This window comes from Schistocerca serialis, chromosome 3 (genome assembly GCF_023864345.2).
Source record: "Schistocerca serialis cubense isolate TAMUIC-IGC-003099 chromosome 3, iqSchSeri2.2, whole genome shotgun sequence".
NCBI lineage: Eukaryota > Metazoa > Arthropoda > Insecta > Orthoptera > Acrididae > Schistocerca > Schistocerca serialis.
The window spans coordinates 990,208,824-990,497,181 of NC_064640.1; the positions used below are offsets into that span (position 1 = coordinate 990,208,824).

Consider the following 288,358-nt stretch of genomic DNA (forward strand, 5'->3'; position numbering starts at 1 on the left):
CCGCGTTCAAAGTCTGTTAATTCTCGTCGTGCGGTCGTAATCACGTCGGAAACCTTTTCACACGAGTCTCCTGAGTACAAAAGACAGCTCCGCCAATGCACTGCTCTATTATACTACCGCCACTTGTGTATGTGCATATCGCTGCCCCATGGCTTTTATCACCTAAGTGTATACATAAAAATTTCACAGAATCGCGCTGAAACATGCCAGAAAAACAGGATTTTATACCGAAACTTAAAATTAGTGGAAGGAACCTAGTACAGAATTACACAAACAGCAAAATCGACTCACCTTAACTCAGAGGAATGGCTGTTAGACTCTGGGAGTATACCATTTATGAGACTTTCGCTTAGCAGCCTTCGTCGTTTAGTACGAGAGTATATCAACAAATGATTTTTAGGCGAGCTTTGGTAACAACGTAAGTCAAACTTTACTGAGGCGCAAGTTCGTAATAATACACAGCAGACCAAAGTGGAACAGAACATGTAACGTGGGTAAAATTGTGCCACTTTGTAATACATCGAATATGGTTTAATAAAGTAAAATCACCACGAATGTATTCTTCAAACGTTCGAAATAACTCGCTGTAGTATAACACGGACCTATTTTTTAAATAATTTAAAAATATTGCACAATTATGCGGACGTAATCTGAAATTCTATTGAGGTTACTTATTTAAATGAAAAAACTATGACTATAGACGGATAAACTATGGAGACCCACATCTCATTCATAGATGCTGAAAAGGCTTTCGATATAGTGAACAGAAACAAGCTTTGGTACTTCGTGGAAAAGAGAGAACAACCGAGAAACTTAATGCAAGTAATAAAGAGTTTGCATTACTACACACAGAGATTATGATAAATACGGCAAAAGAGAAGACAGGCCCAATAAAGATCAACATTGGAGTGCGATAAAACTTTCACATACTACTCGTATATTCAATACGTGCTTAGATGATGTTGCTAGATAGTGGGAACGGGAAGGTGTCAGATTACTACCGTGATACACACACACACAAACACACACACACACACACACACACACACACACACACAAACACACTGCTCATTGCCGATGGCCAAATAATAATTCAGAAGAGAAGAAATGACGTCCAGTCTGCAGTACATGCCCTGAATCAGATTTATAGGAACAATAATTTCAAAACTTTTGGTAAAAAGAACGAAAGTAATGGTCTTCAAAGGGTAATTAAAATGACGTCATTAATAAAATAATTCAATTTCAAATGATATATGGCTCAATACAAGGAACGCTGGATACGAAAACAAGAAAGGTTTAAAACAGAGATTTTATAAAGTAACGGTTATCTCCGACCAATGAAGGCGTATCTTTGACATGAACTAAAAACGGCCAAGAGAAGAACACAGTTTGCTTAAAATGAAATTGTTAAGGAAAATTAAAGATCAGGGATCAAATACAATACTATAATGAGAGAAGAACTTAAAACATACTTTATTTATTAAAAACTATAGCAAGGATGCGTACACAGGGAACAAAATAATTAAGCAAATAATAAATTAAAACCAATAGGAAAGAGAGATGTAGGACGACCGAGGAAGAAATGTTTCAGTGAAGACAGAACGCGGTGTAAGCCTACTCCTTGGAATGGAGGAGAAGAAGAAGAAGATGAAGAAGAAGAAAGAGAAGATCGCCCCCTACTGGTCAGTGCAGGTGTGGGGACCCCGAGAGTGTGGGGCCTCTAGGATATGAGTAAATCGCCTCTGCCTGCCAGTGGTCTCCATCTTTCCACTTTTGTTCTCCATAACTCTTCCTAAGAATATTCTTTAACTCGTTTGTATGAGAGGGAGAGAGAGAGAGACAGAGGGAGAAAGAGCGAGAGAAAGGGAGAGCGAGAAAAAAAAACAGGCAGAGAGAGAGGGAGATAACTAAAATAGCACGTCCAGTGCTAATCGTCTATGTTATTTTCTGCTTCGCTCCCTTAAATATAAATGTCCAACAGGTATCCACACCTGTGTGTCGAATTTATGCTGATTCTATCTGTTTATTGTGAGGCATTTCAATCCCTTTGGAGAACAACCTAGACACTGACGTGATAGTGGGTCTCTGTGGTAATCTGACCACTCCCCAAACTGAACCAATATATGACATCACGTAAATATAGCGCTCACAGATTATAATTCACACTTTTGCTTGCGACTATTTCTAGCGGCTCTTTAGTCACTGACGACATACCTAACCCAGCAGGTATAACTGTGCTCCCTCATAAACAAAGTTATGTATTTTGAGTCTTCACAGTAACTGATGAGTTTTTTTATGACAAACTTGATAACTGGGGATACAACTAATATCAGCAGTTATAGATGTCATCTTGGGAGTTCCGTTCACTAAGCGGCTTACAGTCAGTGTTCACTAATAAATGACTACTGGTAAGTAGACATAACGATTACTAATCTACACGACGGTATACAAGTGCGAAGTCCACAAATACAAGTATGTGCATTCCAAAACAATGTCTGATTCTGGCTGAATAATTCAGACACTAATTCGGGAAAGGGCGTCTACACTCTTGAGGAAATTGAAACGAACAAACAGCTTATTCATGAGAAATAGTGCTGCAATGCGTATTAGGAACAATGTTTGTTTCCTTTTCTCTTCTCCATCAAAAACGACGGTTACACTACCTGAAAAAATGTCGCCTCCAATTAAGAATGGAATTATTGTCTGTCAAAGTTTGACGAACGATTGTAAATAATTTTTGCCAGTTACAATAATTAAGCTCAATAAACATGTAACCAGAGAAAATGATTCAGTAGTTATCAGAGTTAATATTTTTCGTGCACTTCTCAGGTGCTATTTCGAAGATTTTTCTATCCAGAGCCATCACAATAACAAACATAAGGTCTTATATATTCACATCATTGTCAGTTTCGATGTACAGACATTGAAATTAAATGCGATAGTCAATACTTTGGGAGACAGTCTGCTGATTTGAAAGTCATTAAAGATAGAGTAATTGTTATTTTCTATGAATGGAGAGGAAATAGATCTTAGTCTATCAGAAGGAACTATCTTGGCATTCAGCTGAAGATATGTACACAATTTACAGAAAACAAAAAGAAATCAACTGAATCTCGCTACTACTACCCAAATGAAGCTGTTCATTATGAAACGTGACAGTGGTATGTCATCTCACTGATCATACTCAAACTGGAGTTCAAAGTGTGCGCATTAAGATAATGATTAAGAAAGGAATGCAGGTGCAAACCTATGTACGTGGATGAGGATTTCTATTAAAGTGAGATTGTTGAAAACCGCATAGTGATCCGAGCTTGGAATAACGAGATATTTGAATTTTGATGGAGTATAATAATCAGAATTGACAGCAGCTGGTAGCGGCCGTGAGAAGCCATTGTCGTGCAGTAGGGTTAAGGCATGCACAAAAAACCCGAGTCAGAATGATGGGAGTACCGATCCGGTGCCGAGAAATTTGGAGGACTGGTATAGGAAAAAAAATAAAAATTCGGCGTCGTTTGCGGTGGGACAATCCAAGGCAGTGCAATACAAAGGAAAAATAGTCCATCATACACTTACATATTGTCAGAGGTAGAATGTAGGAAAAATTATTTCACGTAGCACTCTGAAAGTGTCTCCACTGGAGCAATCGAGTTAGGCCATTATACACACATCAATAAAGTTTTGCACCACCCCGGTTCCCAGAACTCCTGAAGATAGACGTTGACTGTGGATATTGTATCACAGACACAGTCCCTTTGACTGCTCAGAGATGTCACTAAACCCGCCCAAAGAAGTAAACAACCATGCAGGAGTAGCGCCTATTAGACGGAGGGGGTCCGACAGCCGATCAGTTCCAGTCATTCCACCAGGAAGGAGGTACACGGCTCGTGTTGTCTGTAGTTCAACCATGCCTAGACGGTCTATACACCGGTTCGATCGCGTCCGCATTGTTACTTTGTGCCAGGAAGGGCTCTCAAAAAGGGAAGTGTCCAGGCGTCTCGGGGTGAACCAAACCGATGTTGTTCACACATGGAGGAGATACAGAGAGACAGGAACTGTCGATGACATGCCTCGCTCAGGCCGCCCAAGGGCTACTACTGCAGTGGATGACCGCTGCCTACGGATTATGGCTCGGAGGAACCCTGACAACAACGCCACCATGTTGAATAACGCTTTTCGTGTAGCCACAGGACGTTGTGTTGCGTTTCAAACTGTGGGCAATAGGCTGCATGATGCGCAACTTCACTCCTGGCGTCCATGGCGAGGTCAATCTTTGCAACCACGACTCCAAGCAGCGCGGTACAGATGGGCCCAGCAACATGCCGAATGGGCCGCTCAGGATCGGCATCACGTTCTGTTCACCGATAAGTGTCGCATATGCCTTCAACCAGACGATCGTCGGAGACGTGTTTGGAGGCACCCGGTCAGGCTGAACGCCTTAGACACACTGTCCAGCGAGTGCAGCAAGGTGGAGGTTCCGTGCTGTTTTGGGGTGGCATATGTGGGGCCGATATTCGTCGCTGGTGGTCATGGAAGGCGCCGTAATGGCTGTACGATGCGTCAGTGCCATCCTCCTGTAATGTTACCACAGCAAATACCCTCTACCATGCACCAATTAATCATTTTCAATCAACCATCCACATTCATTCACTTTGGAAAAGTTATCTGATCTGATTTTCTCATAATATATGCGGCGACAGCTCGTCGACGACATAGCATTTTCTAGTGCGTTTATTCTTTGAAATAACAGAGATTCATATATGCATTCTCCATGGTTGTTAGAGTGGTAACTAGGACAGCTTCTGGAGTATCTGTTGGGGGATTGACGTGTTTCTGAGAGATACATATTCTGCTTTTCTACTCGCTAAAGCGAGCCACTTAAAATTTGTGCCGCTAGCGGTTTGTTTTGAAGAGAAAGAGATTGTAAAAGGAAAATAATTAAGGCGTGGAATCACCGGAGATCTGGACATGTGATGGAGATGGATTTAATACACGATTTCCTCCATAAATAAGGTTTGTGACTTTTTTGTTCTGGAGTGAATGAACGAATGAGTTTTTTTTAATCATTTGTTAATCACGTTGGCCCTGTAATTAGTGGGGAAGTTTCAGCTGTGTCGAAGAGAGCCTGCAATCACTGAGTCTGTGTTAAATCGTCCAAAAAGGCTTCGTACACATCTGAAATTTGCAATCTTTCGTAAAAGGAACAAATTGTCCAAACGATTGATTCTCCCGACTGACTGCATTGTTTAACAATAATAATAAATGTAAAGATCTCTTACAGCAATTCAGCCGCTGATTACCAAGACGAAGGACTCCACCAAAGATTCTATTTGGCTGATTTTTTTACCTCTATACATGTAATGAAATCTTATATTAGAAACTATACATAGATAGAGGAGAGAAAGAGAGAGAGCGAATGAAAATAGAGATAATACTAATAATCCTCCATTAGTCTAATTTTTCGCCTGTCTTATCACGGATCAGCCAAGAACTGGGAGGGCCTTACTTTACTGTATAGACTTATGTGTGAAGGTGAAGGGATCTTAAAGACAACAGATACACGTCTATACAGACAAGACATTACACAGAGACAGCGGCTAGCTGCATTCATCATCTATTCTTAGATAAAGAGACGGCAACTTATTATCCGAACATTTAAAAATGTTAAACTCCGACCGATTGTGCTACCATAGGGGCAGCATATTTGCGAGGCATTCGTCTTCATGGACGACAATTTGCACCCCCATCGTGCACATCTTGCGAATGACTTCCTTCAGGATAACGGCATCGCTCGAATAGAGTGGCCAGCATGTTCTCCGGCCATGAACCCTATCGGACATGCCTGGGATAGATTGAAAAGGGCTGTTTATGGACGGCGTGACCCACCAGCCACGCTGAGGGATCTACGCCGAATCAACGTTGAGGAGTGGGACAATCTGGACCAAAAGTGCCTTGATGAACTTGTGGATAGTATACCACGACGAATACAGGCATGCATCAATGCAAGAGGACATGCTACTGGGTATTAGAGGTACCGGTGTTTACAGCAATCTGAACCACCACTTCTGATGGTCTCGCTGTATGATGGTCCAACATGCAATGTGTGGTTTTCATGGCAATAAAAAGGGCAGAAATGATGTTTGTGTTGATCTCTTTTCCAATTTTCTGTACAGGTTCCGGGGCCGGCCGAAGTGGCCGTGCGGTTAAAGGCGCTGCAGTCTGGAACCGCAAGACCGCTACGGTCTGCCTCGGGCATGGATGTGTGATGTCCTTCGGTTAGTTAGGTTTAATTAGTTCTAAGTTCTAGGGGACTGATGACCACAGCAGTTGAGTCCCATAGTGCTCAGAGCCATTTGAACCATTTTGAACAGGTTCCGGAACTGTCACAACCGAGGTGATGCAAAATTTTTTTTGGTGTGTGTATTATGAGAAGGAGTAATATTCGTAAAGTGGATTGTCTGACCTCAGTGCAGTCCAGAAAAGTTAGCAGGAGGTGGGGGGGATGAAAAGGCTCTTTTAAGTGCGCGAACGTGTGAGCCGTTGGAAAAGGTTGGACCTGCATTCAACAGCAACTCTGTCTCTATGGCATAATAAGCTTAGTTTCAACTCATGTCGAGTTAACAACATCCAATCAAGTATAGTCGCACAGGCAGTGATTTTGATTGGTGCTGATAAAGTCTATTTTGATTATGATAATCTACACAACTTAAAACTATGATAAATAATGAGCAATGTTTATGCCGTGCAACACGCCATCATGCTGACACATGTCGGTAAGTGATACGATGTGGACTGTTTACACCGAGAGGGAAAAAAAATTCAACACCAAGGAGTTGTGTGACTTAAGCAAAAGTTGGCAGGCGTGTTTCTACATCTGAAAGATGATGTCTGTCCAAATTTCGCTCCAGTGGCATAAGACCGATGCTAGTAGTGCGACTATGAGGATGCAAATCGGATTTGCTTTAAACACACGCTGTAACGATCGTCAGGGTTGGTTACCTTTGAATTTGGACGTGATGAGTTGATGACAGCCTTGCCTTTAAGGCAACCAAGACGACGCTATGAACACCCATTGAATTTCAACGATGTTGTGTGATAGGTCTACAAGAAACTGGATGTTCCCTCTGCGACACTGGAGGTATACTTGGCAGGAATGTAGACACTGTACGCGATTGCTGGTAGCGGTGGTCACGAGAATGTACGGTGGCAAGAAGAGAAGAGAGTATCGTATACGTCTCTGGCGTATCGTACGGCATCTGCAGCCGAAATCTGAGCAGCAGTAAGCACCACAGTGACACAATGAACTGTTACAAAGCAGTTACTTCAAGGACAGCTCCGTGACAGACTCCTATAGCGTACATTCCGTTGACTGCAAACCAGCATTTGCGACTTCAGTAGCGTCAAGCGAGAGCTCATTGGAGGTATGTTGTGTTTTCCGATGAAACCCGATTTGCCTCGGTGCCATTGACGGTCGTGTGATGGTTAGAAGGAAGCCAGCTGACGGCCTGCAACCAATTTTCCTGCGTGCTCGACACATCGGACCTACACCTGGGGTGCAACAGGAGGACTGTCGTGTTTAGTCCACGCAGCCTAACTGCAAATTTGCACATCAATCTGATGATTCGACTGCCATTCATGAAAACTTACCAGACAGTGTTTTCCAACAGGATAACGCTCATCCATATACCCCTGTTGTAACGCAACATGCTCTACAGAGTGTGGACATGTTGCCTTGGCCTGCTGGACTACCAGATCTCTCTCCAATCGAGCATGTATGGGACATCATCTGACGACAACACCAACTTCATCCACAACTAACTTTAACCGCCCCTGTATTGACCGACCAAGTACATAAGTATCGAACTCTGTTCAACAAACTGCCATCCTGCACCTATATAACACAATGCTTGCACGTTTGCATGGCTGCTTACAACAACCTGGCGGTTACATCGGTTATTATTGTACTAGCATTTCACATTTGCAGTGGCTTGTCACGTGCTTACATTAACGTATGATCTTGCAATGTTAATCACTAAATTATGTTACCTAAACAAATACATTCCCAAAATTTCACTGCTCTTCATTAATTATTCTTTAGTGGTGCGATTTTTTTCCGTCAGTGTAGTTGTTTGCTGCCTCACTGTTGTGACTAGTGTTGCTAATGACGTCTTGGTCATGACACCGGGTGCGGCTGATCCCGGCGGAGGTTCGAGTCCTCCCTCGGGCATGGGTGTGTGTGTTTGTCCTTAGGATAACTTAGGTTAAGTAGTGTGTAAGCTTAGGGACTGATGACCTTAGCAGTTAAGTCCCATAAGATTTCACACACATTTCAACATTTTTCTCGTGACACCGGGTTTACATTACTTTTTTGTCTTGGGGGATATCATGGTACTTATTGTCAGTAGTTGCAAGAGTTTCCTGGCTTAGTGATCTTAAGTCTCATGTGGCACATAGACGTTACACATTACAACAGTGTTGTGGCAGCTTACAATCGTAAGTTCATAAACTAGTAACTGTTTCATTCATGGTGGTAGTGCCGTGTTGATCGGAAGTGGCTGCGGTCACGTGACTTCCGTGATTTCTGACAAACGCATTTGTAACTTCGTATAATTGCTGTATCGAATGTACACATAGCAAATTGGATGACACTGAGCCTCAACAATATGTTAAGATGTTATCGCATTTGTTTGCTCTTCATTTGCAGGTATACTAACCTCAACCAGAGTGTTGTTGTGCTAGAGTTATTCGTTATTGTAGTTCAAATGCCGAAGCACAACGTGCAAAGATTTGCAGTATAAGGGCCGGTGAGATTAACTGGTCAAGTAACTTCCGCTTCCCGGTACGGACAGTTGGTTCCATAGTTCTTTATTTTCTCTCGATGTGAACCGACGTATTTAGTTTTGATTATCACCTAAAAGTGCTAAATCTAATTAATTTCGAACATGAGAGGATTTAACGTGTACCATGTGACTAAGGCACTGGATTACTATGTTGGAGAATCAGGGTTCAAACTCCAATCCGGCAGTACAGACTGAGAATTTTCATGGTTCCCCTAAATCGATTAAGAGGAATGGCGAGACAGTACCTTTAAAAAGAATATGGCTTATTTCTTTTCCCGTCCTTGTCCCATCCAAGCATATGTTATTTCGTTAATGATCTTGTCACCGATGAAACTTTTCTTTCGACGCACTGGACTATGAGTCTAGTTTCTTAATTACTTTGCCCCTCGCCTGTTTTCATTCTGAAGACGAGTCTCAGATTTTTCCGGTAAACGACAAGTGAAAATTTATGCCAGACCGGGACTCGAACGAAGAAACCCGCTTGACGCGAGCGCTCACCTTAAGCGCTTTAGGTATCAGAGCACAATTTCTGTCAACCCAAATTATCCACTTGTCGCAGACTACATATGTAATGTACATTGTCGATTATTCTCGTTGCTTGCAGCTTCACACGATTCTTGTAAGAATGCCGACGTAGTGTGCATCCTCATTGAAGGTACCATTATCCGCTGTCAGGTCAGAAAGAACAGACACCACACTTACAAAAGCGAAACTGTAGGTTTTTTATATCGTATTGATTTACAGTATTGCTGTAGCATGATTTCTCAAATGTATCTTTTCTTTGTCCTTCCTAACATTCCTCTTTCCAGTCACGCTTTCCTCTCTCTCTCGATATGTATATATATATCTGCGCTTGTAGGTGATAGAAAGCAGTGATTCCCATTCCACATACCGAAACCAGAGGAAGTCCATTACCTTCAAGTTTCCCATCTCTCTGTCCATCTCTTTCTACCTCCTCTCTGTCCAGTTCCTTCTCCCCTCTGTCCATCTCCTCCTGCCCCTCTCTTTGTCCATCTGCTCCTCCCCCCTTTGTCCATCTCTTCCTCCTTCTCTAAATCCATCTGCTGCTGCCCCCTATATCTACTTCTCACCTCCTCTATCTTGCCTTCTCTCTCTCTCTCTCTGTTTGTCTCCTCCTACCCACTCTCTCCATCTCTTCTCCCCACTCTCTGTGCACCTCCTTCTGCCCCCTTCCATGTTCATCTGCTTCTCCCACCTCTGTCCATCTGCCGCTCCTCCTCCTTTTGTTTCTGTCCATTCCCTCCTCCCACCTCTCTCTTTCTCGATTTGTGTACTTGTACCAGCTACTATTTACAATAAAAAATGAAACATTTAAATGTACATGCCACATTAAGGTTCACACTCGGATACTCTAACATAGGATATCATCACAGTGTGCTGTAAGATCAGTTGGTAACCCTGTAACGTGTAACTGTGACGTGTTATACAACGGCGCGCGGCGCCAGAGTTTCGAATTGTATTTTGCTCTTCAGTTTTGTAAATTATTCAAGGGTAGGCGTAATTGCAAGACACATTACATATATCGTTTTTTACTTACAGGCTGCGTCAAGTATATCAATGTGTTTAAAGGCATACAGGTGCTTAAATGGCTACTTCGATTAAAGAATTACATGTTTTCTGTGCTCTTGATGCGCAAGACCCGAATTAGTCCCATGGCGATGGATTCTGGCAGATTGTTCTGAGTGGGCATGCACTGTCAATTTTAATGTCTAACATTTTATTAGTGTTTCTTATTTTAGTAGACGGTGAAGTAGCTACTAGAGTATAAATTATTACCCCCAAAAATATTTTGTAAAATAAAAAATCTTAAAGCATGAAATTTTAACAGTACTAATGTTACTAATTAATTTTTATGACGTATGGCCGTATAGCTGCAGACTAGGATAAATGTGAGCACAACTCGAATATGTACTTCATTTTTCTATGATGTAATTCTGTTTTCCTTTCTGTATATCGTTTACGACGTAGCACAAGCTACACATCTTGTTCACCAACGCAAGGTCATCTGAATACTTTTTTTTTTTTGTTAATTTAATGTCCAAGAACTAGGACATAGGTCGCCATATGAACAGGATGCTGTTATTTGTTAGGCAGTGAACGTTAATGTACAGCCGATAATTATTGTGTTTGACCAGTACTACTATTTTACGAGTGACATGTATACCAAACTTGTTTCATACGTATTACTCTGTTATATGGAAGTGCCGTCTACGTTTCTCAATAAAGTTTCGCTATTTTGACAAACTGTTAGTTATAAATAAATGTCCCTCTCTGTAAATTATGTAACTGGAATTGCGTTACCATAGATTTGGTTAATGAAGTTTCATAATTTTCACAAACTAGTTGTTATTGATGAATAAGTGTCATTGCAAACAATCTAATTGTGATTATGTTACCGTAGATTTGGTTAATACAAATGTTGCTTTATTGATATATACAGACTTTTGTTAATTTTGTGAATGGAGCAGAATATTGGCATTTGTTATTTGTCATTTAAGATTTGTGACGCGCTATATAGAGACGGGCATGAATAGTTCGGATTCCAGATGAGACACGCCGTCTGCTGCAGGCGCGCGCACGAACAATAGACAAGACACTTGCGACATCTCGTGTTTTCCTATGGAACTCAAATGGTTCAAATGGCTCTGAGCACTATGGGACTCAACTGCTGAGGTCATTAGTCCCCTAGAACTTAGAACTAGTTAAACCTAACTAACCTAAAGACATCACAAACATCCATGCCCGAGGCAGGATTCGAACCTGCGACCGTAGCGGTCTTGCGGTTCCAGACTGCAGCGCCTTTAACCGCACGGCCACTTCGACCAGCCCTATGGAACTGCCTCTCGCACTAATCTTTATTCTAGTTCAGCTGTACTTTCTGAAGACATCTACATTGCGAAATTGGTCTGACGTTCCATGACCAAGTATTATGTGTGTCTTACCTATGTGTAAATTGACTGTCGCGTAACCAAGCACTGTTGGTGCAGGTATGTTGTAATTTAGTGAACAATAAAAGAAATTTTAGGAACTGTTTTTTTGTGTTTCCTAATTTTCATGTTTCTTATAACATTTAATAGACCTGGCTTGAAAATGAACTTTCTAGTTCGAAACTAGTCGCCAGCATAATACAACTCAACAATTACAATAAAGAATTCATGTTATCCACGTTGCTGGTCCTGTCCTGGCTTCGTGTTGGAAATATGTAGAAGATAATAATAATAATAATAGTAATAGCAACAATAATAATATAAATAACAGAGACAGGCCAAATGTGGACCGAGCGAGGTGGCGCAGTGGTTAGACACTGGACTTGCATTCGGGAGGACGACGGTTCAATCCCGCGTCCGGCCATCCTGATTTAGGTTTTCCGTGATTTCCCTAAATCACTCCAGGCAAATGCCGGGGTGGTTCCTCTGAAAGGGCACGGCCGACTTCCTTCCCCATCCTTCTCTAATCCGATGAGACCGATGACCTCGCTGTCTGGTCTCCTTCCCCAAACAACCCAACCCCAACCCAACCAAATGTGGACAGAGGAAAACATAGGAAAAGAATGAAAAAGTGCTGTAAAGAAATAAAACAGGAAAGAAAAAAGATATAATTATTTCATGGGTTTTCTTAGTAGGTCAAGCCAATAAGACAAATTGTTCACATCAGCGCGTAGAATATCGTTTTAGCAAAATGTCCAAGAAGTTGCAGTTCAGAGAAATGTAGCATTTGAAAAACATTTCTCCAAAAAATTTAGAACTACACATGTAAGCAAATAATTTTAGAATTATAATAGCACAAACTCTCATAACTCTGACAATGTTAGTATATGACTGAATTATGCAATCATCATTATCAGTATTTCATTAACCGCTATGGCCGAACACAGATCTGCAGACTGTGGCGATGCGAGCGTCTAAATTGCAGGAACGCTGCAGCTTTTAGTCGTTTCCGCCTACCACCAGGAGAGGCAGTGTTACAGGATTTTGCTTTCGTAGAGGAGGCTCTTTCCGTTTTTGTATTCCCTTACTAAGCTTCCTGAGGTTCGTCAGTTTCAATTGTGGACTCACGAACCGTGACGACTTTGTTTTTGTGATCCACGTGGGCAGGTCCTCACGCGAGCAACTGTAAAGTATACTCTGTTAACCATAGCTTGTAATTTCTAGAATGTCTTTCTATTTTTAAATCTCTTAGTATACATGCTACTTTGTTCTTCAAAACATAGCTGTAAATTTTGGAAACTGGTTTATATAAGAACATAAATGGTTCTTTAGAAATATTTTTAGAGGTACAGGTCGTGAGGTCAATCGCCCCTCCCTTCTTGGATCCTTGCCTAGCATGAAACATAGTGTCCCATTCGAATAAAAGAGTTCAGGCCTTTGCTGATGACCCTTATCACTGAATGTCGACTAGTAGTCTGACACAATAACGAAAGTATTGACTGATGAGGCAAAACACTGACAGCCGCACACCACGACGTTGGATGCCGCTGGCACGTGACGCGGTTTCATAAGTATGTAAGCGGATGGGCTACAAATGGGGAAATCCATTGAGATAAGCGACTTTGACAAAGGACAGATCATCATCGCGCGGAGCCTGTGAGAGATTATCTCGATAACGGAGAAGCTGGTCGAATGTTCGCGTGCTACTGTCGTGATCATCTAGGGTAAGAGGTAGAAGGACAGTGGAACTACCACTAGGCGCTAAATGGTTGGACGACCCCGACTCTTCATACAACGTGATGTTCGGAGGCTTGTCTGCTCTGTAAAGTAGGATAGATGGCGTCGTGTGTCTTCTCTGCTGAAAGAGCACAATGCTGGTGCACACAATTGCTTATAACACTAGCGTATGTTAAACGTCACTCTTCCCTAACAACTGAACCTTTAGTCCTGTTACGGGAAAAGCCACATATAAGACTAACTTGCCCTCTGAGAGGATTTCGAAGGTCGACCGCGCGTGTGCCTAAGGGACAAAGGTATGGGACTTTAATTTTGAATTTGGTGAAATTAACAGAAAAACCAAACGGACTTTAACCTTGGGAGTTAATGAAAGTGGCGAAATCGTAAGTGAATAAAAAAATGAACGGTCGCCATCCCAATTAGGCACATTAATTTGGAAATATATGTTTAAGAAAATTGAATATTGGATATTGAAGTTACTTTCATCGAGATTTCCCTTTTAAAAGCAAACAGGATACAAACTGACACAGTGCACTCTGAACTGTGTGTAGCAGCAGTTACCAATAACGCACTTACTAGTAAATTATAGTAAGTAGTTTTGCATCAAGCTCATACTAATTACAGCTACACTCAAGACCATTACTTAGTCAAATATTGAAATGTTACTGCGTGAAGTGCAGAACTAAATTTTGACATGAGGGACTTTTATCTTGACTGACATGAAAAAACCCACAAATATTGATGAATAATATCATAAATACACCGTTTAAGCTCCTCCACCTATATCAGTTTTCCTTAGCAACAGTAGTAGTTCAGATTTTTCCTTGATAGGTGAAGAATATGATGGGGACCCATAAACAAGTATAGTTTCACTAATCAACGCTATTTGATTATTACTGTAGTAAAGATTAATTCAAAAAGCTAATCATTCACAACACTTGGAGTAGTTCATGATTTACATTGCAAGGCAATAAAATACAACGCTGGGCTTAATTAACTTCAAAAAAAGGAACCATTCATGATAGAAATCAAAACCACACTATTTTTGAAAATGAGCATAACTTATTTGCCTTGTTATCACCTGTGAAGCAGGTATTCTAGACAATAATATTAACACAATCTTGCACTGTAATCCTACAAAACTATATTTTGTAGTAAACTAAGGATACGTTAGCAAAAGCCTTTCCAACTTCACTTTTGTGGTTTTAGATTTAACTTATACTATTCCTTTTACATTAGACAAAAAATCACTTTTATACACTCGAATGCAAAAATTTTTCATTAAAATCAGGATACTCGGTTTTATTAGCACTTAGATGAGGACCCTGCATAGGTTCGTGATCAGGATAGAAAATATGGCTGGTTCAAATGGTTCTGAGCACTATGGGACTAAACTGCTGAGGTCATCAGTCCCCGAGAACTTAGAACTACTTAAACCTAAATAACCTAAGGACACTACACACATCCATGCCCGAGGCAGGATTCGAACCTGCGACCGTAGTGGTCGCGCGGTTCCAGACTGTAGCGCCTAGAACCGCTCGGCCACACCGGCCGGCGATAGAAAATATGGTTACGGACACGAATTTATGATATTTGTGAATATTACTGAAACAACACACAAATTAACTGTTCCATGCCCATATACATTACCGAATTTTTGATGTTTGTGAAGCAATGGCGATGATTGGTGCCAAGCGCCACGGTGGCTGACTGTACTCACGGCTCTTGACGTTCGAATGCTTCATAAAATCTCTTCTTGGCGTCGGATTTTCAACATATTAGAGCCATTCCTTTATGCCGAGAATACCAAATAATAGCCAGATCCACATCCGAGGCAAATCCTGGATAAAGTAGCTTCCAATTGCCTCTCTTAGCACCGTCCATGAGTACCGTGCTACTGCTAGCCACATACTCCGTGTCGTTCACACAAAGGAGCCGCTCAATTTCATCGCCAAAACCACCTTTTACATCGCGTCATGCCACTTCCGTTGCGGAGGGACTTCCCTACAGCTTTTACATGTTGTAAATTCGAGTGCCCTGACCATGAACCAGCTTTCAATAAACATTTTCTTTTTATGAACATACACACATTATAATAACTTATCACTTTAACTTATCCTTTTGCTTTTCCATTAATATTTATTACAAAACTCTAATTTTCTTGCCACAGATCGAGGAGTTTAAATAACACGGAATACACACTTCATAACTGCAGATACACAGTTACATAATGTAAACCTACTTCTAATCGACATAAGTGTTACACGTTCATCGCACGTTGTTGAACATGGAGCTCCGTAGCAGACCTCCCCTGCGTATTCACATGTTGACCCAGCGACATCGTCAATTACGATTGGAGTGCGCACAGGACCATTGGGATTCAACCATCGATCAGTGGAAACGTGTCTGACTCTTCGAGTGAATCACTTTTTTGCCACAGTATGTTGCTGGTCGTCGCCACAAACGCCATCATCAAGTTGAAAAGCGACTCGAAACATGCAGCGTGCGACGAACGCAGGCTGGTGGGAGCAGTATTATGCTACGGGAGACATTCTTCTGCGCTTGCATGGGACCTGTAGCAGCAATCCAAGACACGCTGACAGCTGCGAACCACCTTCATTCCTTCATGCTCGAGGTCTTCCCCAACAGCGATTTCATCTTTCAGCAGTATAATTGTCACTGTCTCGCAGTGGTTTGAGGAGCATTATAGTAAACTCACGTTGATGTCTCGGCGACCAAATTCGCCTGATGTAAACTATATGGAACCCTTTTGGGTCGCTATCAGGCGCCATAGCCGCGAACGCAAATCAGAGGCCCGATATTTACGTGAATTCACGTTTATGAATTCCTAAGGGACCAAACGGCATACGTCATTGGTCCCTAGATTTACACACTACTTAAACTAAGTTAAACTAACTTATGCTAACAAGGGAACCTCCACATCGCACCCCCCTCAGATTTAGTTATAAGTTGGCACAGTGGATAGGCCTTGAAAAACTGAACACAGATCAATCGAGAAAACAGGAAGAAGTTGTGTGGAACTGTGAAAAAATAAGCAAAATATACAAACTGATTAGTTCATGGCTAGATAGGCAACATCAAGGACACAAGGACCGCATGAGCGCCGTGGTCTCGTGGTAACGTGAGCAGCTGCGGAACGAAAGGTCTTTGGTTCAAATCTTCCATCGAGTGAGAACTTTAATTTTTTATTTTCAGTTTATGTGACAAACTCTTATGTTTTCATCACTTTTTTGGGAGTGATTATCTCATCCACAAGAAAACCTAAATCGGGCGAGGTAGAAGAATCTTTTTACCCATTCGCCAAGTGTACAAGTTAGGTGGGTCGACAACATATTCCTGTCATGTGACGCACATGCCGCCACCAGTGTCGTATAGAACATATCAGATGTGTTTTCCGTGGAGGAATCGGTTGACCTATGACCTTGCGATAAAATGTTTTCGGTTCCGATTGAAGAGGCACGTCCTTTCGTCTACTAATCGCACGGTTTTGCGATGCGGTCGCAAAACACAGACACTAAACTTATTACATTGAACAGAGACGTCAATGAACGAGCGGACAGATAATAACTATGCAAAAATAAAGAAAGTAAAATTTTCACTCGTAGGAAGACTTGAACCAAGGACCTCTCCTTCTGCAGCTGCTAACGCTACCACGGGACCACGGAACTTCTGATCTCACAACTTCCTTGATGTTGCCTATGTAGCCCATGGACTACTCAGTTTGTATATTTTGCTTATTTTTTCACAGTTCCACACAACTTCTTCCTGTTTTCTCAATTGATCTGTGTTCAGTTTATCAAGGCCTATCCACTGTGCCAAGTTATAACTAAATCTAGGGGGGTGCGATGGGGAGGTTCCCTTGTAAGAACAACAAACACACCATGCCCGAGGGAGGACTCGAACCTGCGCCACAAGTGGCCGCGCAGCCCGTGACAGGACGCCTCAAACCGCGCGGCCATGACCTGTGCGTGGACATCTAATGTCACATACCTCCACAACGCTACCAGCAAACTCTCGTGTCACTGACACACAGAATCGGTGATTTATTTCGTTCCAAAGACGGACAAACAAGTTATTAAGCACGTAATCATAATGTTTTAGCTCTTCAGTGTATAAGCGAATAAGAGACGAATGGAGAAATCACTCTGTCGACAATACGGCTTGCAAATGAGGAAATCCTCTGACATTTGTTACTTTGAAAATGGCGAGATTGTTACGTCACTGCACCTAGAAACTAGCGTCCCTGAAACTGCGAAACTGATCGGCTGTTCACGTGCAGTTAATCTATGGAAAGTGTTTGAAGAACAGTGAAGCCACGAGGGGAGTTTAAGTGTTGGACTAATGCGTCACATCACAGAACGAGGCTTTCCCGCTCTGTGAGCTGGGTAGGCGACGAACTGTTGCAGAGGCGACCACAGAGTGCAGAGTGCTGGTGCAAGCACAACTGTTTCCAAGGACGGCGTTTAGCGCTCATTGTTGAGGATGGGGCTCCGCAGCAGCTGACCCCCATTTAACCTAGCAATGGTGTCGATTACGATTGCAGTGGACTTGGGATCGTAGAGATTGAACTGTAAATCAATAGAAGTGTGTCGCCTGATCGGATGAATCACAGTTCACTTTGTCGATGGTCATATCCAGGTACAACGTCATCCACGTTTTTCGAAACATGCAACGTGCAACGGACATAGGCCGTGATGGCAGTATAAGGCAATGCGGTCATTCACCTGGGCTTCAGTGGGGCATGTGATAGTAATCGAAGGCACCGTGATTGCTGTCGACTGCCTGAATATTATTGCTGAGCAGCTACAATAGCTTGATGTGTTATCCGATCGCGATAGCATCTTCCAGCAGGACAACTTAAAACAGTTATGTTATATAACATGTTATCTAATACTTCGTAAGACCGTGCAATAATGAGAAATTCCTGCTGTCTGCATAAAGGGACAATATGACGCCAGAATGACATGGAAGATACAGTGTGGAATCTTTATGTCATGGCCTGGCGTCATGGCGTCACCTACGTCAGCAAAGCTCCAGCGTATATACACTACTGGCCATTAAAATTACAACACCAAGAAGAAACGCATATGACAAACGGGTATTCATTGGACAAATATATTATACTAGAACTGACATGTGATTACATTTTCAAGCAGTTTGGGTGCATAGATCCTGAGAAATCAGTAGCCAGAACAACCACCTCTGGGCGTAAAAACGGCCTTGATACGCCTGGGCATTGAGTCAAACAGAGCTTGGATGGTGTGTACTGGTACAGCTGCCCATGCACCTTCAACACGATACCACAGTTCAACAAGAGTAGTGACTGGCGTATTGTGACGACCCAGTTGCCCGGCCATCATTGACCAGACGTTTTCAATTGGTGAAAGATCTGGAGAATGTGATGGCCAGGGCAGCAGTCGAACATTTTCTGTATCCAGAAAGGCCCGTACAGGACCTTCAACATGCGGTCGTGCATTATCCTGCTGAAATGTAGGGTTTCGCAGGGATCGAATGAAGGGTAGAGCCACGGGTCGTAACACATCTGAAATGTTATGTCCACTGTTCAAAGTGCCGTCAATGTGAACAAGAGGTGACCGAGACGTATAACCAATGGCACGCCATACCATTACGCCGGATGATACGCCAGCATGGCGATGACGAATACACGCTTCCAATGTGCATTCACGGCGATGTCGCCAAACACGGATGCGACCAGCATGATGCTGTAAACAGAACCTGAATCCATCCGAAAAAATGACGTTTTGCCATTCGTGCACCCAGGTTCGTCGTTGAGTACACCATCGCAGGCGCTCCTGTCTGTGATGTAGCGTCACAAGTAACCGCAACCATGGTCTCCGAGCTGATAGGCCATGCTGCTGCAAACATCTTCGAACAGTTCGTGCAGATGCTTGTTGTCCTGCAACCGTCCCCATCTGTTGACTCAGGGATCGGGACGTGGCTACACGATCCGTTACAGCCATCCGGATAAGATGCCTGTCATCTCGACTGCTAGTGATACGAGGCCGTTGGGATACAGCACGGCGTTCCGTATTACCCTCCTGAACCCACCGATTCCATATTCTGCCAACAATCATTGGAACTCAACCAACGCGAGCAGCAATGCCGCGATACAATAAGCCGCAGTCGCGATAGGCTACAATCCGACCTTTATCAAAGTCGGAAACGTGATGGTACGCATTTCTCCTCCTTACACGAGGCATCACAAGAACGATTCACGAGGCAACGCCGGTCAACTGCTGTTTGTGTGTGAGAAATCGGCTGGAAAGGTCCATCGTGTCAGTACGTTGTAGGTGTCGCCACCGGTGCAACATTGTGTGAATGCTCTGAAAAGCTAATCATTTGCATATCACAGAATCTTCTTCCTGTCGGTTAAATTTCGCGTTTGTAGCACGTCATCTTCGTGGTGTAGCGATTTTAATGGCCAGTAGTGTAGTAGTACAATATTTCCGTCGCTGGGATTAGTTGAAAGGAACGACGCAGAAGCTCCGTTGTATTAATTGTTGCATTGTGAAAGCAGTCTGGGAGAGGGGGCCACAGGGTACAGTCATATCGGTAGTGGCTCTCGTCAGCTGTTGAGAATTATCATTAAAAATATAGTTTATGACTGCATAGTCACAGCCCGCTTCTTTGGAAGCAACTGCAGGTTTGTATAAGAGATATATTGTGCAACTCATTATTTGTACAGTGAACCGTCATGCGATTAAAAAGGAAAAATTGAACGGCATCCCTTGAAAACGTTAAACTGCGTGCTCTTTGCCGCAAGCCAAGTGGTTAAGGGCTTCTTCCAAATATGACCATTACAGCGCTACATCCGACGCTTAAATAGGAGCCCACGACCAAGCGCTGGCACTGCAGCGAAGGTTCATCACTGAAGACGCAGGGTTAGTGGATTCCAGAAGAACCGTCACGGCCACCAAATTTGCCTGGTTTGACCGCACTGGTACACGTCTGGGGCGCTATCAGGCTCCAGCTCCGCACCCACAAAGCATCGACCTGTAATTTTCTGGAATGACTGTGGGCGTTTGGTGGCACATACCTCCGTAAACCTATCAAGGGCTTGTCCAGTCTGTCACGCAGAATCTCTAATCTCTGCTGTATTATGCTTCAAATATGGACCGTGTAGGTCCATCGGTCTCATCGGGATACACCGTAGTTAAACTGACCATAACGATTGATTTAGTATTAGTTCTATGGTAAAAGTTAATAATAACATTGTGTAATCCATACATATTATAAAGATTGACGTATGTATGCGTACACGTATGATCCATATCTCCTCCTAATCACTGTAAGGGGCTCAACCAAACTTGTTACACAGATCATTTACTGTCTAAAAAGAATCGCTGTGGTGTAAGAACCAAGTATCCATCAAAGGTACGGGGATATGGTTGAAAAAGGAGTGTAGCTGACGACGCGCCGATACCCACAATTTATTCATCCAGTGTTTGAGATTGAGAGCACTTAGTGCCTCGTAACAAACTTTACACATAATTTCAAACCTTCAGGAAACTTTTTCTCCCTGACAACATCCACAAAATGATGAGAAGAGAAAAGTTTATACTTACTACATTTTCACTGTTCATGCAGTAAAATTACCGAATTAGGCATGTCGTTTTAATTTATTACTTCTTTACTACTAACTATATCCGTGATACATTTTGCAGACAGTGTTCCAATATACCATAGGATGTACTTGCAAAAATATATCATTGTACGACGCAGAGTTAAGGCGATATGATATCATAAATACTGAGATGTCTGACAAACGGCCGCATCATCCATGACGTTTAAATTTGTTACTTGGTTCAAATGGCTCTGAGCACTATGGGACTTAACATCTGAGGTCATCAGTCCCCTAGAACCTAGAGCTACTCAAACCTAACTAACCTAAGGACATCACCCACATCCATTCCCTAGGCAGGATTCGAATCTGCGACCGTAGCGGTCGCGTGGTTCCAGACTGAAGCTCCTAGAACCGCTCGGCCACCATCGCCCGGCAAATTTGTTACTTCAGTGTACTGTGCTACTAACTCTATTTGCAATACATTTCGCATACGACATCCACATATGCCGCTGGACGTACCTTAAAAAAATGTATCATTTTACAACGCATAATTCTAGATATATGACGTCATAAACATTGAGATCCGTGAAAACGAAATTTCAGGTCGAAATTCGCTAGAGATACAAGTGAACTAAGTGTACAAATATTTATCGTGTAACCGAAGTTTAACGCGTTCCTTTTAGCTCTCATGTGGCTAACCACACACTTTTCGTTATTTAAGGCCAACTACCACTTTTCGCACCATTCCCATATTTCTTCTAAATCGTTTTGCAGTTTGTTTTGATCTTCTGATGACTTTATTAGTCGATAAACGACAGCGTCGTCTGCAAACAACCGAAGACGGCTGCTCAGTTTGTATCTCAAATCGATTATATAGATAAGGAACAGCAAAGGGCCTATAACACTATCTTGGGGAACGTCAGAAATCACTTCTGTTTTACTCGATGACTTTCCGTCAATTACAACGCACTGTGACCTCTCTGACAGGGAATCACAGATCCAGTCACATAACTGAGACGATATTCCATAAGCACGCAATTTCATTACGAGCCGCTTGTGTTGTACAGTGTCAAAAGCCTTCTGGAAATCCAGAAATACGGAATCTATCTGAAATCCCTTGTCAATAGCACTCAGGACTTCATGTGAATAAAGAGCTAGTTGTGTTTCACAGGAACGATGTTTTCTAAACCCATGTTGACTGTGTGTCAGTAGACCATTTTCTTCGAGGTAATTCATTATGTTCGAACAGAATATATCCTGCTGCATATCGACGTTAACGATATGGGCCTGTAATTTAGTGGGTTACTAAATGGTTCAAATGGCTTTGAGCACTATGGGACTTAACATCTATGGTCATCAGTCCCCTAGAACTTAGAACTACTTAAACCTAACTAACCTAAGGACATCACACAACACCCAGTCATCACGAGGCAGAGAAAATCCCTGACCCAGCGGGAATCGAACCCGGGAACCCAGGCGCGGAAAGCGAGAACGCTACCGCACAACCACGAGCTGCGTACTTAGTGGGTTACTCCTACTATCTTTCTTGAATATTGGTGTGACCTGTGCAACTTTCCAGTCTTTGGGTACAGATCTTTCGTCGAGCGAACGGTTGTATATGATTGTTAAGTATGGAGCTAATGCATCAGTATACTCCGAAAGGAACTTTATTGGTATAGAGTCTGGACCAGAAGACCTGCTTTTATTAAGTGATTTAAGTTTCTTCACTACTCCGAGGAGCCGGCCGCGGTGGTCTAGCGGTTCAGGCGCTCAGTCCGGAACCGCGGGACTGCTACGGTCGCAGGTTCGAATCCTGCCTCGGGCATGGATGTGTGTGATGTCCTTAGGTTAGTTAGGTTTAAGTAATTCTAAGTTCCAGGGGACTGATGACCACAGATGTTAAGTGCCATAGTGCTCAGAGCCATTTGCACTACTCCGAGGATATTTACTTCTACGTTACTCATGTTGGAAGCTGTTCTTGATTAGAATTCTGGAATATTTACTTCGTCTTCTTTTGTGAAGGCATTTCGGAAGGCTGTGTTTAGTAAATCTGCTTTGGCAGCACTGTCTTCGATGGTATCACCATTGCTATCGTCCAGAGAAGGCATTGATTGCTTCTTGCCGCTAACATACTTCACATACGACCAGAATCGCTTTGGATTTTCTGCCAGGTTTCGAGTCAAAGTTTCGTTGTGGAAACTGTTATAGGCATCTTGCATTGAACTCCGAGCTAAGTTTCGAGCTTCTGTAAAGGATCGCCAATCTTGGGGATTTTGCATCTGTTTAAATTTGGCATGTTTGTTTCATTGTTTCTGCAACAGTGTTCTAACCCCTTTTGTGTACCAAGGAGGATCAGCTCCGTCATTTGTTAGTTTATTTGGTATAAACCTCTCAATTGCTACCAATACTATTTCTTTGAATTTAAGCTACATCTGGTCTACACTTATATTATTAATTTGGAATGAGTGGAGATTGAGATTGTCTCTCAGGAAGGTGTCAAGTGAATTTTTATCTGTTTTTTTTATAGGTATATTTTTCGCTTACTTTTCGAGGATTTGTGGATTACAATATTCAATCTTGCTACGACAGCCCTGTGTTCACTAACCCCTGAATCGGTTTTGATGCTCGTTATTAACTCAGGATTATTTGTTTCTAAGAGGTCAAGTGTGTTTTCAAAACCGTTTACTATTCGCGTGGGCTGATGAACTAATTGCTCGAGACAATTATCAAAGAATGCGTTTAGCACAATTTCGGATAATATTTTATGCGTACCTCCGGAATTAAACATGTATTTTTGCCAACATATCGAGGTTAAATTAAAGTCACCTCCAACTATTATCATATGCTTCGGGTACGTGTTTGAAATCAAACTCAAGTTTTCTCTGAACCTGTGAGCAACTGTATCATCTGAACTGGGAGGTCGGTAAAAGGATCCAATTATTATTTTATTCCGGTTGCCAACAATGACCTCTGCCCATACTAACTCACAGGAAGTATCTACTTCAATTTCGCGACAAGTTAAACTACTTCTGACAGCAACAACCGTGTTTAGCCTATCCTTTCGGAACACCGTTAGGGGCAGACAGAGAGGCGGAAGGAGGAGACAGACGTAGATAGGGGAGCTGCAGGAGGACATGAACAGAGAGAGGGCGAGGGGGAAATGGACTAAAAGGGGATTAGGGAGAGGGGGAATAGGAAGAGGTGGAGGAGGAGGAGATGGGCAGCGACACGAGACGGGGGGACGAGGAGACGGACAGAGAGAGGATGAGAACGAGACGGACAATGAGGGAGGGAGGGGAAAATGGACTAACAGGAGATTGGAGTAAATACATTCACGGGAAATGGGAAGTACTCAGTTAGTAAGCCACGAAATAACGCAAATATGTCCATTTTACACCTAACTGGAAATTGGAAATTTGTGGTAAGTTCTTGTGGGACTAAAGTGCTGAGGTCATCGGTCCCTAGGCTTACACACTACTTAATCTAACTTAAACTAACTTGCACTAAGGCAACACACACACACATGTCCGAGGGAGGACTCGAACCTCCGACGGGGGGAGCTGAGCGAACAGTGGCAAGGCCCCTCAGACCGCGTGGCTACCCACGCGGCAGAGCATAGTGCGCTAGCAGAAACGAGGAAAGGGGGTGAATTTCACGGCACTTTTTCTGTACGTCACCACTTCCTCTATTTGCAGCATATCTGACCTGCCATCAGGAAGCAGGTAAATAGGTCACGCAAGGCAATGAAAGTCATTTATACGGAAGTAAAGAAAAAGAAAAGAAGAATAAGAAGTCATTCTTTCTTCCGTTCTCTTGATTTCCAGTGCTAACGTGTAACGTGAACCTACTAGGCACCTCATTTAGAAAGTCAATAGTTAAGTTAAGCTAAGTTATGGGAGGGTATAGTAGCCGACTGCAACAGGAAAACAACATGGCTGATCTCATCCGCACTGGGGAGCAATAGGGCAATTTTTATACTGGAGGTGGAGGCGGCATTACATTACAATTCCATATCACGAACTGTGTATCACGATACACACAAATCGTCTCAGTCGTCGTAAACGAGCTGGCGGGAGTGAGAGCCACGCGGCACGACTGTGGCCTGGCGCAACAGCGCAGGAGCTTCCGCACCAGCCGCGCCTAATCACTCGCCTTCACAATGGCTTCACCTAAATGCCGGCGACTGGTTTCACAAAAGTGTGCCACGCATGTCTGTACCACTATCACAGGCTTTACACTTTCTCTAATAGGGAACACTTAAGATTGGTAGCTCGACTGAAAGGTTCCTCCTTTCAGAATACACTGAGGTGACAAAATTCGTGGGATACCTCCTAACATCGCGTCGGGCCTTATTTTGTCCGGCGTAGTGCAGCAGCTCGACGTGGCATGCACTCGAGTCGTTGTTCCTTGCAAAAAAAAAAAAAAAAAAAAAAAAAATTAATTATCGTGTGGCATTGTTGGCCGGGGAAGTTCGGCCGCCAGGTGCAAGTCTTATTTCAGGTGACGCCACATTGGACGACTTAAGCGTCGATGATGATGAGGACAACACAACACTCAGTCCCCAGGCGAAAAAAAATCTCCAACCGGGCCGGGGCCGGGAATCGAACCCGGACCCGCTGCATGGTAGGCAAGCACGTTACCACTTTTTTTTCTCATTTTGTTCGTTTTTGTTCGTTGCATTTGTTGAGCTACGCAGGAAGGCGTCCCCTGCAGAAAAACAGAGCCATGCTGCCTCTTTAATTGTCCATAATTGCGTACGTGTTGCCGGTGCAGAATTTTTGCCCCAACTTACCTCTCAATTATGTCCCATAAATGTTCCGTGGGACCCGTGTCGGACGATTTGGGTGGCCAAATCATTAGTTCGAACTGCCAGACCTCTTCGTACCAATTGCGAACTGACATGCGTTGTCATCCATAGAAATTTGATCGTTGTTTGGGAACGTGACGAACACGAATGGCTGAAAAAGGTCTCCAAGTAGCCGAAAATAAAGATTTCCAGTCAATGATCGTTCCAGATGGACCAGCAGAGCCAGTCAGTTCCACGTGAACACAGCCTTCACCATTACGAAGCCACCACCAGCTTGCACAGTGCCTGTTTGACAGCTTGGGTACACGGCTTCGTGAGGTCTCGAACTCTACCATCAGCTCGTAGCAACTGAAATCGGGACTCATATAACAGGGCCGTGGTTTTCCCGTCGTCTACAGTCCACCGGTACGGTCAGCAGCCCAGGAGAGACACTGCCACGTCATGCTGTTAGCAAATGCACTCGCGTCGGTCGTCTGCTGCCAATGCTCATTAACGCCAAATTTCGCCGCACTATCCTAACGGATGCGTCAGTCGTACGTCCCCATTGATTTCTGCAGTCACTTCACGCAGTGTTGTTTGCTGTTGACACCTCAGTGTAGAACAGAATATGTATTCAATTTTAAACCTGAATAGATCCAACGTATCACGTTAATAACTTTGAAAAATATTTCAATTTATAATGTGATATAGGTACTTCAGAATCAAAATTCCAATTCATCGTTTGTATATTCCTCAAATTCCTTCACTCTGTAAAATGCTTTACCTTTTCACCCATTTTGTTATTATGTTTCTGAATTTATTCAAAGGCACTCAGTTTATCATTTTTGGGTAGTTTGTTAAAATATGTGAGATCAAAATATTTATAACTTCTGTGGACCATTGCTAGAGTGCCATATGCGTTGTAAGTTGCGTGGCAATTTCTTATGTTTGGTGATGTAGTGACACTCTAAGGTCAAAGTTGTCCAGGTTTTTCTAGCCTACGCTACGCAGCATACACTGAGGCGGCAAAATCCATGGCATAGCGATATGAACATATGCAGTTGGCGGTAGTATCGCTTATACAACGTATAATAGGGCAGTACGTTGGTGGAGCTTGTTGTGGCGTAGGTTAACAGCCACGCCACTCGGAAGTAGCCGAAAGGCACGCGTTAACTCACGTAGGCTAGAGATAGGTCTGAAACAGGATACGTAATGAATGCTATAAAGAAAAGTACGTAGCTGCTGGAATACTTAACTTTAATCCATCCTTGTACATCGCTATTGACGATACAAGTGAGACTCTGTAGATTCAGGCAATAAACTACTAATGGCGCCTTGCTAGGTCGTAGCCATTGACTTAGCTGAAGGCTATTCTAACTATCTGCTCTGCAAATGAGGGAGGCTTCGTCAGTGTGCATCGCTAGCTACGTCGTCCGTACAACTGGGGCGAGTGCTAGTCCGTATCTCGAGACCTGCCTTGTGGTGGCGCTCGGTCTGCGATCACTGACAGTGGCGACACGCGGGTCCGACATGTACTAATGAACCGCGGCCGATTTAAAGCTACCACCTAGCAAGTGTGGTGTCTGGCGGTGACACCACAGAGCTGTCATTTGTACTCAGGTGAAACAGTTTCCTATCTGATTATGTCCGCACGACGGGAAGTAACAGACTTTGAACGCGGAATGCTAGTTGGAGCTAGACGCATGGAACGTTCCATTTTGGAAAGCGTTAGGGAATTCACTATTTCGAGATACACAGTATCAAGAGTGTGCCAAGAATACCAAATCTGAGGCGTTGGCTCTCACCACGGACAAAGCAGTGACATACGGCCTTCATTTAACGACCTAAAGCAGCAGCGTTTGCATAGGGTTATCGGTGCTAACAGACAAGAACACTGCGCAAATAACCGTAGAAATCTCTGTGGGATGTACAACGAAAGTATCCGTTACGACAGAGCGGCGAAATTTGAGCGTTAGTGTCAGTTGGTAAGAGTTGACGGCGGGGCAGATCCCACGAAGCCATGGATCCAGGTTGTCACAAGGCACTGTGCGACATGGTGTTGGCTCCATAATGTTGTGGGCTGTGTTTACATGCAATGGACTGAGTTCTCTCATCTAGCTGAACCGATAATTAACTGAAATGGTTATGTTCGGCTACCTGGAGACCATTTGCAGCCATTCGTGGACTTAATTATCCCAAACAACGAAGGAATTTTCACTGGCCACAAGCGCTCACTATTTGGTTTGAAGAATATTCTGGACAGTTCGAGCGAATGTTTTAGCCACCGAGACCGCCCGCCATGAATCCCATCGAACATTTATGGAACACAATCCAGAAGTCAGTTCGTGCACAAAATCAGAGAAACTCTAAGAACGAACACACATCTTTAGCGCCGGCCGAAGTGGCCGTGCGGTTAAAGGCGCTGCAGTCTGGAACCGCAAGACCGCTACGGTCGCAGGTTCGAATCCTGCCTCGGGCATGGATGTTTGTGATGTCCTTAGGTTAGTTAGGTTTAACTAGTTCTAAGTTCTAGGGGACTAATGACCTCAGCAGTTGAGTCCCATAGTGCTCAGAGCCATTTGAACCATTTTTTTGAACACATCTTTAGCAACTGATAAAAAAAATGTGATTTACACACACTAACTGTTTCTTCACTTAAACGTCGAAATAGCAGATATTGAAATAAGTGATAGCAAAATAAAAGACAAATAAAAGTATCTCAATAATAGGAAAGCTGTGAAATTCTACAGAGATTCTGCGAATGAACTTGCTCCCATTCTAGCAGTAGTTTATCGTAGATTGCTGGCGCAGCGAAGGATACTAAGCGACTGCTAAATTGTGGATGTTATTCTCGTTTTGAAGAAAGGTCGTCGTACAGATGCAAATAATTACAGGTCTATATCAATTACGTCACTCTGCTATAGAATTAGGAGCATGTTTCATACCCTCCCATTATCCAGTTTTTAGACAGTGGAAATCTTCTCTATAAAACTCAAAAAGGATTCCGTAAACAACTAACTTGCGAAACAGAGTTCACACTGTTCGTCTACAAAACGCAGAAAGACGCCGTGGCCGATGTCAACTTCCTTGATACTGAATGCCATTTAATACATTTCCACGCTTCTGTTCAGCGAACAAAATACGAGTTGACCGGGTATCAGAATGTATTTTTTACTGGATTCTCGACTTCCTAGAACTCACCACGTTATTCATAACGGAACTAAATCGACAGATGTAAAGGCAATTTGAGGTGCGTCATAGGGCCGTTATCAGAATGAGATTTTCACTCTGCAGCGAAGTGTGCGCTGATGTGAAACTTCCTGGCAGATTAAAACTATGTGCCGGACCGAGACTCGAATTCGGGACCTGTGCTTTTCGCGGGCAAGTGCTTTACCAACTGAGCTACCCAAGCACGACTCACGCCCCGTCCTCACAGCTTTACTTCTGCCACTACCTCGTCTCCTACCTTCCAAACTTTACAGAAGCTCTCCTGCGAAGCTTGCAGAACTAGCACTCCTGAAAGAAAGGATATTGCGGAGACATGGCTTAGCCACAGCCTGGGGGATGTTTCCAGAATGAGGCCGTTATTATTTACAGTATACAGGGTGAATCAGAACCCCACTGACAAAATTTAGGAGGTTGATCACGGATATTTTCTGAGTATTTTAGTATAAGAGACCTGTGGTTTCCGGTGGCTTGTTAGAGAGTAATAACGTAATTATGATTTATGCTTCATTACCAGAATTATCTTTGTTCTGTGAAAATACTTTCATAACAGTGAAAACGTCTGTACTAAGCGATCACCGAAAGACCGGAGAGAGGTCGTGCTGTCCCGCCGATGACATCTTGTCTGTTCAAACGCTCTGATTAGTGATAACCAAGCAGTTAAGGAGAGCTCGTTTAACTTCAGCAGGCCAATTCTGAGGCCCTCATATCGTAATTGAAATAAAATCATGTCATGCACTAAGGAGTCCACGTATAATTTTTTACAGCTGGCATTAAGGGACTGGAACCTTGCTATCCATTCACGATAACTTTATCCGTTTTACTTCGCGCAACAAAAAGCCATACTTCTCGCACCAGATACAAGGATTTCTGATTCAAAGCCCTCCTCCTCATCCTCAGTATCCTGTCATATTAAGATAACAGCCTATTCCGACATCATACAAGAACAGAAACGTTTCTCATTCAACAGTTAGCATAAACGCCCTGAGGAAGTCCATTTGCAACAATGGCCAAAACCACAGAGAATTTTACACGAGTTTTATAGACAGTAACAACGGCCGCGGAAGCCTAAGCTTTCAATGATCATTCTATTTGGCGATGAAGAGTAACCAATGTTTTTAAAGGAGTCAAGAATTTTCAAAGGTAAAAAGCCGTTTCGGCGAGTGAACATACGAAAAATTTTTAGTGGCAACGTCTTAGCATTAGAGCGGGAGTTTTGTACTGCTTTACTGTGAACTGCTAACCCAATTTCCTTTCCAAGAAGATTTCAGAGACTTTCGTATACTGTTGTGAGTTTTATTTTTCAGACATGACTCAACCTCATATGCATTAACAGGATGTAATGTAACAGATCGAATATATGTTGCCACACACGAGATGTTGGTGGCTCGCCAGGCCGCTAACAAGTCCTCACCCTTTCTGGCTTTCGACCAGAAATTGGAAGCCTGGCCCTACTACTTATCAAGTCTGGAGCAACGTTTCGTCTCACACGAATTATCAGGTGATGTCCACCACAAAGCTTTTATAACTGGTAATGCAGGACTGGAATTGTTTGAATCAGTCCAAAAGCAACGTTCAGAAACCGCCGCAGTGACTCCTATTCTGAAATCAAGGATGAATTAGAATCATGTTTTGAGTCACAAGTACTATTTTGCTGCAGCCAGGCACACATCGCTTCAATGTTTTAAGAAACTAAAACAAGGTTCTAAAGAGTGGACTGCACAGTTACGGGGACTACCAAAAGAGTGTAAATTTCAGTGCGGAAATGATAAGTGTACAATGTCGTATGCAGAATCTCTAATTCAATATATGCTTATTATGCACTAGCCAGACAATAAATTGCAGAAAGACCTGCTTAGTTAAACTAATCCGTCTTTGCAAGGCTACGTGCCATTAATTTGGGCACATGAACTGTCACAACTATTGGCTCACTCGATAGTGTTTGACGATGTTGACGTTTCTACGGAGCATCAGCAGCTGCCGCGGTCCAGCAAGAGGTGTAGCCGTACACGGAAATCACAGGGAATTCAAGACCACCACAGAATCAAAATCCGATTAACAATTTCACTCATTCTAGCTTAAAATCTTGTGCATGCTGTGGAGTTAACCACCAGCAAGGAAATCGTTTCTTTCGAAACGCAAAGCCAAATTATTGTAGGGAGACAGTACACGAAGCAGAAGTTTCCTAGAATTTACAGAGCATTTATCTTAAAAACGGTCAAAATGGAATCTTTGCATAAGAGTCATGCAGTATCGCTCTACCTAACACCGTTTTTAAAGAGTTACATGTGGTTAGAGCTTTCAAATGAATAACGGAATTGAAGGTAGTGTACCTATTATTTTATAAACAGTTATCCTACTTATGTTATTAATATGTCACGGAAAAATGTTATAGCAACATCAAAAACAACTGTTAATGATAAAATTCTTAGTAAAACATTTCCGCACATAATTTTGTACAGTAAAAAGAATGTTACATATGACTTACAGCATGGAATTTTAAGTGAAACTTGTCAGGTAAATAAATGAATAAAAAATTAGAAGAAATAACTTATCCATGAACTTTATGTTTATGATTCATTCTGAAGTACTTTACGACAGATAAAAATAATAAAAATGAAAAATTTTGTTCATTCAGTTTAAAACGATAACATTTGACTTTGATATCTAAATTATAGATCAATATAAAATGTAATACTATGAATTATTTGGCACCAAGTAGGGTGAAATAAATTCATTTTAGCTGACAGATATAAAATTAAGATATTTGATAGATATGTTAAAAACAGATAAAAACGATTCGAAAATAAAGAATAGTCAAACTATTTATATAACGTGTAAAGCTTAACAGAAATGAAAACCAGAAATATAATGTAGGATATTGCATTCTTTGATTACATCATTCACATTACTTTTAATTATTACTGTTTTCAGACTAATATGTATCCTGCTTAGACCATAATGAACATCGTGCGTATTATCTTAAAAAATGTCGCAGTTTGACTTCAGTTACTGATATTTCCTTCTGATTTTACTGATGTAATTATTCATAAATATTTCAACAGGCATTTTTGCAATTAATCAAATGCTCGTTGAAATTCAAATAAAACGAAAAATGTCCATTTTTGGTTCTTTATCGATTGATTTAAATATTTATTTCTGCGATAACGTGTTGATTATTGAAATTGTGGGCACATTCTCAATACATAACGTCTTTCTACTTGAAGAACAATCCACCACACACCGTCACACATCAGACAGTTGCATTAGACCCAAACGTTTATGGACTCCCTGTATGCGAGGATAGCTCTGGCATTTCAGCACACCTGAAATTCGGGTCTTGAGCAATTTTTTGTGCGTCCATTTAGGTCGATTCATTACCGATTCTAAGTTTTAACCTCATGTTGCTAATAAGGGAACATGTAAGTACATTTATATCTATCTTTGCCAGTATACCGTAAATCACTGTTCAGTGCATGTTGGTGGGTGCTTTTTAGTGACAATAGCCTCCCCTATTCTGTTCTATTAGCGTATGGATCAGGGAAAAAATTGGTACTTGTATGGGAACGAGATATTCGATGAAAGCAGTATAACTGTTTCACAGTCTATGTGAAGTATAAGTTCTCTAGATTATCTGAACACGGTTTCCTGTGAACAGCTTCCCTTCTCGGAACGATTCCTGTTTAAGTTGCCTGAACATCTCTATTGTACTTACCTATGAGCTATACCAACCTATTACTGTCCTTGCAATACATTTCTAAATTTCTTAGATATCAGTTCTCACCCCAGTTTAGTAAGGACCCCAAATACTAAGAGATCCATAAATTATCGCAGTAATGTGTTGTATGCATTCTCCATAACACATGTACAGTCATGCTCAAAAGTATCCGAACGACCTGAATTGCATTTCGCTTGATACGAATGCAACAAGCATAACGCAGCTGTCTAGCAGGTCCTCTACTCGCTCCTCAGTACAGTCGTTTGACTATTGAAAATGGTTCCAACAAGTCACCACTAGAAAACACTGCTCTGTATCGCAATAACTCAAGATGTAAAGTAAAACCACGATACTATAAATATCAGGAAACACCTTATCACAGATAAGACGGTCCTTAAGGCTTGTAAGCTCACATTTATTACAATAAATGACATACCTGAAATGTTACCACTCTCATTTCTACGTGAGATAGGTAATGCACGTCGTAAGTTCGTCGTATTTAAGGTTTCCTCTTCAAAGTAACATACCGTACTTATTATTTAACACAAAATGACATTAAAAATTTAAGTTATTCAGTAGCAGCTAGTTGAGAATATGTATGAACATCAAATGACACGACAAACCGTCTCGTTCTGCATATGGATTCAAATCCAGGTCATGCAGACTAAGCGAAGATTTCCTGACTGACGGAAACTAACAGTCATTCCTGACTAGGCATACATAGAGTGATATACCTCGATTTTACACAGATCAAATTTCAACTTTAAATTACATAACGTAAACATTTTTAACGGACGCGAATTCCTACCCAGCACCTATTGTCCCTGTTAACGAACTACGAGAGATATTAAATATTGCTTCTTCACAAGTAACTTAATTGAAATGCCGTGAGGTAAAACTTTGTGCTGGACAGGGATTCGAACCCAGAACATAATCGGATTGATATCAAAACACAATCAACTGTGACATATAGGACTTTCTCAGCAGTAGATAGATATTTTAACTGAAATGACGAGACGAAACATTAATTTTTTTCCTTCCCAGGACTCCAACCCGGCACCTATCGCTGCTTTATTCTAGAGAAAACGAACGTTAAAAATAGGTTTGTTATACCAGCAGCGACATGTGAGCATTTTTGAAGTAGAAAAAATATGGCGAAGAGTTCAGTGCTGACTGGGAATCGAACCCCATACATATCGTTCTTGACTACACACGAAGAGACGTCAGCTACCGACTTTTTCTCCACCAGGAGCTCGGAATAACATCCTTAAACTTACAGTGATCTCTCAAATAGTCCTGTGTCTCATTGGGAGTTGAAAACGTCAGATATCGTTAGCGTTGACAACCAATGAAAATACACTAAAAATCAAAATTATTATCCACCAGTAGATTGGTGTTCTCATGCTAGAGCTCAATAATATATAATGAAAACTTTAGTGCCGGGCCAGGATTCGAACACAAACACGCACAATATGTGGAGATGTTGAGTAACCTGCAGTTTTGAACAAACAACAAATTGTAGTCCAGCTGTATTGCCACGAAGGGATCAAATTCCGCGTTAATGGCGGTCTGAGTTGTATTTCCAGTTCAAAACCAATCTTATCGAGATACAGAAGCTCAAATAAAAGATGGAGTAAGTGTCCTGTGACCCTACATAGCGTTTGTTTCGTCACTAGAAATAAATAACTAGTATAAGAAAGGTTACTGGTGATAGAGTGTCTACTTGTCGCCACTCCTGACTTTATTGTGGTTCAACCCATCGTCTAGAGAAAGAATATGTTTAATGTGAATTTCAGACCACAATGCCATTATACGATCTTCACTTGGCGTAGCCAGAAGAGAATGGAATCTTTCACAGAAGGGATAAAAACGTTGCAATTAGTGATACTGGAGCCGCTAACCGTAACAGCCGCTTTTCACAGGTCAGCACGTAACCACAGAGCTAGCGAAAAGGTATGCGTCTTGGCTTGCTCTTACAAGGCCAATAGTGCTTCGAACTCGTAAACCGCTATTTAAAGGTCGAGATTAGTTGCAATTTCCACGTCCAACGACTTTCCTAGGCTGAAATCCGTAAATTTACAATCTTTTGTTACACCTCAAGGGATAATAACTCAGATTATTCAATAGAAATGACAGGAAATATCAACTGAAGTCGATCACAGAGTTGCCAAACATACCTTGCCTTGTTGCCAAATCTCAGTTACAGTACCAGCAGGGAGAAGACGAACCAATGTGATCCTACAGCGGGCTAGGAAATGACCATAGCTGGTATCTGAAAGACCCGGCTGCTACGGCCTGGAATACACAATGCTTCTGATTCGCATTTCTGTATCTAGCTTTAGGGACTGGAGCGTAGTTACTAATAATACTCAGAACTGCCTGCAAACTAAGCATAATAAATCAGTAACTCTCATAAGTGTACTCAAAAGAAAGAAACTCATTCCCGGAAGTTTTCGTGCCTCGCCGTTAGTCGATCACAACAAACAAATGAAAAAAGAAGAAGAATGTGTTTGTGTGTGTGTGTGTGTGTGTGTGTGTGTGTGTGTGTGTGTGTGTGTGTGCGTGAGTGAGAAGAGAGAGAGAGATAGGGAAAGAGAGAGAGAGATAAAAAAAAGAACGAGAGAGAGAGAGTAAAAAATTGTTGTAAAGAAATTGAATCATGGTATGTATGGAAATCTTTCATTAAAATGACACGTTCCACGTCATTACGAAATGTCGTATTCATGATCTGTGGAACAAGTATTAATCAAATGAAATCAAATCATATCTAATCGTATCATATTGCTGACTAGCCATGAAGTGCCATGAATTACCGAAATTTTCGCCAATATCAGTAACCAAATCTAAACTCTAAAACAAAAGACGACAGTTTTTACATTAAACTGGGACTCCTATCAACACCCTGTCGTCCCTGTTAACTAACCACGAAAGTTATCTGATATACCTCCATTCAGAAGTAACAAAGTGAGCATGCATTTAAAGATGAAGCGCATGATGTGAAGTTCTGTGACAGAGATACCAACCCCACACGTAATCGGATTGTTAACTAAATAAAATCGAATGTTACCTATCGATTTTGATTACCAGCTGCTAGATGTTTGAATCTAAAATATGGATACAAATTTTTGGGCCTGAGCGACAGTCGAACCGCACACTTACCGTCCTTCTTTATCATCCACGAATAAAGGTTAAGTGTCTATTGCTTACTTACCAACAGTAACATGTGTGCGTGTTTGACCAGAAATAACGACACCTATTGCGGTTGTTGGCAATGCATGAACAGACATTAAAAATCACGTTAATTTTCACTAGGGGCCGGTGTGCACGTGATGGGGCTTGAAATGAAATTATGAATATTTTTGTACTGGATCAGGATTCGGACCCACATACTTACCTTTGGAGGAGACCTAGAGAAGATCGCAGTCTTGGGAAATTGAGATACTCGAAAGAGGAGATACGTATTCAAATCATAGTCCAACACCAAATTTTTCAAATTTTGGTCAAAAAATGCATGGACGTTCTAGCTTTCTGTTAGACAAACCCTAGCTTTTGAAAAAATCGAGACCAAAGTTGAGGACGCACAATCGTATTTTCAATGCTGTACGCTGAAGAACATCTACAAATAAAACATTTTATTAATACGTTACGGATTCCAGCCGTTACGTGGTGGCAGAGTGGTAAAGAGCAACACTACGATTACGAAGGTCTCGGGTTCGGTCTCACGAATTTTATGTGCCTTTTTACACTTATTTCCCCTCGGGCAATCTTTGTTGACGTGAAAAATGCCGAGTTGCGCTGTGATCCGATAGCCTCGTTAAACTGTAGGTTCCCCTATTAACTGGCTAGGTAAGTCAACTGAAAGGTCGGAGGAAAGCAACAGCATACCACCTCCGAAAGGATCGTGCCTATTAAAGTACTATGGTGCTTAAACCAGTCTTCCAAGTGATGACTGCTTTACTTTACTGTGGGTTCTAAAGTTAATGATCTTCGGGTTATTAACATTTTTGTGTTTTCATGCCGTAGCTTTGATACCAGTAATCGTAAGTAACTGGCTGAGCATTGTCACCGTTCGAGTTGTCAAGGTGGTAGACAATGATGCTGTCGACCCCAGTTACAATCTTGGTCATGGCTATGTTTCAGTCGAATACCTCTATGTGCCTTTCTGTGTGTTTCAAGATATACTTTTATACACCTGGTATGCATCCAAATTGATATCTTATAGAGCTGTATTTAGCAACATGAATCAGATATGTTTTCCGAGCAATATATCGGACAACACGTCAGTGCAGCAAGATTTAGTTTGTGTGTTGCGCATGTTGCAATAAATATTTGTGTTTTGCCTGCTCCTGTGACAGGTTTCACCCCACTGAATGCGCGCAAGCTCACGAATAGAGTGTTAATAATAGGAATTACGCAATGATACACTTAAAATGTGTATTTTTGCATTTTGTATCCCGATGAAAATAACTGTAAACAGATTATACGCCTATTGGCTTATTACTCGCGCTTCTCGATGCTTTCCTCAAAAAATAAAAATAAAAATAAAAAGAGAGGGAGAGAGACAGAGAGAGAAAACAGAAATATATTTCAAATATCAGCTCGGTGACGCCATGTTCGTCTCGTGATGTAAACATGCTTGATTACTGACTTGTTATTACTACCATTGTCATTGTTATTCGTCACCTCACAACAGCTTTCCTATCACTCACTGCTGCCGATGCACGTAACGAATGGATCAGGATGAATGGAATGTGGGGTGTTTCGTCACGTAGAATATACACTTTTATCTCGGCGTCTTGTGTTCAGGGTAATACGAAAATCTCTATAGAAGAAGACGACAATGGGATGCAGGTGATGCAGGTAATAATACCCAACTGTTTCTGGCAGCACCATGACGACATACAAACTAGCGTCTCAGTGTATTTTGATTATAATTCGTTAGCCTTCTTGTGACACCGTTCCAATACCTCGTGGGAGTAGGCATAATATTTTGATTTTTGAAACACCGAGCAATAACACACAAAGATAGTAAATGGAAGGATACGAAGAAACAATCAGACGTATTGATGTGGATCCAGTTCATCATTAGAAGACTACACAAGAGGGAAACATTACGAAAGCAATGAATACGCTGGCTAGTATTCATTATTTGTACAGGTCTTAAGATGAAGAAGTGCAGATGGACAGAGTGTCCGCATCTACACTTTAGTTTCTGTCTTAATGGGCATAATTTCTTCTCTTCTGAATTTTCAAATGAATTGATTACTACATGGGGCAGAATAATTAATTAACTGTGTTTCTTATAGCTTCCATTTGCACCAACATTTTTCTACATTCTCGTGCAATTCATGAAAGTCTACTTGTATGATCACAAGACTGCACATAGATGCAGTCGATTTCGAGGTGCAAAGTGTTTGTTACCTTACTTTTCGTGACAGGTGGACAAAGTTGATTTCCAAGGACTTTTTATCGTACTGAAATAATCTTTTGTCACAAAGTAACGAGGTAAGTGTTTTATTCGTATATATTTGGTAGGAAACTGTAATCGTGATGGAAGATTTTACACCTGAATGTTTAACACAACTGGTAGGAGAAAACGCTGCATATTAAACAAACCCCGCACCTCCTCTCCGTATCCTCCTATGACACGAGCACGGGATTCTCCTTGCATACCGCTACAGAGCTGTTCATAGCGCAACTGAGAATTGGCAACATCGTCACAAACATTAGGCAACACTGTGACAGTGCAATCACTTCCGCGTATGGTACTGAATTGACTGGCTAAATTCACTTGATATTCCCTTCCCATTTTAATGACTTGTGCTATGTAATCCTCATGTAAACTAAGACACTGAGACAGAAAATTCAAAATTTTGGCTATAGAAGTGCTATTCTTCACATAAGTGACACCTTTTTTTAACGTTCATGAGTCTGAGCGACCAATACCATGATGAGAGTGGCGTGCTGCCACCAGTGTGTCCATAGCCACGTGGAACCACCTGTGTCTCGTGTCGCAACGACTCAATGAGTCGTCAGTACTAACCGTGGTAGGGGCCAGCGTGTGCGAGCTTTTTTTCTGATTTATTTTATGAAGCTGCGAAATTCCAGAAAAAAATCTGTAATTAAATTGGAAGAAAACATTTACACATCAATTACTCTTGGTAGCTCGACTCAGTAAGTTGTGTTAATGGTCATATATTCTGACTTCCAAGCTCCTTCACAATACAAGCGTCTCTGAAGAAATTCGAATCGACCGTCAACGACACGAATTTCAATATTGTTCTTCACTTAAGACTTCACATGCCAGGGTGATAAGTATGAAGGAAATGAACCTCTTGATTACTGTAGGGCCTCTACGCTAAATTTCCACAGTAGCAATTAGGAACTCAGTAGACATTCGCTAACAGCGGCTCTAGTAACTGACTTTTTCTCTGGGTAGCTTCAAATATGGGCTACTTTGTCGCCTTAAATCCAATTGAATATTTTAAATATCACTTTTGATCAGCGTTCACTTCTCCATTAATTGATGTATGGACCTCAAAACAAGCAGTTTGCCTGATTAGCTATAGAGCAGGTTCAGGAAGGTATTGACACAATATTTCGCATCCACTTACAGTAGGGAATCAAAGAAAGAAAACAAATACATTATATTTGCTCTCTGTGCCTTGACTAACACATATGAATCCATGACAAAAATAAATTGTTTGAAGAATCTCCTGTGAAAGGAAAAGGAACAGGATGTGATGCTTTAATTATAGCGCACTGGATCAGAAACAATGAAATTAATTCTGTGCCACATTGATGTATTGCATACTAGTGTTAGCAAATACTCATCAAATAAAAACGGTTTTGTGCCTCCTTTGCTATCGAGTGTGAAAGACAAATAGTAGACAGATTTTATGGGTCACGACTGAACAACATGAAAGCATTTTACACTGTCGAGAGTGAGGAGTGGATCAGACGTTGTTGGTAGCAGGCGAGACGGCTCAGTGGCTCAGCCGCCGCCGGTAGGCAGCAAACGGATCCTAGAGAACTCAGACGCATGCGGTGTTAGAGGCAGATGGTCGGCCAAGAAATCTCTCGCTATAATATTTTTGAACCAAACTGTTATTACCAATGTGACAGAAAGCGAAATATATTGTACATTCGCTTGAATTACACTCATAGCTTCAGCACCGTGAGGAAAGGGGCGGTAAAAATTTTGTCGACTTGTGCTTTCGGTTGCCAGACGTCGTATTCGCTAGACTCGAGTTTTACCTCGAGACTACAGTCGTATTCAAGAGTGATGTACTCCGACTGCAGTCAAGACGTCCTCCGGGAAGTGCCTCAGTCTTCAATGTTGCCAGATCGAGCATATTGACGGACATAGAATTCTGAGGGGAGCACAACTGTATTGTCCACCTTAAGTGAACGACTCGGCGGTCAATGTTTTTGTCTAAGACTGTATCTACAACACATATTGCACGCTGAAGACATATAAGAATTTAAAAAAATTAGTTTATGAGAGCAACGTTAATTATAGCGTTCGAAGTATTCATAGTAATGTATACGTGTGTGTAAACGCCTTCCAATGCCCACTCAGAGAAGACGAGGATACACAGTCTAGCTTCAATATTCAATATTATAAATATGCCTCAGTTTGTCGATGAACTCAGACTTAGGTTGGTAATAATCTTGAATATTTAGCAGTACTATACCTATTGGTGTTAAACTTGTTTTCAAACAACAATTCCCACAGCTACAGGAACACTACTTGTGATACCTCTTAGACAAAATACTTACGCAGTGCTATCAGACGAAAAGATCAACCTGACACAAACTGTGGGAAGTTTGTTTTACAACATTCGTTCGTGGATAAAGAGCTTTTCCTGTTTGAGATATCTGTGAACGTTGCTGCATAAGACTGTTTACGAAGAAACTAAATTCCTTCAGCCACGACAATGTTTAAAGAAATCGTCTTAACGGCACTAAATCGTGGTTTGTGAATCGCTTACCGGCCGTACTCTGCCGCATTTCGCTGGTTGGAAGGCAAAAAGCTTACTGACACATTTCACAGAAAGAAAAGGGGGACGAAATGTCTCCCACTGGACGGTCATGTTGTGTTATTTAAATGATTACAAAATCAGGTAAAACGAACTGTGAGGTTGTCGATATAAGCACATTACTGTTGTCAGTATGATGTTGCACTGCCCAGGGCCTGTAACGATAAAGGGCCCGTTTAGATCAGGCATATTGTATACATAAGTGGAGGAGAGAGTGCCACTAAATTCTACAATCCGTATGCATTGCATACACACAGAAATTACTGTGCCGGCCGAAGTGGCCGAGTGGTTCTAGGCGCTACAGATTGGAACCGGGCGACCGCTGTGGTCGCAGGTTCGAATCCTGCCTCGGGCATGGATGTGTGCGATGTCCTTATTTTAGTTAGGTTTAAGTAGTTCTAAGTTCTGGGAGACTGATTACCTCAGACGTTAAGTCCCATAGTGCTCAGAGCCATTTTGAAATTACTGTTAAAGTGTACTTATGGAACCCAGTGAGTGAATTTAATACTTTCCTACATTATAGAAGCGAATATTAAATTTGAACTAATATTGCGAAAATTTTGAACTTGGATAGCTTAGAATGAAAATCTTTCTGTTTATTACAAAGGAAAACTATTGGTTTTCTAAAACATTCTCTGTCATACACAACTACAAACAGGTCACGTCGACCAAATCATATGGAAACCTTACTGCGACGTATATCGGAAGGCAGTAAGATCCCTTGGCTTTTGGTTTGGCAGTATTAGACAGCCATTTCTAGGCGCAAGTAAATGAAGAAAGGCAGCGCGTTTTTGTTATCAAGTAACGTCTTCATCAATTACTTCAGTTTTAATGTAATCTACGAGTAATTGCTGATGTTTGATATTAACATGAAAAGGATTCCGTAGACAGGTAAAGAACCTGTTCTGGAGCAACTACTTCTATAATGACCAATAGGCATTAAATGATTTTCAAGCACATGTGTTCCAGCAGTGGTATGAAGAAAATAATAGTAATAATGACGGTAATCATCGAATTATCCGCCAACTTCACACTTCACAGTGGATTTTCTAGAACTAAGAAATTTGCTGAATTATTGAAAACTTCAAAATGGCTTCACATCGAGGCTATGATGCCTATAAGAGTCTTTTCACCCAGCTGAGATAAGAATAGGATAATCTCCGCGTCAGAAGCTTTCTTCTACTTAACCATTTAATAGACTCTCATGTTTTCCATCGTGACTAATTTTGTAAGCTAAGCACATTATCCGTTACAGCACACTCCTGGGGCTGGGAAATGTGGCCACAGTGGTCTGGTGGAACGAACTATCACAGGTGCAATGCGTGAGTTCAGGCATTTACTTTTAAGAGGCACAAACAGATTTATTTTACCTCTGGTAACCTCAAGAGAAAGACGTTATAATTCAGAATCGGCATTAAACATCACGTTCCTTCATTACCAACTAGGCAGAGCTGGTTTACGTTGCGAAATGACATAGGTGGAAGTCATGGTTAACAGAAATACTGTCGCCAGTAAACTTACTTACATTAGAAAATTTTATTTTACTTGATGAACCAATAGCCATTTAAAGGAACAGGGCTCTTATTTTACTTGTACTTGATTGAACTAGAGACGTTGAAAAATTTGGTCTTGGACTGTGATTCGAATTCCTACCTCCTCTTTCGAGGATCTGAATCTCTCGTAACAGTATAGTTCAATCATTTTTTCCCTTTTCCCAAGACTGCAATCTTCTCTAGGTCTCCTCCAAAGGTAAGTATGTGGGTCCGAATCCTGATCCAGTACAAAAATATTCATAATTTCATTTCAAGCCCTATCACGTGCACACCGGCCCACTAGTGAAAATTAACGTGCATTTTTAATGTCTGTTCATGCATTGCCAACAACCGCAATAGGTGTCGTTATTTCTGGTCAAACACGCACACATGTTACTGTTGGTGAGTAAGCAATTGACACTTAACCTTTATTTGTGGATGATAAAGAAGGACGGTAAGTGTGCGGTTCGATCGTCGCTCAGACCCAAAAATTTGTATCCATATTTTAGATTCAAACACCTAGAAGCTGGTAAGCAAAATCGATAGGTAACATTAGATTTTATTTAGTTAACAATCCTATTACGTGTGGGGTTGGTATCTCCGTCACAGAACTTCACATCATGCGCCTCATCTTTAAATGCATACACACTTTGTTACTTCTGAATGGAGGTATATCAGATAACTTTCGTGGTTAGTTAACAGGGACGAAAGGGTGTTGATAGGAGTCCCAGTTTAATGCAAAAACTGTCTTCTTTTGTTTTCAAGTTTAGATTTGGTTACTGATATTGGCGAAAATTTCGGTAATTCATGACCCTTCATGGCTAGTCAGCAATATGATACGATTAGACTATATGATACGATTAGATTTGATTTGATTTGATTAGATTGATACTTGTTCCACAGATCATGAATACGACATTTCGTAATGACGTGGAACGTGTCATTTTAATGAAAGATTTCCATACATACCATGATTCAATTTCTTTACAACAATTTTTTACTCTCTCTTTTTCTCTCTCTCTCTCTCTCTCTCTCTCTCTCTCTCTCTCTCTCTCTCTCTCTCTCTCTCTTTCTCTATCACTCTCTCTCTCTCTTCTCACATACACACTTACGAAAGAAACATAAAAACAACAATGAGAGTTACTGATTTATGATGCTTAGTTTGCAGGCAGTGCTGAGTATTATTAGTAACTCTACTCCAGTCCCTAAACCTAGATACAGAAATGAGAATCAGACGCATTGCGTATTCCAGGCATCACATTGGTTCGTCTTCTTCCTGCTGGTACTGTAACTGAGATTTGGCAACAAGGCAAGGTGTGTTTGAAACTCTGTGATCGACTGGTTACTTCCTGGTGTGCACATAATTAAGCCTCAAAGTTCACTTGATTTTTTCTGTCATTTCCATTGAATAATTATCGCTTGAGGTGTAACAAAAGATTGTAATTTTACGGTTTTCAGCCCAGGAAAGTCGTTGCACGTGGAAATCGCAACTAATCTCGACCTTTAAATAGCGGTTTACGAGTTCGAAGCACTATTGGCCTTGTAAGAGCAAGCCAAGACGCATACCTTTTCGCTAGCTATGTGGTTATGTGCTGACCTGTGAAAAAGCGGCTATTACGGTTAGCGGCTCCAGTATCGCTAGCTGCAACGTTTTTATCCCTTCTGTGAAAGAGCTACGGGCAGTCAGATCAAACATCGGTAAGAAAATCGCAAGAAAATACTTTCGGCTCATAGTGTAATGGTGAAAATCTTACAATGTTGCACAACTTTCTGCTGCTGAAAGCAAATTTTGGGTTTGTTCCACATTTGCATACCTCTTGAGCATGACACAGCATACCAATTAAACACAGATCCAATCGAAATCTAAGTGAGTAGTATTTTACTATTTTGTGCCAATAGAGGTACGCTTGTATACAGATATTCAGTTATATTAAAACAGACTTTTGTTGTAGGGTTATCGTGGGTAGTTTTATTTCATTTCTTATAATACAGTGCACAATTTTCGAAAGGTTTCTTTTAGTGTTGTTAAAACAATAGTAAACATGAGAGAGAAAGTAATCATCATCAATATATGTGAATTCTCTGACTTTATCAATAACAGTCTGACAATACACATGCAGTTTATTGATTACATTCATGTAGAAAACTTGTTTTGAGTTAAAGCTGTCAAACAAGGTTTGAAGAAGAATAAAATGCCACTACCACACGACAGCTAATGTGAAAAATACTTTTCTGACGTATTTTGGCACGATGCGCTCACCCCATACAAAATATAAAAGTTTCGAGATGCATGTGCTGCCTGGCCGTCTATTAAACCTGAAAAGAACAAAACATCGCAGAAGTTAGCCCTTTTTCCACATGCGACTATTTTGGGTTGAGAAGATGTTCAAAGTTCCATTAGATTCATAACTTCAGCAGACAGCAGAATTGCGTTTTAAAAAATGTAGCGGTGCATGTATTCCAAGTCGCAACTTCTTATCTAGCGTGCGCGGCACTTACCACTATGCTACCAGCTGACATGGAGATGCCACAGCTCCAGAAGTCAACAACAGTTCCTCCAGAACTTCCGCATTCCACAGTGCTGTGAGAGAATGTATATGTCCGGATGTAGACTTCTGAGAAACAGACCGTTACAGCTTTTCTTTTGCACTGCACGACATTTTCAACAAACAGATAGCGCAATAGAGTAGCTCAAGTGGAAAGGAACACTTCCTATTCAAATTTCTGCATCCTACACTGTTGGCAGTTCTGTGTAGGAGACAGTTACGTGGTTTTATTTCAGTGATTACAAAATAGAGTTGAATGTATGCATTGGGTAGCCGAGGCAGCTAGTTCATGGTGATTCGGTCAACCAATTAAATGAATGCACTGAACATGCTGCAAACCACTACAGGGAGCCTGTGTGTCAGAATTCTCATCCAGTGTGGCGCAATGGCGTTACGAAAGAAAAATCAGTTGCACGAAGAGTAGTTGGTGGTCTGTTGGATTGATGATAGGTTCGTATACTAACGCTATGGGTGGATTCCAACGTCTGCCGATTACTTTTCATAGAGAGAGATAGATTCTATTCTCTTATGGCTATGCCAAGTGAAGAAGTATAATGACATTCTGGTCTGAAATTCACATTAAACATGATATTCTTTCTCTAGACGTTGGGTTGAACCACAATAAAGTCACGAGTTGCGACAAGTAGAAACTCTAACACCAGTAACCTTTCTTATACTAGTTATTTAGTGACGAAACAAACGCTATGTAGGGTCACAGGTCACTTACTCCATCTTTTATTTGAGCTTCTGTATGTCGATGAAATTGGTTATGAACTGGGAATGCAACTCTGGCCGCGCTTAACGCGGAATTTGATCTCTTCGTGACAATACAGCTCGACTACAATTTGTTGTTTGTTCAACACTGCAGATTCCTCAACATCTCCACATATTGTGCGTGATTGGATTCGCATCCTGGCCCTGCACTAAAGTTTTCATTATGTATTATCAAGCTCTAGCATGAGAACACCTATATGCTGCTGATTAATAATTATGAGTTTTAATGTATTTTCATTCGTTGTCAACACTAACAACATCTGGCGTTTCTGACTGCCACTGAGACACAGAACTATTTGCGTGATCACTGTAACTTCAAGGATGTTATTCCGAGCTGCTGGTGGAGAAAAATTCGGTAGCTGACGTCTCTTTGTGTGTAGTCAACAACGATATGTGTGGGGTTCGATTCCGATTCTTCGTCATATTATTTCTAGTTCAAACGTGCTCACATGTCGCTGCTGGTGTGACAAACATATATTTAAGGTTCGTTTTCTCTAGAATATAACAGCGATAGGTGCCGGGTTGGAGTCCTGGGAAGAAAAGTTTGTGTTTCGTCATTTCAGTTAAAATATCTAGCTGCTGCCGAGAAAATCTGATATGTCACAGTTGATTGTGCTACGATAACAATCCGATTAGGTTCTGGGTTCGAATCCCTATCCAGCACAAAGTTTTACCTCAAGGCATTTCAAGTAAATTATTTGTGAAGAAGCAATATTTAACATTTCTCGTAGTTCGTTAACAGGGACAATAGGTGCTGGGTAGGAATTCGGGTCCGTTAAAAATGTTTACGTTATGTAATTTAAAGTTGAAATTTGATAATTGATCCGTGTAAAATCGAGGTATATCTCTCTATGTATGCCTAGTCAGGTATGACTGTTAGTTTCCGTCAGTCAGGAAATCTTTGCTTAGTCTGCATGACCTGGATTTGAACCCATATGCAGAACGAGACGGTTCTTCGAGTCATTTGATGTTCATACATATTCTCAACTAGCTGCTCCTGAATAACTTAAATTTTTAATGTCATTTTGTGTTAAGGAATAAGTACGGTATGTTACTTTTAGAGGAAATCATGAATACGACGAACTAACTACGTGCATTACCTATCTCACGTAGAATGGCTCTGAGCACTATGGGACTTAACAACTATGGTCATCAGTCCCCTAGGACTTAGAACTACTTAAACCTAAGTAACCTAAGGACATCGCACAACACCCAGTCATCACGAGGCAGAGAAAATCCCTGACCCCGCCGGGAATCGAACCCGGGAACCCAGGCGCGGGAAGCGAGAACGCTATCGCACGACCACGAGTTGCGGACTATCTCACGTAGAAATGAGAGTGGTAACATTTCAGGGATGTCATTTATTGTAATATATGTGAGCTTACAACCCTTAAGGACAGTCTTATCTTTGATAAAGTGTTGCCCAATATTTGCAGTATCGTGGCATTACTTTACATCTTTAGTTATTGCGATAGAGAGCAGTGTTTTCTAGTGGTGACTTGTTGGAACTATTTTCAATAGTCAAACGACTGTACCGAGGAGCGATTAGAGGACCTACTAGACGGCTGCGTTATGCGGGTTGCATGGGAATCAGGTGAAATGCAATTCAGGTCGTTCGGATACTTTTGAGCATGACTGTACATGTGTATAAAATATGAGTCTACTACGTCAATGACTATAATGAATAATTATTCGCCAAATATGTGTGTTATTAATTCAGAGTTTACTTTTTCTTCGTACTGTCAAGGGCAGTGTCACGGTGGATACACCGGTTCCCGTCACATCTCCGATGCGAAGCACCGTCATGCGTCGGATGGGTGACGCTCCGGGCCACCGAGCACTATGGGACTGCACTTAGCCCCGAGTAGTAGCAGCTCCACGTCACGAAAACTAACAGTGGCCGAGAGTGTTGCGTTGACCCCACGCCCCTCCATATCCGCATCCGATGACGCCAACGCGTGAGGAGGGCAGGGCGGTCGGTCGATGCCGTTGGGACTGCCGAGGAGTGTTCGGACGGAGTCTTAATTTTAGCATTTTTGTACTGATTGTATAATAATCTTACTACATACACCACTGTTGCATTACATAGTACATAATTTTCCTCAGTCATCACTGGTGCTCACTCACGGTCTTTTCCTGTTTCAGAACAACTGACAGCCGCCTTAATCCTAGTCAACTATTATCCTATTAGATTTTTCTTATCACTAGTTGTAACCTACTACTATTGCATCTTCTATTATTGCTTATAAAACTGGGTAAAGTGGTCAGTGGTTAATATACTGACCCGTACGAAGGAGTATTAAGGTTTATCAGTATTTCAGTTTCTCCTAGTTCTTCTAGAGGACTTAAGCCGCATATGTGACGGTTACTTCGATAAAGTGTTGATCGGCCTACTCCCCCATTCTTTTACAATGGGAGCTTGTGCTCCGCTCCTAATAATCCCGTGTTCGAAGATTTGTGTATCAGTATGCCATTTGTCGGAGGGCGAATGACTTGTTTCCTAATATGTTTGTTTGTGTGAGAGAACCAACAGTAAATGAGCTATTTCCTATTTATAGAAAACCTTGTAAGCGAGAATTTACAGGCAGAAGCGTATGCAGCTTCATCCCATTCTCTGAGTCCTCAGTTTCTTCTCACAGATTAGTTTAAGGGAATTTTCGCGAAATGAGGAGAATGACCCACAAAAACAAAAGGGGTGAACCATGGCACGGGATGACACTGTTAGTCTTACTGCAGTCTTTAAATGTGGAACTTACGTTCTATATCATCGATACATAGGTGTTATACCTGCTTCTTAAGTTCGTGTTCATCTCGCTCTCGTCACGAAAATCCAGCTCTCGTCTGTTATCAAACCAAATTAAGATACGTGTTCATGCAGGTCGTTTTTGTCAGAAATGCTGTTAGCTACTTAAGTTTTTCAAATATAAATTACACGCTGATGGAAAAAAATCCCAACACCAAACGTAATTAATGTACAGTAATGAAATTTCGGGGACGCATTTGTCTAGGAAACGTATTTATCTTTGCAAGATCACAGGTTAATGTAAGCATAAGACAAGCTATGGCAAATGTGAACTACTTCGGCATTAATAGCCCGCTAGAATGTCAAATGTGCATCCATGGTGTTGTTCGGGGCGGGATTTCAGTTTGTGAGATGGAGTTCCACGTCTGCTGCGCTTGGTCGATTAATACAGGGATGGCTAATGCTGTTTGTGGAACACGCTGGAGTAGTCGGCCTATGATGTCCCCTATGTACTCGATTGAAGACAGGTCTAGTGATCGAGCAAGCGGAGGCAACATGTCGACACTCTGTGAGCATGTTGGGTTACAACAGCGGTATGTGGGCGAGCGTGATTCTGTTGTAAAACACCCTCTGGAATGCAGTTCATGAATGGCAGCACAACAAATCGAATCACCAGACTGACGTCCAAGTTTGCATGGGATAACCACGAAAGTGCTCCTGCTGTCTTTTCCGAAGTCCGAAAGATGGCGATAAACTGTACGTGCATCTGCATGGTGTGTTGCGATCCCCACCTGAAGATTTCCAGTTACATTAGACACAACCAACAACCATCATTTACTCGCACCATTCTTCACATATAAGTTTTGTTTTTTCCTGGAGACTAACAACGTCGCATAGGCATACAAATATCGGAGTATTATTTTGATAGCGACCTGTCAAGTTGTTCGTGGTGTATCTTTTTCCCTTTCCGTCAATGTATTACGTAATTTATCTGTAAGCAGAGGACCGGCCGGTGTGGCTGAGCGGTTCTAGGCACTTCAGTCTGGAACCGTGCGACGCTACGGTCGCAGGTTCGAATCCTGCCTCGGGCATGGATGTGTGTGATGTCCTTAGGTTAGCTAGGTTCAAGTAGTTGTAAGTTCTAGGGGACTGATGACCTCAGCTGTTAAGTCCCATAGTGCTCAGAGCCATTTGAACCATATAAGCAGAGGTTTTCAAATCATTATAGAAACGGAAAATGAATGCAAATATTACAAAGGAATCTGTATAGAACGTATAATATATAGAATAAAGTGATTCATTGATCAGTACGCTGTATTCATACTCAGAAAAACCTGTCCGTACGATTACTCTAGTGGAGCCATCCTGGAAAAGCAAGACGAAGAGGGAAAGAGGGGGAGAGAGAAGAGAGAAGTGGCCCGCAGTTAAACACTGAATTTTTTTGCACTCTTACACAGAATATTGGTTATCGACATAAATCGGTAATACAAGACCTTCCATCCATGATCGACCGCGAAAATGATGACGACACGGATATGTGGGCGGTGTACAGTTACTTGTACCAAGTTTCGCGAGTCAGCAGCTCGTCTGCCTGACAGGGCTGCTATTCTGATCACGGTGATAGGAGCCAAGGCTCCCTCTCCGTGTTTGGTGGCCTTCCACGGGCGACATGCCTTTGCGGCGTCACCTACTTTTACTGCTGCACTTCCTCCTCCAGCACCGCGAGTGGATGCTGCTACGAATGCGGCTGTGCTCTACATGCTGGATTTCTCGTCGAGGATCCATGTCATAGATATTACTGACGAGGCCTGTTCCTACTTGATTTTACACTGCCAAAATGTAACTCACGACTTAATGATCTTATTTTCCTGAAATGGATTTTTGTGCGTCTGTGTTCAGATGCTATGCTATAAGGGGTAAAGTAACTGATATCATAACATCATTTGCAAAACTGAGAACAATATTTGGGAATAAAACATAAAATGAGTAGCACTGATATAATTCGGTGCTACAATTTTCATCTGGTGAACTACGGGGTCTTCAGTAGTATGACACAGCGTAATAATGTATGCAGATTACACTTCATAGTAGCTGCAGACTCAACAAAAGAACTAAAATTGAGTTTCTCGAAGAATGCAAAGGTTTATCGATATTTCAGTAATAACAGTTTATCTGTATGTAAGTCGTCATAAACACGTATGTCTTCATGCATCGTATTCTGTCCACAGTCTCCCACGTTTGGCTGCGTGCGTAGTATAGTTTCTTCTGTTGTGAGTAATCGAGAGTGGTTGGTATATATTTGGATATCACGGAAGCTATGAGAACCGAGAAGTGTTTTAAGTTATCTGTTTTACTCCTACAGGATTTAAATGGCGGGAACGTATTTTCCACTTCAGAATATCTTGAAATGCTCTGTATATTTTCTAAAATGTGCTGTAAATTTCAGGAACGCTTTCAAATGTTCTCAGATGCTCAGGAAAATGTCAAGAACGTTCTAAAAATTCTGGAAATGTTTTGGAATTTTTCCAGTGTTGTAGAAACCTCTGCAGTGTTACTGGAAACCTCCGTAAACGGCATACTTTCTTACTATAGCTACATATATATATGAGACATTGGTAATAACTTCGCTTCGTCAAGGAAATTTACAGCAAATTCTATTGCTGGTATTGTAAATTAAATGATTTAAATCACGTTTCACTCACCGAAATCCAGTTTCGGAGAAATTGCACTATTTAGAACTAACGATTTGTTTATATTTTTGATATATTTTTGTGAATAAAGATCGGTCAACTGTATACCCAGTTTCACCTGAGGCTTTTCGCCATTACACAGTACAACAATTCTGCCTTAGGAATATTATGTTGTTATGTAGCTTAAACAGAAAAGACCGTTAATGAACGTTAATGAACTATCAGCTACAGCGCTATAAACTACCTGGATAAGATGAGAATCTGTAGTCCATGGTAAAGTTACTCCACGTTGTTTTATTTTCATTATACATACGGTGTCAACAAACCCATGTATAAAAAAGCTGAAACTAAGCATTCCCTGTAGCTGAAAATATTCACTTAAAGCAGTTCTGTCCTACAGATATACTGCATTGTAGCAACAAGAATGTCGTCAGAGAGAGTAATTTCTTTACACCTGCGAATAATTAAGTGCATCGTGATCAACCGAAGAACTGAGTTATGTAAGTGCACTTACAAAAGTATTTACGATGAGAAGTTTTCAGAAAGAGCAGACTCAACAGAGGAACTGAACTAGAGTCTCGTAGCATACAAGAGGTTACTAGATATTTGAGTAAGAACAGTGTATCTGTACGTAAGTCACCATAAGCCCTTCTGTCCCCATTCATCAGTTTCTCTCCACAATCTCTCACATGTGGCTGCGTGTGCAGTCCAGTTTCTTCCACTGTGTGTAAGGAAGTGTGGTTAGTATAGATTTTACGGAAATTAGGATAAGATTATATAAATGCTAACAGTTGGTGGAATTCTCCCAACTACATTTTCTTGAAGGTATTGCGGAATCCCGTGTATTTTCTGTCTGTCTTTTTGTTAAGCATGTGGGTCCGACAAAGTGTAAATCATATAGGATCCATAATTTTTCTTGTGTGTATTAATGACATTTCTACATTAACATACCAGATCCTAAGTTTGTTTTGACTTCGAATCATAAAAACATTGTGTAAATGGCGAACCAAATATAGTTTCAGAAAGAGTTGTTTATGAAATTTTGATAATGGTTTACAGCTAATTCACTGTGATTAAGCTTTCAAAAAACCCACAATTGGCACTTCAGAACCTGTAAGAGGTCCCCACGCAAAGTATACATAAAGCAAACACTGCAGAGGAAACACCGAATTTTTGTTTCCTGCTATCTGTAGATAGATAGTTAAGAAGCTGTTTATATACCAACTTTTCTCAGTATCTGAGAATTCTGGCAACAACGAAACTGGCTGGAAGTTTTACGGTATTTCCTTATTTCCTTTCTTCTACAATAGCTTAACTTTAGCATACTTCAGCCAACCAGGAAGTTAGAAGGAAGGTAAGCGTTGGCCGTAATTTTGATGGTTTACTGACAGCAAAACCGATTTTCAATCACATAATGATCATCTTCAGTGCTGTAGCTGTTTTGAAAACTCATAGGCACTGGTGTCAAATTGTTATCAGAAACCAAAGCTATGAAACGATCACAATAATATTGTGATCGTTTCATAGCTTTGGTTACTGATAACTTGACACCAGTGCCTATGAGTTTTCAAAAATCAAATGTGTGTGAAATCTTATGGGACTTAACTGCTAAGGTCATTAGTCCCTAAGCTTACACACTACCTAACCTAAATTATCCTAAGGACAAACACACATACCCATGCCCGAAGGAGGTCTCGAACCCCGCCGGGACCAGTCGCACAGCCTATGAGTTTTAATTTGTACACTATAGCACTGACGATGATCATTATGTGATTGAAAATCGGTTTTGCTGTCAATAAACCATCAAAATTACGGCCAACGCTGACCTTATTTCTAATTTCACGTACATGGTCGTTGTGCACCCAGCACTCTATGGAGTCGCCAATCAACCAGAAAGTGTTTCACTGATAAATGATTGGTTACAGAACTAACTTAAGATGTTACTGAATTCAGAAGAACACTTTTTAATTATCTTTGTTGACATTTTATCGTAATCGCCAGTGTGGCCGAGCAGTTCTAGGCGCTTCAGTCTGGAACCGAGCGACCGCTTCGGTCGCAGGTTCGAATCCTGCCTCGGGCATGGATGTGTGTGATGTCGTTAGGTTAGTTAGGTTTAAGTAGTTCTAATTTCTAGGCGACTGATGACCTCAGATGTTGAGTCCCATAGTGCTCAGAGCCGTTTGAATCATTTTTTGAACCACCAGAATATTTTGTTCCTAAAGATCTTGTAGAAGTCATTATTTAGTCTAGTGTAGCGAGGGTGATATCCATGTAAATGAAGTTCTTAAAAAAGGCTGGTCCGAGGTGTGGCAGTATTGAATTTACTGAACCTGAGAACCCATTACATCAGCTACCTGTGTAAAGTGCTTGTTAAAGAGGTTCGTGACGCTACATACACCAGTTAAATCTACTCTTGAAAGCTAACTGCTCATCTTCATCTCTAGTTCTAACACTCTTCTCCTTCATTAAATTCCATATCGTCTTCACTTTTGCTCCCTAATGTGGCTATCCTGCTCTCTTTGACGCCTGGATTACTTTCGCCAATATTATAAAACACTTTCTGTAATGGAGGCTGACTGTGCCTAAGAATAATATAGTAAGCTTTGAAAATGTGACTTGTAAAATGAGATTATGTGTCACAGATTACCATGTTGGTGTACCACATACCTTCGAGGGAGCAACATACAGAAAGTGGTCATGTACGAGACACAATTGCGATAAAAATGGTTATTCATTTGATGCTAAAGAGGAGAAGAGATTTGTCTAACACCAATCATTAAGACTATTGTCCGATTGTCTGGTCCGACGAATGACTCACAATACCATTTCCAACAGGTCGAGGAGACTATCGATACAAGGTGGTACGTAGCGGAGACGTTGTAATTGATTAGGCAACAGTACAGTGATTGTCTGCGGTCGTATATCACGGCACAATCTGTTCCGTTCGCAAGGTGCGTTTCAAAAATGTATTTTGCCGCGAATGATATAGCTAAAATAGTCGAATACCGTTTTGCTGAAAAGGTGCTCGGGATTCCTCGTTTTCTGTGGGTGCACAGTAACTGGGTCCGATTACAAAAAAATCTATACCGTCTGTTTCGGAGAATAGGATTTAATCTGGTTAACATCTATTGATTAGATTTACAAACTCTTGATCGTTTTCGAAGAAGACTTGTATAAAATCCGATTATTCCCCTCTGCTGTTCTTACTTATCTATTTGTGGACTGTCCTGACTGTCGGGAGTGATTCTTCAACGTACTGGATGACAAAGCCTATTCTCTGGCCAGTATTTTGGAGTTTTTGTTCAACCGCCGTAAATTATGTTACCAAAATTGAGAAGATCGTAGAGGGTAGCATGACGACAATTTTTCGCCAAAGGAAAAAGTAGTTACAGTAATGTGAAAGACTTCCGGTAATTGACTAGCAAACTTTGTAGCGATTCGAAAATCTAAAAGGTAACAATAGTATTTGTTGGGATCTAACTTTAAAAGATCCACATATTTGAAATTTTGTTTATACTGCTCTCGGGTGTCCACCTGCCTAACAGCTGGGAGCAGCACAGATAGCTGTTGATTCGACGGGAAAGATTGACATCAAATATTTGTCAGTTTGTTTATACCTCGAATGTGAAGAAACTGGGCGATGACCGCTGGATCATCTCTTTTTTGTGTTGAAGCTGGCCATTCGTGGACCACGTTTGCTTTTGATTTTGTATTTCTATGATTTTTTTCATTTTTCCCACTCTCATTTCATTAGAAACCTCAAAGTTCTTAAGTTTTCTGGTTTTTTGTGTATCTTCTTCAGAAACAATCTTTTCTCATGTACCTTTCTGAATTTTATTGATCCAGTTTTTTGTGTTCTCTTTGTTGCTGAAGTAATGGACTATTTGTTATAAATAGTTAGACCTCTGCAGACTGCGTCAATCCCATTAAAATCCTTCTGAGTTTACTGCCACATTGTCTTAGAAAATACTCAAAATGCTAAAATTCTGATATAACCAATGTATCACGCTATTGCAGTGGCCTTCCACAGGAGTAGGCTAATTAGTTTCGGAGTGGGTATTTTAGGGTCAAAAAAATTTTCCTATGACGCCACTGGAAATGCAACATATTGGTTCACCCACTCGCCACCTAACTAGTCACTGCCCTGAGGATGGCAGCTGTAACACGCCCGAAACGTCGGTTATTTCAGTATTTTAGCGTTTCAAGTATTTTATAAGATGACAAGTAACAATTAGAGTGATTTTAATGATATAAGAATATTTATTTAGTTAGTCTGTTTTCACCCTTTCTTTCTATATGTCCACTGGAAGTGGTAAAATTTTTGTCTAAATTGTGCCTTTGTAGTTCAGTATAGACTTCTTTGTTACTTGTAAGTCTATATCCCCTCTTTCATCTGCTTTCGCAACCAGAATTTTTCGAAGGATTTTTGTCGCATTTTATGTATTCTCTCCATTTCTCTTAATATGAGTAAAGCAATCCATTTTGCTATGTAGAATGCTTGATGCCTAGTTACAGTGGCATAATGCATGATTTTTGGGTTTATGGAGTATTTTGAATATAGCTGTCCTTCGATTGTCAATATCTTCAGCGCTCTTATGTCATTTGCTTCTTTATTTCATCCGTTGAGTAGAATAGCTTAGCCAAATATTTGCATTTGTGAATTTTGTTGATTCTTTCAAAACATGTTTCTAGCGATTTCAGAGCATTCAAGGCGTCAGTCACGTACGTCACTTCGGATGTAGAATATTAGGCCTATTTTCTCAGTAATTTGTCCAAGAAAGTTAACCTAAATCATTAATTTGTGTCTTTGCCAAAGATCGCTTGGTCATCCACTAAAGTAAGGCAGTTGACTCTAAATCCTTAATTTCTTGGTTCCACTTTTACTTGGTGCTTTATTGCAGCTCTTTGTAGTGCCTTTTTCCATTCCAGGAGGTTTTTCGTAAGTCGCATGTAAATATTACGAATGACTGTCCCTGCCGAACTCCTCACTTATTTCAAATGATGTCGAAATTTCACCGAGAAATTTCGCTCGACGCCGAACGTTTCTGGGGGACTGGTTAATTTTGCTGATTTGCCACCCCAACATTGAATTTTTGGAGTGTGGAGACAAGGGTTGACCTTTCGATAGAATCACATGCTTTTGCAAAGTCGACAGACGTTATGATATCCAATCTGTGGTTGAAGCTCACTTTTTATCCATGTCTTCTTTCATATATATAGTTCTGGCAATAGGGTTCTCCCTTGAGGGCACACAATTCTCTTCTTTAAGGCCCATAAATATTTAGGCGAAATTTCACCATCTTCAGTGGATTCATTTTACTTTCTTTCGAATAACAGGTAAACAATCTGCATGATAGTATGTAACGTTTTGAGATTATGGTATTCATATTCATAACATTATTAACAGAATATATAAACTCAATCACATACTAATATTATTGTAGTTATCTCTCGTTTTGCCCCAGTTTGGTATCTAGAAGTAATCAGGATTTCTCAACAGTATATTACATACACTGAACTGACAAAATTCATGGGATACCTCCCAATATCGTGTCGGACCTCCTTTTCCCTGCATAGTGCAGCAACTCGACGTAGCATGGACTCAACAAGTCGCTGGAAGTTCCCTGCAGAAATATTGAGCCCTGCTGTTTCTATAGCCGTCACTGATTGCGGAAGTGTTGTCGATGCAGAATTTTGTGCACAAACTGACCTCTCGACTATGTCCATAAATGGGCGATCTTGATAGACAAATCATTCCCTCGAGCTGCGCAGAATGTTCTTCAAACCAGTGACGAACGAATGTGGCCCGTGACATAGTGCATTGTCATCCTTAAAAATGAAGTGCATGTGTGGCTGATAACGGTCTCCAAGTAGCCCACCAGTTTCAGCCAATGATCGGTTCAGTTGGACCAGACGACCCAGTCCAGTCCATGTAAACACAGGCCAAACCATTATGGAGTCACCACCAGCTTGCACAGTGCCTTGTTGACAACTTGGATCAATGGCTTCGTGGGGTCTGCGCCACACTCGAACCCAGGAGAGACACTGCAGGCGACGTGCACTTACCAAAGGCACTCGCGTCGATCGTCTGCTGTCATAGCCTATTAACGCCAAATTTGGCCGCACTGACCTAACGAATACTTCGTCGTACGTCCCACATTGATTTTTACTGTTATTTCACGAAGATCTGCTTATCTCTTTGCACTGACAACTTTACCCAAACGCCGCTGCCCTCGGTCGTTAAGTGAGGACCGTCGGTCACTGCGTTGTCCATAGCGAGACATAATGCCTGAAATTTGGTATTCTCGCCACGCAGTTGACACTGTGGATTTCGGAATACTGAATTCCCTAACGATTTCCGAAATGGAAATCTGGCTCCAACTACTACTCCGCGTTCAAAGTCTGTTAATTCCCGTCGCGCGGCCATAATCACGTCGGAAACGGTTTGTCATGACTCAGCTGAGTACATATGACAGCTCCGCCACATGAATTTTGTCACCTCAGTCGATATTTACTGAAATGCTAGGCCGAAAATGAATATACTGTTCAGAAATCCTGGTTAACGGTAGGGGTGTTAAAGAAGAAAATTGTGTGTGCTCAGGTTTCCATAATTAAATACAAAGTTACGAATTTCTTTCTATTTTGTCAGTGTGTGGTGCCGGATTACGTAATTCAGGTTGAAATTTTGTTCTACACACGACCTTCCTCGATTTTCCAATTTGGTCTAAACAGTGATATTAGAATACAAGTGAAGTTGTTGGGATCAGCCAAAGTGATCGGAACGCAGCATTCGTTGCTACACGTTATGTAAGTCGGAGCGCTGCGCGTGATATGCTCTCCGTGTGTCGAGAAGAAAGCAGAGTGCTGCTGCAGACGCAGAGGTGACTCACCTGATGAGTAACTGCGCGAGCGTGCTCTTACTTCGCCGTATCCCCTCCTCTCTCCCGGCAGCGCGTCTCCTCCGTGTTCCGTAATAACAGTCGAAACCGGTTTGCTGGGAAGTGGGCATCACGTCCTTCTCAATGAAGCTGGCCTACACACCTGTAGTAACGCAGCCACAGGAATAAGAAATGTGTCTGCATGCAAGTACGTCCACCCGCCTGATGACACCTGCTTGGAATGTTTCCAAGCTGCTTGTGAGCTAACTTTTCTTCTTTTGTTTTCTAACTTCGATTGAATGCAGCCTCGGCAGTAGGGCCTCATATACGTGCAGGTTGTACACGGTGCTTTACAGTTCCCATTATCGCTTATAGGAGTGGTAGAAGGAACGTAGTAGATAGATTTTTGAAAAGGACCCCACATATCGTTTGAATGTAAAATGAGCTTGAAGATCGGATCATTTTCTATCTCGCTATTCACTTGTTCTAATAAAATGGTTCAGATTGTCTTACATAAGAAAGGTGACCTATATGATGTCATGGACAGTATGAAGTTTGCTTAGAGAAATAGCAGCTCATTGTTCAGAGGAGATCATGATGGGGTTCGACTGAGAGATCTTGTCGCCAGTGTCGATCGAATCTAAATGGCGTAGTTAACTGTGATAAAAGCTTAACTCTCTTTGACAAATGAAATATATCAATCTGTATATAAAGTGGCAGCAAGGGAGTGTCGAGTGGTTGCCTATCTGAAGTCTCCTAGGGCTAAGCCCTGGTTTTCTCTGAAAAAGTACATTTTCAAAATTCTCAGTAACTGTGGGCAGGTGCCTCCGAGAGTTTTGCCGAAATGCGGCGTCTTAGAGGGAACCTTTGCCATTTTATTCACGCGTGTGTCAATGTTGCACCCTTCCGTGATCACGCCACAGGAGGGAGTGAAACCGAAGCACCTAAAAAGCCTAACCACCCTTTGCTGCTGCGGATCACGTTCAAATTTCGGAGAATGGTTTTGAACGATCTCTAGTGGTTCCACCAGAGCAAAAATTGCGGTCCAACTGGGCTCCAGAGGGGTGAGATCACGTTCAATGGGGGTTGCTGGCCCATGATTTCCTTAGAAAAGGATTGAGATGTCAGCAGTGTCAAGAACGTCTTCCTGTTGATCATCGCACTGCAAGATGTCGCTTCCGAGAGCGAAATGTATGGGAATAAGTCTTCCAAGGAAACGGGGTGGTCATCCCCTGAGGCCTTTTCGTTGCGATTCTGAGTGCCTGTGTGCCTGATATGTATTCCTCGGACACTCATAAGAAATCCGCGTGATTTCAACGCAGGTCTCGATCGCAGAGGTGTCAAACGAAGGGGTGCAATGTGGATAAGAGCGTTGGGCAGAATTGTGCTGAAATTTTTGTCAATATGACACCATGACACCATTAATTCCTTTACACGTCGCACGAAATTTTTAGCTGTGGACCTTTTTTTGCATATGTCAGCACTTTCCTGTCTGAAACGTCGTCGAGCCAAACCAAAGAATGATGTCACAGGGCACCACGCTTTTGCACCATTACAGATGAACGTGGAACGCACCTCTGAGCGGAATTCGCAATAGGAGAATATTGTGGGGTTTCGAAAAAGTGATCCTCAATTTTCTGCACGGCGTATATTTTTTTATGTACCTCGTATGACGTAGGTGTATGATACACGTAAACATACGTAAGGTATTTGCTACCTAATAATCGCTCCTTTGCAAGTTTAAATAATTTTGGGCCAAAAACTCATATAATCTACTGCAGAGGTTATCATGTAGCACTAATTTTTCGGAAAGGAAATAAATAAAAATCCCAATCAAGATAGCATATAAAGAGCTGGAGCATGTTTTGGTAATAACAAAACTATAAAACGGTGTCTTGCACAAGGTGAGATTCCTTTCCAGTTTATCTACTCTGTAGAAAAGTCCTGAGTTTTCCATTCCAGCCGTTATCTGACTGAAGAAGGATTTCCAAGATCAAGTCGTCATTTAAAGATTCAAATTTTTAACCCGTTTCTAGTGCCTTTACACCCTTTTACAGATGTATCACGCAAGCAAATGAAATGAAATGAGCGTATGGCATCGTTGGCCGGGGGCTCCTTCCGGGAAAGTTCGGCCGCCAAGTGCAGGTCTTATTGCAGTCGACGTAACATTGGGCGACTTGCGCGCCGGTGATGAGGATGAAATGATGACGAGGACAACACGACACCCTGTCCCCGAGTGGAGGAAACCTCCAACCCAGCCGGGAATCGAACCCGGGCCCGCTTGCATGCGAGGAGAGCACGTTATCACTCAGCTAAGCAGGCGGACATCGCGTAAGCACTTCCTCATGAGCTGTGGAGCTAGATGTGGTGGAATGGTTTGCGTGCCACAAAGATACAGAAGATAGCCGTACGTTAACTGCAACCACATAAGATCAATGTTTCACAACAGTAAGCATGTTCAAGTCTATGTAGGTTGTAGTATTTATGCAGACCTGAGTAGCTTTGCACAGGATAGTTTGCTGCAAAGAGCTGCATCAGTCTTCGGACCGAGGACGACAACAACAACAACAAGAACAACAACGACCAAGACGACGACAGCAACAATATAAGCAAATAAGGACCAGATCTCTAGTTCCTAGCATGGATTCCTTTCTCCTTATCCGCTTGGCTACGGAGATTCTAGTAGACATAATCGATATAAATACTTTGGATATATTAAGCAAGTCATTAACTTCCGCTCTAACAAACACAAATACTTACCCAACATCCACTAGGCCTCCATACATTTGCCTGAGCGGGAGTGTACCAGGAATAAATTAAAATTAGCTCTAGTCCAGCGGTTTCGATAAAGGTTTTCGAGAGCGTTCCTCTGGTTGAAGGCAAATGTCAGAACTGGAAATACCTCAGAAACTACTGACGTCTCTGATAGGCCATCCTGTGCGGGCTTTCGTAGGAAAGGCCTCCATTCGCGCCGTATTACACGTGTTCTCAACAAAAGAACTTAAGGCTTCGTATTTATTTTCGCTTCTCTCAGAGCGGTGGGAAGGTTGGCTGTAGCATGGCGTCAAGTTGTATTTAATGACAAAATCAGTTTTTTGACGCATTGATCTCCCAGTCTGAATTCAGATATGTTCAACACAGCTTGAATCCCAGAATTTCTTTGGGAAGTGAGAGTCTGCCAGATCTCAAGATATGGGGTGCTATTGTACACACTGTCCGATGGTTTATGGCTGTGATCCAAGAAACACGTCTAATGTAATCAAGCCAATAATATAATAAGAAACGTACGCTACCATTGGGTATCGATCTTTCCAGTTTGAGAACAATAATTTCGTTATATACGCATTCATAAAAATGAGCTATTCCATACTTAAATATTTATATCCTGCACACTGTAATTAATATTGAAGCATTTCACTTGTATTCACGTAAATCTGTTTCATTAATTGCTTCGCAGTTGTTCTAACGATTATTATCGATAGTGTTATATACTCTTTACATCTATTGAGCTCGATGTTCTTGTTCGTTGACAAAGAGACGTAGAACCTTGCGGGGATGTGTTGCGGAATGGACGCTCTTGGCAGAAGAGATGTTGCTCAGGAACTAGATATGAACTTGTAGTACTGCTGAAGGCAGAAGTATTATATGTTGTGAGTGTTGAGTATGGAAGTATTGAAGAATATATATTTTTCAGAGTTCAGAAACTGCATTTATCGGAATAACAATCGGAAGTTACCTGGATAACAATCCTTTTACCATTTAATATTTCTCGATGCAAAGACAATGACTTGGGACCAGGAACATACTACATGGAAGACGAAGAGAGCAACAGTGAGCACACAAGGTAAGAACTCGCATTAATTTAGAACTACAGATGTACCATGAGACTCAGAGCAAACTAACTAAAAAATTGAACGGTCAGTATTGGAGAACCCCTTACACACTGAAGGCACAGAAGTATATGCAAGGAGAAAAAGAAAACGTCCCGTCGACGAGTATAGTCAAAAATTACTGTGAGTAAAAATTCTCGGAGTTGAACAGCTCCTGAACATAGTATCTCACAACGCTATAGTCCATGTTTCCACGTCACAGGTGCCCACTACGAGATGGAGATGTTAACATTCTGCAGCATATTAGCTTACTACCCCCACAGAATAGCCGCTGGACAAGTATGGGAGGAGATGTGAAGGAAATTGCCATCAGGGTATAATACTCTGGATCCGGAACGTTATTTATATCAAACGAACTTCTCGTGATCGCATCACATGCCTATACGAATGTATATATGCCCATATCAACAATGTCGTTTCACCACAGACGCAGTGGAAATTTTTCTGCAGCAAATGATTTTGTGACCTGACGCTGCCTTGGATTATTTGTGCCACTACTTCCTATGTTATGCACTGTCTAAAGTTTCGTCATGGATCAAAAGAGATATCTTTTTATTTCTGTATGAATGTAGCCGGGGAGTATGTTGTACGGCGGGGAGAGTATAGCTAGGAACACACGCTTTTTGATCGGTACTTCGATCTAGTGACTGACTAGAATCACATGAAGAAATGAGCAGTAGAGACCGCCTATAAGCAGTTGCCACCATTTTGAACAGTTTTTGTTGTTGATAGATATGCGGTTGTGTTCTGTGCAGCACTTGTAAATATTTCGACTTCTACATGTTGAAGTGCTATACAACATATTAAACTTATTTGTAGTATGACGATAATTCTTCAGTTACAGATTGTCATGGCAAGTAAAATTCCACATATTTTTAAAACTAGTTATATAAGGTATGGGCGGATAAGCCATATTTCTTCGATCGTGCACAGTCTTGTACCTTGAAACAGAACATGGAACATGTGATATTTGCAAATCTAATGAGTTTTCTTGATTTCAAAACAATTTTACGTCTCTTGAAAATGGAAAATTGTATTAGTTTCCAATAGCTTCCATTTTAAAATGAATTTAACTTGTAATTGGTTTATAATAAAACTCCTACTTAAATTGGTTTTGTTGTGACTTGGCAAGACAGCCAAGCCACTAGGAGGTAGCCGAAAGGGCACGCGTTTAAGCTCACGCAGGATGGCGTGAGGTCTGGAACAGGTCAAGGTCTTATAGTAGCAAAAATAGTACGTAGCTTCTGGAATACTTAACTTTAATCCATAATTGGTAAACATCGGTCTGACGGTTCATGCATCACAAAATAATAGCAACTGATAATGGCGCCTTGCTAGGTCGTAGCAAATGACGTAGCTGAAGGCTATGTTAACTATCGTCTCGGCAAATGAGAGCGTAATTTGTCAGTGAACCATCGCTAGCAAAGTCGGCTGTACAACTGGGACGAGTGCTAGGAGGTCTCTCTAGACCTGCCGTGTGGCGGCGCTCGGTCTGCAATCACTGACAGTGGCGACACGCGGGTCCGACGTATACTAGCGGACCGCGGCCGATTTAAAGGCTACCACCTAGCAAGTGTGGTGTCTGGCGGTGACACCACAGGTTTCACTTACTGATTGGAGGTGTTTAGTAGAGAAATAATGTAACGGCTATACGACGAAATTCAATACTCACAAGGTTTTATCGACTGAAATCCTTTTAAATTCAAACAGAATATTTTTTCGTAGGTACAAGACCATGTTTTACCTTGAACCATTTTTTTACATTTGAAAAGACTTTAATTTTCCGGAATAATTTTATGAAATTTCCGAAAAAGTCTGCAGCACGTAGTAAGTGAACGCCTCTATTTCAAAATGAAATCAAAAACAATATTAAATTTATATTACAGTGCTGGATATGGGTGGGAGTGAGAATAGTATTCCAATGTACGACACTCTTCCCTACAATCATCAAACTAATTTTTACTCATTTCGTTCATTTCACGTACACGTAAGTAAATGTAATCATTTATATACTTTGAAATCATTTAGTATTATATCCAATAGAACGATAAACACTCTGACCTTTGAAACTTCCTGGCAAATTAAAACTTCCTGGCAGATTGAAGCTTCCTTGCCCGCGAAAGGCAAAGGTCCCGAGTTCGAGTCTCGGTCCGGCACACAGTTTTAATCTGCCAGGAAGTTTCATATCAGTGCACACTCCGCTGTAGAGTGAAAATTTCATTCTACTCTGACCTTTGTTCTGCAATCATAACAACCGGTTGGAATTCACTTAAGGCAGGTTTCCTCTGACGCCGCTAAATCATTTCTGCCAAATTGCGGGACGATTCCTTATCAAATGCCATGGCCGAATCGTCCTCCGCCCCTTCGCTGCTCCAGCACAAACTTTCTCGCCTAACGAAACCAGTCGTTCATAACATTTCTGCTTCGAGTTCAGACTCTCTGCACTGGGTGTTACGGAACTACACATTTCGTTAAGAGCGTAATCACACGTACGGCCCCACACTGAATACCTGTGTCATTTGTTTTTCCTTTATCACAAGTCTGGGAGACAATTTCAGATTTACCGTTGGTCTGTAGACAGATGCTCTTCAATTCCGACAGCTAGCTCGCACAGAAGTCTTTTTACATGCTGCAAGAAGAAAATATGTGGGATCACATCTGGTGAACACCCAGCCCACGAACCGAGACATACATCTCTCAGGAAATATCCGAAGCAGGTGTTCGCAAGCAAGAAGTGCTAAGTGAGCTGGGGCTCCACGTTATTGGGACCACATACGTGCCAAAAGATCGAGTCGGTATCTTTGAACATCGTACCGCGGGTGGTGTCACACTGGGATTTGCACTCTGGAGGACGACGATTCAAACCTGTTCGACTATCGAAATGTAGGATTCCTGTGTTTCCCTAAATCACTTAAGGCAAAGGCCTGTGCTGTTCCTTTCAAAAGCACACGGCCGATATCCTTCCCCAGTCTTCCACAATCCGAACTTCTGGTGCGTCTCATTCACCTTCTTCCAACTTTATGCATAGTATATCTCTCACCTAAACCCGTCAAGTTTGCCGTGTTTGCATACTCTCTGGTATTTGTAACTGCATACATAGAAAGTAAATGACTGCCTAATACAGACAACGATTCACAAATTCCTGCATGCCGACGACATAGTTACTCCACAGAAAATCCGGCCTCGTAGAGTTCTACTATATCTTTTCCGGACAAGGGATATTTATCTTAAATTGCTACACATGTCCATTTCTACCATCCGTAGAAATTTGTACCACCATTATGGAAAAACTCTGTATACAATTACTGTTTGTATTTTGATGTGGAGATTCACTAAGATATAATGATACGCAATTTAAATTCCAGAAAATACGCCCTGGGCTGGAATACAACCTGCGATCTCCGCTTTATAAAGCAGCAACAATACCCAGAGTTCAAGGAGGCCAGTAAATCGTTAGGAAACACACCCACTACCACGACACGATGTTACAGACATGCAGCGCTCACTTTTCTTTTCTTGCACTTTTTGGGAGCACATAAGTACGTAACACGTATACGAGACCAGATAAATTTTTATTTCCATGAAAGACGCCGCGCTAAGTTATTTTCTTTGTACATCTGCAGCAATACGCCGCTAGCCACCTGCAGTGTACTCGTGGAGCCACTAACTGGTCCTTCTTTCCCTGTTCCATTCGCGGAAGAATGACTGTCGGTAAGCCGCTGTATTAGCTCTAACTTCTCCAATTGTTTCATCGTGGTTATTTCGCCAGATGCATGTAGGAGGAAGCAACACGTTGTCCGACTCTCGCGAAATTTCAACCGTAAAGCTCTCCGTGATGCACAACACCTATGTCGTAGCGTCTGCCACTGGGGTTTCAAGAGATGGAGAAGTTTCAACGATGAGCGGCGCATTTATTCGCGGGATCGTTTTATCGGTGAGTGCGCGTTACAGAGATGCTCGCCAATCATTCCTACTTGGTAAGGGTCCCAGACTGATGATCAATACTCAAGATTCGGTCAAACAAGTCACTTATTTCGTGGATAAGCTACACGTCCTTACGATTCTTCCTACGAATCTCAGTCTGGCGCCTGCTTTTCCTGTTATTTGTTTTATGTCGTCAATCCACTTAAGATCGCTCTGTATAGTTACTTCTAGATACTTTACTGTATGTGCCGTTTCCAGTAGTTTGTCGTCAATAGTGTAACTGTACAGAGGGGGATTTGCTTTCCTGTATATGAGGAATATGTTACATTTATTTAAATTCAGGGCCAACTACCAGAGCCTGCATCGTTAGTCAATCTTCTGTAGGTCATTTTGCAAATATGTACTGTCTTCTGGAATTGCTACTTTCGTATAGACAACCGCATCATCTGCTAGCAATCTTAAAGGGCTGCCCACGCTTTCCAGTACATTTATATATATGTTTTAAACGATAACGGCTCTATCACACCTCCTCTGGATACTCCGGAAATTACCTTTACACCTGTAGATTTTATTCCGTATAGAGCGACATGTTGAGTTCCATCTGCAAGGAAGTCCTGAATCCAGCAGCAAATCTCGTAAAAAAAGGCTTCCTGAAGTCAAGGAACACAGCATCAATCCGAGCGCCGTTGTCTGCAGCACTATGGATCTCGATGGAGTAGAAGTACACTAAGGTGACAAAAGTCATGAGGTACTTCCTAATATCGTGCGGACCTCCTTTTCCTCAGAGTAGTGCAGCAGCTCGGAGTACATGAACTCAGCAAGTCGTTGGAAGTCCCCTGAGCCGTGCTGCCTGCGCAGCAAGCCATAATTGCGGAAGTATTGCCTGTGCAGGATTTTGTGCTCGAATAGTTGTTCGATGGGATTCATGTCGGGCGATCTGGGCGGCCAAACCGTTCGCTCCAATTATCGTGGATGTTCTTCAAACCCATCACAAAAAACTATGGCGCATTGTCATTTCCATGGTTGTTTGGGAACATGGTGTCTATGAATGGCTGAAAATTAGCTCCAAGTAGCCGAACATCCGGAAGCCCTAGTCCATTCCATGCAAACACTACCCACACCATTATAGAGCCACAGCAGCTTGCACATTGCCATGTTGAAAACTAGGGTCTATGGCTTCGGGCGTCTGCGCCACACTCTAACCCTACCTTCAGCGCTTACTAACTGAAGTCAGGACTCATCTGAACAGCTCACGGTTTTCCAGTTGTCCAGGGTCCAACCGATATGGTTACGAGTCAAGAACAGCCGCTGGAGGCGATGTCGTGCTGTCGGCAAAGGTACTAGTGTCGGTCGTTTGCAGCCAGAGCTCATTAACGCCAGATTTCGCCACACTGTCTTAGCAGATACGTTCGTTGTACGTTCTGCATTTTATTTCACTGACGACACCACGGAAAAACCGCTGTACTCGGTCTTAAATTGAAGGCCGTCGGCCACTGCATTGTCCACGGTGAGAGGTAATGCCTGAAATGTGGTATTCTCGGCACACTCTTGACACGGTAGACCTCGGAATACTGAATTACCTAACGATTTCTGAAATGGAATGTCCCAAGCGTCGAGCTCTAGGTACGATTCCGCTTTTAAAGTTTGTTAGTTCCCGTTGTGCGGCAATAACCATCTCAGAAACCTTTTCGCATGAATCACCTGATTACGAATGACACCTCCGCCAGTGCACTAGCCTTTTATACGTTGTGTACGCGATAGTACCGCCATCTCTATATGTGCATATCGCTATCCCATGACCTTTGTCACCTCAATGTAGACACACCGCCAAAAAATTTTTCATCCTCAGGTGACATGACGCTAAAAACCGTGCAAAGCCGCCTCTGGCCTCTATAATGGTTTCAGTGCGGTGAGCAAGAGAGTCCCCAAGTTTCTTCAGATATGCTGCACCCAACTGTAGTGACACTTGCACATCACTTCATGCCACAATATACGTAAGCTGTGGAGAGTCGTATGGCCATGTGCTACCATTCCTACACGATCTGAAGTCTTTTGAATGTGCTTCCACAATACCAGATATTAGAGGATCCAGTGATAGCGCCGTGTACAGCTGAAAAACACTTTTAATGATCAGATCCAGTTACTAAACAGTGGAGAACTTGACTGTTATGTTACACACACTGTTCCAAACAGTTTCAGGCATTTTCTGTGGGGGGGGGGGGGGGGGGGGGGGTAAGATCGGGTAATATAGTGGGCGACTGGAGGTGCCACAGGATACCTGAGTGTTCGTATAACCAGAACGTATAGTTGCAGCCCTGTGAACACGTCTGTCTGTTGCCATACTGGGAGATGGGTGTGTCCACAGCATACTAATCAGGAAGATGTCAAGGAAAGGGCAAACTTGATCATCTCGAATGTGGATACAAACGTCTTGGTTCATCATTACGTAACTTGAATGAATGGGGACTTGTCGTGATCAGAATTACACCTCCCTCCCCCCCTCCTTGTCCCACTCCACCAAATGCAATTATACAACCACCACCGGCCTGACCTACACCTCAGATCATTGCGGATCATTTGAATAGAGGCAAAATCTCCACTTATCGGATCACGTTACACGCCTTGAGTTAGCTTCTGTTCAGTTTGTGTGTGGCTAGGCCTCACGAAGACACGCAGGTTTATGTGCCGCTGCGCGCAGTCCCCTACTCCAGATATACACGGCATCTAGTTCCCTTCGCACTAGCCAGTCGGAAACTAGTTGAATTGGACCTGCATTCACCGACAGCAGTAATTCCTGCCGTATGTTAAAGCTGTTCTCACTGACAAGACGTGGCGCTCCTCACGGGCTAGGATGTTTTTACGACCATTGATAACACTACGTGTTACCTGGCTGCGAATGGCGCACCATTCCTGGTAGACACGTTGGAAGTCCGCGTTGATTCATCAACTTCATTAAAGGTGTGACTATGGCACGTCTAAACACAACGTCTCCTTTTTGTCATTCTGTCAGGTCCCTACGTCGACCCATCTCAATGCAGTGAGTCCATACAGCCGACTGACACTTGTACACCACTTCATGCCACAATTTACGTAAGCTGTGGAGAGTCGTATGGCCATGTGGTACCATTCCTACACGATCTAAAGTCTTTTGAATGCGCTGCCACAGTACAAGATATTAGAGGATCCAGTGATAGCGCCGTGTACAACTGAAAACACTTTAAAATCCTACATAAACACGATGGCAAGATTGCTCGTGGAGGGCATAGCAATCATTTAACCATCATTTTGGATGATATATGATTTTTCTCTAATTTTATGTGACTCAGCTCTAAAAACGCCAGCTTTGTTACAGAAGTAATGCGTAAAAACTGTTTTAGCACTGTAATAGTTACCACTGTTTAGACACGAAGAATGTTTCTGCACTTTTCATTTCATAATATTTATACCATGTTTGTACGACAGACATATGAACTTCATAATCAGACATCTGTCGGCAATTAACGTATATCGTATCATGCCCCCTTCTCCCTTCCCTTCATTTCCAAGCCATCTTCAAAAAGGTGGGGGATGAAGATACTCGCGTCCGCAGCACGTATCCCCTGGGTGGTGTTGAACGAGTATCAGAGCTTGCAGTCAGACTTACCTACTACATATCTCCTGGCTTAAACGTGATCGCGAAACCACTTCACAATGGTTGTTCTCACAGTCAACCAACCAGACACCTAAGCCATAACATTCGGATTTTACAGCTCAATATCGAAGGGCTCACCCGATCTAAAGCACAACATCTCTCTCGTATGCTACTCGAAAATAATGTAGATGTGGCAATCATTCAAGAAACTCATGTAGATAACGAACAAAGACTGTATTGAAGAGGACGTGTAGCTGGATATGAAGTCCTGGAAGCTACATACCACCAGAGCTACGGCTGTGTTACCTATATACGCAGTAACATTGAAAATGCGCGTCTGATATCTGCAAACTCCGTGCAAAATATTGAGACTGCAGTTTAAGATGTTACTGTAACAAATGTCTACAAGACTTCAGCAGATAACTGGACAGCTCATGTTCTTCCCGTTTCCTTGCATCCAAGTGTATATAATGATAACTTCAACAGCCATCACAGCTATTGGAAATACAGCGATACTGACAAAAATGGCGAGTACCTGGCAAATTTGGCTGAAGATAACAACCTTGGCCTAGTTTTTGACTTAGATCCCCCCTCTAAGCGAAAATTATGAAAGATTCGTCGGAGCAGTTCAAACAGCAGCAAAAAAATGCATGCCTAGAGGATACCGGAGAGAATATATCCCAGGGTGGAGTAATGACTGCGGAGAATTGTATGAGTCCTATTTAATCGCCAATGGCAGCTGAACTACTGCAGAACTCCTAAAACACCTTGATAAAGCTCGTAAAGAGTGCTCGGAGCGAAAAACAGAAAGTCTGGATTTTAAGAGGTCAAGCAGAGAGGCGTGGAACGTCTTGAGAAAACTGGGAGGAAGTCGACCACACACCCGAACAGATCCTGGAGTAACGCCAGACCAGATTGCGAACAGAATAAGTTCTCTCTCCAAAGCACCCTCACGTAAGCCACACACAAGAATGGTTAAGAAAAAGCTTATAAACCTGAAGCAGAAGGCACCCAACAGATCAGAGTACTCCAGAGACTTCACTGTAGATCAAATCACCACAGCAATCAAAGAAATGAAAGAAGGCAAAGCTCCAGGATTTGATGGGAGTTCCTCATAAACTGTAGAAACAGGACCCTTAAACGGCTTGCAAGTTTCTTCACTAATATTATGCTATCAGGGAACACACCAAAAACCTTAAAAAAATCATAGCAATACTGAAGCCGGGTAAACCAGCGAATAAAACTGCTACCTATCGCCCAATCGCCCTCCTGAGTTGCTCCTACAAGGTTTTGGAAAGAATCATCCTCAACCGAATCGGTCCAAAGATCCATGAAGTTATTTCCATAGAACAGGCAGGATTCAGACCAAACAGAAGCTGCGCAGATCAAGTGCTCAGCTTAACTACACACATAGAAGCTGGATTCCAACGCCGCCTTAAAACGTCAGTGGTTTTTATTGATGTTACAGCTGCCTATGATGCAGTATGGAGACAGGGACTCTTGTACAAACTCGCCAGTGTAATACACTGCCAAACCACAATCAGACTCATAAACAACATGCTATCTGAGAGATACTATAAAGTAGTACTTGGCAACCAACTAAGCAGACAGAAGAAACTTAATAATGGTCTTCCTCAGGGCTCAGTTTTGGCGCCAATCCTGTCCAATTTGTATACATCTGACCTCCCTGAAACAGAGTCAAGGAAGTTCAATTATGCAGACGATCTGGCCTTGGCCACCCAGCAGAGAACTCTTGAAGCTGGTGAGGAGATCCTATCCGCATATCAAAGCACAGTAGATTAATACTTCAAAAAATGAAGACTGATACCAAATCCAACGAAGACTGAAGTCAGCTGCTTTCACCTTAACAACAGAATGGTCAGTGCGAAGTTGAATGTCACCTTTAATGGTCAGGTCCTTCACCACCCAGACTCTCCAAAGTCTCTTGATAAAACCCTCTCTCACAGGAAGCACATAGAACACACCGCTGCAAAGCTGAGATCACGCAATAACATCATACAGAAGCTCAGTGGTACCTCATGGAGCGCAACAGCTACGACACTGCGATGCGCTGCCTTAGGGCTGGTCTATTCTGTTGCTGAATACTCTTCCCCAGTGTGGCTCAATAGCACACATGTGAGAAAAATTGACGTGGAGCTAAATGCAGCAATGAGGAAAATAACAGGCTGCATCAGATCTACTCCTCTATAACGGTTACCACCTCTAACCAAGACTGCGCCACCAGACCTCCGAAGACAGAACGCCCTCCTCAAGGATTACCAAAAATTACTTAAAATCCCCGAGCTTCCAATGCACTCTGATGTGTCTGCACTCCGAATGAACCGATTAAAATCTAGGCAGCCATCTGTCCTACTGGCAGAATATGAACAAAAAGTGGACAGAAATGTGGAACACTGTTGCCCATGAGGAACATAAGACCCTCCAAAGACCTGACACAAGTCTAGCAGGTATGGAACTAACACGACGTGCCTGGAAAACAATTAATCGGATCTCCACAGGCCACGGCATCTATGCTGAAAACCTCTACCGATGGGGAAGGGCTTCATATTCTCAGTGTGACTGTGGAAATGAACACCAGACGATCCATCACATTGTAACAAGCTGTAGCAGGAGAGCCTGCCCTGGGAACTTGGAAGATTTCTTTGAAGTGACGAAGGCAGCCCTTGAATGGATCGACAAATTAGATATTAATTTATAGACCTATTTTTTAAATTATAAATTATGAAATTAATATATTTCTGTAAAATTTTGTAAAACTGTGTAATCTACAATTGCTAGTCGCTGTTCATATGTAATGCCATACGCTAAATAAATAAATAATTCAAAACGGTATAATATAAAGTGAGAAAATGTCGAAATATCTTTGAGCTTAAAAACAGAAAAACTAAGAAAGTCGTGAGAGATAGTCGCATTGTGACAAAGCATCCCCAGGATTTCGTCAGCGCTTTGTAGAAACAAAAGAATGTGACGTTTCACCCTGGTAAAATGTAGCTACCAATTGTTTTACTCACTTACTTAAGATTTCAAATACTAGGAACATCCGATTTATAATGACGATATTAGTGTACTACCTTAGTTAGTTACTGTAGAGTAAAACGCTCTTACGTACTTTGAGGGAATACTGAATAGTGAAGGCCAAGAAAAACTTGAAAGTGAAAATGGGAGAAAAAGTGACTCTGTCGTTGAAAACCAAACAGCTCCCTTCAGGAAAGTGAGACTGCCGAACAATGCCAAAATTACCTGCAGTTCACAGGAAGACATCCAATATAATACGTTTGACTTCAGCATTCCAAGGTAGAACCTCAGCTTGGTCATTGGCTAAGCGAATTTTGCTATTTTCTGGAGTGACAGAACTGAACTATATGCTGAACGATTTTTGATTTCTATAATCGCATTTACTACTGTTCTTGTAAGGCCACTGAACGTCGAATTTTTTTTCTAGCTTCATTATACTTCAATGTGATTACTTAACAAGGGCGTTAAAACCGCAGTTGCGTCCTTTGCATCACAAACTCTCATAAAGTTTCAAGTACTCTCAACAACACTGAAGTATAATGACGGATTAATTAAACTTATGTGCTAACTTGATCCAAACTGCACTAACTATATTCGTGTGCAATGTGAGATGTTGCATTGAGGAGAATGAGTTCTATGTTGATTATACCATGCCTTTTTCTCGCTGCATGCTATGTACTGCTATTGTTGGAAGTATCTGAAATGTCACGGCAGGGCGATGTAAGTAAGAACAGTGATTGGCCCCGGCCCAAAGGTACTAGGATGCAAAAAATAAAAATTAAAGCTTTTATAATGCGTGTGTAGCTGGCTGCGAATTTTATCAAAAGTATTTGATGTAAGGACTGTGAACCGGAGAAGGTGATCTATGCTTTTCCATAGATTAATATCTTTCAAATTTTTCTCAGGCTAAATTAGTAGCTCTTGTCTTGGTGTGTAGATGTCATTCATGTCGCATCAGTGCCACATTAAATTAAGGTGTGAGGGCGTGTACGTGGTTTTTCAGACATTCGTGTGTGTGTGTGTGTGTGTGTGTGTGTGTGTGTGCTGTGCTGTGCTAAAGCAACGGAGAAAGAGTTAAAGCGGCTATACGTGAAATTAAAACAAATAAAACGACAGCTAAAAGAAAGTTACAGGCAAATGTCACAGATTGATCACTTACAAATAATCTAGGTGAGCCATTCTCTCTTTTATCAATAAAATCACCCCCTAAGATCTTGGGGAAAATGTTGGACAATTCACAAAACTTTAAAACTCGAACCACATTCGTTTGAACATTACCTAAAATAGAGGGCATATCCGTCGGCAAATCCACCACGGCCCGCATGTCGGAAAATAAAACATAATCCAATAAAATGTGCTACACAGTGATCTCTACGCCACAAGCACCACACATTTGAGGGTCCTCTCGACGGAGCAAGAAGCCACGCGTCATAGGACTGTGGTCTTTGTGAGGCCGAGTAAGGAGGGCCTCGTCCCGTCGGCGTGGCTGAAGGACGTACGTCGTGGCTTTACTAGACGAAGCTTATTGCCTGTCACTTCCAGCCACTCGTCCTCCCACCGGCACAAGACCCCGAATCTCAACAGCATGGTGATGGTGATACAATGCAGGGGGGGGGGGGGGGGGTGAAATACCTGAGGATCACGACACGCTTCCTTGGTTGCTAGATCAACCCTTTCGTTTCCCGCAATACCCACGTGGCCTCACACCCAACAGAAACACACCTCCTTCCGTAGTCGTTGTAGTTGGAGGAGGGCGTCCTGGCTATTCTGGACTACTTTATATGCTGTTACAAACGTTTCAGGGAGTGAAGGGCATTCAGAGAATAGGAACAATCAAGAAGTTTAGCACTGGACGAACGTCTCATCTGCTGCAGTGCCTGCAAGAAAACACACAATTCTGAGTGGAAGACAGTAAAGTTTTCTGGTAGTCGGGCCATGAGAACACGACCCGGGAAAACAACAGAGTAACCAGCTGAGGCCCCCTGTTTAGAACCATCCGTAAAGACAGCCACATAGTTCTGGTGCCCATATAAAATGTCAGAAAATATCGCATTAAAAAGAGAAGCAGGAGTGCAATCACTCCTGTACTGCACCAAATCTAATAATATTACTCTAAGCCTTTGCAGCAACCAGTGCGGCAGACGGTTAAAACCGTGGATTAGAGGGTATACGTGCTCCACACCAAGTGACACCAGCACACGCTGCACACAGACCCCAAATGGCATTGTGGCTCACCGATGGTAGGAGAAAAGGCGTTCCTGAGGCGGACGAGCAACAGTATGGTATGCATGTGAAGTCCGACCTGTGAGGAACTTACTTGCGTGACGCGCCATGAGGGGCTGCCACAGGATGATGAGTGCAGTCCGCCAGCCTCAGCACAGAGACTGTGTAGGGGACTGGTCCGTGGCCAGCCGAGTCCCCTCAATGGTCTTCAGAGAAGAAGCCCTCGCCGACCCATACACCGTGCACCCACAGTCTAGCCACGAAAGCACCAAAGCCCTATAAAACTGGAGCAAAAGCACCCTGTCCGCTCCCCAAGACATCATGGTGTTCAGCACCTTGAGGGTTCTGGCGTTCAGGTATTTCAGATGTGGCAACCACGCCAATTATCAGTGGAAAATGAGACCCAGATACCTCACTGAGTCTCTAAAATGCAAATCAAGTAAATTAAAACTACGACGAGAAAAATTAAAATAAACAAACACACACTTACCTGCGGAAAACTGAAAATCTGTCTTTACAGCCCACTCCTCTAACTTCCGCAATGTATGTTAGAACTGACGACTCGCTGTTGCAACACTGGAGGAGGGACAGAAAAAAGCAAAATCGTCCACAAATAAGGAGCATTGTACAGGACTCCTTACTGTAGATGTAATATTGTTTATGGCTATGGCAAAGAGGGTAACACTTAGAAGACTGCCCTGAGAGTCACCATTCTCCTGCTCAAAATGATCAGACAGCGTGTCACCAACTCGAGTCCTACAAAACCGCTGAGACAGGAAAGACGGTAGGAAGATGGGGATGTGGCCATGAAACCCAAATTGATGTAGCTGTTCAAGAATTGTATGTGTGCCTTACCGATATCGAACAACATGCTGATAAAGTGATTTTTATGTAGGGAAGCCTGCTGAATAGCTGCCTATAGCAAAGTCAGGTTGTCGCAAGTGGATCGAAATCTCCTTATTCCACATTGAGAGCAGCTAAGGAGTTGCCTGGTCTCTAATTATCAGGTCAGATGACGGTTAAGCATTCGCTCCAAGGTTATTCCTACACATTTCATTAAGGCGACATGTGTGGTCCTTTCCTGGTTTGAGGAGAGTTACTAGAATTGCCTCCTTACGCGAGTAGGGGAAGTTGCCTGTCTGCCGTATCAGATTAAAACATTCGAGGAGGATTTCCTTTGACGCTGCTGCGAATGTCTAAGCATGCAATACCGGATTTGGTCGTGACTGGGCGTAGTGTCCCAAGTCTCAGACAGTGCTGTTTCCAGCTCCCACATGGAGAAAGTGGAGTTGTGGGACTCGGAACAACTTGCCCCTCTCGGCAGTCACACGGTAGCAACGAAACGCAGGATCCTGGCTTGCACTGGTCATAGTTTTTACAAAATGCTTGGCCAGCATCTGAGCGATGTCTCCAGGTGTGTTTGGGGACATACCCGTTTCAGCACTGCTGCTATTGGTAAAGGACTGTATTTACTTCCCACGCTTAGTAGAACAGGTCGAACGGTTGACAGACTTACCATGACCGTTTCTTACTCATTTTAATGACACGTCTAGCCTTGGCCCTCTTGAATCGAAAGGCTCTGAGGTTGTCTGTTTTTGGCTGGCATTAAAACTGTCTAAGAGCTGCATGCCTGCCCTAGATTGCTGAATGGCCCTCATTTGTCCACCAAAGTACAGGTCCCCTCCTGAGATGACCTGACGACTTTGGATTGGGTGGATCAGCGGCATAATGGATTACTCGTGTGATGTGGTCCACCCATTCCTGGACACTGTCATGTTGTTCAAATAGCGCCGAGTTAGCCTCACTGATCATCCATTTCGGTGACGTCTGTTCAACCAGTCTTCATGCAGTAGGAGTATTCACAGTGGGAAGCTGAGCGGTTCTAGGCGCTTCAATCTGGAACCCCGCGACCGCTACGGTCGCAGGTTCGAATCCTGCCTTGGGCATGGATGTGTTTGATGTCCTTAGGTTAGTTAGGTTTAAGTAGTTCTAAGTTCTAGGGGACTGATGACCTCAGATGTTAAGTGCCATAGTGCTCAGGGGCATTTGAACCATTTTTGAACAGTGGGAAGTGGTCACTGAAATGAAAGTCATCAGTTGCTTCCCACTGTGCTGAGTCTGCAAGAGCTGGAGAGCAGAAAGAGAGGTTAATGGCTGAGGATGACCCAGTAGCAGCTAAGAAATAAGTGGGGTTGCCCGTGTTGAGGATGTGTAGCTCCTGAGACGTCATGAAGTTCTCCAAGACTCAACCCCTGGGGCAAGTATGGTTTTAGACCCATAATACATATGGGCCTCGAAGTCATCCAGTAGGAGAAATGGACCTGAGAGTTGTTCAATAACATCTATGTCAGCCTCAGAGTCTATTGCAACCTGTGGAGGTAAATACAGGGAGAAGATAGTCAGCTTCTGAACCACATGAACTACAATGGCTACTGGTCGTAGGTCAGTAACCAAGAAGAGAGCAGAAGAGTGATGTTGACAAACACAGTAACACCTCCCTCGGCTCTGTCACCAGTCAGGCAATCCTTTCGCTAGAGGGGATAGCCTGGTGGCACAGGGACATCAGTGGCTTTGAAATGTGTTTCCTGTTAATACAAGCACAGGGGCTGTAGCTGTGCCATATATCATGACTGTTCTGCTTTCACTCTGTCTTTCCATCTGGGTGTGGAGCCCACAGTGGCTGGAATTTAAGGCATGGGGCATTGGCTCTGAAGCAGGAGCAGTGGAGCCATCAAGTCGAATGACACCAACATTATCTGACGATTTATCGCCTGTTTTCTCCTGTCGTGGAAGCTTCCCATTTTCTCTCTGGAATGGAAGGGCTGTGGTGGAGCTACTGCAGCAACAGTGGAGGCAATGCTGGACTTTTTACCGGGCTCTGCCTTTGGAGGTACTGGAAGGTCTACAGTGATGCCAGCTGTCGCTTTGTCTGACGGTCTCTGGAGGGCTGTGAGCTCTGAAACAACTGCAGCTTGACATGTACACTGATAAACGCAAGTACTAATGCTGACACTAGCAACCTCAGTTTTTGTGGAAGCGTTGGCTGTCGAAATAGGCTCTGTAGGGGGCAAATAAAAATATGTAGTGAATGTGGGAGGTTGCATGGTCTTATAGATCTTCTTGGACTTTCCATATGGGATGCATTTCGATGTCTTCATCTCCTGTATCCTTCATTCTTCAAGAAAGACACTGCTGTCCCTAATCCAGAAAGGGTGATCCCCATGGCAATTTACACACTTTGGAGGGGAGGAGCAGCCAACGCCGTCGTGCACAGCCTTGCCACATTTGCCACAAGTGGCTTCACCCTTGCATCCTAAAGTAGTGTGCCCAAAGCATTGGCACTGAAAACAGTGCACAGGGTTGGGGACATACGGCCATATGCTTAGACGAAGGAAAGCCGCCTTGATATGCTCTGGGAGTTTCGCGCTATTGATGTAAGGATGAAGGAGTCAGATTTTATGAGATCCCCATCCACCCTCTACAATATATTTTGCGCGTTAACGATCCCTTTCTGAACTCACTCATCCTTCAGGTCCTCCTTGGGAAACTTTAGAGGTCACAACACCTTTTCTATAGTTCAAGACGTTGTGGAGCTCCTTTTCTATGGCATCTTCCCCAAGGTTCAAAAATGGTTCAAATGGCTCTGAGCACTATGGGACTTAACTGCTGAGGTCATCAATCTCCTAGAACTACTTAAACCTAACTAACCTAAGGACTTAACACACATCCATGCCCGGGGCAGGATTCGAACCTGCGACGTGGCGGTCGCGCTGTTCCAGACTGAAGTGCCTAGAACCGCTTGGCCACTCTGGCTTTCTGGACGTTGGTGACTTGTTACGAACTAGCAGTTTCAACCAACAACGTTCCGTTACACAATCGCTTGAGTGATTTCAGAGTACCTGTGATGCCCTCTAAACCTTTCTGAATATAAAAACGCGAAACCTTCTCAAAGCTGCCCTCTTTTCGCTTCATAATCAAAAACATATTCTGACCAGCAGCAAGCGTTCTGTTACTGTATACAGAAGAACTGTATATAATCCCTGCGTCTAGAGGACTGGCTACATGAGCCCCCTTGTTATTAGTGTCTGCCAGTGGCCTACCCTTTCCACTGGAAGGAGAAGGAGGAAATGTCGAGGGTCCCACCTCGGTCACTCAGCTATGGAAGTAAAAGTCCACCTAGACAGAGCCTTGTGTGCCTAGGTAAGCCTTATATGAATGAGATTTGGCAGTTTCCCCGGAGGTTGCCTGCTAACGACTGTTCCACTTCAACAGCCATGCTTCTCTTCGGCACGCAGCACACCTCGAGATTCAGTTTTTTTTATAGAGGTTTTTACCATCCTCGCGATCTGAGCGCACAATCCAAGATCAACATACCCTGTGGCACACTGCCGCCTGCCCACACATTACGGTGACAGGGGACTGGCGGCGCTTACAAGTTCCCAGCTCAGGAACCCTGAGGTTCCCACGCCCGTATCAGCAAGTGAATGCTGAGCCCCCGAAGGCCCAACATTCGTGTAATTTATATTCTAGGTATTTTCGGATTTCGACCAGTTGGCTGTAATGAATTGGTGGTGAAAGTAGAGAAAATAAACCTGGTATTTGCTTCAAATGATATTAAAATAACAACCAAGAACTCACACGCACATTCGTGGTAGCCCTTCTTTACTGGCAAGCTGATGCTCTACGTGTATTTGTTTCTTCTAAATCTACTTTTTGAAATGATGTTTGGCTGTGGCATTTGTCCTGTATAATTTTTGTCATCTAATATACCAGATATTTAATGAATTATACTCACTTGCTTAGCTAAGGAGATCAGCCGTGGTCTGTTCAAGGAACTATAGCACTATGATTTAGAGAAACCGTGGAAAACTCAATTGTGGGTGGACGGACGAGAGTCTGAAACTAATCTACCAGCTGTAAATACTCTCTAAGACAGTCGGTAGGTGTGATGTACCTGTACAGAAAAACAAAAGACTAGTTCGAGGAAAACTGTAAGATTTATTCAAGAGACAGAGCGTCGCAAATTGGGTAAGTGAACAACGCATTAGTCCACCTCTGGCCCTTTTGCAAGCGGTTATTCGCCTCGGCCTCCTGGGATATCGTGCCAAATTCTGTCCAACTGGCACGTTAGATCGTCAAAATACCAGGGTGGTCGGAGGGCCCACAATGCTCCAAACGGGCTCTATTGGGGAGAGATCCGGCTACCGTGCTGACCGAGGCAAACATAAAGACAAGCAGCAGAAATTCTCGCCATGTATGGGAGGGCATTACCTTGCCAGGATGGTTTGCAACGAAGGGCAACAAGGCGCGACGTAGAATATCGTAGACGCACCACTGAGCTGTAAGGTTGCCGCGGATGACAACGAAAGGGGTGCTGCTATGAAAATCAGACCATCACGCCTGGTTGTCTGGCAATATGGCGGCCGAACGTCAGGTTGGTATCCCACTGCTATCTGGAGCGTCTACAGATACGCCTTTGGTGGTCATCTGACCTCGTTTCGAAGCAGGACTTATCACTGAAGACAATTCTACGCCAGTCAATGAGATCCCATGCCAAAGACGTGTTTGGATATACTGTACTGCAATACGGACGACAGCAGCTGAAACTCTGTCTGGCCTACCGGATTTGTTTCCCGTAGTTTGTTGAATCGCTTAAGCTAAATCCATTGATGTCGCCGATTTCCCTCAATAATCCTACCTTATGCTCCGCTTCTAATGACCTCTTTGTAGACAGAACGTTGAACTCTGTAAGTAGGCTGTTTAGGTTTTTTTATTGGTAACGCCACCTCTGTATGAAAATCACTGGCTGTGCTGTGTGCAGTCTGTGGCTGCTTTGCATTGTTGTAATACTCGCCATTGTAGTGTTAGGCAGCTGGCTGTGAACAGCGCGTAGCGTTGCGCAGTTGGAGGTGAGCCGCCAGCAGTGGTGGATGTGGGGAGAGAGATGGCGGAGATTTGTAATTTGTCATGAACTGCTATATTTATACATGATGATATCAAGGTAAATACATTGTTTGTTCTCTATTAATATCTTTCATTTGCTAACTATCCCTATCAGTAGTTAGTGCCTTCAGTAGTTTGAATCTTTTATTTAGCTGGCAGTAGTGGCGCTAGCTTTATTGCAGTAGTGGGAGTAACCAAGATTTTTGTGAGGTATGCGATTTGTGAAACGCATAGGTTAATGTTAGTCAGGGCCATTCTTTTGTAGGGAATTTTGAAAGTCAGATTGCGTTGCGCTAACAAAATATTGTGTGTCAGTTTAAGCACAGTCATGTATAAATTGTTCAAAGGGGAAGTTTCATATGTCGACCCTTAGCCGAGGATACCTCACTGGAATCTTCTGATTTTTTTCTTGTAGTTTGTATAATTAGTGTAGCTATTGTTTATTGCTAGCGCGTAATTATAGAGAGAATTTCCTTTGTAGTTGTAGTTTTTCATTGTTGTACAGTAAAACAGTTGTGGCATGCATGTAGGTTTGCACCAAGTATTTCGCAGCTGCGCTGGCAATTAAGTAGACAATATTTCCATTGCTATGTTATTTTATTTTGCTCTTCAAATTGCGCTTTTCTGTGTTATCGTGTGAAATACTGTGACAATAATGGCGTGTGAAATACGTAATACTAGGCTCCAAAGTAAACTGAGAAATGACAGTGGAGACGAAAGCAGTGTGTTAGCGCCGCAGAGTAATGAATTAACTAATGTTCAAAGTAGTAATTTGGTAACTGTGCATAGGGAAATGGAGCGGGCTGCAAACAATGGTGTAGACAGTGAAACAGGTAGTGAACAGGGAAGCATTATCGATCGATCGGTCGGCAACAGCTCGCCTCAGGAATCGGGAATGACAGAACACAATATTGCAAATACTGCAGACTCAGGTTTTGGGTTCTCACCGTTTTCTCAAATGAGTCAAGACACATTTTCCGCTTGTCAAAATGTGAATGTTGCCGGTGCAACTTCACTGCCGAAAAGCACTGAGGAACATGTTCAGACACCAGTGCATTGTTATTACAATTAATGCAACAAATGGGACAAAAGCTTGAAATGTTAGACACAATGGAACAACATCAGAGACAAACACAGCAAAAGCTTCAAAAGTTAGACACAGTGGAACAAAATCTTAAAAAGTTAGACTCATTGGAACAAACACTTGAACAAACACGTGAAGATTTAACTACTGAGTTACATAACATTGAATCGAAATGTCAAAAAGTCTGTAATGACGTAAAAACACAAATTTGTGAGCATTTTCAACCTATTTTTTCGCGGCATGAAAATGCATTACAGAATCACGAAGCAGCCATAAAAGAACTGCAAATTATTGTTCATGAAAATCATGAGACCTTGCAAGCTAAATTTGACTCAGTTGCATCTACCGATTCGGTTACGCAACTTGCAAAAACTCAGGAAAACTTTAAGGACACAGTAGATACTCTGAAACTTGGTTCAGAAAAACACACTGAAGAAATAAGTACACTATCGGAGAAAGTAGCAGAACTTTCGGATCAGGTCACTAACTTATCTACAAAGGTAGATGATGATCTGAATGACACAAGACCCGTAGCCTTCACTGACACAGAAGAGTATGAACAAATAAGAAAATTCAAACAAAATCAGAATCAAATTAATACACAACACCAAAGAGAAATCCGGGAAGTACAAGATCAGCTGACACAGGTAATACAAGAATTACGTATTTCAGAGGACACTCGCGCTCCAACACGGGAAGAGGGACTTAGAAACACGGAAAAGCCGCAAAATAATAACACAGGGCATTTCGGAAGTTATGAAAGAAATTGGCAATGTGCACCGAATTTTGAGATGGAACGGCTGACACGACCTAACAATGACCGATATGCGACTCGCCGACATGATGATTTTGACTATAAGCTGTTCATTACTACATGTAAATTCAAAACATTTAAGAATTCTGGCAACGACATTCATCCACAAGCATGTCTCCATCAATTCTCTCATTGTTTTCCTCCCAACTGGTCGTTGGAACACAGATTAGAATTTATGTGTGGCTACTTAGAGAATGAACCAGCAGTAAGAATGCGATCGGTCATTCACGATTGCCACAGTGAAGGAGAATTTTACCATGCCTTCCTCTCAGCATATTGGTCTCAAGCCACACAAGACCGAGTAAAACATGGTATCATAATGATGAAACATTTCGAACAATCTGAATTCTCCAGTCTTGTGAAATATTTTGAAGACATGTTGCACAAGAATCAGTACCTGTCAAACCCATACAGCCCCTCAGAACTCATCCGCATTTGCTTAATCAAATTACCTGAACATTTACGACATATTATTTTGGCAGGACGTTGCAAAGACGACATTGAAGCTTTTCAGGGACTGTTACAAGAACTGGAAAGTGACACTGACAATCGTGGAACGCAGGAGCACAACAATTACAGATCACATCAGTCGCAATTCCGCGATGAAAGAAATAATAACTGGACGCGACAAGGCTATTCTCACAACACAAATCGTGACCGAAACAGACACCACCCGTATTACAACCGTTGGCAGAGTAGTAATAATTACAGGGAAAGATCACCTCTCCGCGGTAGTGACTATCACAGAGACAATCAGAGAAACAGACAATATGGGAACCAAAATAATTATTATCAAGGGAGACAGAATAACTTCAGACGCAACAGTTCAGCGCACAGTTACGATTCAGGGAGAAATTCTCCACCACTTAACCGACAAGAAAGAAACTACAGGAACTACCGACATGACGACAGACGATGTGATCGTAACGACAGACCTGAATTGCATCAGAACTGGCGGGATTCAAACAGAGCAGGGCCCTCTCGAGGAGGTGAATTTGTAGAAGTTAGGTCTCCAAATCCCAATAACAACGCGCGCCAACAAAGAGACAGACAATGACTCGCGCCGCAGGCAGCCACGTGCGCCGGCTGGCTCAGAGAAAAACAACATAGACGCTAACCTTGAGAAAAATTCCGGTATTCTTTACCGACGTATACTGCATGACAATTGCATTCAAGTTCAAACTCTGAGTACTATGAAGAGTAAAGGTTTACACCAGATTTCACATGTAAAACCGTTTATTGAAAGATAATCTGCTTTTTAACTTTGTCTTTGCCATAAAACTTTTCACTTCACATTTCTAGTATGCTTTGTCAGACTTAGAATCTGCTAATATGCAACAATGTTTGAAGTTAAATATCCAGTCTAGAACCTAGGGAACATTTTTAAACAGAAATTACGACTGCATTGTTATAGTGAACAGACGACACAGTGTTGTATTTGTACATTCTTGCTTGTTAGTTGCACGATTATGGAACGACTATAAGGCTTACATACTTAGAACATTTACCAGTACTGCTAATGAGATTTTAATGCAACATTTTGGTTTACTTGAAAATATATTCTGGGTTTAAAGTACTTTCTGTGAGATACCAGATGACACAGTGTTAGTTTATGTGACAGCTACACGATTTTGTCATGACGCTACTAATGAGTGACAATTTACAATGTTGCTTTTGCAGTGTTTCTGTTTTATATCGGTACAGTTTTCTGTTTTCTTCTGGAAACAAAAACATGTTTTAGTAGTAACTTTTGTGGTATAGCTACAATGAGACTGCCTTTTCCGTAGCACAACAATACGTTACAGCACAGTACTTTCCTCATCACGGCAATAAGCGTAATAACTAAGACATTTATACGCAAAGCATTTCACTTTTGTGTATTATGAGGTAAGTACATTGACTTCTGCAGAACTTAGCTTTCGGAGGACGATAACTACAACACTTCCACACAGATTATGTTGCAACAAGACGCACATTTAGCGCTACAGTACACGTATTTGAGTGATTAATTTTGTACTTAAAACATTTATTTTTAAAGATATTTGAAGTACAATGATACAAAGGTTTTCAGTGATAAATTTCATTTCATTGCTGTAATCTGTAACACCTGAGGGTATAATTACATTAATCCTCAGGGGGGTACACGCTTACTTTGTGTACCATGTGTGTGGCAACCACAAGGAACCCTAGCTAATATGGTATTTGCTTATACAACTTTACACATCGGTACCATATTTCTCTAACACACAAATTACACAGCTATCTGATCATTTAACTGAGAGATAAACATTTTTTTACTACATCAGTGTCACATGTTTACGCAATACACAGTTGGGTAACTTCACACTTATGAAACTGTATTTTGTCTGTACTTTGTAAACTGATCATATTTTTTCGGAACCATTGTGATACTATGAGAGCTTTGAATGATGTATTTGGTAAAGGAGCATGATTTTAAAGTACGTTTGAGGTAGATGACACTATTGAAATGAGCAGAGAATTTTTTTAGGTTTTGAAATTATTGCAGAAAGCTATGACGTTTTTGAGATTTGACTGAGGTGTTATGATGTTATTATTACGACGACGATGTGTACTATGCTGTTGAGATATGTTTATGATCAATAAGATGATGCTACCGTATATGAGGAATAAGAAGTCTGTTGGAAACCAAGAATCGTACTTTAAGAGTTATGAAATGTGCGTAAATTCGTGACTGTATCACAATGCTGACGAATATTTTATTTGGACACTTATATTTATAAGATTTTCTTTCTACAGATTTGCAACGCTAATTCTTGACCTGTGAAATATTTTTATGTGAGACTGTCACTGTAGCGGAAACTGCTGTCGTAAATATTTCCGTAAGAAAGTTAAGTGACCACCTGCACGTAATGCGTCGAGGGCACCCACCTGGGCGACAGCCGCCCGAAAAAAAAAGCCATTAGCCTTTCAGAGGCGCAGGTGGAGAAAAAAAAAAGGAGAGACCATGAACCTCGCTATTGACATTCCTTTGTGGAAAGCATCGCAAATAAGGCACGCTCATTACTTGGAAACATATGATTATATTGTGGAGCGCCTACTTTCTGCTACTTACTGAAATGCTTATAAACTGATGGGAAATATTCTTACATCTGCAAACCTGATAATGACAAGTGTCTTTCTACGAGAGTTGAGAGCTACTGACTTATGAAATGTCACATGACTATTGAATAATATTTGTATGCTTTGGTTTGCGTAACTGCTTATTTCATTTGATACCTGTTTTCCAGCTGTGTTACAGCATTAGTTTTATAAAATAAACTTAGATGCATTTGCTAATGTGAACACTTTCTGTCAACAGATCTATTAAATGATAATTTTGTAATCCACATTCTTTAAAAAAAGGAGCACTTGGAAAGGAAAGAACAATAAGAAGGGACTAGTAACAGTAACTGGACACATAATTTTCTTTTCAAGTACATGGTAATATTTTTTTTACAATAAGTTGTTGTGGTGCACCACTTTAATTACTTAGACATTAAGATGTGATTATACATTTCCCTTATCTGCATTGTTATCTTTAGTGTACTATTTTTTCTGCTTGAGCTATGTCATGTTTAGATATAAGCTGCTGTTTGCCAGGCATAGTGCTACTGAACTTTAATTTGTGTTACTCTGCTAAGCCAGATTTATTTTTTTTTTTTTTTTTTTTGCTGCGCATTGCCTCATATTAGTTGTAATGTTGAATTGCTTGGTAATTTAGATTTACTGTAGCTTGCTTTGCGATTTTCCATTTTTTTATTGCTGTTTGTATTAATTGTTTTATGTGCTGCTGCATTGCCTCGTCCCTTAGTTTAGCATCTGAGCTCAGTAGATTTAAGTTAGCTTAAGAGGGGGTAGACTATATACGAAACTGACTATGGAGAATAGGTAAAGAATGCATTGCGAAGTTATATGAAAAAGATTTGGGCCCAAATGAGTATTGTACAATCAGAAATAATTATTTTGAAAGAAATATGAACAGAATACAGAAAGCAGGCTTAGATAGGACTTTTTGGGACTAATGATGAACAAAGGGAGATCTCCATGCAAAATACTGCAGTAAAACAAACCCTGTCCTTTCCCTTTTGTGTTATCCCACTATATGTTTGTGTACCCTTGTGTATTTGTTTTCTTCCTGTCTCTGTGTAGTTTCACAGAATTTTTTCTTCTTTTAATATTAAGCTACATTCACTATGATGAGGAATACTGTTATCCTCAAATATAATTTGCAGTAATAAAATGTTATTTACCTTGTAAATATGCTTAGACATTATTTATTCTGGTTTGTTGCTCACATGTGAAGGTGATGTTCCAAAAGTTCTTGTGATCTTTATGTATTTACTTATGTCATAATTCCTGTAACACTGATGTATATGTCTATTTCTATTCTTTTGTAAAGCCTGTACTACAAATGTTATCTGTATTATTATGTTCTTTAATGATGTATTTTGTACCTTTGTAATTGTATTTTCATGTTGTAAATTTATAGAATTGTAATTGACACCAGTTCATCTTATTATTAACTTGTAAGTTACATTTCACTGCACACGTTTCTGTTGGTCATAGTATATGGACAATATGTGAGAAGTAGGGGCTGTTAGTGTTTGCACGTGTGTTAATAATTCAGCAAGGGACTGGATAACAGCATTGCTGGTTCTAAGGACAATTCCAAAAACTTTGTGAGTGCACAAGTGGTGGTTTATGGACTTGCTATATTCTCCGCAAGACTCTTCGATGGTGAATGTGCACCTGCACAATCGCAACAGATGGCTGCTGGCCATCTCTACAAGGACTACAGTGGGTCTGCACCTCTGGTGGCCCACCAATACCATTATCTCTACAAGGACTACAGTGGGTCTACATCTTTGATGATCCATCAATACCATTATCTCTACAAGGACTACAGTGGGTCTACATCTTTGATGATCCATCAATACCATTATTTCTACAAGGACTACAGTGGGTCTACATCTTTGATGATCCATCAATACCATTATTTCTACAAGGACTGCAATGGGTCTGCGCCTCTGGTGGCCCACCAATATCGTAATCTCTACCAGGACTACGGTGGGTCTGCTCTGTGATGACCTACCTACCAATATTCATCAAAACTTCGACTGACTCTGCAGTGGGTCTGCTCTGTTGTGGCCCATTACCTGTCAGCATGTCGAGAGTCAGCACTGTCTTTCCGTTGGAAGGACAACACTACTTCTTCAAGACAGCATGGAAATCCACTACTTCTGTGTGAATTTTCTTTTACTGCTCAGACTTTGAGAAAAACACTGCTATTTTACTGTGATGAATCAGGACTATCTTTATAGACTGTGAGAAAATTTTAGCTTTTGATCAACATTGTATCAATAAGTGTGTGCATTTGATATCTTTGTTACTGTAATTGTGAAAAAAATTTTAAAAAATATGTATTGGCCAATGCCCAAAAAAATTTGTAAAATTTTTTTGTGGGGAGCATGGCGGCTATGTAAGTATGCTGTTTAGGTTTTTTTATTGGTAACGCCACCTCTGTATGAAAATCACTGGCTGTGCTGTGTGCAGTCTGTGGCTGCTTTGCATTGTTGTAATACTCGCCATTGTAGTGTTAGGCAGCTGGCTGTGAACAGCGCGTAGCGTTGCGCAGTTGGAGGTGAGCCGCCAGCAGTGGTGGATGTGGGGAGAGAGATGGCGGAGATTTGTAATTTGTCATGAACTGCTATATTTATACATGATGATATCAAGGTAAATACATTGTTTGTTCTCTATTAATATCTTTCATTTGCTAACTATCCCTATCAGTAGTTAGTGCCTTCAGTAGTTTGAATCTTTTATTTAGCTGGCAGTAGTGGCGCTAGCTTTATTGCAGTAGTGGGAGTAACCAAGATTTTTGTGAGGTATGCGATTTGTGAAACGCATAGGTTAATGTTAGTCAGGGCCATTCTTTTGTAGGGAATTTTGAAAGTCAGATTGCGTTGCGCTAACAAAATATTGTGTGTCAGTTTAAGCACAGTCATGTATAAATTGTTCAAAGGGGAAGTTTCAACTCTAATTTTTCACTCTTCTTTCCATGCTCTCATCTGTGACTGCACTTTTGGAACGCTCCTCTGATGGATCATTTTCACGACAATCACGATCGCATTGAAGTGAGGTACCTGTTCGCAACCGTTATAAATGAAGTGTCAGAGTCCCTACAACATGACACCAACTTTGGAAGCACTGGCGTTATCAATAGAACATCCAAAACACGTGAATTTTATGACGGGAAATTATTCCAGTTTATGCACTTGACCAAAACACAAGGCACTCTACTTTTTTAAGAAGTACGACAAAGATATCATAGAGCAGATGTTGTTAACACTTGACTCACATTGTTGTGAAACACGCATTCATAGAAATACATTCATTTATATTGATGCTATCTATGTGCTAGGTTGAGAAATTGCCTGTTGACATTTTAATGTACCAGCGAGGCATTCGGATGAAAGGAATGAAGGAAAATAAAGTAAACAGAAAGTAGTGTAAATGACTGACTGTGACCATAGTTGTTAAGAGTTGGCACTGTGATTGATACGAATAATAAATTGTTTGTTTTGTTCTGCTACTGCTTACGTTATGTATTAATATTTTATTTAATTCATAGCTACGTGATTCGAGCACGTTTTGCACATAATCTGTCTATTTTTACTGCGTGCATATGCAAATAAAATTATTGACATAAGATAAAAGTAACTATTTCACGATTCACTGCACGTCATCTGCATGTTAACCAGATTCGAATAATATTGTGAATGTTTATGTGCTGTTACAAAACAAGCTCCGCAGGTAATTTCAGAAAATACCGCAACAAACGACTCAGTGCACAGTGTTCAATGCTTGACAATGGTGTGACGCTTTTCTGCAACATCATACAGTTGTTCTACTGGGAAATACGTGAAAATGAAGTTTGGAATGCATAGATCACTATTCCACACTAATGAAGCTGCTGCTCAACATCACATACGATCAGTAATGGACATCATTGTCTCACCCCCTCTCACCCCCTTCTCTGCCATCATACATTTAACCCATGTTCTCAGAAGAAGCACCAGCGCCGGTATTATTTTACATATAATTTGAAAAACATACAGTTAATTTTAGATATAATGGAATTATATTTTCCTGGAGGCATACGAGTGTCAAATTTATCTTCGATAAGGTCAGAAGCTGAAGCCACAGGCAGGACTTGAATCCCGGTCTTTTGCTTATTAGGCAGATATGCTAACCATTACAACACCGCAGCATTGTGGGTACCAGAGCTGCACGGAATACCCTCGTCCAGTGCTCTCCCTAACACAAACTACAGTTCACACCTTCAGCCCGTTTTCCCTTTCTTAAATTGTCAGTAACGCCGAGGATCTCCGACAACGAAATAACACCCCAGCTTTGTACATAAAAAATCTAATGAGATTACATTTCCCTGAGACGCATTATCTTCGATAAGGATACAAGTTGAAGTCCCAGTCGTGGCAAAAATTGTAATTCATTGCCTGAGCTTGAATCCTTATCAAAGTTAATTTTAGTTTATTTCAATAATTTTCATCTTCATGTAAATGCTACAAAACTTCTGATCATGAGCAAAACATGACAGAAACGCGTAGCAGTGTGTTAATTTAAAAAAAAAATGAAAAAAATAATGTGATTCGCGTAAGACCAATACAAGCAATTTAGTGCGAATGAACTACGAATTTCCCGACAGTTCTTCTAATTTCGAGTGTAAACCGTACGCAGCGCTAAGTCGCTAGTCGGTTCGGAAACGGTATCCATAAAGTTCATAGCACTGCCAGAAAATCGAACCAGGAAGTGCGCTATTTGCATAAAAATTCCGGCGAACAATTGTGGCGACAGGCGATAGTAGCAATGAACGGCCGGGCCAGGATGTCGGCGGATCGCAGCGTGAATCTTGGCGTCGCCGCGGTAAGTGCTTTCGGAGAAGCCGTGTGCGCCGCGCCGGCAATAGGCCAAGGATGGGACGAAATGCCAGCCGCTTCGTGAGATCGCGCACGCGATCCCAGCCGCTGCCCGCCGATCTGCCTTTTAGGAGCTGCCGTCTGTATGCACAGGTTATCTACCTCGTGCCGCCGGTAATCTAGCTCAGTCCGACCATGTGTTGTTTGTTCTACACTGCCACCTCGGCTTTCAAAGCCACGCGCAGTCGAGCCAGATACGTGACCTGTCACTCTTACTGGTACGTGCAGGAGGAAAAAGCAAAATTATCCCAAAAAGTGTTTTCGAGTAGAGGTGCATTATCCTTACGGAACATCTACCACTTGCTACAGGTCCCGCACTTTCGTGGACCTCACAACCGCGATGCTTCTATGTCTAGATTTACACGCTGATGACCATCTTATGGTGTGTGGTGTATCTATAAGACTTTCGCTTTTCCTGATCCAGTCACGAAAGGGTCCCAGTAAGTGTTAGTGTCGATAAGCTTCCACGTGAGCTCCAAACTCTCTAATTTTAACTGCTTGGTATTTACACTACAGAAAGTAATATAGTGGTTAATACTTCTAGGATCGTACACCCTCGGAAATTTAAGAGTAACCCATACAGTTATACCTGAAGCTTCTCTTATCCTCGCCAGTTCTTAGGTAGCTCATATGCGACGTCCAACTTCTGCCTTTTCTAGCTTAGCGAACAAACTAAACCCTCCATTCCAAATTGCAGCATACCTTTTTGCATCATGTGCCATCTGTGCTTCATACACTACTGGCCATTAAAATTGCTACACCACGAAGATGACGTGCTACAGACACAAAATTTAACAGACAGGAAGAAGATGCTGTGATATGCAAATTATTAGCTTTTCAGAGCATTCACACAAGGTTGGCACCGGTGGCGACACCTACAACGTGCTGACATGAGGAAAGTTTCCAACTGATTTATTATACACAAACACCAGTTGACAGGCGTTGCCTGCTGAAACGTTGTTGTGTTGCCTCGTGTAAGGAGAAGAAATGCGTACCATCACGTTTCCGACTATGATGAAGGTCGGATTGTAGCCTATCGCGATTGTGGTTTATTGTATCGCGACATTGCTACTCGCGTTGATCGAGATCCAATGACTGTTAGCAGAATATGGAATCGGTGGGTTCAGGAGGGTAATACGGAACGACGTGCTGGATCCCAACGGCCTCGTATCACTAGCAGGCGAGATGACAGGCATCTTATCCTCATGGCTGTAACGGATCGTGCAGCCACGTCTCGATCCCTGAGTCAACAGATGGGGACGTTTGCAAGACAAAAACCATCTGCACGAACAGTTCGACGACGTTTGCAGCTGCATGGACTATCAGCTCGGAGACCATGGCTGTGTTTACCATTGACGCTGCATAACAGACAGGAGCGCCTGCGATGAAGCACTCAACGACGGAACTGGGTGCACGACTAGCAAAAGGTCATTTTTTCGGGTAAAGCCAGTTTCCGTTTACAGCATCATGATGGTTGCATCCGTGTTTGGCGACATCGCGGTGAACGCACATTGGAAGCCTGTATTCGTCATTGCCATAATGGTGTATCACCCGGCGTGATGGTGTGGGGTGCCATTGGTTGCAGGTCTCGGTCACCTCTTGTTCTCATTGACGCCACTTTGAACAGTGGACGTTACACTTCAGATGTTTTACGACCCGGGTTCCCGGGTTCGATTCCCGGCGGGGTCAGGGATTTTCTCTGCTTCGTGATGACTGGGTGTTGTGTGATGTCCCTAGGTTAGTTAGGTTTAAGTAGTTCTAAGTTCTAGGGGACTGATGACCATAGATGCTATGTCCCATAGTGCTCAGAGCCACTTGAACCATTTTTTTACGACCCGTGGCTCTACCCTTCGTTCGATCCCTGCGAAACCCTACATTTCAGCAGGATAATGCACGATCGCATGTTGCAGGTCTTGTACAGGCTTTTTTGGATACAGAAAATGGTCGACTGCTGCCCTGGCTAGCACATTCTCCAGATCTCTCACCAACTGAAAACGTGTGGTCAATGGTGGCCGAGCAACTGGCTCGTCACAATACGCCAGTCACTACTCTTGATGAACTGTGGTATCGTGTTGAAGGTGCATGGGCAGCTGTACCTGTACACGCCATCCAAGCTCTGTTTGACTCAATGCCCAGGCGTATCAAGGCCGTTATTACGGCCAGAGATGGTTGTTCTGCGTACTGATTTCTCAGAATCTATGCACCCAAACTGCGTGAAAATGTAATCACATATCAGTTCTAGTATAATATATTTGTCCAATGAATACTCGTTTATCATCTGCATTTCTTCTTGGTGTAGCAATTTTAATGGCCAGTAACGTAGGTTTTCGTTCCTACATGTTCCCAGCAGTTGGCAGTATCTTCATGAAGAAAGATGTTTATCACAGATAGAGCATGTCTTCTAGAAATATCGGTAATGGTTTTAGTAAGTCTGAACTAGAATGTGTTTGGACTATGCTATAACTTCCTAATATTCACTACAGGCCTACACCATCGAATAAATCATTATTTATTTCATGACAACAAAGCGATATTTTTTTTCCCTGTATCACTGGATGTGTGTATGCCAACGACCTACCGTTTCACATTCCAATGGCATTGTTTTCATAATTTTTAAATTTTTAGCGTGGAATTTCCTGATTGTTGAATGTGTTTTAGTTATTTTCTAACATAAGTAGTATTCAATTTGATCCTGTCCTAAAATTTTAGTTACACAAATTTTTAAATTTAGTATTTTAGTCTTATTTTGTCCCAAGACAATGTATTGACCACTAATATTAACCTCCCATTCATAAAATTTAAGCTTAGGACAGAGGGGGTTAAAGCGTCTGCCACAGGAACTAGCTAAGTATCTCTGCGATGCTGCTGCTCTTGTTAAGTGAACTTATAACTAAATGCGCTACTCTCCTTTGCCCTTGTCTGCTTCCTCTGTCATCTCTATCTGGTACGGGCTCACGAAAGAGGAGCAACAATCGAACTCTGGTCGAACCAGTGTTTTGCAAGTTCCTCCTATCTGGAAGGACTACACTTACTGAGGATTCCTTCAGTAAGTGTCAGTCTGGAATCTGCCTTAGCTGCAATTAATTTTATGTGGTCGTTCCAGTTTGAGTAGCTCCGTGCGCATATTGAGAGGTAATTAATGGGTGCGAGTGTTTCCAGTGACAGTTCTGGAACAGGGAAAATATTAACCGTCAGCACTTGATGAAATTAAAATAATAACGCTGCTTATGACTATGTGCTAGTGATCGTGCAGTATTTTTAAAGTACTGCAAATAATACATCACTGACATAAAATGGTGTTATTTTCGAATGCTTGATGAATACATTTGACATTACTCTATTTCATTAAACCCAATTTTACGTATTATAACTTGGCAGAAAGTTTTACTAACATATACTGTTCAACTGCTGTGGATTACAATGAACTTGTGCCACAGTATTGTGGGAAACATATTGACTCTTCATTTTTATCAAAAGTAGTCTAAAACTTTTTGTTAATGTGACCTTGCACCAAACGACCTGGGCGCTCAACAAAACAACCAGACAATCAGAATACTTCCAAAGTCTGGTAGTTAGTCATCTGAATTAAGATTAGTGACAATTTATCTCATTTTCCCAGGTGTGAATATATGAACCTGATGAAACTAGGCTGGTGAACGTTGTTCTTGTTCCTGTTGTTGTTGTTGTTGTGGTCTTCAGTCCTGAGACTGGTTTGATGCAGCTCTCCATGCTACTCTATCCTGTGCAAGCTTCTTCACCTCCCAGTACCTACTGCAACCTACATCCTTCTGAATCTGCTTAGTGTATTCATCTCTTCGTCTCCCTCTACGATTTTTACCCTCCACGCTACCCTCCAATACTAAATTGTTGATCCCTTGATGCCTCAACACATGTCCTACCAGCCGATCCCTTCTTCTAGTCAAGTTGTGCCACAAACTTCTCTTCTCCCCAGTCCCATTCAGTACTTCCTCATCAGTTATGTGATCTACCCACCTAATACGTAGTTCTCAATTTTTGCACAGTTTCACTTTTAAGGGGTAAAACACACTCCAAAAGGTAATTTGGCAAATTAGGTTTAGAGGGAATACCTTAGAAAACAGGAAATCTAAACAATGTGTTTCAAATAAAAGTTGAAGCGTAATTAACCTTCTTGGAAACTGTAATAAACTTCTGTAATAATTCGAAATTTTGCAAAACACTACACCACTGTTAATTACTTCTGGAAAATTGAAGCTTTCGTTACAATATTAATTAAATAAACTTTCACACTGCATCCATCCAAATGTAATGAAGCTGGGTTCTCAAATACCATTTTCTGAAAAAATGCTTTACACAACGTGTTGTCGTAGAACTTTCAACGTACTTAATTAAAATATCCAAATGTTCATTATTATTATACTTATTGTTAGTTTTCATTCTTAATTTACGTTTTTTGTTTTTTTACTTTACCTTTTCAAATACACATAATTTGTTAATTAAAAATAATAAGTGAGTTATTATTATAATACACAATTATTACAGTAATGATAATCTCTAAAGAACTACTTAAACGCTAATGTTTTTTACACCATGCACGTACAATGAACGAAATTTTTTCGCGTAATACACATGCAAGAGAACACAATATTAAACAAAATTCAGCTGGATTTCAGATTGTGGCAGGTCACATTCTAAAAATCCTGATTTGAAACAGGCATCCTTCACTATATTGGAAACCCTTAGAGAAGATATCTGATTACATCTGGCGATGTGATGTGGTTGCATACTGCTGACTGTAGCTTTATTATATTGTTTCTCAAGTGGAGACTGAGATCCTAATCATTCAGCGGAAATATATCCGAAAATCTCCACAAAGAGTTCTTTTTTCCTACCTAGAAATATTTCGAGATCTTTGATCTGTTGACTGTCTCACTGAGAGGCGCATTGGCGCAGTATTTCTACTTCATGCTTATGCACCAAATTAATGTCACTCGCACGCATAAAAAATAAGTAGGACACGACCAACAACTAGAAAAAGAAGATAGGAAGCTGTAAACAATTTCTATCTGCTGCGTACATCAACTTTTCGACCCAAGTAGTCGTAGCAGTTACTTGCATCTCTAAAGAGGAGTATTCCAAGCGTAACGTGCGATAGACTCATTCCGTCAGCCAACAATGCGTTGAGAAAGGAAGCTCGGGTATTGGAATTGCAACACAATCTAATCACTGCGTTCGGTTGCAAAAGGTCGTGCAGCTTATTTAAGATTTATGAATCACGAGGCGTATTGCCACTGCTTATGATTCGAGTTGTGAAACGTAAATTACGTGTGGCGTTTTATTTTGTTCAAGTGTGTAGTCTGAACCCCAGCTTTAGTTCGAAAAGCCCTAGATGAGAGGTAAATATACATTTTGCGATTACCATAATCACACAGAGAAATATTCCCACACAAAGCTATCAATCCAACACACATTTTCTTCAGGCTTTACGGTTTAACAGATTATTGACATTAGATAAGGAACACTAGCTTAGCTTTGGCAAGAGTCGTTGTGGCACTAGGAAGTAAAGGGGTTGAAAGATCAACATATAGTAGACAGCAAAGTCAGTAGGCGCGAAAAACTACACTAGTGGCCATTAAAATTGCTACACCACGAAGATGACATGCTACAGACGCGAGATTTAACCGACAGGAAGAAGATGCTGTGATATGCAAATGAGTAGCTTTTCAGAGCATTCACACATGGTTGGCGCCAGTGGCGACAGTGCTGGCACGAGGAAAGTTTCCAACCGATTTCTCATACACAAACAGCAGTTTACCGGCATTGCTTGGTGAAACGTTGTTGTGATGCCTCGTTTAAGGAGGAGAAATGCGTACCATCACGTTTCCGACTTTGATAAAGGTCGGGTTGTAGCCTGTCGCGATTGCGGTTTATCGTATCGCGACAATGCTGCTCGCGTTGGTCGAGATCGAATGACTGTTAGCAGAATATGGAATCGATGGGTTCAGGAGGGTAATACGGAACGCCGTGCTGGATCCCAATGGCCTCGTATCACTACCAGTCGAGATGACAGGCATCTTATCCTCATGGCTGTACCGGATTGTGCAGCCACGTCTCGATCCCTGAGTCAACAGATGGGGACGTTTGCAAGACAACAACCATATGCACGAACAGTTGGACGACGTTTGCAGCAGCATGGACTATCAGTTCGGAGACCATGGCTGCGGTTACCCTTGACGCTGCATCACAGACAGGAGCGCCTGCGATGAAGTACTCAACGACGGAACTGGGTGCACGACTAGCAAAAGGTCATTTTTTCGGGTCAAGCCAGTTTCTGTTTACAGCATCATGATGGTTGCATCCGTGTTTGGCGACATCGCAGTGAACGCACATTGGAAGCCTGTATTCGTCATTGCCATACTCGTGTATCACCCGGCATGATGGTGTGGGGTGCCATTGGTTGCAGGTCTCGGTCACCTCTTGTTCTCATTGACGGCACTTTGAACAGTGGACGTTACACTTCAGATGTTTTACGACCCGTGGCTCTACCCTTCATTCGATCCCTGCGAAACCCTACATTTCAGCAGGATAATGCACGACCGCATCTTGCAGGTCCTGTACAGGCTTTTCTGGATACAGAAAATGTTCGACTGCTTCCCTGGCCATCACATTCTCCAGATCTCTCACCAACTGAAAACGTGTGGTCAATGGTGGCCGAGCAACTGGGTCGTCACAATACGCCCGTAACTACTCTTGATGAACTTTGGTATTGTCATGAAGCTGCATGGGCAGCTGTACCTGTACACGCCATCCAAGCTCTGTTTGACTCAATGCCCAGGCGTATCAAGGCCGTTATTACGACCAGAGGTGGTTGTTCTGGGTACTGATTTCTCAGGATCTATGCACCCAAATTGCGTGAAAATGTAGTCACATGTCAGTTGTAGTATAATATATTTGTCCAATAAATACCCGTTTATCATCTGCATTTCTTCTTGGTGTAGCAATTTTAATGGCCACTAGTGTAGTTCTGACTGGGCAGGTATTAGGCAAGCAATCAGCGGCGGCCTTGTTGAAGGAATCTTTTCAACATCTACATCTGCAACTGGATCTTCATTGATACTCCGCAAATAAGTTCGAGTTGCATGGCAGAATGTACTTCCCATTGGGCCAGTTATTAGGGGTACTTCGAGTTCCATTCACAAATGGAGGGCGGGAAGAATGATTGCTTAAACGGTTCTGCGAGGATTGTTCCCATTGTACCAGTTATTAGGACTGCTTCCAGTTCCATTAACAACTGGAGTGTAGGAAAAATGATTGCTTAAACGCTTCTGTGAAGGTTTTTCTCATTGGACCAGTTATTAGGGTTTCTTCCAGTTCCATTCACAACTGGAGCGCAGAAAGAACGATTGCTTAAACGCCTCCGTTCGCGCTGTAATTAGTCTAATTTTGTGCTGACGATCCCTGCTGGAGCGATACGTAAGGGTTTTAGTATATCTTTAGATTCATCACTTAAAGTTGGTTCTTGGAACTTAGTAAGTGGACTTAATCGTGATAATTTGCATCTGTTTTCAAGTGTCTGCCAGTTCAGTTTTTTTAGCATCTCGGTGACACACTACTGTGGGTCAAACACGTGACAATTTGTGCTGCCCTTCTTTGTATCCATTCATCGTTTCCGGTTATATACTGTTTGGTATGGTCCCACACACTTGAGTAATATTCAAGGACGGGTTGCACGATTGTTTCGTAAGCAATTCCTTTTGCAGATTGATTGATTTTCCTTGGTATTCTACCAATGAAATTAAGTATGTCACCTGCTTTACTTACGACTGTATGTATACGTATAATCGTTCCATTTCCTTACTGATTGTTGGATCCAGATTTTTGTATGACTCGTCCTATTCAATTTGTGATTCATTGATATTGTAGTCATAGAATACTACAGGTTTTCATTTTGTGAGTTGCAAAATTTTACATTTCTGAACATCTAAAACAAGATGCCACTCTTTGAACTACTACGAAATCTTATCAAGACTTGACTAAATGTTTTTGCAGTGATTTCCAGATAGTGCTTCACTGTAGATAACCACAGCATCTTCGAAAAATATGAGATTGCTATTAACGTTGTCTGAAAGATCATTAATATACAACATGAACACCAAGGGACCCAACACCCTTCCCTGGGGGATACTTGAAGTTACTTCTATGTCTGTCGTTGACTCTCCATCCAAGATAACGTTCTTCGTCCTGCCTACCAAGAAATCCTGAGTTCTGTCACAAATTGAACTTGATGATCCATACGATTGCATTTCCGATAATAGGCATATGTGTGGTACTGGGTGAAAGGCTTTTAGGAATTCAAGAAATACTGCATCCACTTGACTGTGTTTGTAAGACATAATCTTCGACATTTATGGAAAACAAAAAACGCTATATCTGCACGGGTAATTCAACTCGCTCTTTCTGATTGCGAATCCACTGCCGAAAATATCGTGCCTCCTCACTCAACGAGAGTTGGTTGGATGTGGTCTCCGTGGAGGACCTCAGTCCACATTTTTTATTATGTCCTTGGCTACTACTTTTTGCCCACAGAGACGAGTGCTAACAGTGAGATCCTCAGCATTCTTGATAGTGATAGTGACTATGATATAATTACTGTCGCTAAATACACTGAGATGGCAAAAGTCATGGGATACCTCCTATTATTGTGTCGGACCTTCTTTTGCCTAGCGTAGTGCAGAAACTCGTCGAGACATGGAAGGCCCCTGCAGAAATATTGAGCGATCTGCTCCTATAGCCGTCCATAACTGCGATTGGATTCATGTCGGGCGATGTGGATGGCCATAATTCGCTCGAATTGCCCGGAATGTTCTTCAAACCGGTGACATGGTGCTTTGTCGTCATAAAAATTCCATCATTTTTTGGGAAAATGAAATCCATGAATTGCTGCAAAATGGTCTCCATGTGGCCGATCATAAGCATTTCCAGTCAATGATCGGTTCAGTTGGACCAGTGGACCCACTCCATTCCATTTCAACAGAACCCACACCAGCTTGCACTGCGTTGCCTGTGGTGAGAGGTGACGCCTGAAATGTGGTATTCTCGGTACACTCTTGACACTGTGGATCTCGGAATACTGAATACCCTAACGATTTCCGAAACGGAATGTCCCATGCCTCTTACTCCAACTGCTATTCCGCATTCAAAATCTGTTAATTCTCGCAGTGCAGCATATTCACGTCGGAAGCCTTTCCAACATCAATCACTTACAAATGTTAGCTCCGCCAATGCACTGCCCTTTTTTACCTTGTGTACGCGATACTACCGTCATCTGTACATGTGCATATCGCTATCCCATGATTTTTGTCACCTCAGTGCATATGAATAAGGAATACAATTCCTACGCTCAGTAGCAAAAGTACAAGAAACGTCCCTCTTTTATGCCTCATCGGCGATTTGATTTTTTGAGAATGCTCAGATTCGTCTTAGCTAGAAACGCTTTCTCTTGACGACACCTCTCATCGGTAAAAAGGAAACTCAGGGTTTAACGTCCTGGCGACGACGACGTCATTAGAGATGGAACATAAGCTAAGATTTGGGAAGGAAAGGAATTAAACTTGGCTGCCCTTTCAGTGTAATTATCCTGGAATTAGGCTTAAGTGATTTAGTTAAATCTCGGAAAACCACAACATAGATGGCCGGACGGAATTTGGACCATCGCTCTCCCTAATATGAGTTCAAAGGTGTGTTACCACTGCGCCACCTTGATCGGTAATCCCCGCGAGAATGAAGTTGGCACGCAATTTATTCCACACAAATAGTTTACTCTCTAAGAAATTCACATTGCAAGGAGAAGGCATTTAGCTACAAAAACATTTTACGACTTTCATGCGGCAGGTGTCGTTATCACCTACACACATCCTCACAGTAGTTAAATGAAGTAATTGAGTTAATAGGTGATCTAGAATTTTTATGTCTAGAGGTGATGGGCAAGATATTACAAATATGGGGTCACCACAAACGTATGTCTCTCACCTGACTTTTTTTTTACTAAGACGCTTGTGATACAAATATAAATTTTTGTTACTCGATTACAACTCAAAACAGTTCTTATCATTCCTCTGATTTCACATAATTCCTGGCAAGTATGTAATTGTTATTTATAAAGTCCAGAAAAACTTCACAAAACATGTAACTATGACATGGAGCATTCGGTAGGAAGACGGTTCAAATCCACGGCCGACTATTCTGATTTAGGTTTTCCGGGATTTCCCTAAATCGCTCCAGCAAATGCCGGAATAATTCTTTTGAAAGGGCTGGGCCGATTTCCTTCCCCAGCCTTCAAACAACCAGAGATTGTACTTCACCTCTAATGAACTCGTCGTCGACGGGACTTTAAACCATAATCTCCGTTCCAGTCTCCATGTCTCTGAAGTCTCTTGGTCTTTCTTCTCGGATTGTCTTCTTGCTATTAATGGAACTGATGAGTATTTATTAAATGAAGCACACAATAGTACTGCAATTGGTTTTCGATCTGTTCATATTTATTGACATACAATGTTGCCTTTTTATTATGAGGTCTGTAAGATGCAGGAACCTCAATATTTGATGCACATCAGTAACCTACAACAAGTAACAAACTATCGCAAAGTTTATTGCTGGCAGATTAACATATTAATTTACAAGACTGTGATATGCATAGTAACTTCACTTTTAACAGTTCGACGCTAACGGACTTACACGGATTCATGCATTCGGCCTACCGGATGTTGACTGACACATAGGAACTGCACACTTTTACTATTGAACCTCGACTCTCTTTCCCAAGTGGTTACAATTTGAATACCGGATACCAGCTAATTGGCATTCTTTACTCTTAGATTACCAAATGATGAATGACTGAGGCCCTATGTGCGACGCCTTATTTAACATTCTGGATGAATACCAATCCGTCTATTGTTGCAAAAATTGCAGCTCAATGACTGCTCTTATAAAAGTGACTGACGAATTGAAACAAGCTATGGACAAACAAGAGACGACTATTATGTGCTTTTTGGATTCCAGCAACGCTTTCAATACTATTGACTTCGATATTCTACTTGCTAAACTCAAAATTCAAAATTTTTCTTCAGCTGCTGTACAGCGGTTCCATTCCTACCTTAGGTACAGTCAACAGTGTCTAATGATTAGTAGAGAGAGATTACAAGGCAGCGCCAAGGATCAGTACTGGACCCGCTACTTTTCTCGTTATATGTTAATGATGTGTCGACTATTATCTCACACTGCAATCATCCTTTATACCATGATGACCCTCAGTTATACCTAAGTGCAAGCCTAACAAATGTGCACACAGCCATCCAGAACATAAATGCTGACTTAAATGCTTTATTAGAATGGGCGCAGAATATAGGTTTGAAACTTAACACTTCTAAAACGCAAGCAATCTTAGTCGCTCACAAAAGACTTATTACTCCTCAGTTCAGGAAACCTCTTCCACTCCTAATTCTAAACAGCACAGAAATCACCTTTTCTTCTTATGCAAAGAATTTGGGTATAATTCTGGACCATCACCTGAAATTGACTGAACACTTAACTGCAGTCTGTAAGTTCATTCATTACGAAAACATAAAAAAGTATTTCCTCTCGAGCTTAAAAAGAAACACGTACAGTCACTAATACTTCCCATCCTTGATTATGCTGCTTCTGTTCTCCGAGGATTTTCGTATGAGAGCTCGCGTCTGCTGGAACTGGCGATGAATGCTTCTATGCTATACATTTGTGATGTACGCTATTTCGACCAAATCACTCCTGCCTGTGAACCATTGTCACGGCTACGTGCCGATAAGCGTAAAGATGATCATGCCCTGTGTTGTGGCTTGGCAAGACAGTCAAGCCACTATGAGGAAGCCGAAAGGCACGCGTTTAAGCTCACGCACGCTGGCGTGAGGTCTGGAACAGGACAAGGACTTTATAGTAGCAAAGAACGTACATAGCTGCTGGAATACTTAACTTTAATCCACAATTGGTGAACATCGCTCTGACGGTACATGCATCACAAGATAAATAGCAATTGATAATGGCGTCTTGCTAGGTCGTAGCAAATGACGTAGCTGAAAGCTATGCTAACTATCATCTCAGCAAATGAGAGCGTAATTTGTCAGTGAACCATCGCTAGCAAAGTCGGCTGTACAACTGGGGCGAGTGCTAGGAAGTGTCTCTAGACCTGCCGTGTGGCGGCGCTCGGTCTGCAATCACTGATAGTGGCGACACGCGGGTCCGACGTATACTAACGGACCGCGGCCGATTTAAAGGCTACCACCTAGCAAGTGTGGTGTCTGCCGGTGACACCAAACCCTGTGTTTGCTGTATCGCCTTCTCATTCATTGCACTCCTTTCTATTTGTCTTCAACTCTTACACTACTATCTGAACAACACGGCAGAAATACACGTTGCCAACAAAGTAAAATCCTCTCTGTACCACTGCACGACACTGACATGTTCTCTAACTCATTTCTGTATCAAGAACCCGACTTTGGAACAATCTGCCTCAAAATATTGAAATTAAAATTCTTTCAAACTTCAAAAGACAGCTAATGGCCCACCTTCTATCACAATAGCTATCCTTTCTCTGCAGTTCTCTCTCACAACCCTCCCTTCCTCACCGCTGTTTCCTCCCCTTGTCTACAGAGTTCACTATTGAAATTCTCTTCTTTCCTAGAAACCATTGTCGCTTTCATATAAATTCTCTCCTCTTTTATTATCCTTTCAACTTCTTCTAATAACAAACAAGGTTTCAAAATCTCTGAACTAATCAATATATTATTACTAATATTTTTACTATTATTTTTATTGAAAATTATTACTTTTGTTAATAATGAAAATTATTATTATTGATTTTTATGTAATAATTAACATCATTCGTAATTCCTCCACTATTTTATAATCATTATTAGTGCATATTATTACTAATATTGTTACTATTATTTTTATTGCAAATTATTACTTTTGTTAATATTGAAAATTATTATTATTGAGTTTTATGTAATAATTAACATCATTCGTAATTCCTACACTATTTTATAATCATTATTAGTGCTATGTTTTTACTATTATTATTATTGTTATCATCAGCAATTATTATTATTATTATTAATGCAAATTATTACTATCATTGTGATTTTTATGCAATATTTTTTCTACGTGTTCTTCGTCGTCTGATCTAGAGGTGGCCTCACAGCCCTAATCTGGTCAGGCTAAATAAGCAGTAAATAAATGAATAAATAAATAAATGTAGTAGTCCGTTATACACGAATCACAAAATTTTAAAATACAAGCGTAATACATGGTAGGTATTAATACCATAAACAGAAAAATTAAAAGAGACAGATACAATAGACAGTTAAGTGAGTTCATTCAACTAATATCTGTACGATTCCCACTAATAGTTGTATGATTGGAAAATAACAAAAGTATTGGTACTTTTTTATACAGTTCACTGCGAAAGAGGATTCCCGAAGTTGGCTAGAAAATTTCGAGAAAGATAAATTTTCTAATCGGAATACTTATTAGGCTACCAAACTATTTTATTGAGAGTGTGCACTTTCGAAAATAGAAAAATCACGGCTAAAAATTAACGTACAGAATTTTGGAAATAACTATATTTTAAGAGTGGAACAAACAATACCATGAGAATTTTAAATACGTTTATTGAGAAGAGGAGAATGTGGGCTTTCAAATGAGCTGTAACACACTAGAAACAGACAACTTTCAGCTCATCGAAAATTTCACATAGCTTGCGTGTATAGTAAATCATGAATAGTTCTTTAGAGAAACTATTTCCAGGTGTGCTAACTCTACTGTTGGCATCAGTAATGGGAAAGTTACACAGTGAGCAATAAGGTTCTATGAATTCCTGTTTGAATAAGAAATTGGAGATTTCGAGTAACTATTCTAAGTGTATTATTAACAAAAAGAGATCAGGAAAAGGAAAAAAAAATATTGTTGTAGCAGTGGTATTAAAAGTAACTAGGATAGTCCGACATTGCTCTCTTACATGCATTAAAAAAAAAAAAAAAAAAAAAAAAAACCAAAGAATTACGAAGGTGTCTAAATCAGTAAGAGTATTTAACCGGCGCTGGTATAATGTTTTCATTACTGGATTCTTGTAAGGATTGCTGTACATAATGACTGTGTGGAACTTCCTTTATTGCCATCTTCCAAAGGTTCTGGTGGATGCAACTTCCCATTGCTTTCATCCGGTCGGGAGTTATGTGTGAGATGTGTAGCTGTAAGTGAGATGAATGTGACGAAGTGCAACGTAACATTTTCTTTTCTTGTCGTGGATGGTTATGAAACTGAAATGAGACGTTAAACACGGTGCTGAACCTGCAGCATCCCTCTCGAATAGACTAAGAGTCCATCGCAATTCGTTCACGGGACGGATCACCACCAACAGAGTCACATGCTCTCGCTCTGACAAACTGAAGGTATATTTAACCCACGAAATTTCCGCACAGTACGATGTGTTTACCAATTACGCAATGAACGTTGACGCAATGTTTGCTAATTGTCGACTACGGCACATGAAGAAAATTACCGCAAACATGTAAGAACAGTTACGATGACTGCATGCGTCATTTCAGTTTTAGTTCCTGCGTCGATGAGATTCCAACGGCGCTAAGGTAGCGCATCCGTGTGCACTCACTGCACTGCTGATGGCTGCCGCTGCGGGTCAACGTTCCGGTTACCTCAGGGTCGGCAGCTGCAGCGAACGCTCTGCCTCCAGCTGTGTGAGGTAGGCAGGATATCCTGCTGTGTCACAGATTATTACCGTCATGCTTGTTGCTGTCTACGCTCAAACGAAACAATCTTCAGCGGCAGTGACTATTTTTAAGTCCATTACGCCTTTCGATCGTCTTACTACGACCCAAACTTCTTGGGATTTTTTTATCACGTCGGTCGCCAAAATGATGCTTCAGAATTCACTGCACGCTTCTCACATTGCTGTCCCTACTCTCGGTTTGGATTCTTTAAGATTTTGTTTGTTAACAAGATTCTGACTTCATTTAAATCTACGAAATAGTTCGTTTAGGAAATTTACCTGCGATATTCCTCAAATGTCTTTGAAGCATTCTGCAACTATATCATCCGGGGCAGATACTGCATAAACGAATCCCGTTACCATGTTTGATTTATATCCGATGCTTACATTCATTACGATTGTCTCGCAGTCGGGCTATGTAATGATGTTACTAAATATTAATGAATTCTTTACGGCAATAAATACGCATCCACCACTTGCGTCCTGCCAGTATTGCGGTAAACAGGGTGTTCAATTTATCTGAAGACACTGACGTATATCGAAAACTACACATCGGCACCAAAAAATCTGTAGTTAAAATTTGCTCGCCTCGGAGGGAGACAACCACTAATACAAACTCAACCTCTACCCCTCCCTGTGTGTGGGAGCGAGGGAGCGACCTTGAAATCTTAAATGGGAATCTCCATTTTTTATTTCAGAATCCACGGGAAAAAATACATAAATTTCGTCTGAAACATATTTTTCGGTTTCGCGACAGATAGTGCCGTAATCGGAAAAATTAATATTGGTAGAAAATCGTATGTTTCAAAATGCTGTACAATGACACTTGAACTAACTCCCCATCTCCAAGGTGCGATGGTAGGACAGGCAAGTATTTGATAACTTATAATCGAAAACCTCATTCTGAATGTTACAATCCTCCGACAAAACGAAAAGGGGATGCTCGACGCGGCACTGTTGCCGTGTAACGAACTACGACTTATCAGTGCAGTCCCACTAACCTGTCAACATTATTTCTATGTATTCCAACTGAAGAGTGTTTAAAATTATCTATGTAAAGTGACACTTTAATATTCAGAGACATTTGTAAACAATCAGAAAATTCCTATGGAAATGAATCATACGAAGTGAAGTAAATCTTCATATATATATATATATATATATATATATATATATATATATATATATATATATATATACTTTGTAATAAAGTGGACTACTATACAATAAGTTCTAGTTTCCACAGTTCTCGTCTCGGAACTGGTGAGGAACCCACCGTTGTACTGACTATCTATATTCGTCAAATACAACACGTTCCTAGTACTATACTATGCGAGGCTTAGTAGCATTAATAAGTGAGACTAATTCTAAGTTCTTACCATGGACGCTCGTGTGTTTAACTAACAGCACATTAACACTTTCCCTTTCTGTTCTTCAAGCACTGATATTCTCTTCCGTGACTAACGTGGCTGTTTACTATTTCTTCGATTGCGGCAGCTTGATAGTAAAGGATATTGTGTGCAACATTGGTTCTGTTTCAAATAGTGCCGTTCATGACATAATTTCATGGCTTGTAGAAAATAAACTAAGGCTAAATTACAGTAAGACACAGTTTTTAGAGTTTCTAACACGCAATTCAACAAAAACCGACGTTTTAATCTCACAGAATGGGCATATGATTGATGAAACTGAACAGTTCAAATTTCTAGGTGTTCGGATAGTAAACTGTCGTGGAAAGTCCACGTTCAGGATTTGTTCAAAGACTTAATGCTGCCTTTTTTACTCTTAAAACGGTATCTGAAGTAAGTGATAGTTCGACATGAAAAATAGTCTACGATGCTTATTTCCTTTCGCTTATGTCGTATGGTGTTATATTTTGCGGTAACTCCCCCCATTGTCAAAGGGTATTTTTGGCTCAGAAACGGACAGTTCGGGCAATAAGTGGCGTAAGTTCTCGAACCTCTTCTCGACCCCTGTTTACTAGTCTGGGTATTCTGACATTGACCTCTCAATATATATGTATATTTTTTACGGTCGTTTCTTCTTAATAATATCAACTTATTCCCGAGACAGCTTTCACTCAGTTAATACTGGGCAGAAATCCAATCTGCATTTGGATCGCAATTGCTTGACTCTTGTGTAGAAAGGTGTGCAGTATACTGCTGCATCCATTTTCTATGAGCCGCCGCAAGAATTCAAAAATTTTAGCGCTTTCAAATCCCAACTGAAGAGTTTCCTCATGGGTCACGCCTTCTATTCTGTCGAGCAGTTCCTTGAAAAATTAAGTTGATTACAATGTTATATTGTTGATTGCGTTTACATAAACTGATGGCTTGTCTTTTCTTGGGTTCATAAACATTTTATTTTATCTGTTATTACTTTTATGTTGTAATTTTATGTACTGATACGATCCATGACCATGGAGATTTGCTCCTCAATTTGGTCCTACGGAACTAGATGTGTAACATATAAAATAAAATAATTCGTCATTGACTGTCATGTGCACGCCACACTTACTCTGCTACCCGATTCACCGCTTCTTCTTTATAGTGTACGTCACACTACAATTCTCCACCCGATACCTGAGACCAAGGAATTTGCATACAAGATTATCGTGAATTGTCAGAGTTTCTGGTTTAAGGCGTCAATTCGTCACAAAGCCAGAGGACCATAATCAGTTACGTGTATGATGCTGCAGATCACCTGAGTGCAAAGGCTAACCAATTTTGTAAGCCACCTAAAGGAACCGAGGATGGACCAGACTGTATAGCAATTAGGTTCCTGTCAGAATACGCTGACAAAGTGTCTCCATTCTCAACAATTATATAAAACCGCTCGCTCGACGAAAGACCCGTGCCTAAAGACTGAGAAGTTGCATTGGTCGATCAGTGAACAAAAATTGAAATAGAAACAGTTCGAAACATTAACACAGATTTGTAGTGCGACTGTGAAGCGTTTATTATGTTCACACATCATTAGACACTTCGGAGAAAACAGCCTATTCATACATACCCAGCTCGGATTCAGAAAACATCGTTTTAGCGAAACAAAACTAGGTCTCTACTCGTACGGACTAACAATAATTTATCCACAGGGGATCTCAAGATGATTCCATGTCTTAGACTTACACAAACCATTTGGCAACGTCCCTCACAATCGGTTTCTAATCAAATTTATGCTTATGGAATATACTCTCAGCTAGGGCAGTGGATTAATTACTTCCTGTCAGAAAGAAACCTTAGAGATTTCATAGAATGAAATAGAAGTTATACAGGCATTTTCTCAGGAAGTACGATACGTCAGTTTCTGTTCTTGATTTATGTAAATTGTTTGCAGCCAAACTGTTCTGGTGGTATCGTCATTTACCAGCTACTAAAGTCAACATAATAGCAAAACGAGTTTAAAAATTATTTATGCAAAATACTTGCATGGTGCGAAATGTGTTAATTGACACCGATCATGAAAACGCGTGAGGTGTTCAACACAGTACTAAGATAATTACACTGATTTTCTATTGTGATAAATAACACAAATTTTGAAGTTCTCTATTGAACTACATATCAGGGAATTAGAGTTAGGTACAAGTTACACTGAAAAAATGTTATAGGGAAGGCGAACCAATGATTCATTTTGTCAGAAGAACACTTAGGAAGCGCAACACATCCACTAAAGGAACTGTTCCGACTACACTTGTTTGCTCTTTTTTAGAGGATCGTTGCATAGTATGGGATCCTTACTAGATTAGACTGATAGAAAACACGAAAAAGTTCACAGAAGGGCGGCTCATTTAGTTTATCTCGAAATGTGGGAGTGAGTGTTTAGCTACGATAAGCGAGATGGAAAATGAATAATCAAAACAAAGATATTTTCTATTGCAACTAAATCTTATCACGAAATTTCAGCCAACCGCTTTTCTCCTCTGGATGCCACAAAACTTTGTTCGCAGCTACATAAATACGGAGGAATGGCCATCGCAACAAAATTAGGGACATCAGAGCTGACACGTACATATTCACACGCTATTCGAATGTGAAACCGCAGACAATTGTTTGTAACTGGTATCTTGCACCCTCTGCTAAGCACTTAAGTGCGAAATGCAGAGTACTTCCGTGGAAATAGGTGATGTAGATGATGAGAGTCAGGATGACGTTTGCAGGGATGTCTTGATGCAAAACACCGCTTATGTCTTGCTCACTCAATTTACACTGAGGTGAAAAAAAAAATCATGGGATAGCGATATGCTTATATGTATCGCGCATACACGGTGTAAAAAGGACAGTGCATCGTCGGAGTTGTCATTTGTACTGATGTGGTTCATGCGAAAGGGTGATTGTGGCCGCACGACGAGAATTAACAGACTTTGAAGGAGGGAAGGTTGTTGGAGCTAGGCGCAAGGAACATTCCGTTTCTGGAATCGTTAGGGAATTCGGTAGTCCGAGATCCAGAGTGTCAAGAGTGTGCCGAGAATAACAAATTTCAGGCATTAAATCTCACCACAGCCAACGCAGTGGCCGATGGCCTTCACTTAACGACAGAGAGTAGCGGCGTTTGCGTTTGTCAGTGCTAACACGCAAGCAGTGCTACGTGAAATCATCACAGAAATCAATGTGGGACGCACTACGAACGTATCCGTAAGGACAATGCGCCGAAAATTGACGTTAATGGGCTATGTCACCAGACGACCGACGCGAGTGCTTTTTCTAACAGCATGGTATCGCCTGCAGCATCTCTCCTGGGTTCGTGACCATGTTGGTCACGAATGGAAAACCGTGGCTGGTCAGATGAGACCCGATTTCAGTTGGTAAGACCTGATGGTAGGTTTCGAGTGTGGCGTAGACCTCACGAAGCCATGGACCCCCAAGTTGTCAACAAAGCAAGCTAATGGTGGCTCCATAATTGTGTGGGCTGTGTTTACACGGAATGGACTGGCCCTTTGGTCCAACTGAACCTATCACTGACGGCAAACAGTTATGTTCGATTACTTGGAGACAATTTTCAGCCATTCATGGACTTCATGTTTCCAAACATCGACGAAATTGCGCCATGTCACCGGGCCACAGTTCTGGTTTGAAGAACATTCTGGATACTTCGAGCGAATGATTTGGCCACCGAGATCACCCGACGTGAATCCCATCGAACATGTATGGAACATACTCGAGAGGAGATTTCGTGACAAAATCCTGCAACGGAAACACTTTCGCATTTATGGACGGCTGTAGAGGCACCATGGCTCAATATTTCTGCTATGGACTTCCAAAGACTTTTTGTGTCCATGCCATGTCGAGTTGCAGCACTACATCTGACAAAAGGAGGTCCAATTTGATATTTGGAGGTGCGCCATGACTTTTGTCAAAAAAATGGTTCAAATGGCTCTGGGCACTATGGGACTCAACATCTATGGTCATCAGTCCCATAGAACTTAGAACTACTTAAACCTAACTAACCTAAGGACATCACACACATCCATGCCCGAGGCAGGATTCGAACCTGCGACCGTAGCAGTCGCGCGGCTCCGGACTGAGCGCCTAGAACCGCTAGACCACCGCGGCCGGCACTTTTGTCACCTCAGTGCATTTAATATCGTTCTGCGGAGAAGGACCAATCAAGATAAAGACCAAACTAGTATAATTAACGCAACAAAGTACATGGAAAATAATATTCTGCATCAGGCACCCCTTTATTGCACCCATTAGGTGGTTATATGGTCATTATACTATCATTTGGTGGATTTCTCCTGTTACTTTTTATACTTAGAACACTACCACCGAATCCACGGATAAGGTTATCAGCAGCCGGTAAATTGACCACGTGACCATGAGACCACTACATTTACATCTTCAAATATGTTCCGAAAGACAGATTAAGGTGTGTGGAGCAGGGTACTTTTTGTAGCACAGTCACTTCCCACCTCTGTCTTTCCAACAGCGAGTGGCCCACCTACGTGTCAGCTCAAATATCTCTAATTTTACGCCCATGGTCTTTCCTCTAAATATACGTAAGTGGAAATAATAATTTTGTTGTCTCCTCAAGGGATGAAGATCTCGGAATTTCAACACTAAACCAAATCGTGTTGCAGAACTCCTCTGTTGCAGCGTCTGCCACTGTAGTTGGCTGATCATCTCCGTAACGCTCTCGTGCTTACTAAATAAACCTATAACGAAATGCGCTGCTCCTCTTTGGATGTTCTCCGTGTCTTGTAAAAATCCCATCTGGTTCGTATCACAGACTGACGACCAATATTATAACAGGCATATTGATCGAAAGAGGATTTTGTAAGATACCTCCTTTGTTGGCAGACTACACTGCCTGAGGATTCTTTCCATGGATCTCAGTCTTGCATCCTTGCACGGATAATAGAAGACCAATAGTTGTTGCAAGGCCAATAGCTTGCCAAATAAGTTTTTAACTTCCCAAGTGCCTGTTACTAATGTGATTCATTAGATGAAGGACAACCGAAAAGAACTTAAAACTGTCATAGAGAAGTCCAAAATACGGGATTCAGCTTTCCAAAACTGATGGACTGTGAAATATCGTAAAACTTGAGAATGGCCTGAAGACTGAAACCGGCCATGTTATACTCTCTTTTTTGCATTCAGAGGGAACTACCAACCAATAAAACTAGTAGTGACAGCTGTAGATGCCCTGTGTTCAAGAAAAAAAGTCTTTGACAAAATAAGAGTTTTCTTAGCCAAGCAAAAAGGGTAATTTTTACTTACGACAAAAACGCATGAGAATGATCTAAAGTGAAATAAAATTGTTGTTGTGACTGGAGGAGTCATTCAATGAAAAGGTTCCAACTTTCAGTCCTCGCACGAACGCCGAAATAATAAATATGGAGATAAGTGATTGTGGAATATAAAGACAAGAAACCTAAATCACTCGAACGAGGAAAGGCAACCGAGTACGGTGAGATACGTGTGCGATTCTATACAGACTCTGCCAAAAAGTATGTAGTACACAGGGATGTCAGACTTTTTTGATACGTACGCGACGGTTTCTTCTTGCGGATGGGAGACACTTCGATACCGAACCGATGTGTCGCTTAACATTTCTCACACATAAAAATGTTGACGAGAGTAAAAGACACATTAGTAACTATACAAGCTTCATAGAAACTGTTGTAACTGATAATTTGAAAGCTTATACAAGACAACTTTTATTTACGAGAGTCTACATAGAAATGATATGAAATGATCGTATGGCATTGTTGGCCGGGAGGCACCATGCGGGGAAGTTCAGCCGCCGTATTGCAAGTCCTCTTTAGTAGACGCCACTTCGGCGACTTGCGAGTCAATGATGATGAAAGACACACAACACCCAGTCATCACGAGGCAGAGACAATCCCTGACCCAGCTGGGAATCGCACCCGGGACCCCGTGCGCGGGAAGCGAGAACGCTTCCACAAGACCTCGAGCTGCGGACGGTCTACATGGAAATGACTGAATAACAACGAAAAGTCACAATCAAAAAGTCAGTAAGAATTTCCTACTAGAGGCAACAAAAGATAACTTCTAAGTTTCCCACAAGAGTCCGTGGTAACACACATTCACTTAATTCCAAGTTCTAGTCCGATGGCAAAGACGTAATCTTCCGTGGAGACGTCCTTGATGTCGGTATTCGGCGTGAAATGACGTCCGGTGCTGGTTCTAGCCTTTAAATAGTATTGGCCAGCCAGTCAGATGTTGGTGTAGTAACACACTACTGGCCATTAAAATTGCTACACCACGAAGATGACATGCTACAGACGCGAAATTTAAACGACAGGAAGAAGATGCTGTGATATGCAAATTATTAGCTTTTCAGAGCATTCACACAAGAGCCCTACAACGTGCTGACATGAGGAAAGTTTCCAACCGATTTCTCATACACAAACAGCAGTTGACCGGCGTTGCCTGGTGAAACGTCGTTGTAATGCCTCGTGTAAGGAGGAGAAATGCGTACCATCACGTTTCCGACTTTGATAAAGGTTGGATTGTAGCCTATCGCGATTGCGGTTTATCGTATCGCGACATTGCTGCTCGCGTTGGTCGAGATCGAATGACTGTTAGCAGAATATGGAATCGTTGGGTTCAGGAGGGTAATACGGAACGCCGTGCTGGATCCCAACGGCCTCGTATCACTAGCAGTCGAGATGGCAGGCGTCGTATCCGCATGGCTGTAACGGATCGTGCAGCCACGTCTCGATCCCTGAGTCAACAAATGAGGACGTTTGCAGACAACAACCATCTACGCGAACAGTTCGACGACGTTTGCAGCTGCATTGCCTATCAGCTCAGAGAGCATGGCTGTGTTTACCCTTGACGCTGCATAACAGACAGGAGCGCCTGCGATGGTGTACTCAACGACGAACCTGGGTGCAGAGTGGGAAAGGCCTGGGCACACTGCTGACAACCCTGGACTACGCGCTCCATCTCCGCCATCATACCTGCCCAGAAGACATGGCGACATGCAGGGTTGTCATCCTGGCGATACCCCAGTGACCTTGATGTAAGACACTGAGAATCTGGGACCGCAGGGAAGTTGGTACAATGACTCGTGGATTGGCGTCACGTTCCACACGGAGGAGCACCCTGTCGGTGGCCACCAGCCTGGGCGTGAGGCGGTGGAAGTGCTGCCCAGTCACAGAGGACATAGCGGTGCACCACTTGCAGGAGCGGATCTGCGGCCATCGCGGCGGCCACCCGCGCAGCTGTGACGGGGAATGCCGCTAACGCCACTTGTATGTCTTCATCGACCTGAAAAATTAGGATGTCCGACGAATCGAATGCCGAATCCTGGCTGGAGGGGAGCCGAGACAAGGCATTGGCGTTGGCATGCTGGGCAGTGGGCCGGAAATGGATGGTGTACCTGAAACGTGAAAGGAATAGGGCCCATCGCTGCAGGCAGTGGGAAGTCTTCTTGGGTAACTCGGCTGCTGGTGAAAATAAGGCCACGAGGGGATTATGGCAGTGATTAAACAAAAAGGCGTACCATAAAGGTATGGGAGGAATTTGGTACACGATGGTGAGGGACTCCTCCTAAATTTGGGAATATTTGCATTGGGCGCTCCGATCCATCAGGTAGATGGTGCAAAAGGACAGCCCAAACACCATAGTCTGAGGCGTCCGTAGCCGATAGAAGAGGAAGAGAGGGGATATACGGCACGAGACACTCTGCCGAGTGCAACCCCCACTTTAAGGTTCGGAAAGCCGATTCACACGCCGGGGACCAATGAAAAGGCACGGTCTTTCGGCATAGGCGATGGAGGGGCGCCGCATTGTGAGCAGCAGAGGGAATGAACTTTCGATAGTACGCAATTTTACGCAGGAAAGACTGCAATTGGTGGATGTCGCTCAGACGAGGAAGGGCCTCTATAGTGGCGACGTGAGAGGAGGCAGGAGATATGTCATTTCTGGAACTGACGTGACCCAGGTAGGAGATAGCAGGTTGAAAAAAGGAGCATTTAGCAAGGTTGCATTTTAGGCCCGCAGTCCACAGCCGCTGGAACAATTGTCGCAGATGACTCAGATGTTCATCCGCGGTACGACCGGTGACGACGGTGTCGTCGAGGTAGTTGATACATCCGGCCACATCCCACAAGATCTGTTCCAAATAATGCTGAAAGATGGCCAGTGCACTAGTGATGCCATACACGAGGTGGTTGAACCGGAACAGCCCAAACGGTGTGTTGGCGACGGCCAAGTGAGTAGAAGGCTCATCAAAAGGTATTTGGAGATGGGCCTCGGCAAGATCGATCTTCGAAAAAAATTGTCCCCCAGCGAGCTCGGAGAACAGGTCCTCGAGACGGGGGAGGGGGAAGTCCTCAACCTGTAACTGAGGGTTTAGCGTAGTCATGAAGTCGACACAAAGCCAAATATGCCCATCTGGCCTCTCGAGGACGACCGAGGGCGTCGCCCACGAACTGTAACGGACCGGAGTGACGACTCCCTCCGTGGCGAGAAGGTCCAGTTCCTGTTTAAGAGGATGCTAGTGGGTGAGGGGAACCTGCCGAGCTCGGAAGTACTTCGGGCAGGCAGACGGTTTCAGCTGGAGCGACACCTGAAAATCTCGAGCACAGCCGACGCCCGGCGAGAAGCGGTCCTGGGATTCCGTGCACGAGGTATCGACTGCTGGAAACGAAACCTGGGAAGACACGAGACGAACATTGTCATCGATGGCGCACCCAAAGGCACGAAAGGCATCGAACCCAAAGACGTCCACGGTGGCTGCATTATTGACCACAAGGAAGGTAACTTCCCTGCGAATCGATTTATAGAGGACAGAAGCCGTGAACTGACCCGAGAGAGCGATCGCTTGCTTATTATAAGCGAGGAGGCGCCGAGGTGGGGGGCGCCCCCATTTTCACATAAGAGGAATAGTTGATCAGTGAAAATGTTGCTCCGGTATCCTCCTGCATCTGCAGCAGCCGACCGTTGACCTGAACGTTGATCGTCAGCTCGGAAGTCCCGAAGACTACACCCTGTTGACGTCCACGGGTAGCGGAGGAGGAGGAGGCTGCAGAGAGCGGCAGACCGAACTGACGTGTCCGTTACGGGTACACACTGTACAATACGCCCACCTGTCTTCCCGTGCACGGTCCCGAAAGCATCCCGGCTGGGGGCGCTGGCGAGGGCGCGGGGGCCTGTGTGCACCGACGGTCCGCGCAGGACCCGCGGAGCCGGCCGACAACCTCGGTCCTGTGTGCTGGCGGCCCTCAGGGCGTAACAGAAACAATCTGAGATCGACCCTCAAATCTTAAACTCAATGGGGACTGTACATAAAATGTAGGGGATATAAAATTATTCAAAGTAGTAGCCACATTGCCCATCGTACCACACAAGGCACGTCATCCAGCACGAGTACTTTTCGTCCTATCACATCCCACACACGGACGTTTGGAGACAAGTCCGGAGAGATTGTGCTGACCAGGAAAGTTGCTGCATGTCTTACAGAGCACGTTGAGTTTCACTGGCAGTGTTTGGGCGTGCATTATCCTTTTCGATCAGCAGATCACCTTCCAGCTTCAAGAAAGGAAAAAGAAGAGGTTTAAGAACATTCTGCACTTACCGAGCGCCAGTCGGCGTCCCCTCCAGAAACACCAAAGGTGAACGAGAGTTGTACCATAAGGCCAGGTGTGGGTTCAGTGTGTCAAGGTCGATGCACTTTACGGAACAGCGCTCACGGGGTCTATGTTGTAGCGTCACTTGCATGCGAGCAGAATCTGCTTTCATAGCTGAAGACCGTGGACCCCCACATCATCTTCCAAGTGATACTGTGACGGCACCACTCGAGAACTGCATTTCAATGCTGTGGCGTGAGGGGAAGACGGGCTAGAAGTCCACCTGCCCGTAGTTCCATTGTAAATAACCAGTTCGCAACAGTTCTTGTTGACACGTGTGGGCTCACAAGCTTTCTTATCTGTGCAGTGGTAGCTGTACGATCTGCCACTGGTGCCCTTACAATACGACGATCCTGGCATCTGCGCTGCACGGACATCCAGAACCTCGTCTGTGGGAGTGAGAATGTTCACGTGGCCACTGAGACCAGCATTTCTGCGCAACTGACGTAGCAAGTCCAACTTGTGTGACAATTGTTCGAAAGGACCATCCCGCCGATGGGAAGTTCTCAGGTTGACCCCTTCAAAACTACCTTAGTTTGTTGTAGGAAGCACGAGTGCATCTCCATGGCATGGTTGTCTTCTTAGAAATTTTTGGAAATTTGTGGTAAGTTCCTATGGGACCAAACTGCTGAGGTCATCGGTCCCTAGGCTTACACACCACTTAATCTAACTTAAACTAACTTACTCTCAGGACAACACACACACACACACACACACCCATGTCCGAGCGAGGACTTCAACCTCCGATGGGGTAGGCTGCGCGAACCGTTGCAAGGCGCAGCTACCCCGCTCGGCGCTGTCTTCTCGCTTCACACGTTGGCACCACACTAACACTTCTGGCTTCCCTATTAAACGGTAGACACAGATGGTGCTCTGGTAGCTATGCCACTACGCTCTCTGTTGGCGGACGACGCTGAAACCATTATCAGTACGTCCACTATCACCCTGATGGCATATGCCGTCATCGGATCAAAATCGATTTCGTCTTTCCAGATATACTAATTTTTTCCCCAGCAATGTATTAAATCTGACCCATATGCAAGTAAACGCAAGCTGACTGTGATAACTAAAGTTTCGCGATGGCAAAGACTATCGCAAAGCGCAACGGAAGAAATGGGGGTTGATCAGAGTTAACCAACAGAAAAATGAAGTCTGTGCCCTACTCTAATCATGAGCTTGTGTGGTAATAGAAATTACCCCGACGACTCCATTTTCACTGGCACGTGTCTCGAAGTTCCACAGTGACGTAGACTTTCCTATATAGCTGAACATTCTTACATTATACAATTGTGGACATAGCTTAATTCTGGCTGTTTCACCCAAGCTTTAAACACAATTAAAATATATGGGCTATGTTTCGAAAACGTAGTTCTTGGTCGAAAACGAGCGAGGGTATGGAACACGTGGAAAGTTTCATTGAACTAAGACCGCGGAGAAGGATAATAAATTCGTAAAATACCAACTGTACTCAAATCCAATATAAAGATCAAAGTTCACACACATGATAACAAGCTTCACGAATAAACCTAATTCAACATACCATGAACATTACATCTTCACCAGGTGCGGGAGACCAAAGAAAGTTATGAAATATTATTTTTAATTTGTGAAAGCTTGTCTTACGAGGGGAATAGCTTCGAGATAAGCACCATGAAACCCTGTATGACTAAATTAGAAATTGATATTGTCCCTTACGAGTTCTAAAGCAGCTGGAAACGTGAACAAAGACCTAACGATTCCACCCCAAATACTACTGCAAAACGTACTGCGAAAAGAAACCTAATTCTCCATGTTTTACAATCAAGTAAATGTAGCACAAATGTACGAATCTAGCAACAATCTCACCATAAGCCAGAACGAAGAAGGTTGACTGCACCACCTTTAGAAAAGAAAACAAAGCGTCTATAGTACGACGAATGTTGGCAAGGGCAGTAATCGCAGCATCAGGATCAGAAGTGTACCTGTGTGCTGTGGCCACGAGGTTTTCCAGACCGAAATATGACGACCAGCATTCTCATTGGACGGAGCCTGTCAAATCTCCCTCGTCCCGTAAAGATATACCTCGTAGTTTCTACCTAGAGGTGCAACACGCTAGCAGACAGGTAGGTGACTGCAGACCTTTGAGGATAACAAGTGACTGTCCATTCCTGCACAAAAACTTTGTACGAAAGGCGTTGGAGCCAAAGTAGGTGACTTTCAAAACCTACTGCTTAATAAAAGAAATGGAACACCCAGCAGATAGCGTCGGACGTTAATGTAATTTCGTACGCGTGCACCACATCGACGGGTATGTAAAATGATTAGAGTTAAAATTCTCTGTGACAGACAGAACAGCCACCTGAGTGCATTAGTTTTGCCCGTGTTTACTGTTGTCAGGAAGCTTGGTAGGATACACAAGAGTCGCGAACAATGTTTTGGAGGGGCGTCATGGTGCGGTGAGCCATCGTGCATGACTTCAGCTGACGGCTTGTAGCGACAGACGGCACAACGATACGTCATAGACATCCTGCACCTTTATGTATTCCTCTCATGTGACAGTATTCTGGTGCCACACTCAACAGAAAATGCTCGTCCGCAGATGGGACGTATCTGTATGAACCGTCTGCGTGATGCTGAGGTACTCCCGTGACCACAAAGACCCCAGTTGTGTGGTATGTAAACTAATGCATACATCCACTCTTTTTGCCAACTAGCTATAAACAGAACTTTGACATAACGTTATAAACAAAACATAGTGCGTCAGGTCGTTAATAAATGTCTCAACTTTGAACTATGAACAAATGATGTATAATATTTTACAACAATTATTCATTCACAATTATAAATATTATGTACCAAAATTTTCGCTAAATGTTGAAATGTAACAACAGTTTTACAGTTAAAAAATAAAAATTAACCCACTGAAGATAGCACAAAATGCGCTTAAACATGTCTGGGCGAAACAAAACAGAAAAAGGTTGTCTTGCATAAGGCGGAATTCCTCCTCCCACGAAAAATTAAGTTAACTACAGGCAAGGCAGAAAAATTCCACACAAACTGGCAAGGCTGGACTCGGGACAATAAGGACCACCCTTTTCAGTAATCTGAACATACAACTGGGCACTCTTCACATCGGCACTCGGTTTTGCGGAACGTTCACGGGCGCTTCGGGTAACCTTCGCCACCAACAAAACGGCGATTAGGCAGAGGCAGAGAAGTGTCCTTCTTAGACTATCGGGAGCTTTCGTTACCATATCGGTCAAGGCACTATGCATAGTGCTCTGAATCTACCCGACTGATATCACCGTCAGATATCGAGCTTCACAGTATTGGTTAAAGAGGGGCAGACTAGATCGGATTAGTAAAATATACGTTATACCCTTAAACAACAAGCGCCAGCTTAGCTTTGGCGAATGGAAACCTGGCAGAACGAGTGGGGCACAAGTGATAAGGGACCGGGAGTCCACACATTCCCTCCGGAATGAAACATGCCGACACTAGCCACGGCATGGTTTACTTCTTAACAGGACACGGACCTTATCCCACTCACCTGAATCGCGCGAGTACATGCGGGGAGATCGGATTTCCCGAACACACAATCCTGTTCCGCGGGAATTACAGACACATCAGAGAAACAAAACAAATCAGAATGGATACATTTAAATACACTAACAGGCAAGACTTCAAATGCAACACACGAAGAATGCCGAAGGTCACGACCGCACAGAAAACAAGGCAATATGCAGCAGTATAACAGGCTCCATATGGTGGATAACGACACGGAAGACGACACAGAGAGTAATACGGCAGACAGTGAAGACGACACCACATTTATTAACTAGACCGTTACTCAACTCAGATATTAATGTACCCGTAGGTATATTTAGTAACACTTGGACACGTACACTGAAGCGCCAAGAAACTGGTATAGGGATACGTATTAAAATACAGAGATATGTAAACATGCAGAATACGGCGCTGCGGTCGGCAACGTCTATATAAGACAACAAGTGTCAGGCGCAGTTATTACATCGGTTACTGCTGCTGTAATGGCAGGTTATCGAGATTTAAGTGAGTTTGAACGTCGTGCCATAATCGGTGCACGAGCGGTGGGACACAGCATATCCGAGGTAGCGATGACGTGTGGATTCTCCCGTACGACCATTTCACGAGCGTACCGTGAATATCAGAAATCCGCTAAAACATCAAATCTCCGACATCGCTGCGGCCGGAGAAACAGCCTGCAAGAAAGGGACCAACGACGACTGAAGAGGGTCGTCCAGCGTCACAGAAGTGCAACCCTACGTCAAATTGCTGCAGATTTCAATGCTGGGCCATCAACAAGTGTCAGAGTGCGAACTATTTGACGAAACATCATCCATATGGGCTTTCGGAGCCGAAGGCTCACTCGTGTACCCTTGATGACTGCATAACACAGAGCTTTACGCCTCGCCGGGGCCCGTCAGCACTAACACTGAACTGTTGATGACTGGAAATATATTGCCTGGTCGGATGAGTCTTGTTTCAAATTACATCGAGCGGATGGACGTGTACGGGTATGGAGACAACCTCATGAATCCATGGACTGTTCAAGCTGATATATGCTTTGTAATGGTGCGGGGCGTGTACAGTCGGAGTAATATGGGACCCATAATACCTGTACATACGACTCTGACAAGTGACACGTACGTAAGCATCCTGTTTGATCACTTTTGTCCATTTATGTCCATTGTGTATTCCAACGGACTTGGGCAATTCCAGCAGGACAATACGACACCCCACACGTCCAGAATTGCTACAGTGTGTCTCCAGGAATACTCTTCTGAGTGGATGGCCACCGAACTCCCCAGACATGAACATTATTGAGCGTATCTGGGATGCCTTGCAACGTGCTGTTCAGAAGAGATCTCCACACCCTTGTACTCTTATGGATATATGGACAGTCCTGCAGGATTGAATATCAAACACTCATGCTCTATGAGGTCGAATATTATCGTCCAACTATACCAAGCCTGGGCCCACAGCACTTCGCAACAACAGCGCATTAGATCCCAAGACCTCCTAACAGCATCTGACAGCAGTTAAATCTTGCTGGTTACCCGTACAATTTCATGAAGAGGTAGTCTAGTGGTCAACACAATCCCTGTCCACACCATTAGGGATCCTCCTCGATACTCATCTCCTTCCACAATATTTTGGTCCAGAAATCATGTTCCACATGCCCTCCAGATGCGAATCTCCAGACCAAATCAGTACTCATCTGTGAAATGAACATTGGCTCACCGTTCGACAGTTCAGGTAGCATGTTCACAGCTTCACTCCAGACGTTCCCTTCTGTGAAGACATGCCAGTGGTAAAATGGCAGTAGGTCTTCAACGATAGAGGCCACTCTGCTGAAGCCTTCTGTACACCGTTTGCCTAGATACAACACGTCCAACGAACACTGTGAGGTCAGATGCCAGTTGCAGTGCACAATACCAAGGCAATAACGTCATCAGTATTGGGACAACCTGCATTCTGGCACACTCTGCATTGTTGTCAGATGTATCCAAGATGGCGGCGATGACGTCATCTAAGATGGCGGCGCGTAGACTAGCCAACAGCGCATGATGTCATCCCAGATGGCGGCTATGATATCACCCAAGACGGCGGATTTTGGTGGGAAGTTTGAATTCTGGTGGGAAGAAGAGCAATTGGGCATCATCACTAACCTAACCCTCCTCCCCTCCCCTCCCCCATGAAAGTGACGGGAAGTTCAAATTCTAACAGGATAATGCATCACACCACAGTTATGTCTACTAACCTAACAAAATGGTGGTACAGAAAGATCTGTTGGACTACCTCCACTAACCTAAGTAATCTGTCTGCCTCCTCATCCTTGGAACTGGCGCCAAGTTTGAATTTTGGGGCTAAAGAGAAAGGGCAGTTGGATAACCTCCACTAACCTATTTCACCTGACTGCCACCTCTTCCTAGGGATTGTTTGTAGAAAGGACTCAACCTGTGCTTGCCATAAGTCTTTATTATTTTGCATGCACTACTTTATTTAAACAACAATTACAGGCATTATTGCCCTCCAGTGTGGTCGCCATGGGGTACAGACTCCAACTGACCTAGTACACAGTACCACCACCAGAGGGCACTCTCATCCGTGACGTAATCCAAGATGGCTGCCTTGACATCAGCTGATGACTCAAGTATTGTTATCCAAGATGGCGGCGAATAGTGTGTTCACCACGAGGTCTGGGTCTAGTACATTATCAGAGAGCCCTTTCGTCCATTTCGTGATGTAATCCAAGATGACAGTCTGGGATGGGGGAAATGGCAGGAAAAGGACTCTGCCTGTGCTGGACAAAAGTCTTTATTTTGCAGGCAGTTTCTCCACAACGAGATCTAGAGTCCTACTGACCTAGTGCACAGTACCACCAGCAGAGGGTGCTGTCATCTCTCCTGTGATGTATTCCAAGATGGTGGTCTGGAGGGGAGATGGCTCGAATATGACTCAGCCTGCGCTGGGCTGCTGGAGAGAGTAAGGAAGGAGTGTACTTTATTTACTTTGGAACAATTTATTTAGGGATGGAGTATATTTATCAATCGGATACAGAACACACACTCTGACATGTTTGGGGTCACGCAACCCCAGCCCACAGACCCGTAAACTACTTCTAAATAACACTCTGCAGACACATAAACAACTCCTAAATTATCGATATAATTTCAGTACAGACATGCAGACCTCTACTAAATAATGCAGTACACAGATGTGCAGAAACAAAAGCAACTCGTAAACTGTCCAAATAGCGCATAGCACAGCCTACTGACCTGCTCATAAAATATTGCAACAGATGCGCAATCAATGTGCACAAGCACCGTCCGCCACCCCCTGTCCACTAGCCTCCTGGCTAGGGGAAGTCCCCACAAAGTGACGCAGTCGTCAGCTGTCAGGTGCCCTCAAGTATGAGGTGCTGACATCCCTTTCATATGTGACACCTGAGAAATTCCTCTCGAAAATACGTGATCACCTAGGCACCGTTGCTGACGCGACCGGACGGGAAAAAAGACCTATTTACAGAATGTAGACACTCCTCGGGCGCACGCGCCTCCACACTGCCATGAGCCATCACCAGATGCAAGCCAGTGCGACCCATTGCTCTCACACTGCTGCAGATGAAAGTTGGGTCTATTTTCGGGTACACAGTCAGTTTTATACTGACATCACAAAACTCCCAGTCACGCTCACACCAGTCTCATACACGAGACACCTCTGGGCAGCACGTGTATTTGCTGTTGATGACAGAGTAGCACAGCATGCATTGCTCCTAGCTACACATGCGAGCTGCGCCTAACTGTGCTTAACTGCCCAGTGTGACTGACGCAACGCCGCGAAGTGCGCGCACATAGCTACAAACCAAAAACAAGGTTCTCAATATTATACTTATTTTATTATATAGTGTACAAGAAACTGTTAACGTTCACTTTCTTGATGTCTCAAAATGTATGCACAGAAATTCTTGCCCTAACAGAACCTGTTTACGAAAATAGCGCAGAGTAATATCGAATGCAGTCCTCCTCACAGTCCTAATGTTGTACCCCTATCCATCACATGTTACATTTTCTGCTTTCAACACACATAAACGTTACCTCCGCTATGTAGAGACTCCTATATCCCAGCACAAAAGTATGTGTTGTGAATGAATCAAGCACTATGATCGGCTTTTATCGAATTTACCCTACCACCCCAGCAATATATCACCATGTACCATGTCGATGTAGAAGCATACAAAATCGCCCCTTTTACATCATTCAGGCATATACTGCGATGACAAATAGCACCGTATGTACTCTTTCCAGCACTAGATATCCCCCTGTAAGGTTGGCGGTCATCCACCCCCAACAGGTGACCAGAGCACCCTCAGTGGATCGAAGTCACTCTCAGAACTGTTCTACAAATTCGGGCTCGTTCTCCTCGGCACAAACACGTTACTGTTTTCAATCCAGACCTGCATGCTTGCTTGCATTTTCAACACACATCTCCAGACTCTGGGATTACAAGAACACATGTATTTTCACATGATTTGCACAAAGCAGTAACCTACCAATCCATCGTGCAACATAATTCCGAAGATATAGATTGGAAATTATATCTCTACAAACCTGAAACTTGAGTGCTGGTCCCGTCTATGAATACCTTTACGCCGGCCGAAGTGGCCGTGCGGTTCTAGGCGCTGCAGTCTGGAACTGCGAGACCGCTATAGTCGCAGGTTCAAATCCTGCCTCGGGCATGGATGTGTGTGATGTCCTTAGGTTAGTTAAGTTTAACTAGTTCTAAGTTCTAGGGGACTAATGACCTCAGAGGTTCAGAGCCATAGTGCTCAGAGCCATTTTTTGAATACCTTTACGTGTGAACTCGAAAGAAATAGAGAAAATTGATATTTCCACTCGCAAATACCAATGTCGGTGATGTAACAGATTCCAAATCAGCCCTATAATTTACAGTCAACTAGGGTGTTTCTTATATATAGAGAACCAGCAAACCTGTCCTCCACCTGCTGGACATACACACCACAATCGATATTCTCACTACTAAATAAAGATGGGAAATGTGAAGAAACAGTAAACCAACCAATTTGCATGGGAGGGAATAATGGCCCAGCACAAACACAAGTCCATATTGAATCTTGTCAAAATTCCATGAGATCACGAAAGCTATCCAACACATATTAAGTATTAGTTCGCTATTTGGTCATCTAGAGAATGGCAAAGTTAACTTAGCTACAGTCCTGCATTCCAACAGGTCTCTCCATTTGGAGGGCTTCTACCATTAACGGGAAACGTGAATCTTCCCCACACACGTAACCAGCACTGTACACCAAGCACGCACAGGTAGAACCATCGGTCACATATATATATTTTATCCATATACTTACAAATTAGGTTCATGGTGTGGGTTCCTGTAGTCATGTCCTAGTTCATGAACCACGGGCAATGTATGAGTGGCCAAGTAAGTGGTCCCGACAGTCGGGATACCAGTTACTTTGGAATCAGGCTGGGCATCTCGGACATATTCTGCTTCGTGGTCACCTTTGTGTTCATACGGCAAAGACTACCAAATCCACCGGTTAGTCACTCAACCGTTAGGGGTAAAACCCAATGGGACTCGGGGCAAGTAAGGGTAGCAACCTGCTTCCCTGGCACTTTAAATATGATGCTGGCAACAATCAGAGCAAAATGCCTCGGACCTTTGGAGGTGAGGGAGTCCCACCTCTAACTGACAAACCAGGGACTCCTAAGATACGACTTGGCAAACAAATGGTAATGAGATGGGGAGCTATTAATATCAATGGGGGCTACTCTGGGAAGAAGGTAGAGCTGGCAGAGGCTGCATGTAAGATGGGGCTGGACGTTTTAGCTGTTAGTGACATTCGGGTAAGGGGTGAGAAAGAAGAGTAAGTGGGAGAATACAAGGTCTACCTGTCAGGAATCAAAGCAGGAATAGCACAATGGGGTGTAGGGCTTTACATCAGGAAAGAAATGGAACCCAGCGTAGTTGCAATAAGGTATGTAAATGAACGACTGATGTGGATAGATTTGACAGTGTCTAGCAAGAAAATTAGGATTGTGTCAGTATATTCGCATTGTGAAGGGACAGATCAAGATAAGATGGATAGTTTTTATGAGGCACTCAGTGATGTAGTTGTTAGAGTAAAGGACAAGGACAGTGTTCTGGTCATGGGTGATTTTAACGCCAGGATTGGTAATTGAACAGAAGGGTATGAAAAGGTTATGGGTAAATTTGGAGAGGATATGGAGGCTAACGGGAACGGGAAACAACTCTTGGATTTCTGTGCCAGTATGGGCTTAGTAATCACAAACTCCTTTTTTAAACATAAGAACATTCACTGGTATACTTGGGAAGGCAGAGGAACCAGATCTGTCATTGACTATATAATAACAGATCAGGGATTCAGGAAGGCTGTGAGGGACACACGTGTATTCAGGGGATTCTTTGATGACACTGGTCATTATTTAATCTGCAGTGAAATTGGGATTGTGAGGCCGAAAGTGCAGGAGGTCAGGTCCATATGTAGGAGGATAAGAGTGGAGAAACTTCAGGATAAGGAAATCAGGCACAAGTACATAACAGCGATCTCAGAAAGGTACCAGTTAGTCGAATGTAGTCAATTACAGTCATTGGAAAAGGAATGGACAAGGTACAGGGATACAGTACTAGAAGTGGCTAAAGAATGTCTTGGAACAGTAGTGAGTAAAAGTAGGATGAAGCAAACAGCTTGGTGGAATGACACACTCAAGGCAGCCTGTAAAAGGAAAAAGAAGGCGATCAAAAATGGCTACATACTAGAACTCAGGTAGACAGAGAAAGTTATGTTGAAGAAAGAAACAAAGCCAAACAGATAATTGCAGCATCTAAGAAGAAATCTTGGGAAGACTTTGGAAACAGGTTGGAGACTATGGGTCAAGCTGCTGGAAAACCATTCTGGAGTGTAATTAGCAGTCTTCGAAAGGGAGGTAAGAAGGAAATGACAAGTATTTTGGACAGGTCAGGAAAACTGCTGGTGAATCCTGTGGATGCCTTGGGCAGATGGAGGGAAGAGCTGCTCAATGTAGGTGAAAATACGATCACTAATGTTTCATATTTCGAGGTAGGATGGTATAGGAATGATGATGGAAAGAGGATCACATTTTAGGCAGTGGAGAAAATGGTCAATATATTGCAGTGGAATAAAGCAGCTGGGGTGGATGAAATTAAGTCGGAACTCATCAAATACAGTGGAATGTCAGGTCTTAAATGGCTACAGAGGATAACTGAAATGGCCTGGGAGTCGGGACAGGTTCCATCAGACTGGACAAAAGCAGTAATCACGCCAATCTATAAACACGGAAACAGAAAAGATTGTAACAACTACAGAGGTATCTCTTTAATCAGCGTTGTGGGTAAAATCTTCTCACGTATTGTTGAAAGGAAAGTGCGAGTATTAGTTGAGGACCAATTGGATGAAAATCAGTGTGGGTTTAGGCCTCTTAGAGGTTGTCAGGACCAGATCTTTAGCTTACGGCAAATAATGGAGAAGTGTTATGAGTGGAACAGGGAATTGTATCTATGCTTTATAGATCTAGAAAAGGCATATGACCGGGTTCCTAGGAGGAAGTTATTGTCTGTTCTACGAGATTATGAAATAGGAGGCAAACTTTTGCAAGCAATTAAAGGTCTTTACATGGATAGTCAGGCAGCAGTTAGAGTTGACAGTAAATTGAGTTCATGGTTCAGAGTAGTTTCAGGGCTAAGACAAGGCTGCAACCTGTCTCCACTGTTGTTCATATTATTTATGGATCATATGTTGAAAACAATAGACTGGATGGGTGAGATTAAGATACGTGAACACAAAATAAGCAGTCTTGCATATGCGGATGACTTAGTTGTGATGGCAGATTCGATTGAAAGTTTGCAAAGTAATACTTCAGAGCTAGATCAGAAATGTAAGGACTATGGTATGAAGATTAGCATCTCCAAAACGAAAGTAATGTCAGTGGGAAAGAAATATAAACGGATTGAGTGCCAAATAGGAGGAACAAAGTTAGAACATGTGGACAGTTTCAAGTACTTAGGATGCATGTTCTCACAGGATGGCAACATAGTGCAAGAACTGGAAGCGAGGTGTAGCAAAGCTAATGCAGTGAGCGCTCAGCTACAATCTACTCTCTTCTGCAAGAAGGAAGTCAGTACCATTACTAAGTTATCTGTGCACCGTTCAATCTTTCGACCAACTTTGTTGTATGGGAGCGAAAGCTGGGTGGATTCAGGTTAGCTTATCAACAAGGTTGAGGTTACGGATATGAAAGTAGCTAGGATGATTGCAGGTACTGGTAGATGAGAACAATGGCAGGAGGGTGTCCACAATGAGGAAATCAAAGAAAAACTGGGAATGAACTCTATAGATGTAGCAGTCAGGGCGAACAGGCTTAGATGGTGGGGTATGTTACACGCATGAGAGAAGCAAGGTTACCCAAGAGAATCATGGCTCAAAATGGTTCAAATGGCTCTGAGCACTATGGGACTTAACATCTATGGTCATCAGTCCCCTAAGAGAATCATGGGTTCAGCAGTAGAGGGTAGGAGGAGTCGGGGCAGACCAAGGAGAAGGTACCTGGATTCGGTTAAGAATGATTTTGAAGTAATAGGTTTAACATCAGAAGAGGCACCAATGTTAGCACTGAATATGGGATCATGGAGGAATTTTATAAGGGGGCTATGCTTCAGACTGAACGCTGAAAGGCATAATCAGTCTTAAATGATGATGATGATGATGATGACTTACAAATTAATGGTACGATCACAGTCTCAGTTGCACGACATACGACAATGAGCGAAGTATCGGAAATACCCGCTGTTGACGGCTGTGGCTCTGGAAATAGAAATATCAGTACCATTCTTATGACTTGACATAATTTTCCCTTTGCTATCACAGTGCTCGAAGTCAAATGCATACCTTCCTTACGACTGGACGTAGACATTTCCTTCGCACATCTCAGAACACAAACATATACTTTATAAACCTGATGCTCAAGGTGAACCTTTCATACATCCCCTACTACTACTAAGTACAATACTTGACCAGTAAATAATTTGACATGATACAAAATAATACTGAGAGAAATGCAACGATTGGTGAGCATGTGTAATTTGGGCTAGGTGTCGGCATCTGTGCTACATTTACAAGCAATTTTAGAACACAGAACGATAGGTTATGTTATGATCGCGTGGATAGAATGACATAGAAAGCCGGCTGGGGTGGCCGAGCAGTTCTAGGCGCTACAGTCTGAAACCGCGTGACCGCTACGGTCGCAGGTTCGAATCCTGCCTCGGGCATGGATGTGTGTGATTTCCTTAGGTTAGTTAGGTTTAAGTAGTTCTAAGTTCTAGGCGACTTATGACCTCAGAAGTTAAGTCCCATAGTGCTCAGGACCATTTGAACCATTTTTGACATAGAAAAATCGATAGAATTGTGAAAAATGACAGGGAAAAAGGTATAAATTGATCGAATGTACACAAAAACGTGGGCAACTTAAGAAAGTGCTTGCATATCTTCTGGTTCACGCAGAACTATTTGTACATGGGGACGAGTATGCGGCAGCAAGAGGAATCCGAGAAAACGTCGACATGGAAGCGAAGGGAATTGGGGAAGCAGTCGTTTTTTTCTCCATCGAGCCAGCATTATACTGTTTCTCTATTGAGATAGCAGTGATGCATGCGAGATGGCTACTGTATTTGACGCTTTTTAGGAAGACTGAGAACCATCCGCCTCTAAACTTACATGCATCTGTGTTAAAGGATAATGGAGAGTAGATGAGTGGATGGGGTGATCAGTTGAGATGGAGCTGTAACGAAGTACAGTTTAATGGTAGACTGATGATGAATTCTAGAGAGGTGTGAAGTTGTCGCAGGTCAATTTTTCCACTGTTCTGTCAGGATGTATCAGTCGCACGACATACCATGTGTTCGACTCGTATACAGCCACGTCTTATGTACACGGTTTAAAGCACTGTTTACTTGCGATCGTTGACAGTAAACGTGTCGGTCATCAGAGGACTTCCAGCCCATGTGTGATGAAACGTGGCACATTCCTCTAAACGAAATATGATGTACTCCATCCCCCTGTCACATCTTGGCTGTAAAATCAAGAGTTCAGCTTCATAACTAAGTTAGCAATAGGTGCCTGAGAGATGTGCTGTTTACATAGTTAGTGACGGAATGACTTGTAATTTTCACATGTCGCACACTGCTGCCATGCATTCATCTGTTTCCATGTAAGAAAAAAATGTTCAAATGTGTGTGAAATCTTATGGGACTTAACTGCTAAGGCCATCAGGCCCTAAGCTTACACAATACTTAACCTAAATTATCCTAAGGACAAACACAGACACCCATGCCCGAGGGAGGACTCGAACTTCTGCCGGGACCAGCCACACAGTCCACCTTGTAAGAGGTGCTATACGTCTCCAGAAACCTATATTGTACTCGCATAACACAGAGTCAATGTTTTAAGGAAGTAGTTTTTTCGTTTTACGGTTCGATAACATAGTTTATCGTAGAGAAACTGGAAAGAAGGATGTATGTCATCCGCTTGAAATGTATTTCTTACATCGGAATATTAACAGCACTACAGTCCATACGACTGATAGGTAAGAAACGCAAGCGTTCTAGCATTTTAGTGCGTTTTAAGTGCGGAACGTTGTAGCCTTATGAGTGCGTGTGTACATGTTCTCTCTTACCGGTAAGTAGGCTGTTTATGTTTTCTCTATGTAAGTAGGCTGTTTATGTTTTCTTATTGGCAACGTTACGTAGCAGTCTGTGGCTGCTTTGCATTGTTGTAATACTCGCCATTGTAGTGTTGGGCAGCGGCAGCTGGATGTGAACAGCGCGTAGCGTTGCGCAGTTGGAGGTGAGCCGCCAGCAGTGGTGGATGTGGGGAGAGAGATGGCGGAGTTTTGTAATTTGTCATGAACTGCTATATATATTATGACTATTAAGGTAAATACATTGTTTGTTCTCTATTAAAATCTTTCATTTGCTAACTATGCCTATCAGTAGTTAGTGCCTTCCGTAGTTTGAATCTTTTATTTAGCTGGCAGCAGTGGCGCTCGCTGTATTGCAGTAGCTTGAGTAGCGAAGATTTTTGTGAGGTAAGTGATTTGTGAAAGGTATAGTTTAATGTTAGTCAGGGCCATTCTTTTGTAGGGATTTTTGAAAGTCAGATTGCGTTGCGCTAAAAATATTGTATGTCAGTTTAAGCACAGTCTTGTATAATTGTTCAAAGGGGACGTTTCATATGTCGACCCTTAGCCGAGGATACCTCACTGGAATCTTCTGATTTTTTTCTTCAAGTTAGTGTAATTAGTGTAGCTTTTGTTTATTGCTAGCGCGTAATTATAGAGAGATTTTCCATTGTAGTTGTAGTTTTTCATTGTTGTACAGTAAAAGAGTTGTGGCATGCATGTAGATTTGCACCAAGTATTTCGCAGCTGCGCTTGCAATTAAGTAGACATTATTTCCATTGCTATGTTATTTTATTTTGCTCTTCAAATTGTGCTTTTCTGTGTTATCGTGTGAAATATTGTGACAATTATGGCGTGTGAAAAACGTAATACTAGGCTCCAAAGTAAACTGAGAAATGACAGTGAAGACGAAAGCAGTGTGTTAGCGACGCAGAATAATGAATTAACTAATGTTCAAAGTAGTAATTTGGTAATTGCGCGTAGGGAAATGGAGCGGGCTGCAAATAGTGGTGTACACAGTGAAACAATTAGTGAACAGGGAAGCATTATCGATCGATCGGTCGGCAACAGCTCGCCTCAGGAATCCGAAATGACAGGAAACAATCTCGCAAATACTGTAGATTCAGGTTTTGGGTCCTCACCGTTTTCTCAAATAAGTCAAGACACATTTTCTGTTTGTCAAAATGTGAATGTTGCCGGTGCAAATGCACTGCCGAAAAGCATAGAGAAACAGATTCCAGACACTAATACATTATTATTGCAATTAATGCAACAAATGAAACAAAATCAGAGACAAACACAGCTACAGTTAGACACAATGGAACAAAATCTTCAAAAGTTAGACATAATGGAACAAAATCTTCAAAAGTTAGACACAATGGAACAAAATCAGAGACAAACACAGAAAAAGCTTCAAAAGTTAGACACAGTGGAACAAAATCTTAAAAAGTTAGACACAATGGAACAAAATCTTCAAAAGTTAGACACCACGCTTGAACACACACGTGAAGATTTAACTACTGATTTACGTAACATCGAATCGAAATGTCAAAAAGTCTGTAATGACGTAAAAACACAAATTTGTGAGCATTTCCAACCTATTTTTTCGCGTCATGAAAATGCATTACAGAATCACGAAGCAGCCATAAAAGAACTGCAAACTATTGTTCATGAAAATCACGACACCTTGCAAGCTAAAATTGACTCAGTTGCATCTACCGATTCGGTTACGCAACTTGCAAAAACTCAAGAAAACTTAAAGGACACAGTAGATTCGATTTCAACACAAATGGACACTCTGAAACTTGGTTCAGAAAAACACACTGAGGAAATGTGTTCACTATCGGAGAAAGTAGCCGAACTTTCGGATCAGGTCACTAATTTATCTACGAAGGTAGATGATAATCTGATTGACACAGAAGAGTGCAAACCAATTAGGAAATTCAAACAAAATCAGAATCAAATTGATACGCAACACCAAAGAGAAATCCGGGAAGTACAATATCAGCTGACACAGGTAATACAAGAATTACGTATTTCAGAGGACACTCGCGCCCCAATACGGGAAGAAGGACATACAAATACGGAACAGCCACAAAATAATAACACAGCGCATTTCGGAAATTATGAAAGAAATTGGCAAGGTGCACCGAATTTTGAAGTGGAACCGCCGAAACGACGTAACAATGACCGATATGCGACTCGCCGACATGATGACTTTGACTATAAGCTGTTCATTACTACACGTAAATTCAAAACATTTAAGAATTCTGGCAACGACATTCATCCACAAGCGTGGCTCCATCAATTCTCTCATTGTTTTCCTCCCAACTGGTCATTAGAGCACAGATTAGAATTTATGTGTGGCTACTTAGAGAATGAACCAGCTGTAAGAATGCGATCGGTCATTCACGATTGCCACAGTGAAGGAGAGTTTTACCATGCCTTCCTCTCAGCATATTGGTCTCAAGCTACGCAAGACCGAGTAAAACATAGCATCATGATGATGAAACACTTTGAACAATCTGAATTTTCCAGTCTTGTCAAATATTTTGAAGACATGTTGCATAAGAGTCAATATCTTTCGAACCCATACAGCCCTTCACAACTCATCCGCATTTGCTTAATCAAATTATCTGAACATTTACGACATATTATTTTGGCAGGACGTGGCAAAGACGACACTGAAGCTTTTCAGGGACTCTTACAAGAATTAGAAATTGACACAGACAGTCGCGGGATGCGAAAACAGGAAAACAATCACTACAGGTCACATCCGTCACAATTCCGTGACGACAGAAACAATAACTGGACTCGACAGGTCTATTCTTACAACGCAAATCGTGACCAAAATAGACACCACCCGTACGACAACCGTTGGCAGAGTAGTAATAATTACAGGGAAAGATCACCTCTCCGCGGTAATGACTATCACAGAGACAATCAGAGAAACAGACAATATGGGAACCAAAATAATTATTATCAAGGGAGACAGAATAACTTTAGACGCAACGGTCCAGCGCGCAGTTACGACTCAGGGAGAAATTCTCCACCACGTGACTGACAAGAAAGAAACTATGGAATCTACCGACATGACGACAGACGATATCAGACGATATGATCGTAACGACAGACCTGAATTGCATCAGAACTGGCGGGATTCAAACAGAGCAGGGCACTTTCGACAACGTGAATTTGTAGAAGTTAGGTCTCCAAATCCCAATAACGACGCGCGCCAACAAAGGAACAGACAATGACTCGCACCACAGGCAGCCGCGTGTGCTGGCTGGCTCAGAGAAAAATGACACAGACGCTAACCTTGAGAAAAGATTTAGCATTCCTTACCGACGTATAAAACATGACAATTGCTTTTCAGTTGAAAGTCTGCGTACTAGGAAGAGTAAAGGTTTACACCACATTTCACATGTAAAACCATTTATTGAATGACAATCTGCTGTTTAACTTAGTCTTTGCCATAAAACTTTTCACTTTACATTACTAGTAAGCTTTGTCAGACTTAGAATCTGTTAATACGCAACAATGTTTGAAGTTAAATATCCAGTCTAGAACCTAGGGAACATTTTTAAACAGAAATTACGAATGCATTGTTATAGTGAACAGACGTCATAGTGTTATTGTGTGTGTACATTCTTGCTTGTTAGTTGCACGATTACGTAACGACTAAAAGGCTCACATACTTAGAACATTTACCAGTACTGCTAATGAGATTTTAATGCAACATTTTGGTGTACTTGCAAATACATTATGGATTCAAGGTGCTTTCTGAGAGATACCAGGTGACACAGTGGTTAGTTTATGTGACAGCTACACGACTATATCACGATGCTACTAATGTGTGACACAATTTACCTCGTTGCTTTTGCGGTGTATCTGTTTTATATCTGCACAGTTTTTCTGAATTCTTCTGGAAAGTAAAACATGTTTTAGTAGTAACTTTTGTGGTATAGCAACAATGAGACAGCCTTTTTCGTGGCACAACAATACGTCACTGTACAGTACTTTCTTCATCACGCCAATAAACATAATAACTACGATATCTATTCGCAAAGCATTTCACTTTCGTTTATGATGAGGTAAGTACATTGACTTCAGCAGAACTTTGCTTACAGAGGACGATAACCACGACACTTCCACAGAATTATCTTACAGCAAGACGCCCATTTAGAGCTACAGGACACGCATTTGAGTGATCAATTTTGCACTTAAACCATTTATTTTTCAAGATTTTTGAATTACAAAGGAAGTTTTCCGTGATACATTTCATTCCATTGCTGTAATCTGTAACACTTGAGGATATAATTACATTTATCCTCAGGGGGGTACACGCTTACTTTGTGTACCATGTGTTTGGCAAGCACAAGGAGCCCTAGCTAATATGGTATTTGCTTATACAACTTTACACATCGGTACCATATTTCTCTAACACGTAAATTACACAGCTATCTGATTATTTAACAGAGAAACAAACATTTCTTTACTACATCAGTGACAGATGTTTACGTAATTACACAGTTGGGTAACTTCACACTTACGAAATTGTATTTTGTCAGTACTTTATGAACTGTTCATATTTTTTCAGACCCATTGTGATATTATGAGAGCTTTGAATGATATATTTGGTATGGGATCACGATTTTTAAAGTACGTTTGAGGCAGATGACACTTTCGACATGAGCAGAGAATTTTTTTAGGTTTCGAAATTATTGGAGGAAGCTACGACGATTTTGAGAGTTGACTGAGGTGTTATGATGTTATTATTACGATGACTATGTGTATTATGCTGTTGTGGTATATTTATGATCAACAAGCTGATGCTATATGAGGAATTTGATTATGCTATGTATTTATTAAGATGAAATATTGAAAAAGTGTCGACGAATATGTATATGTGTAATAAGGTAAGGAGTAACGAATAGTGGTTAGGGACTCTGACTTGTGAAAAAGGATGTTGGAAACCAAGAATCGTACTTTAAGAGTTATGAAATGTGTGTAAATGTGTGAATGTATCACAATGCCGGCGAAAATTTTTTGGACACTGGTATATTCATAAGATTTTGTATCTACACATTTGCAACGCAAATTCTCGACCTCTGAAATTTTTATATGAGACTGTCACTGTAGCGGAAACTGGTGTCGTAAATATTTCGGTAAGAAAGTTAAGTGACCACCTGCACGTAATGCGTCGTGGGCACCCAGCTGGGCGACAGTCGCCTGAACAAAAAAAAAAAAAGCCATTAGCGTGTGCCTTTCAGAGGTACAGGTGGAGAAAAAAAAGGGAGGCTATTATCCTCGCTATTGACATTCATTTGTAGAAAGCATCGCAAATACGACACGCTCATAACTTGGAAACATTCTTACATCTGCACACTTGATTAGGACAAGTGTCTAACTTCGAGAATTGAGAGAATTTTTACTGCCTTATTAAATGCCATATGGCTAATGAATGGTGTTTCATGCCATCCTTTGTACATATTTGCTCATTTTCTTTAATATCTAGTTTCCAGCTGTACTGCAGCATTGGTTAAAATAAAATTTAATATATGTACTAATATAGTTATTTTATGCCTACAGATCCAGTCAATAAGAAATTTTATGATCTATTCAAAGAAACGAAGGAGCATGAAAAGACATTTCCCTTCACAGGAATTGCATACGGAATTTTCTTTTCAATTACTTGGTAATTTTTTTGGTAGAATAACTTCTTGTGGTGCACCACTTTAATTACATAGACATTAAGATGCGATTATACATTACCTTTATCTGCATTGTTGTTTTTAGTGTACTGTTTTTTTCTGCTTGAGCTATGTCATGTTTAGATATATGTTTTTTTTATTTGCTGCTGCTGTTTGCCAGGCATAATGTTACTGAATTTGACTTTGTATTACGCTATTAAGCCGGTTTACTACGCATTTATTTTTCTTGTTTGCTGCACAGTGCCTTATATTAGTGGTAATATTGCAATTGCTTTGCCAGTTTGAATTTTTTGTCATTGATGTTTGTGTTAATTGTTTTGTGCTGCTGCATTGCCTCGTCCCTTAGTTCAGCATCTGAGCTCAGTAGATTTAATTTAGCTTAAGTGGGGGTAGACTACATAAGAAACTGAGTATGGACAATAGGAAAAAAATGCATTGAGAAGTTATATGAAAAAGATTTGGGCCAAAATGAGTATTGTACACTGAGAAATAATTATTTTGAAAGAAATATGAATAGAATACAGAAAGCAGGTATAGATAGCACTTTTTGAAATAATGAAGAACGAAGGGAGATCTCCAAGAAGTAAAGAAAGTTTTGTTTGCAAAATACTGCAGTAAAACAAACCCTATCCTTTGCTTTTGTATTATTATGCTACGTGTTTGTGTACCCTTGTGTATTTCTTTTCTTCCTGTCTCTGTGTACTGTTTCATAGAAATTTTTTTCTGTTCTAGTACTAAGCTACATTCTCTATGATGAGGAATACTGTTATCCTTAAATATAATTTGCATTTATAATATGTTATTTTCTTTGTAAAGATGTTTAGACATTATTTATTCTGTTTTGTTTTAATGCTCATGTGTGAAGTTGATGTTTCAAAAGTTATTCGGATCTTTTATGTATTTACTTATGTCATAATTCCTGTAACACTGATGTATATATCTATTTCTATTCTTTTGTAAAGCCTGTATTACTACAAATGTTATCTGTATTATTATGTCTTTAATGATGTATTTTGTACCTTTGTTATTGTTTTCTTATGTTATAAAATTGTAATTGACACCAGGTCATCAAATTAAGTAACTTGTAAGTTCCATTTCACTGCACACGTTTCTGTTGGTCATAGTATATGGACAATATGTGAGAAGTAGGAACTGATAGTGTTTGCACGTGTGTTAATAATTCAGCAAGGGACTGGATAACAGTATTGCTGGTTCTAAGGACAATTCCAAAAACTTTGTGAGTGCACAAGTGGTGGTTATGGACTTGCTATATTCTCCGCAAGAATCTTCGATGGTGATTGTGCACCTGCACAGTCGCAACGGATGGCTGCTAGCCATCTCTACAAGGACTACAGTGGGTCTGCATCTTTGATGGCCCACCAATACCATTATTTCTACAAGGACTGCAGTGGGTCTGCGCCTCTGGTGGCCCACCAATACCGTAATCTCTACCAGGACTACAGTGGGTCTGCTCTGTGATGACCTACCAATACTCTTCAAAACTTCGACTGACTCTGCGGTGGGTTTGCTCTGTTGTGGCCCATTACCTGTATGCATGTCAAGAGTCAGCACTGTCTTTCCGTTGAAAGGACAACACTAGTTCTTCAAGACTGCATGGAAATCCACTACTTCCGTGTGCATTTTCTTTTACTGCTCAGACATTGAGGAAAAGACTGCTACTTTGCTGTGATGGATGATCAGGACTGTCTTTATGGACTGTGAGAAAATTTTAGCTTTTGACCAACATTGTATCAATAAGTGTGTACATTTGATATCTTTGTTATTGTAATTATGAAAAATTTTATCAAATCATTATTGGCCACTGCCCAAAACAATTTGTAAAATTTTTTGTGGGGAGCATGGGGGCTATGTAAGTAGGCTGTTTATGTTTTCTTATTGGCAACGTTACGTAGCAGTCTGTGGCTGCTTTGCATTGTTGTAATACTCGCCATTGTAGTGTTGGGCAGCGGCAGCTGGATGTGAACAGCGCGTAGCGTTGCGCAGTTGGAGGTGAGCCGCCAGCAGTGGTGGATGTGGGGAGAGAGATGGCGGAGTTTTGTAATTTGTCATGAACTGCTATATATATTATGACTATTAAGGTAAATACATTGTTTGTTCTCTATTAAAATCTTTCATTTGCTCACTATGCCTATCAGTAGTTAGTGCCTTCCGTAGTTTGAATCTTTTATTTAGCTGGCAGTAGTGGCGCTCGCTGTATTGCAGTAGCTTGAGTAGCGAAGATTTTTGTGAGGTAAGTGATTTGTGAAAGGTATAGTTTAATGTTAGTCAGGGCCATTCTTTTGTAGGGATTTTTGAAAGTCAGATTGCGTTGCGCTAAAAATATTGTATGTCAGTTTAAGCACAGTCTTGTATAATTGTTCGAAGGGGACGTTTCACCTACACTCTAGAACAATACTTTAGAGTTGATAGCTTGGTTGATTTACGTAAAAATGCGTTGAATTCCATCCATCCGGAGCTCCATCGCGCATAAAAATCAGTCGTTTATTGTTCTTCTTAACCGTGTGCTATTACATGACGTCACTTTGAAATTTGTTACTATACATCGATAAGGAATGCTAACCTCCTCGACATGGGCGCATCTCGAGAAATCCTGTGGTCTTGGATGGGTGGGGACTCGGAAAGCTCTATTCATTCGCGAGACGTGGAGTGTTGCGGTCTACTCGTGGTCGGTTGCAGATTACTTTGGTAACGGTGCTGCAGGGCGGGTTAGTGAATTATAGTGTGATGAGGGTCTTTCACTTTTTAATTTTAGCCTAAGACAGCGAGAATGCTCTGTGACTCTCATACGCAGAGAGATAGATCGTAAATTAAGAACTACGCTCGAGGTGTTAGAAATATGTAGAACGCTGTCTGATATACTTTGATGGTGTATGTGTTCGAGAGTTAACAATGAATGGACGTACTGTTCAGTCATCTATCCACGTTCGCAATGATACTCGCAAAGTGGAGAAGGGGTTGTTTAGCTACGATACTGAAATTGGGAAATATGCTGTCACATCATTGGTCGGTGTTGAAATTACTGTGAAATTGCTAAAATTGTCCACACTATCAACTGTGATGGTTATTATTAGAGTACATCGATGGTATCTTTTCCGTCCCATCCGTGCACTGGCACGCTGTTGGTTAGCACATAGTGATTGGCTGATCTCGCTTGTTTGAGTTGGAGAAAGAGTTTTGGTGGATCGACAGCACCTTGTGGGGTGGACAGTACCGAAACAGTGATCGCGTAAGTGACTGCAAAATGATAGATCAGTCGAAACGGAACATAGAGTCATCAACTGTTCCATGATTATGACAGATGATTTGAAATGTAGAGCTCGTGAATCACTTTCGGACCGCAAAAACTCCCCCATATTGCTTATGTTGTAACTCTTTTTTATTTAAAATCATCTAGTGTGTGTGGCGTAATATGGTAGCCGCAGTAATAGTATGATTTATACTGTGCGACGTCTAGTTTTCTGTGAGAGGCCATGGATCAGAACACCTTATTGCCAGTTTAGAACCTGACACAGACCTCGAAGTTGTGGCAGAAAAACAAAATCTATGGCAGTGTACAAAGCGTGCGACAGCAGAATAAAATGATCTTTCAAACAACGAGACAGGGCCACAGGGAGCGTCTCTTGCGACTTACAGTATAGTCCGCGGGATACGATCATCCTCCTACAGAACAGGTGATGAAACTTTAAACTGGCCTCTGGAGTGGATCAATACCCGTATATTTTACAGGATCGTCCCACACCACCACCACCAGCAGCAGCAGTTTGATGAGTGAATTCAGTGAGGGACAGGGTGTTCCATTGGGATTGCTAGGAGGGATGCACGCTGTGCTATTATGGAAAACATTGCAAAATCTCTCTCTCCGCACTGGATCGCACCACAGCTATGCGTCAGCGCGTGAGGAACGGTGTCTAGGTGAGTTCTATATCGGATGAAGTTAGTGGAGCTTCTATAGTTCTTAAGTTTTCTCTGTTTGGGGGTAGAAAATAACGATGATAGCATGATGGGCTGATAGATTTGAATGGATGCAGGTCTGCTTCAGACTGTAGTATCTGTATCTAGTTTGGAGACGCACGAAAATGAGCGCATTTCCACCGAATGATCAAAACATGGTCCTGTTGAACTAACTCAACTCGTTCTGTTTCTACATGGGTTGCAGGAGGTGGTGGATATGTCTTCTGCTCAATTCCGACTTAAATTGGAACTATCGCACGCGCAAAGCTGTAGAAATGGGAGCAGTTGCAAGATGCGTAGGGGGTGAGTAACACCACGTTGGAATTTTACTGAAGCAGACAGGTTCGAGAAAGGTGACTCGTTTTCGAGATATGAGAGTGCCAGAAATATGACTGAGTGGTGATTGTAATCATTAAAGGACTTGTCAGTAGGATCCAACGCAGGTATGTGCTTGAATGGAAAGACCTGATTCCAAATCATAGACATCATTTCTAGCAGATAACGTAGCACTAGAGATCTGAAAAGCTAGTGTACATTTTCTTACGACCTCAATCAGCACGCCATCTACTACTGTTTGTGATCCTTCTCAATCAACCATCGCCTATAGCCCATTGTATATATCACTGAACCTCTGACATGGGATCGAGACAGAATGTGCTACAAATGCTGTAGAATTATCCAACTGCTGTGGCGTGAGGGATTCGCAAATACCGGTTTCACACCACGTCCCTTAGACGAATCACTTTCTAAATTTTATTACGAGATTGCACCATCGGCGACCTGTAAGTGCACTGTTGGTCTGATACTATGTACCCCTGCGATCGCCATCACAGTATTTGTCTGGACAAAAAGCTACCTCATTCAGAGGTAACGTCATACCTTGATTAGTAAAGCAGGTGTCCAGTTGTAAGGAAGGTATGGATTTGACGTGGAGTACTGTGATAGCATGGGAAGAGCATGTCAAGTCATAAGAATGGGTACCGATATTTCTATTTCCAGAGCCACAGCCGTCAGCAGGGTGTATTTCCGATACTTCTCAAATTGTCGAGTGTCATTCAACTGAGACCGCAATGGTAACATTTAGTTTTTAGTACAGGGATAAAATATATAAGTGAAGGATCTTGTAGGATCATTCTGTCTATGCGTGCTTGGCCTGCAGCGCCGGTGACCTGTGCGGGGAAGATTCACGTTTCTCGTTAATGTTGGAAGCCCTCCGAATGGAGAGACCTGTTGGAATGCAGGAATGTAGCTGAGTTAACTTTGCCACACTCTAGACGGCAGAATAATGAACTAATACTTAGTACGTAATGGATAGCTTTCGTCATCGTGTGAGATTTTGACAAGATTCAATATGGACTTGTGTTTTCGCTGGGCCATTATTCCCTCCCATGTAAATTGGTCGGTTTACTGTTTCGTCACATTTCCCGTCTTTATTTAGTTGAGAGAATATCAATTGTGGTGTGTGTGTGTCTAGCAGGTGGAGGACACGTTTGCTGGTTCTCTAGATATGAGAAACGCCTTAGTTGACTTTGTAAATTATAGGGCTGATTTGGAATCTGTTACATCACCGACATCGGTATTTGCGAGCAGAAATATCTATTTCCTCTGTTTGTTTCGAGTTCACAAGTAAAGGTATTCATTGACGGGCTAAGCACTCAAGTTTCGGGTTTGTAGAGAAATAATTTCCAGTCTATATCTTCGGAATTATGTTGGTCGAGCAATCACTAGGCTACTGCTGTGTGCAAACCATGTGAAAATACATGTGTGCTTGTAATCACAGAGTCTGGAGACGTGTGTTGGAAATGCAAGCAAGCACGTAGGTCCGGACTGGAAACAATAACTCGTTTGTGCCAAGGAGAACGAGCCCGAATTTGTAGAACAGTTGGAGTGAGTTCGATCCACTGAGGGCGCTCTGGTGACCCGTCAGGAGTGGATGACCGCCGACCTCGCAGGGGGATATCTAGTGCTGCGAGGAGTATATACTGTGCTGTCTCTCTTCACAATATATGTACGAATTATGTAAAAGGGGCGATTTTGTATACCTGACAACACGCCAACTCAAATAGCAACAGTGAACTACAAATAAAAAATGACAGTCGATAAATAAACCCATAGCAACCGGAATACCAAGATAATAAACAAAAACGCTACGAACTTATGGAGCAACCTAATAGTGCCGGAGGTGGTTCTGTTATGTTTTGGGGTGTTCTTCGTGCATGACTTGGACCCACCAAATACAAGCAAGCAGGCAACTCAGCTACAGTTCGTGTGTTTACCTGGACAGTAAATGAGACAGAAAATTTGTTTCAACATTCTTGGTTACCACGAAGATACGACAACAACAGTATTCACAGAGCACCAAGCATGTGTGCCTCCTTTGGCGGACACTCGAGCTACCTATCGCACCAAGCCTGGCCCGCTAAATCGTCCGATCTTAATCCCACAGAAACTGTCTATGTCTGTTTTGAATGTCGGCTGAAGCATAGCATCCAACATCCCAGAAATTCGGTAGTTCTGCGGAATCTATTCATCAATGAGTGGCTACAGCTGCAGATGACATATCTGACAAAACTTATGAGTCTCTTCATCGTCGGACTGAGGACTGACGACTGAGGACTTCTTTCGTGTAAGACCTCAGTCAATGAAAACATTGCATTTTACAACTGTAGCGGATTTGTTTACAATGAACATGTTTCTTTCTGTTGTTAATTCTCAGTCCTCGTGCTACACTACGTGATCAAAAGTATCCGGACACCTGGCTGAAAATGACTTGCAAGTTCGTGGCGCCCTCCATCGGTAATGCTGGAATTCAATATGGTGTTGGCCCACCCTTAGCCTTGATGACAGCTTCCAATCTCCCAGGCATACGTTCAATCAGGCTCTGGAAGGTTTCTTGGGGAGTGGCAGCCCATTCTTCATGGAGTGCTGCACTGAGGAGAGGTATCGATGTCGATCGGTGAGGCCTGGAACGACGTCGGCATCCAAAAACACCCCAAAGATGTTCTGTAGGATTCAGGTCAGGACTCTGTGCAGGCCAGTCCATTACAGGGATGTTATTGTTGTGTAACTACTCCACCACAGGCCGTGAATTATGAACAGGTCCTTGATCGCGTTGAAAAATGCAATCGCCGTCGCCGAATTGCTCTTCAACAGTGGGAAGCAAGAAGGTGCTTAAAACATCAACGTAAGCCTGTGCTGTGATAGTGCCACACAAAACAACAAGGGGTTCAACCACCTCCATGAAAAACACGACCACACCGTAACACCACCGCCTCCGAATTTTACTGTTGGAACTACACACACTGGCAGATGTTCATCGGGCATTCGCCATACCCACACCCTATCATCGGATCGCCACATTGTGTACCATGATTCGTCACTCCACACAACGTTTCTCCACTGTTCAATCGTCCAATGTTTATCCTCCTTACACCAAGCGAGGCGTCGTTTGGCATTTACCGGCGTGATTTGTGGCTTATGAGCAGACGCTCGCCCATGAAACCCAAGTTTTCTCACCTCCCTTCTAATTTTCATAGTATTTGCAGTGGATCCTGATGCAGTTTGGAATTCCTGTGTGATGGTCTGGGTAAATATCTGCCTATTACACGTTACGACCCTCTTCAACTGTCGGCGGTCTCTGTCAGTCAACGGACGAGGTCGGCCTGTACGCTTTTGTGCTGTACGTGTCCCTTCACGTTTCCACTTCACTATCACATTGGAAACAGTGGACCTAGGGATGTTTAGGAGTGTGAAAATCTCGCGTACAGACTTATGACACAAGTGACACCCAATCACCTGACGACGTTCGAAGTCCGTGAGTTCCGCAGAGCGCCCATTCTGCTCTCTCACGATGTCTAATGACTACTGAGGTCGCTAATACGGAGTACCTGGCAGGAGGTGATAGCACATGTTTGTTTTTGGGGGTGTCCGGATAGTTTTTTCACATAGTCTATGACTGGAATTTATTTTACACTGAGGCGAAAATACTCTGGAAATAACTGCTTGTATCGTGTCGGACGTCCGTTTTCCAGACGTGCAACTTGACGTGGCATGGCCTCACCGAGTCCCTGGAAGTCCCCTGCTGAAACATTGAGCCACGCTGCCTCTACAGCAGTCCATAATTACGAAAGTGTTGTCGGTGCAAGATGCTGTGCACGAACTGATGTCTCTATTATGTTCCATAAATGTTCGATGGAATTCATGTCGGACGATCTGAGTGGCCAAATCATTCACTCGAATTGTCCAGAATGTTCTTTAAACTAATTGCCAACAATTGTGGCGCGGTGACATGACATCGATGTTTGCGAACATGAAATCCATGAATGGTTGCAAATAGTCTCCATGTAGCCGAAAATAACCATTTCCAGTTAATGATCGATGTAGTTGGACCATAGGACCCAGTCTCTTCCATGTAAACACAGCCCACACCATTATGGAGCCACGAGCACGTTGCATAGTGCCGTGTTAACAACTTGGGTCCATGGCTTCGTGTGGTGTCCGCCATACTCGAACCTCGCAATCACTTCTTACCAACTGAAATCGGGACTCATATGACCAAATCGGGTCCAACCGATGTGGTCACGAGTTCAGGAGAGGCTCAGCAGGCGATGTTGTGCTACTATAACCCACTAACGTCAGACTTCGTCGCACTTCCTGACGGATACGTTCATGGTAGTCCCACATTGATCTCTACGCAGTGTGACTCGTCTATTAGCACCGACAACTCTATGTAAACGTCGCCGCTCTCGATAGCCAAGTGAGGTCGTTTGCCATTTCGTTGTCGGTGGTGAGAGATAATTCCTGAAATTTGGTGTTCCCGGCACACTCTTAATACTGTGGATCTCGGAGTATTGAATTCCCTGGCGATACCCGAAAAGGAATGCCTCATGTGCCCAGCTCCAACTACCACTCCGCATTCAAAGTCTCTTTGTTATTCCCATTGTGTGGCTACCATGTCAGAAACCTTTTCACATTAATCAATTGAGTACAAATGTCAGCGCCGCCAATACGCTGCCCTATAATACCTTGTGTGTGGGCTGTCCGCTGTGGCCGTGCGGTTCTAGGCGCTACATTCTGGAACCGAGCGACCGCTACGGTCGCAGGTTCGAATCCTGCCTCGGGCATGGATGTGTGTGATGTCCTTAGGTTAGTTAGGTTTAATTAGTTCTAAGTTCTAGGCGACTGATGACCTAAGAAGTTAAGTCGCATAGTGCTCAGAGCCGTTTTGAACCTTGTGTGTGCGATACAGCCACCCTCTGTATTTCACTATTGCATAACCTTTTTTTTTCAGCCTAGTGTATACCATACATTAGGAACACAAAAACATAAGTGCGTAACACTATACAAATGTACAGGATCTTTGATTTCGAGAATTCAGTATGAACTTCCAAAAGTCGAAACGTGAAATCAAGAAGGTTGTCGATATTTTTCTAAGGTGTAAGGGGCAGTCAGTTGACAACGAGACACCTTTGAAAAACTAAGTAAACTGTTTATTATTTCAAAAGTACTTGCCATAACTCTTAATACATTTATCCCACTAAGAGACAAGTCGGTCAATATCCTCATGGAAACATGTTTGCGGTTACCTACGGAACGATGCAGGCCCATGTGTCGTCAACGTTTTTCGACCACTCTGTAAAGTTTCTCTGGGAAGATCTTACACATCCTCCATACAGCCTCGCGTGGTTTCCATATTTTTGGAGCCTTGAAGAAAGACATTCGTGGCCGTCGATTTGCTTAGGACAAAGAGTTCCTCGCCTGCTTACAATCATGGTTCTACACGCATCCCATCTGTCTCGTTTTCATTTGACTCCCCTTATACATTGCTTATCTCACTGTGTATATCGCACGAAACATCAAGAACGGTTACTGGAGTACAGTGACGATGAAGTTACCAACGAATCGTATTCCATAAATTTTCCATGACTGACATGCCACACTAGCGCGTAGGCTCGGAAAGTAGTGGTACCTGCTGTTCTGTGAAGAAGTTTGCACATTCATCGCCACATGTGGTACGCATCCTCCTACTGAGTAATGCTGTGTGGAGTTGCCTGAAAGAGGGTCAACAGCAAGTACTCTAACACCTTCATGATGTAACGGTTAAAGTATACAATGACACTGCGAGTCATTGCTCTTAACGTTTGCACGTTATGGCGCTGAATGATGCAGGGTGTGTGTAGCTACCACTGCAGCCTGTAACACACACACAACCGTCAGTGTAGGACACGTTACGAAGGGCCTCGTCTGGAAACACTGCTTTCTGTTCCTCAGATTCCGTCTTCTGGACAACAGAAACCGACCCAAAACAGTATCTGCATTTCGTTCCGCAGGAGACGGTGTCTACGTAGATAGATCGTCAGATGTTGCAGTGTTCCAACACTGAGCCAACGCTGAAGCTACATGGTCCATTATAGCTATACCGTCAAGGTGACGGTCCTGTAGTCCTAGGGTCATACGGGATGGTATGGCATCCGCTCGCTGATGTGTACGAACCTCTTCCATTCTCTGTTTACACGAACGTATCACTATTGTAGCAACTTGCACTTTAAAATGTAAAATGGTGCGATGTGACATACCCATTTCCCACAGACCAACTATCAAGCCCAACTATAACTCACATGTTCAAATTACGCCCTGGTAATTCGCCGTAGCATACCGGTACCTGCTGTCATATTTCGGAAGTGTAGGCTTAACGATAATAATGTTACCAGGTAAAATAAATACATAAACAAATAAGATCAGTCGTATGAAGGATGAATTTAGACTACGATTTATTGGAAAAATGTCTGCAAAGAGACCTTTGTACATGACTCCCATGTAACTTATTCAGGTGAAATGCTTAAAAGTTTCGTAATCCTCAAGAATTCGGCTTGGCGAAAGACATAGCGGCTTTTCGAAGAATCGTTACTTTACTTATAGCCAGCTGGCTTAGTTTTAACGTAATTGTTAAATACGAACTTTTGGTGTTTAAAACAACGTTATTATCTCGAATAGCTGTTGCGTAAATTTAGAGAACCGGTATTTAAGGAAGACGATACATAAGCTCTAGTACCATCTTCGAATATTACACCATTGTAGGATGAACATAAGAAAAAGATATTAGGACATGTTCAGAACCACAGGCCTATTCGTTTTGAAACCACATGAAGAGGGAATGTAGCAGAAAAAAGAACGAATAATATGGATACTGTGTACACTCTGTCATTCACTCTGTATGCAGTGTTGAGAGAGCAGCAAGGACACACCAATATTTCATGAACGGCTGAAATGATTGAAACAATGCTTTATGTAACCGATACAAAGCAGTGGGAGAAAATTTTATTGTGAGATTAAAAATCTTCGTTTACCACGGTACTGAAGCAGCTATTCGTGTATAAAAATGGGGCCATATCGATTTTAACCCCAGTACGATGCTGTGGGAATAAGAGAGCGTTGATACGACACTGCTCAGAATTCAAGGTGAAATTAATAGGAAAAAGCCGTCGTAAATTAATGAGGAGGACATCGGGATAGATCGGAATGTGAGGTTATACAGCGATGGTATTGAAATTATACTGTGAAAGCAACCTTAACCTCAAATTTGCAATACTTTCGGGCTGTTTTTGGGAATTAACTGCCGCTATAGTACTATTTATCTATTTTCAAGAGTTCTAAATCGCTGTGGAAATGCTACAAGGTCGCTTTTTAAAATCTAATTTGACTACATTTCTCGGAAAAATAGAAATAACCATTTGCACGTTATGGGTTGTGGAAATCTTTGTTTCGACATCGAGAACAATGTCGAACGTAAGCGCGTCCTAGTTACGTGCGAGACTCTGCGTACTTACAAGACAAGACCGGCAAAAGAGGCATCAAAGATCCCGCCGGCGGCACGGCGCTTGTAATGGAGACAGCGTCAGCCGCAACTGCGTGTGATAATGAGGAGCTGAGGCCAGTGTTAATGACGTTATTTAGGACGGGCGTCTCGCAGTATGCCAGGCCGTCTGCTGCGAGAGTAGGTCATCAAGTGCAGGCCAATCACTAGGGCCGAGTTTTCCTGTGTGGTTAACATACAGTGAGGTGACAAAAGTCAACGTATACCTCCTAATATCGTGTCGAACCTCTTTTTGCCGTACGTATTGCAACAACTCGACGTTGTATGGACTGAGCGAAGAGTTGGATGTCCCCTGCAGAAATATTGAGCCGTGCTGCCTCTATAGTCGTCCAAAGTGCTACCAGTGCAGGATTCTGTGCACGAACTGACCTCTCGATTATGTCCCACAAATGTTCTATGGCATTCATGTCGGACGACATGGGGGACCAAATCATTCGCTCTCTAAGTGTCCAGAATGTTCTTCAACCCAGTTACGGACAACTATGACCCAGTGATATGACAGCGTTGTTTGGGAACGTGATGTCCACGAATAGCTGCAAATGGTCTCCAACTAACCGATTGTAAACATTTACAGCCAATGAGCGGTTCATTTGGTCCAGAGCACCCAGTCCATCCCACGTAAACACAGCGCACACCATTACGGAGCCACCACCAGCTTGCACATTGCCTTGTTGACAACTTTGGCCCACGGCTTTGTGGGGTCTTCGCCACACTCGAAACCTACCATGAGCTCTTACCAGCTGAAATCCGGACTCATCTGATTATTCCACTGTTTTTCAGTCGTCTAGGGTGATGTGGCTGTCCCCCCCTGTAATGTTTTGTGGTTTCCTGGCTGAATGAGGAGAGGGTGGTATGATAGGTAGATGGCTGGTTTCTTCTCACTACAACGCAAAATGCACACGTGGTTAAAACATACTTTATTACAGGAACCAATAGAGTACTTAACTACAATTATGTCCAATGTGATGCTCTGAGATTAACAGCAATCATCTACTAATTCTTGAATCTTGTCCGTGTTCGTATCAAAACTATATACAATCACTAATGTGTCCCTCACAGGTAGCTAGGGTGCGAGGCGAGGAGTATCACTGTGGAAGAGTGTGCGACGTATTGAGGTGCAGTGCAAACTGACTTACTGAGGTACTGAGAGAGATTGATTGAGAGAGCGGTGTCCTACATGCACGCTGCCCAGGGGGCGTTATCAGAGCGAAGCCTTGGGCCTGCCTCGGTCTTCTCTCGTCATAGGCGCGCCTAGTTCAGCACCTACTGTACAGCGTTTCCTAGTGCCGAGCGGTGTGCTGGCGAAAGCGTACGCCAGTACATAGGGTCCAACTGATATGGTGACGAGCCAAGAGAGGCGCTGCAGTCGATGTCGTGGTACTAGCAAAGGCACTCACGTGGGACATCTGCCGCCATAGCCCATTGATGCCAAATTTCGCTGCACCGTCCTAACGGATACGTTCTTCGTACACCACATTGATTTCTGCAGTACTTCTTGTGTGTTAGCACTAACAACTCCACGCAAACGCCGCTGTTCTCGGTATCTAAGTGAAGGCGGTCGGCCCCTGCATTGTCCGTTGTGAGAGTTGACGTTGTGCATGTCGGAATAGTGAATTCCCAAGCGATTTCCGAAATGGAACGTTCGATGACTCTAGCTCCAATCGTCATTCTGTGTTCAAAGTCTGTTAATTCCCGTCGTGCAGCCATAATCACATAGAACACCTTTCCACACGAGTACAACTGACAACTTCGACGTTGCACAGCCTTTTTATACCTTGAGTACGTGATACTACCACCATCTGTATGTGTACATATCGCTATCCCATAGCTTTTGTGACCTCATTGTAGTTTTATCAGGTTGGTAGATCCGCTAACGGCAAGGGGAAATATTCTCAACCGAGCAAACAGATGGCTTTGAGATTGATTATATTTCTGTACTCTCACACAATATTCCATTTGCGCCATATCTTTGTTTATGCATCAGCTTAATGCAGGAGCGTTGCGTGTTTTTCGTTCAAATCGACAAACTGGAATACCATACTGTCATTATAAAGATAGTTTTGGATACTTTATACAGAACGGAAATTCTTCGAAAGCTGGTGAGGAGTTTCGAATGGGATCGTTCCTTCATATTCAACAGTTAAGAAACAAAAAAAGGAAGTGTGGTGTCACGTACCCCGTGGGTGCTACAACTGCAAGTTTCAGTTTGACGCAGGTAGTGGTGGTGCCCGCGCAACGAGCCACACCGCCAGCGGTTCCGTACCACGGCAGCCGCTCAACCGCAATTATACTCCGAGCGTCTTCGCTACGAAACCAACGTTCGTGCTTAGCACAGCGATTCTCACCCTTGTTGCTATTGTATGAGGTGGACTCTGTTTCTTGCTCCGGATTTGGATGACGTTGCTGCACACTGGCTCTTATCGTTAATTTTTTTCCCCTCAAAATGCTCCCTAAAAACGGAAATTTACTGTTACACCCTGAATACACAGTGTGAGATAGCTAAGATCGGCGCCCAAAAATACATCCCGGAGACTTAAACATATCGAGGTACGGTTTCGGCAGACTTATAGTGAGCAATTTGGCAAATTTTCTGGTATATGCTAGTACCTTTAAACACTTCTAGCTGCTGAATTATGACAGCGTCTTCGTTTTCGTTGTGTTACTACGTACGTTGTTCTGTGGTACTTTATAGAGCATACAATTTTACCTGTACCTGATTCTACGTAAATCTTTATCCCCAATGGCTAAGCTACGAAAATATACCGTCCAAAAGAATTGAGGAAACTCATGAATCAACGTCCGCTATGTTAAATCTATTTTGGTACAGTCAGTACCAACGGTCTTATTGCATAGCTTGAGATCTTCGCTTCAGTGCATGCAATAACTAAAATCATTCGCTATCTATCAGCTGTGTTATCTATTACAGTATTAGCTGGTCCCGCAGAAAGAATTGAGTACCGGTGTCCCAGTGTTCTGTAGTGATGTATGTGGTGTCACCGCCAGACACCACACTTGCTAGGTGGTAGCCTTTAAATCGGCCGCGGTCTGTTGGTATACGTCGGACCCACGTGTCACCACTATCAGTGATTGCAGACCGAGCGCCGTCACACGGCAGGTCTAGAGACTTCCTAGCACTCGCCCCAGTTAGACAGCCGACTTTGCTAGCGATGGTTCACTGACAAATTACGCTCTCATTTGCTGAGACGATAGTTAGCATAGCCTTCAGCTACGTCATTTGCTACGACCTAGCAAGGCGCCATTACCAGTTACTATTGATGCTGTAAAACATGTACCGTCAAGAGCGATGTTCACCAATTATGGATTAAAGTTAAGTATTCCCGAAGATTTGTACGTTTTTTGCTAGTCTCAATTCCTTGTCCTGTTCCAGACCTCACGCCAGCCTGCGTGAGTTTAAACGCGTGCCTTTCGGCATCCGCATAGTGGGTTGGCTGTCTTGCCAATCCACAACAGGTTGGCGACGAGGCCAAATCGCGTTCGTAACTATACTGCCCTGATTTACTTGTGTAATGGCTTCGCCACAATCTCCAGATGTACTGTCCGAATTTTTTCGCTTACAGAACCAGCAGACGCAGGCGTTACTGGATGCCCTTGGACAGCTCGTCCAGGCTCAACGTGCAATGCAAAACGATGAGGCAGCCGCCGCTCCACCGCTCACGCAGCCACAACACGCAGCCACAACACGCAGTTGCACCACCTTTTCGTCCTTTTGATGCTGCACTGGAAAGCTGGACGGAGTGGTCACGCCAATTTGGATTCCATCTCGCCGCCTACAGAATTCAATGTAATGAGCGGCAGCCTTATCTCCTTTCGTCCGTCGGCGTCCACACGTGCCGTGTGATAGTCTAATTATTTCCCCAACGCGATGTAGCAACTCTGTCCTACGACGAAATTTTGTCTGCATTAGATGCATATTTCAAAGAATCAGTCAATGTAGTTTCGAAACGGTATACCTTCTTTCTTACAAAACGTACGGCTGGTCAGACTAATCGGGAGTGGGTTGCAACCTTGCAAGGCCTTACGAGGGATTGTGCTTTTGAGTGTGAATGTGGACTCCCTTATTCAGATACTATGGTACGTGATGCTATTGCACAGAACGTTTCTGATGTTCGTATATGGGAACAGATTTTGAAACTAGTCAATCCCTCCCTTCAACAAGTGATGGACATATTGGATCGGCAGGACACACTTGACTTTGCTCAGGAATCATTTGAAACTTCGCCACCCGTGTGTCAGGTTAACTGGCCCGCCGGGCGAGCTGCATGGAACAGTAAACAGTCCTGTCGCCCGGCCGCACCAAAGCCGCCTCGCTCTCAGACACGCGTCCTGCGCCGGCAACCAAATGCAGTGAAATTATGCCTGCGGTGTGCTACTAGACATTCGCGTGAGAATTGCCCATCACGCCAAGCTATTTGCTTTTTCTGTAATAAAAAAGGACATGTTTAAAGTGTTTGCCAGAAAAAGCTCCGATCGTAAGCTCAAAACCATTCCAGGCCCTTTGCTTCGCGCCAGAATCGGAATCGAACCAAGTATATTCAGGCTCGCGACACTTCGCCCATGGAAATTCATGTAGTTCATTCCACTCCGCTCAATGTTACTCTCTCTCACCGTGACTGTGTTCGTCCCACAAATAGTGTGCGTCGACATCGCCGGAAATCCCGTCAAGTCGCAAGTGATCCTGTACCAGTGTCAGTTCACATTGCACGAGACAGTCGCTCTTGTCGTCAGCAGGACAATAAACGTTTTGTGGACTTGGACATTCACGGCAAAGTGATACCATTCCAGCTCGATACCGGAGCTGCAGCTTCACTAATCAATCACGACACGTACAAACAGCTGGGCACACCTCCGTTGCGTGCCGCAAATGTTAAGTTACATAGTTATTCAGGACAAGCGATCCCTGTTTTAGGACAGTGCAGCCTTCTTGCAACATACAAGGGACAAACAAAACTTGTGTCGTTTTACGTCCTTCGTTCTTCTTCTGCAGTGAACTTGTTTGGTTTCGATTTATTTCAGTTGTTTAACTTGTCTGTAGTAAATCAGGTCCTATCAGTGAACCAGACTGTGCCTTCAGCCAGTGTTTCTCGTCTGTGTGAAGAATTTGCGGACATTTTTGCACCGGGCCTTGGTTGCGCTAAGAACTATAAAGCACATTTGGAACTGAAAGTCAACGCGCAACCGAAATTTTTCAGAGCGCGCAATGTTCCCCACGCATTGCGTGATGAGGTCGCAAAGACATTACACGATTTGGAATCACATGGTGTAATTGAACGTGTGCAGGCTTCTCTCTGGGCATCACCCTTAGTAATTTTGCAAAAACCTTCCAGAAAATTGAGACTTTCTGTGGACTTCAAGGCAATAGTTAATCCCCAACTAGTGACTGCAACTTTTCCTTTACCCCGCCCGGAAGATCTTTTTGACAAACTGTGCCCGGGTAAATATTTTTCGGAGTTGGACCTAGCAGATGCGTACTTGCAAATACCGGTGGACGAAGAATCCCAGCGGTTAGCGGTTAGTGGTTAACACGCATCTTGGTTTGTACCGATTCGAAAGACTGCCATTCGGGTGCGCATCCGCCCCTGCATTGTTTCAGCAATATCTACAAACTGTTTGTGCGTCGGTCCCTACTGCAGCAAACTATCTGGACGATATTGTGATCTCCGGACAGACGGAAGAAGAACATTTAGCCAATCTCAGCACATTATTTCAGGTCTTGCGACAAAATGGTCTTCGATTGCGGAAGGACAAATGTGTGTTTTTTGCTCGTGACTTACCCTATCTGGGACATGTACTCAATGCCCAAGGCATACATCCCAGTCCAGAGCACCTCCCTGCCATACAAGACTTGCCTTCGCCGCAGAATTTGAAGCAGCTACAGAGTGTGCTGGGAAAAATCAATTACTATCATAAATATGTGCCACATTCCTCTTCCATTTCAGCTCCGCTTCATCGCTTACGCCATAGAGGTGTTCCGTTCGTCTGGACGACGGAATGCGAACGCGCCTTTCGCCAGTTGAAATCGGCGTTGCTTTCCAATACTTGCCTTACGCCAGACGATCCCCGGAAGCCCCTTTTGTTGATGGTGGATGCATCGGATTTCGGGATCGGTGCTGTGCTTGCGCACAAAGATGGTTCGCACGATCGCCCTATTGCCTTTGCGTCCAAATTGCTCTCGTCTGCGCAAAGACATTTTTCGCAGATCGAGAAAGAAGCATTGGCTCTCGTATGTGGTGTTACAAAGTTTCATGATTTCTTGTATGGTCGTCACTTTACTATTATCACAGACCACAAACCTTTGACATCGCTTTTTCATCCGATCAAGCCTGTACCTCCACGTACAGCGCAGAAATTCATTCGCTGGCCTATTTTCCTCTCGCAGTACCGCTACGATATCGGTATCGGTCCACTGCTAAGCACGGAAACGCCGATGCGTTGTCCTGTTTGCCTGTTGCTGAGGATAGAGCATTCGATTCCTCCGAACTTGCCTTCATGTTCATTGATTCGGAAACCGATGACGTGGTCGAATCGTTTCCGATTGATTTTCGTCGTGTAGCTACAGCCACAGCTGCCGACCCTGTCCTTGCTACCGTTCTGCGTTTTGTTGCTACGCAATGGCCCTTGTCAAAGTCACGGATCGGGGATGCGTTGGTTCACCGATTTTTTGCTCACAAGGAGAGACTTTTTGTTCGATGTGGTGTTTTGCTGTTGCGTTCTGATAATGATCAGTCCAGGGTCGTGGTCCCACGTTCGTTACAGTCCTCTGTCTTACAGCTTCTCCACCAAGGACATTGGGGTATAGTGAGAACGAAACAACTTGCTCGTCAGCACTGTACTTGGTTCGGAATCGATGCCGCGATTACGAATATCTGCTCTTCTTGCATGGTGTGTGCCGAACAACAATCAACACCACCGCGGAAATTCTTTGCATGGCCAAAAGCCGTTTCCCCTTGGCAACGCTTACACATCGATTTTGCTGGTCCCTTCTGGAATGCTCGATGGTTGGTTCTGGACGATTCATTCAGTAATTTTCCTTTTGTTGTCCAGATGTCTTCCACGACGTCATCTGCCACCTTCTAAGCGTTATCCGCTATCTTTTGCATTGAAGGTCTTCCACAGACTATTGTTTCCGACAATGGCCCACAATTCACGTCCGCTGAATTTCAGTCATTCTGCAAGGCCAATGGTATTCAACATCTAACGTCCGCGCCGTTTTCGCCACAGTCAAACGGTGCCGCTGATCGATTGGTTAGGACTTTCAAGTCACAGATGTTGAAGCTGAAAGAGTCGCATTCTCGGGAGGACGCGTTATTGCTCTTTTTGTCCTCGTATCGCTCTCAGCCCCGAGATGGTCGCTCGCCGGCTGAGTTGCTTCACGGTCGCCCTCATCGCACCTTGATGTCTTTGCTACATCCGCCGCATCAGGTTCCTGTGCAGCGACAGACACCTCCTTTTGCCCCTGGCGACGTTGTCTACTACCGCAACTATCGAGGTTCACGGCGTTGGCTCGCAGGGCGCATTCTTCGCTGCCTTGGCCGCGCTATGTATCTGGATTTGGGGGCCTCTGGTGAGGTGCGTCGGCATCTAACTCAGCTGCGCCTCTGTCGTCGCACGGGATCTGCCGCTCCCCGTCTGCTTTCAGCGACGGTGCCGTCCGGTCAGCGCCCTGGGGACCCATCTACTGGCTCGCCTCAGCCCCAGGTGTTACCGACGATGCCTTCCATTTTGCCCCATGGCGACGCGCCGCCGCCGCCGCCTGTTCTCCCGCCGCCGACGCCCGCACTGGACGCGTCGCTGCAACCGCCGGGCGCCTCCCTGGGTCACGCGCCGCCGATCGCTTCCCGTGACCAGTTGTCCTTCGCCATGGAACTCTTGCCCGCTCCGGACCATATGTCGTCTTCGCCCGTCGGGTGCCCCGGCCCGATGGAGGTCGACCCTTCGGCTTCCGCATAGTGGGTTGGCTGTCTTGCCAATCCACAACAATGTACACAGACTGTAGTTGTCATCCGTGGAAGTTGCTTTCAGCCAAGCGAAGGCAACGCAACTTCTTGCTGCGGTCGAAGTCACAAGGACAGTCTGTTTCATCCAAGAAGAATGGACTTTCCAGTCGTGATGGTGTCGATACGCCACAGGCAGACAGGTCAGTACGCAATACGAGATACACAAGGTCACCGACGCATTAAAATCCCACGTAAAGACCTATATCTGGCCATCACTGCATTGCGGCGTTGTGCGGCTACCACTAAAGCACTGAAAGACGATCTGAGAAGGGCCACCGTAGCTGCTGTGTCCAGTATGACAGTAAGGAACAGTTTACGAGAATGGGCCCTACGACCCAGGGCTACCCCGCTTGACACGACAACATCTCACAGCTTACCTTCAGTTCTGCCATTGCCATATCAACTGACAACTTCGTCCCTGGCGAAACGTGTTACTCACAGACGAGTCTAGATTTCCTCTGACGCAAGGTGGAGGTCGTGTTTGTATGTGAAGACGCCGTGGTGATGAGTACCTGCCAGATGTTGTCCAGGGAATCAACAGATCCGGCCAAGGTTCTGTGATGGTATGGGGAAATATCAGTGTTGACACCTGTAGGGGTCTTTTCGTTGTCCATGGTCGCCTTGCCACCAGGCGATAAATCGAAAATATCCTATTGGACCATGTGGTGGCTGCTTCATACGCCAGTGGCCTTGAATTTATTCTCATGCACTCATGCACGATAATGCCACGATCCACGTGGCGGGCGTCACCAGGAATGTCTTACGAAGCCTGGAAATTGAAGTAATGGAATGGCCAGCGGGGAGACCCCATCTAAACCTCATCGAGCTTGTGTGGGACATGCTTGGTAGACATGTTCGTGGTCGTCCTGTTTCACCACGGACTCTCAAAGAACTCTTAAGGGCTCTCATTGAAGAATGGGAATGGATACCACAGGGAGACCTCTGTAGACGTACACGGAGCATTCCACGTAGGTTTCTGGCGGTGATAAACGCTCACGGAGGGCATACACGTTATTAAAACTCTCCAAGTCCAATGAAAAGCCCCCAGATGACAGTATAACTGATTGTTTCCACTTTGTTTTCGGTACCTGTCGGAGACTTCAGTTCTTGTTATGTAAATGAATGAAAATGTAATGATGTTTTGTTATGTACTTCATTAGTGAAAGTTAAAGGTATAATTTGGTAACATACCTAGTCCTCAATTATTGACCAGTGGAGTATGGCACACGCCCAAAGTTATCTTCCCCTAATCCTTTTGAGCAGTGCATATTACAACTGTCGAAACAAAATGCCTTTCCTCATTTCAGACTATGATTATTCCTATCATATTTCAAACAAATACACAGAGAAACACGAGAAGAAAATTCACTGGAAAATTGTAGGGACAAATGAAGAAACCGGAAGTTGGAAGAAACAGATATCATACAAATTCTGTCAAGTTGGAGCAAACTCGCACACATCACAAGTAAACAGTCACGAGCGTTTGAATTACAACAGAGCGTTCATATAAGCTTCGCAAATGGAATAGTTTTCCTTGTCACGTGAGTTAGATGTAATCTGACTCTTTAATGGCCGTCGGTGCGACACGAAACAGAGCATGCACACATCAGAGAGTTCCATCTGGGCCAAACCTTAGGTGCCCTATATACAATATGAAATACTCCATCTCCAAGGTTGCAGAGGCACTAGGCGTATCACGTACCTTCGTGTAAACTGTGAGGTGTGCAGCGAGAGCATCGCGATACGACAAGGAATTTCGTTACCTGAGTCACTGCTATGGCCAAAATCGTGTTGATGACACGGCTCGTCATTGAGAATGTGAACAGCGGATAAATGAGAACCAGTGCAGTCAATCATTCGTCATTTTACTTCTGGATGCCATACTATCCAGAAGCACTTCCTAGCTATGGAACTCAGAAGTCATCTTCCTAACTATATATTTCTGCCCAAAGCACATCACAGGGCAGAGATATTAGTAAACGCGCAACAACAACACCGCTGGACAAATGTCTCCAGGACTGATGAGACACGCTACACGTGTTATAAGCCAGCGGTAAGAATACGAGTACGGCGGTATAAGAAACAATGCATCCTGCTTGCCATAGTCAGGAGGTGGATGTACTCATCCATAGAGAATTTTTAAATGTAGCTCTTGGTACGTCTACATTCGTCTCTTACCGCTCAACGAGACAGGGATCCTCTGTCTCAAGTGCATTTCTTTCTTCGCTTAAAGCACCCCGCAGACGACCTCTTTTTTTCAGCAAAACAATGTATCATGTACAACCCATCGCTCCTTAACTCCATCATAATTACACTCCCTGACGAAAAAGCAAAGCAATCAGAAGGGAAGAAAGACAGAAATGAAACTTCAACGGTTGACGTGGTATTTCACGGTATTCCAGTGATTAGAAAATCGAGTCATATTCACAAACAGCTTGGCCGTATAAATCCAGTTTGATCATTGGCTATGTGTGGATTTTGTTGGCACGGGACCAGCTCTATATCATAGTTCATAGAGTGTGGACTGTGGTGTCACCGCCAGACACCACACTTGCTAGATGGTAGCCTTTAAATCGGCCGCGGCCCGTTAGTATACGTCGGACCCGCGTGTCGCCACTATCAGTGATTGCAGACCGAGCGCCGCCACACGGCAGGTCTAGAGAGAATTCCTAGCACTCGCCCCAGTTGTACAAACGACTTTGCTAGCGATGGTTCACTGACAAAATACGATGTCATTTGCCGAGACGATAGTTGGCATAGCCTTCAGCTACGTCATTTGCTACGACCAAGCAAGGCGCCATTACCAGTTACTATTGATATTATGAATAATGTACAGTCAAGAGCGACGCTCATCATTAATGGATTAAAGTTAAGTATTCCAACAGCTACGTCCGTTTTTTCTAAAGTCTAATTTCCTTGTCCTGTTCCAGACCTCACGCCATCCTGCGTGAGCTAAAACGCGTGCCTTTCGGCTTCCTCTAGTAATACGGTGTTGGCTCTCCTGCCAACCCACAACATGGACGAGCATTGTTCTGTTGAAAAATCGGACAAGTGACAAAAGGACTAGCACTCTGGGTGTTCTGTTCCAACTTAATTATGTATATATATACCTATCCATTCCGGGAATCGAGAATCTCGACGATTTTTGCTTGTTACTGATATCGATCATGATATTGGTTCTGTAAACTCCAAGACTTTCGAGAATGTTGTAGCTTTAAAAAGTTTTTAATGGTGTTGAGCCACAGTCATGCAATATTTTTTTAAAGGAGTAAACCGCCACTTGACTCTCTATTACAATACTAATATTCTGCACTATCTAGATTTCGGGTTTTAGACCATTATCAAGTACAATGCTAAAAGTTATTAAATCGTTATTAAGTCATATCTGTTATGGCAGTCCAAAGCAGATAAACAAGACTAACAAATGTCTCTAAGGTATAACTTTGGCAGTTACATCTTAATGGCGTGTCTTAGTCTTATTGACAGATTACAAACGCAATGAAAGTTTGTAATTTCACAGAAATAATTTTTACAATTAGAGATTAACAGTTGGGGATTTTCCTCTACTTGTACAGTGAAACCTTGCTCATCGCCAAATTTCATGATTCAGGATCAATAGGAAGTAAACTGAAGGTTTTGACGAATGAGTTTGCCTTCTCACCATGTCACAGATTGCGCGGCTCCTCCCGCCGGAGGTTTGAGTCCTCCCTCGGGCATGGGTGTGTGTGTTGTTCTTAGCATAAGTTACTTTAAGTAATGTGTAAGTCTAGGGACCGATGACCTCAGCAGTTTGGTCCCTTAGGAATTCACACACATTTGAACATTTGAGTTTGCCGTCTCTTTCGATCGACTGAATTAGCGCGAAAGAAACTGGCACTCTTGGACAGTCATAGAAGGTAGTTCAATAATCAAGTACAGGGTTATTGATATTTTCACAATGCTTTGCACACACATACAAAAACTCAAAAAGTTTTTTTAGGCATTCAAAAATGTTCGATATGTGCCCCTTTAGTGATTCGGCAGACATCAAGCCGATAATCAGTTCCTCACACACTCGGCGCAGCATGTCCCCATCAATGAGTTCGAAAGCATCGTTGATTCGAGCTCGCAGTTCTGGCACGTTTCTTGGTAGAGGAGGTTTAAACACTGAATCTTTCACATAACCCCACAGAAAGAAATCGCATGGGGTTAAGTCGGGAGAGCGTGGAGGCCATGACATGAATTGTTGATCATGATCTCCACCACGACCGATCCATCAGTTTTCCAATCTCCTGTTTAAGAAATGCTTCTGCTTTAGCCTTTTCCGTAAGATTTTCCAAACCGTCGGCTGTGGTACGTTTAGCTCCCTGCTTGCTTTATTCGTCGACTTCCGCGGGCTACGCATGAAACTTGCCCGCATGCGTTCAACCGTTTCACGCTCACTGCAGGCCGACCCGTTGATTTCCCCTTACAGAGGCATCCAGAAGCTTTAAACTGCGCATACCATCGTCGAATGGAGTTAGCAGTTCGTGGATCTTTGTTGAACTTCGTCCTGAAGTGTCGTTGCACTGTTATGATTGACTGATGTGAGTGCATTTCAAGCACGACATACGCTTTCTCGGCTTCTGTCGTCATTTTGTCTCCCTGCGCTCTCGAGCGCTCTGGTGGCAGAAACCTGAAGTGCGGCTTCAGCCGAACAAAACTTTATGAGTTTTTCTACGTATCTGTAGTGTGTCGTGACCATATGTCAATGAATGGAGCTACAGTGAATTTATGAAATCGCTTCAATCATTTGTAATAGCCCTGTATATAATTCCTGAGAAGAACACCCAGTCAAGTAAAGGACGCACTGAAGTACGCAAGGAGGAATTCAATGAAAGTATTAAGACGTATTGAGAGGAAAAGAAAAAAAATACGCTAAAAAAACTCAGATAAAGTCTTCATTTAGGAACAACTAAAATGTCGGTAATTTAAATAAACTGACACTGCTTCTCCTTAAAAAAATGTTTACGAGTATGTCTGTGATAAATAAGAGGAATGTACGCTAAATCTATGGATACGTTCGACAGATATTTTGTTACTATTTTAACATTCTGGAAATCTGGAATACTACCTATAGCGATCATTTTTATCTATGAGTTACTTGAGAGTGGTATTTTGTTGTATGACTAAAATCTTTGACAAATCTGCTATGAAGCACATTTCAAGCATTCACCTAAAGGTGTAGTGTACATATTCTAGAAGATCCTACAGCAGATGTCGTTAGCCCCTTGATCTCTGAGGGGAAAAGAACGACTCCTTGTACAAAGCTGTTTTAAATACTTTCTCGATCTAGTTCTATCTAATTAAGCACTATGCACGTCGTGAATACCTTGCATGAATAATTTCAAACAATAATACCCAAAATAAGTCTCATTTACAATCTGATAAATATAGTCCTTACTGGGGAATATACACCGCATCGCAAGAAAAAGTGAGATACCCACAAGACATGGACGGATGTCAGGTTAATCTTGTACAAGTACACATCATTGGCGGTATGTTAATGATTTAGAGTTGCAAGTTTTCTGTGACGGAATGACCACCAGAGTGGATTAGTACTGTTCGTGTTGTTACAATGCTTGGTAGGGTACAAATGGTGATTTTTTCCACCGTGAAAAAGCTCTAGGGATTGATCGATGAGAGGATACGGAACAAAACAGGTCTAATGAACTGGTTTCCTTGCTAGATACCACTTTTTTCAATATTACATTTTTATTTCGACTGCGGTCTAATACACGCTGTACCACGCAGCCACAGCTAAAGTGTGTGTTTAAAACGGTTTCGAAGTGCCTAAACGCATCCTTGTATGCACTGTAGCATGTTCTGTCTCACACGTTCACAATTGCCAGGCTGCATTCGAACAGTGTAAAAGGCAGCGTGGATCGCTGCTCCAATGTCTCCATATCTGGAATGGGCTCTGTATACACGATACTTTTGAGATGGCCCATAACCAGAAGTCGCACGGGTTGTGATCCGGTGAGCGAGCAGGCCACGCAACTGGACCCTCTCGTCTGATCCATCCACCAGGGAAGACACGATTTAGATGGGTCCAGACATTAACGGCGAAGTGGGCTGGAGCACCATCATGTAGCAGCCACATAACCCTTCGAATCATCAATGGCACTTTTTACAACAGGGGAAGCAAAGTCACCCACAAGAAACACCGATAGTTCCGGCCCGTTAGGCGACGTGGAAGGAAGACTGATCCCAAAATACGGTCGCCAGTTATCCCGGTACAAACATTCCGGCTGCACCAATGTTGACGATTCGCTGTCACCGTACCATGTGGATTCTGTATAGTACCCACGAATGACTTTATGAAAGTTGAAGATACGACTTCGCGTAAAGATGGCCTCATTTGTGAATAGTATAGGTGATACAGATCGTGGAATCGCGGTTGCCTGGAGTAAGAAAACAGTGACAGAACTGCTCCCGATTTGGAAAGTCTGTCGCTAGTAAGCCGTGCACACGCTGTAAGTGATAAGGGTAGCTACAATTGTCATGAAGAACGTTCCACACCGTCGTCTGGCTTGCCCCGTACTGGCGGGCCAACTCCCTGTTACTGATACGACGATCGCCTGCCACAGAGTTAATCACATTTTCCTCCAAGTCTGGTGTCTGAACATTTCTGGTTCGTCCTTCACGATTTTCTGACACCTGAAACGACCATGTCTCAGACAAACGGCGAAACACTGTTGCTAACATTGAATGCTGTGGTTGTTGTCGGCGGGGATAGGTCTCCTGACACAACCTTGCTACGCGCCGCCCGTTGCCATTTGCCTTTCCGTAAGTAAACACCATATCGGCAAGCTCTCGATCCGAATACGAAACCATCGTGTACAACGCTGTATCTAATCCACTACAATGTGTGTCAGCAAGAGAAGTGGATCGGACACAACATTACCAATTACTATGGGAGGAGAGGGCATGAGCTATGAGGAAGAGTACCACCTTATAGGAGGAAACCATGCATACTGTGACTGTGGCTGCATGCTACAGCGCGTATTAGACACCAATCTCAAAGTTTGATTGAATAAATGGTCTCGAGCATGGAAACGATGCACTTCCGGACATAAGTTCATTAGACCATTTTTGTTTCGTGTCGTCTCATCGATCAATCCTTTGAGTTTGTACACAGTAGAAAAAATCACCCTATATAATAGAGGAGAACAGCATCAGATGTTGAATGATCGCTGTGAAGAACACAGAGACGTCCAGTATTCATTTGAGACAGCATTACTGGCACCTAACTGAGGCCTCATTGTGGGCCTCCATTTGGCCTGCTGGACGAATTGTGCAATATAAATATTTGTCGAGCATTTAGATGTGAGAGTGCTGTAACGTTGGGAACGTGAGGGCACGGATACCCGTCGTCAAGGTTGTGATCGACCACGTCTGACCACCACAATGTAGGATTGCGGTAAACACATCGTAGTCCTTCCACATCTGCAACTGCCATCGGAGAACATGTAATGGACTCCATGTATCATTCAGTGACACTCGCACCACTGGTTGGGGACTAGCAGCAGCCGCACTAGGGAATTACTGCCCCATGCACACACTGACGTTAACACGACAACACAAACGGCTGCGTCTGAACTGCTACTCTGACAGGGAAACAATGCCAGCTAATGAGTGTCGTCGGACTGTGTTTAGCAATAAATGTTGTCGTACAGATCTCATGCAAATGAAATTTATTCATGCACTTGCCTACTCCGCAATTCACCCTCAAGTGCCTGCCACTCCCAACTAATACGATTAAATAATTTATCTCTTGCACAGGCAATGTGGATTTCTTTTCCTACTTGCAGGAGACGTTCGTATCCGTAATATTACTGATTGCGACAGAATCTTGCAAGGAATAAGTTAAGTCTTCCCTACCACCGTTGCTGAACAAAATAATAAGAAAATTTGTCACTGAAAAACAAGTATCATGTATTTATAGCGATTTTAGTAAAGAGTACAATGTTGGACTACCAGAAATATGTTGAATATATTTACGTTATCACCTAGCTGTGGGCAAAGTTTGCCCTGAACTTGAATGAAACAATATAATGGAGCGCACACACGCACACACGCACACACACACACACACACTCTGCCCTGGAAACCTGTCTACAACACCTTGCGTTATTGCAGCTAGTCATGCTAGAACTCACTTTAAGAAAGGCCTAATTCGAGTCGAAATGGTGTAGTATAGCGCAAAGTAGAGTAATGGCGGGACGGTTCACCCCATGGAACCAGCTCACATGTCGATGAGCCAGCGGCAGAAAGACGGACCGCGGACGGCCGCGTAACTCAAATAGGGACGGGGAGAAATTGAGCAAAAACGAGAGAAAACAACGGAATGTTGGTGACTTTGTAGACTCGCCTTTCGAATTTTCCATTGACGTAGGTACTCGCCACGTTGCTTCAGCTGGGGTGATCTAAAAGAACTTCCGCGAGGGTTGCAGCCCAAAGTCACGTATCTACAGCTTTGATTTTAATAATGCAATAAGAAACGTAACAGTTCTGGCTTCCCGAGTTCCAATACTAATCAATCAAAGAGATCAAACGCGGTTTGACACTTCCATCTTTACAGCGTAAGATATGTGACAGCGTGCCTATAAGAAGAGCTTCCACAACAGAAAGAAATCCCAAATCTAGGACGAACAAAATCACATGTAGAACAGATCAAATACGTTAAAAGAAGCGAAAAATTAATCTGTAAAATGACTCAGTTTTACTTTCCATTGTTAAACAATTTTTAAATTTAATTCGCCTGTAGAAAATAAGGTCAAAACGTGTACTCTAATAAGTACATAATGGCCATGACTTAAAATACAGCTCTCGCTACATGCAAGTGGCTCCTCGTGGAGGTATTTCTGCACAAAAAGGTCGAAGCAGTAACTGCAAACTAAATTCTCACATTTATTCACGATCGAACGAGGCAAATGTTAATTTTTCACAATGTGTTTGTTATTAAACTGAAAGTCTAAACTGGAAAAAATCATCTCATTACGCACAATTTAAACACATTCTCCGATTCCCATGACTTCAGAGCTTTTTAACGATTAAGCGAAGAAAATGAATCTCGGATGTACCGCAATCTTTTCGACAAGATGGTTGGCGATAAGGAAGCCAGAGGTTTAAAAACAGAAAAAAAAATCCTGTTACTGATGAGCCTCGGTAACAAAAAAGCTTGTAAGCCCGACAAACTCCATGGAAATGCTAAACGAAACGTAAATTAGGAAATGCAGAATAATCTGCGTTCTTAGCACTTGGACTTTAGTGCTTTAATGGAATCTACATCTGCATCGATATTCCGCAGTACACCTTACATCGAGTGGCGGAGGGCACGCCGTATCATTACTAGTCATTTCCTTTCTGTTCCACTCGCAAACAGAACGAGGGGAAACACGTTTGTCTATATGCCTCCTTAAGAGCCCTAATCTTCGTGGTCCTTATGCGCAGTGTATTTTGAGGCAACAGAAGCGTTCTGCAGTCAGCTTCAAATGCCGGTTCTCTAAATTTTCTCAGTGGTGTTCCTCGAAAAGAGCGTCGCCTTCCTGCAGGTGTTCCCGTTTGAGATCTCGAAGCATGTCCGTAATACTTGCGTGTTTCTCGAACCTACCAGTAACAAATCTAGCAGCCCACCTCTCATTTCCTTCAATGTCTTCTTTCAATCCGACCTGATACGGATTCCAAACACTCGAGAGGAGCACTGAAGAATACGTCACAATAGCGTCCTTTATGCGGTCTCCTTTACAAATAAAGCACGCTTTCCTAGAGTTCTCCCGATAAACGGAAGTCGACCATTCGGCTTTCCTACCACAATCCTCACATGCTCCTTCCATTTCGTATCGCTTTGCAACGTTACGCCCAGATATTTAAACGACTTGACTGTGTCAAGCAGGACACTACAAATGCTGTATCCGAACATTACGGGTTTGTTCTTCCTACTAATCCGCATCAACTTACATTTTTCTACATTTAATCCTGTGTCCTCCTACAGCCACTCAACTTCGTAACCTTATCGTACACCGCAGCATCATCAGCACAGAACTGCAGATTGCTGCCCACACTGTCCGCCAAATCATTTACGTATACGGAGAATAATAGCGGTACTGTTAAACTTCTCTCGGCACTCCTGACGATACTATTTCTCTGACAAACAATCGCTGTCGAGGACAACATACTGGGCTCTATAACTTAAAGAACTCTTTGAGCCACTCACGTATCTGTGAACCTATTTCATACGCTCGTAGCTTCTTTAACAGCCTTCATTGAGACACCGGGTCAAATGCTTTCCGGAAATCTAGAAATATGGGATCTGCCAGTTTCACTTCATTCATTGTTCGCAGTATATCACGTAAGAAAAGGGCAAGCTGAGTTTCGCAAGAGCGATTAGTTGTTACAGAAACAAGCTACGCAATGGCAAGAGAGCCAGCGGCTGGCCCCTGCTGCTCTGTCTCCACGAGGCTCCAAGGCCGGCTGAGGCTACTGTGCAGATTAGGATCTCCTGGGAAGCCACACTTCCCTCACGCTGCTGCTGGGGCTAATGGACGCCACTCTAACACCGCAACCTGCCAACTAATCTGCCCGAGGACGCAGAAAGCGCTCCGTATATTTACTGTTACTGTCTTACTTTGTGTGGGTGTTCCTTTCCTTTCTTTGTAAATGGGTTTTTTTGAGCAGAATTTAGGATTTTGAACTCTACAGTTTACCCAGAATCTCAAGAAGTGCTCATTACTCAATGCCGTTCATAAGGCTCACATCGAAACACTTCGTCCATAAGTGCACCTACGGTTTGGCGCGACCTGTTATGGGAGGACCAGAATTGAAGGTAGCGGACTGCAGTGAACAGTATATTAGTAACACGCCAAACAGGGCAAGGAAGAAATAGATGTTATATTCAACTTATTGTCGACGACAAGGCAATCAGAAACGTAGCTGTAGCTCAGTCGTACAAGGATGAACAAGAAATCAGTTCTGCTTCCAGTTGTCATATTTAAAATCCCTGTGTGACATCTGTTGTTGGTAACGCAGAACACAAAAACTTTATTGATACGAAATGACAACGAGCTAAGTGTGAGACGTTAAGTGGAGAGGTAATAACCGGCTACTGTACAGTTTTGAATTCCATTGTACATAGGCTGCAGACGACAGTATTGGTGCGAGTGTCCTCATACCGGCTTAGCAGATAGTTCTGAGAGATTTCGCATAGAGAGAAAGATGAATACTTCGTAATGCTCTTCTTCCTAGCCTGACAGTGGCTCATATTTTCGCGTAAAATTTTCCTAGTTTTCGAGAACATTGTCGACGCCTCTCCACAATGATGGGATGATTCAAAGTGTTTCAGAGGCGCTGCTTCAGATCCAGTGACATTTCTAAAGCGAGTCAGTTCTATCATTCTCTGTTCATTACGTTGCTGCAGTATGGAAATACAGCTGCTGCTGCTAAAAGTGCTTGATGTGCAATGACGACCTCTTCACGTCCTAAAGCATGTCTCAGGCTTGTGTCGACACTCACGCTTTGCGACTGCACGGGCGGTTATGAAAGAAGTTCGTTATTGGTGTCAGCAATGCCCAACCTAGGCCGTTTGGCTCAATTTAGTGTCACAGGGGTCGGTTGTACATCAGCGTTTTGAAGCCTATGCACTTACTAAAGAACCTACCGTTAGACCATTACAATTTAGTAAGCAGGTTAGCGGAGTAATTTATAAACATATAAACTACATAGATAAATCCTGTAGGACTAATAATATTATCAAAACAGGAAAATTATCGTTTGAAATAAATAAATATTTATTCATAAAGGTGACCTTACACAACTGCGAATTCGAATGAAAAGAAGGCTAAATAATAATTAAAGAAGTTCAGCAGAGCAACATAAATAGAACACTATAAGTAACAGAAAATTAATATACAGGATTGATGGTACCAATTAAACAAATACTAGCCGGTCTCGTTCATAGACAACAGCCAGATCCATAAAAAATACGCCAAACTTATATGCATCCGGCTTGTACCCCGTGCAGTCGAGAACGAAACATGGTTATACCAAGTGAAAAGATAAAACATGACCATGAAAAACGTAGAAATACAGGTGACCAAAAGAATAACATTCTACGAGAGTAGTGGTCGGTGGTTTTGTGTGTAATGCATTTTGAGAGGAAAAAACTGTCAGCAGTGATAGGTACTGGACTGCGGGAGTTCCATGCGGGTGAAGGCTGAGGCGGTCCAGATGACTCATGCCGCTAAGTATGTGCTAGACGCTTACAGGATAACCTTAATTTATCTCATACACACATGACTTTGGTGGCTGTTGAGGAATATGAAAGTGTGAAGGAGTAAAACGCAGTCATCATCGAAGTGTATGCTGCAAGGGCATCAATACAGATGGGCCAAAATATTACAGTCACCTGCTTAATAGAGTGATTATCCCTCTTTTGTACCTAGTACAACTTTTTTGGGTTGGACAGGTCCATAGCAGGTTTCCAGAGGTACGTGGCACCAAACGTTTACGAAATTCCAGTAAATTATGGGCCCAGTGCTCACGTCCCACCGGAGAAAGATCAGCCGAATTTGGAGGCTAAGACATCAAAATGAATGCTCCGCAAGTAACTGTAGTACGATTCTGACATAGTACTACGAACAGTTAACCCGATGGTTCAAATGGCTCTGAGTACTATGCGACTTAACTTCTGAGGTCATCAGTCGTCTAGAACGTAGAACTAATTAAACCTAACTAACCTAAGGACATCACACACATCCATGCCCGAGGCAGGATTCGAACCTGTGACCGTAGCGGTCGCTCGGCTCCAGACTGTAGCGCCTAGAACCGCACGGCCACTCTGGCCGGCCAACCCGATGGAAAACATCTGTTACGAAGGACGCGAGCAGAACAACTCTGAGATGCGAACATCAGAATGGAGATCAGCGACAGAAGAGGAAATGGACAAACAAAGTATAGTGGGTACATACAGCCTAAATACGATGACATAGGATCTAACAGGTCATTTGATAGCTGCACTGAGTATGTGTCAGAACTCACGAGGTGAATGAGTTGATGATTTAAAGGTGTTTTAAAAGTCCTTAGACGTATGTTTTAGAGTAAAATAAGCTTTACAGTACAGCACTGGTCTGCTAGAGAAATATCTGTAAATGCAGTATGGACATCGGATGTTTCCACAGGATTTATAAATCGTTTCTAATCAGCGACAGGGTTGTGCCTTCAACAAGATCACTACCGGTTTATACGCTTGTCATTGTGAGCTAGTGTTTTGTCTCTACTGTTATCGATATAGACACTACGTTAAGCTTCAGTACTTCTTATGAACATAAAGTGATCTAGTGTTCGGACCTGCACAGCATTTTTAGTGATGAACGACTCAGTTTCTGCCAAACTGTTTGTAAGTCCGCCAGGTCAGACAGGAAATGGTGTACTTCACATCAGTTCTTCACATCATTGTCTGACAGACTCTAACGTCAATAGAGGGCGCAGCTTGATTTTACAACTTCGTGTCAAAATTTGTTCCTATGAAAGATTCATTCCGGAGTTTGATACAGTTATTCACAGTCTTCTTCTCTCCATAAGTATTTTCATCTGTACATAATTGCTGCACCTACAGGGTGACAATTATTGAACCATATAAAAAAAAGCTAAATTAGTTACAAACTACGGCATGCACACACTCTGTTCAACATATTAACGTCGCTACAGCTCTTTGGATTTAGTTTATGACATGTTCGATATGCCTGCCATCATTGGCGATGATGTGGCGCAGACGAATATCGAAATTCTGCATGAACCGCTGAAATATCGCATCATCGATGCTGTGGATGACCTCCTGAATGGCTGCTTTCACATCAGCAATGGTTTTGAGGTTAGTGCTGTACAGCTTGTCTTCAACATAGCCCCACGAAAAAGAGTCGCATTTGTTCAGACCCGGAGAATATGGCGACCAACCGAGAGCCAAGCCAGAGGCCTCTAGAGCCAGAGCGTGGTCCGCCAAGTGCTCCTCCAGGACGCCAAACGCTCTGCTGCTGCGATGAGGTCGAGCTCTGTCTTGCATGAACCACTTGTCGAAATCAGAGTCACTTTGGATAATGGGATGAAATCATCTTCCAAACCCTTCACGTACTGTTCGGTAGTCACCGTGCCATCACGGAATATCGCACCGATTATTCCGTGACCAGCATACAGTCACCTGCTGTGGGCGAAAAGACTTCTCGATCGCGAAATGCGATTCCTCAGTCTCCCGAACGCGCCAATTTTGCTTTTTGACGTGCCCATCCAAATGAAAGTAGGTTTCGTCTCTAAACCAACACATACCCACATGTGCATGCGCATACTAATTCCCATCGTGCCCTGCGGCCAACCGTGCAGTTTGAACGTCAGACGTTATGACGATTTTATTTCATATAGTTCCATAACTGTCATCCTGTACTTGCTGTTAACGTAGCAGGTAGCAGGATTGGCATTATCGAATGTACACTCCTGGAAATGGAAAATAGAACACATTGACACCGGTGTGTCAGACCCACCATACTTGCTCCGGACACTGCGAGAGGGCTGTACAAGCAATGATCACACGCACGGCACAGCGGACACACCAGGAACCGCGGTGTTGGCCGTCGAATGGCGCTAGCTGCGCAGCATTTGTGCACCGCCGCCGTCAGTGTCAGCCAGTTTGCCGTAACATACGGAGCTCCATCGCAGTCTTTACCACTGGTAGCATGCCGCGACAGCGTGGACGTGAACCGTATGTGCAGTTGACGGACTTTGAGCGAGGGCGTATAGTGGGCATGCGGGAGGCCGGGTGGACGTACCGCCGAATTACTCAACACGTGGGGCGTGAGGTCTCCACAGTACATCGATGTTGTCGCCAGTGGTCGGCGGAAGGTGCACGTGCCCGTCGACCTGAGACCGGACCGCAGCGACGCACGGATGCACGCCAAGACCGTAGGATCCTACGCAGTGCCGTAGGGGACCGCACCGCCACTTCCCAGCAAATTAGGGACACTGTTGCTCCTGGGGTATCGGCGAGGACCATTCGCAACCGTCTCCATGAAGCTGGGCTACGGTCCCGCACACCGTTAGGCCGTCTTCCGCTCACGCCCCAACCTCGTGCAGCCCGCCTCCAGTGGTGTGGCGACAGGCGTGAATGGAGGGACGAATGGAGACGTGTCGTCTTCAGCGATGAGAGTCGCTACTGCCTTGGTGCCAATGATGGTCGTATGCGTGTTTGGCGCCGTGCAGGTGAGCGCCACAATCAGGACTGCATACGACCGAGGCACACAGGGCCAACACCCGGCATCATGGTGTGGGGAGCGTTCTTCTACACTGGCCGTACACCACTGGTGATCGTCGAGGGGACACTGAATAGTGCACGGTACATCCAAACCGTCATCGAACCCATCGTTCTACCATTCCTAGACCGGCAAGGGAACTTGCTGTTCCAACAGGACAATGCACGTCCGCATGTATCCCGTGCCACCCAACGTGCTCTAGAAGGTGTAAGTCAACTACCCTGGCCAGCAAGATCTCCGGATCTGTCCCCCATTGAGCATGTTTGGGACTGGATGAAGCGTCGTCTCACGCGGTTTGCACGTCCAGCACGAACGCTGGTCCAACTGAGGCGCCAGGTGGAAATGGCATGGCAAGCCGTTCCACTGGACTACATCCAGCATCTCTACGATCGTCTCCATGGGAGAATAGCAACCAGCATTGCTGCGAAAGGTGGATATACACTGTACTAGTGCCGACATTGTGCATGCTCTGTTGCCTGTGTCTATGTGCCTGTGGTTCCGTCAGTGTGATCATGTGATGTATCTGACCCCAGGAATGTGTCAATAAAGTTTCCCCTTCCTGGGACAATGAATTCACGGTGTTCTTATTTCAATTTCCAGGAGTGTATTAGACTCTCGTTACAGTGAACTATGTGCACCATCAAAGCAATGTTGCACTATTTGAACATTGATCCACAGGCAGCTATACTGCTGGAAAGCATCAAGCATGAGGTGATGTGAACATCAGAATGAAGGAAAAACATCGCCAGTGGGAATAGTTGCAACTACTCCTAACGGAAGTGTCGTACACAGTATAATGAAACATAGAGCGAATTTTATTGTTTCTCCTATGGAACCAGTAGAATTCTTTAGTTTTACGTATAGCATTCTCTAAAGCAGATGTTATCAGAATGTATGTCATTCATCAATGCGAAAAAAGTGAGTTCATTGGCAAAAATAAACGTATGCAGGACAGACGTGGAAAAATGTCTGAACTTAACAGTGTGCTGCAGATATTGTACTAACGTCACAATCAAGAACAGAACACTGTATCATCCTGAACTCTCGCGATAGATGTCAAGCAAGCCGCTGGAGAACTGTGTGCATAGGGGTCGTAGAATCTCACCATCCTTTCACACCCACAATACTGCCACGATTAGGAAGTTTAGAGTTCCAAACATAATTATGTAGGTTAGGTAAAGTAATACCTCTTCCCAAGAGCATAATTTTTGATTACCTCTTATGCACAGTCTTGGTGTTGTAGCTGTCAGTGCACGGATAACCACTATGATGATATTAATAATCCATAATATCGGAAATAAAAGACTTTCAGTGTGGACAAATAAGAGACATTCATCACAAATCTACTATGCACATAAAGAGACTTTGTCTAATGTTACTGCTGGCTAAATGTAACATAGGAAGAATAACAAAATTTAGTTAAAGAAGTTTGCGACCGATCTATGCCTTGAACGCTATAGCTAGGCTTAATATGCCTCTCTAGAACAATGTCAACTGAAACACTAGGACGGTAATTTTAGAAGCGATACAGCAATGTATGAGGCAATTTGTACAGTTTAACTGTTATATAATTATGTGTTGAGCAATTTGCTACAGTGTTACTATAACACGGTGATGTATGGAGCAATTTGCTACAATTGCGTTTTACTATGGTGATATATGGCTACAATTTTTTTGTAGCATCTCAGTGCAATTGGTAGTTGGCTACAATTTTACTGTGATATAGAATGTATGTAGCATTTTGTTACAATTTTGTTATAAAATAACGACGTAGAGGGTAAATTTTTAAAATATAGCTATAACATGTGCATCCAAGAAGTAGTTCGTGAAGTTTAGGATTTCCAGGAATTTGCCATCCTAATAGTGCTGACATGTAAATGTAACCTGGACAGAATGTAATAGAAACTACTGCTACAGACCAATCAGCTCAGATCAGTGGCAGGACACATATACAGCCAGGAGTTCAATCTTCTGACAGCACACACACGAACATGCAAAATGATCAGAATGAAGAAGCTGTGTTTACACCTAATCTTACCACAATTTTTGCTATAAGATGTGAATGAACGGGACAATTTGTGCCAGTTTTGCTTAACATGTTGACATGTGACATGGGGGGGGGGGGGTTGTCAGTTTGTTACATTTTTATGGCAATGTGTCGAACAAAGTGCCTTGTAGTTTGCATAGTGCAATTTCAGAAGTTAGCGTTAGCAACAGAAGATGATAGCAGAAAGTTATTATGCTATTATATACTGCAATATAAAGTTAATACCATAGCATGGAGTTTCTATAAAGTTTGGATGACTTTGAAAAGCAGTTGAAAGTGGGTAGCTGAAAGCATAGCAAACCTCATTTCTTACCTGTAGGGTTCAGTGTGCTGTTTCATAAATATGTTACGTAGATTCTAGTGTGTGATAGTATAAGTCAGTTCTTAGCAAGTGCAATTCAACCTGTAAGTTAGATCAGTAGTACTGTCCTGTGTGTTTTGCTATGTGATACAAAAATCTTTATGCATTTTGATAAATAATACCCAAAACCGTCACGATATATATAAGGTCGTGATTCGAAAGCTGTAAGAGATAGATTTTTTGATGCAGCTTCTCACAGATTCATCCAACAGTTGATCACTGTCGAGCATATTCCTGTCGGATTCCTGCAGCGGTAGGAAGAGTAAGTGATATGTTTGGTTGTCAAGAGCGTAGGATTTCTCATGGGGTAGAGAACAGATGTCTGAAATTCTAAGAAAAATGAGCATAAACTGTAGGAAAAGATAGTGATTTGGTATCGAGATCAGCGAAATTTGTATGGAAATCAGTGAATTTTTAAGTTAAATCAGAGAAGCTGTGCCAAAATCTGTTCATATAAAAGATGCTTTTAGGTTTTCCGATAGGGGAAGCAAGAGGTGTTTGGAAGTGAAGCAAAAATAAGCATAGGTCATACTGAAAGATTTGTAATAAGTAGCATGTATGTAATATTATCCCTGTCATAAAGTAGTTGCTGTTTTAAAGTTCTTTTATAATGACTGTATACTATGGAGGGCCTGTCCCACAATGATCTGTTCTCCCACTTACATAGATGTCCAGTTCGTTCTCCTAAATATGAAATCATGGCGATATGTCGAAGTACTAGCAAATTGAGGCTTTCTGTAATGTTTTCAATTACATCTGAGGATTCACTCTAGTGTGGTTTAATGTTGTTTGAGCTTCATGGGAGACATATTGTCACAACAGTCTGGTGTATTAAAACATTGCGTGTAGTTCCAGAAATCAATCCATTTTGTACCGTCATTAGAAAATTTTCTGTCAAAATCACTGATCTTTATGTCAAAAATCAGAGAATTGTGTAAGCATTTGGTGTCAAATACCTCTGAAATGAAAACCCACTAAGGGTTTTTCCAATGCATACCACACTGTAGTGGGTAGGAAAGGTAATTCAGCACGCCATTAAGCAGGTGATTATAATGATCTGGCCTATCTGTATTGACACGCTAATACCCTACATCATGACTGTATTTTAATGAGCCACAACTTAAGATTTTTTTTTTTTTTTTTTTTTTTTTTAGCACCGCTGCTGCTCTGATCTTCAGCCCTATGCTATATGCTATGAGTACATGCTACTTGAATCAGCACAGCAACGCTCGTGCCTGGCCATGGTGTGTGAAATGGAGCACAGTTATGGTAATCAGCCATGTGAGTCATCGGAAGTGTCTTACCTCTCTTCTGCATGGGCATTATGCAGTCCATAGCCTATCACTGCTAACAGTTTGTTATACTCAATATGCGTTACACAACAAAGATACTTACCACTACTCTCATGATCCATCATTCTTTTGGTCACCAATATTTGCTACATTTTCGATGGTCGCAATTTGTCTGGTCACTTACTCTAAGCGTGTTTTACTGTCAACCATAGAGCATAAATTCTGGAAGCATATGAGTTCACATGTTTTGGTGGATCTTGGGACTAGCTATGAACAAGACCAGCTAGTGCTTGTTTAATGGATGCCACCATTTCACACACTATTTCTTGTGGTTAATTTTGAAATTATAGTACCTGAACCCTTTTGTTCCTGAGCTATAGCACAAATCCCCCAGAGAGGACAAATGTGTCCCCGGGGTTTTTGAATTTCCCACCAGGACAAATGAAAGTGTTTGAAAAACATGAGGTGGCAGTGACAGGATCCAACTGTGCACAACTTTAAACTTAGGACAATTTTGGATTTTGAGTCATATCTCAATGCGGAATAAAGTATTAGTGTTCTTCTTGTGCTTTCAAATTTCCCACCATTTTATGCACAGCACAATTGGGCTTCTACTACACACTTGTGATTTTTTTAAATTTTCTTCCGTGAACAAATGGACCAGGTCAGCCTTCCTAAACTTAGCACAAGTGACCTCGCAACTATGCAGGCTGCACCAGTGCGCTGTGAGTTTAGAGGAGTGGTGATAATTGCGTGATTTAGATCTGATAGTGGTTCCATATCAGTGAGATTGGATCTGTTAGTTTTGCCTCATCACGTGTGGTTGCAGGTTCAGTGCAAATGTACAGCTTGCAATGGACACACTATGTTTTTGTTGTGACTGTGCCCCCCTGTAATGTTTTGTGGCTCCTGGCTGGCTGAGGAGAGGGTGCTTTGATACATGGGTGGACGGTTTCCTCCCACTACAAGACAAAATGCACACGTCGTTAAAATACAGTTTATTACACGAACTAATTGAGTAATTAACTTCAGTGATGTACAATCTGTGTGTGCTAATTCTTGAATCTTGTCCGTGTCCATATCACAACTGTGTACAACGTTCCCTGACAGCTAGCTAAAGGTGCGAGGCAACGAGTATCAGCGTGGAAGACTGGAGTACAGTGCGACGTATAGAGATGCAACGCATACTGAATCCCGATGCGACGTACTGAGGTTGAGAGACAGACAGCTCGGTCGGCGGCGGCGCCCTATATGCACGCTGCCCAGGGGGCGTTATCGGCGCGTAGCCTGGCGGCGCCTCTTGTTTTCTCTTGTCATAGTTCAGCGCCTGCTATACAGTATTTCCTAACGCCGGCGAAGGGGTACGCCAGCACACTTTTTGAGTCTTATGTCTAGTGGCCTAGTTATACTATACTATCATTGGTACTGTTTGCGGTGTAAGTGTTAATTGCACCAGTACTGTGATTTTTTATGTTCCGTCACTCTAAACTTAGCTTAAGTGGGCTTTCGGTTATAAATTTTAAGACCCAGTGCCCGTGGTCTGAGATAGCACAGGGGTGGGGAAGTAGTGGAGGAGGCTACCTCAAGCGGGCTATTTCACCATTTTGAACTGGCATTTCCAACCATTTTAAGCTTAGCGCATGTGAGCTCTTGGATTCTAAAATTAGCGTAAGTCATCTGGCATCAATGCAGGCTGTGCAATGAACTGTAATGTCACAGTTTTAAATTTAACACAAGTGACCTAGCACCATGTGGCTCTGATCGCGCACCCAGGTAGACTGTCTTGGATTCAGTACTTACGACATGTGGTCACGTTGGATTGTGATGCCACAGGGCTGAGGACAACCCAATAAGACAAGTGGGCTAGGTCTGCCATCTTGGATTCTGTACTTAGCCCAAGCAGTCTGTGACATCATAGGATTGGGGGAAACCCGGTACAACATGTAACCAAGTACCACCATCTTGAATTCTCTACTTCCGCCCTCTTGGATTTTAGTAATGGGCAAGTTGGCTAGGTCCTGCATCTTAGATTCTATACATACCACATGTGTCATAATTTTATCTTGGATTTTTTAAATTTTCCACCAATAGGACAATTGCCCATCATGCATTTGAGTTTATAGCCATTTTATATTTAGCACAAGTTACCTACTTTCACCATGACCTCAAACAGGTTTTATAGTTGGCAAAATTGGGCTATTTTTGGATTTCCCGACATTTTTTGAGTTTCCTACCACTTTATACTTAGAGCCAGTGGGCTATGTCCGCCATCTCGGATTGTGATGTCAGATAACTGGTGGGGAGAAGTGTTGCAAAAAACGTAGTATTGTTGCATGACATCATTGCTAACATCATCTGGTAACAATACAGAATGTGCTCATACACCCATTTTCCCACCACTCATACCTTGTCAGCTTCTTGTGTTAATATTTGAATTATGAATTCTATTACCATACATCTCTGTCAGATTATGACACATATACTCTGGGCGGCTGGTGCTTGGAACAGACAGTTATCACTGTTTTGTCTGATTAGCAGTTTATTCTAGCGCATTTTGAACTGCTATAGAACAATATTGTAGACAATTTAGATGTGGAAATAGCATTGTGGACTTAATTTTAAGGCCCACGATCGCGTTTTACCCCCAAGAGTGCCTTACCCTGTAATTTAAATCGCCATTGCTAATAAGTGAGCCACGTATATTTTCATAAATAATATAGACAATTTATATGTGGAAATATTTAATTTAGGGGTCCATTGTCCCGTGCAAAGATCAAACTACTGTTACCACAAATTGCAGCTTAACCTGTAAGCTAGATCAGTGGAGCCAATAAGGAAGCCATATTATTTTGATAAATACAGACAATTTACATGTGAAAATATGTAACTGAAGTGTCCTTTATGTCTTGCACCAAGTGCGGTACAAGTGGAGTAGAAGTGGGGTGCAAAGAAGTAGTGTCTCTGACAACTAGAGACGTGGTTTTGCTGATAAAGCTGTGTCAGCTTGCTGATAAGATGGCTGCTCAGTGGTACATACTGATTGGCTGTTGCGATTTAATAGCTGCTGTGATTGGGAGAACAAAAGACTTTTTGGCGTACAGGCACTCTTATTGACCTATCTACAAGGAATTTATGTGGCTTATGGAGGTGATACATGTGTTTTGTACTGTTGCAGCACAAATCTTTACAGATTTTTGTATCTTTACATATTTTGATAGAGTATAGAGTCGATTTTAAGTGCTATTTTACTTCGGTACAAAGATTGAAACACAGTTGTGTTTTTTACTAGGTGGGGTACACAGAAAAAGATGACCGCTCTGAGGTACATACTAATTGCTTGGTAGGCTTTAATGGCTTGTTGAGTACTGGGCTGTGACTGGTTGTTTTATTTTAATGGCCAGTAGAATTCTGGGCTGTGATTGGAGGAGAGAATTAGGCATGGAAGTGGTAAGGGGAGGAGGAGGGGAGGGGTGTGTGATGACATTATGTATCAAGATCAGGCTGACATTCATGGGCAGTGACCATTGGGCATATGGAACGTCGAGTTTTGTAGTCTAAGGAAGTTTTTCAGAATCTGTAAGCGGTGCATACGGGTACACAACCAGCCTAACTGCTGCCGACAGAGCAACATACTACTAAAATGTATTAACCAAGCGCCAGAACACGAAGGTGGGGTTTGAATATGAAGGCATATCTGTTGCGGCCCGAAAATCTTTCTCTGTCAAGAAGAGGAAGGGGGGTGAGGGAACTTATTTATCGACTCCCAAAACTGTCACAGGGATGCGGTAGCTCGAGCCATGTGTACATTAGCAACAGATGTGCTTCAAACGATCTAAATCCGAAAGGTTACTGTAGACTTTTTTCCCACGAGGTCACCTCAGTATGTAACTAAAAAACTTGTGCATACTGTTTAGATGCAGTGTATTTAAATATTATTCAACATCCTCCAAGTATCTTCGGTCATTACCAACGACAATTTAGCTTATTTATACACGTGGAGACTCAAGTGAAATGAAATGATTTTGTATTTGTATGGATCATGAGTTCCTATAAGTCTGTGACAATGGATATTCTCGGCTGTTACCAAATACTTAAACAAACAAAAAAAACTCAATGTGTGCTTCCGAAGTATGTCCAGATGCAAAGATTGTTGCGGAAATAACATTAAAGACCAACATGAACAAGCCTGCATTGGAAAACTTTCGCGTCACTTTTTGTAGTATACTTATGGTAGCTGGCGGATATGATTTAGCTCACCTCACAGTCTTAATAAATTCAGAAGATGTCTTACGGTAAAAACTGACAGCTGTCTACGCTAATTGCAACAGGCTGAGAGACTTCACAGAGATGGCGCAGTATTAAAACGTTGCAGTAACAGTCGCGGGCGCCAATTTCGAATCTCGACTTGGCCATCACGATTCACATTTCCCATGCTTAACTTCAATCACTTGGATGAATATCCGGATACTAACTTCACTGTTTCTAGTTGATTCGCTTCCCTGTTCAATTCTGATAGTGTTTCGTCCCCAATGACCATTTTGCCAATATACGAGCGCATGCTGAAAAGAAATGCTTCCAGATTTTTTATATGAAAACTCTTAAAACTGTTTAAAACAAACTTCATTAACATTATACATCATTATTTTTCATGTCTATATATTCATTTCTCAACATAGTCACCCAGGCGACGAACACATTTCTCCCAGCGAGAGACCAGTTTGTCGATACTGACTCTGTAGAATGTCTGATTTAGTTGACGGAGGCACAAACTCACCCCTGCTTGCACCGATTAATCAGTATCAAAGTGAAGTCCTCGAAGGAGTTCTTTAAGTTCTGGAAACAGATGAAAATCGGTTAGGGCCGAGTAGGGACTGTATGGAAGATGATCGTTATGAGTGAACCCAAGGTATGAGATTGTTGCAGATGTCGCAGCGCTCGTGTGTGGTCCGACATTGTCATGCTATAGAAGACGGTGCTCCCTGTCCGGACGAACTCTTTCTGCGGTTAGAAACTAGATTACAGCACGCTGTTTCTCACGCACTGATATATTTACGCTAGACACCGCTATGTTACACGTTACAATTAAGAGCCCTCTACTGGCAGAGGGTTGCAGCTCGTGTCAGCGAAGCAGGAAAGTCGAAATCCTGTGAGTAACATCCACGACATGTAATACCTCAACCGATATTGACAACAAAATAAAAAATTCGGAGGCATTACTTTTCAGCACATCCACTAGTAAAATACTGATTCTGCTATTTTGGATAGAGTTCCTTTGTTTTCCGGCCGCTACAGATAAATATCTTGGCTCTTCCTTAAACTATCGGTGGCCGGTACCTCGATCCTTGTAAACACGTCCATAAGTCTAATGCTACGGCCGACAAATTATCTTTCTGTAGGTAAACTTGTGTCTTCGACGTATACTCCTAAAAGTCCACAATTTCAATCTTGAGAAAGAGAAGGAATTTCGCAAAGCACAGTGTTGGAAGTACAATGAGAATTGTTTCTCGAAATGACAGTTTCATTCGTGTTACACATATTTCGAAAAATAAAAAAAAGAACAAATAATTTTGTGTGTGATGTTACGGGGCCAGACTTCTCTGAAACTGTCCCCCAACATATTTCAGAATATTTTGTGCTTATTTCCCTTGATAAAATAGTCGATTACTGACGGTGAATATAATAATTACTGTCGAGATTCAGTGCCTCAAGTGACTGTTGCCTTTATTGCTTTCTGCTTACTTCTTTTATGGCGGAAGGGGTACTGTTCAGTTGTGAACCTACGGGCTGGATATCGATAGATAAGACTCCTTTTAAGAAGAGTTGGCCACCATAAAACTGTTCTAAGGCCCAGGCGAAGTCGCAGCCGCAGGTAGACGTACAGGCAGTCAGCTCCTCACTCCACACTCCCTAGGAACGATTGGGGACGGTCGCATTTGGTCGAAAAAACATAGTATTCTTCGCAGAAGCTTTTTAATTTTCGTTACAACGCCTCGCATTAACATTCGGCTTATAACTTTCGAAATCCAGGAGTTTTGGTAGGTTCCCACTTTTTTTATCTTTTTTTTTAATTTAGAGAACGCAATTTCTCGGTCATGACTACATGACTATGTGTCAGTCTTCATATAGGACCTTTTGAATATTGTGCTACGTAGTGGGAGAGATATTCTGCCTTCCTCACCTCAGATCACTGTTGGTTGAAAACGATAAAAATCTCCAGGAATAGAGAATGTTTAACATCTTTATTTAAATTTTATTGGACGTAAGCCGCAGTCATTGCCATTATTGGCCGGCGAGTTCCTCCTCTGTCGAAAAACCACCAGGTTACAGAGCACCCACAAAGGGATAAATTCTTGGCAAGAGACGGAAGGGTGATAACCAAATGTTAGGAGTTTGAAGAGTAATGACAGAGGTTGCTGGACGACTGATGAGGCAAGCAGGAAAGGTCAATGTCTCCACTTGACAGCACTGGCTATAGAGAGAGACCTGAACCCTCAGTTTCCAGCCGCTACCGCAACTGCTTTCCACATTACGCTAAGAGTATTTAAGATGCGCCATCGTTGCAATCGGCAGTTCCATACGGACGCAACATTAGTTCACTTCCTTAAGGAGCCAGTTATTCCATTTTAATACTTCGCGGCCAGTTAGTTTGCTTTCATGATGCGCTTGGCGATATCACTGGTGTTCAATCCTATTCTACTTCGCTCTTCGTGTAATTTACTAACCATGCTTTCAGTCGCTAGTTTTATTCGTGTGTTACCCGCATAACTATGCATTTATCGTGTCCACCCTCATGTGCCAAGATGTTCGCCATTAGAACCCTCTTTCCAAGTTCTCAATATTCCGCTGTTCATATCATGTGTTTCACTTTACGATAATAAATCTGATTTACATAGTGACCACTAGTTTCTGTTAGTGATTAGATGATACTTTCTCTCGTTAATATGTCTATGTGCGTGGCTCGATACCCGTATTCTTATGTATGATTGGATGACCCCTATCAATTTACATTCAGTAAGACCGTTTCCGTCACGTGACACTGTTATTCCCAATTAATTACCGTGGATGTTCATATGGGATGCGTCCTTTCTTTGTAGATCACCAGAGGTCGGACTTAGCATCGTAGGAGCATGCAAAATGGCACAATCGACACCCTACAAGGCGTAAGAGTGTTTACAACTTTTTGGGAGTTGAGTATAAATATATGCACGGAGTCGATTACCAATCAAAGAGTATGCTGTAGGAATTGGATAACCGCATTTTTTACTGCTGGACGGCAGCTGCATTTACGGAAAGGCAGCTGGAGTTCTCAGTTTGGCCAAATGATGTCGAGGCATCATTTATAGGACAAACTAAGACTGAGGATCATTGACAGATCTGAACCACATAAAAGTAGGACAGAGGTTTGCAGGTAGTTCAAGGTTCGCCCTTTCGCTATTCACTAACAGTGGCAAGAAAAACTGAGGTGAGGACTACGAAATTGGGAAAGTGCTGTCACCAGATACTATATGCAGAAGGCTGCATTTGCGGAATGTGAGGCAAACAGTTGAGTGCATGCTGCTCCCAGACGGAACCATTTACAAAAAATACAACTTTCACACTGGACTGTAGATGGACGGATGACTGTTCCCTCACGGATAAGTCATCTTTAAGCCTTATAGCTCTCAGCCGGCTCCTGCTGATGCACGGAGATACCGCAATCCGTTATCGTCCGCCAAACATCTATGTGTTGCGCTACAGCTCTGCTCAGCATAGCGCAAGGGGTCTGTGACCGACTCAGCAAACAGAGTTAACTGCACAGTGGAGAAAGTAGCCTCAGTCGTAAGTGTCCCTGTGCAAGAAGCCAGATTCAGACTAAATGAAATGTATTCACAGTTGCGAATACGAATAACCATCAGCTGTATAATGGAATGACGACAGTGAAAATTTGTGCCGGACCGGGACTCGAACCGGGATTTGCCGCTTTACGGAAGCTGCCACCTCAATCACTTTGGTTATTCGTGCACGACTCACGGCCGACCCAAACTCCCATATGTCATCGTTGCCTGTGCTCGACACACATTACCGAATTCCCGTACTGGGCAGGACATTTTAATTGAAATTCGCTGCGTGATATCTGCGGATAAATACAATATTGCAATACCTGTTTTGTTAGGAAGAACGATGCAATGTTCGTTCCGACATTCAGGCCTGTCCGAAGCAACAGCACTGCGGGGACTACAGCCGTTATGAAATGCATGAAATGTCTTCGCAGTTGCGAATACGAACAACCATCAACTATGTAAAAAAATAACGACAATGACAATTTTTACCCGCCCACTCGTCGAACCCGAATTTCTCGCTTTTCGCGAGAGGTCGCCTTATCATTTTTTCTCTTTCTTTTTCTAGCTTTCTGTATTTTACCTATGTCTATTCCGCCCTGGGTTCCATATCGTGGCGCCTTAACCGACAACGCAGACACAAATACGTCTAAGACTTTCTTTTCGAAACTACGTGCACACAGGTCTATAGAGTTGTTGTCTTTAATAGCTAGGAACGTAGTTTGCAGATCATTTTGTGTTATCTTAAACCTTAAAGAGGACACGACTCGCACAAACAAGGGTCGCCTCACTGAAGAATTTCCTTAACAGCTAACAGTGCAGTACATCTAGGAACCAGATGAATCTTCATTCCATATGTTATAGATGCTTTTACGAGACGTGTCACCGGCCTCTGGTGGCCGAGCGGTTCTAGGCGCTTCAGTCTGGAACCGCGTGACCGCTACGGTCGCAGGTTCGAATCCTGCCTCGGGTATGGATGTGTGTGATGTCCTTAGGTTGGTTAGGTTTAAGTAGTTCTAAGTTCTAGGGGACTGATGACCTGAGATGCTACGTCCCATAGTGCTCAGAGCCATTTGAACCATTTTTTGAACGAGACGTATCGGGACTCATAGATCTTCTCAGGCACATGCTGCACCGACAGCATTTTTACAGCATATGTTTGATTCATCGCGTATGGACCTCACACTCACCTCCAGCACACATCGCTGTATGTGCTACATTGTTGCTCGGAGTAGTCATCGAATATTGGCGTTACTTCTGGTACCTCAAACTCACACGGGTCTCTGTAGGTGAACAACTTTTTGATGACTAGAAACATGTTGCCAGGTCGGACGAGTCTCGTTTGAAATTGTCTCGAGCGGATGAACGTGTTCGGGTATGGAGAAAACGTCATGAATCCATGGACCCTGTATGTCAGCAGGGAAATATTCAAGCTAGTGGAGGCTTTGTAATGGTGTGGGGCGTGTGCAGTCGGAGTGATATGGGACCCATGATATGTCTAGATACGACTCTGACAGGTGACACGTGTGTAAGCATCATGTTTGACCACCTGCATCTATTCATGTCCGTTGCGCATTCCGACGGACTCGGTCAATTCCAGCAGGACAATACGACACACCACACGTCCAGAATTGCTACGGAGTGGCTCCAGAAACACTCTTCTGAGTCTAAACACTTCCGCTGGTCACCAAACTCTCCAGTACTCTTGCGACTTTATGGACAGCCCTGCAGGATTCATGGTGTCAATTCTCTCTAGCACTACTTCAGACATTAGTTGAGACCATGCCACGTCATGTTGCGGTACTTCTGCGTGCTCACGGGGGCCCTACACGATATTAGGCAGGTGTGCTAGTTTCTTTGGCTCTTCAGTGTATATACATATCTATGAGCGAGGACGGCTCTTCCGAACTCCTGCGAAACTTAGCGAATGCACTAGGGTTGGACGAGAAATGTGTTTTGGTGGCCGAGGAGGTGAAGGCAACCATTCTAGGAAAGCGGAGCATCCGGACTGGAGTGCAGGTCCGGCAAAAATTTACAACCTTCACCATTGATGTATTTCAATGCCTGTAGGCTGCTGAAGTCCTGATTTCTCGTAATATTGTTACTTTACGGCCACTTTACCGCCAGTGGTTTCCGCTCTGTTGAACATGTTCGACAACCCAGACACCACGTATCAGTTCTGAACGTGAGTCGCTTGCAAGATTTTTAACGCAGTTTACACTGTCGAGTAAACGCTCATGCGTCAAACATAATGCTGTTGGAAGCGACTCACCTTGAGAAGCAATGAGAGTCTGTCATCCGAAATAACGGTGCACGGGTTCTAACAATTGTATGAATTTCTAAACAGTGTTTCGAATCTGTTGGTATTTTGTATGATGACTTTGCACGTCTTTTCTGTTAATTGTGTACCTATACAATGACGAAATAAAACTTTGTATGAAAGAATCGTAAAAACATAGATATTATAGACGTAAGCCAACAACATGCATGTAGTAGTACATCCATTTCTTTTGGCGCCGATGAGAAACAGGAGTGAGGTTCGTGCTCTGAATATAGTGACTGATGTCAGGCTGACCACGGCGATGAGCTGTACCCAACCGTGCGAGAGCCCCACCTCAGCCGAACACGAGGTTGACAGGTCATTAAACTCCTATCGTTTTCCTTTCGTTGTGAGAGCCTGTATCATAACACAAAATTTCTTAAGCATGACTCGCCTCTGACGATGACGTCTTCATCAGTGCGTAATTCTGTCAATTCAAAGATGGGACGTGATTACAGTCGCTGTAATTAGATCGTTAATCGATTTGTATCCGGTAATATTCACGAACCTGGAAACGTAGTCCGCAAAATTCTGTGCGTTCAGCAATTGAGAGCTAAACGACCGCCGATAACTAAATGTGAAAAGCCACTCACGTTGCAGAAGTAACTGTTAAATGTCGTCGTAAGCAGGAGATCAGCCTGTTAGAGCAGCAGTCGCACGGATGTATTAAGAAAATGACTCACGATGTTACCACACTAGGGTAAAGAAGATCGCATCCTCAGGGACAAAATATTATGTTACCTGCATTTATTTATCGCCCATTTATCCGACGTTACGCAGGAAAACTGAAAAATGAAGTACTTCCCACGTTCTGTGTAATCGCACACACCTCATGATATCTTACACGCTGTTTACTATATCGTTTCTGAGCTGCGTTCGTTGATACTATTGGCAACTTTTGAAAATTATTTTTGAACTATTACAGCAAGAACACAGAAAAAAAAATCTCAAAGAAAATAGCATACCTGTTAATTAAATCCGATGTTACTGCCGCAGCAGCACTGGTCCCAGTTATTGAATTTCTTTCATTTTTGCTTTCCATGCTTTGAAATCTTCAGTAAGGTAACAGTTTCGTGCGTGGTAATAATAAAAATTCTACTGATTGAAACTGCACAGCTGGCCTCAAAATGTAGGGGAGAGTGTCGTACCTCGGGAACAGTCTAGCTAGAAAACACAAGATGTTTCCTGGTTGGTGATTCAGACTAGTGTTCGATTTTAGAATCACATGAAGCAATGCACACTACTAACCACCACATGTAGTTTCCGGCGGTTTCTACAGCTTTTGTTGCCGTGAGACATGACGTAACATTTTATGCAGCATTTGTTAATATTTTTAGTTCCACACATTTAAATGCCTTGTAATGTACTAAAGCTGTTTGGAAGATGCTGGTAATTCTTTAGTTACAGAATTCTATAGCGAGAAAGTCCTATTGATACACTGACGGAAAAAATTGCAGCACCAAAAGATAATTAATGTAGAACAATGAAATTCCGCGAATACGTTTTGTAGAACAATGAAATTCCGCGAATACGTTTGCCTAGGTAATATATTTATGTGATGAATATTGCAAGATCACAGGTTAATGTAAGCGCGATATAAGCCATTACAAACGTGAAATGTTGTTACATAAATAACCGGTGTAACCACAAGAATGTTGAATGCAAGCATGCAAACGTGCACGGATTGTGTTGTAGAGGTACAGGATCTCAGTTTGTGGAATGGAGTTTCATGCCTGTTACACTTAGTCGGTCAGTACAGGGACGGTTAATGCTGTTTGTGGATAACGCTGGAGCTAGTGTCCGATGATGACCCGTATGTGCTCGATTGGAGACAGATCTAACGATGAGCAGGCCAGGGCAACATTTCGGCACTCTTCAGAGCATGTAGCGTTACAGCAGCGGCATGTGGTCGAGCTCTATCCTGTTGGAAAACACCCCCTGGATTGTTGTTCGTGAGTGGAAGCACAACAGATCGAATTACCAGATTGACGTACAAATTTGCAGTCAGAATGCGTGGGATTACCACGAGAGTGTTCCTGGTGTAATACGAAATCGCACCCCAGACCATAGCTCCAGCTACAGGTAAAGTGTGTCTAGCATGCAAACAGGTTGGTTTGTAGGCCCTAACCAAGAAGCGGCCATCACTGGCACCGAGACAGAATCAACTTTTATCAGGAAACACAAAAGACCGCCAATCCGCCCTGCAATGAACTCTCACCCGACACCACTGGGGTCGCAAACGGTGGTGGTTTGGGATCAGTGGAATGCATGCTATGTAGCGTCTGGTTCGGTGCCGTCCTTGAAGTAACCGACTTACAACAGTTCGTTGTGCCAGCTGCTTCTCAGATTGCTGCTGCAGTTCCTATAACATGTCACAGAGTCATACGCCCCGGTATTGCCACCTGGCGGCCCCGAGGCCTGTCTTCTCGCGCTTGTCGCAGAATGGTCGTTGGACCAAGACGCATTGGACATTTCATTTCAGAATTCAATATTCCGAGATCCACAGTGTCAAGAACGTGCCGAGAATAGCAAATCTGAGGCATTATTTCTCACCATGGGCAACGCAATGGCAAACGGCCTCTGTTGGCGATCGTGAGCAGTGAAGTTTACGTAGAATGTGGGTGCCAATAGACAAGTCACACTGCGTGAAATGACCACAGAAATCAATGTGGGACTACGACGAAGGTATCCGTCAGGACAGTGTCACAAAATCTGGCGTTAATGGGCTATGGTAGCGGACGACCGATGCGAGTGACTTTGCTAACAGCACAACATCGCCTCCAGCGCCTCCCCTGGGCTCGTGACCATATCGGTTGTACCCTATACGACTGGAAAGCAGTGGCTTGGTCACATGATTCCCGATTTCAGTTGGTAAGAGCTGATTGTAGGGTTCGAGTATGGCGGAGACCACACGAAACCGTGGACCCAAGTTGTCAACAAGGCATTGTGCAAGCTGGTGTTGGCTCCTTAATGGTGTGGCTGTGTTTACGTGGAAGGTACTGGGTCCTCTGGTCTAACTGAACCGATCATTCACTGGAAATGGTTAGGTTCGGCTACTTGGAGGTCATTTGCAGCCAGTCATGGACGTCATATTCCGAAGCACGACGTGCCATGTCACCGGGCCACTGGTTTGGACAACATTTGCCCATCCAGATCGCCCGGCATGAGTCCCATCGAACATTTATGGGACATAAATGAGGATCAGTTCGTGCGCAAAATCCTGCCCCAGCAACACTTTCGCAATGCCTATAGAGGCAGCACAATTCAATGTTTGTGCAGGGGACTGCCAACGATTTGTTAAGTCGATGCCACTGCAAGATTCTGCACTGAGCAGGACAAAATGAGGTCCGACACGATATTAGGAGGTATTCCATGACTTTTACAGCCCAGTATACGTCGCAATCCAGGCAAAACTACTAACGAAAGGACATAAATATAGGTAACAGTATGCAAAACGTATCTCAGGAGTGCATCCAATGAAAATACGAGGTGGAAAAAAAGGAATAAAAGGAAGAGATGGAAATGAGAATGCGGCTGTTGCAGCTTCTGTCTGTTGGCTGTTGCTGGTGGATTACTCCAATGAATTTGGTATTCTTGCACTTACTACTGGACAAAATATCTATGAAAATATGCTGCGTGGGAAAACGAATGAAGCATCTGAGGTGAACGTCATAACTGCGTCTGGTTACTGCCCTGCGTTAATAGTTTTTAGCAGACATTCAATGAAATTGGCAATAGGGTAAATGACCATGTTTTAAAATACTAAATGCTGAACCGAGAGATACAAGAAGATTCTGCTGTGGAAGAAACACAGATACAGTAGCGCGGTGAAACATGCAAGGCAGTCCGACACCCAGTAAGCTGTTGAAGTGTGCTTATCGAAGAGCAATAATAATTATGGAAATGAAATTACATGTGTAAAATGGTGTGTGTGTGTGTGTGTGTGTGTGGGTGTGGGTGTGTGTGTGCGTCCGTGTTTGTGTGTGTATATGTATGAGCCGAGCGGTTCTAGGCGCTTCAGTCTGGAACCGCGCGACCGCTACGGCCGCAGGTTCGAATCCTGCCTCGGGCATGGATATGTGTGATGGCCATAGGTTAGTTAGGTTTAAGTAGTTCTAAGTTCTAGGGGACTCATGACCTCAGCTGTTAAGTCCCATAGTGCTCAGAGCCATTTGAACCATTTGTATGTATGAATGTGTGTGTGTGTGTGTGTGTGTGTGTGTGTGTGTGTGTGTGTTTACATACAGCATGTTAGAGGTGTAAGTGGAGATACAGCGTGACAGTTATTGAACTATATGAAATAAAGTCGTCATAACTTCTGAACGGTTTGCGTTGGACGTTGAAACTGCACGGATGGCCGCCAAGCATGATTGGAATTAGTATGCGCATGTATGGTTTGGTTTAGCGACGAATTTGGATGGGTTCGTCAATAAGCAATATTTGCGCATTTGGGGGCTGAGAATCCACATTTTGCGATAGAGAAATCTCTTCACCCTCAACGGGTAACTGTGTGGTGTGTATTGTCGGGTCACGGAATAATCCGTGCGATATTCCTTGATGGCATGGTGACTACCGAGCGGTACACTAAAGTTCTGGAACATGATTTCATCCCCATTATCCAAAGTGACCCTGATTTCGACAATATGTGGTTCATGCAAGACGGAGCTCGACCCAATCGAAGCAGGAGAGTTTTTGATGTCCTGGAGGAGCAGTCTGGGGACCGCTTTCTGGGTCTGGGGTACACAGAGGCCACTGGTTTGGGCCTTGATTGGCCGCCATATTCTCCGGATCTGAACAAATGCGATTTCTTTTTGTGGGGATATGTTAAAGACAAGTTGTACAGCAATAATCCCAAAACCATTGCTGAGCTGTAAACAGCTATTCAGGGGGTCATCGACAACATCGATATTGCGACACTCAGCGGGTCATGCAGAATTTCGGTATTCCTTTGCGCCACATCATCGCCAAGGATGGCAGGCATATCGAACATGTCATCACCTAAGTCTGAATATATATACTGACGTTTACATGTTGAATAAAGTGTGTGCACGCCGTAGTTTGTAACTAATTTACGTTTTTTTGTGTCACCCTGTATTTCTATTGATGACTGCAAATAAAATACTAGTGTAACGTTGCTCAGTACACCTTTTTCGTATTAACAATTGACGGGCTGAGAATGCAAGTGGTACAAGTACTTGATGAAGCAAACTCAGTAAATGGCTGTCAAAGATAAGTTCCAGCAGGAACTCCGGAACAGATTCCAGGCGCTGAAACTGGACATGGCTGAGGATAAGGACACGAAGGAAATGTGGACAGAAGTTAAGAATACTTTTGGCCAAGGAGTGAGAGACAACGTGGCTTTAAAACTCGCCTGCGGAGAGATTGGATGTCCGAACATACCTGGAGGAAATTCACCCATACAAAGGAGGCTAAGGGAAGACTAAATCAGAGCAAGACCAGGCAACAAAACGCACAGGTACAAGCTTTTTATAGAGCAGTAGATGTGGAAAAAGACGATCGAGAGAGAAGCTGCAGAGAATGGGAAAACCTGGAGTGAAGTGAAGAGACTTGCTAGAAATCGTAGCAGGTGGAGGAATTTCGTCACAGCCCTATGTTCCAGAGGGAACGACAGGAGCTAAGAAGAAGAAGAAAGATAAATTGCTATTTATAAATTACGATAGTCACTTGAGAGATTGCAGGGCACTCTCACTTCTGGTTTGGTCTTATGCCGCTTTATGTTCTTACGGAATATAATATTTACTGTGATTTGACTTCATACATTATGATGAAATGGTGGGCAGTAGTTAATGGTCTTGTTTGCGTGCTCTAGGGAAGGAATTACGGTAAGCTTTACCTGCATTCAAAGGAATAGGGTGCCGATTTAAACGACTGCAGAAAAAGCTGCAGCGTTGGTGGACCTGGCAAGGCGCGTGTTTTTTGCGGAATGTGTGGAGACGTTTCCGGACGGCCGAGTTCCGCAGTCTCATTGTGAAGACACATTTAGTTGGTGCCGGAGGAGGCAGGCGCGTCCAGGTATACAGCCGAGAAGTCACCGCTGCACCGGCCAGTGCATTGTAGACCGGCAATAAAGCAGAGGGAGGAAGCCGACAAAAGAACTGAACGTTCTGCGAATTTCCATGGCACAGGGCGACTAGCACCCAGATGTCCAGACTCTGTTTAAAAACATTTGTGAAAGCGTGAGGCCTTTAGAGAGTTTATAGCCGTTCTTTGGAAACTTTGAAATGCACGCAACAGGGGAGATAACAAGTTGTTTATGGAGGGTTGTGCTTCAATCCTGAGTATTTTGTTAGCAAAAGATACAGCGAACGTGTGGGAAAGATGCTGCAAAGCTGAATCCTTTTTCCTTTTTCTCGCAATTTCCTTTAAAGTCTCACTTTCGCGGGGGGAGTCTAAAATGTAAATGTGCTTTTGGTACCGAGCTGAGGGGGAAGTGAGCAGAAAGGAAGGAGACTCTTGTACAGGCACTTCGCTAGTAAGGAACTGAAGGTCTCTACCTAAACGGTGAGACTTTTGTCCTTTGCTAGTGTCCCAGTCACCTTCTGAACTGTCAGAGGGACTGCTTATATCATCACGCTCACAACGAGTGGCGTGGGTGTACTTATTTGTCTTGAGTCAGCTGTCTAAACATTTGACATATTCCGCCACACACAGTCATGGCACGGAGTCAAATTGGTTTGGCAGACCAGCAAACGGGTCCACCTGCACACTGGAATCCACCGGGGTTTCCGAGGCTCATAGGAAAGTACATGCATTCCGAATTAACCGAATGCGAGACCGCGTACTTTCATTTTTCGGGAACGCGCCATTAATTGCCGCCATCCACGACTTCAGTCGTCAAACACATCGTGGTGTGCCGTCTTGACCAGCAGAGTATAGATGCTTGGTGGTGGCGTAGTTTTGTGCCATAACCCAGATTCACGTGTATGAAATCAGATAAAGCGATTAGTGTTCTGGTCAGTGTCGTGTGTCGATCCCCAGGTGACCACTTTGTACACCATAGACCCCATGTTAGTGAAAGCATTTGTTAAATAAAAAATGTTTGTATAATTTTTCTTTCGTCATTTTTGCTGTCTTGTAATGTTAAGAATGAATAAATCTAGTGTCGTTTAGATAACAATTTCTCCCTGAGTTCTGATAAACAGTTCCTTCCAATTTTATTATTACAGTCTAGATTATAAACATAAGCAGAAGCTTTTCATTTGGCGTCCCCTGCCAGGATCTCTTACTTTATTAACGATAGTCTTTCATACTATCATAATGTGAGGTAGTTTTTTAATGGTCATTTAGTCCTTTGGTATGTTCTGAGATTTTAGAGCTTCTGCACTATTTCTTATAATATGTTAAAAATATTTATACTACTTTCATTTTAAAACTTTTTAGATTAAAACAGGTACAAGTGCAGAAACATTGTCGTTACTATAATCTGAATTTTTTTTGTACGACACATACTATGATAGTCATATTACAATCCATGTTCGTTATAAAACAGGTATACGTGCGTAATTCTTGCCAAAATTAATATATCAATGTCAAAAACATAAATAAATTGGAAATAAAATGAAACTACCACAATAAAATTACATTGCTGTGGTTCCAACTCGAACGAGAGATTATTCATTGTCATTTTCTATAATCCTATCACAGTCAGTGTCGTAATGTAGAATCAGAATCATTTCCTCCTGTTGTATCTCTTGAATAATGTCCTTCTTGGTGCAACTCTCGTTGTGGTGTACCATTGTGTTAGGCATTTTTAGCCTTCTTTGTCCCCCTTCTTTGACTGGGTCTTCTTTTATCTTCATTCCCTCTTCTTACACTCATGGTAACTGCTATCAGGAACGGGATGTACTGTTACAGAACTCATCATAAATCGAAGGGATGTATTATTTATTTCCTGTAGACTTTTCCACTTCTCAAATTTTATTTCATACTTACCTTGACGCCAAGGCTGCGGTAGAGGTATAATGAGGGACCAATATCGTGCCTCCTGAAATCTGCTTCAATAAACTCAGGATCACGTTTTAGTGAACATTTGAGCTGCATTATTAGAGGCTTTTCCTAGCTGATTCCGATAGTAAAATAATATTCCGCCATTGTATTTTGTTTCCTTGAATATCTTTAGCAACTTGCTGCTTTGCTATGGATCCATGGCTTTAATTGAATGAATGTTTTCCGTTTTTATTTCCACTACGGGAAAACTTAGGCTGCCCTATTACACTGCTTCCGTCCTATCTTGGGGAACAAATACATATTTTAAGTGCATCTTTGCATTATCACATTCCATGTACACATGGTCGGGTTCAAGGAACTTGTCACTTATTGTGTCAAAATTCTAATTTTGCTTCAAGATGTACGGCCACAATTTGAAAACAGGTCTGCTTCCATATGCATTAAATATCTTAAATATCTTAAAAGTATACACATTAGGCTGTTGCACTACTTCCAAAAAATTCATACCTGAACCTTGATTAAAGATAGCAGCAATTCTCCTTTCGTCCGCCATTTCACTAGTGCTAGTTGTATTTTAATGCAGTCCAGGCTTTGGCTTAGAGCCTAATCTTTATCATCACAGAGTGCAGAACTGTGCAAGAAATTGCTGGTACTTCTTTTACTCTGAAGAGATCCACACTTTAGCTTAACAAACGTACGCTTGGATCATTTTCTTGTGAAATGTCCCTTGTACCACTTGTACTCTCAGCCCCTCAGTTACAGCTATAACGGGTAGTAGTATATTTTTAAGTTGGTTAGTGCCTCCAAGTGCGCTTGGCACAGGCAAGCCAGTAATGTTTGTTTTACCCTGGACCGCAGGTCAGGTGCTGAAGTGTGGAGATGTGGACACAAAACGGATGATCTATACTGACAGTCGTAGTGCACTTGGTGGCGTAGTTACGACAGTGCAGAAGACATCAGGTAGTAAATTATGTGATGTGTTTCTGGGAAGACAGTTAGATGCAGAGAAAAAACAACTAACACACTAAAGTTGGTACGTATTATGGTACCAATTATCACGATATCGTTTCCTATACTCTTAAAACCCTGTATATCAGATTCTAAATAGGATATAAGATTTTCATGGTTTTTGTATGTAATGAAGACAAAAAATTGTTTCTTTGTTCTCTAATCTACATTCTGTGTACTATACACCACTTCCTCAGTGTCTTTTCCTCGCCACTGTAGAAAATAATCAAAGGATGAATAAATACTGTCATTAATAAAACTCTTTTCCTCGATGAAGCTGCATAGACACAGATCTCCAAATCGAAAAGGAAAAGCGTAACTAATGCCAACGCACTCCTTGCGACTACTAGAGCGCGATTCTGTACAAAAGCGATTAACAAACTAGGGAAGAGAAGAAAAGGGAAAACAGAAGAAAATAAGAAGGTAGCAGTTACGATTGTAGAACGAGCTACTCCCCACGACAAATATTAATATTCAATAACAGAATGTGTATGAGAAGCTAAAAATTTAATGTATAGTGCAGTGTAGGTAACTTATACACACAGTATATTTTCATTACTCGAACCACGATTAATTAGAAGAGGAGAAAATTTTAACACAGAATATGTATAGAACCTTATGGGTATCCCATGAGTCCCAGTCTTCTTCCGTTCAAATTTTTTTGTTGCTTTCCTATTCGGCGACCACATATCTCAGTATCTGTCATTTCTACGTTTATGTGATAATTGAAAGAAGCAATCTTATTACTTTTTCCCACAGTGAATCAATTTCGGAAGACGGTATACAGTATTTAGTCTTACCGGTGTCACTCTGGTCACTGAGCGATTCTGTTTAAACGGACAGCTGTTGACCTCGAATATTTCCGAAATATATGTCGTAATTCTGTTTTCGCCCATATCAATTGTATGAAAGTCCTCGCTAAATTACGCATAATCTCTTGTCATAGCTATATTAATTAGAGAGATATCAATATCAGCTCCACTTTTTTCAGTGGAACTGAAATGGAACTTTTTGTCCCGTTCCATATTTTTTCCAATAACTTACGGTACAGGAGAACTATAGCCAGAGTGTTTTGACTCTGCAGAAGCTAATTCCGTGTATGAGAAACAGAAGAGAATGGACCAAGTGATGTTTACTTATTTATTTATTCATTTTATTTCATGTGTGCTACGTTTCCTTGTACCCTCTCTCTTATGCGACCTTGTACTGTATGAATGATATAGTAACTGATGTAGCAGAAAGCTCCAGTCAGAGGTCGTAACATTGCACGTGTAGAGTCGTTCTGTGGTAGGATAGTACGAACCCCCTAAACGTGAACAAGTTTGGCAAAGATGGTGGACAAGTCAGGTCAGAGAGGTCGCGAAGGCCATAGGATTGGCTCTGTTAGGATGGCGAACCATCCCCTCCGCCTCTTTTTGAACGAAGAACGGTTAGGCGAGGTTTCTGGTCGAGCACCTGTTTCTGGATCGCGGCGCTGGACAGACATGGAGAGGCTGCTCTCGTTTTGGTAATGTTAACAAATGTATTAGATTGCTTGAAATCTGCTCGGTAATGAAGTCCAGATGTTGAAATCAGGTGCAAGATTACGACTAAACCCCATAAGGGAATTTATTTTCATAATTTATTCGAATATCAGTACAACTTTGCGTTTGTGCCTTGGTTAGGCCACGCACCATGGACCTTAAGCTCACGGTTATATTTTTGCTCTGTGCTTAACGGAAATTCACTCATTCAATGCATTTTAATATGCTCTTTCATTTACAATAATATTTTGGGAGATTTTTACTTATTTTTCATATGTTTTCTTTGTGAACTTGCTTTTGCACCACGTGGTTTGTTAGAGCAACCGCCACATTGATAAACTGTAGTTTCTTGTATGTCCGTATTTTTCTGGCTTTCTGTCAGCTACCGAACTTGGCCACGTGTGTTGAATAGCATGGAAGTGATGATGTTTCTAGTGCTCCCCCATAAATATTTGATTTGTTGGCGACGTTGCGCGTTAAGTAAAATACATGGTTTAAACTCGTGCCACTAGGAAAAGTATCGGATTTTAATGTCCATTGATTTGATAGAGACTTGTGAAATACTCTTCCACCCTGACCTAGATTTACTTGTAGTGTCTTTGCTGAACTTGTTCTGTGTCATCTACAGCAATTGAATGTAATAAGCATGGGTTTAGGTATAATTGTGTGTCCGTATGAAATTACATTGAAGCCAGGTCTGCGGTCCCCTGTCCCATTCCATAATTACGTGGCAAAGCTGAACCATGTTAACTAGAGAGACTAGTTGTGATAATATATATTACAAGAGAAACACGACTAGTTGTTGAAATACCGTCGGTACTCAATAAATATCAATTAATCTCTACACTCGACTGATTATTTGCTCCCTCCATAATAAAGAGTAGGTGAAAGTCAGTACCAAAGTCGAATCCTGGGTTATGAAAGCAAATAAAAGCTATATACTGCCTATTAAGCCCTGTATAGGTGCCTTCTGTAGTGGTTAAAAAAATATTGCGTTATCCGTTGCGTTCAAATTTTTACAGTTGGGTAAAACCTTCCGCTAGAAATTATTAATGCCCGACAATAACTCGCACGGGCCAGTAATTTCGTGGACCACACGAATTTAAGAAACCATTTACTACAGACGGTAGCTTGCAGGAGCCGTAGGACATGACAAGGCGACGGTAATCTTCCTACTTAGGTAGAGTACTACTACTACCAATACTGGAAGGTTACGTTGCGGAACTATAGTAGTTTCGGCCTCTAATATCGTAGATCTGAAAGAGACAAATTGCGTTACACTCTCGGAAATGAGCACCGTAATTTCGGAAGAATTACAATATTTAAAATTCGATGTTTATATTCTATGAACATCAGACTGGTGTCTGCCTTATGTCGAAGTTCATGATTTCATAACCAAGTAAGGTAACAAGTCACGTCGGATAAGGAGGAAACAGTATACTGCACCGCGATACCGGTACGAAAGGGCACACAGTACGTGTAGGTTTCTATTCTATATGTATCCACTCCTTTAAAAAAAAAGTCTTCCTCAAACCAAGGCAAATTAGATATTCTACTTCATTACAGAAAACGCAAAAGGAAGGCAATAGAATAGTTGAGTTGCAGGCACTACGGTATACCGACACGCCGTGGCCGACTATGATGACAGTTCAGCGAATGAGCATAAACAGGTTACTGGAAAGAGAAATGCTCCGCAGAGGGTAAGAGGCAAGCCTCCAAGTGGCAGAGAGAAGAAAACATATGTTTTCGCAGCAGACGCTCATAATCCATATGTTGACACCAGAGAAATTGTGAGTGTCTTTGAAGTAAGTCATTTCAGCGTTGTTCGCACTTTGCGCACGAACAGCTTTCGCCCCTGTCATGCGTCTTTTCATTATCAAATAACCAAGAGATTGCAGAAGACACATCGAATTCTGTCGTTCGGTTTTGATACGATGTCAGAATAATATGTTCTTTCTCCAAAGAATTTTTTTAACCAATGAATCTATCATCTATAAATCACGGAAAGCTGACTTTAAGGAATGTACATCGTTGGGTCGCTGAGAATCCGTGTTGACTGAGGCAAGCTGAAAATCTGATGCAGTGGACAGTGAAGGTTTGAGTGGGGCTATTGGAGACTGTGTTAATTGGTCTTTTTCCAATGAAGAAAGGTTAACGCTTAACAGATTCAAACTATGTTATTGAAGTACTACCGGCTTTTCTGGAGAAATTCACTTGAAACATATACACGTATGTGTGGGTAACCGGCTCACTACTCGCCTGTGGTCAGGAAAGCACTGATTCAACTTATACCTCATGACGTGCGGGCGTTATTAATCGGCAAGCACGTTCACCTACTTTAACGCCCCTGGCCTTTTTCTCTAGGGTGACTTCGAAGATAAAGTTTTTGAAGAAGTTCCCACGACCAAGGAGGATTTGAAACACCACATTGTTGCAATATCGAAGGAATCTCAAAATCTTACGCGAGCAGTTGCAAACGTACGTTGCAGTAAACGATACGTATTTCCGACGTTTGATGACAAAAATGTAACTTTGTGGAACTGTTAATGAGAATGTTCCTCTGTGATTACCTGTTTCTTCCTGCTGGTGATGTGATTTTAAAATACAAGTCTTATCTGCTGCTACCGTCCACACCACAGCAAGAAAAAAGGTTTAACATAGCGCACATTGATTTTTTGTACCTTCTATGAGACGTACAAACTATGATAACGTGATATTCAATGATCATCTGGTATCGCCGAGGAGCCTGAAGATGGTGTAATGTAACAGCAAAATTGAATACAAATTAAATAAAACCTTTGAATAGAGCTGAGGGTGTAATCCCCATGACCTAAAGACATACTTTAGGTAAACAGCTTAGGGTAATCACCCTACATATAGCTATGATCCGTTACTGACTTAACATAAGACCATATTTCCTAGGATTTGCGTCTAGCAGTTTCCATGCCAAACTGTATGCAATCAAATTATATCACAAAATGAAAGCAAAGATTGTGAATACATTGCAGTGCCCAACGTCATTTAAATAACAAATTAAAGAATTTGGAGTAATTTAGTGCTCTTTTATCACGTTTATCTTCTCTTATTCTCTTCCTTCGAAAGTACACCTGTTATCAATTATGTAAAATCATTTACTATTAAATTTCAAAAAATCATTCCTTACTTCAGTTTCTTTACAGCACGCATCACTAATCCTATTTCTAAGATAATAGCAAAGTAGTTGACAGTAATATTGTTTCCATTATGCAGAACACCTACAGAATAAACTACTTCAGATTAATGTTTTTGCAGGTAGACAGCCCATGTTGTCAATATTGTCCATCATTTTCTTTAGACCATATACATGTGCGTGTTGAAAAAGGAAAAATGTAGAGGAAATTCATCATTGAGATAAAAAGATGCAGTTTTTTATAAATTCAAGTATTTAACAACACTGTGGTCTGTTTTGCATTGAAACTGGTATGGCTCCCAGGTTTTTATCAGTATAACCGCAGCAGGCACGACAAATTTACCATGTTGTGATGGAGATCCTGTGCTAAACAGCTGAACCCTGAAGATAGAGATTTAACCCTGAAATGTGTAAACGAAAAACAAACAACCAAAATGCAGGCAGTTGATGGACTTTTATTGATAACTATAGATTAAAGTTAACTTTTTAATTCATTAAAGGTTTGCATGCATTACTCCACTCACGCTCATTTTGCTTTCTTCGGTTTCACTTTGTCAACAAAGCTTTAGTTGCTTTTAACTGTCTAGCGCTCCTGCTTTTGAATTAAGCTATTGACACACCACATTGTAAGCCCTGGATACGAATGCTAAATTAGGCTGTAATTTGTTTCTCGTCGCATCTTACAGATTGGAATATTTACGTACCACCTAAGTGTCCTTTCGGTATTCGTAACCACTGAACTATTGTGGTCACTGTATTCCTTCACTACATTTACTAAATCGAAGAGATGGGGTGTTTTTATCACAAGGAGAACTAATACGTTACTCTCTCGAATCTGGTTTCTATCTAGCGTCTCCAGCGATTATCGGTCAAGATATTTAACACATTACCACACAAATCCATGTCCGTGTTTCTTGCTCTAGTCATGTGATGTTTCGAGACTGTAGCTAGTAGGTTGAGATATCCACTACGGCTCCTGAGCATCATAACACCTTGATTTTGCAGTGAACCTTCACCCAAATTATTTTTCCTATGGAATTTGTAATAACCGCACTAAATATCTCAAGTTTCTTAGGGTAAGTTGTTTATTATTAAGAGCGCCTTGCAGAAAGCAGCAGACAAATGAGAACACATTCTTCTGTCATTGTTCATGGATATTAGTAGACCACCTGGAAATGAAGGCGCTTCTGTCGGTTTGACGTGAGTTTTTATCGTGTTATTTCACGAGGACACGCCGAACCACTTGGTAGTATACGCACGACGAGCTTTACCCAGTTATCACGGTACTTACGTACTGCATTGTCACCGGGTGTTTCTAATAACGGCCTCTGGAGGCCATGTGCAGTATATCGTGATCAGATAGTACAGCATGCAATAAATATCTGCCGCTGTAAACCGTATTCACAGTTATGAGTAAGTGCAGCGCATACTTTTGTTCTAACGGAATCAGTTTGTGTTTTGTGAAGTGCTTAAAAAATAATCGAAGGCTATTATTCCAGACAGAAAATGGTAGACATTGCTTCCGTTTCCCAGACCGTAACAGATAGATGATCATGTCTGCCATTGAATACTAGGCTTCCATTATGCTGATTAGTGCAAAGATAAAACTACAATTTAAAAGCATTTCACAATCTTATGAAAACACAAACTGATTCCATGTATGTGCAGCACTTACACACAACTTCGAATGCAGATACAGTAAGAATACTAACAGATGCACAATAACAGAGGATGGTGTCCTCATTTGATTACTGTTTTCTGTTGGTCGTTCATAATAACAAAGAGGTCGCAGTAGAGGAGATGTATTTCATAGTACGGTCCTTACTACCACCTGTCAAAGTATATAATGTTCTTTGTAACACGCTGCATATTACAAATTAAAAAAAAAAAAATCCGCTACTATTCATTTAAGGTTTCAGCCAGCTTCCTATTCCTAGTAATTAAAAGTAAACTCCGACCGAACAGGCCTCGGAAGGCCCAACTGCACCGACCGACCGCCGTGTCGTCCTCACCGGAAGGCGTCACTGGTTGCGGATACAGAGGGGCATGTGGTCAGCACACCATTGTCGGTTTTGGTGACCGGAGCCGCTATTTCACAATCAGGTAACTCCTCAATTGGACTAACAAAAATGGTTCAAATGGCTCTGAGCACTATGGGACTTAACAAATGGCTCTGAGCACTATGGGACTTAACATCTATGGTCATCAGTCCCCTAGAACTCAGAACTACTTAAACCTAACTAACCTAAGGACATCACACAACACCCAGTCATCACGAGGCAGAAAAAATCCCTGGCCCCGCCGGGAATCGAACCCGGGAACCCGGGCGTGGGAAGCGAGAACGCTACCGCACGACCACGAGCTGCGGACTTCGACTAACAACGGCTCAGTGCACCCCACCTGCAGACTTGGACAGTCACCCATCTAAGTGCTGGTCAAGTCCGACAGCGCATAACTTCGGTGATCTGACGAGGGCCGTTGTTACCACTGCGGCAAGCCCGCTGGCTATTGCTAGTATTAGGTGTGTATTATTAGTGTTGATAATAGGCCGGCCGGGATGGCCTAGCGGTTCTAGGCGCTACAGTCTGGAACCGTGGGACCGCTATGGTCGCAGGTTCGAATCCTGCGTCGGGCATGGATGTGTGTGATGTCCTTAGGTTAGTTAGGCTTAAGTAGTTCTAAGTTCTAGGGGACTGATGACCTCAGAAGTTAAGTCCCATAGTGCTCAGAGCCATTTGAACCATTTTTGTTATAATAGACACGAATTGTGACACCGTACTGTTGACGCTCCTGCGGTCACCTAACACAATATTAACATATTATCGTTCTGACCGTCAAGGACACATATTAAGTTTTGTAATAAATGTGGTTGATATATTCCCATTATAAATGCATCATGTAATCAATTGTTGGTGATATGGAGGAGCGTGAAACTTCTTGTCAAATTAAAACTGTGTGTCGGACCGAGATTCGAACTCAGGACCTTTGCCTTTCGTGGGCAAGTGCTCTACCATCTGAGCTACCCAAGCACGACTGACGACCCCTCCACACAGATTGACTTCCGCCAATACCTCGTCTGCTACTTTCCAAACTTCACAGAAGCCTTTCTGCGAACCTTGCAGAACTAGCACTCCTGGAAGAAAGGATATTGCGGGGACATGGCTTAGCCACAGCCTGGGGGATGTTTCTAGAAGGCTATTTTCACTCTCCAGTGGAGTGCGGAGTGTGCGCTGATAAGAAACTTCCTGGCAGATAAAAACTGTGTGCCGGACCGAGACTCGAACTCGGTACCTTTGCCTTTCACGGGCAAGTGCTCTATCTGGACGAGCGTCTCTGACCTAAAACCCCAAATGTGCCACAGGCGCTCTTCCACGAAACCAAAAACGTAACCTAAATAAAAATTTTTAGAACTAACATTAAGCACTTACGCACTTCCCACAGGCGGACAGCTCCGCTTGAATGGTATTAAGAGAGTCGCCACGTTCAATATTCTCATTAGACAATCGGGTCGCAGTCCGTCAACAACGTAGCACTATCTTGGTCCATAGGAAAATGTGAAGAGGTTTACGATTCAGTGGAAGCTATCGGCAAAGGGTATAGCGAAGGAGAACTGCTCGCTAACAACTTCCCTGCCCCAGCCGAGCAATTCCTAGTTATGAAAATTCCTTCCGTAACCATGATTCGAACCGTGTGTCAAATCACAATTTTATGCGTTCAAGGCATCGGTTAAGAAGCGGGTAAACACGCATGCAGTCAGTATTTATCTTTAAATGTGAACATAAATTTGGGATGCATATGAAATTAAAGGTAGACTTAGTGAGATTACATTCATTTCCCAGGTCACCCTGAGCCTCTGTGTAAGTTTTCAGTTCATGTTGCTTCTAAAATAAATAACTGTAATAAATTTTGAGTGCAGTGGCACATTTGCAGACAACCAATGTAAATATGAGACCTTCGTGTCACGGATATGTTACTCCAACATCGCAAAACTTATGCTTCATGTAATTCTCCTTATGGGCTATTCAATTCGTCGATAGAGAAGCTATTGAAGATCTAACATGTAACACTACACCAAATGGAAAAAAGGAAAACTATCAACTGGAGCCTTTTTAGATGGATGCTTTCAGTATTAATCTCAAATGATACATAGTAATCACGATGTCACGATGGCAGGACCAGTATTTGAGTCCGAGTACTGCCGGGTACGACGCTATTGGTTGATCATTATCCGTATACCTCCGTTAACATCGAGCGAGAGGCAAGAAACCGAGAAAGATTCCGAAGAACATCACATCAAACACCGTATTGGAACGAGCATATTTGGAGTCTCCACAGACGATGAAATTCTTTATTGATATATGATCTTCCGCATTTGATTCCGTTTGTCGTCTATATTTAACAACACTAACGAATTACCGATCATTTGTCCACGCAGATATCTCTAGATCACAGCATCCTTTGGAGATATTTCACATCTAACAGCTTTTTGCAGGATGATAAATAGGAGGCGCCTGGCGAAGTCGGTTGTTTTTCAGTACGCACTCCATCACGAACGCGTATTTTGCCTTCTGAGGCTGTGAGGGCCAACATTATCAGCTTCCGGCGCACACACTATCTTTACCGCTTAGTCACCCGACTCCTTTCCCCGCGCTATCTCCAATCGCCACCTTGGCACACTGACCCGGACAGGGATTGACCTTGGCGCTTCCTGGTCTGCCACCCGACAGCTGCCCGAATCTTCACGCCCAGCTATCCCATTATGAGCCCTTTAGCGGTGCCCTGTATTAGCAAACCATTGTGTTAACAGAATCTGTCAGCTGAAACACGCAAGAGGTCTTTGATAGACACACAAAGATGACTTAACTCATAAGGAGCGATGTTTTAAGAACCACAAAGTCCAACGAACGCCGACACATAGTAATAACGCCGCTCGCAGGTGAAGGTGGCCGATTGCGTAAACAGGAAGGAACGACGGTTAGTGTTTAATGTCCCGTTGCTGGTGAGGTATTAGAGACGAAACTTGAGTTCAGACTGTGGAAGGGTGGGGAAGGATTAGGGCTGTGTCCTTTTCGAATGAACCATCCTGGCATTTACATTAAACTGTTCGTGGAAACCACGGAAATCCTAAAGCCGTACAGCCGGTCGGTGAATGTGTCACCTCTCCCAGAATGGCCACTGACTGAAAAAAAAATCGCAACATCTAGAAGTAATTAATGTAGAATAATGAAATTTCGGGAATGCATTTGTCTAGGTAACATATTTAAGTGATTAACATTGCAAGATCACATGTTAATGTAAGCTCGAGATGAGCCATTGCAAATGTGAAATGCTGGTACGTTAATAACCTGTGTAACCGCCAGACTGTTGAATGCAAGCATCCAAGCCTGTATGCACAGGGGCCAGATGTCAGTTTGTGGGATGGAGTTCCATCTGTTGCACTTGGTCGGTCAGTACAGGGACGGTTAATGCCATTTGTAGATGACGCTGGAGTTGTCGTCCGATGATGTTCCATTTGTGATTGAGTGGTGACATATCTGGTGATCGGTCACACCAAGGCAGATATCGACACTCTGTAGAGCATAGTGTGTTACAACACCGGTATGTGGCCGTGCGTTATCCTGTTGGAAAACAGCCCCTGGAATGCTGTTTCTGAACGGCAGCACGACAAGTCGAATCACCAGACTGACGTACAGTTTTGCAATAACGTAGCGTGGGTTTACCCCGAGTGTGCTCCGGCTGTCGTATGAAATAGTACCCCAAACCATAATTCCAGATGTAGGTCCAGTGTGTTTAGCACACAATTGGCTTCCTTCTAACCAACACACGGCCATCAGTGGCACCGAGGCAGTGCCAACTTTCACCAGAGAACACAACAGACCTCCACCCTGTTCTCCACTGAGCTCGTTCTTAACACTACTGAAGTTGCAAATGGCGATTGTTTGGGGTTGATGGAATGCACGCTACAGGGCGTCTGGCTCAGAGCTGTCTTTGAAGTAACCGATTTCTAACAGTTCTTTGTGTCACTATGGTGCCAACTGCTGCTGCCGATGCGGTATGATGCGCCAGAGCCATGCGCCGAACACGAAGTTCTTCCCCCTCGGTAGCCACGTGGCCGTACGGAGCCCGGTCTTGTTGCGACCGAACATTCTCGTGAACACCGCTGCCAGCAATCCTGTAAAATGGCTACATTCCTGCCAAATTTTTCTGCAGTATCGCAGAAGGAACACCCAGCTTCTCGTAGCCCTATTACGCGACCTTCGTTGAAACACAGTCAGGTGTTGATAATGTCGTCTTTGTCGCCTTGAAGACATTCTTGACTTACATCAACTCACCACGTCCAGTCTCAGAGGTAACTAATCTTACTACCGTTACAGCATATATTTTAAGCAAACCTGATTTTCATTCTCATATTTGCGATACTAACTTCACTGTCATGTGACTAGTGCGAAATTTGGATAGACATCAGCTTTCATATATAGAAACACGCCTGCCATATTTCTTTTATGCCGCAGAACTTCTTCTTGGTGTTCGGTCTTTTCTTGCGTCAGTGTATTTTGAAAAGATGCGTTTTATCACACAAGATGAAGCAGCCTTAAAGTTAATTGTAAATGGAGAGGTATAGAATTTCGTAAAATACGAGGTTTCCTCGTGTCAAAACCCGACGGTGGCAGAACACCTACACGGATTCGTATAAGGTATGCAGAAGCAGCTTCATGATACTGCAAGAAGTTGACTGGAGGTCGGTTCACGGTGTATGAAATAAAAAGGAAGAATAAAACTGAGCGTTCCATCGTCGACGAGGTCATTGAATTTATAAATACCACTATGTTCCGAACAAAGTTATTAAATAAATGTAGCATTATGTAATAATATATAAATATTATAAATTGAATTCCTCTGGCCCGTTTTTGTATATAATGTCAGGAACTACTGCGGGCATTCTTATAAAGTTTTTACTTATAGATAGACTCATTCGCGATCAAAGTCTCTGTATATAGTGTACTACCGCTCCGTCCGGCCGTAGATACTTACAAGGGAACCTCCCCATCGCACCCCCCTCAGATTCAGTTATAAGCTAGCACAGTGGATAGGCCTTGAAAAACTGAACACAGATCGATCGAGAAAACAGGAAGAAGTTCTGTGGAGCTATGAAATAATAAGCAAAATATGCAAACTGAGTAGTCCATGCGCAAGATACGCAAGATCAAGGAGAGTGTGAGCTCAAGAGCGCCGTGGTCTCGTGGTTAGCGTGAGCAGCTACGAAACGAGAAGTCATTGGTTCAAGTCTTTCCTCGAGTGAGAAGTTTGCATCTTTATTTTCGAAAAGTTATGATCTGTCGTTCGTTCATTGACGTCTCTGTTCATTGTAATAAGTTTAGTGTCTGTGTTTTGCGACCGCACCGCAAAACCGTGCGATTAGTAGACGAAAGGACGTGCCTCTCCAACGGGAGCCGAAAACATTTGATCGCAAGGTCATAGGTCAACCGATTCTTCCACAGGAAAACACGTTTGATATATTCTATACGACACTGGTGACGGCATGTGCGTCACATGACAGGAATATGTTGTCGACCCACCTAACTTGTACACTTGGCGAATGGGTAAAAAGATTCTTCTACCTTGCCCGATTTAGGTTTTCTTGTGGATGTGATAATCACTCCCAATAAGTGATGAAAACATAAGAGTTTGTCACATAAACTGAAAATAAAAAATTAAACTTTTCGCTTGAGGAAAGACTTGAACCAATGACCTCTGGTTCAGCAGTTGCTCACGCCAACCACGTGACCACGGCGCTCCTCCCCTCACAGTATCCTTGATGTTGCATATCTTGCGCATCAACTACTCAGTTTGTATATTTTACTTACTTTTTTCATAGTTCCACATAACTTCTTCCTGTTTTCTCGATTGATCTGTGTTCAGTTTTTCAAGGCCTATCCACTGTGCCAAATTATAACTAAATCTGAGTGGGGTGTAATGGGGAGGTTCCCTTGTTAGTGCTGCCCGTGTGGCGCTGGAGGCAGGTCTCTGGTGTCCCATTAAACCCCTAAACCACTGAGCCCTGAGAGATGTTTGAATAGACAAGAATATAAATATGTAACAGTGGCTTTGTATCAGATAAAGGAACTAGTTGGCATTAGAAATGCATATGGTGCGATGCACAATTTTTCGGACCTGAACGAAATTATAGAACTGGGCAATGATTATGAATTTCCACTTTGCATACGATTCATATACTTTGAAGAAGCTTTTGACTAAGTTTCAACAAAATACGTACTGGCAGACCTTGTGAGACAAGAAGTTCTACAGATCACATTAGACTTCATCAGGTTAGTGTAAATTCAAAACTGAAGGAATGGAGAGCTAAGGTAATTCCGTATCATCAAAAATAGCCACAGTAGTGCTAGAGGAAATTTAAATATCGTTAAACTTGGAAAACGAAGAAGGAATACGAGTCATTGGAACATATTTGAATCATTTTTGTTCTGTTGACGTCACTGTACTGTTTGCCTCTAGGGCAGACGAACATCAACATCGACTAGAAGAACCTAATAAAGCAAGTTAGAAAGAAGGCTTGAAAAACTATTCCAGCTAGACCTATATAATACACTGAAGCGCCAAAGAAACTGGTATAGGCATGCGTATTCAAATATAGAGATATGTAAACAGGCAGAATTCGGCGTTGCGGTCGGCAACTCCTATATAAGTGTCCGGCGATGTTATTAGGTCGGTTACTGCTGCTACAATGGCAGGTTATCAAGATTTAAGTGAGTCTGAACGTGGTGTTATAGTCGACGCACGAGCAATGGGACACAGCATTTCCGAGGTAGCGATAAAGTGGGGATTTTCCCGTCCGACCATTTCACGAGTGTACCGTGAATATTAGAAATCCGCTAAAACATCAAATGTCCGACATTGCTGCGGCCGGAAAAGATCCTGCAGGAACGGGACCAACGACGACTGAAGAGAATTGTTCAATGTGACAGAAGTGCAACCCTTCAGCAAATTTGCTGCAGATTTCAGTGCTAGACCATCAAGAAGTGTCGGCGTGCGAACGATTCAATGAAAAGTGATCGATATGGGCTTTCGGAGCAGAAGGCCGACTCGTGCATCCTTGATGACTGCACGACACAAAGCATTACGCCTCACCTGGGACCGTCAACACCGACAATTGACGATGACTGGAAACATGTTGCCTGGAAGAACGAGTCTCGTTTCAAATTTATTGAGCGGATTGACGTGTACGGGTATGGAGACAGCCGGCCGAGGTGGCCGAGCGGTTCTCGGCACTACAGTCTGGGACCGCGCGATCGCTACGTTCGCAGGTTCGAATCCTGCCTCGGGCATCGATGTGTGTGATGTCCTTAGGTTAGACAGGTTTAAGTAGTTCTAAGTTCTAGGGGACTGATGACCTCAGATGTTAAGTCCCATAGTGCTCAGAGCTATTTGAACCATCTCTAACAGAAATTGCGTTTCGGAGAAGCTTCCGCTGACTTTACTTCTGAACGACTGAAGTGCCGCCGCAATCGAAACGGCCCAGTAAAATCACTGGGGATATTGTACTTTCTTCTTCCGTGGCGCCTTTGTTATGTTTATTACCGAGGGACATTTGGCTTGGTGTAACGATTGCTGTCACTTTGAAAGCTAAGTCAGCACTAGCCAGTGAATAGAAAAGTCGTTGCTTACTGTATAGCTTAGTATGCATTGGTAATGCTCCTGTGACAAGAGTTGACTGGTATACCTATGGATAGAACTTGGTCGTGTAGTCGAGGTTGAGAGGTCAGGATGAAGCACTGCTTCCTTCCTCTGGAGTAGTGGTGGTGACTGGAATCGAGCGGCGAACTCTAGTAAGACGTGCTTCAACTGATTAGACTATTATTCATGTTAGGTGCAGAGGTATGATCACCGCTAGATTGGAGGCGTTGGCTTCGGAAGACGTACTGAGCCGCAGAATCGCAGCGAGCCGTTTTGAGCATGACCGCCTGGGCAGCGGCAAGCATTGGAAGCATCACCGACTGATGTCAGCAGGACGGTAGTAGCTGCAAGAACCGCGAGCAGCGGCCGGTGAATGGCAGCCACGTATGGGCTGGTCGCTCACCTCCAGCCACGGAGTACAGCACATGAAACGGCAGTACTCAAACCGTTGCCTCCAGCGCGATCGACGTCGAAGGTGTGTGCTCGCGTGGATGATGGTTAGCGACTAGGTGGTCTACAAGGACTGGAGTGGAGCGGCAGGGTAGCCAGGTAGCTATCGGCCCAGACCCCAACACAAGTCCCACCAGGTAGCTGGATGTCCTCGGGAGGCAGTCACCCAGTAGGAGACACGGTAGTGCGAAGACACCAGGTAGCATACATACAATCTTCTGATCAGGCGCACTCCTGTCCAGAGTAGGTGGTTGGCTGCATCACTGTGGCCCGTGAATGGTCTTCATCACCACAGTAAGGGTTGATTCTGGCATCGCGTACACATCTGGATACCGTCTGAGAACATCTGAGCACACTGAGGATGCGAATCAGGCTGGCAAGAGTTTTCGTCTCATCAGTGCATTAGCCTGGAAACCGAAACAAGTTAGCACGGTCGCTCGCTATGGTGAAGCAATACTGACTTCACAATGCAAGCTTTGCTCGTCTGATCAGGTTTTCTAGACCGCCTGTCGTAGCGCAGAGGGGTCCCAATTTCGCTTTTCAGAAACTTTGGTGGGCGTATTTCGCGGTGTCGGGGTACTGAGTAAGTACTCTTGCACTCTGAATATGTATATCTACTTCATAGTGACGGCACCTCGCTCCTTATGACTTCATTTTACTGCAGTGGTGCCAGGCAGTTTAGTTCTCCAGACAAGGTCGTGGTGGAAAAGTATACTCATAAACCCGTGTTAAAGTTAATCCTTGTAAGATTCTTTGTCAAAACAGTTTTCTTTTAAAGTAGCCACAAAAGCGGCAAGCCCTTCAGCTCAACTCTTTTCATTTATTTTATGCGACTGGAGAGGTGTTGAATTAGTTTAACGAGATTAGTGAGTTACAGTGATTGTATGAGTTGATTTCATTTCTTCTTTTTAGCATTCTGTAATCTAACATAGCGCCGAACTTCGTGACAGTGAGGTGCGGTATCTCCACTCTGCTAGTATTACACCGAAGATTATGGTGAGCGTAGCTTTCAGCTCCAGCATATTAAGACGAGCAAGAGTTTGTACTTCAGATTTGTGATAGATTTCACTGTGTCATGTTCGTCAGATCTTTGAAATTCCACGGTTCTGGATCAGTCAGTCAGTCTACGAACGTCTGAGGGGAGAACATTTAACAATCTGAATGTGTCTTTCGTACTTAAACTGCGTGTACGCTGTTGTGAAAGTTTGCTGGTAGACAAAAACTGTGTCCAGGAGCAGGAGTCAACCCTGGAATCTCGCCTTTCTGGAGCAGTGCTCTTTCAGACCACGCTACTCACGTGCAACCCTTACAAGTTCAATTTTGCCAGTATCTCACTTCTACTTTCCTAACTACAAAGATCTAATGTGCGCAGAAAGCTGCACACAGTTACTGAGTGGAAGAGTCATTATGGAAACAGATCTTAGGCTGTGGATGGGCCATTTGAGCCCAGTATCACTTCTCACGAGGCTGCTAGTACCGCAGTGCATAGAGAAAACAATTAGGAACTAGGAGAGAGCTACTATTAGAAATGGAAGCTGAGAAGCCGGATCGTTTGTCATTCCTGGATAGCTCAATCTTTCCGATGTTGCCTGCGAACGGCAAAGTTGTGCATTCGAAACCCGGTTTAGTACATAGTTGTGATCTGTGAGGAAGCTTAGATCTGTATATGTCCGGGGTGCACGTTTGCCAGCCGTGCTCCATGATGCTGGATAGCTGTCTCGGCTGTCGATTCTGTAGAACAAGGCACCGCTGATCATGTCGTTTCCCAGGAGAGAGGGAACCGAAACAGACAAATAATCGTAAAAGATCAAAGTGTATGAACTGCAGTTGCTTTAAATTCGAGTGAAATATCAAAAATAGTAACTCCTCAACTTTCAGTCCTTTGGAACAAGTGGACTCTTCGAGAATAAAACTGTCAGTATATCCCAAGAGCAAAGTAGAAGAATAACAAGAAATATTACTTCCCCGGTGAAAAATGGTACGCATCATTAAAACGTAATTAAAAGTATCTAAGAAAAATGTAATAGGTACGTAGAGCATGGACTGGGGAATAGTTGAGGCACATACATACCGAGGGGAGAAATGTAAAGTAGTTTAGTAATAATGGGACACGATGAGGATATATCAGCAGTTAATCGACAGATCACGAGTTCTTCGAGGTAGTCAGTAACAGCTGTAGTAATTTAGACTGAAATTTATTCGCTTAGGACTTTAATTCTATTAATTTTATTTTGTTGTCTTGTATAATTGAGCACTGAGAACCATAAGGGCCGAAAGCACAGAAGCAAAGCTTTGAGAAAAACAGATGTTTGTGAAAATCAAATTTATAGGAAAAACCACTCGTAGGTCTAAACCGTTTATTCCAACATTTTATAATTACTATGAAAAATTAATGTACGCGCAAGCTTATGGAATATTAATTAATATTTACGATTATATTTATCATTAATGTTAATTCACGAAATTTCCATATATAGGCTAGTGACAACATTGTCTCTTGACTGTTGTATAGTTTATAATTAGAACTCTTTCAAAGAGAAATGTTCTAAAAAATTACTAATTATTAACAAATACTATATACATCACGTACACACATAATTATGACCTATTCGAGCAGTTGATGATCGCAGCTATCATTATTTTTATTAAGAACATTCTGCGGCTTGAGGTTTAGATAAAACTGACACTAAATAATGTTGTGAACACTAGACAACAAATGAGCAGCGGAGAGCAACGAACTTATGCTTTGTGCTTTGGGCCCTTGTGCAAATGAATATCCGAAAAAACGGTGAGACAGCTTTTTGGGAATGTTCACACATACACAGTGGGGCTGCAATTAGAGACAGACGTGGTTCATCATAATATCAACAGACGTCAAGAAATTGCATGCATGCTACAGTCTCAAAATCAACGACTATGTACTTTAGGCCCTTATGGTTCTCAGCGCCTCAATTGCGTTATCAATATTCTGTTTTATTTATGCAATATATGAGGTATTTATTTATTGCTATCTTCCGTTAGTCCATCTTCTCCTCCCTCCTCTTTCTGTCCATCTCCTCCTTTCCCCTTTCTTGTTCTATCTTCTCCTACACCTTCTCTGTGTCAGTCTCTTCATCCCACATTTCATCATGCACCTTCTGCTCCTCTCTGTTTCTATTCATCCACCTGTCTCTGCTCATTTCCTCGTCCCCTCCCTCTCTCTTTCCGTCTGTTCCTCCCCCTATCTGTCCATCTCCTCCACCCTCTCTGTCTGTCCATCTTCTCAACCCCCATCTCCCTGTCCACTTCCTCTCCCTATCCCTTCTCTATCCATTGCACTGTTACCACCCCAACCCGAGAGGGAGTTTCGTGGTTTTTATCTATAATAGCATTTTTTTCCGTATAGTAAGTAACATGTGTACTAAATTCGACTGAAATCTCTAGGGCGTAGGGGGAGATGTTGAACATAAGCGTATATGATATGTATTGCGCACATACGCTGATCAGCCAAAACACGATGACGACTGCCCGCTGCGGCGTTGGATGCCGCCTGGTGGCATTGCGGGATAACACAAGTACAGACACGTACCAGAGGACACCGTAGCGAACATATCGGCTGCAAACGGAGAAATCCGTTCAGATAAGCGACTTTCACGAAGGGCAGATTATTATTATGCAGAGCCTGTAAACGAGTATCTCGGAAACGACGAAGCTGATCATACGTTCACGTGCTACTCTCTTGAGCATCAACGAAAAGAGGTAGGACAGTGAAACTACCATCAGGCGATAAATGACTGGACGTCCACGACTCTTCACAGAACGTGGTATTTGGAGGCTTGTCTACTCTGTAAAGTAGGATAGATGGTGTTCTGCAGCGTCTCTGCCGAAAGAGCACAATGCTGGTGCACGCACAAGTGCATCGGAGCACACCGTTCATCGTACACTGTTGAACATGGAGCTCCACAGCAGACTACCCCTATGTGTTCAGTTATTAATCCAACACATCGTCAGTTACCATTACAGAGGGCAAGGGACCATCGGAATTCGACCGTCGATAAATGGCAACGTGTCGGCTCTTCGGGTGTTCAGCAGTATAATTGTCCGTGTCTCGGAACCAGAAATATGATACAGTGGTTTGAGGAGCATTATAGTGAACTCACATTAATGTCTCTGCGGCCAGATTCGCCTCATATAAATCCTATTGAACACATCTGGGTCGCTATAGGGCGCCATCACCGCTTACGCAAACCGGCGCCTCGTTATTTACGCGAATTATATGACTTGTGTGTAGACATCTAATGCCACATTGTAATAATGGTGTAATAATTTGTTCTGAAAGCAGTGCTGATATTCAACAATAAAAGCGGGTTAAAAGCTGTGAGCTATCTGGGGAAGTTAACCTTGAATTACTGAGCAACTGTTTCACCATGTATCCAGTCTAGCTTACCAAATTCCCAACCTGACTAACATTAATTATATTCTTTTAATAGTCATCTTACGACAACCGGTGATATATATATATATATATATATATATATATATATATATATATATATATAAAGAGAATTTACCACGAACCTACTACGGTGTCGTAGCAGGCGGAGAGGTGATACTCCGACGTGGCGCGTCCCAGGTGGCGGATAGGGGGGTCCTCACCGGCTTGCCGGCGGACTTAAGCGAAATAAAATAGCTCTCGCGGACCAAACACACAACATCAAGAAATCCATTAGTGTCTGTTCTGGTATCCAGCGACTAGTGGTCTGCGTCTGTTTACCTAGTTGGTGCGGCAGTGAAATATGGCTTGATCTCAATAATCAAGTCTGCAATTACCGTGATCTTGTTGAAGGTCACCACAACCGACTTCAACTTGAAGTAATCATGATGGAACAAATGGAAAGAAATCCGCTACCCCAGGCCCCAGTCAACGGACTGGACTTTCCTGGTCATCGGATTCTGGGGGACCAGGAACATCATGAGGAGAAGAGTCGGAGCTTCTCAAAACCTCTTCGCAAGCACTACCTTGGCACTCTCAATGCAAACACTCTGTTCAAACTTGGAAAACTAAAACAACTGACAGACATGCTAGATAAATTTCACATCAAAATTCTTGCCATCCAAGAGACGCGCTTCGTAGATGAAAACCATTTCGACACAGAACATTACAGGATTTACAAAGGTAAACCTGCTGTCAGAAGAGGAACACCATTATTGTTTGGTACAGGGTTTGCAGTACACAAATCAGTCATGGATAACATCATAGACTTCAATTCAATATCAGAACGTATCTCGACACTGTCCTTCAAATCAGGTAATAAAGCATACACAATTATCAACGCACATGCACCTACAAATGACCATAACAGAAAGAAGCCACAAGAAATTGAAGACTTCTGGGAAGACATGGAGGAAGTAACTAACAACGTACCAGAAAGACATGTGAAAATTGTAATGGGTGATTTCAATGCGCAGCTTGGTAAGGAGAGAAAATTCAGAGAAATAACAGGCCCATACTCAGCACATATTCGCACGAACACCTCATAAAATATTGTCAAAACTTTAACCTCAAAATCATGTCAACACAATTTCAAAAACCAAGACGAAAACTTACAACATGGAAAGCACCCAACACAGTGTGGGGAGCATTTCAGATTGATCATGTGGCCATATCCAAGAAAAATTCGCGGGAAATTCTAAATGTCAGAACACGTAAAGGAGTCTTCGAGTCTGATCATTATTTGCTACAAGTTAAGATTAGGCCAATCCCAAGACTGAAACAGACAGCGCAAAACAAAATAGTCAAACCTGATCCGGAATACTTGAAGATAAACAGGGATAAAATCGTTGAAGAAATTAATAGGCACTCAATAGACACATGGACAGATCTGGCGAAGGCAGTTCAGAAGACTATGTGCTGGGGACAACCACCTAGAAAACGCAAACATGGGTGGTGGAACGCAAAGTGTGATGAAGCCATTGAGAGAAGAAAGCAAGCATGGGACAAGTTCAGTAGCTACAGAAATTCAGAAACATGGAAAGAATTTCACGAAGTTCAGAAACTAGCATCGAAGGAAATCAGAAGGGAAAAACGAACATATGACAATAACAGACTAAAAGAAATTGAGGAAGATTTCAAAAGAAATAATACAAGAAATTTTTACAGAACTTTCAAAGAAAATATTAAGGGCTATCAACCCCCTAGCCTCTGTTTCCGAAGAACAGATGGATCCCTGGAAACAAACACAAAAGAAAACTGTAAAATTCTCATACATTACTTTGATAAACTTCTTAATTGCAAAAAACCTACAGGAAAATTAACATTCCAAAAGACCACATCTAATGCCGATTCTGATCCACCCACAATAGAAGAGATAGAGGAAATCATAAAACAAATGAAAAATAACAGAGCTGCCGGAGAAGATGGTATTATCGCCGAGATCTGGAAACTCCAAGATGAAAACATCACCAAAAAAATCCATAAGATTATCTCCGAAATTTGGATCACAGAGAAAGTGCCAGAGGAATGGAAATGTGCATTGATCCATCCGTTACATAAAAAGGGTGATAAGTCAGATCCAAACAATTACAGAGGCATTTCGCTAGTACCAGTTACATACAAAATTTTCTCTAAGGTGCTATTAAACAGACTAGAACCACAAGCAGATCTGCAAATTGGGGAATACCAGGCAGGCTTCAGAAAATGGAGATCATGCATCGAACAGATCTGGAACTTGAGAACACTTTTGAAAGTCAGACAGGCAAGAAACACTGTAGTTACCTTTGTGGACTTTAAAAAAGCATATGATTCCATAGACAGACAGACACTCTTTGACGTACTGGAAGAATATGGTATCGACAGAAAAATCAGGGCACTTATACAACAGACGCTTACAGACACTACCTCCAAGATTAAGTTCATGGGAGAAATTTCGGAACCCTTCCACATACACACAGGTGTCCGACAAGGAGACGGGCTCTCACCAATCCTGTTAAACATGGTGTTAGACAAAATTATCAAGCAGTGGGAGGAACAAGTTAAAGGAATACAGCTGGGAAGAACACGTGAAACCAAAACAATCATAAAATGTCTGGCATTTGCAGATGATATAGCCATACTCAGCAATAATACACAGGAGGCAAAGGAAGCACTGGAATGCTTGCATGAAATAGCTGCCAAAACAGGTCTGCAGGTATCTTACGAGAAGACACAATATACGGAACGCCAGACCAACAATGTACACACCATGCATACGGTATATGGATCCGTAGAAAGAGTCGAAAAATTTAAGTATTTAGGGGAGTACATACAAATGGGAGGATCAAACAAGGCGGCTAACATGGAACGAACGAAGAAACTCCAGAAGGCATACAAACTCACATGGTCACATTATAATAAGAAAAGCATATCGAGGCAGGCCAAACTTAGGCACTACAAAACAGTTGTATTACCAGAAGCATTGTACACGTCAGAAACAACCACAATTGGAGCATCAGGCATCATAGACACAGAAAAAATAGAACGCAAAATTCTCAGAAAAATATTTGGACCAATTCACAGAGATGGCATATGGATGAAGCGACCTACCAAAGAGCTGTACCAGCACACTGACAGACTAACAGACGCGATCAGAAAACGCAGATTAACTTTCTATGGGCACATACAGAGAATGGACAACAACCGGCTTACAAAGAAAATTTTTGATGTAGTAAACAGCTCAAGCAAGAAAACAAATTGGTATCATGAAATAGACGAAGACTTAAGGCAGATAGGGATCAACAGGCAAATGATAGGAGACAGGAAATACTTCAGAAACAAAGTTAGGAGTGCAAAATTTATTGTAAAGGAGAGAAAGAAGAAAGGAACATTATGGACAGAGCAAAGGAAACAGGAGCACAGCCAAAGGATGAAGAGATTTTGGGAAGAGAAGAGGAAGAAAGGAAAGAAGTGAAAATTGTGTCATCATGTGATTTTCGAGTTCAAACACTGTCCATAAGGGCAACAATGAAATGAATGAATGAATGAATAAAGAGAATTTAAATAAAAAGAAATAAAACAGTTTATATTTGGACATTTATTTTAACATTGATCACTGAAATTTCAGCATATTAAACTTGATTCATAACTAAACTGGTGCCTTATTTAGGATTGTGAAAATGTGAGTTTGTAATCTTACGGAACACATCAAATATGGAGCCAAGATTGGGAGACTGCATACGACACTGCATTCGTAAAATAACTCACGAAGAACGTTGAAACATATGCAAAAGGAAATTAACCACAATCAACCGATTCACGTTTCACCCAAAGAAGTTACGGTCGTAGCGCAATTCTGTCCGTCATGAAATTACCACACACTGTGAAAGGTATGTGCTGAGATTCCATCAGGATAGAGCCAGTGAAAAATGTCGATAGTTCCCAACCGCAAGGTTGGACGACTAGTACATCTTCGAGTAGTAAGATCTTTGACGGCTACCAGAGCTAGGTGCACGCGGTGAAAGTTTGAGTAGTGGTGAGGAGATGCGCAGAGACAGCAGACGTGTTTCGAGTCGGAGCTAGATGCCTGCTGAAGGCAGCCGGGTCGTGACACCATGAAAGTAAGAATTGTCGCTACGCACATAATAAGCTATATATTGAGCGAAACTCGGCACATACCTGGGGGAAGTAGAAATAATAATTAATAAAATAGGTTTTCTTTGGTTAAATAATGTCTAAAAGCTAGATAGAAAACCCATTGTTGATGCAATAAGCGTTTTGTGAAACTTTCTCGTAAATCCATGCTATAGAAGTTTTTTTTAGTTTTTCACATGTGCCTTAAAAGTTTGAACAATAAATATTTTTTAGATAAAATTAGAGTTTCATCTCACACCTTATGTCGTTCTCCGCATCCTGTGCTTGCATTGAACCAAAAGGTACATTAAAGTAAAGTTCCCATGAGTAAAGCTAATAATTTCATTTATCAGACTAAAATAGTCAATATGCCATTGCACAGTTGGCAAATTATTCAGATCAGGGCAGAATTTTTATTAAGTAACAAACAGGGCCAAAATGAGTAAAGTTATCTAGAATGACAATTTTATGCCATTGCACTACGGCTGAGTTGAATATATGTTTTATTATCGGCTAAACGGGAAGGAGTACACGAGCTAAGTCCTCAGACACAGTCAGATGCAGGTTGGTGACTTTGATTTATTTTTTACCACTAAACTTTCATGCAGTCAGATGTGTATTTTGAGTACTAATTTTCCAACAATATTTTCATGGAGTCAGATAAAGTTCAGTTCAGTTAAATACGCAGTCAGATGCAAGTTTTATTAAAGACTAAAGCAGTCACATGCAGTTCAGTCTACTTTAAATAGAGAAGTTTTATTAACAACACTTTCAACTGGTATACTAAATTCATTCTCTATGAAATCTCCTCGAAAAGAATAGCTGAGGGCTACTTTGATGACTATGCGATGTGCCGGGGCTAGTAGTGTATTTAACACTAAATTCTTCGAGAATCTTCATATATAAATGATGCTCTAAGCCCCCCCCCCCTATTCTAACTCCGACTTTTGCTGTTGTACATGGATTAAAAAAAAAACGCGAACTGACTGTAATCGACCCTGCAAGTGGAGTAGAAAAGAGTTTGGCACCTGCAATAATTTAATTTGATAAATAAGTTAAATAAAGGAAAGTTTCATTAACGTAGTGAGAAATGAAAGGGTTGCTCTACCGATTAACAGAATGAAAGTTCTGTCCAAAATAACAATATGATTTCTTATTACTAAACTCAAAATAATAAACAAAACACATGAAACATTTACAATACATCAAATTGGCTCAAGTTGGATACTCAAATAAATGCTGTGAAGATGAAGTTGTCCCTAAACTAGATTGTGACATTTATGACGAAGTGGTATGTGGAGCCGATTCCTTGCAACTCAACTCTTAAGAGAAACACACAGCCAACCCAACATTAATTGCTGCTACAGTAGTGAGAACTCAGACAATGAATATCCAAGACAGAACAAAGATAGAAAAGATGAATAGGCGCGCTCTGCTGAGCTCTGATTATCTCCTAGGAAAATCCCTAATCTGCCGGTGCTGCGGACATACATTACCAAGCTGTCTTCTTAACTGCAAGAACATGATCTGGCGTACCGGAGGCGATGGCTGGTTGCTTTAGCGTCGTCGTGGTGATGATAATGTCGTGAGTATAGCCTGAAACAAAAATTATCCTGGTCTCGTTGTTCCAGACTAAAGACTTCCTAGCAATACAAATGCGCCTCTGAGGGAGATGAAGAAGGCTCGCCACACAATCACTGATGGTACAGTGATTGATTTTAACAAGCATAGTCACACAGTAACTCTGATACAGTCAACTTTAGCCAAAACTGCTCAAGACAGACAACATAGGCCGCTTGTACGCAGAACGCTCAATTGCCAACTGTACTCGGAAAGAAACTTCAGCAACTTCGTCAAACAGCTACAATTAAATAAAAGTATATTAGACAGCCAACGGAAGGCAGGCTGTCCAGAGCAGCGACAGCTCAGTCATGTAACCTACTCCAACCGAAAGGCGAGAGCCGACTCCCACAAGTACACCTGTACAAACCGAACACAGAACATTCCCGCCCCCACGACTGTGGCCGTGGTTAAACGTTCCAATCAGCAACTCAAAAACCGGCGGAAAATTCCACTCTATTGCCGAAGCACTACCATTCCACCAATGGAGTTTCTTGGCGCCAATTTCTGTGCCGATTTTGCTACGTCACGGAGCTATGTCTTGAGCAAGCCAATCACAGTTACGATTTTGCATAAAACGCGGGAATTTGCCCGCCAAGACTGCCTGGGGCACAAGTCATTCCCATGTCTCGCTGGTAGCCCGCCAGAAAGTGTTTTCGCTAAGTTTCTGCGAAGTAACGGAATCTCTAGCCCAGCCGCTCCTTCAGGCCCCTGCAGGCGTGTCTCCACCGCTCTACTGACAATGTCGGCGTCTGGAAAGCATTCACTCGACTCACTCACACACGTCGGCTTAACCCTTCCGAGATCCGCAGAGCCCACCTGTCACCGGAGCACCCGGGTGACCAGAGACGCTGTGTGGGAAGTCCGCGTGTTAAGGAATAGCGACTTTTCACCGCATACAATTAGAGAGGAAGATCGAATTACTCAGACTAAGATAGAAATATGAGAGGGGGCTCATGCCACCTCTCATAGCCTTTACGCCACTTTAGGTTGTAATTGGTGAGCGGTTGGCTCACATAGGAGCAAGGTAGTGAGTCAATCGCCCAAGAACAATCTCGCAAACTGACTCCACATGCTGCACTCTATAAAAAAACATCACTGCACCTGACAAATGCAGCTCATAGAGGGAGGATTATTTATGATGTAGCCAACTTCACCTTCTTATTATCGAACTCTAACACTCACATCGCACATCCATACCCAGGGAGCCCCTTCCAAACACCAATTCACACAGACATTCACACTCTAAATATGGCCCGGGCATGTGAGCCAAATGTGGAGCAGTTTATTCTTTACAACCAGAGTTGGAGTGCTCTGCAATTAAATGCCCAAGATGTTACAACAATTTCAGTCATTAAACTAACCTGAACTCAATCACACATGTTACTATTTAAGTCAACAATCTCTTTGTGAGCTTTCAGAATCTAATTGCAACCCCCGATTCATTCTGTCCCCCTGCAGCAAGAACAACCTTTACAAAATGTTCCCTGAACTGATGGTCCATTCACAATGACAGTGGTGGTATCTGCTTCAGTTTATGGGGACTTCAGGCACACTGTTTGCATACACACAACAATAAATACTGAATACAAAAAAAAACATGGTGTGGAGAACAATACAGTAATTTGTGCGCCCTACTCTATTACTCCCCCCCCCCATGAACCATGGACCTTGCCGTTGGTGGGGAGGCTTGCGTGCCTCAGCGATACAGATAGCCGTACCGTAGGTGCAACCACAACGGAGGGGTATCTGTTGAGAGGCCAGACAAACGTGTGGTTCCTGAAGAGGGGCAGCAGCCTTTTCAGTAGTTGCAAGGGCAACAGTCTGGATGATTGACTGATCTGGCCTTGTAACAATAACCAAAACGGCCATGCTGTGCTGGTACTGCGAACGGCTGAACGCAAGGGGAAACTACAGCCGTAATTTTTCCCGAGGGCATGCAGCTTTACTGTATGATTACATGATGATGGCGTCCTCTTGGGTAAAATATTCCGGAGGTAAAATAGTCCCCCATTCGGATCTCCGGGCGGGGACTACTCAAGAGGATGTCGTTATCAGGAGAAAGAAAACTGGCGTTCTACGGATCGGAGCGTGGAATGTCAGATCCCTTAATCGGGCAGGTAGGTTAGAAAATTTAAAAAGGGAAATGGATAGGTTGAAGTTAGATATAGTGGGAATTAGTGAAGTTCGGTGGCAGGAGGAACAAGACTTCTGGTCAGGTAACTACAGGGTTATAAACACAAAATCAAATAGGGGTAATGCAGGAGTAGGTTTAATAATGAATAGGAAAATAGGAATGCGGGTAAGCTACTACAAACAGCATAGTGAACGCATTATTGTGGCCAAGATAGATACGACACCTACTACAGTAGTAGAAGTTTATATGCCAACTAGCTCTGCAGATGACGAAGAAATTGAAGAAATGTATGATGAAATAAAAGAAATTATTCAGATTGTGAAGGGAGACGAAAATTTAATAGTCATGGGTGACTGGAATTCGAGTGTAGGAAAAGGGAGAGAAGGAAACATAGTAGGTGAATATGGATTGGGGGACAGAAATGAAAGAGGAAGCCGCCTGGTAGAATTTTGCACAGAGCACAACATAATCATAGCTAACACTTGGTTTAAGAATCATGAAAGAAGGTTGTATACATGGAAGAACCCTGGAGATACTAAAAGGTATCAGATAGATTATATAATGGTAAGACAGAGATTTAGGAACCAGGTTTTAAATTGTAAGACATTTCCAGGGGCAGATGTGGACTCTGACCACAATCTATTGGTTATGACCTGTAGATTAAAACTGAAGAAACTGCAAAAAGGTGGGAATTTAAGGAGATGGGACCTGGATAAACTAAAAGAACCAGAGGTTGTACAGAGATTCAGGGAGAGCATAAGGGAGCAATTGACAGGAATGGGGGAACGAAATACAGTAGAAGAAGAATGGGTAGCTTTGAGGGATGAAGTAGTGACAGCAGCAGAGGATCAAGTAGGTAAAAAGACGAGGGCTAGTAGAAATCCTTGGGTAACAGAAGAAATATTGAATTTAATTGATGAAAGGAGAAAATATAAAAATGCAGTAAGTGAAACAGGCAAAAAGGAATACAAACGTCTCAAAAATGAGATCGACAGGAAGTGCAAAATGGCTAAGCAGGGATGGCTAGAGGACAAATGTAAGGATGTAGAGGCCTATATCACTAGGGGTAAGATAGATACCGCCTACAGGAAAATTAAAGAGACCTTTGGAGATAAGAGAACGACTTGTATGAATATCAAGAGCTCAGATGGAAACCCAGTTCTGAGCAAAGAAGGGAAAGCAGAAAGGTGGAAGGAGTATATAGAGGGTCTATACAAGGGCGATGTACTTGAGGACATTATTATGGAATTGGAAGAGGATGTAGATGAAGATGAAATGGGAGATATGATACTGCGTGAAGAGTTTGACAGAGCAATGAAAGACCTGAGTCGAAACAAGGCCCCCGGAGTAGACAATATTCCATTGGAACTACTGACGGCCGTGGGAGAGCCAGTCCTGACAAAACTCTACCATCTGGTGAGCAAGATGTATGAAACAGGCGAAATACCCTCAGACTTCAAGAAGAATATAATAATTCCAATCCCAAAGAAAGCAGGTGTTGACAGATGTGAAAATTACCGAACTATCAGCTTAATAAGTCACAGCTGCAAAATACTAACACGAATTCTTTACAGACGAATGGAAAAACTAGTAGAAGCCAACCTCGGGGAAGATCAGTTTGGATTCCGTAGAAACACTGGAACACGTGAGGCAATACTGACCTTACGACTTATCTTAGAAGAAAGATTAAGGAAAGGCAAACCTACGTTTCTAGCATTTGTAGACTTAGAGAAAGCTTTTGACAATGTTGACTGGAATACTCTCTTTCAAATTCTAAAGGTGGCAGGGGTAAAATACAGGGAGCGAAAGGCTATTTACAATTTGTACAGAAACCAGATGGCAGTTATAAGAGTCGAGGGGCATGAAAGGGAAGCAGTGGTTGGGAAGGGAGTAAGACAGGGTTGTAGCCTCTCCCCGATGTTGTTCAATCTGTATATTGAGCAAGCAGTAAAGGAAACAAAAGAAAAATTCGGAGTAGGTATTAAAATTCATGGAGAAGAAATAAAAACTTTGAGGTTCGCTGATGATATTGTAATTCTGTCAGAGACAGCAAAGGACTTGGAAGAGCAGTTGAGTGGAATGGACAGTGTCTTGAAAGGAGGATATAAGATGAACATCAACAAAAGCAAAACAAGGATAATGGAATGTAGTCTAATTAAGTCGGGTGATGCTGAGGGAATTAGATTAGGAAATGAGGCACTTAAAGTAGTAAAGGAGTTTTGCTATTTGGGGAGCAAAATAACTGATGATGGTCGAAGTAGAGAGGATATAAAATGTAGGCTGGCAATGGCAAGGAAAGCGTTTCTGAAGAAGAGAAATTTGTTAACAACCAGTATTGATTTAAGTGTCAGGAAGTCATTTCTGAAAGTATTCGTATGGAGTGTAGCCATGTATGGAAGTGAAACATGGACGATAAATAGTTTGGATAAGAAGAGAATAGAAGCTTTCGAAATGTGGTGCTACAGAAGAATGCTAAAGATTAGATGGGTAGATCACATAACTAATGAGGAAGTATTGAATAGGATTGGGGAGAAGAGAAGTTTGTGGCACAACTTGACCGGAAGAAGGGATCGGTTGGTAGGACATGTTCTGAGGCATCAAGGGATCACCAATTTAGTATTGGAGGGCAGCGTGGAGGGTAAAAATCGTAGAGGGAGACCAAGAGATGAATACACTAAGCAGATTCAGAAGGATGTAGGTTGCAGTAGGTACTGGGAGATGAAAAAGGTTGCACAGGATAGAGTAGCATGGAGAGCTGCATCAAACCAGTCTCAGGACTGAAGACCACAACAACAACAACAACTCTATTACTTACATAAGAATTACAATGCAAAACACAAACACATACAAGGTATAACATACATTACAAAAACAACCCTAGAGAAAGAAATTTAAGAAAAAGCAAGGTTCATGGGGTGTCAAGTTGTGCTTGCACATTGAACAATGTTCACGACTGTGCTGAGAATGATGCACTGAATCACATTGTTAGAAATATTCGAAGCACTTCACAAATTCGTTAGTTTCTCTGAGGGGGTTGGTATGTTGAGTCATATGCATTGCTGCACGTGGTTCCATGTCTTGAGTATCGGAGGGCGGCTTTTGGGATGGGGCCACAGTGCTGACATCACATAGGGCTAAACTTCGGGTGTTGTTGTTACGTTGTTGCAACGGCAATAGGGCATGCTGGAGCATCTGCAGTACGCTGTTGAGATTGCAACAAGACCCACGCATATGATCACGGCAGTACGGTAGGAAGACATAGTGATAGGCTCTCCTCACGTCGATTAATTGTCTCTGAGGTCTACTAGTTGGGATACATCACTAATCCAGGTCTCTTCTCTCCCTGGACAGTACTTTACGTTTCCCAATATTGCAGTTTGACGAGGGATGATGGCACGTGGAGTGACTCCACAAGTGTGTGAGGTCATCCAGACAGGATCGAACTAGGAGCGACGATTGCTACAACTGCTCTCTAAGTGAGAGGAGAAGTTAGAAATGAGTCAATTCATTTGTTAGAGTTTGTCACATGATACTGCTTTGTGTATGCAGATCAGCCAATGCTAGTGAGTTGTAAAAAGTCAAATAGGTGATTATATAGCGTCCCGTTCTTTCTTGAGGCACATGAGGCGCAGGTTCTGACACCTTATGTGATCTTCTTCGTGTACTCACGACAACGTGGTCTGCCGCAGGGAATCCCTCCAAACGGCTGGCGCGTCTGGAGAGCTAGCTGGCTGTTGCGTGCTGGTCGCGTGTCAGTGTCAACGGCCAGCCACACTTTCGCTTGTGGCCCGGCGAGGGTTGTCCATCGCTAATCCCTCAAGTATACGGCCCGGTGACTGTCAGCTTGTAGGACCGGACGCTGCCGCGCCCTTCTGGTCAGGTGGCGCGCTGACGCTCCCCTTCTTGCAGATAGCCGATGACCTCTTGTTTTTTGCTCCGGCCGGCCTCTGCATTGCCACGATTCCCGTCATCGGCACAGTTCTGACAGAAATCTTATGCCTAACTTTTCCCATGACCTTCTATGTTATAATAAATTTACATAACGATACATTGATGGTCTGTCATTTCAGACACTCTTATTTTAATTTTATAGTTATCAATCTATGGCTATCATTATAACAAAATCTTGGTATATCTAATCTAGACATGGAAATAATCTATCTTGTATTTGTGTAGAGACCGATCTCACTACTGTACATGGTGTGTGACGCTATATTGGATGAACAACTAAGTGTGTGGGCCCGCACTAATATTACAATTACTTATATAGATCGACAGTAGACATGCTCAAGAATTAACTACCATATGCCAACGATCTACATTCTATGTCTTTTGAATAAATTATGTTATTATGCAGGTTGAAGTTTTACTGAGCTATAAAGAACATGCAACTATTCTACGTTCGCTCGCCGGTCGTCCCTCCATCTCGGGTCTGTGATTTGGTGACCTGAAAAATAGCATCTCAACAGGCTCGCGCCAAACATTCCTACTTGTGATAGAAAACCCCCACAATATTAAGGATCTAGTAATTGTTAAATCCTACAGTTTAACTTATCCTAGTATATGGTATTCTCTCTCTCTCTCTCTCTCTCTTTACCTTATACAACAATCTTACATAATTCCTGTTACGCTGAGATGTCTCGCTGCTCCCCGCTATTGACGACAGTTATGTGCGCGCAGTACGACATGGCCTCCGAGTTCTCACTACGCCTCACTGAAACTCCAGAGACTGGGTTAGCCATGGCTATGCAAGACAATAAATTTATAGTTGCAACTTCTTTTTCTATGTGATGCGGTTTTCGCGATCAAAGCACACTTTTCCAGAGACAATGTAATATAACCAAGCCAGGACTGGTTCCTGTTGAGGATTCCGTTGCACACCACACAAGGGGATGACAGTATCTTCTCATATACAGTATATAAAAGAAAGCGGATGTAGGTTCCGTATGGGACTGTGTGACATGAATTACATATAAACTGTGTTTTAAAGTGTAGTAGTGTGACAGATCGTTCTTGTTTATGTGTAAAAGTAACACGTTCCACTGCTCAGTCTCCTCCCAGATAGTCAGAAACACCACAGTAAATTTAGAAGTGGAATACATGCCGTAAATGACAGCAGTTTTAAGAAATTAACATGAAAGGAATCCAACAGAGACCTTTCAACATACCTCCGCAAATCCACCACGAAACTGTAGGATCCCTGATACGCATAATCTGTATTTCGTTCCAAAGACCGAGAAACAAGCCATTAAGCAGGTGGTCATAACGTTTTGGCTCATCAGTGTTATGTCAGATTCTTTGCTGTTTTACACCATACGACCAGACAGAGGATATTAAACTTATATGTGGAATTCAGCAGTGTTGCTTGATCCCAGGTCGCGAAACACGTTGACAAAATCATTAGTATGCTGCAGCGCTCCTTCTTGTGACTCGGCTGACAGACTGAACAGCACAAAAAAGAGACAAGCTACCTTTCATACTTTCAAGACTACTGAAAAATTGAAGTAAATAAATAACCGTGCAACACTGGATTTCTTAGCTTATACGGGACCTAAATACTAGTAGGTTGTTTTCGAACATTTCTACATCACCCCTTTTCATACACTCTCCCTCCTCTGGGCTGATGAGGAATATTACTCCCAGAGAATTTTTTTGCAAATAATAAGTCATGTGCTTAATAAATTCAGTTGAAACTACTCCAGGTGTTCCTGAGGTGTGCTTTTCATTCACACACTTATAGGATGTAGATGGTTCTTAATTCCATGTATCAAGTAATCATTACACCTGGGATCCTTTAAACACTCGAACTACACTGTATACAACAGCTCCAAACTTCTGATGACTTTACAAATGAATTAATGTGTTAAATACGCTCCAAGACACATTAAGAGATTGCGAGGCATTCTCACTTCTGATTCGGTGTTACGCCGCTTCATGTTCTTTACTGCGATTTGACTTCATACATTATGATGAAATGGTGGGCAGTAGTTAATGGCCCTGTTTGCGTGCTCTAGGGAAGGAATGACGATAAGCTTTACCTGTGTTCAAAGGAATAGGGTGCCGATTTAAGTGACTGCAGTAAAAGCTGCGGAATTGGTGGATTCAGCAAAACGAATCGCTGCAAGAATCTTGGTCCTTGGCACTTCTGTGATGCTGTCAGTTTGCGTACTTGCCAAACAGATGCGCATTATCAAGAAAAATATTGTTCATTAGTATGCTGTAGATGTTTAATGCTCTGATTGTGTTGTTTATGTGTTTTATTTATAGTGCATTTGTGTCAGCGACATCTGTGTCATTTGTCGGCCTATTTCCCGTCGTTGCTAACGGTGTTGTATTATTTTTGTGGTGTTTACTATTGTATTTGCTTTGTATTTGGTTGTTTTTTTGTGGCGGCGTTCGTAGCGACAAACAATTCGCTGTAGAAACGGCTTACGAAGTCACCGCCACACTTTTAATAGCGGGCCGACCGGTCCGCTGGAACAGTGAACAGAAAAATGAAAACCCAAACACTCCGATTAAATAAAAGTCGGTACTTATCTTTATTAACGAAGATACAGAAACACAGTAGTGAACTCCGTGTCTACAGAGATCTGTCTAGTTCGAGTCGGAGCGGCTAGGTCAGCGTCGGCTGACGACAAACAACAACTCTGCTGCGATAAACACACAACTGACTAGCAAGTACACAATTCGGTGGCGAGTATACAACTGAGCGGCGAATACAGAACTGTCCTAGCGCTCGCGACTCCAGCGCTTAAGAAACCAGAAGCCAGCGGTGGCGCGCGCAGACTTGCGGCAATTTCCTGTCTCGCTGGCGCTGCTTATGCGGACGGCGTCCGGACTTTGATGCTGCCAACCTTTTGGCAGCGGGCTCGGGTGGCATTACTGGCTAGGATATAACACTCCTCCCCCCCCAAATCGCCACACCGTCGTTGAATAATGACGTGGCGAGCGTCGACGGCGGGGGAGGGGTCTGGCCGCAGGCGTAGCGGACGAGACCGGGGCGGAGACTGTTGTCGGTGGCAGTCCCCGGTCCGCACCCCAGCATTGGCTGCGCGGGGCCTCGGGAAACACCGACTGAAAACCGAGGTCAGGGTGCACGCCTGTGACCACGGGCGCAGCTTCTGGTACTGGACGCGACGGGGCGTCGGGACCCACGAAGAGAGGCAGCGTCTCCTGACGCTGCGTCGACGGCTGCTGAGTGGGCGCCGGACAAGGCGCTGCGGTGTCAGACTCCTTGGGGGTGCCCAAGGAAAGCGGCTGCAGGACAGGCTGCACAGCCACCGCTTGGGAAGGCGGCCCGGCTGAGGGGTCGACGTCCATCAGCTCCGAAGGCGGTGGCGACTGAAGAGGGACCGCAGGCGCCGGAGCGACCACCTGGGGCGCTCCCGGATGAAGCTGCGCGGGAGGCATCAACGGGACGGGCTGTCGGCGTGGTAGCGGCGACGGCTGCTGCTGCTGCCCTGGGGGCGGCAGCGAAGTCGGAAGGCGCGGCTGGAACCCGCCGCGGACCAAATCTGTGGACAAAGAACGAGCGGCAGAATCCGGGCGGCCAGCGCGGCGCAACTGGTTCTGATGCCTCCTGTGCACCCCAGTAGCACCTTGAACAGTATAAAAACCGCGACCCTGGACACTTATCACGGTACCACGTTCCCAACGACGGCGACCGTGATAAACTCTGAAAAAAACAGCGTCGTTGCGCTGAAAACGCGTGCGATGCTCAGAAGCGGCGGGTCGATCCGGGGGTTGCAACAACCGTAGTAGGGTGCGATGACGACGGCCGTGGAGAAGCTCCGCAGGCGAAGGGCCGTCGCGTGGCGTGGTCCGATACGACGACAGGAACGTGATGAGGGCCTGCTGACGAGAGTGCGTAGCACGACGGCGGTCCATATGATCCTTGAATGTATGTACAAAACGTTCCGCTGCACCATTCGATTGAGGGTGGAACGGCGGAGTAAGAACATGGCGAATGCCATTGGCAGAACAAAAACTTTCAAATTCAGCAGAGGTAAATTGTGGACCATTGTCAGACACTAAAACTTCTGGAAGACCCTCAATACAAAAAATTGAAGTCAACGCCTGTATAGTTTGTGCAGACGTTGTAGACTGCAGGGGCACAACAAACGGAAAATTACTAAATGCATCTATCACGATGAGCCAACGAGAATGCCAATATGGACCAGCGAAATCAATATGTACTCTCTGCGAGGGACCGGCAGGGCGTGCCCACTCAAAATAGCGTTGAGGCGGAGCAGCTTGGTGTTCGGCACACGTCGAACAATCTGTAGACATCTGCGTAATCTGCTTATCAATGCCGATCCATGTACAATGACGGCGGGCAAGCTGCTTGGTGCGGACCACTCCCCAATGACCTTGATGCAACAAGTCGAGGACCTTGGATTGGAGCACTTGGGGAACCACTACACGAAGCTGGTCATTCTCGGTGCGTAACAGCAAAACTCCGTGCGAAACAGACAACAGATGACGTTGCGGATAATAGCGACGAACCACAGGATCCGATATGTCCTTTGCCTTGGACGGCCAACCACGTTGAACAAAACGTAATAGTAAACTCAGATGAGGATCCGTAGCTGTCTCACGTGCCACCTGACGATAATCAATCGGAAAATCCCGGAGGGATTGATGCTCATCGGCGTCAATCTGATGGCAAGAGTCGTCAGAGGAATCGAAGACATCATCCGCAGCAATCGGCAATCTAGAAAGCGCGTCAGCGTTTGCATGCTGAGCTGTAGGGCGATACAGTATCTCATACTGGTATTGTGATAACAAAAGAGCCCAACGTTGTAGTCTCTGAGCTGTCCGCTGAGGAACTGGTTTAGACGGATGAAACAGTGACGTCAGGGGCTTGTGATCTGTTACTAAATAGAATGGTCTACCATAGAGGTAGTGATGGAATTTTGTGACACCGAACACAATAGCCAACGCTTCCTTGTCCAATTGGCTATAATTACTCTGAGCTTTGTTTAGCAATTTAGATGCGAACGCAATAGGACGTTCGGTGTTACCGACTCGGTGAGACAACACAGCACCGAGGCCGAAAGAAGAGGCATCACAAGCTAACACCAGAGGCTTGTTAGGGTCGTAATGGATCAGACAACGATCATTCAATAAAGCCTCTTTAAGCTGCTGAAAGGCTGATTGGCAATCAGCTGACCACACAAACGGAACATTCTTACGGCGGAGACGATGCAACGGTGCAGCAATCTGTGATGCATTAGGTATAAACCTAATATAATATGTCAATTTGCCAAGAACTGCTTGCAATTCCTGCAGATTGCGAGGGGCGGGCAAATCACGAATAGCTGCTAAATGTGACTGGGAGGGATGAATGCCTTGGGCATTAATAACATGTCCCAGATACTCCATCTCCGTAAGGAAAAATGAACATTTATCGATGTTGCAACGTAGGCCTGCCTGAGACAACACTGTAAACAAACACTCCAAATTACGGAAACGTTCAGCAGGCGTCCGACCGGACACAACAATATCGTCTAAATAGTTGCAACACGATGGCACATTAGCCAGAAGTTGTGACAAAAAACGCTGAAAAACAGCTGGAGCTGACGCACAACCAAAAGGCAAACGCAGAAAACGGAACAACCCCAACGACGTGTTTATGACAAAATACTGTTGTGATTGCTCGTCGAGGGGCAATTGCAAATATGCTTCACGGAGATCAATTTTGGAAAAGAAACGAGCTTCCCCTAACTTATCCATCAGCTAGTCCGGTCTAGGCAAAGGAAAAGAATCAATGACAGTCTGAGGATTAACTGTCGACTTAAAATCAGCACACAAACGTAACTTGCCAGACGGTTTCTTTATAATAACTAAGGGAGAAGCCCACTGGCTCGCTGAAACGGGTGGAATAACACCGTTGTTTTGCCAACGACGAAGTTCATCTGCTACAGGTGCCCGGAGGGCGTGAGGCACTGGACGAGCACGAAAAAATCGAGGCTGAGCATTATCTTTTAACGTAATATGAGCGGCAAAGTTCGCAGGACAACCTAGTTCGTCTTTAAATATGTCACTGTATTGTTTACACAAATCGGTTATGCTGTCTTGAGGAACAACAACAGAATTAATTTGCAACACATTGTCTTGGATAGACAGGCCAAACAAGTCAAAACAGTCTAATCCAAAATGTTTACACTGTCTGTAGCGCGGAACACTGTGAATGAAACTGTTTTTGTATTGCCACGGAATGTGGCTGGCACGCTACATACACCTAACACAGGAATTTGTTCTCCACTATAAGTAGCCAAAGAATGTTTCGCCGCTGAAAGTTTAGGGCGGCCGATAGCCGCATACGTAGCACTATTTATGAGAGTCACAGACGCACCAGTGTCTAATTGAAAATTGAAGGTCTTATCCTGGATGCGTAGCTTCACAAATAGTTTATTACACTGTCTCTGGATCGGTGCAGTGGAGGCGGAAGACAAAATCAGCGCGTTTAGCGCATGTTCGCTGCTTACGACAACTCGTGGGTTGGGCGGGTGGAACAACAACTCCCGCTTCACTTGCAGTCTGTACATTACGTTTTACAGCGTTTGAATTACGCTTGGGTCGCATAGCAGAGGGCTGGGTGGGTGGTTTATTGCGAACAAGTTTATTACCCACACGAACCGTGGAAGAGTCTTTAAACGCGACCTTCTGGGCGGGCTGGCTTTGAAGAACATGAATATCCATGGGCTGGGCAGCACTAGAATTGTTCTTGCGTTTACGCAAACAAACAGTCTGGATGTGTCCTTTCCTTTGACAAAAGTGACAAACCGCGTTTCTTAACGGGCAACGTTCACGAGGATGAGCAAGAACACACTTAGGGCAAGACTTAACTCTATCATTTTGCACACGCGGCTGACGAATGTGTTTAACATGACGCGGCCGGCTAGTGTTTACAGTCTGACTCTGCCGGTGGGGCCGCGGGCGTGACATAACTTGCTTAGCACAGGCAATTTGAGAAATACATGGCTGATCTAACTCACACTCAGCATAGTCAAAAGTATCTTGGGCTTCAATGATGTTCATCACAGTCTCTAATGACGGGTCAGGCAACTTTAAGATAGCAGCACGAATACGAAAATCTGCAATGTTTTGAGTAATAGCGTCTCGTAACATGACATCACTGTAGGAAGCTCCACACACACAATTAAATCGGCACTGACGGGTGAGGCCCCGTAAATCTGTTAACCACTGTTTATTAGATTGATGTGGCAGTTTCTTTAATCTGAAGAACTTGAATCTGGCTGCTACCACATGAACTCGCGACTCGAAATACTCAGCATGCTTGTTAACAACAACGTCATAGTCTAAAGCTTCTGGCTTGGATTCCGGGAACAACTTAAAAAGTAGTCGATAGACTTCCACGCCTGCAGTGGAAATTAAATAAAGCTGCCGCTCAGTACCCGTGATTTTGTAGACTGTCATGTGCGCCTGCAACTACGCGAAATATTCTCGCCATTCTTCTATTGATGCATCAAAAGCACGGAAAGGTGGTGCTGCCTGTGCTTGTTCCTTTTGTGTTGGTGGATTAGCCGCTTGTTTGGCGATTGCTTCCACCAGACTTTGTATTTGCTGACTCTGTAACAAGATCAACTGTTGTAATTCGGCAGACATAGTGAACACAAATTAAACCAGCCCCCAAAATTTTATCTCTATAATTAGTAGAACAAGAACAAGTTGAACCAGCCCTGCACACGAGTTCGGAAGTCCTCGTCGCCAGTTTTGTGGCGGCGTTCGTAGCGACAAACAATTCGCTGTAGAAACGGCTTACGAAGCCACCGCCACACTTTTAATAGCGGGCCGACCGGTCTGCTGGAACAGTGAACAGAAAGATGAAAACCCAAACACTCCGATTAAATAAAAGTCGGTACTTATCTTTATTAACGAAGATACAGAAACACAGTAGTGAACTCCGTGTCTACAGAGATCTGTCTAGTTCGAGTCGGAGCGGCTAGGTCAGCGTCGGCTGACGACAAACAACAACTCTGCTGCGATGAACACACAACTGACTAGCAAGTACACAATTCGGTGGCGAGTATACAACTGAGCGGCGAATACAGAACTGTCCTAGCGCTCGCGACTCCAGCGCTTAAGAAACCAGAAGCCAGCGGTGGCGCGCGCAGACTTGCGGCGATTTCCTGTCTCGCTGGCGCTGCTTATGCGGACGGCGTCCGGACTTTGATGCTGCCAACCTTTTGGTAGCGGGCTCGGGTGGCATTACTGGCTAGGATATAACAGATTTTGATTTTGAATCTCGTGTACGACTGTCATTGCATTATAATGCGTTTATCTTGTGAGTCAGATAATAGGTTGTCCACGTGTTGCACGGATAATTAAAGTTGTTGATAGAGAATTTGAATGATAACGAGAAGTAGGGCTAGACAAGTAGACTGGGAGCGGGAAAATAAAACATACGTCATGGAGGAAGAGCGCAATGAAACGATTGAGACACCGCTTGGACGTAGGGAAGCGTTGCTGTTGAACAGTGTTAGCAACAACGAGGTCGCACAACAAGGGAATCAGGGAGACGAAAGCGAGAAGGCTTTTCTTGAGGGGACAGACAGTGTCAGATCGCGTGTGATAAGAGGATGTGAGCGTACCACAACATATCGAGGCAGATGCGCTTATTAGAAATCCAGACAGGGAAGACAGGGCGATATCAGAGCGCAATGATGTGGAAACTACAACGCAGAAATCATGTGTGAGTTCGGTCGATCACGATACTGAGGAAAACGAAGAGGACTTCAATCTAGTGGAATTTTTAATGGGAATGGAAAAGATACTTGATAGACTAAAGGAAATGGAGGCTGGACTAAAAGGTATGGAGAAAAAGGTTAATAGACTGAATGGAGGACAAAATTAATGAATTAGTACGAGATTATAACGAGACGAGTACGGACATCAAAAATATCGGTGCTCAGGTAAATCAGATGCGAGAGGAACACAAGTCATGGGCAAACAAACTCCAGGAAAACCTACGGAGAGTAAACACCAAAGCAATGAGAGGTTTAAAGATTGCACATGATACTAAGAAGATAGCCGAGAGCGGCAAGACAGTAGCAAGTGTCGCCAGACGAACAGCAGCTCAAGCTTGGAAAATGAGTAAACGCATAGGATTCTACATCTACATTTATACTCCGCAAGCTACCCAACGGTGTGTGGCGGAGGGCACTTTACGTGCCACTGTCATTACCTCCCTTTCCTGTTCCAGTCGCGTATGGTTCGCGGGAAGAACGACTGTCTGAAAGCCTCCGTGCGCGCTCTAATCTCTCTAATTTTACATTCGTGATCTCCTCGGGAGGTATAAGTAGGGGGAAGCAATATATTCGATACCTCATCCAGAAACGTACCCTCTCGAAACCTGGCGAGCAATCTACACCGCGATGCAGAGCGCCTCTCTTGCAGAGTCTGCCACTCGAGTTTATTAAACATCTCCGTAACGCTATCACGGTTACCAAATAACCCTGTGACGAAACGCGCCGCTCTTCTTTGGATCTTCTCTATCTCCTCCGTCAAACCGATCTGGTACGGATCCCACACTGATGAGCAATACTCAAGTATGGGTCGAACGAGTGTTTTGTAAGCCACCTCCTTTGTTGATGGACTACATTTTCTAAGCACTCTCCCATTGAATCTCAACCTGGTACCCGCCTTACCAACAATTAATTTTATATGATTATTCCACTTCAAATCGTTCCGCACGCATACTCCCAGATATTTTACAGAAGTAACTGCTACCAGTGTGTGTTCCGCTATCATATAATCATACAATAAAGGATCCTTCTTTCTATGTATTCGCAATACATTACATTTGTCGATGTTAAGGGACAGTTGCCACTCCCTGCACCAAGTGCCTATCCGCTGCAGATCTTCCTGCATTTCGCTACAATTTTCTAATGCTGCAACTTCTCTGTATACTACAGCATCATCCGCGAAAAGCAGCATGGAACTTCCGACACTATCTACTAGGTCATTTATATATATTGTGAAAAGCAATGGTCCCATAACACTCCCCTGTGGCACGCCAGAGGTTACTTTAACGTATGTAGACGTCTCTCCATTGATAACAACATGCTGTGTTCTGTTTGCTAAAAACTCTTCAATCCAGCCACACAGCTGGTCTGATATTCCGTAGGCTCTTACTTTGTTTATCAGGCGACAGTGCGGAACTGTATCGAACGCCTTCCGGAAGTCAAGAAAAATAGCATCTACCTGGGAGCCTGTATCTAATATTTTCTGGGTCTCATGAACAAATAAAGCGAGTTGGGTCTCACACGATCGCTGTTTCCGGAATCCATGTTGATTCCTACATAGTAGATTCCGGGTTTCCAAAAACGACATGATACTCGAGCAAAAAACATGTTCTAAAATTCTACAACAGATCGACGTCAGAGGTATAGGTCTATAGTTTTGCGCATCTGCTCGACGACCCTTATTGAGGACTGGGACTTCCTGTGCTCTTTTCCAATCTTTTGGAACCCTCTGTTCCTCTAGAGACTTGCGGTACACGGCTGTTAGAAGGGGGGCAAGTTCTTTCGCGTACTCTGTGTAGAATCGAAATGGTATCTCGTCAGGTCCAGTGGACTTTCCTCTATTGAGTGATTCCAGTTGCTTTTCTATTCCTTGGACACTTATTTCGATGTCAGCCATTTTTTCGTTTGTGCGAGGATTTAGAGAAGGAACTGCAGTGCGGTCTTCCTCTGTGAAACAGCTTTGGAAAAAGGTGTTTAGTATTTCAGCTTTACGCGTGTCATCCTCTGTTTCAATGCCATCCCGGAGTGTCTGGATATGCTGTTTCGAGCCACTTACTGATTTAACGTAAGACCAGAACTTCCTAGAATTTTCTGTCAAGTCGGTACATAGAATTTTACTTTCGAATTCACTGAACGCTTCACGCATAGCCCTCCTTACGCAAACTTTGACATCGTTTAGCTTCTGTTTGTCTGAGAGGTTTTGGCTGCGTTTAAACTTGGAGTGAAGCTCTCTTTGCTTTCGCAGTAGTTTCCTAACTTTGTTGTTGTACCACGGTGGGTTTTTCCCGTCCCTCACAGTTTTACTCGGCACGTACCTGTCTAAAACGCATTTTACGATTGCCTTGAACGTTTTCCGTAAACACTCAACATTGTCAGTGTCGGAACAGAAATTTTCGTTTTGATCTGTTAGGTAGTCTGAAATCTGCCTTCTATTACTCTTGCTAAACAGATAAACCTTCCTCCCTTTTTTTATATTCCTATTAACTTCCATATTCAGGGATGCTGCAACGGCCTTATGATCACTGATTCCCTGTTCTGCACTTAAAGAGTCGAAAAGTTCGGGTCTGTTTGTTATCAGTAGGTCCAAGATGTTATCTCCACGAGTCGGTTCTCTGTTTAATTGCTCGAGGTAATTTTCGGATAGTGCACTCAGTATAATGTCACTCGATGCTCTGTCCCTACCACCTGTCCTAAACATCTGAGTGTCCCAGTCTATATCTGGTAAATTGAAATCTCCACCTAAGACGAGGACGAGAGGCGGTGATCAATTTGAGCAAAAAGGTAGAATGTGTGGAAAAGCGGCAAAATGACGCGCCAGCGGCGATGGATAAATTAGAATGTGAGCTGCGCAAATTAGGGACTGGTTCGGAAGTAACAACTGCAACTGCAGTGAGCGAGACTGAAGAGGTCCGGACTCTCCTTTCGTTCAAGTCGCAACAGGAAGCGATCAACACGCGCGTGGAAAAGAAATTGGAGGAGGCGGTAAGAAAACAAATTCTAATGCGGCCAAACGCGTACGCAACAGAACCGGAAACAAACTCAGTTGGGACGGATAAATGTATACCGTTAGCAGCGAGCAGAGGACGTGGTGAGATGAACGTCGCATTTTCTCGAAGCCGAGGAGGGAGCACAAGTGAGGGGACGTTGAACGAGGACCTCCAAAGGTCTGATATTTCCCGAAGGGCGGAAGTTGTCAATGAAACGCCATTTGATTTTAAACTGTTCTTACAAGTCCGAGAATTCGAAATTTTCCGAGATGAGGGTAATTTTATTCACCCACGCACTTGGATATCACAGTTTGACCTTTCTTTACCAGCAAATTGGCCTTTAAAATACAAGCTGGACTTCATTTGCAGACACTTCCAATGATTGACAAGAACCAGTATCTTGACGTACCATGCTCCACTGGTGAAATCGTTCGTCATTGTTACACCAAACTTCAGACAGTATATCAACAAGTATTAGCCGACCGCGGTGGCCACGCGGTTCTAGGCGCTGCAGTCCGGAACCGCGCGACTGCTACGGTCGCAGGTTCGAATCCTGTCTCGGGCATGGATGTGTGTGATGTCCTTCGGTTGGTTAGGTGTAAGTAGTTCTAAGTTCTAGGGGACTGCTGACCTCAGATGTTAAGTCCCATAGTGCTCAGAGCCATTTGAACCATTTTTTTGAACAAGTATTAGCTGGCAGGTGTAATGTGGAGCTCAGTACTTTCCGTAACACACTTTACGAATTAGAGTACGCATTCCGAGCAGAGAATATTAGAGAACGCAGAGGAAAGTCTGAGAGATTCGTCGCAGGCCCTATGTCGCGTCCACAATATAACCATCACAATAATAGAAATGGAAATGCGCGGAATGGAGCGCCTTACGGTCGGGAAATCACGGGAAGTTGAACATCGAAGAGACTGGAATGGGAACCGCAATAATTATGTACTACGCAACAGAGGCTGGAATGGAAGGACTAATGAAGGCTACGGACCGCAAAACAATGGATGGCGAAGCTATGGCTCCAGTTTCAATGACAACAGAAGATGGGCGCAATTGAACAACGGAGGAAACGGAAATAGAGCTCAGATCGAGGAAACAGATTCGGGGACTGAACCCAGGTCGAGGGGCGCGAGGAAATGCTAACCAACGCCACTGACCTTCTGAACAGGCCACAGACAATTCAAGAGTCGGTGACAGCCGAACATAAGTATAGTAGCATAAGTTTGTTTAGTTATAATAATTTTAAAGATAACAATCATTTCTTTAGATCTTTTTGTGATTCACCATGGTAATTAGCATAGGAACTTCTCCCATTACTGCTAGTCATAAGAGATGGCATTGTTAGACTTTCACTCTACAAGTCTACAAGTACTGGGTGATCAAAAAGTCAGTATAAATTTGAAAACTTAATAAACCACGGAATAATGTAGATAGAGAGGTAAAAATTGACCCACATGCTTGGAATGACACGGGGTTTTATTAGAACCAAAAAAACACCCCATACTGCTAGACGCGTGAAAGATCTCTTGCGCGCGTCGTTTGGTGATGATCGTGTGCTCAGCCGCCACTTTCGTCATGCTTGGCCTCCCAGGTCCCCAGACCTCAGTCCGTGCTATTATTGGCTTTGGGGTTACCTGAAGTCGCAAGTGTATCGTGATCGACCGAAATCTCTAGGGATGCTGAAAGACAACATCCGACGCCAATGCCTCACCATAACTCCGGACATGCTTTACAGTGCTGTTCACAACATTATTCCTCGACTGCAGCTATTGTTGAGGAATGATGGTGGACATACTGAGCATTTCCTGTAAAGAACATCATCTTTGCTTTGTCTTACTTTGTTACGCTAATTATTGCTATTCTGATCAGATGAAGCGCCATCTGTCGGACATTTTTTTGAACGTTTGTATTTTTTTGGTTCTAATAAAACCCCATGTAATTCCAATCATGTGTGTAAAATTTGTACCTCTCTATCTACATTATTCCGTGATTTATTCAGTTTTCAAATTTATACTGACTTCTTGATCACCCCGTATTTTTTCGTAACATGTAGCAAGTTTATAGATGTACAGTTGGTAATCCCAGAGGTGAATGAATTACAATAGTTGAGAGATGGAAACTTCGTTGTTTATTTTTGTCTTATTTCGGGCGAGTTAATATGTTCTGTTAGCAGTTTTGCAATTTGCAGCCGGCCGGAGTGGCCGTGCGGTTCTAGGCGCTACAGTCTGGAACCGAGCGACCGCTACGGTCGCAGGTTCGAATCCTGCCTCGGGCATGGATGTGTTTGATGTCCTTAGGTTAGTTAGGTTTAATTAGTTCTAAGTTCTAGGCGACTGATGACCTCAGAAGTTAAGTCGCATAGTGCTCAGAGCCATTTGAACCATTTTTTTGCAATTTGCACGGAAAGACAAAATCAAGTGTTTCAACAACGATAGAATTTTATATCTTCAAGTACGAAAAAGTGCACGAGTATTGGGGACAGAATTCTTCTCGTAACATCTTAGAGGTCAGCTACAAGCATATTTCTTCTGTTTATTGTGTGTCTATCGGATTACATGTTGTTGTACGATCCGGTATATATAATTCGTAGTGTAGTGTGTGAGAGGGACGTCGTAGAGATTAGTTGCGAGATTCTTGGAGGTATTTTGCAGGATGGTCGTGTAATGTCAACGCTAAATGCGTGTTGACTTTCTTGTGTGTTTGGCTGTGGTTTGTGACCAGTGCCCAGTGCAATGTGTCTTCGCTGAGGGCTGTTTGTTATCGCCAGTGGCGCGACGAATTTGTGGTGTGTTTTTTTCTTTGGTGCGATGTCTCTCGCGAATTGGATATTTTATTCGAGTGAGGTTACACAGATGAGCTATCGCGTCTAATGCGGTTGTGGTTCACTGCGGTTACTCACTTGTGGCTTTCGCATGTGGTTTTCCGCACTATTGTGCGATGATATTAGTGCAGGCTTTCGCGAGTAATTCGCGAGTGCCTGACTTGTTGATCTTGGGCGATAGTTTGTACTATGTGGCGTGAGCACGGAATGTGGAAGTCACTTTGGTATGTTTTTGCAGAGTGAGCTAGGCACCCCGTCAATTTGTGAGAAAGAGAAGAGTGGAAGATACGTAGCTTGGTAGTCAAATGTTTTTAATACCTTGTGCTTTTTCATTTGTTTCAGGGGCTGGAGTGAAGAAAATTTGTACAACTACCTGAGAAAATTTTGTGCCTGTTCCAGAAAAGGAGAGCATTTTTTTGTTTATCCCACTTAGGACAGCGAGTAGATTGGTGACGTCGGTACTTATCGAGATTCACGCGGTACACCAGCGTTAGTGCCACCTTAGTGACTACAAAATGGGAGTATATTAACTGGATATCTTTCACGTAATTGGGTTACACGAATAAGTAGTAGACTTAGATGAAATGGGAATGACTGAAGTGAATGTGTAGTCTAAGCTGGCTTACTATTTTGATTGTATGTAAAGGTGTGGGAAATTAACACTAAGCTATCATACAGTACAACACCTCACCGCTACTTAAGATTATAAAGAAAATTATCATTTAAAATTATTGCTGTAATAACATCAAATTATGTATGTAATAGAATAGGATTATATCTTAGGAATTGTAAACCTTTTTATTCTTGGAGTAATCTCTCATTATAATTCATTGTATTTATGTTGTAAACACATTTGTAAAAACATGGCACTGAGTGTCCTTGTAAGGATTGTGCAGACGATTTGCAGCTGAGTTGATGGGGGCGTGTCAAGCGTTTTGGGAGAGGTTGCTGACACCACAGCGGACGTAGCGGACGGGCACTCAGTCAAGACGGTGAAGGAGGGGAGATGCTGCAGGGGGCAGCCGACGTAGCCACCGCCGGTCAGCTGGTCTGCGTGGCATCAGTGGCTGCGTGAATGAGGGCAGCTGTCAACAGGGCTTGGTGCGGTCGACAACGGAGCACTTTCAGTGCCGCTGCCACTACAGGGTCCCGAGGGACCTCCCCTCGAATGGAAGTCTGAGGCCCACGCCAGTGGGGCACACCGCTGAATGGAGGTATTACGTGTCTGGAGACACAGTCGACAGCGACGGCGGGAGGTGACTCGCCTCAAACCTGTGTCCGTATGTTGCACGGGTCTTCCCACGAACGCCTTCGACAACAGCAACGCATTACTGACCACCACGTCATCCGAGAGGTTCAGCAAACGAGACGCCAATGATTGCGGCCAGAGACAAGGTCCTGCCACACGGTGTGGGTGCCTGTATTGTATACGTATCCCACCTAGGCAAACTCATACCCACATAGCTGCCACATCCAACCTGTTACCTGACATATGTAGTGCAGTGTTTTCGTGTGACAATTTTAAATTTAAAAAGAAAATTGGGCTCCCTAAAGACTTTTGAGAAGGGAGCTGTAGGAAGCTTTATTCTGATTATTGCTTTATGTTCGTTTTTCTTGTTTTACGTGTCTGATATGTGCCTTGCTGTGTTCATCTTACACGATTACATGTCCTCTCTGTGTTTTATTATCGAGTTTTATTTTTCTTAATGGTCTCGTGTACTTTGGCGTTTAGTGTAAGGATTCACCTGATTTATGACAATCATAAGATTTGTTGTGTTGACACTTATATCTTTTCATTTAAGGGGCAGACATATTTTTAGAGAAATAAGTTACACAGGAGACTAGTAAAATTTAACCTATCAATAATTGCTTTTTGGATGGATGTGAGAGTGTGTGTAATCATGTTCTGTCACGGAATGAATGCAGCCATGTGTATAATAGAGCAGGGGTAGTAATTTTCCATGGGGCAGAGAATCCTCACGACCACAATATTATATTCATGTTAGGGAATAGCCTTTTCTGACTACAATTTCAGGATGAATGAGAAGATAAATATCTGCATGGCCCTGTAACCATTTAGTAACTGTTATTTAAATCTAGGTCTTCAAGAATATGACCAGATGGTACGCCCATCATATTTTTTTCTCATTTAATTTTGTGGGCATGCAGCAGAGAGGGTACGGATGACTCCTGGTTGAATGTGGTTAAGACCGGGTATAACACTGTGCTGGGATTTATAGTATACAAAGATTGATTTACGTTTATGTCTTTGATAATGACCCAACATAAGTATCACAATTTAATCTGTTCCGTGTCACACTAACCTTTTGAAGTGTGACACTTCCCGTGAATAAATTCGAGAGGAACGGGGAGGTTGTGAGAGATTGCAGGGCATTCCCACTTCTGATTAGGTGTTATGCCGCTTCATATTCTTTCGGAATATGATCTTTACTGTGATTTGACTTCATACATTACGTTGAAATGGGTGGCAGTAGTTAACGGTCTTGTTTGCTTGCTCTAGGGAAGGAAGGACGCTAAGCTTTACCTGCGTTCAAAGGAATAGAATCCCGATTTAAGTGACTGTAGTAAAACCTGCGGCAATGGTGGATCCAGCAAAGAGCGTTTTTTCTGTGGAACATGTGGAGACATTTCTGGACGGCTGAGTTCCGCCATCTCATTGTGAAGACACATTTAGTTGGCGCCAGATGGGAAGCAGGCGTGTCCAGGTATACAGACTAGCGCCGAGAAGTCGCCGCTGTACTGGCCAGTGCATTGTAGATTAGCAATAAAGCAGAGGACGGGCCGTTGTTAGGGAGGAAGCCGACAAAAGAACTGAACGTTCTGCGAATTTCTGTGACACAGGGCGACAGACGTCCAGACTCTGTTACAAAACATATTTATGAAAGCATAAGGCTTTTAGCGAGTTCCTTTGGGAACTTTGAAATGGACGCAACAGATTTTTATGGAGGGCTGTGCTTCCATCCTGAGCATTTTTGCTAGCAAAAGACACAGCAAACACGTGGGAAAGAGGCTGCGAAACTGAATCTTTTTTCCTTTTTCTCGCAATTAACTTTAAAGTCTCTGATTGGTCAAATCGGTGTTTGCAAAAGAAAGGCCGCTCTCCCAGGTAAGAATGCCGGGCTCCGGCTCGTGGTTAGCTTGCGCGAAAGTGGGGTGAGTCTAAAATGTAAATGTGCTTTTGGTACCGAGCTGAGGAGGAAGCGAGCAGAAAGGAAGGAGTTTCTTATGCGGGCGCTTCACTAGTAAAGAACTGGAGGTCTCTACCTAACGGTGAGACTTGTGTCCTTTGCTAGTGTGAGCCTGTGGCAGTCACCTTCTGAACTGTCAGAGGTACTGCTTATATCATCACGCTCACAACGAGTGAAGCGTGGGTGTACTTATTTGTCTAATGTCGGCTGTCTAAACATCTGACATATTCCGTCACACACAGTCGTGGCAGACCAGCAAACGGGTCCACCTGCACACTGGAATCCACCGGAGTTTCAGAGGCTCACTGGAAAGTACCTGCGTTCCGAATTAACCGAACGCGAGGCCATATACTTACATTTTTCGGGAACGCGCCATTAATAACAGATTGCCGCTGTCCACGACTTCAGTCAGTGCCGCCTTGACCAGCAGGAGGGTAAAGTATTCGCTGCTGCCGCATGGAGCTCTAATATGTTTCTCAGCACCCTGTTCTGTCGAACCATATTTTTCGTTTTTGAATAGTGGAGTATAGATGCTTTGTGGTGGCATAGTTTTGTGCCATAACCCGGATTCACGGGTATGAAGTCAGATAAGGCGATTAGTGTTCCGGTTAGTGTCGTGCGTCGATCCCCAGGTTACCACTTTGTACACCATAGACGTCATGTTAGTGAAAGCGTTTGTTACATAAAAAAAATGTTTGTGTAATGTTTATTTCGTCATTTAAGTTGTCTTGTAATGTTAAGAATGAATAAATCTAGTGTCATTTAGATCACAACTTCTCCCTGAGTTCTGATTAACAGTTCCTTCCCATTTTATTATTACCGTCTAGATTAGAAATATAAGTAGAAGCTTTTCATTTGGCGTCCCTGCCAGGATCTCTAACTTTATTAACGATAGTCTTTCAACATAAGACGAAGACAAATGGGACGAAACTCGGTATATATGATGTAAAAGTACAGGCAAACAAATGATTACAATTTCCGAAAATTTAGATGAGTTACTCGAGGGAAAGAGCTTCACAAATAGAACAAGCCAATAACGTGTTGGTCCAACTCTGTCCCTTATGCATACAGTTGTACTGATTGGCGCTGATTGACAGAGATGTGGGATGTCGTACTGAGGAAGTTCGTCACAAGTGCCGGCCGGTGTAGCCGTACGGTACTAGGCGCTTCAGTCTGCAACCGCGTGACCGTTACGGTCGCAGGTTCGAATCCTGCCTCGGGCATGGATGTGTGTGATGTCTTTAGGTTAGTTAGGTTTAAGTAGTTCTAAGTTCTAGGGGACTGATGACCTCAGATGTTAAGTCCCATAGTGCTCAGAGCCATTTGAGCCATTTTGCAAAACTGGCAATTATTCTCATAGCAAAAATTTCTGAACCTAGTCGCTTTAGGAGATCCAAAATACGAATTTTCCAATTAAGATTCTCGTCTATATGCCACAGTCACATTTTTAAGCGTGAATATCGTTAGGAAAGAACACCATGAGCAACATGTGACGACACATATGCCACAGTCACATTTTTAGTATGAATATCATTAGGCAAAGCAATCTCATTAGCGTTGCTAAATACCTCGCGCTTTGGCGACAGTTTCGCGGATAATCGAGCATATCGAAGCATATCAAAGCATATTCTCCAAAGCAGAAGTCTGCAACTGATTACAGATCCTAGCCTGTATTTCATTAATTTCATCACTTCTAGTTGTGATTTCCGTTTGCTGTGGAAAGAGAATAGAGCACTTCTGTAATGAGCGAATGTAATTTTCACTTATCAGTAAAAGTATACGTCGTAGGTTTAACGGAACGGCACACACTTTGGCGAAATTACTTTTAATGATTACGTCGTAATTCCGATTTTATCAACAATCAGGCTATCGTATAAGGAGGGATAGCTTTGCTCATCTCGAGAGTCAGCAATGTACGGAAAGGGCTCCATTTTTACCTACGGTCACAAGATTTTGTCCAAACACTGATGACAGGTGTTGTTGTTGTTGTTGTGGTCTTCAGTCCTGAGACTGGTTTGATGCAGCTCTCCATGCTACTCTATCCTGTGCAAGCTTCTTCATCTCCCAGTACCTACTGCAACCTACATCCTTCTGAATCTGCTTGGTGTATTCATCTCTTGGTCTCCCTCTACGATTTTTACCCTCCGCGCTGCCCTCCAATACTAAATTGGTGATCCCTTGATGCCTCAGAAAATGTCCTACCAACCGATCCCTTCTTCTTGTCAAGTTGTGCCACAAACTTCTCTTCTCCCCAATCCTATTCAACACCTCCTCATTAGTTATGTGATTTACCCATCTAATCTTCAGCATTCTTCTGTAGCACCACATTTCGAAAGCTTCTATTCTCTTCTTGTCTAAACTATTTATCGTCCATGTTTCACTTCCATATATGGCTACACAAATACTTTCAGAAACGACTTCATGGCACTTAAATCTATACTCGATGTTAACACATTTCTCTTCTTCAGAAACACTTTCCTTCCCATTGCCAGTCTACATTTTATATCCTCTTTACTTCGACCATCATCAGTTATTTTGCTCCCCAAATAGCAAAACTCCTTTACTACTTTAAGTGTCTCATTTCCTAATCTAATACCCTCAGCATCACCCGACTTAATTCGACTACATTCCATTATGCTCGTTTTGCTTTTATTGATGTTCATCTTATATCCTCCTTTCAAGACACTATCCATTCCGTTCAAATGCTCTTCCAAGTCCTTTGCTGTCTCTGACAGAATTACAATGTCATCGGCGAACCTCAAAGTTTTTATTTCTTCTCCATGGATTTTAATACCTACTCCGAATTTTTCTTTTGTTTCCTTCACTGCTTGCTCAATATACAGATTGATGGTGATAGGTATCTTTCATGAAATTTCCTTTGGCTATTGCGTACACATTATGAGACTGTTCCAATATTTTGTTTGCGTTTTGTTGGACTGTAAGACCAAGTTTGCCACTGACATCTTGGAGGCTAACAAAAGTTGCTGGTAACAGTTTTCCGGTTCCCGGCCGGGTCGGAGAGGAAAAAATTACAAACGACGGTCGACTCGAGAAACATATAAAATGATTGTTTATGTTACAGAGGCTAGAAGCAATAGACATCTGGTTACTATACGAGCATTGCCGCAATGGACAATGGCTGCAGCAGCCTCATTAGTGACGGAAAGTTTGTAATACAAAGAATTATGGTCTTCGCGGCTGATGTCCCGCCCCGATGACAAGCGAAGAGGGGTCGTGAGACGCCTTGGACAGTGCTGGTATACCAACCGGACTCCCGCCAGCCGTATGGCCTAAAAACCACTAGTAATGGTCTGTAGGGGTTGTCATCCGCGGCGCCCTTACAGTACAGCGGTACGTCAACGATATTCTACGACCTATTTTGTTGTCCTTAATCGCAAGCCATCCTTGGCTTAGATTTCAGTAAGATAATGACCACCCGCACAATGCTAGAGTTTCTACTCCTTGTCAAACCCCACCTTGGCGAGTAAGGTCGCCGGATCTCCTGCCATTGCGAACGTTTGGAGTATTATTGGCAGGGATCTCCAGCCGGCTCCAGGTTTTGACGACCTAATACGCGAATTGGACACAACTTGGCACGAAAAAAAAAAAAAAATGGCTCTGAGCACTATGGGACTTAACATCTGTGGTCATCAGTTCCCTAGAACTTAGAACTACTTAAACCTAACTAACCCTAAGACATCACACACATCCATGCCCGAGGCAGGATTCGAACCTGCGACCGTAGCGGTCGCGCGGTTCTAGACTGAAGCGCCTAGAACCGCTCGGCCACAACGGCCGGCGCCAGTTTTGTAGATAAAGAAATTAGTAAGCTAACATACTTTGCATGCTTTCACTCTCTGATGTCGTAAAGGATAATATTTTGGGGTAACTCAACACTTAGGTAAAAAGTATTCACTACTCAAAAGATAGTAGTTAGAATAATGTGTTGCGCTCATAGCCGCACATCTTGCAGGCATCTCTTTAAAAGGTTAGGAATTGTTACAACAGCCTCTCACTACATTTACTCAGCAATGAAATTTGTTCTCAACAACAAGGACTAGTTTGAAAACAACAGCGACATTCGTGATTATAATACCGGAAGAAAGAAATAATTACATTATCCTCTATTTAACCTATCTCTGGCACAGAAAGGGGTCAAATATGCTGCTGTAACCCTTTTTTAAACTTGATTTATGTGTGCATTTCTTATGCACTTGACACGTTCCACATCATAATGGTTACCGTGAGTTTGATCAATGGAACACGTGACTTACTAACTAATTAACAAATGAAGCGTATCTCTCTAAATTAGTTATCATGGCTCTCACTTGCAGATGTCGTACGTACCAAATCTTGTATTTTTAATATGATCTGAAATGCTTACTTCTTTTATGAGTAATTCCGTTGTATTTCTCGATGTCAAAAAAATACTGATGTCAGTGATGTTATATATCTCCGCGACAACAAAAGAAAAAACCTACGACTGGATTTGAACACGGAGCGCAAAATTTCGTAACTGTGTCCTTAGCCAACATTCTACCGACTCGCTCAGTTTTATGCAGCTCGCACGAGCTGATGAAATAGCTTCAAAACTTTGACTCTTTTTCTCGGAAACTGTTGAGAGTTGGCACCTAAGACAAAGTAGATTTCCCTTTATTTTCACACTACTTTCACAAAGCGAGGTTTCGACTGCGTCAGAGAGCGACTAGTGGTGGATTGCCCCTGTTTTGTGCACTTTCCGACAAAATTACAGGCATTATATGGATATTGGAAGCGGTGTATGTTCCCGGGTCAGTAGTACGAATTTGGAAATTAAGTGAAGCTAATCCAACAGCTACAGAGATGACGTCCTACGATCACCTAGCGTAACATCTTCTTGTTACTTTGACTCCTCTCGTCTTAGTTCTCCGCCAATTGAAAAGCTCATTAATCAGGTGCTTTTCGCTCTTATTGTGCGAAGCATCACCAGTAAAGTTATATTGTATTCGCTAGACAATACTTTCCGTTTCTTTTATTTTTATTTATTGAATGAATGACAGTTTTGCTTAAGAATGACATAGTCAAGATATTACTGTCTGCACATTTATTTCGTGTTCCACATTCCCATCAGAAATCTTTGGCATTTCATGTTATCTGCAGCTGCAGTCACTCACTCGTTTAATTTTCTTCACGCCTTTTGAATCCTACTTCACGATCCTTGAAAAAGATTTCCTTGCTTTTCTGATTTGAAACTATATGTTATTGGCAGCTTATGAAATTTCTTTGTGTAGTTTCGCGTTTTGTAGTCAGTGTTAGGTTGTCTTTTCTTTTGTGTTACCATGCGTTAGAAATGGATCCAATGAAAAGATTCACGAAGAAAACTGTTTTCGAGCATATAAAATTAAAATGAATGTAACATACTCATAATGCACTGAGGGGAAAAAGTAGCAACACCAAGGAGCTGCGCGACATAAACGAAAGTTCGTAGGCGTGTTTCTACAGCTAAAAGATGATATCTATTCCAATTTCGCGCCAGTCGATGCAAATCGGGTTTGCTTTAAATACACGCTGTAATGATCGAGAGTGTTAGTTACCTTCGAGATTGGATGTAGTGAGTTGAAGTTAATCAAGGATGCCCTTAGGGCGACAAGGGCGCATTTATCAACGGCTCACCGAGTTTGAACGATGTCGTGTAATAGGGCTACGAGAAGCTGGATGTTCCTTCTGCGATATTGCAGAAAGACTTGGCAGGAATGTAGCACACTAAATTATTCCTGGCAGGGGTGTTCACGAGAAGACTGGCCCACGGACTGCCACGTGGCAATGCCGAGTGCGAAGACCATTGTGTTTGGCTTGTGGCTCTGGTGCATCTTACTGCATCTGCGGCAGAAATTTGAACAGTAGTTGGCACCATAGTGACACAACGAACTGTTACAAATCGGTTTCTTCAAGAACAACTCCGACCCAGACGCCCTGAAGCGTGCATTCCACTGACCTCAAATCACTGAGAGACGGTACGTTGCCTTGGCTTGCTCGATAACCAGATTTGTCTCCAATCTAGCACACATGGCACATCACTGCGAAATAACTCCATCGTCATCCACAAACAGCCTTAACCGTGACCGTATCCACCGACCAAGTGCAACAGGCATGGAACTCCATCATCCGACACCTGTACAACACAATGCATGCACGTTTGCATGCTTGCATTCAGTATTTCGGAAGCTACAACGGTTATTAATGTACCAGCATGTCACATTTTCAATGGCTTATCTCGAGCTTACATTAACCTGTGATCTTGCAGTGTTAATCAGGTAAATATGTTTCTTTGACAAATGTATTCCAGAAATTTAGTTACTCTACATTAATTAATTTTTTGGTGTTGCGATTTTTTTCCGTCAGTCCATTCATAGCATCAGGTGATGCTACAAAGCGAATCACTTCCGGTGAATGAGGTTCTTAGTTTGCAGTTCGCTTAAGATAGAAAAATAAAAATAGCTCCAACAGGTACTGAAGAGGAGAGCAACCCATATAATTTCCCCTGCTGTTCTTTTATGATGTTCGCGTTGCAGTCGATGCATCTGGATATAATCCGTAACTACGCCTGAGACCCAAATCACACTTGCGGAAATCCAAACAAAACTCATCGACCTGTACTAGGTATTTTTGTACCCAATCAACACAGTGGCAGTCGGTGCCGCCGCGTCTTTGAAGTGTGAGCTTCCCCACAGCTCGAAAAACACAGTGAACATTTTCTTCTCATTTTGATATAATATTCTGAAGGATTCTCACGTAACAGATGGCATGAATGGCGAAAATTTATGTTTTTAAACAACGGGAGCTTGATCTAACAGAAACTACAGCCTAATTTCTGATATAAGTTGTGAATTCTCCGTCTTAGCCTTCTTTGGAACAAGAAGGACGCAAGGTCTGCTACGGATGTATGCTATCTCTGTGGTAATGTGCTCGTCCTTCAAGGGAAGCCTATGTTAGTTTTCTGTCCAAATCTCGCTGGAGACAAGATTCTTTCCTCTTCTGTAAAAGAGCCGCAAGCAGGCAGATCCACGGTCAGTAAAGAGATTTTAAGGCAACTTCTCCACACAAGTTTTGTTGCTACCTTTATTCTGTACCCTGCAGATCTAATGGTAAAAACTTGCAGAACTGAGCATTTTGTAATGCCTCCTTTTTGTGCTTTTGTCAATTGTGTTGACTTACACGTGGCACTGATTGATTTCTTAAACGGATCTCGTTTGTACCTACCCCAACTGCTACATTTGCATACGTCCTTGGTAGCCCTTCCTGTGACACTACTACAGTATGACTGTGGACTGAACGTCACACAGATCATTTTGAAGCCGAAAGTGTGCGTCATACGGCTGATTTGTGACAATCTCGGATACTCTGTTTTTATTTTAAAAAAAGGACTCTCTTAGTAACGTCATTTTGATTCGTTGCAATTTATTTGTGTTAGTACAGTGCATACTAAGTAGCGTTTTTTCTTTAGTTTATGAACACAATCGATAAACACAAGTGACAAATTAATTAGCAACAATATAAGCTCCTACATTACCTAAAACCATCTGACAACGCTCGTATAGTTATTCGACTTGACGCATGGTAGTGCTTCGTCTCCTTGCACATTATGCCGATTCAGAGACAGTAGAGCTGTGCAGCTCAGCATAACCATAAGGCGAGGTGTCTCATGTATTCTGTCACTTAACTGTCCATTCAATGGTATTCGCTGAGGTGATATAATCATGGGATACCTCCTAATATCGTGTCGGGCCTCCTTTACCCTGGTGTAGTGCAGCAACAAGTCGTTGGAAGTCCCGTGCACAAATATGGCGCTATGATGCCCCCTTAGTCGTCCATAATTGCGAAAGTGTTACCAGTGCAAGAGTTTCTACACGAACTGTCCTCTCGGTTATGTTCCATAAATGTTCTATGGGATATGTGTCGGGCGATCAGGGTGCCCAAATCATTAGCTCGAATTGTCCACAACGTTCTGCAAACCAATCGCGAACACTTTTGGCCCGGTGACATGGCATACTGTCATCTATACAAACTCCATCGTTGCTTGGGAACATGAATTCCATGAATGGCTGCAAATGGTCTCCAAGTAGCCGAACATAACATTTCCAGTCAATGATCGGTTCAGTTGGACGAGACGATTCAGTGCATTCCATGTAAACACTGCCCACACCATTATGCAGCTGGCACAGTGCTCTTGCCAACTGTAATCTGGACTCATCCGACCAGGCCACAGTTTTCCAGTGGTTGCAGGCGACGTCGTTATGTTAGCAAGGCACTCGCGTCGGTCGTCTGCTGCCATAGTCCATTAACGCTAAATTTCGCCGCACTGTCCTAACCGATACATTAGTCGTACGTCACACATTGATTTCTGCGGTCATTTCGAGGTGTTGCCTGCCTGTTACCACTGAAAACTCTATGCAAACGCCATTGTTCTCAATCGTTACGTGAAGGCCGTAGGCCACTGCGTTGTCCTTGATGAGAAGTGATGCCTGAAATTCGTATTCTCGGCACACTCTTGACTCTGTGGATCGCGGAATATTGAATTCCCTAACGATTTCCGAAATGGAATGTCCCATGCGACTAGCTCCAAGTACCATCCCGCGTTCAGACTGTGAATTCCCGCCGTGCGGCAATTATCGCGTTGGAAACCTTTTCACGTGAATCACCTGAGTACAAATGACAGATCCGCCAATGCACTACCGTTTTATAGCTTGTGTACGCGATGCTACCATCGTCCGTGTGTGTGTATGTCGCTATCCCAGTGACTTCTGTCACCTCACTAGGCACGAATGTATACCGAATCTGTTGCGGATGGAGTTAGTAGTAAAAAAGTAATAAATTGAAACGTCATACCTAAAGCGGTAGTAGTTTTCCTGCATGAATAGCGAAAATGTAGTAAGCGATAAACTTTCGCCATTTCATTGTTTTGTGTGGCGTCTCAGCGAGAAAAAAATTAGTAAATGTTTCATAATGGTGTGTAAAGTTTGTTGTAAAATGCTAAGTGTGTCCATTCTCAGTTACTGGATGAGAATAGCCTGGGTATTTGCGCGCAGTGCGTTATGCTTCCTTTTCACTCCCATACCCACCCCTTTGATTTAGTTCTTACCCTCAGGAACGTCTTTCCAGATAGTACGTAAGATGTGTACCAAGTTTGTTTGAAATCGATCCAGTAGTTAGGAGGAAATGTTGATCATACATAATATATACACACATATATTTTTACAATATATAGAGATTACTTGCCTTTTTTCTGTGGCTTCGGTTGCATATAATGGTTCAAATGGTTCTGAGCACTATGGGACTTAACATCTGAGATCACCAGTCCCCTAAAACTTAGAATAACGTAAACTTAAATAACCTAAGGACATCAAACACATCCATACCCGAGGCAGGATTCGAACCTGCGACCGCAGCAGTCGCGAGGCCAGACTGAAGCGCCTAGAACCGCTCGGCCACCGCGGCCGGCTGATGGCATATACATTTAACACATATATTGTACACATGTGTTCTTCCCACTTCTCTTTGTCTACCTTTTCCTCCCCAGTCTCTCTGTCCATCTCATGCTCACACCTCTATCCATCCAAATCCTCCTCCCCACTCTCTCTGTCTCTCCACCTCCTCATCTCCCTCCCTTTGTCCACCTTCTATGCCCTAACTCTCTGACCATCTCTTCCTCCCCCACATCCCTCTGTCCATACCCTCCTCACCCTCTCTCTATCCATCGCCTCCTCTGCCCTCTTTCTCTTCTACTGCCCACTACCCGTCTATATGTTCCACCTGCGTCCTTTATCTCCTCCTCCTCCCCCTCTCTTTGATTAGCTCCTTCACCCCTCATTGTTCATCTTCTCTGCACCCTCTCTCTGTCCATCTCATCCTCCTCCACACTCCCTCTGTCCATCTCTAGCTCTCCACTCTCTCTATCCATCTCATACTCCCTTCTGTCTGTCTGTCCATCCCCCTCCCCCCTCTCTCTCTGTCTACCACTTTCTCCCACCTCTCTCACTATACATGTTCTCCCCCATATCTCCTCATCCGTGCCCATCGAGACATGTATGGCATGTCAATACTACCCACACAACACACCTCTTCCCCTCTGTCCATCTCCGCTTCCTGTCTCCCTCTGTCCATCCCATCCTCCCCCCCCCCCTCTCTCTCTCTTCTCTCTCTCTCTCTCTCTCTGTTTATTCCAACCTCCCCCTCTCTCTCTATCCCTCACATCCTCCACACACTCCATCTGTCCATCTGCCCATCTGCCATTTCTCTGGCAATCTCATCCTCTCTCTCTCTCTCTCTCTCTCTCTCTCTCTCTCTCTCTCTCACTATCCATTTGCTCCTTTGCTGTGCCTCTGCTCAACCATGCCCATCTGCACATGTAGCACCTTCAATGCATGCCGGTATTATCCACAAAACACACTTGTCATGCAGGACAACATACATCACAAGTGTTAAAAACGATGTTTTGCCTGTATCTCCACTCCTATGGGCGCTAGGAGGTTCTAACTCCTACAGTGCTAAGTCTCATACAAAAACAGTACGTATACCAAATTCGGTTTAAATTGAGCCAGTTGTTTAGGAGGCGATGTTGGACATACACACATGTAATTATTGGTTATATATAAGGATATATTAACAGCAGTTGCTGTTAACAGACTTTATCACTATACATACATTGTGATCCTCTCAGCTGGGAGGGGGAAACAAATGAAACTTCACCAGTAGAGAGTATGTCAGTGATTCCATCATAGAGTCAAATTTAAATAGAACATGGCAGTATGAGCCGACTTATTAGCATGACGTTGCACCCTTTCTGACCTGGACGCATGTTCTTATTCAGTTGCAAAGAGTTTCATAAGACAGTCTTATCCTCTCCTGAGGCTAGCTGGGTCACAACTGTTGTAACTGGCCCTTGATGTTCTGGGTAGTGGCACTGGGATGGAACTGTCAGAGCTGGCCTCACACATTTCGTGTAAGAACCAGATATGAGAGTCTTGCTTACCATGCGAATACCTTAAAATCATGCAGACCATATCTTCCTCCCACATCCCTCTGTCCATACCCTCCCCACTCCCTCTATCTCTGTCCATCTCCTCCTCCTCCCTCGTTCTTTTCCAACTGCCCACGACCCGTCTATACTTTCCACCTGCGTCCTTCATCTCCTCTTCCTCCCCCCTCCAGCTCATAGAGACATGTGTCGAGGAACAATGCCTTGTTAAAAAAATAGCAGCACACTACTGTCGCCTGAAAGGCAATGCGCGAGGACACGGGATGTCCATGGCGTCTCGTTGTGCCTTCAGAGTTCCCTCTATCACTACCAGCCGTGACAGGAAGCAATACCCAATGGCTCGCCACACACTGGCGCCAGGAATGACACAACTGTCCCTGAATGAGTCCTCTGCCCAGGCAGCCACCATACTCGTCGATGATGGTCATATCGAGCAGTACAAAAACCTCGATTCACTGCTGAAAACAATCCGATGGTATCTATCAGCAGTCCACACAGCCACGTCACGGTACCATTCCAAAGGCCACCAGCCGTTTGTGTTGTGCTGTTAATGGCAGCTTACTCGTGGGACAGTAATTCTTTAGTCCGGCTGCTGTTAGTCTCCAGCCAGTGGTGTGGGATGACACAGAAGATTGCATTTGTTCTCGGATGGCAGGTGCAGAAGTGAATGGATTATGATGTGCTAGGTGAACGATAGGGTGATCTTCCCTTGTGGTTGGCAGACGTGGTCACCTCGAACCTTGACAACACATACGCCTGTCCTCACGTTACCATTCAGTGCAGCATTGGACCACAGTTACATCTGAATCTCACACAAATCTAGAAACTGCTCCATTGGACCATCTGCCAAGGCTCCTTTCAAACTCAGTCAGCTGCTGATAACACTGTCACACACGAGTTCACGGCATCTCTTTTTCTCCCTCACAGTGATCACGAAGCATCTGACGCTGTTCACGACCCTGATATATCCCACAAGGTCCGATAATAACACTGAAAATGAAATTTCGTGTGGCTAGCGCCTCCCATCGGGTAGACCGGTCACCTGGTGCAAGTCATTTTAGTTGACGCCTCTTCCGCGTCGATGGGGTAGATGAGATGATGATGAGGACAACGCAACACCCACTCCCTGAGCGAACAAAATCTCCGACGCAGCCGGGAATCAAACCGAGCCCCTTTGCAGGGCGTTCTGTCGCGCTGACTACTCAGCTATCGAGTCGGACGATAATAACACTCCAAGATGCTACTACTGGCGGGTGTAAAAATGAGCCGGCCGGGGTGGCCGGGCGGTTCTAGACGCTACATTCTGGAACCACGCGATCGCTACGGTCGCAGGTTCGAATCCTGCCTCGGGCATGGATGTGTGTGATGTCCTTAGATTAGTTAGGTTTAAGTAGTTCTAAGTTCTAGGGGACTGATGACCTCAGAAGTTAAGTCCCATAGTGCTTAGAGCCATTTGAACCATTTTTTTGTAAAAATGAATGTGCGCAACGGAAAATAATGGTTCAAATAGCTCTGAGCACTATGCGACTTAACTTCTGACGTCATCAGTCGCCTAGAACGTAGAACTAATTAAACCTAACTAACCTAAGGACATAACACACATCCATGCCCGAGGCAGGATTCGAACCTGCGACCGTAGCGGTCGCTCGGCTCCAGACGCAACGGAGAATACTGAACGCGAAAATGAAGATTTGGTCCTGTCTGGCTACTCCGTGAAGCAGATCTTAGGATCTCTTAATGGTGATATTATTTCCTCCTTATTGCTCTATAACATATAAATTACAACATAAACATAAATGAATGATTAAGGGAACTAGTAACTACTAAATGATAAATGTTGTTTCTCCTTATACATTTATTGTAGATTAAAACCAATTTATATATTACAAATGATTATATATCAACGTTAAATGGAAGACCTCCAGTCACAAAATAAAAACTCTTTAAAACACTAGGACGGCAGAAGGCGGTCCTCTGATTAGTACAGTCTAATAATGTCTTCTCCTCTCTGTGTTGTGCAGACAAGAAATGCGAACTCCCAGCCACAAGGACGGAACTCAGATAACGACTCTACATGAGTACAGACAGAAGTACTCTCAATCACTGAACGCTGCATACTCAACGACGATTCTCAACCCGGGAACCAAGTCCAGAATCTTATAAATTCGCAACAGTACAGTGCCTAACCGTTCTAACTATAAAATCTCCTGAGAGCAAAGACAGGAAGTCCGTCTGTACCAACAAAAGCTGATACTGAGCGACCGTCAGACATGGACACTCAAAACGGACGACCTCTCTCTCTCCACTGCTGGCTTCCCAGCAAAGCTCGGCTCTCCTCCCTCGTAACTGCAGAGGGCGAATCATATTCTCGAAACCACGGGATATTCTCCCTCTCTACAGATTCTTCCGAACGCCGACCAACCATATTTTAGTCTTTTGTCGTCCAGCGCGGAAAGTTTGCGAGGAAATACCTATCCCCCTTAATTAGGAATTCATACAATGGTACGCTTCTCAGAGTAAAAATCCTCGGAAATAACCCAGCCTGCGTGATTTACGAGGTAATGGCTCCTTGTTCCTCTCTGCTGAATCGTTGTGTAGCTCCTTTATCAGATAATGTTCTATGCCCGAGTTCGCTGCAAAATGATGCGGTAACTCTGAACATAATCACACGGCAATTGTTTTGGGGTTCCAGCAACTCTCAAATTTCTGATATACGAAGAAAAAGCCATCGTCGGCAGTGAAATGGAATACGAACAATGCACAATAGGTAGCCATTAAATAAAAATATAGACAAACAAATACACTTTCAACTACTCACATAGTTATGGCTGTAGTTTAACTACCTGGGGAATTATGAAAATCTCTCGAATATGTGTACAACGAGTGACTCACTGTTCAGTACTCAGCGGCGAATTCGACTGGACACTTGAGCGCTCTGTTGGCATGCAATTAGTACGAGGCTCAGACAGTTTTGAGCATAGCTCTGCCAAATGTCTTTATATTTTTATATACCTCAGCTGTATTTCATGGATATCTGGTATTTGGAAAGAAGTCAAAGATGTACAATTTATTTAAGTGCAGTGCAGTAAAATGATTGAACACAATGAAATATTAGGGGCTATCAAAAACCTTCCGCCGGAAGGCATTGCTGCAGCGTACAGGCGACGCAGTGCGACTCCTGTGTAGCTACATAAGCACCGACATGTAGACAAGGAATTATTATGGCATTCGTGTCTTTCCGAAGTGTGTGCAGTAAATGCGGAAACGTGAAGTGCGGCGACGTTATTAGCAAATGGGTCCAAACAGGACCAACGTGCTGTTATTCTTTTCTCGACCGCCGTAGGATAAACACCGGTAGACACACATCAGAGAATGAAGAATGTGTATGGGGCAGCATGTCTGTCGAAAACTACCGTTGTGGATTGTATGGTACGCCAAGTTGTGTGCTGTCCCCACGTTGTAACACAGAAGTAGAGACTCTCGAGCACCCGCCCTATAGCCCTCATCTCTCCCCATGCGATTATCACGCCTTGGGTCCCTTAAAAAGGCCTTGAAGGGTCAAAGATTCCTGTCAGACGAGGATGTGCATCATACAGTTACGGACTTCTTCACGCAGCAGGACATGATGTCCTATCAAACTGGTGTCTTCGAGCTGGCGTCTGGCTGGGATGATTGCCTCAATGTTCACTGCCATTTTACCTGATTAGCATTCCGATTCTGGACTGTTCGGCCTTCGAACGTGAAATTTTGATCGCCCTTTTATTATTAATAATTGTTGGTGATAATTATTAAATAATCTAAAACATTAATCTTAAGAGATTCTGTAAAAATACTCCTCAGACTCTTCGGACCCTGGAAGGCTAGTATATCGCGGGTATGCCACACCGCCACATATGTGTTTCTGGATAATAGGTAATCAGACCAGACCCAGGTGAAAAAATGTTGATAGTAGTGGACAGAGGGAACTCAGCCAATGGTTTATGGCCACCGGACACGGCCAGCTACTTCTGTGACCGCACCGTACTACAGGAAATTTGGCTCAAGAACCTTAGAAATGCAACTACTTCTTATGCTTTTTATTCGTCGTCTATAGACTGTGGAACTCAGAAAGACGAAGATAGCAGAACTCTAGTATCCGGGTCGTTATAATTAAAGTGTAACTACTCCCACAGGTCTAGTGTACGCTGTAATTATCACTGGCAGCGATGCTAATGCGTTAACGCGAAAACTATTTACGATGGAAAGCAAAATTGGCTCCAATTTTGGTCACCAGCTGCAAATTTGGCGTTGTGCAGCATCTGGTAGACGTCTCCATTGCTCATACTGAACAAACTGTGCGTGTTTATATAGATTAAAGCAACAGAGGGCCATAACACTCCCTTGGGCAACACCGGATATCACTTCTGCTTTACTCGATGACTTTCCGTCACTTGCTACGAACTGTGACCTTTACGACACGAACTCACGAATCCTATCGCACAAGTGACGTGATACTCCATAGGAACGCAGTTCGATTAGAAGTCGCTTGTCATGAACGGTGTCAAAAGCCTTCTTGATATCTGAAAGTGTGAAATCAGTTTTACATCTCCTGTCGATTGCACTCGTTACTTCGTGAGAATAAAAAGCTAGTTGCGTTTCACAAGAACGGTACTCTCTGAATCCGTGCTATCTGTTTGTCAATAAATCGTTTTCTTCGAGATAATTCATATTGTTCGAACACAGTATACGTTCCAAACTTCTGCTGTAAATTGACGTACGGCATATCAGACTAACTGTGTGATTATACTGAAGAACTTGTACCAAACAGAACACAGCATGTCATTCTGAATGGAGAGAAGTCTTCAGACTTAAAAGTAACTTCGGGCGTGTCCCAGTGGAGTGTTGTAGGACCATTACTTCTTCACAATATATATAAATGACCTATCAGATTATGTCGGAAGTTCCATGAGGCTTATCGTAGGTGATGCTGCCAAGTATAGAAATGTCGCAACGCTAGAAAATTGTAGTAAAATCCGGGAAGATCTGGAGAGGGTTGACACTTGGAGCAGGGATTGGCAGTTGACCCTAAACGTAAACAAATATCACGTGTTGCGAATACATAAAAAATATTTTATTCGAAACAGTTACTTCCATAAAATGCCTAGGATTATGAGTACTGAGCGATTTGAAGTGGAGCGATGACATAAAGTTGATCACGGGTAAGGCAGATGCCAGGCTGAGATACCTTGGAAGAATTCCCCGGAAATGTTGTCCACCAACAAAGAAAGCAGTTTACAAAATAATCCTCCGACCTATACTTGAGTATTACTCGTCATTTTGGGATCCTTTCCGGATAGGGCTGCTAGAGGAAATAGTAAAGAGCGGAAGAAGAGCAGCATGTTTCGTTAGATGTTCATTTTGTAAGCGGGAAAACGTCACGGAGATTCGCAGTCAACTCCACTAGCAGATGCTGTAAGAGAGGCATTCCGCATCGCGGTATGGTCTATTGTCAAAATCTTTAGAGTGTACGTTCCTAGAAGAGCCAACCAATGTATTGCTTCCTCCTACGTATATAACACGAAAAGACCATGAAGGTAAAATTAGAGAGATTGTAAAGTATGTATGTAGAACTGCAAACGGATCCTGGCCCCGGCTCGACATACGTTACGAACCAAGAATAATGGAGATGTAACCGTTGTGCGCAATTTCTGGTTAAGCCACCTGACAAGGACAATTATAAATTTAAAAATTACAGGGTTGCCATCAGCCTAAGCCCTTCCTAACAATTAAGAAAAGATTGAACTGGAAATCATCAGTTTAATTAAATTAAGAAATTAATTATAAGAATGCAAATTTTTCAAAGAAACTAACAGGATGAACAGCATTGTATGTCGTACATCAATGAGCTTGTTTAATTAAATGTGAATTCCTTAATTTTGAGACAGTACACCAGTTCACTTTTTTTCCTCCCATATTTCTTCATCACAAGCAAGCAGATTAACTTTTTAAAAAATCAGGGAGTAGAATTTTAATTTGAAAAGTGGCATCAATGAGAAAGATAAAGTACTCAGAATTTATATTTTACGTAGTACAATTATTTCATGACTGAATTTGATGGACATCCTATGAATACACATGACTGGTGCCTGAATAAAAAATTTAACTAAGTAATTCGCCAAAAAATGGTAGAATAGCGCAATTAAAATGGAAAAACACGCAAGGGAAGTAGAACACAATAATTCAATCGTTCCATCTATATACCCAGGACAGAAATAGTTCAGAGAGATACCTATCACCATTATGCACATGCACTAGCTTAGAAAGAGGTTTATCCGATTCACAGGGTTTTGTGGAGTGGATATACGACATGGAAACCGCTCCTGCCGCTTACGAACGGCTGAACTTCAGCACTTCATAAACTTGATACGAGTTAACCGTTCAGAAATTAGACATTAAACCACGCACAAATGTAAGAAATTTTAATGGTGCAATACCAGAATGATTTTGCCACCACGAAATAAAATTAACTCGGCAAGGCAGAACCCCCCTCACCCCCCCCCCCCCCCCAACCGTTTCAACTTACACGTGTTCCCTTCAGAAACTAACCGTTACAATAATTTCATCTATGCGCACGAAAAACTGATATTTTACTGAAATTATAACACACGAAACAATTAAACTGGTAATATGAAAACCTATTGCAGTGCAGTACTAGACCAAAAGGATCATCGGTGTCCGCAGCTCCTGGTCGTGCGGTAGCGTTCTCGCTTCACACGCCCGGGTTCTCGGGTTCGATTCCCGACGGGGTCAGAGATTTTCTCCGCCTCGTGATGACTGGGTGTTGTGTGATGTCCTTAGGTTAGTTAGGTTTAGGTAGTTCTAAGTTCTAGGGGACTGATGACCATAGATGTTAAGTCCCATAGTGCTCAGAACTAATTGAACCATTTTTTTTTTTTTTTTGTACCAAGCACGAGGTACAAAACGAACATAAAGAGACAATAGCATCCTCCATGAAAACATAGGAAATAAGAACAATAAAAATCACAGTCGCTCGAAAACATTGTTATTCTCACATTCACCCGAAGCTATACTGACTAGGTTTTCCTAAACATATTCACTGCAAGAGATTCCACGCCATGATATCCGAAAGGAACAAAGCAACTTCCGCACTTTTAATTTCAACCACCATCATCGCCGATTTTCTTAACCAAATAATTATGCCACATTCCGATAATATATAACTACACACGTTTCAGTTAAGCTGAAGTACTTAACTATTCCATGCGTTTAACATAGGGAAGTTCTAATTCGATCTACTTCCTATCAGCAGAAACCTTCTCTAGGAGCCACGAACTGTACTCACCAACCGCTAGCTGCAGTTTCCTTTCTCCACCGAGCTTCGCCTAACTACCGGTGCAACGTAAGCCACCAGAGTGGTAGGCTTCCTCTACAGACGAACCAACCTCTCTGTCCAGGTACGCCGGCCGCGGTGGCCGAGCGGTTCTAGGCGCCCAGTCCGGAACCGAGCGACTGCTACGGTCGCAGGTTCGAATCCTGCCTTGGGCATGGATGTGTGTGATGTCCTTAGGTTAGTTAGGTTTAAGTAGTTCTAAGTTCTAGGGGACTGATGACCACAGATGTTAAGTCCCATAGTGCTCAGAGCCATTTTTTTTTTTTTTTGTCCAGGTACTGGGTCATCCTGTGCTACCCTCCAAACGAGAAGGAAACATCACCTGCTCCTAGTAGACGACAACTAACTCAGCGTTCTCCACAAAAGAAACCCAAAACCACTCGTAAAAATACTCATTCAGTCACATTCACGCACACATAGGGTAGGGTGAAGGGAAAAACGTAATAAATACGGGTTATGATTTCCTATGGAACACAAAAAAATCAAACATAATATCATTTAATAAACTTTAGTTTGATTCCTCAGTCTTTCTGGGAGAGTTAATAAATTAAACCGCAATCAGACGGTGTGTAATATCTCTTTATATTCTACTAATTATCTCTGCACAATTCTATGAGTGAATTACGTTTCCTACTTGACCATCTATATATTCGCAGAATCGATGCGCAAAGCAGTACAGTACTATTACTATTCCATGAGCGCATAATTACTCTTTGTAATATTCTTTCTGGTGTGTGTTGGGGGGACTTCTAGGATCTTTTCCGTGCCGGATAGCCGCATTGACTAATTGTAATTTTGCTATCGAGATTACTGGAAGAAAGAGATTGGAAATATATTGTATGCTACTCAAGAAAATATATACTGAGCATTTACATCAAAAGCGTGTAAGGAATTTAATTATATATGTATTCTCTAATTGGAAATTTGCACGGAGGTATCGTTTCGTTGGTAATCAGAAGGCAACTTCCGATGAATTGGAAACGAACCTGCAATTATTAGATCCAAGAGCTCCATTATTTCATCGGGTAATTAAACTCTATCAAAGCAAACTTTCCGCTTGATCAGAGGTTTCCCGACTGACTACGCAACGCAAGAGAACCAAGACATTTTATTTACACAGGATTGCAGATCGCTTCGAATCACCGAGACTGCGGACAAGGAGAGTCATCGTCTGATTCTGATTAAACAAGTAAAGCTTAATTATAACTTTCTTGGGCGACTGTGATGACTGTGATATGGCTGCTTATGAATGAGATCATTAATAAAATACTAATAACTAACTTTCCTCCTCACCAGAAACCTATATAAACACAATATTAATTAAAATTATATTGGTGCCAGTGTGACAGTACTCTCTTGGACTGTTCTATAATACATGTATTTTCTGTTTCATGATAAACTACGAGAACAAGCGGGAACTAAGGTGCAGAAATATCCTATGCTGACAGTAAAGGTTGCCGACAGGAAAGGTTTCACCTACTTGACAAGAATTGCACTTTAGATAAAGGCCAGAATAAACCAAATTTTAGGCCGGCCGATGTGGCCGAGCGGTTCTAGGCGCTTCAGTCTGGAACAGCGCGACCGCTACGGTCGCAGGTTCGAATCCTGCCTCGGACATGGATGTATGTCATGTACCTAGTTTAGTTAGGTTTAAGCAGTTCTAAGTTCTAGGGGACTGATGACCTCAGATGATAATTCCCATAGTACTCAGAGCCATTTGAACCAAGCCAATCCAATTTTTAATTTTTTTGTGAAAATAGAATTTGAAGTATCTTGGAAAGAAGTTTTTCAGAGGGTAGTTAGCTTGTATAATTTTAATGTTGTGTGATTATTATTTCGTGTTTGAGCATTTAACTTGACTACCTCAGTGAATTAATCTGAACGTTAAACTTGGTTAAGACATTAATTTTGAAACAATATTCAGTGATTTATAAACTGTGATAGATACTTATTTCATGGTATTAACTAGAGCTGCATATAAAATGTCCATGCATCAGCAACAAGACGTGCAACAGCCTTCAGCTGTTTGCGCCGAAGCAGAGGCCACAGTGAGCAATTCTGAGACTGTTGTGGATAGCGGTAGCAATATAGAAACCCCCGCTGGTTCAGACAATGTTCGTACGACACCAGATCAAAATGATGTGGACCGGTTAATTGTGATTATGCAGCAGCTATCCCTCTTAGCAGAAGGGCAAGCCGAAGTCAAACGAGAATTATCAGCAGTACAGTCTGACATGCATAATAAGTGAAAATCAAACCGAATTACAGAATCAATTACGAGAAAGCTTTAATGAACTAGATCACAGGTTAAATATCAAGACACAGGAAATAAAAGAACAGCCAGAAAGAACCGAACAAGATCTCATTGCTCAAATAGAGCAGGTCCGTCAGCAATGTCAAGAAACTACCAGTAAATTAAAGGCGGAATTAATTGAATATGTATCTGTCAAGATAGACACGATACAAAAACAAGTCGAACTTGTTCCACAATTAATACAAGCACAAGAGGACATACAGTGTGCCGTAGCTATGATACCTGAAAAAACAGGATCACAAGACAATCTAAAGAAGCAGTTCGACGAAGTTAAGGAAAACCAGACGAATGTTGAACATAGAATCAATGTACTTACCGGAAAATTTTCGAAAATAACATTAGAACGGCAGAATTTTTCTTCTGAAAAGATCGAAGAAACAGTGAAAGTAGCTATGCAGTCGATTTCTGATAGTTCCGAAGAGAATTTTTTTAACAAAGCGTTGAAGGAAGTCCGTGTCCAACTTGGTGAGGAAATTTCCCGTTGGAAGGAGAATATTGAAAGATCGTTAAATCTCTCGCAGGAGGATTTGGAAACCGCGCGAAGCAAGAAACAAAATTCTCAATCTATGCGTGACATTCCGTCAACGTCAAGGTCAGACGCAGACAGAAATATAACGTCACAGGTTAGAGCTGATCTACCAGATTGTCACCGTGAAGATTTTGAACAGGATGATTTTTGGAATCGTAGTGCGTTAGAAGAAAAAATGATTAAACAAAGACAATTCCAAATCTTTAATCCTGATAAAAAGAATGTTCATCCTGTAGTTTTCATTAGAAGCTTTAGAGGGCTATTTCGACGATCTTGGAAAGAATGGTGAAAGATTAGTTTTGTGTCAGGATACATTCAAGGATCAGGAGTATTGTGGGCATCTGAGCAAATATCGTCCTGTAAAGTATATAAAGAATTTGAGCAGGTTTTTCTATCAAAATACTGGTCTGCTGGAATACAAGAAAGACTAAGGCAGGAAGTGTTATATCCTGAACCTTTCTCATTCTCTAGAGGATCCCTAAAGAAATATTTGAGAAATATATTAACAAATCATTATACTGGGACGTACAAATTTCTTTACCTGACATACTCAGAATAATTAAATCCAGATTACCCACGAATGTAAGGAATCAGCTTTTGTACATACATGATAAGGACTTAAACGCTATGACCACTCTTGATCACATTGATTTAATTGAGAAGGACGATCAAACGTCAAGAGAAATGTTCCATCAACTAAGAGTAACTGAAGCAAATCCGAGCTACACATCCGAGCATGGATGTGTGTGATGTCCTTAGGTTAGTTAGGTTTCAGTAGTTCTAAGTTCTAGGGGACCGATGACCTCAGATGTTAAGTCCATAGTGCCTGAGCCATTTGAACCATTTTTTAAAACAATAAGTGACTGTAAACGTTGACTGACGGTAGGAGGATACAACATTACTTAGACAAAATTTCTGCCTGGTCTGATAAACGGCAGTTTGCCATAAATGTAGAAAAATGTAAATTTGCGCAAATGAGTGGGAAACACAATCCCGTAGTGTTCGAATACAGCGTTAGTAGTGTGCTGCTTGACACAAATATCTGGGTGTCGCGTTGCAAAGCGATATGAAGTGGAGCGAGCACGTAAGGACGGTCGAGTCCGGTTTACTCGGGGAATTCTGGGATGGTGTCTTTCATCTATAAGGGAGACAGCGTACAGTACGCTGGTGCGACCCATTCTTGAGTACTGCTAGGGTGTTTGAGATCCCCACCATGTCCGATTAAATGAAGACATCGAAGTAATTCAGAGGCGGGCTGCTAGATTTGTAACCTTTAGGTTCGATGAACACACAACTATTACGGAGACGCTTCGTGAACTGAAATGGGAATCCCTGGAGGGAAGACAACGTTCTTTTTGCGAAATTCTGCTGAGAAAATTTAGAGAGCCGGTATCTGAAGCTGACTGCGGGACGATTTTACGGCCGCCAACCTACATTGCGCGTAAGGACCACAAAGATAAGATAAGAGAAATTAAGGTTCGTACAGAGGCATATATAGACAGTTATTTAGGGTATTTTAATTCTGTTTCCGCAGCAACAAGTACGGAATTAAAACACCATCAAGAATTGTAAAGCAACTATGGACACAAGTGTAAAATATAGACAGTCAATTTTCCCTCGCTCTGTTTGCGAGGTAAGGAAGTGACTTGTGGTGATATAAGGTACTCTCCGCCATGCTCCATACGGTGATTTTCGTAGCATGTATGAAGATGTAGATGTAGAAGCAGATTTTTGGTGACAACATTTTATCTTTGGTACAAGGAGACCTTAAATACCCAAATTTACAGCTGCCAGCACATGTTTTCGACATTATTCTTTCCCAGTACGAGTATCTGCATTTTGATGTGACAAGCAATGGAAGTTACACTAGAAAGTATTTTGTCACAAATGACACACGTTTTCCTTCATGGCTTAGAACGCCGTCAAATTAGAGTATCAATCCTCCCTGGGCATCTCAAATTACTTACTCGGCACAACCATGATTCGAATCCATGATGCCATAAAAGTTACACACAGAAAGAAATAATATGTAGGCTTTCATAAGTCCCATTTACGATTTCCATCTTTCCGGTTAAATTTTCTTGTCCAATGTTTGCGTCTTTATTTCTTGGAAACAGCTGCGTCATGAAGCATGTGCGTAACCGTTTTACACTGTCTTTAAAGCTCGCAATACCGATTACGTGGTAAAATTATTTGTAGATGATAATACAGATTACGTAGTCCAAAGCCAGGCTATTGCGCACATGACTGTAAACGTAGAAATGAAGATGAATTCGTGATGCTAGAATTTCCAAGTAATAAAGAAAAAGACTCTTACTGCAAAGTGTGACAAATAAATACTGATCTGAGTTATGTAATATTGATTTACCTGCCGCTGCAGTCGAGGTCCCGAACGAACTCCAATGCTGTGTCCATCTGGTAAAAGAAACTGACACAATCATTTTTTGGCTACCTTGGGAGGTGTTGTAGTGACATGAAGTTCATGATCATCAGATTTAATATCAGTGATGTTTGTTTAAATTCTAAACCTCTCCGTAGCATCTCATGGAGCGTTGGTTTGTAGCACAGTTGAGGATCCGTTCATAGGATGAGACCATTAAGCTCGGCGGCCAACGTGATAGGTGCAGGCTATGAGGTGACACAGGTTTCATTGTCTTCCACCCTTTCATTCGAGGTACATCGGTAAACATACAAATATAATAAAACACTGTAGAAAAAGGTGAAGATAAAAACGTGACTGTGCATAACGGATCGGAAAAAGATATAGGAAAATCACTTGCTCTAAGGTTAGGTTAGTGTTGTTTAACGTCCCGTCGACAACGAGGTCATTAGAGACGGAGTGCTAGCTGGGGTTAGGGAAGGATGGGGAAGGAAATCGGCCGTGCCCTTTGAAAGAAACCATCCCGGCATTTGCCTGAAACGATTTAGGGAAAGCACGGAAAACCTAAATCAGGATGGCCGGAGACGGGATTGAACCGTCGTCCTCCCGAATGCGAGTCCAGTGTGCTACAACTGCGCCACCTCGCTCAGTCTTGCTCTAAGACTTTGTTAATTATAGAAATATGGAATTCCCGCGATGCTCTGAGAAACCATTGCCTTACTGTGGAATTTACTTTTAACTTTCAATACTGTCTTTTTATTCGGTGCAGCTAACGCTGTGTGTTACTAATTTTAAATAATTTACCATAACTTCTTCACCGTGTTAAAAATTTCACGAAAGATGGGATACATAACTTATCGCCGCCACTCTGTATGCCTCTACCGTCTTTTAACCCCTTGACATAAATGGAATGTTTGAGTAGAAAGTCTAACCCCCATCATCTACGTAAATCTGTATACTTCCTTGTGCATATGCTGCAACGTTCCACACCGCGGGTGAATATTATTTCAGGGCTTACAGTCCTCGTAAGCACAGGAGGATAGTACAAAGAAAAACGTGAATACTTTCTTCTTCATTTTGTTAAGCAGCCAACATTGTTCAAAATAATTAGTGGAAGGTCTTTTTGAAAGTATTCTATATTGCACTGAAGAATAATTGTCAAAACAAAAACAGAGATATCCAAACATTGTCGAAAAGTAAGTGGGATACGTCACTCATCCAATCATCTGTAGTGGTTTTCATTGTAAACAGAGGGCTTTGGTATTGTGTGTATTCTCTTTGAGCGTTCACGGCATCTTGAACCCAGTGCGACATTCTCTGTGTAAGACTACAGAGGTCACTTTGCGATATGCTTTCCTATTTTCCAAGTTGGGAAATCTGTGTTGCAATAGTACGACCACGAACACATCTGGTAAGAATGCACCGCACGTGCGCGATGAGTTTTGGTCGAGACACAAAACTGGCTCTTCCATCACTTGAAAGTTCAGCCTTCACGAGACATCCCTGGTGAGGAGCGCTAAGCGTTCCTTTCCATTACTGTACAGGAGACGGAATGCAGGGTCAACACAGTTTGCAGCAGTCACCATATGGTGGACGTACTTTTCAGTGGTAAGACGACCATGGAACAACAACAAAACTCTATGCCCGTCTATATGATGACATGCCGAACCATCACAAAAATTTAACTCGAAACTTCCGATTTGCAAGATAACTTTGGCATGCACGTTCCTAGTTACACTTCAGACAACTGTCTTTCATAGTTGTTAAGAAACTTCGCAATATGCCTCAAATGCAGCTAAATCCTTCTGCACTGTGACAATAAAATCTCTTTTCAGCTGTTCTCTCTTCACATCATGCATGGAACATTTTAAAACTTACATTCAAATGTTTCTGTTTACATGTACATTACCTTTCGTGTATTCAGATATCGGAGATCTGTTTTTCATGCCTGACAGTTCGTATACCACTGGTTACTCTCCAATCAACTGGATGCTAGTATTCGTTGATGCACGTTAAGTGTAAGCTTCTGGCCACATTCTACAAAATTTTTCAGGCATCTTAACATATCACATAAGGACATAGTACCATCATCAGTGTTGATGATCCTAAGGCAATGAGGGCTTGACGAAGTCACTGATATTAAAAGTGCACCAAAATATTAACCAACTTAAAATTTTATCATTAACATTTGATGATGCATTAACTAGTAATCTATGATAGTGACAAAGAAAAACGTTCAAACTTTTTTTGACTAACTTGTCTACTTATTATAAGGAAAGAAATTGTTATAATATTTTTATTAAGAATTATGTCATGCCGCCCAAGTGATACTCACCGTCTCGCAGACAGAATGGAATCAGTTAGTTCTTCACTAGATTGAATCAAAGAAAAGAAATTAAATACCGATGATTGAATCATTGTGTGGAAATCGACGTTTACACGAGAGAATTTGTTTATTTTATTCTACTGTGTGATTACAAAATTGCCTTTACATGATCGGTTTCGGTTATTGGTGACATAGGTTCTGATTTGCCGAAAAAGAGCAAACCAAATACAACTAATTGGCAACCGACATCTTGATAACAGTAAATGAGGACACAATGAAAATACATTACTTTCGTACATATACAAACAATGAAGTTCAAAATGTGACAAAGTATACCTGTTTAAATTTATCCTGATAGAGTACGCCAGAGTGGCATCGTCAAGAGACATAAAAAGTTACCTATGCACCGTTGAACAGAACTAAAAATATGGGCGAACTTGTCAGAGTCATCATGTGGACGGCGCTACTGTTCACAGAAAACCGGGGTGCAGTTACGACAAAAATATCGATGCGACGTAAATTCGTTAGCTGTTGCTACTACACACATATAATGCAAGTTTGCAATTAAATCAAACATAAAGTTAGGTAAAAGCTATTCTGAAATTACAAAGTGTAATAAATTTTTACAGTACCTTCAATGACAAAATATATCATCAAAAAGATAATCTTAGGTTGGACAATAGTTTGGTGGGTACTTTAGCAAATGTTTTTGTGAACTATTTAGAATGTAAATTTTTCCAGATTTTCAAAACTATAAGAAAAAACTGTTTATTATGTACAGTAATATCGATGATATTACTGATAGGAGTTGACATTAGTGAGTTTTACTCAAGTGCTGAAGCGACAGATAGCATTAACCCAAACTAACGTTTATTACGGAGGTTGGGAGGAAGGGAATTTCATTACCTACCTGGATCTTACCATCAAGAAAGTGAAGACAAACATAAGTTTCCGATTTCCAGGGAACCTGCATACACATATCTTATCATTCATGTTAGTTCCTGCCATTCACTACAATATAAAAACTTCGTTTTTCACGTCAGTGATTCACCGTCTCTTTCGTTTATTCTTGGTCGACAGTAAAATACTTGAAGAACTCAGTATTTTAAAGCAAACTGCAGCAGCAAATGGTTTTACTGCAAAAGGCGTTATGCGGCAGTATAATATGTCATAGCAACAAAAAGAAAGTAGAAGGTAAACGTACACACACCGAGAAAAATAAACAAGGAATTTTTCTGCATAAATCATCCACGCTACAACCACGCTATCAACTAAAGTATTGTTCTAGTGTCTGGGTTCATTACCAGGAAGGTATTGGTAAGAGTGAACACATGAACTCCAAAGGCTACAGGGTTCCACACTTCAAACAAGCTATAATGTTAGATTGCTTCAGTTTCCGACCTATTAGTCATATGGAATGTAACGCTGTTAATAGTCCAATGCTAGAAATATGTTTCCAGCGCATGACATACATCATTCTTGCCGCTTTCTCTACGATAATTTATAGTAGGAAACCGTAAAATGAAGAAACTACAACCTTAAAACATCGGTTCTGCGTGATACAAGCACAATGTAGCTTTCCAGAGATGTATAGCGTCCACTGTTCACATCCGATCACGGTTCAGAAACTATACTATGCCCGAATGAGTCCTATATAAAATGATCGCTAGTAACGGAGAATACCCTGTACAAGGAAACAGATAAACGCTTAGTAGACAAGTGAAATTACATGTCATGTCGCCACTAACTCTATAAACAGAACATCTGTCACAAATACCTATAGCTAACTTAGAATCATCTTAATTATGAAACTGAAGTCTTGGTTTTATACCCAAGATGCGACTGGAGACTGGAGCACATTGCATAAATCTTCGTTCGTTTAGAGGAATGTGTCGAAACAGGATGGTCATGTTTCATCGTTACACATGAGATGGAAGTGCTCTGATGACCGAGAGGTTTGCTGTTAACGATCGCAAGTAGACAGTGCTCTACGACACTATATATATTTGTCTATGTGCTCTACGACACACACAGAAAACATGGTTGTATGCGAGTCGAACACAGGCTATGTCAACCGACTGATGCATCCTGACAGAACATAGGAAAAAATGGTCGAATGACATGCAGCAACATCTTCCTCTCTCTCCAGAATGTATCATCAGTCTACCACTAAATCGTACCTACACTCCTGGAAATTGAAATAAGAACACCGTGAATTCATTGTCCCAGGCAGGGGAAACTTTATTGACACATTCCTGGGGTCAGATACATCACATGATCACACTGACAGAACCACAGGCACATAGACACAGGCAACAGAGCATGCACAATGTCGGCACTAGTACAGTGTATATCCACCTTTCGCAGCAATGCAGGCTGCTATTCTCCCATGGAGACGATCGTAGAGATGCTGGATGTAGTCCTGTGGAACGGCTTGCCATGCCATTTCCACCTGGCGCCTCAGTTGGACCAGCGTTCGTGCTGGACGTGCAGACCGCGTGAGACGACGCTTCATCCAGTCCCAAACATGCTCAATGGGGGACAGATCCGGAGATCTTGCTGGCCAGGGTAGTTGACTTACACCTTCTAGAGCACGTTGGGTGGCACGGGATACATGCGGACGTGCATTGTCCTGTTGGAACAGCAAGTTCCCTTGCCGGTCTAGGAATGGTAGAACGATGGGTTCGATGACGGTTTGGATGTACCGTGCACTATTCAGTGTCCCCTCGACGATCACCAGTGGTGTACGGTCAGTGTAGGAGATCGCTCCCCACACCATGATGCCGGGTTTGGCCCTGTGTGCCTCGGTCGTATGCAGTCCTGATTGTGGCGCTCACCTGCACGGCGCCAAACTCGCATACGACCATCATTGGCACCAAGGCAGAAGCGACTCTCATCGCTGAAGACGACACGTCTCCATTCGTCCCTCCATTCACGCCTGTCGCGACACCACTGGTGGCGGGCTGCACGATGTTGGGACGTGAGCGGAAGACGGCCTAACGGTGTGCGGGACCGTAGCCCAGCTTCATGGAGACGGTTGCGAATGGTCCTCACCGATACCCCAGGAGCAACAGTGTCCCTAATTTGCTGGGAAGTGGCGGTGCGGTCCCCTACGTCACTGTGTAGGATCCTACGGTCTTGGCGTGCATCCGTGCGTCGCTGCGGTCCGGTCCCAGGTCGACGGGCACGTGCACCTTCCGCCGACCACTGGCGACAACATCGATGTACTGTGGAGACCTCACGCCCCACGTGTTGAGCAATTCGGCGGTACGTCCACCCGGCCTCCCGCATGCCCACTATACGCCCTCGCTCAAAGTCCGTCAACTGCACATACGGTTCACATCCACGCTGTCGCGGCATGCTACCAGTGTTAAAGACTGCGATGGAGCTCCGTATGCCACGGCAAACTGGCTGACACTGACGGCGGCGGTGCACAAATGCTGCGCAGCTAGCGCCATTCGACGGCCAACACCGCGGTTCCTGGTGTGTCCGCTGTGCCGTGCGTGTGATCATTGCTTGTACAGCCCTCTCGCAGTGTCCGGAGCAAGTATGGTGGGTCTGACACACCGGCGTCAATGTGTTCTTTTTTCCATTTCCAGGAGTGTAGTTACAACTCCATCTCAACCGACCACTCCATATACTCTCTGTCATCCTTTAACGCAGATGCAAGTAAGTTCTCTGGTTCTCTGTTTTTCCTGGAAAGCATCAAAGACAGCAGTCGACTCATGTGTATCACTACTACCTCAGTAGACATAGAGTAGAATGCTGCCTCGACGAAAAAAATTACTGTATCACTGGCTCCCGATGTTTCTTGTTCTTCTTAACCGTCTGATATTACATAACAACACGTTCAAATCTACTACTAAACACCGATAAGGGGTGCTAACGTCCTCATCATGGGCACATCTGCAGAAATCTTGTGCACTTTGGAGGCTGCGACAAGCTCCATTCATTCACTAGACGCTGAATGTAGCGGTCTACTGCTGGTCTGCTACAGATTACATCGGTAACGGTGCTGGAGGGCGGGTTGGTCAAAGAAGGTGCGAGGGAGTCTTTCAGTGTCTAACTTTATTCTGGGAACTCGAGAATGACCTGTGACTTCAAGCCCCATAGAGCATGATTATAAATTATGCACTATGCTCGAGGTGTTAGAAATATGTAGATCGCTGTCTGGTATACTCTGATGATGCAAGTGTTATACAATTAACAATAAATAGACGTACTGCACAGTCATCTATTTACATTCGCAGTGAAACTCGCGAAGTGGAGAAGGGGCGGTTTAGCAATGATATTGAAATTTGGAAGCATGCTGTCGCATCATTTCTTGGTATCGGAATAACTGTAAAATTGCTAAAACTCTTCGCAGTATCTACTGTGATCATTATTATTACAGTACATCGACAGTGTCTTTTCCATCCCATCTTTCCATTGGTATACTGTTGGTTACCACATAATGATTGACTGACATCGCTTGTTTGAGTTGGATAAAGAGTTTTGGTGCAGGGGCAACACCTGGGGATAGCTAGCACCAAAACAATAATCGCATACATGACTGCAATGTGAGGAATCAGTCGAAACGAACACTGACCCATCAGCTATTCTGTCACTATGACAGATGAGTTTAAATGAAGAGATCTTCAGTCACCTTTGGACAGCAGTTTGGAAACGCTCCACAATGCCGCTAAACTCTTCCAGTTTCCTTATATTGTGACTGTCTTTTATTTAAAATCATCCACTGTGTGTGTGGTGTGTTATGGTAGCAGAAGTAACAGCATGATTTACACTGTGTGACGTGTAGTTTACTCTGACAAGAAATGGATCAGAATGTGCCAATGTCAGTTTAGAACCTGACACAGACCTCGAAGTCATGGCGGAAAAAACAAAAAGTGTGGTAGTGTACAAAGCGTGTTACAGCAGAAAAAGCATCGTTTCGAACGACTACACAGGGTCACAGGGAGCGTCTCTTGCGACTTATAGTATAGTTTGTGGGATACGGTAATCCTCCTACAGGACAGGCGATGTATATTTTCACTGGTCTGGGCAATGGATCAATACCTGTATTTTTAATAGATCGTCACATGTGCTCGATGCTGGCACGCAGACGGTATTCGTTTTCGATACATGGGAGGAGAGAGATGAGGTAATAATCTTATTGAGTGCTCTATCGGATGAAGTTAGTGGAGCTTTTATAGTTCGTAATTTTTCTCTGTTGGGTGGTACAGAATAACGACGATAGTGTGTTCGCGTGACGGACGTGAATGAGCCCTGAGGGACGAGGGCGGATCTGCTTCAGACTGCACTACCTGTATGTAGTTTGGAGACTCACCACAACGCAGAAGCAAAATCCTCGTCCTTCTCCCGTTTCCTGTATGTCTTTTATACTACCTCGTGTTGCAGCAGTAGGCATCGTCAGGTGCAGACCTTACACATCGTACACTGTTGGCAGAGCTACGGCAACATGTTTCCATTCGCACCAAATGGTCAAACAACTGTCCTGTCGCACTAACTCAGGTCACTCTGTTTGTACACGGGTTGCAGAAGGTGGTAGACTTCTGCTCAGTTACGACTTAAACTGGAACGATCACATGCACAAAGCTGCAGAAATGGCAGCAGTCGCAAGAGGCATAGGGACAGTCTAAAATTTTACTGTAGCAGATAGGTTCGAAAAAGGTGACTCGTATCGAGATATGAGAGTGCCAGAAATATGGTTCACTAGTGGCTGTAATCATTAAAAGACGTCTCCATAGGATCCAACACAGGTATGTAGTTGAATGGGAAGACTTGATTCCAAATCACAGACAGCATTTCTACCAGAAAGGGTAGCACTAGCGTTCTGAAAAGCTAGTGTACATTTCTTACAACCTCAGTCAGCACACCATCTGCTGTTTGTGATCACTCTCAATCAACCATCAGCTTTAACCCAGTGGATATATTGCCGAACCTCTGACTTGGCATCGTGACAGAATGTATTACAAATACTGGAGGAATATCTAGCAGCGGCATGAGGGAGTTCAAACTGCATTCCTTTGCCAAATCACTTTCTGAATTCGGTGATTTTATTACGAGCTTATACTCGTCGGCGATGTGTAACCGCACTTTCAGTCTGATATGATACACAACGTCGATCACAGTCTATAATCACTGTCACGGTGTTTGTGTGGAAAAACCATTTCATTCAGGGATAATGTCATACCTCGATTTATAAAGGCAGTATAGCTTTTAACATGGATACTTGTGAGCATCTGTAGAACCAAGACCGCTTGTGAGAGTAACATGGTCGTTGCAATCGTTTCTTCTTTAAAATATTTCTGAGACACGGTGGTACCACCCTCAGGAAAATCTTATGAGACACTGATTTTCGTTTATTAATATTCGTATCGCCAGCAATCATCTATTAACGAAGTATTATACTTACTAGTAGGGGATGCTTGATAAGTTCCCCTTTAGCATTAGGTTTATGATGTATGTGTGTGTTCCGACATGTGCAAAGAAACTGACTTTGTACAATCGTGAGGAAGTTTTGGATTTGACGTGGAATACTGAGATAGCAAAGGGAAAAGTATGTCAAGTCACAGGTATGGTACAGATATTTCTATTTCCAGGGCCACTCCCGTCAGCGCGGTGTATTTCTGGGCCTCATTGTCGAATGTCGTCCAATTGCGACCGCGCAAGTAGTATTTTAATTGTAAGTATAGCGATCAGATATGCACACTACTGGCCATTAAAATTGCTACACCAAGGATAAATGCAGATAATAAACGGGTATACATTGGACAAATATATTATACTAGAACTTACATGTGATTACATTTACACGCAATTTTGGTGGATGGATCCTGAGAAATCAGTACCCGGAACAACCACATCTGGCCGTAATAACTGCCTAGATACGCCTGGGCATTGAGTGAAACAGAGCTTGGATGGCGTCTACAGGTACAGCTGCCCAAGCAGCTTCAACACGATACCACAGTTCATCAAGAGTAGTGACTGGCGTATTGTGACGAGCCAGTTGCTCGGCCACCCTTGACCAGACGTTGCAGTTGGTGAGAGATCTGGAGAATGTGCTGGCCAGGGCAGCAGTCGAAAATTTTATGTATCCAGAAAGGCCCGTACAGGACCTGCAACATGCGGTCGTGCAGTATCCTGCTGAAATGTAGGGTTTCGCAGGGATCGAATGAAGGGTAGAGCCACGGGTCGTAACACATCTGAAATGTAACGTCCGCTGTTCAAAGTGCCATCAATGCGAACAAGAGGTGACCGAGACGTGTAACCAATGGCATCCCATACCATCACGCCGGGTGATACGCCAGTATGGCGATGACGAATACACGCTTCCAATGTGCGTTCAGCGCGATGTCGCCAAACACGGATGCAACCATCATGATGCTGTAAACAGAACCTGGATTCATCCGAAAAAATGACGTTTTACCATTCGTGCACCCAGGTTCGTCGTTGAGTACACAATCGCAGGCGCTCCTGTCTGTGATGCAGCGTCAAGGGTAACCACTGCCATGGTCTCCGAGCTGATAGTCCATGCTGCTGCAAACGTCGTCGAACTGTTCGTGTAGATGGTTGTTGTCTTGCAAACGTCCCCATCTGTTGTTGACTCAGGCATCGAGACGTGGTTGCACGATCCGCTACAGCCATGCGGATACGACGCTTGCCATCTCGACTAGCCGGCCGCGGTGGTCTAGCGGTTCTAGGCGCGCAGTCCAGAACCGCGCGACTGCTACGGTCGCAGGTTCGAATCTTGCCTCGGGCATGGATGTGTGTGATGTCCTTAGGGTAGTTAGGTTTAAGTGGTTCTAAGTTCTAGGGGACTGATGACCACAGTAGTTAAGTCCCATAGTGCTCAGAGCCATTTGAACCAACCATCTCGACTGTTAGTGATACGAGGCCGTTGGGATCCAGCACGGCTTTCCGTGTTACCCTCCTGAATCCACCGATTCCATATTCTGCTAACAGCGTTGGATCTCGGCCAACGCAGGCAGCAATGTCACGATACGATAAACCGCAATCTCGATAGGCTACAATCCGACCTTTATCAAAGTCGGAAACGTGATGGTACGCATTTCTCCTCCTTACATGAGGCATCACAACAACGTTTCACCAGGCAACGCCGGTGAACTGCTGTTTGTGTATGAGAAATCGGTTGGAAATTTACCTCATGTCAGCACGTTGTAGGTGTCGCCACCGGCGCTAACCTTGTGTGAATGCTCTGAAAAGCTAATCTTCGCAAATCACGGCATCTTCTTCCTGTCGGTTAAATTTCGGGTTTGTAGCGCGTCATCTTCGTGGTGTAGCAATTTTAACGGCCAGTAGTGTATGTGGCCGGTTTGCTAGGACGATTCTGTCTGGGGGTGTGTAGCGCGCAGCGGTGGTGGCCTACGGCGGGAACGATTCGCGTGTCCAGCTAACGGCTGGAGCTGTACGAATGGTCTGCGTGTCGGGGTACAGGAATGTACCTCACCTAACTGTGTCGTCCTGTAGTCGGCTGAATGGCGAACTAGTACTCAGTTTGTGTTGGTCAGCCTTCGTGAATGCGTTTGCTCTTCGTGGAAAGTCGAGTAGACCCAATATGAACCATATTCCCTCCCATGTCCAGTTAACTGCTTCTGTATATTTCCGGTTTCTAGTTGGTTGAGAAAACATCGACTGTGGTGTGCGCATCTAGCAAGTGTAAGATGAGTGGCAGACATGTTTGCTGCTTCTCTAGATATGAGAAAAACCTTAGTTCACTTAGTAAATTATAAGTATGATTTGGAATCTGTTATATCACCGGTATCGGTATTCGCAAGTGGAAATATAAATTTCCTCTGGTTTTTTCTTTTTTGAGTTTTCACATAAAGATCTTTGCTAGTTACTCAGTGGTGTACGGCTTGCTGCAACTCTGTAAAGTTTCGGTTTTCTAGTGAAATAATTTCCAGTCTATATCTTTGGCATTATATTGTGCAAGCCATCAGTAGCATACTGCTATGTGTTTGATATCGGAAAGTATCGCGAAGATGGTATGATATTCTGGGTAAACCGTGTGAAAATACATATGGTCTTGCAATCCCAGAGTCTGGAGATGGGTGTCGCGACCAAGCAGGTAGGGGCCAGAAAGAGTAACGCCTTCGTGCCAAGGGAAACTGATCCAACCTTTGTGCAACAGTCATCACAGTATCTGATGAGTGTCTGATGCTCGTTAGCTATATGCAAAATGCACAAGTGGCGATTTAGTATGGGACAGTATATATATGGTGTGTTTACTACATCGATATGGTACGTGGAGATCAGTTTCGTGCTGAAATGTTCAAGCTTCCAGCGTCAGTGGCAGACCAGTGTAATTGAGGAAGTGTCTTTCCATTTTTGACTATCTGTAGGCCACTTTTGCAGGGTTTAACTGTCAGTGCAATATGGCGATCTGTACAAAATAATTTTGGTGCTGAAATTGTCGTCTGCAGAAAAAACTGGTAGACAGTGCTGCACACAGTAGCAGCAGTTCGGCAGGTAAATTCGGAAAGAGCCAATCAGAATTCCCCTTTCATTCACAAGATATTCTTTGTGCTGGGGCATAGGAGCCTCTACATAACGGTGAGAACGTTTACCATTTCTGAGGTTTATGTTGAAAGCAGGACACTACGATTTCCAGGAAGGGCAGCATGGAATGCCTTGTTAGAACCATGAGGAAGAATGCATTCGGTGTTATTCTGGGCTATTTTCGTGAAAAGCTCGTGTTAGGGCGAGAATTTTCATGCAGATGAGATATCACAAAAGCTCCTACAAAAGCCACCGTTAACTATTTCCGAGAGGTCGACTTGGCTCTTATTTACATAAACGTGTGACGTCAGTATAGCATCGAGAACCTATTAGCTGCTCATGCGCGGGTGAGTCACTACGCAGACATCTCTCGCTTGACATTGGACCTGCAGCTATGTGTCAGCCACAGTAAACATGTGTGTGGCTAGAGGCGCCTCACATGTCCCATTAGGATCGCTAGGGAGAATGAACCCTGTGCTATTCTGGTAAGCATTGGAACAGATTTCCATAGCGAGTTCAGAGGAAGACATGGCTGTTATTTACATAGACATGTGATGTCAGTATAACATTGAGAAACTTTTAGCTTTGCCTACAATGGTGAGTCACTCAGCAACTAGGTCTTCGCTGGACAGCAGGTAGAAAGGTATCATGCCAGCAATGGAAAACACGTGCTCATGGCCCAGAGGCGTCTTGCATATGGGAAAGGTGTGAGCACGCCTTGGAACTCTGTAGGAAAGAGTTCGTTCATATGTCATGGTTGAATTTCCTACTGATAGTTTGAACGCGTTTTTTACATGCAATGAGTGTTTGTGCACTGCATTATTTTCGGATATTTAAGTGTTGTGAGCGTCCCTTGCATAGTGTTACATGTGCATTATTTTTTGACAATTTACACGTTATTTTCGTGTCTGTTGCATTATTTTGAGAACAGCTGTGCAGTCTTTGCAATGCATAATTGCGACAGTTGACGATTAGCAAGCGTGGTTGCAGAGCCTTTTACATGCATTATCTTGACAATTTGCGAGTTGTTTGCGTAACTGTACATCAATGTCTGCAGGGCTGGGAGCTGTGCAATGTATTATTTCGACAGTTTACAATTAGTGAGCGTGTCTGCAGAGCGTTTTACATGCATTATTTTGAGTTGTTTTCATGTCTATGCATCATTGTACTGAATTATTTCGGTGATTTACGAGTAGTTTTCAGGTCTGTAGGCTATGTAGTGTGACCCCTAGCATGTCAGAGTGAGTGTTTTGTATCAGTGTAATAAATGAACTACGTGAAATCCAGCGCTAAATAAATTGTTCCAAAATAAATAAAGTGCACCCCTTCTCTCTCCAGCAGCCCAGAACAGGTCTTTCCTCGTCATTTTTCCACCCAGACCGCCATGAGATGACAGTGCCCTCTGGTGGCAGTACTGTGTACTAGGTCTGGACCTCATGGTGAACACACTGGATGGAGCTACTGCCTACACTACTCCAACTGTTTAAATAAACACTGCATGCAAAATAAAGACTTACAACCATCCTATCCAGCAGCCCAGCACAGGCTGAGTCCTTTTCCCACCAATGGTGGTCGGGTGACTTAGGTTAGTGTCCAAGTGCCCTTCTTCCACCTCCAACATTTGAACTTTCTGCCATTTTCTTGGGGAGGCAGGAGGGGAGTGTGGTGGGGGAGGGGAGGGTGTTAGATTAGTGGAGGTGGCCCAATTCATCTATTTTCCCGCCAAAATTTGAACTTACCACTATGACGTCATTGCAACGATGCCACATCTATTACCTCCATCTTTGTTCCGCCATTTTGAATAAATTTGACAACAGTGCAATGTGGGGTGGTGGTGGCTTTGCCCTACTACTAATCCACACCACAGACGCAGCAAGGTGAGAGCAATATTATGTTATGGTGGGCATTCACTTGGCTGTGCATGGGACCTGTGGTTGTAATTGGTGGCACCATGACAGCTGTGGACTACATGTACATTACTGTGGGCCACCAAATTTGTCAATGCTACCGGACGCCAACTCCATGCTCACAAACGACTGGTCAGTAATTTACAGAAGTAGCATGACCAACTTGTACACATTCGGTGCCACATATCTCCAGAAAAGTACCAAGGACATATAGACGCCATTTTGCTTAAAATCACATCTATATTGCGTTTCTGGTGGTCACAATGTCTTAACTCAGGAGTGCCGGTAAATGTGTAGTCGCACTTATTTCTCCGTATGCATCTCCACCACCAATCTAGAATTTGCAAACTTTTTGGAGGTCAACACGTTGACCCACTTTCATAATTAACTACATGGAGTAAGGTCCTTGTTGGGTTTCTAAGCAGCATACATACCCATCACCTTAGCCAAACCGTTCTGAAACTTTGAGGCCCCACACTGCTCAAATGATCAATTTCCGGATATAGATCTCGATTGAATAACCATCAAGTTACCATTTTGCTCAACAGGCTAAGAGTTAAGCAGACGCAGTCCACGCATTCACCGTAGAGATATCAGTAATTAACTATGATGCCAAACACAATACAATGAAACTTTGAAGCTACTGATATAAAAATTCGACTGCGCATGTGGTCCAAACCAGTCGCTCTAGAACGTTGTTTCTCTCTTGAAAATGACAAGTTATCCATACCAACAACATATTCAAATTTATCGCTTTCGTTTGGGTATATCCCCTCGTACTGTTACAATACAAGGTACAAAGCACTTGAAACGTCCCCTTAGAAAAATTAATGAATTACTGTGCTGCTAAACTTCTTACATTATTTGATTTTCAAACAGCTGAGCAAAACTGAACGTACTCAGACATTTCTCTCTTTACTTATTCTGATCATCACACACAATATTTTTAGCGCAAAGCAATCTGACTTTCAAAAATCTCTACAAAAGAATGGCCCTGACTAATATTAACCTATACCTTTCACAAATCACTTACCACACAAAAATCTTCGTTACTCGAACTACTGCAATACAGCGAGCGCCACTACTGCCAGCTAAATAAAAGATTCTAACTACTGAAGGTACTAACTACTGATAGGCATAGTTAGCAAATGAAAGATTTTGATAGAGAACAAACAATGTATTTCCCTTAATAGTGTTCAAAAGTCATAATATATATATCAGTCCATGATGTCCAGTATTACAAATTTAGTCTTTCTGATGGACACACGTCCAGATCGTCCGCTCTCAAAATTCCGCCATCTCTCTCCCCACATCCACCATTGCTGGCGGCTCACCTCCAACTGCGCAACGCTACGCGCTCTTAACAGCCAACTGCCCAACGCTACAATAGCGACTATTTCAACAATTCCAACCAGCCACAGACTGCACACAGCACAGGCAGTGATTTTCATACAGAGCGCTACGTGGCGTTACCAACATAAAAACCTAAACAGCCTACTTACACACTTGGTAGCTTTCTAGAACAATCAGAGAAAGGTAATTTGAAATACGGCACTTGCATTCACAGAAGTCAATAGACTCTTAAAAATGGCTGTTGTTTGGTGTTAAGACCTGTTGGGTTGTAACCATGGAGATGTGGGTAGGTGTTGAGGTGGATGGTGAGGAAATAGAATTTGGATATTAAATTAAAAAACTCTTTTATCTTTATTGTTATTTCATACCTTCCCCTCTCACGGGTTTGTATGGGCTACCAGCGGTTCAACATGCCGCTCTTCAGCCAAAATCGTAAAAATAAGTGTAAAGATGAAACAGTATACCTGAAAGGGGAAATATTTACATACGTTTTTGAAATTATTAAAATATAAAATTCACTGACGGTATTTCTATAAAGTTGTCTGTTCACTTTCTTCGTTTTTAATTCACATACACAAACAGAAACATATAACAAAAATATATTGAAGAGATATTTCAGACAGATGAAGATTTTTTAAAGAGAACCACTGCACTTTTACTAAAGGCTGAAAGACTAGCATTGGGGACAAATATTTTATGGAGGTAAACGTTAGGTGTTCTGTCAGGTCCAAGGTGTAGACCTGTTGGGTTGTAACTATGGAAATGTGGGTAGGTGTTGAGGTGGATGAGGAAATAGAATTTGGATATTAAATTAAAAAGTAGGCACGGTCGTAGCACGAAGAGGAAAGAGATAGTAAATGTGATGGTGGAAGGTGGTTCCTAATGTGGAATGGGATAGGTGGACAAATGTTATAGTTGACAGGATGAAGAAATATCAGAGTAGAGTTCATTATCTGGGAGAAGGAGACGCTCAATGTTTTGTTCGAGGAGGATTTGGTGTGCATGTACGAGTATGTGTGAGGTTGGTGGAACGTGCCGGTATAGGTGTGGCAGCACACCAGGATTAGAAATTAGAGGGCAAACAAAAGGACACTTGGTGTCGTGTTTGCAGATAGTGTGGGGTGTGGGACGTACGAGTGTATTCAGTGTGAGAGAGGAGAGGTGGCAATATAATGAGATGGTAGGGATCCACAAGGAGGTGGCGGGGGGAGGGGGTGGGAAAGCTTGGCGGAGTGCATGGTGTACTAAGATTATTTGGGAGAGAAGAACGTTGGCATCCGAAAGGATAGGTCGCATTAAAATTCTGTGGTTGTGGGGGGTAGTGGATTTGTGCAATCCCCAAACCTCATAGCAGGAAAACCGTATTTCTTAAAGGTTGGGATTTAAATATAATTTTAACCAAAAATAATACATAATAGTAAAAAAGTTACTCATTTTCATATTTTAATGCTGTAATTTATCTTTGATAAATCGTCAATGAAAAAATTCCGGATTCGATAGCATAGAAAGTGATAACTACTTCACTTATTAACAGAAGACGGCGCAGTCTACCACGGTACCTTTCAAGTACTGTGCTATGTGACTAACGGTAGTAATTACGGTTGTTTCATTTTCTTGACTCGTCCTCAGTCTGTTGCATAAATGACACAAATAAGGACGTTACCATTGCCGCACATTATCTGCTACAAGAAATGCACGCCGTTCGCCGCTACGAGTAATCGGAAGGTTTAACATATTTTCCTCGCGTCCTTCACGGTGTTGCCATTTTTACGAGCGTTAGCGTATGAAATAGGGAAACGCAGAAAAGTCTCTGTTAAACCGGTGAGGTTACGATAAACCAGCTACCAATAACAGCGTTAAAGCATCACTAGAAGTAAGTATAATTCCGTATTAAGCAAATGCTGCTTTCCGAGACGGGTCGAGGAAATATGGTTAATGAAACGAGGGAACCGCGGTGAGGAAACGGCTCCGCGGAGCGTGACGCCTTCCGCAGCCGCGCCGGCCGCTGCCCGCTGCCCGCTGCCGCCTCACGGCCGTCCGTCACACGCCGCTGCTCGCCGCACGCCGCTCGCTCACCGCTCCTCCTCCGGCCCTATTCTGTTTACATCGCGTCGATCCCAAAACAAAGTCGGCATCAGCAGAAGGTGGCTACCCTCTCACCTACCTCCTAAAATCGCGTCGGGCCTCCTTTTGCCCGACGTAGAGCAGCAACTCGACGAGGCACGGACTCGACAACTCGTTCCGAGTCCTCTGCACAAATATAGAGCCACGTTGCCTCTACAGCCGTCCGTAATTGCGAAAATGTTGCCGGAGTAGGATTCTGTGCTAGCTTCTCGATTACGTACCACAAATGTTCGACTGAATTCGTGTTCGGCGATCTGGAAGGCCAAAAAATTCGCTCGAACTGTCCACAATGTTCTTCAAGCCAATCGCGAGCAACTGGGGCACTGTGATTATCATCCATAAAAATTCCGTCATTGTCCGGGAAGATGAAGTTCGTGAATGGCTGCAAATTGTCTCCGAGTAGCCGAGCATAACCATTTCCAGTCAATAATCCATTCCATTCCGTGTACACACAGCCCACACCATTATGGAGCCACTGCCAGCTTGCACATACTTTGTTGACAACCTGGGTCCGTGGCTTCGAGAGATCTGAGCCACACTCAAACCCTACCAACTGAAATCGGGACTCGTGTGATCAGAACACGGTTTTCCAGTCGTCTAGGGCCCAAGCGACATGGTCACGAGCCGAGGAGAGGCGTTGCCAGCGACGTCGTGCGGCACTCGCGTCAGTCGTATGCTGCCGCAGCCCATTAAGCCAAATTTCTTCGCATTAATGGATACGCTCGTCGTACGCCCTGCATTGATTTCAACGGTTATTTCACGTCGTGTTGCTTGTCTGTTAGAACTGAAAACTCTACGCAAACGCCGCTCCTCTCGGTCGTTAAATGAAGGCCGTCGGCCACTGCGTTGTTCGTCTTGAGAGGTAATGCCTGTAATTGGGTATTCTCGGCACACTCTTGACACTGCGGATCTTGGAATATTGAATTCCCTAACAGTTTCCGAAATGGAAAGTCCCATGCGTCTGGCTACAACTACTTCCGCGTTCAAAGTCTGTTAAGTCCCCTCGTGAGGCCATGAGCACGTCCTAAACCTTTTCACGTGAACCGTCTGGGTATAAACGACAGCTCTGCCAAAGTAGTTCCCTTTTATACCCTGGGTATGAGATTTGACCGCTATCTGTATATGTACATGTCTCTATTCCGTGACTTGACACCTCACTGTATTTTGGGACATGTTGCACAATGACATATGTCAGATCTCAACTTGATGTGTTGAACGGTCATGTTTATATGGACTTTTCAATAGCTTTTTTTCATTCGGATCAATAAATTGTAATGCGGCATCAGTGTAATGAAAATATAATTGTCGAATACACTGCAAGCCTTCTTTACAAACGTAATGGAGAAATATGTCAGAAGAACTGCATCGCCTTTCATCTCGGGAATCCCTTACCCACAAAGGTGCTTTTGTGGATCTCACGAATTTTATAAATGATAATAAGCTCGCTTTAGAATGTTATTATGAGTCATTCACGATTTTTGGTAAACAAATGATAACCGTCCAAGATGAACATATTCATTTATAAAATTCTGTGGGCCAGTGAAAACCTCTCGTATTAAATTAATGAAATACGAACTGCTGGAACATTCATTCTGTTTGTCAGCTTTAGCACTTCCAGCTATACGTATATCTCAAATAACGTGTGACTGAAAAATGTTTTTTATTCTAATGATGAAGTTTTGGCAACCGTTGATAGGTATCTTTTAAACATTATAGATCTCACTTCGATGGTGGGATCTACTATTTCTACAAAATATTTGATAAAGTGCGCTGACCTAATAAGCCAACACTCTGAGAAACAAGTGCCCCTCTCATCCGAAACACACTACCAGGTCGGGAAATTTTCTCCTTACTCATGTACACTCCTGGAAATGGAAAAAAGAACACATTGACACCGGTGTGTCAGACCCACCATACTTGCTCCGGACACTGCGAGAGGGCTGTACAAGCAATGATCACACGCACGGCACAGCGGACACACCAGGAACCGCGGTGTTGGCCGTCGAATGGCGCTAGCTGCGCAGCATTTGTGCACTGCCGCCGTCAGTGTCAGCCAGTTTGCCGTGGCATACGGAGCTCCATCGCAGTCTTTAACACTGGTAGCATGCCGCGACAGCGTGGACGTGAACCGTATGCGCAGTTGACGGACTTTGAGCGAGGGCGTATAGTGGGCATGCGGGAGGCCGGGTGGACGTACCGCCGAATTGCTCAACACGTGGGGCGTGAGGTCTCCACAGCACATCGATGTTGTCGCCAGTGGTCGGTGGAAGGTGCACGTGCCCGTCGACCTGGGACCGGACCGCAGCGACGCACGGATGCACGCCAAGACCGTAGGATCCTACGCAGTGCCGCAGGGGACCGCACCGCCACTTCCCAGCAAATTAGGGACACTGTTGCTCCTGGGGTATCGGCGAGGACCATTCGCAACCGTCTCCATGAAGCTGGGCTACGGTCCCGCACACCGTTAGGCCGTCTTCCGCTCACGCCCCAACATCGTGCAGCCCGCCTCCAGTGGTGTTGCGACAGGCGTGAATGGAGGGACGAATGGAGACGTGTCGTCTTCAGCGATGAGAGTCGCTTCTGCCTTGGTGCCAATGATGGTCGTATGCATGTTTGGCGCCGTGCAGGTGAGCGCCACAATCAGGACTGCATACGACCGAGGCACACAGGGCCAACACCCGGCATCATGGTGTGGGGAGCCATCTCCTACACTGGCCGTACACCACTGGTGATCGTCGAGGGGACACTGAATAGCGCACGGTACATCCAAACCGTCATCGAACCCATCGTTCTAGCATTCCTAGACCGGCAAGGGAACTTGCTGTTCCAACAGGACAATGCACGTCCGCATGTATCCCGTGCCACCCAACGTGCTCTAGAAGGTGTAAGTCAACTACCCTGGCCAGCAAGATCTCCGGATCTGTCCCCCATTGAGCATGTTTGGGACTGGATGAAGCGTCGTCTCACGCGGTCTGCACGTCCAGCACGAACGCTGGTCCAACTGAGGCGCCAGGTGGAAATGGCATGGCAAGCCGTTCCACAGGACTACATCCAGCATCTCTACGATCGTCTCCATGGGAGAATAGCAGCCTGCATTGCTGCGAAAGGTGGATATACACTGTACTAGTGCCGACATTGTGCATGCTCTGTTGCCTGTGTCTATGTGCCTGTGGTTCTGTCAGTGTGATCATGTGATGTATCTGACCCCAGGAATGTGTCAATAAAGTTTCCCCTTCCTGGGACAATGAATTCACGGTGTTCTTATTTCAATTTCCAGGAGTGTATTACCCATTCCTCTTTATATCAGGCTATTTTTAACATGGGCTGTGCAAACATGTGTTTCATACAGTGTCTTTCGGCCATCTGGATTTAAGTTTCTTACATCACTTCGGGGAAGGGTGGTTGTATGACAAAGGTTCCTGTCGGTCTCTGTTTACATCCTTTTGCACGCCGTGACTGTGCTCTACCTGTATATTTGGCACCCCTCCCGCCCTCGGGGATGGGTTTGGGGAGAGGGGAGAGGGAAACGTAGAAGGACTAAACTTTACGCTTCGTATTAATAGAAGCTTAGGAGGTGATTTTCAGCCTGTGTCATCTATTTGCCTTCAGATTGATTATAACAGAGCACTTTGATATTATTAGAGGAAAGATATTTAGAAACGATGCGCAATCTAAATTTCACAAAGCTACTGAAGAATACCCACAGCATACGTTTCACAATTATTCGCGTGAATAATCTGGTGAAACCATGATAAATTTGAATCAGAATGGTCAACCGGTTTCTTAAAACCTGCTGCTTCGTAATACAAGTTCCGTGTAGCAACCATTGCACCGCTGCTGTAGATTTCTTTTCGAAACCTTGTGAATTATACCACGTCTAAAATTCAATACGGAAAGATCATCAACCCCACTTTCAGCTGAATTTCTCAGTTTGGGAAAACAAGAACAGTCAGTGCTAGGTTGCACGTGGTCACAAGTGAACCTGGGTTCGACTTCTTATTTAGCTGCTGTTTTATTTACTTATCAGATTCTGTGGGACGACGCCAAA

At 43.0% G+C, this 288,358-nt stretch overlaps 1 protein-coding gene across 1 annotated transcript; it reads right to left on the reverse strand.

The window, feature by feature from the left end:
- Nucleotides 1–113,965: 113,965 nt before the first annotated feature.
- On the reverse strand, nucleotides 113,966–232,368 carry LOC126471354 (proline-rich protein 2-like). Its single transcript, XM_050099475.1, has 3 exons — nucleotides 232,296–232,368; nucleotides 228,793–229,178; nucleotides 113,966–114,154 (listed from the first exon to the last, which is right to left on the reverse strand). Exons 1-3 carry the CDS (start codon nucleotides 232,366–232,368, stop codon nucleotides 113,966–113,968), a joined length of 648 nt encoding a protein of 215 aa, XP_049955432.1.
- Between the last annotated feature and the right edge of the window lie 55,990 nt (nucleotides 232,369–288,358).

Coding starts and splice junctions, on each gene's coding strand:
- LOC126471354 (XM_050099475.1), bottom strand. CDS start 232,368: ATGGATATTCATGTTCTTCAAAGCCAGCCCGCCCAGAAGGTCGCGTTT. Junction 229,179..232,295: donor CTCTTCCACGGTTCGTGTGG/GTAATAAACTTG, acceptor CTTTGTCCACAG/ATTTGGTCCGCGGCGGGTTC. Junction 114,155..228,792: donor CCGACGCCCCGTCGCGTCCA/GTACCAGAAGCT, acceptor CTAATTTTTCAG/GTCGATGAAGACATACAAGT.